The sequence below is a fragment of the Homalodisca vitripennis genome, chromosome 6 (genome assembly GCF_021130785.1).
Source record: "Homalodisca vitripennis isolate AUS2020 chromosome 6, UT_GWSS_2.1, whole genome shotgun sequence".
Taxonomy (NCBI): Eukaryota; Metazoa; Arthropoda; class Insecta; order Hemiptera; family Cicadellidae; genus Homalodisca; species Homalodisca vitripennis.
The window spans coordinates 97129760-97378625 of NC_060212.1; the positions used below are offsets into that span (position 1 = coordinate 97129760).

General features: G+C 33.8%; 6 protein-coding genes across 12 annotated transcripts in view; 3 read left to right on the top strand and 3 right to left on the bottom strand.

Moving 5' to 3' along the window:
* The window catches only part of LOC124364596, a 5440-nt gene extending 95 nt beyond the window's left edge, over positions 1-5345 (top strand). Inside the window, exons 1-2 of the mRNA XM_046820185.1 lie at positions 1-141; positions 4872-5345. The exon at positions 1-141 is cut by the window's left edge and continues 95 nt beyond it. Coding sequence (XP_046676141.1) covers positions 22-141; positions 4872-5069 — 318 coding nt within the window. The 5' untranslated portion in view covers positions 1-21 and the 3' untranslated portion in view covers positions 5070-5345. The remainder of the gene's footprint in view (positions 142-4871) is intronic.
* A 25478-nt stretch (positions 5346-30823) lies between these two features.
* LOC124365483 (inactive peptidyl-prolyl cis-trans isomerase shutdown) lies at positions 30824-50012 on the bottom strand. Its single transcript, XM_046821466.1, is given in 6 exon segments — positions 30824-31058; positions 32507-32693; positions 39608-39638; positions 39640-39888; positions 40656-40888; positions 49845-50012. Coding segments are annotated over 5 exon segments (810 nt in total). The 5' UTR covers positions 40785-40888; positions 49845-50012; the 3' UTR covers positions 30824-30844.
* Positions 50013-60639: 10627 nt separating this feature from the next.
* Positions 60640-97130, top strand: LOC124365484 (lymphocyte-specific helicase-like). Its single transcript, XM_046821467.1, has 14 exons — positions 60640-60651; positions 64666-64799; positions 66374-66524; positions 67407-67592; positions 69031-69213; positions 71403-71623; positions 73706-73934; positions 74880-75038; positions 77498-77628; positions 81921-82149; positions 86238-86474; positions 87102-87261; positions 89174-89284; positions 94807-97130. The coding sequence occupies exons 1-14, from the start codon at positions 60640-60642 to the stop codon at positions 94908-94910; spliced, it is 2247 nt and encodes a 748-aa protein (XP_046677423.1). The 3' UTR covers positions 94911-97130.
* A 4157-nt stretch (positions 97131-101287) lies between these two features.
* Positions 101288-141340, bottom strand: LOC124364597 (carnitine O-acetyltransferase-like). Of its 6 annotated transcripts, none has more exons than XM_046820186.1 (14): positions 141168-141329; positions 137623-137709; positions 131836-131987; positions 129822-129957; positions 128716-128888; positions 120661-120814; positions 119145-119316; positions 117608-117783; positions 117401-117501; positions 114009-114137; positions 110196-110318; positions 108431-108629; positions 105615-105752; positions 101288-101664 (listed from the first exon to the last, which is right to left on the bottom strand). In XM_046820186.1, exons 3-14 carry the CDS (start codon positions 131958-131960, stop codon positions 101449-101451), a joined length of 1842 nt encoding a protein of 613 aa, XP_046676142.1. In that variant the 5' UTR covers positions 131961-131987; positions 137623-137709; positions 141168-141329; the 3' UTR covers positions 101288-101448. The 6 variants fall into 6 exon arrangements, 5 of the variants coding, with proteins under 5 accessions (XP_046676142.1, XP_046676144.1, XP_046676143.1 ...); XM_046820188.1 differs by having other exon boundaries at positions 131836-132001; XR_006922638.1 differs by lacking the exon at positions 101288-101664 and adding an exon at positions 105852-105938 and having other exon boundaries at positions 105631-105769; positions 141168-141340.
* Positions 141341-142961: 1621 nt separating this feature from the next.
* LOC124364599 (activating molecule in BECN1-regulated autophagy protein 1A-like) lies at positions 142962-218021 on the top strand. 2 transcript variants are annotated; one of them, XM_046820191.1, is made up of 24 exons: positions 142962-143336; positions 151054-151247; positions 154096-154154; positions 155737-155920; positions 158441-158613; positions 163822-164050; positions 165525-166356; positions 167832-167950; positions 171170-171435; positions 173076-173334; positions 174848-174960; positions 177370-177454; positions 184316-184513; positions 185889-186024; positions 187168-187219; positions 188722-188793; positions 189977-190077; positions 191981-192050; positions 197359-197615; positions 201566-201886; positions 207724-207831; positions 211434-211559; positions 211770-211936; positions 215387-218021. In XM_046820191.1, exons 2-24 carry the CDS (start codon positions 151062-151064, stop codon positions 215579-215581), a joined length of 4308 nt encoding a protein of 1435 aa, XP_046676147.1. In that variant the 5' UTR covers positions 142962-143336; positions 151054-151061; the 3' UTR covers positions 215582-218021. The 2 variants fall into 2 exon arrangements, with proteins under 2 accessions (XP_046676147.1, XP_046676148.1); XM_046820192.1 differs by having other exon boundaries at positions 142963-143336; positions 197380-197615.
* Positions 218022-219185: 1164 nt separating this feature from the next.
* LOC124364600 (zinc finger protein 85-like) lies at positions 219186-227759 on the bottom strand. The gene is made up of 3 exons (XM_046820194.1): positions 227464-227759; positions 222443-222598; positions 219186-220298 (listed from the first exon to the last, which is right to left on the bottom strand). The coding sequence occupies exons 1-3, from the start codon at positions 227611-227613 to the stop codon at positions 219219-219221; spliced, it is 1386 nt and encodes a 461-aa protein (XP_046676150.1). The 5' UTR covers positions 227614-227759; the 3' UTR covers positions 219186-219218.
* Between the last annotated feature and the right edge of the window lie 21107 nt (positions 227760-248866).

Consider the following 248866-nt stretch of genomic DNA (forward strand, 5'->3'; position numbering starts at 1 on the left):
TTTTTACACTTATTTTCCGACATGGCAGTCGCTAAAGATAAGAAGCTGAAGTGGGAGCCCACCCACAAGGCTAAACCTCCGGACGGAATCAAGTCCTCAGACTACGCTCACGCAAAACCGTTCATTCCTTCATACGAACACGTAAGTCTAATAGTTGGATTTGCGTTCTTAAATTTGGTTGTGATTGAATCACGTTTACACTTAGAGAAGGAAATAGATTTCCGATTCGAAATAGTTTAAACAGAATGTAAGTAAGTTATCTCGTCAACACAGCAGGGGTTTGCTTTATACCTTCAGCTTCTGGCTGCTTTATACCTTCTTGTTGAACCTACCACTGGGCACAGCAAAAACCGATGTGTCACTTAAATCTGGGAAACCTTATGGATGTCCAGGAGCAGCACATCACTAACCGCGAATGCCGAGATTCTAAGGTGCAAGGGCAATTCAATAGGTCTAGTCTACTGCGGGAGATGACTGTTGGAGTTGGTGGGGTTCGTCTCTAAGAGTCGCAGGTTCTTGTTAGCCTAGACATAAGGGTGTTCCACCCTCTGCCTGCTTTGACTGGAGAGGCTGGTTCAGAGCTTGTCTCCCCTTCTTTCGGGGGGACATGATTTTGAGATTAGTGCTCTAATTCTTCCTCATGGATCTCGATAGGAGGCGGCCCCTACTCCCTAACCTTACCCATCCTGAATATCCTGTTACTCCGGAAGCAGCGCTAAGGTTCTTCTAGGATTAAGTGCAATTTACAAGCTTCTTGAGAGAAATAAAAATTATCTCGTCAGGGAATTATTTATAGTTTTGATTTTAGACAGTGGTCATTAAATGGATTAAAAAGATTTTGATTTATAAAATTCAAAATTATTAAAAGATACACTTTTATTAATACCTAGTTTTCCAAATAATGATTAAAAAATCCATTAAAGAAGACGACTTCTTTATCAAGCTAGCGAATACTGCAACCTTTTCCTGCTTAGATAAATAACACTCTTTACTCTACTTTCCATCTTCAACTGCAGTGCACCGTATCTGTAATTTCTTTTCTCTCTCTTTTAAGCCTCAGCTTTAAGCTATGCTGGCTTCGATGTACACTGGTATTTTATTTGCAAAGTACTCTGATTTATTTCACACTGGTATTTATTTGCAAAATACTTTATCGTGTCTATGCCTGATTGGCCCTCCCCGGGATTTGAACCCGTGATCTCTCAGTTAGAGAGCCGAGACTATATCCATTAGTCTACGGAGGAGGACATATATGTACATGCCATACGAGTACTAGCTAGGCATTAAAGATCACGCTCGGTTGTGTAAATCGAAACAAAATAATCGATAGTGGATTTTCCATGAGAAACGAGTCGATCGTCAGATGGAGTTTAGGTGGAGGTCGACGGTTCTGAAAGAAATTACTTAATTATACATTTTTCAAGTTATATTTTTTAGTTTGACACTCATAACGCCATTCGTCAACCAACGAAATAGAGGTCTGATTGAAATGAAAGTCACCAACTTGCAGTTACCACCAACTTGCCAATCACCAATTTGCCCATTTGTCTCATAAGCTGACATGTATTATTACGAATGATTTTAAGTCTATCAAGCTATAAAGTATAACATACGAAAAAGTTTATAATTAGTTTTGGTACTTTGGGATTATACCGACCACACCAGTATGAAGAACACAAAAATATAAATTTATAGAAACAAACATGATAGAACGAAAAACAACTCTTTAATTACAAAATTACAAACTTACAACGATTATCACTTGTTAATGGGGTCAGATTCCGTTATATGCCTCCAACGCATAAACTTTTTTCAATGAACTTAGAACGTTATAAAAGATGTAGTTGAGTAACAGAACTAATATTCCATCAATCAACAAGCATTTCCAGGTATTGTGATCGGTATTGTTGTCGCTGTTATCTTATATCTCTCGAGAATCCCGATTACGGCAGGCCGCGCGGCATCACATGATTATTTAAGTTTTTTGCACGGTACATACGAGTAATTGCCTTTCCATTACAATTCAATTTATATTTCTGATCAGCCCCGCTAGAATTTGATATTTTACTGATAGGTACTATCTCGAGGGATGTTTTTCTTTCGTTGACATCAGCGCGGGCTTCGGCCGGAGGCACTCGCATTTTGGGTGGCGGAGTGTGATCAAGAATAAAAAAAAAGTTTTTTGTGTTTTTTTCAATAAAGAGTTTATTTTTTGTTTGGTAATGTTTGTTTTTGTTGAATTTTTGTGTTTGGAGAAATGTAGGGGTAAAACACTGAAGTACAACAAAGTGACACACCAGCTGAACGGGCGGCGAGACTGCAACCACGTTATCTACTAGACCGCTCGACTTTGACCTCTGTCTGAGGACGGGGAGGAGTTTGCGATAAGTCAATTCCTGTTTTATTTTGACGAAATATTGTTCTACGCTAATCTAGTAATCAGTAGAAGCAAAATGTCAAATAACGATTCATGTCTGGATGTAGTCGGTATAATTCCAAAGTACCTTTGTTTTTAACCCTGTCATCCCCTCCTATTTATTTAGAAACCGAGGGTCAGGATTCCTGGGCCTGGTAGTTGCCTCTCAGCCATCCGGCTTATTGTGCACTCTCTTCCATGTTTAAGCTGTGTCAAATCCCAGGCCTTTATAAAATCATGAGATCTTCTGAACAATGCTTTCCTGCTCCATCCCTCTAAAGTATTTCTAAGAAAACCAAGTGATGTTGAGCGTTTGCTTTGTAACGCCGGACATTCAAATATGACTTGCTCAGCTGTTTCACCAGCCTCGCCACCTTTCCTGCACAGGGTTTCCAGAACATGAATACTCATTTTGTTCAGGTGATTTCGTTAAAGACACTGCGTACCCCAAGTGCTACGAGACTCTAGATACAGGTCGCAGACACCTCAGTCTGGAGTTTGGAATTAGAATGCGGGGGACACCAGGAAAGGAAGGGATAAAGGGATTCTCTCAATTTCATCACCAAACTAAGAGGAGGAAAAGGTTTTCTTTCCTTGTTACTAGGGTAATGACAAGGGAAGGTGGCTTCATCATCTGAGCGATCCTGTCCTTGCAAGCTCGCCTGCCCGGCTGTTGGTGGTGGTTCGAAAGTCACTTTTAAGCCGTTGATCCCCTGTTTAAATGTTAGAGAGGGCTTCTTAGCCATAACTTCACCTGTTAAAATAAGATATCTTTTCTTTACTTTTTTATGTAATTTTTTGGGGGTTTAAGTTTTAATACAAGGAGACAGACTTACAAACTTTGGTATGCACGAAAGGTTTAGTGAACGAGAAAGTTATAGGGCAAGGGAAAGTAACAAATGAAATACACCTTTTAACTTTATTTCTCTTAGTAGTATGTAGATAGCAATATAATGGTGTACAGTTTGCCATTAAAACATGTAATTATCGTAGAACCATTAAAGTAAAGGGGTTATTGGTAGTCTACCAGGAGAAAATTTAATACTTTTTATCTTGATTTGTTTAATTTGTTATCCTGTAACAAGCAGATAATTCCCATAATTGAGTTCAGTTTTCGAGTGCCCAATTGCTTTTCAGATAAGTTGGGAGAAATCGAAATTCCTAGTCTGACAAATCTTAGTGAAGAGCGATTACTTCATATCAGCTTGCCCAATGAAGTTGTATTCAGATTCGGTTCAGTTGACAAAATCTTAAAATAATCTTAAATTATTCTGTCAGGAGGCTTTGACTATTCGGTCATCCTTTGCGATTCCTATAACCTAGATTTATCCTTTAAATAAAAAAAGAAAATATTACTTTCTTAATAATATTCATACTGGAGGTATTAATATAAATCTTATTGACATTTGTATGTTCAGAATTTCATTACAAATAGTGTATACATACAGAGATAGCGAACTTTAAGCTTCAAAACTGTTGCTAAATGAATTGAACCAATCGTGGTCGAAATTGTTCGGAGCACGATAAAAAAGTAACAGAGTTCGTAAGGTCATGAATTAGTATACGCCCACCTTATCTATGGTGTGCAAATCTGGGGATACGAATATATAAAACGTTATTAGTTTTAGGCTCTTCAACTCTTGGCCGGATCCCAAGAAGATTGAAAGTAGTCTGAGTGTGAAAAGTCTGCAGTTAAAAAGGTTGTAAACCCTGTTGCCACTACATTGTTGAGGGGGTTTTAGTCCCAATAGTATTAGTTTTATGGCCACCTGTAAACGATGGTTTTAATTTTTGCATTACTAACTTTAAGTTGACTTCTAAGTAAATCTGTAAGTAAAAGAGTTATATTTACTATGTCAAAACTAATGTAAATGTCTAATTAGCAGATATATGACGCTATTATGTGACTTTGATAGTTGTTTAAATAATTAATTTCTTTCTTCTTCTTATTCTCATACCGTATCCCATTGGCAAATGTCAGTTCGAGAAGCGCGTCATCGGCCGCGAAGGGAAATGGGTTACCCGCCATATCTGCTTTCGGTTGGCATAACCATAACATTTATCTGACACTAATTATATACAGGTGTTTATAGAGCGTAAATAGTACAAATACCACGTTTAGTGATACGTTACCGCCGACCTTGGTATCCGAGTTGTCTACCTTCCGGGGGACCTGGGTTCGAATCTCGATTCCGATACGGCATCTCCACACGCTACACAATTTTATCATCTGCGTGTAGCTTTGAAGTAATGAGGTGATTGAGGCGGCTCTGGGCTATACCTTTACATTGTTAACAAAAGAATCAGGGTAACTATTTAATAGAGGTCCCTATTTTTGGTTTGAGTGTTTTCGGTGTAAGTGCGTCCCCTTTATTTGTAAAAGTATATTGTACGAAATTAAAACTGCCCGCAATAAAGGAATATTTTGACCTAATCCCACGTTTATATCTTGCAGGAAGGCAGACCCAAGATGGGGCTTCTGATGAGTAACGAGTACGCGAGAATGTGGCACAGGGAGAAGGAAGAGTTTGAGAGACCGGTGGTGGTGGACAGCAAGTATCTGCCCAAGAAGTGTGTCATCCGCGGGCTCAACAAGAAGAAACAAAATCTAAAGGCGGCCAATAAAGAAAATGTAAAAAAGAAGTCTAAGTAGTGCTCCTCGACGAACTCCAAATTAAGATATCAACGGCTTTATCACAGGCCGATTTAGAAATACGAGTACATTAACCATTGATTGGACAGTTTACCAAACAAGCACTGCCGTAAAAATTTTGATCTGGAATGAATAAATTTTGATCAATATGAAGTATAACAGTTGATTTTGTTCAAGTGTAAAAACGTTGAATACCATTTCTTGTATTATTATTGTAAATTTGAGATTTAAATTCTAGAGTGCTAATAATCTCTTCAATAAAAGCAAGAAATAATACTTCATTGTTATTTTACATAAGTTGATGTGATCATTGTTTGGGTCGACCACTATTTCAGTATTTAATTTTTAGCTGGTTCTCAGTTGGTTCTACCTTTAAAATGACAATCAACAGAAACTCGCTGTATGGGTTTTTGTGTCAAGATTCAACTCTCCGGATCCGGTGGGGAACTCTTTCAATTTTAATATTATACTGTAAAACTCGCAAAGCAAACCAGTTTCAGATCTTGCAACGGTAATGGGTTTTTCAGAAAAATACAAAAACACGTGAGGTGAAGAACACTAATACTATAGAGTTACACAGAGAAAGGTTAATAGAGAGTATTACTCGAATCCTATGTGGAAGGATCGTTATATTTGTATAGCATTTCACACACAGGGAAGATCTAGGATTTGGTGGCCACGATTATTATCGCCCTGTCCATATCTTTTTGCTGTGAGCTCCCAAACCTCAAATTCTATGTTTGAAAACGTCTGTATTGATTCTGAACATCTAACGAAGTTTCTCTTATTGTATAGACAGGCGAGCAGCATTCAGTAATGGTAAATTTTAGTGTTGATTTTTTTAACAGTTTAAATTCACAGTGTTACTCCATCTGCAGCATTACAAACGCAGTGACTGTCACTGGAACGAGGTTTCTTAATTCTGATTTCACAAGTATACCGGAAACATAAGATCACTTGACACTGCAAAGCTCCTGTAGCTCCGGTGAGGTGCATATGGCTGCCTCAAAGAACTGTTCCTCACGGCGAGAAGAACACAGTGTTGTTGACCTCGACATCGTACTTTGAGACAAGGAAAACAATCAGGAACAGTATTGTCTCCAGCAACCAGTACCACACAGTCCAATTAACACCAGACAAAACCGCAACCACCAGCAGCGTTGTCACGTTTGTTGCATCCCTGTGTTATGTCAGCGACAGTGTCTGATGTACAGCAACCGCATACGTATTGTAGGCCTACGCCACGACGACAGTGTAGCGTATATTCTTGTATGTATGAACGTGAATGAATCGAACATAATCCCGACCCTTTGAGAATCTGAACCAATTTTTCAGAAGGTACTTTTAAACAGTTGTTCTCAATCATCATGGGAGTAAACTCCAGACCTGAACAGTTCCTCCCTAGGAACACACTTGTAACGGTAAATCGGTTGTGGGTGAATTACCAGCAGTGATAATACCTACTAGTCACTCGATACAAGCGTTCAAAGTCCAACAGATCATATACCGGAGCCTTGTTTGAAGCATGTTGTTCTTGTATGTGTATGTTTTGCATGAATGAAAGATAGATAATTCTTCATCTCAGCGATGAGAGAAGGGTGTACGTTGACCTTCGTTCTCTGCTCTTGGGTAGTAGTGTTACAATTGTATATAATTTGCTTCCACTAGGAGCTAAACTCAGGACCCGAACTCAAATTCAAGGTTCATTCTTATTGTTCCTTACAGAACCGCGTTCCTAAGAGATCGGCCCGGACGAGTGGGCATCTTGTCTTAATACGAATAAACATGTAGTTAGCGGCGTACAGGCACGGGGGATGGCCAGGGCGTAATGGATGCAGTAGCTGCCGCCAGCGTCGTGGTTGTGCACTTTTTGTGCAGTCCAGTTCAACGTTCTGCCACTCGTGCCCGCCTCAGTCCAGTCCGCCAGTCCGCCCGTCCACGCTGCGCGAACCACCGCTCCAGGTAGGCTCCGTAGCAGATACAATTTTATCGCATCAGATTATTTAACTAAGTGATAACCTATTCAATAAAGTTCTCGTATTTTATCTGGCCACTATACAATAAACTGGATTCACTATTTACTTATTGATAAAAATGTGTGGTACATTAAATTTATCCAAATCATAACAGAAATAAGAAATGTTTACGATCTTCCATGTTTACCAGCAATTCAATTAGTCGTAAAATACTCGAGCGTTCAATTCTAATTTTCGAAAGTGTAAAACATACTGTGATTAATTTACTTTTTATGTCTTAAGTTTAAAAGATGATAGTTGTCAAGCATTATTAATATAACTAGTGAACCCCTCGATCTAAATGGGGTAATTTTTACCAGTTTCTTTTTTTTACCTAGGTTACCCCCAAAATGTTCACTAAATTTGAATAGTTTTCAACAATACTAATTTTTTCTGTACAAACAAATATAAGCTATGTAATAATACAAACTGTTTACACATACATACTGTAATCAGTACGCAAAATTAAGCAATAAACAAAATTAGTAACACTATTATTAACCTTAGAGAAGCAAATTTTTAGTGCCTTACGTGTACAGGTTTTTGTCAATTTTCGTTTAATGGCAGTGTTTAGTATTCTCAATGCATTAATTAATGTAATTTCGTATTTGAAGTACACTACTGATCGAACCCAATTTTTTAAAATCACAGTTTGTCTAATTTCCTGGAATTAGACGACATAAATTTAAATAATCTAGTTGTTAAACTCTACGTTTATTTCAATCGTTGCCTAACATTCTATGACTGTAATTTTAAAATGTCGGCAAGCTATAATAATTCAATTAACATTAAAAATATAATTTTAGATCTTGTATCAATTACTATACTCTTTTGGAATGAGCAAAATACCGTATGAGTATTTTTGTCCGAACATTTTGTTTCTTAAATACATAGTATACATCACAAAAAGTCACTTCACCATTCAATACATGGACTCGGTTTTTTATATCGAAATTGGCAAACGATATTACTTAATCATAACCATCGATATAATCAATCGATACTGATGAATTATTTTTAACAACTTAAATAATCTATATGAACAGCTGTAAACACTTTCAAATAATACAATTAAGGTAATATTTTAAATTTCACGTAACATTGTGTATTAAAATGGCCGTCAATCTTAGGAAGCTTCACGAAATTGCTTTAAAAGACGATAAAATATGTTTTTTATGGCTTCAGGATGTTGGGTTAGTACCTAAGAATCCATTATGTGATATTTGTGGAAAGGTAACAAATGTAACTGTCAGAGGAGCTAACATGGTCGTCTTCAGATGCAAAAAAAGAAGGTAATGGTGGACACAACTTTAGTAAAAACGTTTTCGTTCTGTTTCATTTAGTTAAAGTTATGAGGGTACTTTGGGATTATACCGACCACACCAGTATGAAGAACACAAAAATAGAAATTTATAGAAACAAACATGATAGAACGAAAAAACAACTCTTCAATTACAAAATTACAAACTTACAAGCATTTCCAGGTATTGTGATCGGTATTGTTGTCGCTGTTATCTTATCTTTCTCGAGAATCCTGATTACGGCAGGCCGCGCGGCATCACGTGATTTGCACGGTACATCATTGCCTTTCCATTACAATTCAATTTATATTTCTGATTAGCCCCTCTAGAATTTGATATTTTACTGATAGGTACTATCTCGAGGGATGTTTTTCTTTCGTCGACATCAGCGCGGGGCAGCACTTCGGTGCTGCCCCGCGCTGATGGCCGGAGGCACTCGCATTTTGGGTGGCGGAATGTGATTTTTAATAAAAAGTTTAGTTTGGTAAATGTTTGTTTTTGTTGAATTTTTGTGTTTGGAGAAATGTAGAGGTAAAACACGGAAGTACAACAAAGCGATGCACCAGCTGAACGGGCGGCGAGACTCTGCAATCACGTTATCTACTAGACGCTCGACTTTGACCTCTGTCTGAGGATGGGGAGGTGTTTGCGATAAGACAATTCCTGTTTTATATTGACGAAATATTGTTCTACGCTAATCTAGTAATCAGTAGAAACGAAATGTGAAATAACGATTCATGTCTGGGTGTGGTCGGTATAATCCCAAAGTACCGTTATGAGTTATGGTTATGTTCATTTATTATTTGTTATCATTAAATTCACATTTTAATTTAAAACATATGATTGTTATTACTTTTATATCGATTGATAGTCTATGATTCGATATGCGAATATTAGGTATCGATGATTATATTCTTCGATATAAAAAACCGGGTCCGCTTATTGGACCGTACCCCAGTTTTGTATAGATTAAATTAAATTTTAGTCCATATTTTTCTTGAAATGTAGAAACTGACGTAATAATAGGTTTTAAGAATATTCGAAGATTCTGAACGTAACTCCACAAAAGTATTTTTTTTCCAAAACGTTAACGATTAAAGTATAACAGTTAACCTAAAAACTCTGCTGCAAACATTTGTATCAAAACTCTCTCCGTAGTGTACTAATTTTAATGCTGTAACTGATCTTATATACCCTCAATTACTTTCTGCAATATTTTTACAAAAACGCATTTTGTTGTTGTTGTTTGGTTTTTATCCCATTACATTTACAATAGATCTTAAGAATCGTTGAAATTATTAAAATTGGAAGTTATAAAAATGTAAAAATTATCTAGACGTTTTAAAGTGAACTATTTCCTTACTATAACATGCACATACTGCACAATAAAGAATATAGTATATATGGAATGTAGGTAAATAGTACTGTATTTAGCTTATGCCTTACATATCGACTAGCATTTACCCGCGGCTTCGCACGCAATTTCGTAGGTTTTGCCTGTATGAGCACTTCTGGTTCAAGTGAATTATATCTCCGAAGTTGATGTTGAGTTTCCTTATTGCCACGATCAAGAAAATAGTTTATAATAGTAAAAAGTTTATATTTGTGGCTGTTCTAATTTACTTTGTAAGATAGTAACGTTGTCTTATATCTAATACTTAATATTTGATGAAAATCTACAGCTAAAAGTACAATAACACTACGCGTTTGTTTCTTTATAAACTGAAAATACTGTTAATATTTTAGAACATTAGAGTTAGAATTAGTATGTTAGTTCAAAATCACAGTCCAGTGAACTTTCATCTACCATAGTTCTTGTCGACTGCTTTAAAGGAAGTTTTCGGTGTCAAATTCTAAATACCTTATGTTAGAGACATTTTGTAAGATAGATGAGTACTTACATAATCGGTGAAATCTAAAACGGCGTTAAAAATATTTGTACTCACTAGAAATGTTAACAAATTGAACATAATAAACATTGTTTACACAGAGTAGTTGATTACATTACAAATGCTCTTTTTATTATTTCATAACTTTAGAGACCAAGTGGAATTTTATCGCTACTTTAAATACCAGTAGGGCGTAGCCCGGAGAGGGTTTCGAAATAAGAATAGGCCTATATTCACCCCAGGGACTCTAAGAATGTCCATGTAAAATTTCAGCGCAATCGGTGGAATAGTTTATGCGTGATAACAAAATAAACAAACAAAAACACTGTCGCATTTATTATATTATTAGCACATTATTATTATATTATTATTTATGGAAATCTCTACATATTTTACGGAACAAATATAATCTTCAAAATTGTGATAAACTTAGTCAGGGTGTCATAACTTATTACTATGAAATGTCACTGATATAACAAAATATCGGTTGCTATCAAGTAACACCTCCATTCACCGAATCAAATTCTACTTGTATATGTGTATTTTAACTAATATATTTACAACTATGTGAATAGTTTCATCGATATGATACTAAGTTCAAGTATTACATTCCAATAGCTCCAATAGGCCTACTTGTATCAAAAGACGCTTTTAGATGCTTTTATTGGTAAAATGATTCTCTTAACTAATTTTCCGTTTTTATTTCGTTACATATTGTATCAAGGTGGCCTTTATGGTCTGTAAACGTAACTGTAAATTTTTAAACGTGTTATAATTTTTGTGTTATTTGTTATTATTTCTGGTCTTCAAAACGTTCAAAAGGCAATCTGGGACTATTTTCTACTGTGGAACATGCCAAACCTTGCTGAAATAGGAGGAATATTGGAATAGGAGACACTCGTGCCATTGAAAACAGGTTGAATATTTATTACAAAAACATTGATGAGTCAGAACAAAACAACTGAATTGATACCCTGAAAAAATGTTTTTTTTTAATGTTATTATTTAAAAGCTTTATTTTAACTGAAATTCTTGCACTTTCCTGATCAACATTCTTCCCCTCCACTTTTGGAATCCTTTGATTCTCTGTTAAATAGGCAAGACGTTTAGTGAAGCCGTTAAACATTTACTAGAATAGTGCAGTTAGTTTTGATGTTGTGGTATGGATGTAATAAGCTAACATTCCAACGTATGTACTGTAATACAACATGGAGTGCGAGTGGTTAGCGTGTTCGCCGCTGTTTTACTGTTACTGTTGCTCTTCTCCTGATTCGTATGGCAGTTTTTACTCCGAGGTTTAATGACCAAGGGCTATTCACTGCTGTTCTGCCATTGGGTGAAAACTCCGCTACGATTCATTGACTTCCGGCTTTTGCAGCTTCCTGTCGACTCGGGTCCTGGTCCACGGCCGAACTATGATTCGTCCTACTCCATTTTATGTTCCTCCAACACTGACGATGTAGCCTATATGTGAGCAGACAAACACCTTGGTGGGAATTGAACTTTAGGCCTTACTGTACAGAGCGGGCGGGAACGGTGGGAGAGTACATGTTACAGTTTCGGGGGGGGGGGGAGGAGGGGCAAGTAAGGGCTCTTCAGATTGTTACAGATTCCTCTAACTAGGTGGCTCTAGATTTTTACACCATTTCACCGTGGCAAAAACGATCATTCGTCGCCGTTGTACTTTATTTTGTTTTTGTATTATAACTCTGGAGTAAATTAAATTTTGGAGGGGTAATTCTTTCCCCTCCCCAACCGCTCAGAACTGGGTACGTCCATGAAAGTGAAGCCTGGGGTTCGAAAAGTACCACAAATATACCCTGAATAAATTTTATGACTGATCAGTATGATTATTTACTTTATGTGTGGTACATTCAACACCACAAGTGTAATGTTTTGTTAAATAAAATGAGTTAAGTTCTTCTTATGTTAGGAATGAAATGACATACACGAAGTATATTATTAACTATATATTATATTTATATAATAATAAAATAAAATCTGAATAAATTTTATAATGTTTATTTAAACGTTTTCGCATTATACAGACTTCATACAGTATTGCGCAGTAAATAAACTAATAAACTAAAACACAAGTTTAAACTCAACAACAATAAATTAAATGCATTTGCAACACAGTAATCCGTAACAAGCAGAAGAGAAACCAAAATGCATATTATAGTAATTAACAAAAATCAAAGTTTAAAATTCCAAACAAGTAGGGTTGGAGCCGCTATAATGTAGTTAAAATTAGTTGATGGATAAAAAGGTTAGAAATAGTGTAATAAATTAATTAAAGGACACCAAAAGTATTCCGAGAGCAAAAACTAATAACATAAAATAAACGTATTAATCGGGCAACAGTAACAATAAACTTAACAAAAAAGACAGGTAAAAAGAGAGCGTTGAATACGTCTCTCACCCTAACAAAACAGAGAACAATTGAGCAAATAAACAATAACGGAAAGAGAAAAAAGTTAAGGCTTCAGGTGGCGTCTGAGACACTCTCTATAGGCTCCCATCGACTACCGAAGATGTTAGCACTGCTCCCCAGCTCGTTGGTGTCGTTAATTATACAGTTATTAAAAAGTTGATAGTTCGATATGTATCGACAAGACAAGACGCGAAGCATGAAGAGCGCGCAGTAGAAAGCATGAAAGCCGAGGGGAGCCGTGGCAGTGGCAGTAGGCCTAGTCCTCGAACTGGAGCATGACAGACAGTAATGGCCAGACAGAGAAGTGACACAGAAACTTCGAGGACCACACAATAAAAATATAACGGCTCACAGTCATCGCGTCGTCAGCTAGACAGGCATCGGCTTCTGACAGTGTTGTCAATCGGCTGTCCTTGTAACACCCTGTAGCTGTCTGTATTCAGGGTGTTGTCTGTGCGTTTTCCCCTCCTCTTTGCAATGAAGAGACCTATTAATTTCAAGAAACATGGATCAATTTTTGTGGTCGAATACATTCTGCCATTCCATGTTTATTAAAATAAAAGCGTGACTCAACTTGTCATTTCGAAAGTTTTAATTGACAACAGAAGTATAACAGGATTTCGGACATTTACTATCGTTACAAAAAGATATAACACGACGTTTCCCCCACTTGACGAAGAGAGTAGATTTCAATCCTCGAAAACATTGTGTTATACCTTTTGTAACCCATAAGGATGGCAAATGTCCGAAAATCCTGTTATCCTGTCAAATCTTCCTTTCGTCAATAACTTTGAAAAAAGAACAGAAGTATCATGAAAAATCGAGGTCTTTATGTTTGTTTTGTCACAGTCGGTGGTAGATATAGGATTAATTGTTTACAAGATTACATATATAACCTGTTATGTAAACAAATGTAACAGATATTTATAGACTTGTAACCGCCCAAACATTGAGATTTGTTTCAATTAGTTTCCCCCCCCCCCCCCCACCCCCCCCCCCCCCCACCCCCCCCCCCCCCCACCCCCCCCCCCCCCCACCCCCCCCCCCCCCCACCCCCCCCCCCCCCCACCCAAAAACTGTAATTGTGGATAATTTAATTTACTTTCTTGTACCTGTCAATTACATTGGGACAAAAACATTTTGATAATTTATGGTAGAGAATTCCATGCCCCAAAACTAGTCCATGATGACTGTTGGCATCTCAATTCCCCCTCTCACCCAACACCATTGTTTGTTTTATATGTGTATGGACAATTATGATCTGTTCAACATCTGATACCATAAACAAATATAGTACACACTAACAAATACACATCTTTACCTGAGTTTGAAGAAGTAACACAATTCGGAGGGTAGTTTTGAGATCTGTGTTCCACCTCGCTCCCAGAGTAACCAGTCTCTCCAGATTGTCACAGGGAGGGTGGCAGTTCTGATAGTTTACTTGTTTACTGTTCGACCCACAATGACTCCAGACGCTGTGTAGTTTACTAACCTCCCTCAGGCAGCTGCCGCAAAGGGTTGTGACTCAGGTTTAGGATGTTATGAGATTCTTGACTTGGTACTGGTTTGAAGGAAGACCGGGATAAGTTATTGTGGTCAACCGTCAACACTTCTAGATTTTCCAGTTTTGCCAATTGTTCTGGCAAAACGTTACAGTTTGTTCACATTCAAGGTATAGTTTTCTTTCATTCTTGGTCAGTTCAAACACACTGTTGGGAACCGTTTCGATAATGAAAAACAGGCTGAGATTTCAGCACAGTGCTCTGTTTTTCTTTCTGTGCCATTTCAATCTGTAGCGATCAGATTTCTGTTTCACGCTAAAAAAGTCCAAACAGCAGAGTGAATTTTGTCCATTTCTTGTTTTTCTGTAACAACTCAAATTGTGAAATTAAATGAATCTTATTTGTTTACTTTAGCATATTGTGTACTTTTGAATTAATATACCTTATAAAAGTGCAATAAAATTTGAAAGACTCTTCGGGCAATTGGACAAATTATTAAATGTTATAATAAAAAACAATACTTTTTCCAAATGATTTAATTTTTTTGGACGAGGGCCTTTTCGACAAACCAAAGGTTTCATTTTATCCACGGTCGCGTGGTAGCGATATACACAATTTTTTTTTTTATTTGTGGAGTTGTCTGATGAAAACTTTTTGTTTCAAAGGCCTCGTCCAAAAAATAAAACCATTTAGAAAAGTATTGTTTTTATCAACATTTATTAATATTTTGCAATAAATTCTTGGTTTGAACCCAGAACATTAAAACCTATACATTACCTTTAATTTAAAGTTGAGCACAAATTTAAAAAGCAAAGGTTAAAAGGCCTCGAGAAACATTTCAAGCGGAACTAAGAATGTAACAACCTTAGTGTTTTAAGGCCTTCAAATGAACTAACGGAACTCTTAACAACAATATACATCTACGTTTTAGGAGGCTTGAGTATCTAGGCTTGACGATAACAAAAGAAACCTTCATAAATTGAATAACACGGGTTATATTTATCATTCTAGGTTTAACCGTTAAATGTGCTATTAACGAGGCTTGTTATTCTTAAACTGGTCCAACACTTGAACCATAAGGAGGTGGACATTTGCTCAAAAATTTCATTCAACAGAGTTTCTTACCTTAATTAAAGTTTATTTGTTAATATCGTGCTGACAATAAACAGTGTTTCATTTATCTACTTTAATATCATATTAAATAAAATAAAACCATGGATTAAAACTATTTTTGAAAAATTGGAGCACTGGTTGTTTGTGATTTTGAATATTTATAAAAACACAGTGCATTGAAAATTAAATAACTGTTTTTACCATATTATATATGGGCACTGAATAGCAACGACAGTGTTTTTACCAACACATGAATTAATTTACTTATTCGGGTCCCATAACTATATAATGCTTTTTGGGCATAATAATTATTGCAGAGGCAAACCTAAGTGAAAATCAAATGAAAAATACAATGTGGCTATCATTTATAAATACAAACTCAGTGATAAATATAATTCTTTTAGGAATCGATTCAGAGGTCAGAAAATATAAAGCTTATGACAAGAAGAAATCAGGGCTGGATTTCACAAATAATTATAATCTAGAGTATTACTTTTGATTCTCATTCAACCAATATAATCTAATTAATTGTTGAAGACCTTTACAGTACAATGTAAGATTGTATACATGCCACCCCAAAACTCTTCCTAACAATCCAAACAGCATATAAAGGCAACATCACCAAGAAAAATGTATCACACAATTGATAAATGTTATTTTGAAATAACACTGCTTTACATTTAACCGGGAATCATATGTGGAATGAAAACTGCCACAACCATGCTGAGTGGCACAGTGCCTAGAACCCTTTGCCAACTTGTTAACCAATTTTAGCTTTCAAATCTCACAAACTTGTTGCTTGTTATTTCGGCACCGTTTGGAGAATATAAAACATACCCAGTATATAAATGTATTCACCATTTTAACACAAATATTTATTAAATTCTAAATGAGCCTAGTAATACACGACATCATGCTTATGGTTTTGATCTTGAGGAAAAGTAAGTATACTCTGATAAACTATGGGATACTTCTATTCATAAATTTTAAAAATATAAACAACTTAATTTTCTGGTTAAACTTTTATTTAAAAAAAATATTTATATTTTTACAGATTAGTTTGTATTAATAGTTTTGCTCTCTTCAAAAATTCATAAATAGAATAATATTCAATTAAAGGTATAGTCTCGAACAATACAACACATTACTGAACACTAGTAAATTTCTCAATAATCATAGAATTAGTGATTTTCAATCAGATCCAAACTCAAATAGTTAAATTCTAGTAATTCAATCTGAATATAATTTCCTACTTGTAATTCCATATCTGCAATTCCCTCTGTACTTGCGATCTTAAGAGCCGGCTGAAGTGAAAATGACCTTGAGATATTCCCCCAATAAGAATGTAAAACTGCATGAGGCTTAACATTGTTGTTATGGAGAAAAAAATTCAAGATCATTTTATTACAGCCGGCTCTTTATTTATTACCATTTCAATGGTTACACTGTTTTAATGATAAATAGATAGTGATATATTTGGTCATAATTTAAAAATAATAATGCTGTACAAACTAAAAATGTTTTGGAATGTTGTAAATTTTTTTTACTCAAATAATATAAAATAAAATACCCCATTGTTGCTTTTATTTTATTTGAAATGTATTTCTCTACCTAGCAATACTATAATATGTGTATATATATGCATAGTTTGTCAGAATAATTGTTTTTTCTAAATACTGAAAATTCCAAGAATATTGATTTTTTTCTCTTGTAGTACACTAATATTCTTATAGTAACTTATTATTCATTTAAATTTCCATTAACTGTAGTATTGCAGTTTTTCTTATGTGTTACAACAATATTAGTCTAATTTATACATCAATTTTGGTTGAAAAAAGGAGTTTAAAAAAAATTATTTAGATGGCGCTGTACTTGTCACGGAACGGTTCCGTGATATAAATTTTGAGCCCAGACTAGCTGTCACGGAACTGTTCTGTGATACAATGCCAATGGGTTAAACTCTAAGTTATTATAAGTCATGCCAATGATTGTATTTCATCAGAATAACAGTGATAATATAACTAAAATTGACAGATTGATATTGCACTCAGTTGGAATCAGAAATAGGTTGGCTATAGAGTTTAATAACAGTATATTATATTACAAATAGCAAAATACCAAAGTAATTGACATCAAAACTTTGATATACGCTGTTCCTCTTAAAAACAGTTTCCATTACTACAACTACTCCCACTGCCGTGATGGGATTTTTCTTATAATAGACAGCAAATAATTTTAGACCTCATTTTAGAAAAACTGCATCCTAAAACAAAAAATCTTTCACCGCTGACAAATTTAGAACCATACACTCCTTCTCCATAAACTCAACTAAACACCTAAAAGTGGGGGGGAAAATGGCTATGGACAAAGCTCTTATGGTGTATGTGGGGAAATTCTCAATGCAGGTGCTTTGTTAGGTGTCTCAGAAGTAATGTTGGATGGAGATGTCAACCTGAACCCATATAATAACAGGATGAAACCTTTGAAGTAACAAAGAGAATAAAAGCCCTGCTCTCAAAGTTCTATGAGCAGGGAATGAAAACAATACAGTAAATTTGAGCATGGTCTCCAAATACAGAGTCGTAAGGGACAAAAAAAATCTACACATGGGTGAAGTGAAATATAAGGTTTTAGATTTTAAGGAGGCAGAAAAAGAAGAACTACAATAAACTGAAATCTCATCTGCTACAATACATGGATTCATGTACACATAACGTAGCTCTTGTGGGAAGGGTTAATTCATTGTGAATGTTGAGTTTACCTCCAGTTGCTCTTAGTGCAGCATCTGGAATCTGACACTGTTACAGAAAACTCGGTAGAAAACACGGTTGCTCCACCATTCTTAGAGATCATGCCAGAAACAATGTAGTGCACTCAATTGTTGTACCTGATGAGACAATGAGAATACCTCTTCATCTGGCTTACCACTATATTTTGTAGTCTAGGTGTCTTTGATGTTGAAAACAATGAAAAGTGGTCATTTTGAGCTTTTTCGTTGCCAATTTTTTTTGGATCTCTTCAGACGAACATAACCCAGATCCCAGGAGTCAAGTCTGTGACAGCGTCAGATTTCCAGAGGAAAATGAACTGGGGGCTAAACTCAACATTCATAGATCATAGTGGCCGTTATTCGTTTATCAGATAAGGGAGAAGTTATATATTTGTAGTATAAAGAAAACCTCATGGCTGTGGTGAACTGTATGAAGATACCAACAAAATCTGACTGCTTTAGACATTAACACCAAGACCGAAATGGAACCAACACTGAGTACGCTGGATAACTCCGAAGCCATATTGTTTCTACTCGGACAGAACTAGCAGAGCTCACTCAGGGTTTTCAGTCTGATAAAAAAAACCCTCTTTCAACTTATCAAATCAAGAAGTTAATTTTAAAGAAGAAATGTAAAAAAAAACTAAATCAAACCACATGAAGGCAATTAAAAAGTACTAAAGTATCAAATCCTAAGCAATTATTACGTCTTAGCGTACGTCAAAGGAGAGAAAGAAAACCAAATACAAAACTAAGATCTTCTACAAATAAGGAGCTACTTCAAGTCCACACGGGAGAGAAAAAATAAGGAACACTATACCACAGAAACTACCTCTATCACCATCTTTTACCGGAACATTCAGGGTCTGAGAAAAAAGATTTGAAAGAATTAATTATTTAATAAAATACCTCAAACCTTACTGGAAGAAATAGGTCTCTCCAACAAAAGTGTTGGGTTGGTTTTTTTTTGGGGGAAACTGCCGTAGCCAAAATTGCAATTAAGAACAAAACCTTTTTCTTAATTTCGGAATTTAAAGGCCACCAAGAGACACAAGCCAGGTCAGCCACTGATATCGTGTCAGATATACGACTCATATCAAGCAGAGGGCCCATAAACACTTTTTTTAATGGGGGACATTATCGACAGGCTAACCAAATATGTTGATAAACTTGAAGATCGAGCTGCTAAAAGTACAGGGAGCAAGAAGACTACCACTTCCAGCAACAATCACCAACCAATGAAGGGAATCCATTGGTTGCATTTGCACTAAATGAAGATGTTACAGATTTCTCAATAATTTAAACTGGACTAGCAAATCACACTGGCCAACCAAAAAAACTTGCACTGTCACAACAGAGTGCTTAAAAGAAAAGCTACATGAAAAAGAATCTTCTCCATGAAAAACCGGAACAACATGAAATATAAAATTGCCAAAGAAAACTGGAATGGAAGTTCATAATGGTTCTGACGCTGAAAAGCATCCATCTCATTTTCAAACAACTGTCAGGCTAATTTAAGATCAAGTCTGTCCCCGTCAAAAACTATGTTGCAAAGCAAACCGGATAGAAAGCAGTTTGGAGGGAAAAACAGAATTCAATTCAATAACACTGTAATAATCCACCCAATGCTCCTATCATCCAACAATATCCAGCATCCAGTCAATATGATCCACAAATATTAATGTGCTGGAAACCAATACGTTGTAGAGATAGCAGACTCACCCCCCCCCCCCCCCACCCCCCCCCCCCCCCACCCCCCCCCCCCCCCACCCCCCCCCCCCCCCACCCCCCCCCCCCCCCACCCCCCCCCCCCCCCACATTTGCCTGAGACAGGTGGATGCTGGACGTACGTCAAGCATAATACATAAGACAGCAGACAGAGCCACCCCCCAGGGATGCACCAATCCATGGCAAACCCCCCTGACCCCCTGCTGACATAAAAACAAAGGGAAATGAGGAGGTGGGACCCAGGAAATCGGATCCCCTGGGGTAGCGGTACTCCACTATTGCATTGTTTGCAAATTTTTTGAGCGATATTTGTTTTAATATACTTTAAGTTGTATTTATTTGCATAAAGGGATTTCATCAGACTACATGGTTGTATTTCAAATAACACATTGTTGCCTGTTTTTTAAGATACGAATCAAACCAATCAAATTCTTTATTTTTTATTTTTAATTTGCTAAGACATTTTAATAGTGTGTCATTGTGGAAACGCTATCGGAAAGCTTCTTGTGTAGATCTTAAAAAAAATATGCACAATTACTTTATCATGCCTTTATCCACTGACTCAATTAATATTTTCAATTAAAATAATTTATACTTGCTGTTATTGTTGATCTACCAACCCTAAAAACCATTATTGTTTTGTGTTTCATCCAATAATATGAATTCCTTTCTAAATAATTTAACAGCTGGAATAAAAAGACTACTTTTTTTCGTTGAAATTTTTCGAGAAATACAGGGAGCAATGCAATGATACCGCGGGGCCCTATTACGATGCAGGATCACAGTAGGATTTCACCTTTTGTTTAAAATTGGTTATTACCTTAGGGCGATTTTTTTTAGCTTTTCTTTTGGAGGAAATTATACCATCGAAATCAATTTGGAGGAGTTAATAAGGTGAGATGAGGTGGTTTTGAGATTAAAAATAAAAGGCCTTTTTTATTATTGTTTATTGGACCCCTGACGCCGCGTCCGTCAAATTCCTGCATGATTGGGACTTGTTTTCAGAGTGGCCATTACAATTTTTTCCTAATTTAAGCTCATCAATTGGTGTCAAATCTAAAAAGTCTTAATACACATTTAGGTATAATATTAGGATATGGTTTCAACTGTTTACCCCTATTTGTGTGATCTAAAATGTAATGTTTGGTACTATAAGCCTGGTGGCTCTAGCTTTTTTGTTGGGGCATTGACGAAAAAAAATCATTTAAGCAAGTTGCCTTACTGCAATAGGGTTTTGGTTATTTTTTTACCAATGTCTTCGAATGGTTTAATATTCTTAAAACAGACTTATTTTGGTTATTTATTTCGAGATCATAACAATATTCCAAATTGCTTTCGATATTATTTTATTTCCCGAACTTGTTATTTTTTCTTGAAAGTAAAGTAGTTTTTTTTTTTTTTTTTAACATTATTTATTTCAACTCTAAGACTCCCTTTTTTTTAAACTTCTCTAATTGTTACGTTCAACTCTTTTATCTTTAATACAATTCCTAAAATCTTTTTCTAATTCTAATATTGTTTTGTTTTGTATTATTTATCTAATGTCATCTGAAAAGTCCACTGATTTTTAAAATACATAACCATTTCTATCGGCGTTACCCATTAATTTTAGGATTTGGGAAAAGCAAAATTTCAAAAATGTGTGCAAAAAAAACAAGATTGTGAAAAAATATTACACAAAAGTCATGTCCTATATTTTCTTTTCCCACAGTTAGCCTTGGTACATCTTATGAGATAAAACTGTTCAAGCTACCATAAATATTCTCAATAAAAAACAATTCTATATTTTTTTTGTGCTATATTTTCTAGAGAACTTTCTGTAATATCATTTTTTTGTAACTTTTATTTAATCACCTAAAACCTTCTCACAACATTTGAGGCATCCATGATCGGCAGATCTGGGGTTTAGTGTCGTTTTAATTCACACATATTTTCAAGGGTTTACTATTTTAATACTTAAGTACATGTCAAGAGCTTAATCGTATTTGCAGTTTCTGGCAATGTCGTGTAAGTGAATTCTAGATCCCGGGAAGTTTTACTTTTCTTGTAATCCAAATTATAAATTTTAGATTTTAAAATATTTTACAAATGTTAAAATATGTTTTGATACATGGTTTAAAATCTGTTTAATATTAACTAGTACGTACCAGTTATTAAATATATATTTTTGAATTTTGTCCATGTAAATATAGTACATAAGATGTCAAATTTACTTCTAAATAAAAGATTCTACAAAACATTGTGTTTAGGAGACCTGTGTACTCAACACATTGACCAGAATAAAGGAAGGAAAACTGCGGTCAACAGTTATTATTTCCTGGACAGGCAACATTCAAAATTCTTTTTCATTTAGTAAATTCTGATAACCGGCAGGAGGGAATTAAGATTGTATTTACCTTTTCTAATAATCCTTTTCTCACCATGATGACAACCCACCTCCATCCAATTGAATTAGATCTTGAAAGAAAAGTAAGGAGCATTTTTTATAAAAATTTGGAAATGTTTCAAATACCATGAATTTCTTCCTCAGGACACTTTTGTTTGTTCCTGGAGACAATGCTAGTATACTACAGGAATTGTAAGCTTTCCTCCAGATTTATTTTCAAGATATCACAAACGTCGATCGGGAACAGAAGATGGCTGTTATCATTCTGGTCCTTTTCAAAATAGACAATCCATCCTGATTTATTTTGAATGTTACCTTGTCTTATTTAACGTTTCATTATAAACACATTTCTTTTAAATGCTTTATCCTACATGATATACCCTTAACAATTATTTTTTTAATAAACTATCATCATTTACTAGAATACATATCTTCCGCGCATCAGTAAAGAAAAGATAATTTGTTCTAACAGGTCAACGAACTATTTTACTTCTACATTTTTTTTTTATTTAAACATATTTCGTGACGTTTAGGTAAGTACTGTTTAAAGTATGGATTTTTTATAATCACTCATCAGCTAGGTTACACTCCTGGGACAACTAGGAGGAGTGGCAGTTTTTTTTCAGCTGTTTACAACCTAAGGAGCCACCCACTATTGAGGCTGCAGGGTTGGTACTGCCTGACCTATGACTAATTAATTAATATCACCAAAACCACTATTACGTCTGCTTTAGAGCCTCAGATAAATGTGAGGTACTCCCGGAACCACAAACACATCTACCAGCACCGTCCGATTATTGCGGTCTCAGCTGCTCCCCGTAACAGTGTCAATGAAGGGGCTGCTTGACTGGGGCCCTCTTCCAACTGGCCGATTGTTTACTGTAAATCCTAGATTGATGTTTAGAAAAACTAAATGGAAAAAAAAAAAAGAAAAAAAAAAAGTAAAGAAAAAGAATAGGAAAAAAAAAAAGACAAAGAAAAAGGACATAGAAAAAGAAGAAACAGGGGAAGAAAAGACCCAAGAAAAAAGACAGAGAAGAAGAACAAAGAACAGGAAAAGAAGAAAACACTTTTAAAAAATCTCTCATTTGCTTTACTTTGGCATGCCATGGGACATGCACCTCCTGGAACCCAGGTTTGTGTAGTGAAGTCCAGGCTTAGCATAGGTCCCCTGGTGGGTTTTGAATTGAGGTCGATTTAGGTTGCTCACAGAGTTGAGTTATGGGGCCCGGATTTATGGAGATTCTGTCCTCGTTCCACTGATGGCAAGTTGTTCACAGGTTGAGACAATGTTGTTTTGTGTTAGTCCCAATTAAATGTTCTACTATTCTGTCAGTTTGGTTATTGGGTGTGAATGTTTTTGGGGGATTTAGATGTTTGCATAGTTTCCTTGTTGTATCATTTGGAGGCGCTTTTAGTGTTATTTATTGGTCGTATTAAATTCCTTCAGAAATTTAGTCCATTTCTTAGGGTTCCTTGAAGACTCTTCTTTATCTATGTTTACTGATGTCTTGAACTAGTGCGCCCCGTTTGTGCCTTAACAGAAATATTCCTTTACATTTGAGATGAAGTGATACAGTAGAGATAGTATTATCGCTCTGTACACTCAGACCAACCAAAGAGGAGAACAAATTAATCGTTTTAGTTTCTTGTTTTTGAAAAATTTAAATTTTAGTTTGGTTTTATAAAGGCCAACCAAGTTCATAGGTCATCTTTTGAGATGGGTTTTCCATATTATATTTTCCTGTGGTTGGTTATCTAAAACTATATTATGGTAGTAGCTTCCATCTGTCAATTGTTCCTGACATGGCCAAAATTGTTTGTTTAACTGGGACATTCTGAGATGGTAAAAGGTTTTCCTCAAAGCGATTTCTAAAAAGTCCAACCTAGCAAACACCAGCCACTCAATTTGTCTAGGCTTCCCCCCAAAATCATGAGTGATATGCAAGTGGGCAAAGGCTGTCGATTTGTCATTTTTCGATATTTCTTAATGACGGTTGGCCATGTTCCTCAACAAGATCACCTGACAACTTCTAATTGTATATTTTAAAAAGCCTATACGTGATAAAAGTATTCAAATTTAATGTATGTAAGATTGATTATATAAGAACAACTTAATTACTGTATACAACTTTTCAGTAACAACCTATTTAATACAATATTCTTAATAATTAAATTATCATCTTAAATTCTTTAATAAATAAAGTAACATTTCCAAAGTTATTCATTTGAAATATTTTTTGTGAGGTATCTTTTCCTTTGCTCGAAATGAGAGTATGGGAGTATTTAATTATCCCCTTAGTACTCAAAATCATATATATATATATATATATATATATATATATATATATATATATATATATATCTTATATATAAAATTCTCGTGTCACAATGTTAGTTACCTTACTCTTCCGAAACAGTTTTATCAATTTTTTACAAAATGTTATGTGCATACTCAGTAGGTCTGAGAATTGGCTACTATCTATTTTTCATACCCTGAAGTGTTCAGGGTGGTCCACCAATAAAATTTAGAAGATCACAGTTTTTAAAGTGCCTGCATATTGGAAACTGCAAATAAGTGACAGTTATATTTTGTTTATATAGCCAAACACTATTTGAAGGCGCTAAGTTAAAATATATATTTGTGTTTAAAATAAATTATCTATGGTTTAAACTTACTTAAAGCTTGAATTTTAGACCACTTTATAACATAGTACATGTACGTGTACCTTGCGTCTTTTTTAATTTTGTTGTTTTCACAGGACACTTCAGCTAACAAAAAGATTTAAAAATTCTATCATTAAGTTAATTTTAAATATGAGCAATAATTACTTGAATTAAGTAATTTTAACTATTTATTAAATGTTTTTTTATTCAACCATAAACTATTCAAACGACTGTGCTGAAATTTGTCATGGAGATTTTTAAGGTCCCTGGTATGAATATATGCATATTCTTATTTCTAAAATCTCTCCATTCTACGCCCCTCTGGTCTTTAAAGTAGCAAACAACATAATCCCTCTAATGTTCTGAAATATTAAGTAAAAGAGCATTTCTAATATTATCAACTGTTCTTCCCCTAATACACCACATTAACACGTACTAACAAGAATTTATATGGCAAAGCGACATTTGCCGGTTCAGCTAGTATGTATATATATAAAGTGTGTTTTATACTGTGATACAAGATAGGAGTTGCAACATTTTCAGTAATTCCCATAGCCTCATTTTGAGCAAATGAAAAATATTCCTCACAAAAAACATTTCAAATGAATATATATATACTTTTTTTAGGACTAAGGGGATAATTAAATAAACTGTATAAAGTCTACCTTGACTGCGTCAGCTTTAATATACTATATACAATTGTTATATATTGTATTCTATTTTAGATCAGAATAAGATTTAAGATGAGCAATACTATAACTCGGGACAAGTGGAAAAAAAAAAGAAAACTACGTTATTATTAAGGCAGCAGGCAATGTCGAAGCTAATAGCAGCAGCACTGCTCAATCAGTTTGAATAGTGAATGCTTAATTTTATAAGCATTTTCTACTAGAAAAAAAATCAACAAATACTGTCTAAAAACAGATAAACAGGGTGTTCACTGAAAACCTCTTTTCAAATTCCTGGGTTTTCTCTGGTTTCCTAGTCGACAATCTCCAATTCTTTAGTCCATTTTCAAACCAAATAAACAACTGTAATATTGTATTTAACCCTTACAGCAAGTGCAACGATAAACATTTATCGTCACTAGCTGTATTTGTAGGTATTGCTGATCAGCTGTCATGCATGAATAGACTTATTCGGATTAAGATTAAGCTTCCATACATCACTAGTTGTAATATTGTGAATTCGTAATTTTTCATGAGCATTTTAACACTTCTGTTTGTATTGGAATCCATCTATCCCTAGTAAAAATTTCTGGTACAAATTATATGTAAAAAATTCATGCATAATTTTCCATACATGTTTTTCTCAGAGCCTGAAATTCAAGCATAATTCACACTTTTCCAGATTATCATCATTGGTGACAGCCCAGCGAAAGTATCGTGGTTCGAAATATCCACTGCTTCCGGAGTGACAAGATATTCAGGATGGGTAAGGTTAGGAGTAGGGGCCATCTCTTATCGAGATCCATGAGGAAGAATTAGGGCACTAATCTCAAAGTCATGTCCCCATGGAAGAAGGGGAAGCCAGCTTTGAACCAGCCTCTCTGGTCAAAGCAGGCAGGGTGGCACACCCTTGTTGAGACTAACAAGAACCTCTGATAGTTAGGGAACGAACCCCACCAAACTCCAACAGCCATCTCCCGCAGTAGACTATACTGCGGTTAGTGATGTGCCACTCCTGGACATCCACAGGGTTGCCCAGATTTAAGTGACACATCGGTTTTTGTTGTTCCCAGTGTGGGTTCTACTGGAAGGTATAAACCAGCTAGAAGTGATCCTTGCTGGGTAGGTTGTGGGAATTACTATGAAGTCTGTTCACACACGGCAGTGGTATCTCAGCAATTTTTATAATTGAAATTTTAATAGTCTACACTGCTCTCTAGTTCTTGCAAAGAACTGTCCAACACTGGTTGCGGTAGCGCTTGTAAGAGCTCTTGCACCCGTTTAAACTAGCAATTTTTACTGTCGGAAACAAAACTTTTTATCAGTATAAACCCTGCTTGTTCAGTCTAGGTTCGGACATGATATCAAAACATAACATCACTTTCTTTGTTTAACCTATGTAATCTTACAACACATTTTTTTTTTCCTTCCTGAGGGAAAAGGAGAGTTTGTCCCCGTGCTTAGTTCTAAAAGGACCTTTGCACCTCCCTTACTTTAATTTTGTGTCCTCAAAGTCCGAGGCTTTTGCAAAAACCAATCAGATTTGAGGGCTCCTGTTCTCTGATATCCTTGGGGCTGAGGAGATATGCTCCCAGGTATCTTTTCCGAATTTCTAATCTCGGTATCTGATGGCAGGACAATCTAACCAAATGTGCTCTGCTGACTCCTCCTTCTCTCCACAGAGTCTACACTTGTTACTCTGGCTAAGGCCTACCTTCATAAGGTGCTTCCTTAGAGGGCCATGTCCTGTCAACATTCCTAATATCAGTCTTATATCCTCGTTATTCTGATCCAAGAGAGCTGTCCACCCTTTAACGTAAGGAGAGATAAACAATTTGGATAGTCTTAATCTACTCCAATTATTGTGTCTTATCCTCTTTTCCCAATCTTTGACCAGAGCTTTAATGTTGGAGAAGGCTATCCAATAACCTGGCTCAGGCCCCACCATTGTGATTCCGCTCCCTTTTTGGCGATGATGTCTGCTTTCTAATTTCCATGAATGCCTTCATGGTATCCAACCGAGTGTTACTCTGTTATTCATTGCCAGCTCTGCTAGAGCATTCTTACATTCCCAGACCACTTTAGAATCAAACGAACAGGTATCTAGTGCCTTCAGTGCCGCCTGACTATCAGAAAGTATTAGGTATTTTAATCCTTTTGTCCTCATTTGTATGAGTCTTCTGGAACATGAGTCTACTGCCATGACCTCCGCCTGAAAAACCACACGTCTTCCTGGGGGCACAGCCATGTTGACTCCAGGTCCGTGTATTCCATATCCTGCCCGAGATTCAAGGCGTGAACCATCTGTGTAAAACTTCAGGACTCCTTTTGTAGGGTAGGCCTCCTTTTTAATCCATTTCTCCCTACTTCCGATAGAGACCGTATATGGGTTGTCAAAGGAGTATTTCTTAACCATTGCGTCTGACACTTTGGTTAGCATTTCAGCCTCAGGAAATACTTGCAATATCTTCATGTGGCCTTCTAAGGAGGTAGCATTTATTACCTTTGTTCCTATAAGCTTCATTGCACTTAGAGCGGCTGTCCTCACCACCTCCTGCCCCAGAAGAGTGTATTCCAGAACCGCTTCAATTGCTAGTGTTGGGTAGGAGCTCATCACTCCCGTGATGCTTAAGCAAGCTATTTGAAGACTGTAGCCTTTTCGCAGCTGTTGTTTGTTCTACTTTCGACCACCACACTAAGGCAGCATATGTGACCATTGGTTTTATTATGATTTCGTAAATTCAATATATAATTTTGGGTTTAAGTCCCCATTTAAATCCGAAAAGTTTCTTACAGGCCCCAAGGGCCATTGTCGCTTTGGATATCCTGTTTTCAATATGGGAGTTCCAAGTGAGCTTCTCATCCAGGATTAAACCCAGGTATTTCACTTCTTTTGTTTGGTTTATGCTGATTCCCTCCAGAACAGGTTGTGTAAACTGGAATTTTCTATTCCTGATCTGATAATATTACGTCCCTTATGTGTCTGTTTATTATTTTTTCCATAGTTTTCACCATGAAGGAGGTTAGGCTTATGGGTCTGTACGAGTTGGGATTAGTCGGATCCCTGTCTTTGTTCTGTACAAACACCACCAGTGCTGTCCTCCAATTTTTTGGTATGTATCCAAGAAGGCGAAACTGCTTCTAAACAGGATGCCAAGAGTATTTAATAGTATGTCCAGCCCCTCTCGAAGAAGGGCTGGGGAAACTCCACCTGCTCCAGGAGATTTAAATGGCTTGAACGATCTTATTGCCCATTTAATTCTTTCTGTGTAAATAGTCTGTTAGACCACTGTCTGGCCTTAGCAACCTCTCGGCTGGATTTCCCCTTGATTAGGGAATAAATATCCTCATTTCGAGTCAGGTGACTCCCCGGGAAGTGTGTCTCCAGAAGCAGTTCTACGGTCTCCTTCCTGTTCACTGTTAGGTCACCGTTGGCCTTAACTAAGGTCCCCATAGGATTAGTGTGATCTGTTTGAAGAGTCTTTTGAAGCCTGGTAGCCTCAGGTAGGCTGTTAATGTTTTTGAAAAAATTTCTCCAGGTTCTTCTTTTATTCATTTCAAGTTATTTCTTATATTCGTTTTGGGCGTGTAGATAAGGGAGCCAATCGTCTGTCCTTTTTAGTTTCCTAGTTTTATTTCTTAGTGTCTCCAACCTCCCAGTCCACCACGGCACGTCTTTCTTCAGCCTGTTTTGCCTGAGAGAGCAGTTTTTCTCGTAGGCCTTTATTACAGCTTGTTCTACTAATTGTGCAGACCTTTCTAAGTCAAATTCATTTTTCTGGAAGGCTTCTATTTCTTCCAACTCTTTTACTAGGGACCCATTGGAATTTGTGTGTATGTGAAGCAATCGTTCAATGAACCAACCGAGGCCTAGGCTACCATACAGCAGTAAACGATGGGCAGTGAGTGTTAGAGCGGCAATCTTAAGTTTAATGTTTGCATTGTACATATAGAGAATAATCTACACATGTGAGCGACAGGGCGGTACCACACAATGGTACTTATCCACCGCCAATTCTATACATTACATTATTTTACTGCCACTCAGCCCTCAGCTCATTCTGTCATTGCTTTGCATCATGTCGGACCCAAATGCCCCATTCTTTGATGTTGTGATGTACTGAATAAACTGGATTACATCTTTTAGCAAACCATCAAACAGATGATAATATTCACCAAACCGAACTCTAAACCTGTTTATACGGTGAACATTGTGCATTTTAGATCTGTGCAACCTATCAAACATGTATTTTTTTTAAATGCCATTGTAACTCAAGAATAGAATAACTTCGTTTGGAGACCCCATTTCTGTGACTAAATAAAATTTAAAACACAAAAAAATTATTTGTATCATGGCCACTACCACTTACCCCTCGTATAGAAGTCCAGGGCGAGAGTACAGAATAATGTGCTTTTTCAATAATGCTGTTTTCTTTGTTATTTCACATGTCTATAGTATTGCTTATAAAAATCCTATTATAGGCTCAAATTATATGTTACAGTTGCAAGTAGACTTTTACCATACGATTTTTAAAAACTAATTATTTATTTAGTGACAAAATATTTTATTTCCTTCCTCCACAACCTACAAATAGTACACCTAACATTTTAAAATTAAAATACATTGACCTTGTAAGTTACTCCAGTTACTGCAGAAGGTTTATTTTTTTATATTTTTAGTAACATTTTTTTGTTGCCCTATCAACTACACTCTTACGTATTGAAAAATCTGTTCATAGGACAGAAGATAAAGGAGAACTACTAGTGCTAGTTTTATAAAAAAAAAGTAAGTTGCAATGCCAACTTCACAGTTTTTATACATGAAAACAATCCTTACACTTTCCACGATCCACTGACAAGGAACAGACATTGGGAATGTGTGCACAAATGGAAAAATCTAGACTAATTTTGATACAATAAATTTATGTTGAAGGTGTTGTCAAGGTAGATGTTAATTTTAAAAAAAGCTTCTCAATACTTGCTCCTCATACAAAATTAATAGTCAAAATGAGTGCACAAAGATAATCTGCACAATTTTGCAATAAAATTAAATTTTAGTCAGGATATTGTCAAATCTACAGTAAAAAATTTTGTTTTGTATAGTGACAATATCCTAACTAAATTTTATTGCAAAATTGTGTAGATTATTTTACATGGATGTATATATGAATACGTCCATATATGAATATATTATGAATACATGGTGTCAACTATATAAATAGTATACACTGTATACTATGTATAGTTAACTATATATTTACACTGTAAAATGTCCTAAATATTTTCCATTACACACTAATACTTACAAGTAAAGTAATTTAGAGTTTTTGAAAGCTTCACGATGACTGACTTTTACTGCATCAGCTGCCATGATGCATACTTTCTTATAATTTTTCAGTTGGTTGTAGCAGACGCAAGCGTTGGTGTAGTTTTTAATAAGGAAGTGATTTCGTTTGTTTTCCTCTTCTTCATTTGCCAACCTGGCATTGTGCAACATGTTGATAACTCGTCTATACCTGAAAATAGTTTGGTATTAGGTCTCATAACATGTGCTGTTTTAAAGTACAGTCAACTCCTCCACGTAATCAAGATGTGGATCGACCACACATGTGTTAACTGTGGTAACTTATTTACATGTCGTACATGTAAATAAATCCAGAACATCATATACTGGAAAACTACTGTCTTAATAAGATATCAGCTTTGAACGCCAATAAAAGCAGGCATTTTCGATTGTCCCATTTAATATGATGTATTATTTTACTAATTTATTGATAAATAGGAACAAAATCTTAATATATGACCATTTTGCTCTGGGACAATGTTGAGCAATTTTCTTGTGCCGATGAAGAGGCATCACAAAATTTATCATTATTAATAAATCTCTTATTTTTCTTAAAACCATTTTAATGAACATGTTACTCATATACGAGGGAGATTACTCAGATAGGGTCATACATTAATGTACGATATGGAAAGAATACTCACTCTACAAGAGCGAGCTATAATTATAATTGCAAACCTACAACCTATGAAAAATTGTGGAGATTAACATTGTCCTTATCTTTGACTGATCCGATTATCATTAGTGTAACTTAATTTCTATTTAATAAGCCTGCTGTTTTAATAACATAGTTGGCACCATTTATTCCTCTATGAAATCACAAATAAAGAATGGAAAAAAGTAGTTATCAATAAATGTATCGCTTCCTGATGATAGCTTTGGTTGAGGTAACAATAATTGTTCATTTAGTCAAAATTTTTACAATTGGTTACAAATTACAACGTTTACCACACCAAATTTATATTTTATATGAATCTAGATTGGCTACTTGAATAAGCATTTCAATAAAAAAGAAATTCTGGTCATAAAGCCAATGAATAATGGTTTTGCCAATAGCTTACTAAAATAAATGCAGTCGCTAATTGTAAATTAAAACTGGATGAATCACAATGTTTTTTTCAGACTGATTTTAAACGAAATCCATATCTCAAATTAAGATATTCTAGAACTCTAAAGAGCAACCTTAATTTTGGATAACATACCCAATTGAAAAGTTTTTGAAACAAGTGATATAAATATATTCTTAAAGTATTTTTCACTAAACATAATAGCCTTAATTTAAGAAATGGACCAGAGTGTACTAGCACAAGAAGAATTTTTAATAAAGAAGGCTTAAAGAACACTTGATAAATTTACTATTGTATTTCTTCTCAGGATGTTATTAAACCAAACAATTGTGTTTAAAAAAAGTTGTTTGTTTACTTATTTTCTATATTCTCTTGAATCAATTACATGTTCCTGTTTCTCTACGAGCCCGAGATATATTTTTTAGTTTTCTTAAACACACACAAAAAATATACTGACATATTCTTCCAATTTTAAACCAAAATAACTGTACATTTTAACGTTGTGCAAGAAATAAAATAATAAAGATGATGCCAGGTATGAGAATGTACTTACTTGACGACTGCACTATTGTAGCTTTCTTTCTTGAAACAATCATTTCCCAATTCATAATATCCTTTGGCACTTGGGTAAATATTGGAAAACTGAAGACGTTCTTCCGAGCTGAGATCATCAAAGTTTGAATAAATGTCTCCACAATCTACAAACCTCTCTATTTCAACGAGGAAGAGTATTGTTGCCTCTGGATAAAAAAGAATTATTTTGATCATACATTATTTAGAAACTAACATAAGAAACATAACTATGGTGGGGAAGGGTTGATTCAATGCAAATATTGAGTTAAGCTCCATTATACCTGCCGCATAGTGCAGTGTCTGAAATCTGATACTGTAACAAATTGACTCCTTGAAGCTGAAGTCCACATCTGTCTGACGAGATCCATAAAAAAGTCTGGTCCCGAATTAAATCAAGGAGTTCAATTTAAATGTCTTTGTCGCAGAATTTTCATAAATCTCTTCAGACAGATATCAGATTTCAGACAATGCACTTTGCAAAGGGTGAAATGGAGCATAATTCAATATTTATATCAACATAAGAAAGTCATTATTAGTAAATTCAATTGGAAAGGGATATCTCACTATCAAATACTCAAAAGGTGAAGTACATCTAAACTCAGTTGACTTTTTTTTTTTTTTTTTTTTTTTTTTTTTTTTTTTAGAATAAAGAATTTTATTTTCTTAAATTTCAACAGTTAACAAAATGTACACTTTTATCTCAACATTTAATAATTCTCTTGTCAGGCTGACCATTATTTTATTACTTAACTTAGTAGTTTTGCATTGAAAACAGCCTTAACTATTACAATATACAGTATGTACATATTACAGTAGGTAAATATTGACACAAGAAGGAAATTTAAGAAAATCTAGGGCCTCTAAGGCAAGCCTGTTCAGAGGTTCCTTTACAGTACTTACAAAAAAACAATAGCACTCAGAAAAAATTATTTTTAAGAAAATTGACAAAGATGGTCTCAAAAAAACAAACATGTTGTGCCTTAGCAAAAAATTTATCCACAGTTAACAAAATAAACAAATGCAACTTGCAACAAGAGAAAATAACAACACCTGACTTCCTGTACCACCATCCACAAGGAAGCAGAACATAGACTACAGATACATAATAAAAACAAAAATATTGACTTCACAACTATATCAACAATAAATAAATATTTACATACAAATATTAACCATACATTACTGATAAACACTGATCATCTGAATAAGTAAGCTATTGTATAATATTAAACAAAAACTCAATATCTTCCAAATGAAAGAGCCATGATTTTAGTCTATTCAAAAAAATATTTTTGTTGTATGAATATATAATATAATCAGGTATTTGGTTAAAAATCTTTGGTGCGATAAAAATTATATGTTCTAATGTAAAAAGATATTGTTGGCTTAGGTATTGTAAATTTATTTGCATTTCTTAATCTCAATTTATAGGTATTTACATTGGCTGGAATATTTCCACTTCTACAGTAAAAAAGTTTTAATACTTTGAATACATATAAATATCTCAGAGGAAAAATTTTTAGGTCTAAGAACAATGGACGAGAAGGTTCATATTTAGTTTTATTCGAGATTATTCTTACCAAATGCTTCTGCCGTAGATATATTGAGTTCAAGTAAGAAATATATGTATTGCCCCAAAATACTATTCCATACTCTATTCTGCTCTGCACCATTGAAAAATAAACTGTACGCAAAACTCTCTCACTACACATACTTTTTAAAAAATAGAAAAACCTTAGGATTTTATTTATTTTACTATTTAATTTACTTATATGTATCTTCGGTAATTCTAAGCAATATATGGGTCAACCTCGATTTTTCTCATATTACAATATAATGTTCCAATAGTCAATTAGAAAAGGAAATGACTAGAATTTCTTGCCGGAAAGCAGTTATAGGGAGCAGGCAACCGCCAGACGGTCATATATTGCTTAGAGTTACCTATTAGTGATCAGGGCAGGGGCACTGACGTGATCTGGGCTTCAAATTTGGAACTACTCGAGTTAATTTTTTTTTCTAAAAGAGCAAGCAGCGCGAAGCGCTGCGCAGCGGGCAGGCATCGTGCGTGATCCTTTTTTTATTAAAAATTTCTGATAAATTGTTATTACATATTACAATATAATGTAGGTAATGTATGTAAAACAATTTTAAACACATAATTACATGCTGGAAAGCAAAGTAAACCAATATAATCCGCCCAATACAAAATCTCCGTAAAAATCTGGTAAAGGAATCTGTGTCATTCCTTTGGCCTGAATCAATTCAGTATATACGAAGATCACGCACGATGCTTGCCCGCTGCGCAGCGCTTCGCGCTGCTTGCTCTTTTAGACAAAAAATTAACTCGAGTAGTTCCAAATTTGAAGCCCAGATCACGTCAGTGCCCCTGATCACTAATAGGTAATTCTCGCGGTTGCCTGCTCCCTATAACTGCTTTCCAGCAAGAAATTCTAGTCATTTCCTTGTCTAATTGACTATTGGAACATTATATTGTAATATGAGTTGCCTGCTCCCTATAACTGCTTTCCGGCAAGAAATTCTAGTCATTTCCTTGTCTAATTGACTATTGGAACATTATATTGTAATATGAGTTGCCTGCTCCCTATAACTGCTTTCCAGCAAGAAATTCTAGTCATTTCCTTGTCTAATTGACTATTGGAACATTATATTGTAATATGAGTTGCCTGCTCCCTATAACTGCTTTCCGGCAAGAAATTCTAGTCATTTCCTTGTCTAATTGACTATTGGAACATTATATTGTAATATGAGTTGCCTGCTCCCTATAACTGCTTTCCGGCAAGAAATTCTAGTCATTTCCTTGTCTAATTGACTATTGGAACATTATATTGTAATATGAGTTGCCTGCTCCCTATAACTGCTTTCCAGCAAGAAATTCTAGTCATTTCCTTGTCTAATTGACTATTGGAACATTATATTGTAATATGAGTTGCCTGCTCCCTATAACTGCTTTCCGGCAAGAAATTCTAGTCATTTCCTTGTCTAATTGACTATTGGAACATTATATTGTAATATGAGTTGCCTGCTCCCTATAACTGCTTTCCGGCAAGAAATTCTAGTCATTTCCTTGTCTAATTGACTATTGGAACATTATATTGTAATATGAGTTGCCTGCTCCCTATAACTGCTTTCCAGCAAGAAATTCTAGTCATTTCCTTGTCTAATTGACTATTGGAACATTATATTGTAATATGAGTTGCCTGCTCCCTATAACTGCTTTCCAGCAAGAAATTCTAGTCATTTCCTTGTCTAATTGACTATTGGAACATTATATTGTAATATGAGTTGCCTGCTCCCTATAACTGCTTTCCAGCAAGAAATTCTAGTCATTTCCTTGTCTAATTGACTATTGGAACGTTATATTGTAATATGAGTTGCCTGCTCCCTATAACTGTTTTCCGGCAAGAAATTCTAGTCATTTCCTTTTCTAATTGACTATTGGAACATTATATTGTAATATGAGTTGCCTGCTCCCTATAACTGTTTTCCGGCAAGAAATTCTAGTCATTTCCTTTTCTAATTGACTATTGGAACATTATATTGTAATATGAGTTGCCTGCTCCCTATAACTGTTTTCCGGCAAGAAATTCTAGTCATTTCCTTGTCTAATTGACTATTGGAACATTATATTGTAATATGAGTTGCCTGCTCCCTATAACTGCTTTCCAGCAGGAAATTCTAGTCATTTCCTTGTCTAATTGACTATTGGAACATTATATTGTAATATGAGTTGCCTGCTCCCTATAACTGCTTTCCAGCAAGAAATTCTAGTCATTTCCTTGTCTAATTGACTATTGGAACGTTATATTGTAATATGAGTTGCCTGCTCCCTATAACTGTTTTTCCGGCAAGAAATTCTAGTCATTTCCTTTTCTAATTGACTATTGGAACATTATATTGTAATATGAGTTGCCTGCTCCCTATAACTGTTTTCCGGCAAGAAATTCTAGTCATTTCCTTTTCTAATTGACTATTGGAACATTATATTGTAATATGAGTTGCCTGCTCCCTATAACTGTTTTCCGGCAAGAAATTCTAGTCATTTCCTTGTCTAATTGACTATTGGAACATTATATTGTAATATGAGTTGCCTGCTCCCTATAACTGTTTTCCGGCAAGAAATTCTAGTCATTTCCTTGTCTAATTGACTATTGGAACATTATATTGTAATATGAGTTGCCTGCTCCCTATAACTGTTTCCGGCAAGAAATTCTAGTCATTTCCTTGTCTAATTGACTATTGGAACATTATATTGTAATATGAGTTGCCTGCTCCCTATAACTGCTTTCCAGCAAGAAATTCTAGTCATTTCCTTGTCTAATTGACTATTGGAACATTATATTGTAATATGAGTTGCCTGCTCCCTATAACTGCTTTCCAGCAAGAAATTCTAGTCATTTCCTTGTCTAATTGACTATTGGAACATTATATTGTAATATGAGTTGCCTGCTCCCTATAACTGCTTTCCAGCAAGAAATTCTAGTCATTTCCTTGTCTAATTGACTATTGGAACATTATATTGTAATATGAGTTGCCTGCTCCCTATAACTGCTTTCCAGCAAGAAATTCTAGTCATTTCCTTGTCTAATTGACTATTGGAACATTATATTGTAATATGAGTTGCCTGCTCCCTATAACTGTTTTCCGGCAAGAAATTCTAGTCATTTCCTTGTCTAATTGACTATTGGAACATTATATTGTAATATGAGTTGCCTGCTCCCTATAACTGTTTTCCGGCAAGAAATTCTAGTCATTTCCTTGTCTAATTGACTATTGGAACATTATATTGTAATATGAGTTGCCTGCTCCCTATAACTGTTTTCCGGCAAGAAATTCTAGTCATTTCCTTTTCTAATTGACTATTGGAACGTTATATTGTAATATGAGAAAAATCGAGGTTGACCCATATATTGCTTAGAATTACCGTATCTTCCAATTCATTTCACTATCAACATATACACCTAAATACTTTATTTCACTGGTTTTACCCAAAACAGAACATTTACTTTTTTTACAATGAATTTGTTGACTAATACAATCTGCACACCTATATAAAATCGGTACTGAAAAATTTACTTCTTTTTTTAAAGAAAAATTTATGTATTTTGAAATTTGAATTTTGTAGCCTAAACAAAATTTTTTCCCGCTCCTCCAATTTTTTTGTGAGATGTAATACTATCTACTGAAACCATTTAAAGTATTTTAAAAGTAACCTGTTAACCACTAGAACCAAGATAAGATTGTAATAAGTAATGATCTAGCACAGTTGTATGGATCAGAATTGTGGGTTCTTACAAGGAAATCTCAGAGAACTTAAATTTTTGCCAACACAAAAGTGAGAAATTTGTGACCCTATCCGAGGGGAAGGAGCATGAAAGATTAGCGAAAATTTGGAACTAAGAAACCTTTGCCAAGAATCACATGTGGTTGCTCTTACACAAAGCAGAAGATTAGGATCGCTAGGCCATGTCAATGGAAGGGAGGAGGAAAATGTAATTTGAAGAGTGTGGGAAGGAAGACAAGGTGTAAGGAGACCAAGAGGAAGGCCTAGAATGAGATGGAGAGTCCAGACAAGAGTGGACCTGAGGTAGACGGGAAAAGATCTTGGAACAAGCCAAGAGAAGAGTATGTAGGAGGCGCATTTTTGATGATGCTAAAGCCCAACTCGGTTTTGAGTGACCACAGAAGTAAGTAAGTAAGTATATTACTATTTATAAGTTTATTGACTGTAGATTTTTAATCTAGCCCAAGCAAGGACAAAATGTATAATCAAACATTAGCCTAGGATTGTTGTATCCCTCTCAATCTTAACACTCTGTTTTTTTTTGTTTCAAGTTCATTATTAACAATAAACAGTTTCTACTGGCACGGAGTATAATGCATTTACCACCTGTTAACAACAATTTAAATTGCCAATGCTATGGCAATAAATAACTGTAATTTTAAATATTAATTTGTATAGTGTGACATTCTATTAAAAGTCAATTTGTTGTAGTTGAGATATTGGACTAAACAAGTATTAAAGATTATAAACTACACTAATTTGCTTATTTTGACAAGAATATATTTTCTCTTAAATTGCCTTACAACCTAACAGAAGTTGACTGATCTTATCACGATCTCAGATTTATATGTACAAGGGAATCTGTACAAGGGCTATCTATAAAGTAGATTACGTTTTGCTCTGTAGCCACTAGGGGCAGGACTATCCGGTCATTTTGATGTCAGGGCATTTCTTCATTCAGTGGCTATCCAGCTGTGCTAGTGAGAGGTTACTGTCACTCTTTGTTGTTTTACAATACGTTTAAAATGTGTGACGCAACTAAAAATCCTGCAGGTTGTGAAATGTGGTCAGTAATATGGTTTTTGTTAACTAAACACAATAAACCAATTGAGATTTAACGCCAACTCTGTGAAGTTTACGGGAACGCTGTGATTACTGAAGTTGGAGTGTGTCAGTGGTGGTTTAAATGGCCGAACAAACTATTAATTAGTTTCATGATGACAAACAAAGGATGGATGGCAAAGCAATGTGACCATTGAAATTTTTTCTAAAGTCGATGAGAATATTTATGAAGACCAAGATTACAATAACAGAACTCTCGTTTAGCTTTCAATTTCAAATTTCAAGGAGTTTGTTACCGTACACGAACTTGTTACGCAGAAGTTAGGTTACCTACATTTTTTTTTTATGACAACACCTGACCACACATGGCAAATTATACTACCATTTTTTCCAACAATGAAGACCTGGCTTCTGACGCAAAGCTTTGATATCGACATGGCACTGCGGGAGGTTGTGACTACCTGGTTAAAGTCTCAGGCGGCAGAATTTTATAACGCTTGAATTTCAAAACTCGTTTACCGCTATGATAAGTGCCTAAATTTGTATGGTCTATGTCGAAAAATAGTATTTTAGTTTCACTTTCAAATATATTGTTTTTTATTTATATCAAAACGCAATCTTTCTGGATAGCTCTCATACATGATAAATTATTATTGGTGGAATTTGAAACTAATTTTCAGTTTTTGTAATTTTTAGATAGTTTAAATCAGTTGTTACCTTCAGGGATTCTAGGAGGACATCCCATTTTTTCCGTAACACAGATCTGGGTGGACCAGAAACTCTGCCTTCTCCCCTTTCTTCATGGTGAGGATGGCCTCGTGTAGGCCTGGGAGCACTTCCCCTTTTCCAAGGTTTAAGGGAACGGATAGATTCCCTGAACCATTAGACTGCATGAACGTACTGTCGAACGGAATCTCCTGATACTCCACGTATGCTTTATACCGGACATAGACGAGACAGTTTTCTGGCACAGTGCAACCAAATCCCTGTTTTGAAATCTGAAAACAACATTAACCCTTTGAAGACCACATTAATATATTCATGCTGGAAAAAAATGTTGTTAATTTATGAGCCAAAATTGTCTAAAGACACTGGGGCATAAATGGTGATTTTTCTGCGGTTTAAAAATAAATATTTATCTTAAGTTCTATAAAAGATATATATCACGTTTTGTGTAAAAACGTTCGGAATAGCTACAAAAGGAAGAATAACCTTACAATAAATTTAGTATATGACATATATGTACAAATAAAGAAAAAAGTATGTTTGTTTTTAGCTAATTTTTTATTTAAAAAAACTAAGAACATGTCAATAATCATCTATCCCATTTTATGTTTTAGTCTAACAGGAAGTTTTAAGATCTAAAGAACAAGACAGTTTCAAGCCTCCATGTTTTTATTTAATAAAAGTTCGAAAAATTTGTTAGTAGAATGTACTACAAAAACACCATAGAACCTATCAATTAAGAAAAAAGAATTTTCTTCAAATATTGAATGCTTATTGTAATGTAGTTGCATGCAATGGTTTTCCGTTAAATAAATAAAAAATTTATGGGCCACCCACGTAAAAGATCATATTAGTTTTCAAGATTTAAAACAATTTTTTACACTATCTTATTTTATTTGCAGCGTTACTGTTAATTATACTTGTGTCCAAATCTGTGATTGGAGGTTGCTGTGGAGTGATACATGTCAAACATCAATAATGACCCTTTGGTAATGAAAAGTAGATGCATACAGAAAACAATAGTGTTTCTGTTACTTACAGATTTCATTATTTTTCCATCGTCTCTGAGCTTTGTCATTTTTTTACGATACTTGTCGAACGGACCGCCACCTCCATCCCCTTCTTCCTCATCCAACACATTCAAATTTATTTCATGTTTCCAAATCATTAAAATTAAAACAGGACTCCGCTGAGTTAAATTTGTTCAATGACTCATCTTCATCCAAATCTGGTCTGACTTCAAACTCTGTTTGATGATTATTGAGGAGCTCACTGAAAAAAATCCAGAAAGAAATTTTGTGTAAACGAATCCAGAGATACGATCACAGTATATTTTCTTACAGTGACAATAGGCTACATGTAGTAATCACTGTAAACAAATTAAAATATGAACAAAATGCTATAAACTGTACTACACTTTCAGAAAAGGCAACTACTAACATAAGAAAAACTAATATGTATACATTTATGCTGGATAAAATGAAATGAAAACAATCTGAGCATGAGGTTATTGTGCTGTAACCATTTGTGGAATAAGAAGGGTTAAAAGATTTTTATTTTCTCAGTCAAGACATTGTGTACATAGAGAATTGTCATATATTTCAATATAAAGTTATACCCACTATATGGACAATGGAAACAATTGAAGCATAAGAGTTTATTATTTAATATGCAGAGTTTTATTTTCTATCCCATAAACTTTAATTTCTGGATGTGGTATTTACAAAAATGTAATAGCAAGCAATTTTTAGGGCTCATATTAAAATTTTTAATATTTATATTGTTGAAGTATTTTGAAGAAGATCTGTATTAAAGTAGGTCTGACACTTGTTCATTACCTACAAACATATTTTATACGTTTAAAATTATTACAAACGTTGGTGTAAAAATAATTTCTTTGAGTTTTATTTAAGATGACGTAATGACACTTTAAGCAATATTTTAAAAATAATGTTTGAATAAAAATGCTGTTTAAAAAAATTAAGTGCAATTCAAAAAAGGAAAATTTTACTTACAATGTAGGCCTACATAAAAAAGCCCATATTACAGCTAAAAATAAACTCTAGATTGTTCCAAATTTATTAGAACCATAATTTGTCTGTAAAAAGGGAAATTTTTGGTAATGTTTTAAAGACAAGACAAGACAATTCTTTATTTTCACATTCAACAAGAAGGAAAATGGCGTCAAATACATATTATCTTAAAAAATTTTTCCCAGGTTTGTTGTCATTAGCTGCCTAGGTCTTCACATTCTCTGCGAGTCGGCTCTCCAATTCAAGAATTCTTTTCCTGAGTAAAAGGGTCTCTCTTGGAACCAGGAGTGCAGGCTTTTCTTCAACTTCCTTCCTTCCATTTTCTTCAGCTCATCAGGGAGATTATTGAAGAATTTTGCCCCAGCATAGGTTGGTTTTGTTTCAGAGAGAGTTAACTTGTGGATCGGCAAAGTAAAGTTATTGGCATGCCTAGTATTGTAAGAGTGAATGTCTTGGTGCTGTTGGACATTATGAGTTGTAGCTATCACAATACATTCTACAATATAAAGGCTGACTACTGTTGATAACCTCCACTCTTTGAATACCCCTCTACAGCTCTCTCTACATCCCAAGCCGGCCATGATTCTTAGAGCCTTTTTTTGAAGAATGAGGATTCGTTGGAGATTTCTTTCAGTTGAACCACCCCAAACCGCTAAGCCATATCTCATATGGCTTTCAAACAGAGCATGAATAGGCTGTTATTGTGGCTTTTGTCGTGCTTATAGCTTTCGTCCTTTTTATGGCATAGATTGCTGAGCTAAGTTTAAGGCATAAGTTATTAATATGATTTAGCCATGAGAGTTTGTCATCAACAATGATTCCAAGATAATTAGTTGAGCTGACAGATTGAAGATTTGGTAGATCTGAAATGTCATCCTTCTTGTTCCCAAATGAAATTTGTTTTCGTCTTTGATTCATTGAAAACCAGGTCATTGTTTCTACAATAGTCCATAGCAATGTTAACAGCAATGTATGAATTTATTTCTAGATTTTCCACTGAGCTATTGGCAGTTAATAGCATAGAATCGTCAGCAATACATGACTAAATTACTGTATGAATGTAAAACGTTAGGAAAATCATTAGTAAATAATATAAAAAGTACAGGCTCCAACACAGATCCTTGCGGTACACCACGGTCCATTGACAGGACCTCAGATCTAGAAATTGTAGTAATTCTTTTTATGGTCTGAGTCACTTCTACAACCTGGCGTCTTCCTTCAAGGTATGCTGAGAACCATGAAAGTGCTGTTCCTTGGATTCCTAGATGAAAAAGTTTTCTTATAATCAAGTCATGGCTTAAACAATCAAATGCCTTACTCAAGTCAAGTTGCACTCCCACTACATTATTTCCAGCCTCGATATTGTCCACAATGTGCTCCAACAGATCTACTATTGCAGTCATGGTGGATCGTCCCTTAATAAAACCATGCTGTTCCTCTGTCAAAAGGTTGTTCAGTTGAAGATGCTTGAAAAGTCTAGAGAGTACAATTTTCTCAATAATTTTGGATTCAGTTGGAATTAAAGATATTGGCCTAAAATTTTCTATGTGGTGTTTACTGGATTTTTTGTGAAGAGGGATAAGTTTGGAAATTTTCATACTTGAGGGGAAAGTACCATGCAGAAGAGACAGTTGTGTGATATGAAAAATCGGTACCGCTACTTCATTTTTACAAAATTTTAGAATTTTTGAGGATATTTCATTTAAGCCAAGAGGATTTTGTTTTTAGTGAGTCTATTACTTTACTTATTTCTTCAATTGATGTGGGTTTCATAGAGGTCAGTGGCATTCCAACAGGTGGGTTCTGAACAAATTGTATTGTTGGGTTGATGCACAGGTTCTGTTTGAGAGTTTCATCAGCAATAGTTGAGAAATAGTTGTTAAAATGGTTGGCTATATCTATAGGGTCGTCAATTTTGTCTCCGTTTTTAACTATGAAGTCAAATCCAGAAATTGTGTCCTTGTGCTGATGATTTCTCTCGCTGTTTATGATCTCCCAAACAGCCTTATTTTTGTTAGCAGCGTTGTCAATATGAGCAGCACTAGCCTCTTGTCTTAAGGTCCTTAGTTTTAAGTCGTAAGCCTTCTTTAGCTGCGTAGAAGTTTGTTTGTCCTCTTGGCTGCCAGAAAGACAATATCTCTCATTTGCTTTAAGAAAATCTTTCTTTAAGCGGAGAGCTTCTTCGTCATAGCATGGTCGAGCTTTTGGTTTTGCCACAACTCTGAATTTCTTGATTGGACAAGTGAGATCTAAAAAGTATGTTATTGTCTTCAAATATTGTCTGTAGGCCTCTTCCACACTATCTTGTTGAAGTACATTAGTCCAAGATTCCTCAGCCAAATATCGTTTTGAGATTTGTTAAGTTCTCTGGACTTACATGTCGATGAGAGGAACGGTTAGTAGTTTTTTTTTATTCAACAGACAGAGGCAGATAACAAAGTTGTCCGAAATGGTCACTTATACCAGTATGGAGAATTTTCACTTGAGATTCATCAATCCATTTCTAAATCACCCAGGTTCATGTTGCTCAACATTTTTAATTTGCCTTTTTATTTTATTATGGGTCCCTGATGGGTCAGACAATCACAAAAAACACTATTTGAAAAAATTTTACAAGCCAATGTTTTTTCCTGGCGGCCATTTTTTAAAAAATGGCGGTTTTGCAGATTTTAGTTAAAATTCGCGGTTTGCGAAACAGTTTAATTGCCAAGCTATTTTTACAAGATATCAGAAATAACTCCAAAAACCAGTGTGTTTCTAGCTCATAAATGAACTTCAATTTGACATTAATAATAATGTTTCTTTTTGTGCAAGAAGGTTCAGTCAAAGTTTTTCTGCAAAAATTTGGGAAAAAAATATCAAGGGGGGAAAATTTTTTTTTTTTTTTTAAAAAAAATAAAAAAATTTTCCCGTAAAAAACCCCTTTTTTTCCCCCCCCCCAAAAAAAAACCCCCCCCAAAACCCCCCCCCTTTTTTAATCTTTTTTTGGGGTTTCCCCCCTTTTAATTTAAAATTTTTTCCCGGGAAAAAAAAAAACCCCAAAATTTTTTTAAAAATTTTTTGGGGGGCCCCCTTTTTAATTCCCCCTTTTTTTCCCCCCCAAAAAAAAATTTTTAAAATTTTAAAAAAAAATTTTTTTTTTTCCCCCCAAAAAAGGGACTTTAAAAAACCCCCCCGTTTTTTTTTTTCCCCCCCCCCAAAAATTTTGGGGGTTAAAAAGGGGAAAAAAAAAAAAAAAGGGGGGGAAAAAAACCCCCCCTTAAATTTTTTTTAAAAAACCCCCCCCCCCCCCTTTTTTTTTTTTTTTTCCCCCTTTTTTTTGGGGGCCCCCCCCCCCAATTTGAAAAAATTTTAAACCATTTTTTTTCCCCCCCTTTTTTAAAATCCTTTTTGTTTTTTAAAAAAAAATTTTTTGAAAAAATTTTTTTTAAAATAAAAAAAATTCCCCCCCCCCTTTTAAAGAAAAAACCCCCCAAATTTAATTTTAATTTTTTCCCTTTTAAAAAAAAAAATTTCCCAAAAAAAAAATTTTAATTTTTTTTTTTTTAAAAAAAATTAAAAAAAATTTTTTTTTTAAAAATTAAAAAAAAATTTTCCCCCCCCCAAAAAAAGGGTTTTTTTTTCCCCCCCAAAAATTTCCCCCCCCCCCCTTTTTTTTTTAAAAAAAACCCCCCAAAAAAAAAAAAAAACCCCCTTCTTTTTTTTAAAACCCCTTAAAAAATTTTTTTGGGCCCAAAAAATTTGGATAAAACCAAAAAAAAACCCCCCCCCCCCCCTTTTCCCTTTTTCCCCCCCCCCCCCTTTTCCCCTTTTAAAAAAAATTTTTTTCCCCCTTTTTTTCCCCCCCCAAAATTTAAATAAAATTTTAAAAAAAAAAGGGAAATAAAAAAAAAAACCCCCCAAAAAAAAAACCCCCCCCCAAAATTTTTTAAAAAAAATTTTCTTTTTTTTTTTAAAAAAAATTTTTAAAAAATTTTAAAAAAAAAAAAAAATTTTTTTCCAAAGGAAAAAAAATTTTTAAAAAGGGGGGAAAAACCCCCCGGGGTTTTTTAAAAAAAATTTTTTTAAAAAAAATTTTTTTCCCCCCCCAAAAAAAAAAGGGCCCCCCCCCCCCAAAAAATTTTTTTTGGGGGGTTTTTTTTTTAAATTTTTTTTTCCCCCCCCCCCAAAAAAAAAGGGAAAAAAAAAAATTTTTTTTAAAAAAAAAAAATTTTTTTTAAACCAAAAAATTTTCCCCAAAAAAAAAGGGGAATTAAAAAAAATTTTTCCCCCCCCCTTTAAAAAATTTTTTTAAAAAAATTTTTAAAACTTTTTTTTTCCCTCTTTTTTTAAAAATTTTTTTTAAAATTTTTTAAAAAACTTTTAAAAAAAGCAAATTTTTGGAAATAAAAAAAATTTTTTTTTAAATTGGGGGGTTTTTTTTAAAAAAATTTTTTTTTTTTTTTTAATTTTTTTTTCCAAAATTTTTTTTTTAAAATTTTTTTTAAAATAAAAAATTTTTTTTTTTCCCCCCCGGGGGTTTTTAAAAAAAACCCCAAAAAATTTGGTTTTTTAAAATTAAGGGGTTTTTTTTTTGTTTTTTTTTTTTTTTTTAAAAAAATTTGTTTCCCCCCCCAAAAATTTTTTAAAATTTTTTTTTTTTTTTAAAAAAAAAGGTTTTTTTGGGAATTTTTGGGGGGGGAAAAAAAAAATTTTTTTTTTTTTTTTTTAAAAAAAAAAATTTTTTCCAAAAAAAAAATTTTTTTAGGGTTTTTTTTTTCCCCCCAAATTTTGGGAATTTTTAAAAAATTTTTTTTTAAAATTTTTCCAAATTTAGGCCCCCCCAAAAAAAAAAATTTTTAAAAGGGAAAATTTTGGGCCCCTTTTTTGGGTTTAAAATTTTTTTTTTTAAAAATTTTCCAAAAAAAAAAAAAACCGGAAAAAAAATTTAAAAAAAAAATTTTTTAAAAACCCTTTTTTTTTCCCCACAAAAAACCCCCCAAAAAAAAAATTGGCCAAAAAACTTTAAAAAATTTTTTTTTTTTTTTTAAAAAAAATTTTTCCCCCCAAAAAAAGGGGGGGGTTTTTTAAAAATTTTTAAAAAATTTTTTTTGGGGGGGGGGTTGTCATTTTAAAAAAAAAAAATTTTTAAAAAGGAAAAAAATTTAAAAATTTTAAAAAAAAATTTTTTTTTAATTTTTTGAATTTTGGGGAAAAAAGGGCCCTTTTTTAAGGGGGTTTTAAAAATTTTTCCCTTTTAAAATTGTTTTTCCCTTTTGTTGGGGCCCAAGGGGTTTTAAAATTTTTTTAAATTTTTTTTTTAATTTTTTTTAAAAAAAAGGGGGGGGGAAAATTTTTAAAAAAAACCCCAAAAACCAAATTAAAAAACCCCCCCCAAAATTTAAAATTTTTTTTGGCCCCCCCCCCGGGGGGGGGGAAAAAAAGGGTTTTTCCCCCCTTTTTCCCCCCCCCAAAAAAAAAAAAACCCCCCCCCTTTTGGGTTTTTTTTCTTTTTTTTCCGGTTTTTTTTTTGGGGTTTTTTGGGGGGCCCCCGGGGGGTTTTTTTTTTGGGGCCCCAATTCCCCCCTTTTTCCTTTCCCCATTTTTTCCCCCTTTTTTTTTTTAAAAAAATTTTTTTTTTTCCCAAGAATTTTCCCCGGGGTTTCCCCCTTTTGGGAATTTTTTTTTTTTTTTTTTTCCCCCCCCCCCCTTTTTTTTTTTTTTCCAAAACCCCCAAAATTTTTGTTTTTTAATTTTTTAAAGGGAAAAAAAAGGGTTTTAAATTTTTTTTTGGGGGGGGTTTTTTAAAAAAGGGGCCCGGGGTTTTTTCCCTTTTTTTTTTGGGGGGGTTGGGGGTTTTTTTTTTAACCCTTTTTTTTGGGGTTGTCGGGTTTGGGGAAAGGTTTTTTTTTTTTTAAACCCTTTTAATTTTTTTGGTTTTGGGGGGGGTTTTTTTTTTTTTGGGGGGGGGGAAAATTTTTTTTTTTGGGAAATTTTTTTTTTTTTTTCCCTTTTTTTTTTAAAAAAAAAACCCTTTTTTTTTTGGGGAAAGGAATTTTTAAATTTTTTTTCGGGTTTTTTTTTGTTTGGTTTTTCCCCGGGGTTTTTTTTAAAAAGGGGGTTTTTTTTTTTGGGGGGGGGTTTTTAAAATTTTTTTAAAAAAGGGGGTTTTTTGGGTTTTTTTTTGGGGTTTTTTTTTTGGTTTTTTTTTCCCCCCCAAAATTTTTTTTTTGGGTTTTTAATTTAAAATTTTTTTTTTCCTTTTTTTTTTTTTTTCCCCCCCCCTTTTGGGGTTTTTTTTGGTTTTTTTTTTAAAAAAAAAAAAATTTTTTTTAATTAAAAGGGGGTTTTTTGTTTTTTTTTTTAAAAATTTTTGGGAAGGTTTTTTTTTTTTTTTTTTCCCCCGGGGGAAAAAAAAAATTTTTTTTTTTTTTTTTTAAAAAAAAAATTTTTTCCCCCATTTTATTTTTTTAAAAAGGGGGAAGTTTTTTTTTAACCCCCAAAAAAAAAGGGGGGGGAAAAATTTTTTTCCTTTCCCCCATTTTTAATGAAAAAAAAAAAGGGCCCCCCCCTTTTTCCCCCCCCCCCCCCCCTTTTTTTTTTTCCCCCCCCCCCCCCTTAAAAAAATTTTTTTTTAAAAAAAATTTTAAAAAAAAAAAATTAAAAAAAAAAGGGTTTTTTGGAAAAATAAAAAAATTTTTAAAGGGCCAAAAAAAAAGGAAATTTCCCCTTTTTTTAAAAAAACCCCCCCCTTTAAAAAAAATTTAAAGGGTTTTGTTTTTTTAAAATTAATTTTTTTTTGGGTTTTTGGGAAAAAATTTTGGGTTTTGGGCCGAAGGAAAAGGGGCCGGTTTTTTTTCCCCCCCCCTTTTTTTGGGGGGGGCCCCCCCTTTTTGGGGGTTGTAGGCGGGGGGGGGGGCAAAATTTGGGGGGGTTTTTTTTAAAAAAAGGGGAAATTTTTTTTTTTTTGGGGGTTTTTTAAAAAAATAAAAAATTTTTTTTAAAAATTTTTTTTTTTCCCCAAGGGTTTTTTTTTTGGGGAAAAATTTTTTAAAAATTTGCCTCAAAAAATTTTTTTGGGGGTTTTTTTTTTTTTTTGCTTTATCTTTTATATTGGTATTAGTGTAAGCACTTACATTGCTTGTTTAAGTTTTGGTGTGATATTTAGTCAAGCAATTTGTTTGGGTTGACCTACAAATACACTGCACTAATATGGGGGAGAGCACTTTTCACAGTGAATGTTAAGTGTCAGCCATTTTTTTTTTTCAATGATTTTTTAAATGACTAAACCACGGCTTGACATAGTACGCCAGTACCATTGGACCTGAAGAAAAATATAATTCCTACTAAAGATTTTTTGTAATAACTTCAGTTAAAGCCCCGTATTATAAGTTACCAACATCATTCTACTTGTGCTAAGGGAGGGGGAAGAGGCTGAATGCACTGAAAAATGTTTTCTTGTAGAATTTTTTGTAATATTTTCAAAAACACTTGAAAACTGACACAATGGCAGTACAATAAATTAATGAACATTGATATTTGTGTCAAATGAGTCCAAAACCATTTATTTTTTCCATTCCAAGGTTACAACATAACAAATTTGGACTCGATTTAAAAATTTCTTTGTTTATTGAACATTCTTGTTTTAAAACGTCATTGGAAATAATACAAATGCAATAAAATAAGTAGTTAATACAAAAGATATAGAAAGGCAATTCTATGTCAAATGGGATCGAAAACAAATCTTTGGATTTAATAATACTCATATAAGCCAACCTCAATTTTGGACCACATTATATCAATTGAACATTTATTTTTTAAACTCAACATTTCTGAGACAGCGTTACGTGATGAAGGGTTTCCAAATAGTGGTTGCAGCCTATTCGGGATCTTCATCTAACAACTCCTTTCTCTTCCATGTTAAAGAGGATGTGTATGTGCACAATCAACTTTGATCATCTCATACAAATTTGATCGACATCACTTTAGTTATTCACATTGTTTAGATGAATCCCACACAACTTTTAAATTTAATAATTTTACAAAACAATGTGTTTGCCTTCATTTAAGTACCTACATTATAAACTATATTAAATATTCTGGAAACATCAATTTCTCCTTGGGAAAGGTACAGTATATTGACTTAAAAGTTATTCATAAAATATTTCTGTAAAAATAAATCATAGGTACAATGGTCTAGGAAAAATGCAACTCACCTAAGAGGCAGCCCTTCTGTTAGTGAGATTACTGGGGCCACTTATGACTTCATGAAAATAACTATCCTGAACTGAACTATCCAAAACTGAAGGCATTATGATTAGATGGGGTTCAACTTGGCTGTGTAAGAGTGTACAACTCTGTTGATCTGAAACAAAAATATCTGCATTAATATAATTTCTAATCACTCATTCAATATAGGTCTAAGTTTATATTATTGGACACCGGTCAGTTGTCAACTATTTTGTCAAAACTTACTTTGAAATCCTTTCAGTGAATAATCATCTAACAAACACTAAATTACAACTATTTTTGTGTTAAAAAATTGAGGACAAAATTATGAAGTGCAACAACCATAAATAACTGAAGTTTCCTTTGACTAATTGCTACGTGGTTAGTAAAACATCACTTAAGGGGCTAGCAACGTTTTCTTTCTGTCTGCACAATATCTCGAGTATGGACTTGAAATTTTACATACATCATAATTCCTATACAGACAATATCAAGTTTCGATATTGGTGCTTGTTACTCCATTGGATTTGGCTGAGCATTAGCAAACATTTTTATATTGGTCTTATGGGCAACCATGATGGCAAAGATAAAATCACAAAATTAACAGATTTGTAAACAAACTAAATATAACAATATATATTTTTCATATGACTCATAGTAACTTGTGTGATGACGCTTAAGGGGATTCACCACTGAAAACATACTTTTTTTTAAATACACAATAAAAATAGCTTAACCATTTTTTTTTTCTAGTGTGTAGTAGGCTAACAAAAAATGCAAAAATATAAAACGGCCAAATAGTTGTCACATACAGCCTACAGCGAATAAAAACGGGGGTTTTTTTCCCGTTTTTCAGACCATATTTAAAATTGATATATCTAGAGAAAACTATCCAACATATTGCACTTACTCATGGTCTAATATTGAAGATATATGGATCTATTCTAAATATTTAGGTAGATTTATCTTGGTAGCATTAGTCGTTTTAATAAAATAATTTAGTAAACTTTAGACTTTAAAAAAAAACAAACATGCATATATATAAAATTATGTTTCTATTCATCATTATATACCTAAAAATCTAATTCTACCTAAATATTTAGAAAAAGATCTACTTAATATGAGGTAAAAATATGAACTTTCTATCTTAATTAGTTCCCAAGATATATCGATTTTTGTTTGAAAATTTTATCGAAATTCAAACTTTCGGAAAACTGCAATAGAAAGTAAACGTAGGTTCAACACTAATATATCACGTATATTTTTTTTAGTTTATGGTTCGTTATGAAATAAATTTACACAATATATTAGGTCAAAAGGTTGTATTATACATCAATATTAGGTCATATTATTATGTCAGTGTTCAATAAAATATACATATATATATATATATATTATATATATATATATATATATATATTATATATATATTGTAAAATAAAACAGAGTTTGGTCGGTGACGTAGGTTGCAGGTTGCACCTCATACCGCTTTGCAATATTGTCCTTATTTCTTCTAGCAACATTTTTTTTGTATTCTTGACTCTTCCCATATTTTATGGCATAAAATTGAACTAAACTTCACTCAAAACAAACAGCCAGAAACTCAACAGTAGAATGACAGATGACAGAACACAAATTGTTTTGTTTTTATTCTATTTACTACTTCTTCTTCTTCTTCTTCAGCATAGAGCAATGAAAATAAAAACAGTACAATGATTGATATGCGTATTAAACTAGATTTAAATATATGGTTTACAAATTTATGATGAAAATATATAAAATAAATTATGATGTTTTTAGTAAAAAAATAAGGTATCTAGTAAAAAATGTGAAATTTTGGACATTGACGCGCTTGCAAAAAACATTATTTTTCATACTTAAGGTTAAAATATAGGTCTTGGGATACTATGTTTTTGTTCAGTAGGTTCCAAATGACAAAATATGACAAAAAAACTTTTTTTGAAAAATTTCATATTTTTTCATTATTTTCAGTGGTGAATCCCCTTAAAGGTGATAATTACATAGTAAAACTGACTTGAAATATGATACATTTCAAATTATTTTTTTACAAACTCATTATAACTGCACAAATTTAGTTTTTATGGTTGGCATAATAGTAATGTTATATCAGTTTAAAAATTATGAAATACTGATACAAGATAACACTACTTAGTAATACATAGTAAAATAGAAAGGAACTTCATAAACTATACAAAACTCTTTGTTAAAAAGTTTGTTTTTGACAGCGGAAGGATCATGAAGGAAACAGGATTTTTCAAGACATTTGCAATCGTTCGGTGATACAATACACTACTACATACAATACTATGTTTCTGGTATGTATCGCATTCAACAATACAAAACTATGAATGAAGAAGAATTCAAAATAAATAATCTTGTACAACAGTCAGTGTATGTTATTATTACTTTGCCCTAGTATTATGGTTATGCACAAGCTTGTTTAATAACAAACTTTAAAATATTTGCTACAGTATAGACTAAACATTCAAATGTATATTTAAGGACACCACTCCATTCCAAGAAGAAAAAGTAATGAGCCTAAAGGCTTTCTTCTGAAGTACAAGTACACTATCCACAATTGAGGAATTACATTGTACCGTTAGTTAGTTCCATTTTATATAATGCAACATTTCACAACCTAGTTAGCCAGTACAACTTATTATTATTTTTTATCCAATGTTCCGGAACTAAATTATCAACGGACAAACTACCTAATTGGCACGCGTATGAATATTTTATTGTAACCCTTCGTAGCAGCCCAACTTCGTGACCAATTTCTCCTCGCGCGCTATGTCCGTATGTAAAATTTATATTTTCGTATTATTAAATTAGCCCTTTGATGCCAAACATATAAAAATGAATGTAACGTGAAGTAAAGTTGTAAATAGTAAAGTAACATACCCTTGAAGATCTTTTATTTGCTTGATTGAAATGGATACAAGTTGTGGCGTCGTCCTTCTGACGAGCACGTTGTCTTGATAAGTTTTTGTCTCATTAAATGGCTAATACCGTCGCGAATTTGTTTTAGGCGAGCTCACGTATTATTTAAGTAGATGGCTACCACTTTCATAACTTCTACTCATCTTCTAGTAATCACCGACTAGAAATAACCCTTCTTAGACTACAGCTTCAGTGTCTTGTGCCAAGACGCCGACGCCCGGGTTGTGAGTCTACATATTGCGAAGGGAAGTAAAATCTTAAAATTTTATAAAGTAAAATATCGTAGGCATTATTCCATAGAACATTGGGTATTTTAGGCCCACCTATCAGATATACATTTTTAGTTCTTGTACTCTAATTGGCAGCAACGTGGCAAGGCATACATTTAATTTACCAACTAAAAGTGGTGCTTGTAAGTTTCATTAATGTTTCATTAATTAAATTGAACTTATAAGTAAACTTTGCAATTCGAGTATTTATTACTACGACCTCAGAAGTCACCACCCCCATGTGTTATCGTCATTCGGTACAACCTCACAGTAACAAACAATATGAAATGAGACAATGGAACAGACCAAAATAGTTCTCTTTTGTATGCAAAAGGTGAGCAGTTCCTGAGATATCTCAGAATAATAATATTCAGAGATAAAACTATATAATGTTTTACCAAGTTCTTCAATGTGAACATTTCATGAAAGTTTCCCATTATGGATGTAGATGAACAACAACTTATTTTGAAATTCTGCTTATTTCTGACACTGTTCCCACAACAAGGCTACAAATTCAGCACCAAATGATGACAAGTCTGAAGAAGAGGTTTTGGAGTATCCACTACAGGAGCGTCGCCGTGTGAATACTGTCGCAGAGACAATAGAAGACATCATCACAGAACAACAAACAGAAACATTCTACACATAAGACAGAGCTCTAAATACAATGCAAAACATTGTTGTTAGCAAGTTATTTTTATTAAAAACCATGCTAAAGTAGGACTGAAGCAAGAGAAGAATTTCAATTACTATTTATCGAAGAGATGTGAAATAACCACTGTGGAGCATATTAACGCATCCATCCTTATTGATAAAATAAGAAAATAACAATCAAGTAAATAAATCTGTGATCTCTTGTGACTACAAACGAGCTTGATGCCTTTCTAACAACAGATTCTAACAACTTGCCTGAAAGACAACCAAGTCCCAGCAAAAGTTTTATTTTATACTGAATACTGTGCTGATTGGTATAAGGCCACTTTGAGGCATTGTCATTTTGACTTTCCATGATACAAGGTCACAATGAGGCGATGCCTTTTTGATTTCCCGTTGATACAAGGCCACAATGAGGATTTTGATTTTCCATTGATTCAAGGCCACTATGAGCCGATGCCATTTTGATTTTCTGTTGGAGGCAATCGGATTTGATTCTTCTGGAAGTAGGAGGGAAAGGAAAAGACAACAGATCAATTTGCCCTGATTATAGAAACAAGGGATTTAATTTATAACATGCTGTAGAGATAATTACAAGCTGACCACTTATGTTACTATTAATGAACAACTTCTTGCCTTTAGGGAAAGAAGTAAGTGTTTAATGTACATATCAAACAAACTATCAAAGTATTGAATAAAGAGCGTGATAATATGCAACTCTGGTACAAAATAAATGATAAAGGCTATGCCATACTTGGGTAAAGGAACCACTCCTCGAGTACCCCACGAGCTATGCATTTTCTAAAAGAACTTACAAGAACAATCTATGAGTAAAATCGAAATATTGATCTTCTAGCACCGTTACTAAACCTCCACCATAGTCGGAACTATTTGACCACCAGATATTCCCCCTGACATGACAGACTCTGGAAAGTCAGCAGTTCAATGACCTGTTTTGATGGATATAAGACAATACTCTCTCTTTCAAGCCTAAGAAGAAAATTATGTTGTTACTATGGATGTAAAATACACAGGTATTTATTAATTAGGTCAAATACCCAGGTATTTTATAATTTTAATTCAGAACAAACTTAAAGTTCAGCAAACGAATTTTAATAAAATAGATCTAAACCATCTAATCTGAAAAGTTCAGATCAATAAATGAAAGATCAAAGTTTTAGATCTGAATGATTTCCAAATATTACTTGGGGTAAAAGTTGGAGCAATTTATTCATAGCATAGTCCTAATTCCTAAAACAGGTTTAATGTACAGTTTGCAACACATTACAGACATTTTCCAAAACGTTGGTTGTAATGAAATGGAAAAAAGAAATTATTAAACACTTAGTAAGACTAATAAATGGAAAATTAGCAGATATTTTGAAAATTATCTTTAAATATAGCCTACATTATTTATTTGTTTGATCAAGCTTAAGTTTAACCACGTAAAAACTTATTTAAAAAGTACTTTAATTTAAGCCTTTTTTAAATTTATTGTTATCTTTTGACATACATGTTATTGTCATGCTATGTAAGGCTATGTAATAAAAACATGGGTATCAGTGAGGTTAACAGCCAGAGTAGCCAATCAAAATTTCAACGTTATTAACATACTTTGCTTATCCTCCTGAACAAAAATACGAGCATATCGAGAGAGTAAATGTACTGAAGCTCTCACATCTGGATTTTTTTCTCAACATGTTGCCTACACTGCCGTGTAACCTGATTCCTCCCCTCCACAACGAGACCAGGTTAATGCCAGTACATTGAGAACTGTCGATGGAAACAATGCGTTTTAGTGAAAAATGTCAATCCAGTCTCCCTCCAGGTGCGAAATATGCTGTTTCATCTGTTAACTCATTCAAAAGGGAAAAACTCCAGTTGAAGTTTATGAACTTTTTGAGGGGAAATTAACCCAAGAAGTTAATTTACCCAAAATTTATAAAATTCAAAAAATTTATTTTTGTTTACCAGCTACTACAGTTCCAACTGAAAGAATAGTAGGCTACTACGAAAGTCTTGTTGCAAATGTTCGTAAAAATAGATTAAAGTATAAAACCTCAATAATATTAAATGTTTTTACACAACATGAAATGCAAATTTATTTTTGTCTTGATTACCTACAAATGTGTTCATTAATTGAAATTGGTACAATAATACATTTTAAGTTTAAAAATTTGTAATTATTTATTCCAAATTATGAATCTCCCCTCGATTATTCTTTTCAGAGTCCAGATATATATTCATTTGAAACCCTCTAATGAATACTTGTACATGTATATGAATACAGCTCTTGTATATTTTATTTGAATACTATCAGTCCGAATAAACAAATACTGGAGGTTTGAATTAAATTCTACTAGAGAGATTGTTTGCATTTCAAAAGTATTCAAATTCATTTTCAGGTATTTGAATATCTGGGTTATATACAAATACTATTTGATTCAGTATTCACTTCCCAGTCACTAACTAGTGATGGGTCCGAAATAACGGAACTGTTATTTTTTCACAGATAATTAAAGTAACAGGTAGACCTGTTATCGATCAGTTTCTCTTAACAGGTCTTAATAGGTCCCGAGAACTGTGACTGGTGGGACTCAGAACGGAACAGAACAGAATAGACCTACCGACCGGGAGTCCGCCGAGTCCAGGCCGTTTAACTGTTACCTACGCTTTAGCCAGCCAGCAAAACAGGTCTTAATACTAGGTCCCAGTTTTCTATCTGGCCACCAGACTGCAGCACTAGTTTGGTTAGGCTGTTCTTTCTTTCTTTCTAGTTTCTTAGTATATGAGTAGCAATTAGTTATTATTATTAATTATTATTTATTTATGTATCGTTTGTTTAAAACTATTTTGTAAATTTAAATATATATTTTTGTCATGTATTAGTTATTATTATTAATTATTATTTATTTATGTATGTTATTTAACTATTTTGTAAATTTAATATATATCTTTGTCATTTATTAGTGTAAGTATTGAGTAACAAACAATTAGGTACCATTTGTTTGTAAAAAGTAATAAATACTTTTGTAATTAAATTTAAAAATAACAATCTCACTTAATCATTTTATTTGTGTGTGACATGGTTAAATAAAAATATTTATTGAATCATTGAATCATGTGTTTTTTTATTAACATACCTGAAATTCATAAATATTAACTAATTAGATCAAAGTCTAAGAGTGATTAGTTTAGTAATTTATAGGATTGAACAGTATTGTATTTGTATCTCTCTCTTTTGGGATACTAACCCCACCCCCCCCCCCCCCCACCCCCCCCCCCCCCCACCCCCCCCCCCCCCCACCCCCCCCCCCCCCCACCCCCCCCCCCCCCCACCCCCCCCCCCCCCCAAGTGTAGTGCAAACAAAAACTAGCTATCATGTTAATTGCCAAACAGCTACGGTTTCCAATTAAATGTATCTAACATGCAGCATGATGAGATGCATGAGCACAGATTTAGAATGTATGAACTACAAGTCAAGTATTATTTAAAAAAATACACTATTTCCTTAGTTTGGTAATTCGTCTATGATATATTGTGAACAACTGTTATGGATTAAAAACAAAAATTTAACTTGAAGATAACGGAAGCAATTGTTCGAAGAATTGATACCTTTACTGGTGTTGAGCACTCAATGAAAACATAGTTACACAATTAACTCCTTCACGGTGTTTGACGTATATTACGTTCATAGCTGCTGATAGTTGATTTACGTTTATTACGTTACAAAGTTGATAGTTGTCTGCTAGCTTGTTTGGAATGGGTGGATCTTGCTGGCCTGTTATCTAACTAGTGATATTTTGGATTATGTAACTTAAATATGCAAGTGTACTGTTTATAAACTATCTTTATATAATAATACAAGTTTGAAGTGGATAAATTACAGTGTTTATAACTTTATGTGATCAATCTTTAGTGCAAACTTTTAACCTGAAAACTAACCTAGAAAATTAAAGTTTTATATAAGCCTAAATATAAAAGTGATCCTAGTGGCATATATTTGTGTGTGTAATTTTTTTTATGGGAACAATGACAAACAAATAGGATTGATACTCCAATATTTGTATCTAATTTATTGTAAATTTTAACCATAATCCATAACCATAACCTTATACAAGTTTTGGCCTATTTACAATAGAATAGTGTTATAGGTTGAGATTAACAATCTAATTGCACTTTTTAATCATTCTATAAGGTATAGTCCGGTCCAAAAAATAAATAAATAAATAAACCTCTTAACAAGAAGTAGGCCTAGGCCTTTTTTATTCTTATTTTTGTTTTTACTGATAATATCCTGAAAAATTTTTAATACCTAAACCTAATTTATTTTTCAAAATGGCAAAATACCCATGTGGTACATGTGGAATCAATGTAAGGTCATCTGCTATCCTATGTACTGGCTTTTGCAAAAAATGGTTTCACTTTAAGTGTGTCAATCTAAGCCTCTCAGACATTAAAGATATGGAGAGTGAGAATAGCCTACAAAATTGGAAATGTTTAAACTGCAGGGCGAACACAGATAAATGTGATATTATTGAGTTCTGTGAGGACGATTCCGATCAACTGAAATGCCCCTCTCTTGCTGATGAGATCAATAAATCTATTATTAGTCAAAATGAAGAACTGCGAGAAGAATTGTTCAACTCAAAAAATAATAAATCCCTCTATGTTCTTGAACTTGAAGATAGAGTAAAGGAAGTAGAAGATAGTTTGGAATTACAAAAAAAAACGTTTAGCAAAATAGAAGAAGACCTAAAAAAACAAATAAAATCACTGGAAAGAAAACTCAAAAGTGAAGAAGAAGTAAGAGTAAACCTTTTGGCACAGATTGATGAGGAGATTAATGTGAAAATTAATCGAAATAACAGGCAGGATAAGCCATGCAGCAAATGTACAATCTACAAAAAAGAGACTGAAAATATGCTAGACTCAATAAGAACGTTGGAAACTATAATTAAGGCTCTAGAAAAGGATGGTAAACATAACCAGGATAATTTAAACAAAACTTTATTAAAAGAGTCCTCTTGCTTACACTGTTTTCCTCCTCTCAAGCATATAGCAACAACTTCTGCTCTACAGGCAACAACATTACAAAATGAACCCTGGAAAATTGTTAGTAATAATTCAAGGAAAGCTATAATACCCCAGAATATTAATATATCTTGTGAAAATTCTTTTGAAATTTTGTCTACAGACATTTTGGAGTGCGACAAACTTGTTGAAGACACTCGACAGACATCAGCACACAAGAAAAACGTATGCTTACCTAAGAACATAAATATTTCTAAAGACAATAGGCCTAAAACTTTTAACAGCTTTGTGTCGAGCAAAATGAACCAATCTAAACTTACTATAATGGCCGATAGTCATGGGAAAAACTTGAGTGATTTAATTCACCAACGAGCTACTGTAAATGTCTGTTCGTTTGTTAGATCAGGTGCAATTTTTAACAAAGTCATTGAGGAGGTCCAACAGCTAACTACAGACTTGACGAAGAATGATTATCTTTTGGTGATGGCAGGTACTAACAATGTAGAAAGTACAAGTGTGAATCGATTGATGGAAGATGTACATGGCCTGATTCGGGACTCCTCTCACACAAATTTAATTCTTGCGACATTGCCAATGAGGCATGATAAACCCAAATTGGATCTGAAGATTTCAGTTATAAATTCAAAACTTGAAAAAGAGGCTAAGACTGATAAGTTCCAAATTCTACCACTTCATATCTTGCCACGGCATTATTACACTACTCATGGTATGCACTATAATAAGAAAGGAAAAGTGAAAATTGCAGAGATGATTGTGAAAATGCTTTCAAAAAATATAGAAAAACCTACCAATCAGACTTCGGGTTTGTCTCCTGTGATTGAGGAGCAGGGAATCCATGTAATTGAACAGGACATGGGCCTTATAATTGATAATTTTTTGTATGACTCATCTGTGGGTTTCGCCCATTCTATATCTGGTGACCTTGGCCATGATAGAAATATGACAGCTGGTGTAGCTGTTGTATTCAGGAAGAAAATTGGTAGGCCACAGCTTTCAGACCTCAAATCAGACAAACTTACGTTTCAAAAGGTAAGCCATGGAGGAGCCTGCATATACAGCCTAATTACCAAAGCGACGTATAATGCAAAACCCATAATTCAGGACTACAATGATGCTTTCGCCCAACTGACTCAGGACTTCAAGGCCAAAGGGCTTAAAAAATTGATCTGCTCCCCAATGGGCTGTGTGAGAGATATGATTCCGCCTGAACAATTCGCCAAGAACATAGTGGCATTCCATCAAGAAACTGGTGCTTCAGTAAGTATTGTGTGCTGTGACCAGGTATCACAAAGAGAATTAAGGCGTGGACTTTCACATCAGGAGTTTATGTTGAAGCTGAAAGAGTCGATTGAAGATGGCATCTGTAACCTTTCATCTGCTGGTGGACAGGATATAGAGTGTCAAGACGTATCAGTTCCTGTGGACAGTCCCCCTACTTCGACCCACACTCCAGTAGATGAGGAAGAGGATGGTGCGATAGACTTAAAAAACGAACCTCCAAACAAAAATATAAAGAACACTTAGATTTAGATAACTTCTGTTTAGTTTGTAACAAATTTCACTGCTATCATGCAAATAAGGTAAATCAAAATTTAAAATTTAAGAATGTTTGGCCTATTTGTAAGGAAGCCAAAATTGATCAGAAATATAATTGGCTATTACATTTAAATATCCAAGGAGGAGTACTTGATAAAAAAATTGATTTAGAAATAATTCTACAAAATTCAAATATTCAAATTATTTGTTTAAATGAACATTGGTTGAGTAGGGATAGTGTTACCATTTTAAATAGTTTTTCTAATTATAATCTGGCACATTTTTATTGTAGAGATAGAGATTATCATGGAGGCTCATGTATTCTTTTGAAAAATAATTTTGAATTTAAAACCAGAGAAGATCTGTGCATTTATAATATGGATTCAGTTTTTGAAGCTTCATGCATAGAAATAATTAATTTAAAAAGGCCTATAATTATCATTTCTATTTATAGAGTGCCAGAAGATTCAAATTTCAAATTATTTTTAAATAAGCTTGAGGCTTTGTTAAAACTTTTAGGTAAAGAAAACCATGTAAACAATGTTTATATTGCATCAGACTTTAATGTAGATATAATGGAAACAACAAATAAACCACATCAGAAATTTGAATTCCTTTCTCTGATTGAATCATACGGTTTTAAAACACATTTTGCATCACCAACTAGGATTACTTTTAATACAAATTCATGCATTGATAATATTTTAACTTTTAAATTTAAGTCATCCTTTGAATCTCAGACAATGAATTTGGAATTGGGTTTGTCGGATCACAGGGCAGTCTTTTTAGATATTTCTAAAGATCTTATTTCTGATAATGAAAATACTAAACTTAGAGTAAAAAGACGGATTTTTTCTAAAAAAGCTCTTTATAGATTTAGCAGTAGATTAAAAGACACTAAGTGGAATGTTTCAAACAATTTTACTTTTGTTGACAACTGTTCTAATTTCTTTAATTGCTTTCAAAATATATTTGAAGAATCATTTCCATTAAAATTCTCTGCTAACAAAACCAAACAATCCAAAAATAAAAAATGGATAACAAAAGGAATTCAAATTTCAAGCATTAAAAAGAGGGAGCTTAGTAAACTAGCCAAACAGTCAAACAATCCAAACTTCATAAATTATGTAAAAAATTATAAAAAAATTTTCAAAAATGTCTGTAATAAATCAAAGCAAATGTATAATTCTAATTTCATAAAAGATTCTGAAAATAAAAATAAAGCTGCTTGGCATGTAGTTAAATCTGAGCTTGGATGCAAAAAATCTGTTAACAATTTTCCTGATGTTGTGTTGGATAGTGGTAGGGTTGTTAAAGATGGAAAGGAAATTGCACAATTCTTCAACAAAAAATTTGCAGAATTGGCCAAAGAAATTAAGGCTCGACCTTGTGAACAAGAGGCCCTAAATTTAGCACAAACTGATCTTGAATGTCAATTTTTTAAGTTTAATTTTGGTAATGTGTCATCAGATGATGTTGTTAAAGTGATAAAATCATTAAAAAATAAAAAATCATCTGGGTGGGATGAAATACCTCTGGACGTAATGAAACATGTAATGTATAGTATAGCTGTTCCTTTATCAGTTTTAATTAATCAATCATTCAAAAATTGTAGTTTTCCAAAAAATTTAAAACGGGCTGAATTAAAACCACTCTATAAAAAAGGCCAAAAACAAAATCCAGATAATTACCGTCCAATTTCAATACTGCCATCATTTTCTAAAGTATTTGAAAAATTAGCACTAAACCAAATTACAAATTTTTTAGAATCTAATTCAATTTTGACTTGTGATCAATTCGGATTTAGGAGGGGTCACAGTACATTAGGGGCCATTAATAAACTTGTAAATGAGGTGTCTTGGGCTTTGGATGGGTCACAGAGAACCATGGGTGTGTTTTGTGATTTGTCCAAGGCTTTTGATTGTGTGAACCATAATATCCTTTTAAAAAAGCTTAAACTGTACAGTTTTTCAAATAGATCAATCCTGTGGATTGAATCTTATTTAGTTCATCGATTTCAAAGAACTGTAATTTTTAAAAATAGTGTAAAATCTAGATCTCGTTGGGAGGAAATTAAAGTTGGCGTTCCTCAAGGGTCTATTTTGGGGCCTCTACTTTTTCTTCTGTATGTTAATGATTTACCTAAAAATGTTTCACCAAAAATTATATTATATGCAGATGACACAACCGCAGTTGTTAAAGCAAACTCTCACTTTCAATTGAAAAATAAATTAAATCAAGCTTTTTATGAATTGGCATACTGGTTTAAGGTTAACGGATTGAAATTAAATCAAGAGAAAACTCAACTATTAAATTTTCGAACAGCACAATTAAAGGAGGGCTATAATAAGGATGTGATTTTCCACGGCCAACAAATAAAATTATGTGATAGTGCAAAATTTTTAGGTATAGATCTGGATATAAACTTTTCTTGGAAAAAATGTATTGAAAATATTATTAGAAGATTAAACTCGGCATGTTATCAAATGCTAGTGTTACGAAATTCAATTAATTTGGAAACTAGAATAATAATTTACTACTCTTTCTTTTTTTCAATAATTCAATATGGTATTGAATTTTGGGGATCATCTTCTGACTTTGATAAAGTTTTTAAGATCCAAAAAAAAATTATGAGATTAATGACCTTTTCATCATTTAGAACTTCTTGCAAACCTCTGTTTAAAGAATTAAAAATCTTATCACTTCCAAATTTATACATTCTGAAAACCCTACGAACAGTACAATCAAATTTTGAAAGCTTATCAAGTGATAACTTTGATCATAATTACAATACAAGATTTAAAGCTAATTTTCAATATCCCATACATCGACTGCGTCTGGTAGAAAAAACTCCAATATACACGGCAAAAAAACTATACAATAAGTTACCTCAAAAATATAAACATTTAATCAATTCAAAAACATTTAAAAGCAAACTAACAGATTTTTTGTTGGAAAAAAACTATTATAGTGTTGATGAGTATTTGATGGATCCTGAATTTTAAAATTGTGTTTTAACATAGATTACATTAAATTTGTTACGCTGTCTTGACCTCTTATATGTATTTTTATTAAGTTTATATGTATATGTGAATTGTGATGTGCATATGTATGAATGTATATGTGTATGTATCATTATTACATTAATTTATGACAATGTTACCTGTTTCTATAGCAATGCTATGTATAAACGTTGACGTAACAATAAAGACTGATTCTGATTCTGATTCTTAGCAATTGCGTAAAAATGTGCTACTAACATAATATTACGTATCGTAATATTGTTCCTGCTTTATTCCGTTGTCTGCCATAATAATGCGCAAGAAGCATTTCTGTGGCAACCATGTGTCACAGAAGTATTTCTGATGTTGTCAGCTTTATATCAGTACTTTCTTGGTCCTCTGTCATGAGTGTTTACACCTTGGTTATTTTGCTGTAGTCACCCAGTGCAGACAGCTACCACGTGTTCTTGTTGCATGTCACCTGTCACAGAAGTATTTCTGATGTTGTCAGCTTTATATCAGTACTTTCTTGGTCCTCTGTCATGAGTGTTTACACCTTGGTTATTTTGCTGTAGTCACCCAGTGCAGACAGCTACCACGTGTTCTTGTTGCATGTCACCTGTCACAGAAGTATTTCTGATGTTGTCAGCTTTATATCAGTACTTTCTTGGTCCTCTGTCATGAGTGTTTACACCTTGGTTATTTTGCTGTAGTCACCCAGTGCAGACAGCTACCACGTGTTCTTGTTGCATGTCACCTGTCATGAAGTATTTTAAGGTTATATTTCTAGTGTTTTTTGTACCATTTCAAGTGTTGTAGTCGCACAAATAGACTATTGGCATTGTTTGCGTGATGATAACATGGACACGATAACATTGCGAAAATGACTTAGTGGACGTTATATAAAAAGTAACAAACATTTGAAAAAAGATACTGAAAATAACTTATTTTACATAAAAAAGTATATATCTTATCTCTACAAACCTTTTTTCTAAAAAAAACCATAAAGAAAAATTGAGCGAACAAACATAATTTTAGGTATAAAAACAAAATCGTTTAGGGGTTAAAGTTGTCAAATCAAGAGTATAGTTCTGTGCTCTGGGAGGGATCAGCTCTTAAAGTAGTGAATTTTGTTGTCTTGATCATTTTCAAATTAGTGTCTCAAACAGTCAACACTGCAGTGTAGTTTGTGAGCAATGGGTTTTTCATAAAAAATAAGTTTTACACTTTTACTTTGAAGCAATCTTAATATGTTTAACTTTATATAAATAAGTTTTTATTTATCTTCAAGTGTTTTTGTTCTCAGTGTTTTTTAACATTTAATGTGCAGGAATTGAGCGACCAGGAAGATTTGGAGAAAAAAGCAAAATACAAGCGATTGATGCATCTGTTGAATCAAAGTCATTTCTACGCAAAATTCTTATCGCAGAAAATTGAAGCTTCCAACATGAAAGAGGCCCAGAGGTGAGTTTAACTGTACACAGAGATAACGATCTCATTTAGGCTATCACACATTAACGCACATTTAACATGGTGTGCCATAAGTGTCTGAAGTACCTGAAATATTATGTCATATAGTCACAACTTTATAATTTGTTTTTATCATGGTTAAAAAAATTCATTTTTCTCAATAAAACATTATTTCTATGTTCTTGATTAATAGTTTATTTTGAAATAAAGTTAACATATAGAAGTCACATACAACGGGTCTTTGTGATATGACACAAGAGTTCATACTCTCAGCAATTACTTAAGTCAACACAGATTAATGACTCTCTTATGTATATGTTCATCTAACCGTAAAACCCTGAGTGATTTGATAATTGAATTTGCTCCTACCCAACTTGGTTGACTCATTATCGGTGGGGGGTATTGGGGGGTATCCTGGATTAATGATAGATCTTTTAACAAACTGACTATATGCAAGGTATGAGGTGTGAACAAAAAATACAGTAATTTGCCTAGTAGCGTGATCTTTTAGATAAGCATCGACAAGTTTCAATATGCTGGAGATTGTCAGTCGGCGTACTGCAATGTTTGCAAAACAACATATGAAGAAAGAGACCAGAAAAATGGACAAATCATTTTCATCTTCATCACGATAATGTGCAATTCACACCTCGCTTCTTATTTGTGAGTTTTTGGGTGAACAAAAGTTTTTGAAAGTCTGTTGTCCACATCCGACATAATCAGATCAATCTGTGTGCATTCTAACGTGTCTTCAGCAATTTCAAGCTGCAACTGCTTTTGTCCTGCTGGCAAGTTCTTTGGAGCAACTTTGCCCTTTGTTAAATCTTCTATTAAAAAAACTGAACCACTACTGATGCTTAACTCTGAATCTGGTTCGCGGTCAGTTATACATGGCTCATTTATTGCTGAAACATAAAAAATTGAACGATGACTTTATTAATTCAACTTATTGTTGGTCTTCCAAAATGAGATTCTTTGTCCACCAAAATGCACCATTATAAACATATTGTATCATATATTTAACTGTGTGTATCTTCTTCAAAGGCCTGATGAACTTTTCTAATGGTTTTGGCTTGGAAATCATCAAGTTTTTGACCAAATCTGATTCAATATTGCTGTTCAAAAAATGTCGTTAAAACAAAAATATAACGCTAACTCAGTACAGGGTTACATTCTCTACAGCCGACTGACACATTGTTGTAACCATTTGACTGGCATGCATGAGCGTAGTATTAGCTGACTGTATCTATATAGCAACACGTTCCTCATGTCATACATTTCCTTGCATAGTAGAAATTAAGGCCGGACATGTAGTTATATAAACAGTATGAGGCATGATTGCCACATATTAGAGCCCTGCCAAAGCGAAAAGTAAGTGAGGGCTGTTGGAGCGTGAGATATCTGTACACCCAAGACGTTAAGTTAGGATGATTGTGTGATCTAAGGCGCTATTACTAAAACTTGTGAGTTGCTGTTGGAATTTTTATTACAAGTCTTTTGAGAGTATAAATAATGGAACCACTAATTTATAACATCATTTACTATCAAGGAATATATTTCTTTTGCAGGAAAGAGGCTATGAAAAAAGCAGAAGAAAAGAAAACAAGTCTCCAGTCACGCAGTTTAAAAGAGCTAAATAACAGTCCTTCACAGAAAACAACACCAACAAGGAGAGGTTCAAAGAAAAGACAACTTATAACTGATTTCATTGATACTAAGGTATGATTTCTGCCCTATTACTTCAAAATATAAAGCGTGTAATTATACAGATATTCATGTGTCCTACATTGTTTTGTATTTGATCTTCTAACTTTTGTATTTGACTTAACAGGTTTTTCTTAATATTTTACTTCATGTTTGTTGTTCGTTAACAGATCTCTTAGTAGTTTCTTTTTCCTTATTTTCTTAATGAGTATTGTTCCATACACTGTATTAAAATGTTCATTTTTGAAAATAAACCTTTTTAGACCTTTTACTTTCTTAAATGTATGCTCTTTTTTAAATCTTGTTTTTTTGGTTGTATGGGAGGAGATTGTTTTGGGTTTACTAAGAGCCCAGAAATTATGTTGGAATTCTTGTTGTATGCTTAACTTTACTTCCTAATTGTTCTTTACTTCACTGTAACTCTAACAATATTTTAAGTCTTTGCACTCCTCAAATGCAAATTCTTTAATTTTCAAAGAGTGTAAAGATAAAGATCCTGGACATATTCAAGGGTTTTTTAGTTTCTCCTCCAATTTCAATTTTCATTAATTTATAAAAACTTGGAAAGTTTATGTTTTAAAGGTGGATTAATACTGTTCATACGGTTTTCTATAAAGTAATGTGGCATCTCTCTTCAAGGTTTTTTATAATTTTATTAGCTTTTGCAAGTTTTTTGAATGTTTTGTCTATAACTTTGTAGTTAATGGAAAGCTGTTCAAACCATTCATATATGGAGCACTTGAATTGTCGAAATAGTACTTGAAATTTTGACTTGCATAGGAATACCTGAAGAACTTCTTCAATCGCTTAGCGAATGTAAAATGTACTTAAATATGCCAAATCAATGTAGAGCAGTCAAAGTAGCTGACAAAAATACTATAAGACAGTTGTTTTCAGACTATTCAAAGTGCCAAGAAGAGAAGGATTGAGAAAGATAACATTTTAAAGCCTGTCGAACTGCCAGAAGTGACATCCGGATTTCGCATCAACTCTATGGGACTGGAAGTTCCTGATAACCAGCCTGAACTGTTTGAAGGAGGGGTGCTGAGACAGTACCAGTTGCAGGGATTGGAATGGATGAAGGTATGCATAGTTGGAATAGCTGTGAATTCATTTTTAATTTTCCAGCAGATTAATCCAAGTAGTGTTATCCCTTTAAGGACCAAATGGCAATATATTAACCTAGGAAATGGTTGATTGAATGTGAATTTTGAGTTAAACTCCAGTTCATCTTTCTCCAAGTGCTGTGTCTGGAATTTGAAGCTCTTACAGACTTGACTCCTGGAATCTGGAGTAATGTAGAAGTTGATGGTGAAGAATTGTGCGTCTTTTGAGACAATGAGGATACCTCTTCACCTGGATTACACTATACTTTGTAGTCTAGGTGTTTCTTATGGTGAAACCGAAGTCATATTAAGCTTCTTTGTGACTAACTTTTATCTCTTCAGACAAACATGTCCAGATACCAGGAGTCAAGTCTCTAACAGCTGCAGATTCCAATCGTTGCACTAAGAGAACTGGAGCTAACCCCAAAAATTCACACTAATGTATTGCTGCCAACTGCACAAGAAGTACCAGGCAACAATTGTTGTATGTTTGTGAAGAAATTGTCTGAGTGTTGTTGGTTACAAGGGATTTATTAACCCTTTTGCTCCCGATATCCTAATTTTCGGATATCATAACTATCTCCCAATTTGTCCGGTGTTTGAATTTCCGCACAGTAGAGGTATCTTCTAATTAATCCTGTGTCAGAATTTTCGGATATTAAAAACAAATGTAATCTTATTATAACATATTTATATTGTGATGTTTAGAAAGAACTGTTTCATCACATAGGGATGTTAAAAGAATTTTATGTAGTCAATAGTAGTGTATATAATATAACACTGGCTTATACAACATTAATAACAGTACATAAGTATGATAATACAATATTTTTTGTAAAGTCTTACATTGCAAGAATTTTAAGTTTGCACAAATGTGTTCATTATTAAATGGTATGTTAAGTCAAATCAATATAAATGCCCTGAGAATAAGTTGTGTTCTTATTGTATAAATAGTCAAAATAAAAAAGCGTGAAAGCTCAGGTGGTATTGAGGATGAGAGTTTTTTATCGTCTTTTTGAGAACATCATTCTGGCGGTGAGGAGGTTGAGGTGTTATCGTCCATTGACAACCCCTGTAATAAATATTGTGAGTGCTGTCAATATAATACTGAGGTCACTGCTATCTCAAATTATTTGTTTTTTCTGTAGCTTTTCAATTCCATGCTATGGAACTGTTTTCACAACTACTCAATTCATCTCCGATAACCCGGGTTTCCGGTTATCAGGGATTTACTGAATTACAAATCACAATTGACACGTCTGTTTGTTAAAGTGTTAATTAAATTGGATATTTTGGTTAAAATACAGATTTGCCTTAGTTAGGTCAGTAATAGTTGACTACTATATTTTGATTTAAGTTTAGAATATATTGTATTGATATACTTGGTCATTATGATGTTATTTACATTGTTACAGACACTTTTTGAAAATGGAATAAACGGAATTTTAGCTGATGAAATGGGCTTAGGTAAGACTGTCCAAGTGATAGCTCTGATATGCCACTTGGTTGAGTGTGGCATCACTGGACCCTTCCTCATCGTGGCTCCTTTATCTACTCTCCCCAACTGGGTGATGGAGTTCGAGAGATTCGCCCCTCAGGTACAGTGGTCTTGTGAGCTCAGTTTGTATGCTATTATTGTAACGGAACAAATTCATAATCGTGTCAGTGTCTTATTCTAAAAAGTGCCCTATCCAGGGAAAAAATGTGGCAATCAGAGTCAAGATTTTCTTTATTAATATGTTCATTGAGAATAGAAATGGCATAAAATTTTAAAAAGTTTACGTAGATAAAAACGTACACAATACGATAAGTGTTTTAACCCTGTGGTGCAGTTGTTTTAGTGTGTGCAGCAAATGTTACGGTGAAACTTTCTTGAACAAAGCTAGGATAAATAAATACAAAAAGTGTAGTAAAACCTCAATACCGTAGCTAATTTTGATCATCTTCATGATTTTTCACTCAAATACTCATAGTAAACTCACAATAAATGTAATAAAATTTTTGTTGTATGCTTAAATTTATTTACTGTCCGATAAAAAAAAAAAAAAACATTGTCTATCTAACAGTCGAATTCACTGTCCCGAGCTGTCATTTAGCTTATCATAGCTTTGAGATAATATATCACAATATCAGACACCTTTGTAAAGAAAAACCAATTTTACTAACAAATAATACACTAATAAATTTCGGTAGGATAACTTGTTTTCTCATGCCATCATAACTGCATTCGGTTGACAAAAGCCTGTTGAATATTGACAAATTTGAGCAAAATGAAAATCAATACGAACATATGTTCCTCGTTTTGCACATTCTCTTATAAATATCTAGACGGAATAATTCAAGGATTGGCTCACATGATGGGCTGAAGCAGTCAAACCACATTAAATGGACATGTCCATATAAGCACCAAACCACGTAAACGTGTTTGCCAATAGAGTAGAAAGTTTCACTTTATTATTCAATTTTTTTTATGTTAAGCGAACTTACAGTTTTTTATTTGACTTCTAGTCCAGTTCATCGAAAACCCTAATAGAAGAACAAATTACAAGGTTTATTAGAATTGTGATATAAATGAATTTTTAGAGTTTTCAAAATAATATATTGCTTGCTGTTAGTATTTTTTAGATGTAAGTACATAGACTGCCGCGAGTTTGTTATGTATTTTCCTAGATGACACATGATCAGCATTATACAAGTTACCAACTGCAAGAACATGTTTATTGTTATACTTTGTGTGTGTATGAAAATCCGTAGATAGATATCTCAATTTAAAGATTACTCTAGTTTTGTAAATATTTTTCTTGCTTTTCTGTATATACGACTCGCATCACTGTGAGTCTGCTGCATATATTTGCAGCAGTATATCGATCACTAAAACATGTTGTCATACTTTGTGTATAAAAAAGTGTAGATAGATTAACAGATTTTAATTCTTTTATCAGTAATATTTTGCTTTCAGTTTTTATTTGTTTTGATTTTTTCCAAGTATTGAAACAGGCTACTATGTATTACAATTGCTTGGTTTGCTGAACATGAAATATACAGTAAGGTAAGATTATTGTTGTCAAAAGGGTTTATTCAATATATGCACATATTTCTCAGGTTAATTAGCAAAATATACCCTAAAATATTGCTTTGTAAAGATGTTGTTTTTTGTAATGGTTGTCAAAAAAGGTCACTGATTTTTTTGTTTTTGAGAAAAGCACATCAGCAGTAGACGCCATCTCTTGTAATCGTTCAATTTTTATACTAAATTCGAGTATTCAGAAGATGCAAGACAAGTTTTTGATATCTTCTGGAACTTTCTGGGTCTGGTTGTAAATTCCAAACACCTCAATATATTGCACATAAAGGCCTATAATTATTTTAACTAACTGATCCGTTTACTTGTAACTTTTACCAAATAAATATTAGCTTTTTACTAAATTTTTAAACTTACTATTGTATTTTGATCAGTATTTGTGATCATATTTTCACACTCACATTATTTATAAATAAAAGTAACTTTAAAAAATTGTTGATTTTTATCGGTAACAGGATATGAAAAATTATTTTTTGGTATGGAAAAGTCAAGGAATTTCTTCAAGCGACTGTGCTAAATACTGGCTAAATACATGTAGAACAGAAAATACAAGCACATTTTGCAGATTTTCTAGAACATTGCAAACAATGAATTTCGATTTAGCACTAGTAAACCAACCCATAGTATAATTAGACTTATTTTATTAATTTAAGTAATGTTTTAATCACAATTGTAATTGTATAAATTGTTACTTGTTTGTTGCAGCTTCCAGTTGTTCTATTTCATGGATCTAAGTATGAGCGCCCCTTAATGTACAAAAAACTGAGAACTAAGGTAAAAATCAACGGAATGTCCATAGCCCCCATTATACTTACTTCGTACCAAGTGCCTCTCAAGGAAAATAAATTCATGTCTACATTCAGCTGGAGATACATCATCGTGGACGAAGGTCATGCTTTGAAAAACGCAAACACCCAACTTTCCAGGTTTGTAACTTAAAACAACCTTTTAATCCGATATAGGTAAGATTGCTCTTCCTATCCTACCAAACCTCTAAATGTGAATTTAAGTCACGTGCTTGTACAATGCTAACTGGTTCTGGCCTTTCGGGCTTAATTGTTTTTTTTAATATTGTTATTTTACAGAATGATTGTTGCAGAAATATGTTGCAGAATGATTTTACAGGTGTTTGAGAAATATACATAATGAATGTTAAAATTAAGGGCTTGTAACAACTGTTCCTTCTTAGAATACGTTTCATATTTATGACAAATATATTATTAAATAAAAAGGTTGGGGTATACCGCACCATGTGTCATGTAACAGAATTCACTGGGGTTGCATGCCAAATTTCAAGTCCATAGCTCATTTCATTCTTGCAGACAGACAGACAATCGTACAGTAAAGGGAAATTGTGTAAACATAATGAGTGGTAGGCTTCAATGACACTCTGCCATTTATCCCATGGTTGGAGATGCATCGTCATAGAACACATTCTTGTCTATGTACAATAGAAGATTGAAGTTTCATGCAAAATTTAAAGTCTACAGATGATATCTTTCTCGTATATCTTGCTACACGATACATATACATTTTTGTTTTTGAAGTTAGGTTTAATATCATGGGAATTGCACTAAACAACAGCATATGTAAATATCTGTACTGTCTTAATTTTGTTTATTGTGTACATTATAATTTACGAAAGTGCCATGAATGTGTCGAAATACCTAATTGTATTGATTTACTGCTTAAGGGAAGCAAATTGGATTACTTATTGTGCGAAAAATAAATCAATAACTATTCTTTTATCATCTACACAGTGTGCATAGGTGGTATACTCATAGAGGTATACAACGGTCTATGTGTATAATGCTGTCGCCAGTACAGATAAAGCTCTTTTTTTATATTTGCTTGCAAAGTTTCTTCAGTTCTTTAAGGGTTAATATAGACTTTCAACTCTATTATCGTTTTCTTTTTGCTCTACGAATAAAAACGTCACACCTTAAAATTAATATGATTGTACACAGTTTGTTTACAAATTTATTATTTCTCGTTACTATCATGACTAACCATAAGATCAATGTAAAAATATTCACTAATTATCAGCCAAATCCTACAGAGTGACATGCACCGTCATCAAACTAATGTTGGGTATATAGAAAAGAAGCTTTATGCAAACATTCAAGTCTACCTATAAGTTTGTTTTCGAGGTATTGTGCAGATATGTCTACTATTTTTGTTATTGATGTTATAATAAAAGTTTGATACATTAAAACTCTTGACTTATTTTTTGCATTTTAATCAAGATTTATGGTATACTCTGGTCTGTATACCATAAGTGAAAATTATGTTCGGACTGCATATTTTGGCTACTTTCAGTCAATTTAGAGATATGGATACTGTGGGGAAATAGTGCTAGAGTTCAGGAAATACTGGTGCTTCAAAAGAAAGCTGTTAGAATTGTTAGTAAGGCTGAGTATCTTGTGGTTTTCATTTTCATGCCTGTTTTCATTAACCAAGGAATACTTATAATTTAATTTATATTTGTTTGACTTATCTGTTTACATTTTAAATAATAACGACTTAATAAACCATACACAAACACATAATTATAACACACGAACCAGAAATAACATTTTAATTGAATATTGTCGACTGAGCAAATCTTTGAATAGTTATGTTATAATTGGCTTGAAGGTGTATAGCAAATTGAAACATTTGATAGAAAAATACCCTCTTAAAATTTATAAAAATAAACTTTATGAATGGCTGTTAAAAAACTCTTTATATAATATTGATGAGTTTTTTTTTCTATTAACAAAATAAACTTTTAATGATTGTTTTAAGATAAACTCATGATATAACTAGTATAATTTTCAACTAGACAATTAATGTCTTATATTGTTATATATATATATATATATATATATATATATATATAATATTTATGAATTATACTTGTTAAATATTATTTAGAGACAATGCTATTTAGTCTGTAGCTGAATTAGACTTTGTCAATGCATGTAACATGTTTTAAGACAAATAAACGAATTTATTATTATCTGTAGATGCCTGAGAGGGTTCAGGTCGGTAAACCGCCTGCTGTTGACTGGTACACCGCTCCAGAACAACCTCAAGGAGCTGTGGGCACTTCTCAACTTCCTGCTGCCTGAGGTGTTTGACGACCTGGCTGCGTTCCAGGCTCTGTTTGATATCGAGGCTGTCACGTCCACAGAGACGGGTCAGTCCATCCTACAGAAAGAGGCGGAAATGAACATCCTCTCCACCCTCCATCAGGTTCATAGCTCTTAATATTTTCCTCATATTTCTTGTTTTTACTGATGAAATACCATCGTAGTAAAATCATGCCTTTAGGTAAAAAAATAAGCTATTCCAAATACTCAATTATTTTGATTACATTTTCATCATTTGTACCTAAGTTGGAGTGGACTAAGGACCAAGCAGATCCAGAGATACTGTGAGAGATAATTATGGTTTGTTGATAATAATAGTTAATTGCTTAATTGGCGTATTCACAATGTGTACAATATTGCATGGCATGCGTCAATGTATTACATAAATGAGATAGTATAAATTAATTTAGTATTTACCTTAACAGTATAAGGTTCGGCACCCTCATCCAAACCCCGAACCAACTAAAACTCATGAAGAAGGAAACGTACAACAGAGTAATGGGCCTCTTGCACCAATAGGGGCTTAACTTGCTCTTAACACGTTAAAAACTCGGTTTTTTCTGGAATTTTTATTTATTTTTATTTGCCATAGACTTTTTCTGTTGTAATGACAAAAACCATAATCGGTTTTATTACGTTATTACTGGCGTAAATCAGTCATCTGACCTGAACAGCGGATTTATCACAGCTAATACTCAAGTCAGAAACGATCAAACAACTACAATACTTTTATGATTAATTTATAGAAATCAAAAGTCAATTTAGTATCCTTAGAAGTTCAGATAAACATGTTTTGGAGCAATGAGTAAGATTACAGTGTCATACACTGACATGCATGTGATCTCAGTGTGATATCATCTGTGCTCGTGGTGAATCAAGTTCATGATGTCACTGAGACAACATGTTGAGGGAGAAACTGTATGCAGGAAAGTAAACATTAAACTTACTGAACTTGCCCCCGAAACTTAAAAATAGATTGTTAGTATTTGCCATATTTTGTCAGATTTACATAAACAAGTTGTATTCATTTTGTGATATTTAACTTTAGATGTTGACACCGTTTTTGTTACGACGACTGAAGACCGATGTGGAGCTCAATTTGCCACCAAAGAAGGAAGTCTTGGTATTTTGCCCCATGACTGACCTACAGATGGAGTTGTACAGAGCCACTATTGACGGTGTCATTGAGTGTCTACTCAAGTCAGAGGTATTACATTGACACGTTTACTTTATTTAGATTCTATATATTTCAGTCATATTCAACAGTTTTATTAATCATATTAACCCTTCGCACGCCACTTATAAATCCATTAACTTTCCTATAGCGCGAAGCAAGACAAGTAAAAATTGTTTGTTTCTTTAAGTTTAAAGCTAATTTTTATCATAACTAAATTAATTATAAAAGGTAAAAGCATAAAACTGGGTATTTTACTTAAAATTAGTGTATTTATTGATTAAAAAAAGGACTATTTCAAACTAATCACAACACTACCAGACGATGAATGAGATATGTAGTAGATGCACACTCGCGACAACTGAGAAAGCAATAATACACGCCACGGATATGTTTGGTTATGGCTCTGTAGGAGACGCAGAACTGACGAGCAGACGGTTGGAGTTAGACTAAGGGCACTCTCTTCTCCCTGTTGCAGAGTGAAGATCGTTTATAAATACTTCCTTGTTAACCATAATAAGCACGGAGCTTGCACAGGGCATTTCGAAGGCCTTTTGTGAACTAAAAATCTGGTATCTGACCGTGTCTCAGACTTGACTCCTGGAATCTGGAGTAAAATCTGTGATTGCGTCAGATACCAGACTGTGCAATAAAAAGAAGGTGAACTCGAGCTTAACTCAACATTCCAATTTAATTAACCCTTCCTACTATAAGTACGATATGTGTAGAAAACTCGATTACCACACCATAAAGTATTCTTCATGCATTGAAAACGTCAAATAATTCTGATATTTTTAATGTTGTGTAATAGTGTAATGAAAAAGTCACCTCATGTAGTTGTCCCCCTCACTTTCTATTTTAATCAGAGTTTAACGGATGGTTATTTTCCTGAGGAAAAACTCTTGAGTTTTCCATGTTTTTAAAACAGGCTAAAAATACATGAACTACCAACAAATGCATACTTATATTGAAAGAAACAATCTTTTGAATCTCTCGCAATTTGCCTTTTGAAGAAGTAAATCCGCTATTCAAGCTTTGGACATAATGGTAAGGGACATCTCTCTGGCTTTTAAGGAAAAGCCTTTTGTTCAGGTCACGTTGTGAAACCTGAGGAAGGCTTTTCATTTGATGTGGACAATCTCACTATGAAACTGTCTTTTTATGATTTTGGGGAAATATAAATTTCATTTCTGAACTCTTACTTTTTGGTAGAAAACAAAAAGTTTGTATTGATGGTACATTTTTAGGATGTATTAAACCCCACAGTGGTTATCATTCATACAACACAAGTTGAGTTCAGTGTTAATAGATTTTAACAGATTAATCAAAGCTCGAAGTAGTCACTCAGCAATATCTGTAAAATTATATACATTAACATGTTATATAAAAAAATATAGGCCAAACTATTTTGTAAAAAAGTATGGCTTTTAGGCTTGAAATGAAATGAAATATGCCTTTATTCAAGAGGCGGAGTTAGGGCTATTTAGCCCTCTCTACCACTCAACCTCACTTCACTTCACTTTTTTATAACACTGATTTTCTTATACGTCACATCCTATGAGATTGACTAATTCTACCAACCGTGTATCTTCATGAAATAGTAATAACATTAAATTTATATTTACCAGAATTAGTTCTGTTAGCATTTTTAGCTATTAAAAAAACAAAACAAAATTAGAGACACACTTGACTATCGCTGTGAGAAAGCTATAAATGTGACTTTTTGATATAAAAATATAAACTATTTTGATTTTCTTTAATTTGATATAGAGGTAACTAAATCGTAAAGCATTGTTTTGCACCAGGAAAACTATTTGTTAATAATACAAAAATAATTAGAAAATTCTCTTAGGGACATTAATGTACTGAAAAGTACAATGACACAAGTATTTGATATTTCCCATAAGAGGTGGTTTATCAGTGGCAGATTCAAAGCATTACAGTATTCTATTTTGTATTTGTACTATTTTCGGGGTTTGAAATATCTAACTGAAAATTTTTACCAATGCACTCGTATTTGGATTTTTTATAACCTCTTTACAGAAAATGTGTTATTTGAATCTTTTTCCAATAGATATAAGTTAAATTTTAATGTTGTTAGCTGTGTTTAGTCATGATTTGAGTAGGGTACAATTAGACCTACAAACTGAGAAGGGATGTTTCCCAGTTTATATATAAATAAACAACAATTTTACTAATGCCATCTTTACTGTCGTAAAATAGACTGATACTTTATAAACATGTATAGATATTTATAGGCGCACAAAGCACAGATGTCATAATTCAAGCATGTTGTGTAAAATTGAAGGTGTAATATTTTGTGTTGTTTACTTTAACTTTTCAAAAGTTCAGCATCTGGGGTGAGTAATGATGATATTCAATTTGCAGTGAACATGCGAAAGTGTAAGATTTGAAACATGCCATTAAAACCCTTAATTATGTGACAAATAAAATAAGTCATTTTACGTAAAAGTGTGATCTTTATTTTTTAGAATAAAAAAGAAGAAGCTATTGAAAATCCTGATGGGACGAAAAAGAAGAGGAAATGTGCTGAGAAAAAAAGAGATTATAGTTTTAAAGATTTTGATTGGTTCGGTGAGAAACCTTCTCCAAAAGAAGAACAGTAAGTTTATATTTTCATTGTTAATAAATGATTAGTTGCAAACGATTAAGTAATCAAACACAAACTTCTAAATGTTTTAATGATCTAGTTCAGTGGTTCTCAACCTTTTCAACGCTGCCACCCCCTTTTTAGGTGGAGAATTTTGGCGACCCCCTTCTTGTAACATCGTAAAGTAAGCCTTTGTATGCAAAAAGACAGCAATAATTAGTTTTAAAAAACATAAAAAACACTATTCAAAACTATATAAAAACGTTAGTGAGCACTAATTTCTTAATAATTAATAAACGATCCGGTAATAAATGTAACGAAAGTTATTTTTAATCATTTTCAATTCTTCAATATCAAAGCAGGCAAAGACTGTGCGCAGTGTATTTACTGAACTGACGCGTGGTGTATTTAAAGCCGCGGAGACAGCCTGACATGGAGCTGCGCGCGCAGCCATCGTACGGCGCAATTCGTCCTCCGACAAGCCAGTGTGCCAGTCGACTGCCTGACGTCTTGAGAAATAGTGCGTACTTTGATCTTCGAATTGAACACTCAAGTTTTAGTATTAATAATGGATAAGTTTTTAAAAAGAGAAGCTTCATGTAGCAAAAGTAGTTCCGAAGTCTCAAAACCAAAATGCCGAAAGTATGATAATGCATATCTACAGTTTGGTTTTACTGAACTTGAAAACAAACCTCAGAGTGTTATTTGTAGTGAAGTTTTATCAATTGAAAGCATGAAACCTTCAAAAATGAAGCGTCATCTTGAAACTAAGCATTCTGCGCTGAAAAACAAACCAGTAGAGTTTTTCCAGAGAAAACTGCTGTCCCTTCGCAATCAACAGGTAAATATTTAAAGTCATACTGATGTTAGCAAAAATGCCCTCAAAGCTTCGTACAAGGTAGCGCTAAAGATTGCTAAAGTGGGGAAGCCACATACCATTGCTGAGGAATTATTCTTCCTGCCGCAATCGATATGGTTTCAAATATGATTAATCCTCAAGAAGCTGACAAGCTAATAAAAATCCCACTATCAAATGACACTGTGTCACGACAAATATCAGACATGGTGAAAGATGTTCAGAACCAGTTAAAGATGCAAATAAAAGAAAGCACGTTTTTTTTTCGATTCAATGCGACGAATCAACTGACATTGCTAACTGTGCTCAGTTTTTGTGTTTTATTAGGTATGATTGCGGTCACTCTATTAAGGAAAATGTATTATTTTGCAAATCTTTGCCAGACCATGCCACAGGTGAAAGTCTTTTTAAAGTGTTCATTGAGGCAACTGAACCATTTGAAATTGATTGGAATAAATGTGTTTCAATTTGTAGTGATGGTGCAAGAGCCCTTTCGGGTAAAAACAGCGGATTGATTGCCAGGTTGAAAACGTTAATGCCAAATGCAAACTGGGTGCATTGTTTTTTACATAAACAAGCTTTGGCAGCTAAAGGAATGCCGGATGACTTGCGTCAAGTTTTGGCTGAGGCTATCAAAGTTGTTAACTACGTCAAGAGTCGACCATTGCAGAGTAAATTACTTGAAAACTTATGTGAAGAGGTAGGAGCCCTGCACAAACATTTGCTATTCCACACCGAAGTGAGATGGCTGTCCCGGGGTAACGTGTTGAGTAGGCTGTTTTCATTGAGATCAGAAATGTTGCTTTTTTTAATGGACAGTAAACATGAACTTTCCCATTTTTTCAGCGATGAAAAATGGGTAATAAAGCTTGCTTACTTAGCTGATATTTTTTCTCATCTCAACATTTTGAACTCATCCCTACAAGGACCAGAAACAACTATTTTGTATGCTCAAGACCGAGTAAATGCATTTGTAAGAAAACTTACTCTTTGGAATACAAGAATAAAAGATGAAGACTTTGAAAATTTCCAACTTACACAAGAATTCAAGGAGTATGTCTCAAGTATTGGTGACACATCATCTCTCTCATTACTCATATCATCACATCTTGAAGCCTTGATAAAGCAGTTGAATGATTATATTCCTGTTAAAGATACAAGTGGATCTGTGTGGATAACAAAACCATTTTCCGAAAAAGCTGTTCAAAAAGCTGAATTGAATGCTGGCCTCCACGATGAACTGATAGATATATCAAGTGATCAGTCATTGAAACTAACTTTTGACGATGTTTGTCCCGACAAGTTTTGGCTAAGTATAAAGAAGGAACACCCAGAATTGACCAAAGTAGCATTGAAGATTTTGATACCTTTTTCTACTTCTTACAATTGTGAAAAAGGATTTTCCACAATGGTGAATTTAAAAACCAAATCAAGAAATCGTTTGGCACTGGAAAATGATATTATTTTATGTTTGACAAAAATCAACCCAGACATTCTACAGTTAGTTAATTCAAAGCAAGCTCAAGTTTCTCATTAAGTCATTCTGCTGGACTTTTACAAAAATGTATTTTTTGCAATGTATTTTGTGTAGTGTGCCTTTTTTAGAATAAACAAATTTTGTCTCACAACAATAAGGCCTACGTTACGATACAAGCGGCGCGGCAGGTACCATCATTTTTAGCAGTGATGTTGAGTCATTTAGAGCTCCATTTGTTCCTTTTTGTTAATTATAGTTGTATTTTAATAATAGTATTGATTAATTGTAAATTGATTAAATATACTTATTGTATTTAACAAGCGGACTCAACTCAGTTTCTAAATAAGTACATGGTCGCTTCATTTGATATTCGCCGGTCATATGGTATATATGGCCTGAGTTTTTTAGTTTTTTTTTTTTTTCATTTATCACCTATCTCGCGACCCCCCCAGACCCGTCCCGCGACCCCCAGGGGGGTCGCGACCCACCAGTTGAGAACCCCTGATCTAGTTGATAAGAATTAACAAGACCATTGGAGCACTGAATTTACACCTTTAACTGTCACTACATCGGGTGTATTTGTGTCCTGAGACGATTCAGCACCGAGAATTTTCCCACTTTTAGCAGTTTCATACATGATCGTAGAATATGTTATTAAAGTTTATCATCCAGAGCAAACAATAATATTCATCAAATGTTTTAACATTTTAAATGTCAATTTTTTTTTTACTTATGACAAGAAGCTAAGGAAACACCTTATTGCACTTAGTCCTAAACAGACTGCGCTTTCTTCTGTAGTGGGAGAATATTAAGGATGGGTGTGATTGGGGGTAAGGATCACCTTCTGTCGAGATCCATAAGGAAGGATAGTGGGCTCTATATCTCGGCCATGTTACCTTGGAAGAAGGGGTTCCAGCCTCCTCTAGTCAAGCGAGTACGGGAAGCTACACGTTCATGTTCAGGCTAGCAACACTAGCCTTTAAAATTAAGAGAGCTCCACCCACTCCATTAGTCTTCCTTTGCAGTAGATTAGACCTATTGATCTATCCTTTTACCCCAATATCAAGACATTTGCGGTTAGTGATGTGCCGCTCCTGGACATCCATAGGGTTGTCCAGATGAAAGTGACACCTCAGTTTGGCTGAACCCAGTGAAGGTTCAACTGGAAGAATAAGCCAGCCAGAAGAGACCTCTCTTAGGAGTTCAATGACGTGTTCATAATAAAGAGGGGTCTACACAAAAAATGTTTATACCAAATTGTGGTCTCGGTTTTGAATTTTGCACTGATTTCCGTGTTATTAGTAATTAAGTTCAAATTCTAAAAAATGTTATCACTATTTTAAACATTTGTCTGGAATAATTAGGTTTACAAACTTGATTCCAAGTTTATCATGTTTGAAATTAATAGAGTTCCAGATAACACGGTAAATCGGCTGTCACTGTGAAAACAAAACCACTGAAAACTTAAAAATTACATAACTTGAGACAACTTAGTTGTTCTCAAAACTGATATTGTAATAGTTTACAGTGGCTATTATCAATAAAAATAGAGTTGCATGACTCATCTTGAGTGTGGTGGTTAAAGTGTTAAACTACAGTAAAATTCTTTGTACGTGTGTAGGAAATTATTCATACCCACATTAATCTCCTAGGGAAAAATCCAACCATTATCTGTTAACAACCCAGAAATCCTTACCAAACGAAGGTACATATCGTGTTACCAATAACACGAGTCAGTCAAGATTTACAGTATGGAAGAAGCTTCGCAAATGTTGATATACTGTATGTTCTTGAAAACCAACTCTGGAATTTTATCACTTTCCATCCTGGCCTATCTAGTCAATGGTAATTCCAGTTACTCATACGCCTAGTGCAGTTCAAAAACTGGATTCTCCTTAGCTAGTCAGTAACCCTCTGAGTGTTTGGTGAGAATAGCTGATACATTTTAGTAATCAATGAATTATGTTGCAGGCCCCCCACTCCTGTGGTGGAGGACAGTGGTGTGGTGACGATGTTGCGTATGGCCAATCCGGAGATGCAGCTGCGGAAAATCGCCAACCACCCGTATTTGGTGCAGATGCCAGTGGAGGTTGTGGACGGGCAGAAACTGATGGTCAGCAGCGAGGACATTGTTACCAACAGCGGCAAGATGCTGACACTGAGTGCCATGCTCCTCAAACTGCGTGAGCGTGGCCACAAGGTAGGCAACAATAACACTCTACTGGATTTCCTATGTTCTCGATTGTTTGTTAGTGTAAATAAATACAGTAGTTATTTCAATAGGTTAGGATTTGTAACAAAACAACAATCAGGAGACAATAGACAATAATCTTTATTTGTACATTCTTCAAGAATTACAATAGCGTCAACATTTTACAAAATACATAGTGAGTATGGTTTAAATTTAATTATTTAGTGTGAGTCAATCTTTCAAATGTGGTTTTTAAGCTTCAAAGTTCCACTGGGTCCTCCAGTTTAAGAATTCGTCAATTGTATGAAAGGGGTGGTTCAGTAACCATCTTCTCAGCTCCCTCTTGATGGCATTGATCTCTTCTTGTGACTTGATGAATTCGGGTAGGATGTTGCAGAGCTTGGCACCTATGTATGATGGCTTCTCCGAATACAGAGCGGTTCTATGTGCTGGTAAAGTGAAATTTGCAGCCCAGCGGGTGTTGTATGTGTGCAGGTCTCTTCCCCTTGTCAAGTTGTTATTGTTTGCATACATTATTATTTGTAGTATGTACAGAGATACTATTTATTATAGTACTAGATATTATTTAATTGATCATTTTAATTGTTTTAATATTAAGTGTTAACATTGAAGCTTTCTAGTCACACTGATAGTACTATGTTGTTTTATCTTCCTCTTTTGTGCATTTTTATTTAATAAATTATGTATTTTATTTGATAAAATTTTAATTTCTATCACTAGATATAGATTAATATTTTTCTTCAGTCTACAAATTTGTTAATAATTTAATGGAAAACATTTTAGTGTAATCTAGCTTATATTAGTATTATAGTACATAAACACACAGTATTATAGTCATAAACATGCTTACTATGTTTATGACTATGTCTATTATACAATTTTGTATTTAATGACAATAAAGCTTCTTGACTCTTGTTTACAGTTAATATATTAAGCTCAATTAAAGCTTTTCGGCAAGTATCTCTGGGCTGTAAACCTGCAAGAAATCGGATGCCCTTTTTTCGTAGAATAAGAGGTCTTTGTAGATTTATTATACTGGAATACCCCCAAACTGGAGGACAATATCTAAGATGAGAGTCAAAGACTACATAGTAAGCCATAAGCAGTTAGTTTATCACTAATGGCCTTAATCCTCTTGACTACATAGATTCCCGAAGCCATCTTCTTACAGAGGTTGTCTACATGTGGTTCATTTTAGACCATTGTCAATTGTAACACCTAGGTATCTGGCTTCATCCACAGCTTTGATGTTTGGCAGCAATCCCACCTCATCCTTCTTCCATCCCATGATTAGCTGCTTGGATTTAGTCTCATTCACAATAAGATTGTTGTTATGACAGTACTGAACAGCCATCTCTGTAGCAATGTGAGCTGAGACTTCCAGGGTTTGAGGTGTGCTATCACTGAGGAGGAGAACTGTATCATTTGCGTACATTATGGTTGTTGTGTATTCTTCCAAATAACTGTGGAGGTCATTTGTAAATAAAATAAAAAGAACTGGCCCCAGGACAGATCCCTGTGGTACACCTCTTAAAACTGGAAGCGGTTTGGATCTCACTGATTGAGTACATCTCTTCTCTGTGTGTGCCAGTTCAACCACCTGATGGAGAACGTCGATATCAACGATATTGGACGGTAGTTACCCATTTCTACTGCATTACCCTGCTTAAGAGTGGGTATGACTTGAGGCAAGATGGAAACTTTCCTTCTTTGAAAGATTTATTGATTAGAAGGGTCAGTGGATAAGCAAGCTCATTACAGCATGCTTTTAGAAGCTTAGATGATACTTCCTTTGTCCATTCCAGCTGATGTTTTGCTTTTGAGAGAGGATATACTTTTCTTTACTTCTTGGACTGTAGCAGGGAATAGGAACAAGTTAGGGCCTGTGAAGTTTGGAGTTGCTAACACTAGATTTGGTTTTGGATTGGCTGCTAGAGCATTGTCAGCTAGTGTAAAAGTGTTATTGAGGAAGTCAGCAATTTTTTTGGGGTCAGTCAATTTTTCACCTCTTGGGCCAATCAGTAGTTGAGGACCTTTCGAAATTCAATGTTTCCTCTCCTTGTTTACTACAGCCCAAACAGCTTTTGTTTTATTATCAGAGCAAGCAATTTGATTGGCAGTTGCCTGGCGTCTTAATGCCTTTAATTTGATGTCATAGTTTTTCTTTTTGAGAGCAGCGTCTTGCTTATGTTCCAGCAGACCTGGAAGTGTGTATTGTGTCTGTGCTCTCCAAAAATATTTCCTCAAACTATCTGCTTCAGCATCTGATACTTGCACAGAAACTACAATTGTGCGTTTTAACTGAGAATTATATAAATAGATAGCTTGTATTAAGACTTAATTTTGATCATATGTCGATATTTGTTTATTGCGTTTCTTTTCCAATTTCTTAAATCAATGTTTTACTTGTGAATAAAACATTAATAATAATTTGCATTTAAAAAGAAAGTGAATTAAGACACTTTTCAAATTATGTAACTTCTATTGGGCAATTTTAATTTTAACAAAACATAACCTGCCTATTCAATCTTAATGCTTATTTTAGAATTGTTCACAGATAATGTTCATAAAATATATTAAGAACTATTCATAATTGAATTAAGTATGATAACAAGTTAGGATACAAATAGACCTTGTTGTGGGCTGTACAAATAGACCTTTACTTTTTAACCCTTCAACGCACTATTTAATTTGAACTGAACACCCCCTAAGTGGTCCATTTAATTTCTTGTTTTTCACAGTTTTGTGATAACATTACCTATACATACATTAAATGATTTTCTGTTAAGCCTATACTTGTAAAAGTGATTGTATTGCTAAAACATAAGTATACCCATCAAAATTTATGAAATAAAGTAATAAAACAGGCCTAGGCCTAAACAATAATCCAAACCAATTTTAAAAACTAAATCTAAAACTGTTTTACTTCACTGATGCACATACTAGTATAAACTCACAATCAGATTTGTCCTAAACCACAGTGAAAATCACTTTCAAACAACATAATTGCTACAAGTACACTCATAAGTAACATTATGAAATAGTATGTAAATATAACCAAACAAATAAACAGCTAAACACAAACAATAACATCGTCATGCCAGCAGACAAAGTCGCGCCACCTTGATCGATGTTCTTCGTCTACTATAAACTACATGTTGAACGGCTTTCGATACATAGGTATTGATACACCGATAGTTCATTTCATCTTCTTTTCAACGATGTATAACTCGAATGTACTACACTGAAAATAACCAAAATATATTCGTTATAAGATCGGACTGCGCGATGCGTACAGCGTACGTCGCAGGCCGAGTTCAGCGGTAAACACTAGACGTACGGCGTACGTCGCGGTCCGTCGAAGGGTTAATGAAAGAACATGCTGTCTCCAAGTAAGACTCCCATCAATGTGAACTCCTAAAAAAATTGTAATTTTTGTTACGTTTAGTGTTGTATCCAGGATATGTCAAATCTAAAACTATCGCTATAATTAGGGTGAAAAATGACTGTCTAAGTTTTTCCAGTGTTGAGCAAAGACCGTTTGCTTTGAACCTATTATTCAAACAATGTACATATACATAACAGTTCACAAATCCCAAGGCATTCAAGTTGGTGTTCTGCAGCTGCCTGCTAACCTTCTATACCTAAATAAAGCTATCCCTTCAGCAGGAGTAAAAAAAAACATTTTAGTAAAATTTACAAGTGTAGTAATAAGTTTTGAAAGTTTCTCATTTCTATTAACAAAAGTATGATCATAAAATGTTTTCTTCTAAAGAACCAAACTGTGTTACATGTCAGTAAACTGCCCATTATATATTAACTTTAAAACATTAAACCATACTTGAGCTATCTTATATAATTTCAGATGAAGTTGTTTTATTGTTCATAATTAAAGAGCTCTTTCAAGGTTTTTAGAAATCTACACCATATTATAAAATTAATTATCCACATACTAACATTTACTCGCTGTAGCTTACTCAATTCTGTGTCTATTAAGTAACTTAGTAAAAAATGTGTCTGCAACTGTTTTCATTCAAATTTTATTAACCAGTGTTTTTTTGTTTCTCATATTCAAGGTGTTGATCTTCTCATTTTTCAAAGTCATGCTGAACCTGATTGAAGAGTTTGCGATAATGCGCAAATATCCGTACGTTCGGCTCGACGGAGACGATGGAATTGAGGAGCGGAAGGCAAACATCAGAACGTTCAACACTGATCCTGACATGTTTTTGTTCTTGATCACTACAAGAGCAGGAGGTCTAGGCCTGAACCTTACTTCTGCCGATACAGTCATCATATTTGACAGCGACTATGTAAGTTTATTAATATTATTTAGAATTTATTTGTTGTTGCATTAGGACATGTATAAGCTAGCTTTTAATTGAGCAGAATTAATACTTGATGGTTTATTAGTCCTATAGATAAGTGTGTGCACGTGCGTGCATATGTGTGTTTTCTAAGTAGAAGGTTACTATAGTTTGTTATTTTGTAAATTTTTTATTCAATCCAATCACTGAAATTAGAACATTCAGACATAATATTTTATATCAAAGTCTTAAATTAAAAACTAAAGAGGATATACTGACCCAAAATATAGTACAGAAGAGCACTTTAGGAAGTTAAGCTAATTCAGTATAGAAGGCCATGGCTTAGGCAGGTCATATTGTATAAATTATACAATAAATGCTAAGTATTCTTCTCGTATTCAAAATTACATTGAAATCTATATTCAGCGCTAAATAAAATATAAAAGTAAGGGCTAGGTTATTCATTCAAATAAAATCTATAAAAAAGGAGTACAACTTAATAATTGTATTTCACTAATTTCCAGACATTACATTTTTTATCTATCAAGCTTGCTCCCAAATTTTAGTTGATGTTAGACATTGTTTTGATCAATTTGTATGTGTGCCAGTGTTGATTGTTTATATTTGATCTAGAATCCTCAAGTCGACCTGCAAGCAATGGACAGGTGCCACCGCATCGGCCAGAAGAAACCAGTCATGGTGTATCGTTTTCTCAGCAAGGGAACTGTGGATGAAAAAATTCTGAACAGTGCAACTGGAAAACGGAAGTTGGAGAAAGTTGTCATCAAAAAAGGTAAGGACAAATGTAACAGAGAGCACTGACCCTGAAATTCATTATTCTCTTATTACTCTTGGATGATAATAGAGAATTTTTACACAAGTGCTTTTGTTTGATAAAATTCTATAGCATGTTCGGTCTTGAAACTGTGTTTGGCTATGGCTGAAATCGTTTCTATTATTTTCATTCACTCGTGTGGATATTAAGTGTTTTTTCTTCCTGATGTAGACTGAGCCACAGCTGCATCGGATGCCATAGACTCTCGGCATACACAGTGGAATATTGTCCTTCACTGGTCTCGAAGAGCTTTTCAACTTTTGGATCGGTTCAAATACAGTTTTGATATTATATCTCCTTAATATTCTTATTTTATCAGTCATTCCTTGAATATAAGGAAGATGGCTAGTTTTGGATGTTCTTCATTTCGAGTCTAGTCTGAATGTAACACATTTTCACATACAGCTTTCGTAATTTGTTTTTTAAATGCCTTATTTATCTGTGCAGTATTGTACCCATTCTCCTTTAGTGTCTTGTTTAATATCCTCTTCTCTTTATTCCAACTGTCTTCATCTGATATCTTGATCGCTTCATTAATTAATATATTTGGAAGAAGAGGATGAGAATTAGCATTCAGATACCTATTTTTATATGTGTTGGTTTCCTATAAACTCTGTCATATTAATCATTAAATGTCCTTTGTATGCAATAGGGTACTGTCTTTCTATTTAATTCTGTCTTCCTGGATTTTTGAAAACTGCAATAATTTATAGATCTCGCAGTTACACCACTTTGTAGACTTTCACTTGTCAAAGAACACAATAGAACAAGTTGTGGTTGAGTGACGAGATAACTCATCAAAAATCTTTAGAGTTAAAACTCACCATAAGACATGTTAGAAATAGTTATATCACCCTCAGGCAGTGAGGTGAAGAGTTTTCATTTTCAAACCTATAATCTTATAATCTATAGTCTTCATATGATTGGCTATTGCAGATTAAACTTGTATTGGCTTAGCTTTAGCAAAGGAAAAAAAACGTTTTTCCGTCTCTTTGTCCACAGGACATCTCAAGGACGAATTGAGATAATGACAAAATTGTGTATGAACTTTGATCTCCTTAGTCATCATCGAGTTCGTTTACAATGAATCCAATCATTTGTTTTACATAAGTCCAATATATTCTGCCAAATATTTGCATGTTTAATTCTTTTAACTGACAGATTATGAATGATTTTGTAATGCTTTTTTCAATAATACCAATCTAATCTGCTTATGAATGATACTTCTTCACAAATAATTACTTGGTGAAATGTTATTTTCAGTGAAGATGTGTATTGCTGTTATGATTGAAGCTTCTTGCAAAATATTTACAAACTTTAAACAACTAATTTGTTTATATACAGCGTATTTAAGACAGCACATATTATGAAAGCTGTGTTTAGATGATTATAGCCGTATTGGTATGTATATTTATAAGATTTTACATTGTTTTAGTACATTAAATTGAACTTTAAAATAAAGTTATGTTGGTTGGAAATTTCTGACCTTGCCACTTGGAAGGGTCAATTATGCAGTAAAACCTGCTTTTCTTAAGAATTACAAGTCAATCCGTGAAGAATGTGTTCTTGACAACTTAACTAATGAAAAACTCGGCAATAATGATTTGTACAATATTCTTGCCAGAAATAAGTTTGCCCTAGTAATCAAAACACCATTTGCAACAACGGTAATGTTTCTATTCCCTCGCTTATCACCACTAACAATCTGCTAAATTCAGTATTAAACAAAGACATATTAATAGTGTTAGTTTAGTGGTAGCTTTACATTAATAACTGATTACTGACATTAGAAATTTGTGAACTGTGATAATTAGAAAAGTGAACAAATATACTCTTAATTTCACTTATTAACAGGTCTGATATTTTTCAGGATTGTTCAAATTGAATACTGTCAGCAAAAAGGCCCTAAATGACCTTGAAGAGTTAAAACAGCTGTTGGAGAGCGCAGATCATCACAAAACTGTGCAGTCCAACGGACTGGGTATGTACAGTATACTGTTAATGTATAGTAACAAACAAATTGTTCCTGTCTAATATTGAGCTAAGAAATGTTTGTATAAGAGTGTGTTACAATTGGAATTTCAACGAGTGCTTTTATATTTGTTATGTATCGCTAATTACTAAATGCTAAAACAGCATTTTTTTATTGTATATTTTTACTCATATCTCTCTAATAAATCACAGTATGTAGAAATTACAAATTTGACTAATTACAACAAAATGATCAAAACATCATCAGATAGCAAGCCGCTTTAGAAGTTTGGAGGTACCCCAAGGCTTTATTCTGGGACCTCTGCTATTTGAGAAGGATAAATAGTGCAGTAATGAATAATTTTAAATAGCATACTTTTTATCTATGCAGATGATTTGAATTTGTTACTATTAACAAATTCTGCTGAAGAGACAAATTTGTTCTTTTGTAGCACTGGAAAGTATTGGACAGGGTCAGAAAGAACAACCACAAAACCCACAAAAAACATACAACAGAAAATGTTACATGCTTCCTAGGCTTATTGGCAGACCAACATCTGAATTGGAATGAACATGTTACACATGTCACAAAATTGTAATAAAAATAATATCTGGAACATACGCTTTGTCAAAAATGTCCTTTTACTGTGATTTAAAAGTTTTTTTTAAATATATATTTTACCTATGTACGCTCCCAATTTTTTTTGTAGGCTTATATGGTTCTACAAAAATAATAAATATGAACAATATTTTTAAACAACAAAATAGAGCGATAGAATTTTGTTAATCCTAAATAATGACGAATCAACAAAAATCCATTTTCAGAATCTGAAAATATGGACTGTTTTTGGTCAATATATTTTTGAAACCATCCTACTTGCAAAAAGTAAAATTCTCAATTAAAATACAAATATTGCCACCCCTACTTACAATACCAGGACAAGCATGTTAGATTACTAAGGTTCATAGACTGAAATTTTGTTTGTCTACATACATAAGGAATCAGTTTTTAAAATTAATTCCAAACAATGTCATAAAATGTACAAACTAATCTAAATTCAAAAAACTATTGAAAGAATATTTCATTGACTTAGCAGTCTTTTGAAAAACTTTTCGTCTCCACTTAAAAGGATTTATTATTTATTTATCCACTTATATAATAAATATACTTTTTTTAAACTTTAAATAGTATGTGATTTATTTTGAATAAACCATAGATTCTGTCCTCATAGAATATGTAAAAATGTGATGAAAATCAACCTGTGAGCCATATTAAATTACATCTGACACTATTCATTTGTAAAAAAAATGATAAAAATCTTTTAACTTGACTCATTTAGTTAAATTCAAGTAATTGTTTTATAATGATAAGTTAACCCTTCAATGTCGATCTTTTTGTGGACCCATTTTCTACCAGCTGTGGGAATTATTCAGCATACCATCACTGACATCTTGAGCCAGCCATCTGGCCATTGCTATTGTTTTATTTATCAGGATGTGCCAAGTAAAATTTGTATAGTTATTTTCCATCACAATTTATAAGTAACACTGGCATAAACTTAAATTGTTATAATTATATATATATATGGTGTAACAGAGCTGCTCATGTTTTTAGAATCCTGACAGGAATTTATGGGTCTTTGTGTTGAGTTATTATGTAGAAGTTTAAGATACAAATATTTGTATTCATAGTTTGTTCTGCAAAATGTTATTCTTACATGTTTTCTACAAGTAGGAGACTTTATTTTTGAGAAGAGATCATTTTTATTTTATTTTTCAATATTTAACCCTTTGAACCCCAGGTGACGATATATCGTCGCCGAGAAAATATGCGAAGATCCCTGTGAAATAAAGACGCGAGAATCCCCAGGCGACGTAATATCGTCGCCATGGTATATGCGTTTAATACATATTTATTTGAAATCGTAAAATACTTATTTTATGAGTATTATAGTAAAATACTTATTTTATGAGTATTATAGTAAAATACTTATTTTTTTGTTAGTAATTTAGTGTATTTAAAATAACATCTATGCTCAAAAAAATATATTACTCTTTGTTGCTACGTAGCTGTTGCCACCACGCCATTTCTATTCCACAGCTGTATTTGTTTACAAAGCGGTCTAATGTTATGTATATTGTCTTTGTGCGTGTGAATTGAGTTAAATGTTGTAATTGAGGACTGTTTTTAGTCACTTTTTTTAGTTTTAATCTTACAGTAATGTTCTGTTAACAATGAGTGACAACATTGTGAATTGGACAGACAACTGGATGTTGACCTATCAGATGACGATTGGTCTGACGTCTCATCAATTTTCAGTGATGACACTGATGTTGATCCTACCTATAGGCCAACTATCTTGGACTCAGATGACGAAGAAATGCCATTTAGTCAGCTATCTACTTCTTGCGGTAACGCCGCCGCTAGGCCTACTCCGGACAATGACCAACCGGCCTTAGTGAGATCGCGGTTGCAAAATCTTTATCTTTAGAGATATCAATATACAGTGGAGTCCCGCTAATCCGAACACGTGTAATCCGAACGTCGGTTAATCCGAACAGGTCCAGGAGGAATTATTTATAACGATAATGAACAGTTATAGGAACTAATTACTTAAAAAATGAAAATGGGTGCATCATTTCATACATAAACAAAGAAAACTTTAATTAAATTGACATACAGTATTTTATTAAGACAAGTTGTGTACGGTACAGTGCATAAATAATGAAGTTAAATACAGTACCAAATTGAAACTTATAGGTTAACTATGAGTTATATTACTGTTAAAAATATGAGTTAAAAATACTGAAGCACTGTGCAGATGAACTCACATCTCCCCTTACCGTTATTTTCAACAGATCATTCCGAGAAGGGAGGTTTCCCTCAGAACTAAAGGTCTCAAAAATCTACCCAAAATTCAAAAATGGTGAAAAAACACAAATTAGCAATTACAGGCCCATTTCCCTTATCTCAACATTTTCAAAAGTGTGTGAAAAAATTGTCCTAAAGAGACTTCTAGACCACTGTGCTAGAAACAACTTGCTTACCGACAACCAGCATGGCTTCTCTACAGGAAAATCAACCACCACAGCAATAATAAAGCTAATTGAAACCGTAGTAGACAACTTAGAAGCAGGAAAACTAACAACCGCTATACTACTTGACTTGAGTAAGGCCTTCGACTGCCTCAGTCACAGTCTTATCATGAATAAATTAGGACACCTGGGAGTGAGTGACACTGCAAAAAAAATGGTTTAAAAGCTACTTAGAGGGACGACAACAACTCGTTGAACTGAAACATACACACAGAGGAATCACAGAAGAAATAAGATCAACGCCTCTTCCAGTTCAAAGAGGCGTGCCTCAAGGATCGGTTCTAGGACCAGCACTCTTCATCTTGTTTGTAAATGACTTGCCTCACTATGTGGGAGAATTTTGCCTACCTCTCATGTACGCGGATGATACAACCCTGCTACTTAAAGGACAAACCGCAGACGACCTGGCAGTATCATCCTACGTTGCCCTCAACATGGCATACCAATATTGCAATGGGAATGATCTGGTAGCAAACCCGACTAAAACCAGCCAGATAGCATTTGGAAGAAGAGCGACCGAAGTTCAAATCATCCCAGATGTACGCTTGGAGACACATGTTAAGTTCTTAGGCTTGACTATAGATGAAAACATCTCTTGGACCCCACACATAGACAATCTGAGTAAAAGACTAAATACTAGCCTATACATGATAAAACAAATAATATCTCTGAGCAACTTAGAAACAGCTAAAACAGCTTATTTTTCTCTATTTGAATCACACGTAAGATATGGTCTTTCTGTATGGGGTGGTACATCAAAACTCAACCTAAAAAGAATCCTGACACTCCAAAAGAAATGTATTAGGGCCCTTGCCGGCCTACACCACCTGGATAGCTGCAGAGATGCATTCAGAGCACAGAAAATCATGACTGTTGTCTCACTCTACATCCAAGAGGTAGTGATGTATGTAGATGGAAAAGATCTGCCGAGGAACAAGGACACTCACCATCACAACACCAGAAACGGTGAGCTTTACATCCTGCCAGCACACCACCTAAAGCTATTTGAAACTAAACCATCCTACATCGGCAGAAAACTTCACAATTCACTGCCTCAAGAAATGCACACCAAGAGAGGGAACTCGCTGAGGTCGGCACTAAAAGCATGGCTCTTGGACCGACCATTTTACAAACTCGAAGAATTCTACAGTGAAACTCTTATCTAAAACTGCTTGAAGACTCAAAACTCACATTATTGTAAAAGACACTATTTGTAATCTCAATGATTGTAAATAAAGATGATTCTGATTCTGATACTGTATTAAGAAGTGAAATCAAACAAAAATTGGACGTACAGTACTGATATTATTATTGAGTATAATATTAATTGTTAAAAGACATAAATTCAGTTATTGTCTTTTGTCGCATTGAAGAGAGTTTATTGGATGACTCACATTGCTTAACAATAGAACTCTCACACTAAATACGGTAAATGTGCTTAGTATTCGCAAACACGTTTATTTGTCAAGAAATACAATGCAACAGTCATAAAACATGTTTTAATAAACAATGTTGATAATTCTATAACAAAATAGACCCATTCTCAAGTTTAAAACCGTATTTTTCTGTAATTCTGGCTAATCCGAACAATCACATAATCCGAATAGGGGTCGGTCCCAATTAGGTCGGATTAACGGGACTCTACTGTAATTGTTTTTGTACATACATAAAACTAAATTTAGAAAAATAAAATGTGGTTCAGACTAAAATTTTTCTGTGTATACAATTTCATTCTGGACATTTTGGTGTGTAATACAAGACAATAGCATAAAAAATAGCAAAAGTATTAATTTTTTACGGACAGTATGCAATACAGCTGTTTCTGCTCCGGGGATTCTCTGTAGTTCTTAGGTCAAATGGTTTTGGTAAGTTTTTCCCACCATCAATATTTTGGTCTGGGGTTGAAAGGGTTAACTTAGATTGTCATATAATTTAATCAAAGTGCCTGACTAAAGAAATAAAATTAAATTAAATTTGAATGTTAAAAGAGTATTAATAAAAATTAAAGGAAATTGATTATCACGGCACAATTTATGTGATTTGATTTCCCTTTTGTATAACTACTGGAACGCATATAAAAACTTTTATCATATACTTGTTTGTATATTTATAAATAGGAATTCTTCTCAAATCTGTAATGTTTCACCATTGAAATTTAGATTTTAGTGTCTTAACACTAGTGAATAATTGTAAAGAGTATGAATAGTATCAGCAGTTTGTTGGATCTCCACATTTGTGCACAGACAGTCTTTGTGAAAAGAACTGAGTGAGGCTAAACATATAAATAACTAGTTAATTCAAAAAATGGTAAACAGTTATATTGGATAGATATTACAGATATGTCACACACTGACCGTTACTACACAATCTTGTCAATTTTGCATCAATATTTCCAAACTCTAAAGATGACAATTACATTAAGAATGTCTGTTGCAGTGATGACTGATGAAGAACTAGAGGAGCTACTGGATCGCAGTGAAACAGCCGAGAATGAAGGTTCACGTTTCAAAATCATCAAATCAGAAGCAGCGACTAATTAAATAAGTGATCCTAGTTCATTATTTGGCTGTTATAAATGTGTACAGAACGTTTTTAGAAAAGGATTTATATTGTACCTGAAAATTGAGGCACCAAAACTAGTTTCGGTGTGTAATAAGTATGAATGTTGTGTTGTTAAACGCTTGCGTACAATGTGTATTTTTTATCTGATGACCAAGTCACGTAAAATAGGTTTTTACTTGTTATAATCTAAATTTTAGTTTGACCTCAATATGTATCGCTAACTTATTTAAATACTTTGAACTGTTTATGTTATAAAACACAATAAAATGTTTACCTTTATAAAATGGATTCTAAATAAATTATTCTACGATGTCTGTTTTTTGACGTATACTGTTTATTTTAGGATATTGAATGTCACCAACATACATGATCATGTGATATGTAACATAGTTCTGATAGTATGTCTAGTACATTAATATGACTTGTTATTATGTCCCTGCACGTGGCGTTAATTGCCCAATAATTAAGTTTGGATAATTCATTTAGTGTCTATAAAGAGAAAATTACCTGGACTAGATTCAGTTGAACTTCATTAGGACCACATTCATGTATATAACCTGTTCAAGAGTTTCAGGTGTCTAATAAATATTTCATATATTAAGTGAAACGACGTTAAAATAAAAATGTTGTATTGTATACCTAAGAACCTATTCTTGAGATCCTCATTTCTCAAAAATGTACACCATTTTATAATAAATATTTTTATTCATTCTTAATCTTCTTAAAGGAGTTCTGTGTTTTTCCTTATTCTGGATTAAATATATAAAATTGATAAACCCAAGGTTTTTTTTTTCAATTAAAAATAAATTTAAATACAATTTTTAAAACAATCTAATGTGTGTGTATTTATATAATTGAAATACATTATTTTATTTGAGTAGAGTTTAAGTTATACTATTTGAACTAATTTAGTTTGAATCTGCTTTGATTGATTCTTTAGATTTAAATTAAAGAAAAACATCACTTGGTTTTAATTTAATCTGAATGTTTCGTTGTATTTTCTTGTTTTCATTTTGTTTTTCTTGGGCTATTTACCTTTATTATGTTTAAGTTATGCCTTAAACTGAACAAAAATAAGTATCTACACTATTTAAAAATAACTGTATTTGTTTTTGCAATTTTGTTCTCATAATGATGTGTAATAAATTATTATTAACAGTTATATTATATTGCACTTTGTCTTGTAGTACTTGTTTTTTTATAAATAGTTATTCTCATCGTATCTGGAGAATTGCGTGCTCAATTTGCAAAACTTTTCTATAATGAAATTTGACAATAAATTAATACTAAGTTTAAAATGAAACATTTGAGTCGATCCTTAGAATTTGAAGATTTTCGAGGATAGAATTTTAAAAGTATATAATGTTAAAAGCAATGTCAACAAAGAAAAGTGTTTAACACACTGACAAACGATCGGGTAGAAAACATGTTTGAGAAGAAAAACATGACAGAGAAACACTGTGGGCTTGTAAATAAGTAATTTTCTGTATTATTTTCAAGGCGATATTATTATGGGTTCAAACTGGTTGTTAGGTCAAAAATTTCAACTTATTACGTAAACTAAGGCAAAATTCTACTTTTCTCAACATGTTTTAACTTCCTCCTACTCTTTTGAAGGTCATACCAGAAGAGCTATGTTAAACATTTTGTATTTATTATTGAATTGCTCTAAAAACATTTGTTTTTGTAAATGAATATTGGATTATGAATATGTATTTATTTATTTTAATGTGGTTATAGATATATTTACATTCTTTTAAACTAAAAGTCCATACAACAAATATCCAAATCTGGAAATAATTTTCCCCACGACTAATTGAACAGGTCATTTTTGAGGCGTTATATTTATTTCCATGTATATTTAAATATTATAGATTAATATATTCCATTGATTTAACCTTGTGATTTGTTCTCATTCTGTATTTGTATTGAATAATTTTTTTTCAATACTCAGAATGTTATTAATTTTATTGCAAAGAAAGTACAGCTGGAAAAGTTTGTGGCATGTACTGTAAAGACCCTCATACCTCAATGTTATGTTTGTTATCAAACCTAAAAATCATTATTTTAAGACAATTGTTTGCTCACTTTCAACTAAAAATATTCTTAGTATTATAATTAAGAACCGTAATTTATACAGTGTTATTTATTGTTTCTTGTGATTTTGTTTGCATTTTGTAATAAATACTTGTTTTGTATTTTGTTTTTCATTGTTATAACTCCCAGGTGTAGTAAGACTCTATTGATCTAGCTGCTAAACTTAATAATACAGCAACTTCCGGCACGGCCAGGACTTGAGGCATGCTGAATTATCAGATAAATAATCTAGACATCATAAATAAACTAACAATCACAGTAAAACACATTTTTATTATTCAAGTATAACCTCCAGGTAGTTCTTATTATATGTGGATCTATAAGAACGCATCACAATTGGGCAGAACATGGTCGAGGGCACGTTATCACAGCCCCTTACCGTACTGCCACTGCCAGCCTCTCTAGACACTGCTTGCTAAGCGCATGTCCACCATGAACAGTAAAAATATCGTTGCGTATTAAATTAATTATTGATATTTGCATAGTTCAGGAAAATGTTACTTTTTCCAAAAGGCAAGCTGTTTACTATATAACATATAATTCAGGTAAGTTTTATATAAAGTGGAATCAAAATATAACTTAAATCATATTAATTAAAGCATTAATAATTTAAATTTAAATGGCTTAAAGTCTTAACAAACTAATTAGGTATATCAAAATTAAAATATTTCAGAAAGTATTATTTAATTTAATGAGTGATATGCGTTACAAGATAGCTTGACACTCGTGTGCAGTTTTAATTAAAAAACATATTACATAAGTGGCAATATAATTTTTTATTAGTCAGATAAACAGTGGAATGTTTTGAAGCGATAAACTTAAGGAGAAGGACCATTACATTTGATTGAATGGGGAACCTTCCTAAAAGAATGACGCAATTGTCTTATTAAGTGCTAAATTGGTCTAATAGGGAACAAATTAATTAGTAACTGAAAAGCAAAACATGAAAATTAAGTAAATATGAAATAGTGTAAAACTTAACATCACTTTCCCTTGATTGCCACTATGTGACATGCCTTTTTCTATAGGTATTTGTCAGTTAAACAATTTACTTCAGAATAGTTACTCTGTTGTTTAACATCAAAATTAAAAACATCTTTGAGGAATCTTTAGACTTGAAAGAATTATATAATTGGATCAGTATTGCTCCTGGTGTCTTCTGATTTACTAAACAGTAGAGTCCCGATAGTTCGAGTCTCGATAGTCCGAGGTTCCGTTAAATCCGAGCCAACACATGTAAAAAAATAAAATGTGATATTGACATATTTGTACAACACACTCGAGCGCATGTCTGTAAACTGAGTGCTAGGCTACTTGGAGAAGCCGGCAGCCTGACTCATCAGTGCCACTTCATTTGCACCGCCCCACCCCCACCCTATTGTCAAGGCCACGGAACATCGTGCCCCGTATTGTCTAAAAATAAATCAGTCCATTGCTCATCACGTTCGACTGCGGTACGGTTGTTCTAGATTACGATCGCAGTGCGCTTACCCGTCTGTTATTTACAACGTACAGTACTTGTTGTCTAAATATTAAGTTTTAGTAAAAAAGTATTTTATGAAGTGTTTATGTGTTCGTTGTACAGTGAACTATGAGTTCAAAAAGTAAAAGAAAGTTTGTACCGATAAAAACAAAACTAGAAGCTCTTAAAAGACTTGATAAAGGTGAAACGTTAAAAAAATTAGCTGCCGAGTACGGAGTTGGTGAAGTGACAGTTGGTGACTGGCGAAGGAATCGCGATAACATTGAAAAGTTTGCATCAGAAAAGTGCTCGGAAAAGTGTACTAATGAGCGGAAGTCTATGAAGAAAGCAGAGTATGAAAAAACTAGCGAGGCCCTATTTTTATGGTTTTGTCCACAAAGAAACAAAGGTCGTCCTATTTCCGGACCTATTTTACAGGAAAAGGCATTGTACTTTCGCAATGAAATCAATGAAGGTGAGGAAGATTTTACGGCAAGTGTAGGATGGCTTGACCGTTGGAAAAAACGTTATGGCGTGAGGCAGTTAGAAATTTGTGGGGAGAAACTCGGCGGATTCCGAGGCAGTTGTTCAGTTCTGTGAAAAGTTAAAAAATCTTATTAAAAGTGAAAATTTAACACCTGATCAGATTTACAACTGTGATGAAACTGGTTTGAATTTTAAAACTTTGCCATCAAAAACTCTAGGAAAAAGCTGCTCCAGGTCACAAAAAAAGCAAAGAGAGACTGACTGTGCTAGCCGCTTCAAACGCGGGAAGCCATAAATTAAAAATAACTGTCATTGGCAAGTCTGCTAAGCCTTGTGCGTTTAAAAACATGTCTATTTCAACGCTTCCAGCAACTTATACAAACCAAAAAAAAACGCATGGATGGACAAACAAATTTTTAATAACTGGTTTTTTAGTGAATTTGTTCCTGAAACCAAAAAGTTTTTGAAGAAAAGCAACCTACCCTCTAAAGCCATCTTAACACTTGATAACGCAGGATCACACCCAGATGAAGGGGAACTGCAATGCGATGGCATACGCACGATGTTTTTGCCACTGAACGTGACCAGCCTCATTCAGCCTATGGACCAAGGCGTACTTGAAACTTTGAAAAAAAAAGTACAGACGCCGTTTGTTGCAATCAATGTTTCAAACAATTGAAGGAGAGGCAACCATAAAAGATTTCCTGAAAAAAGTCACAATCAAGGATGTGATTTATTGGATCGCTGAAGCTTGGAGCGAAATTAAACCAGAAATCATGGAAGAAAATCGGAGTGTGTAAAATTTAAAATGATGATGAAGATGACGATCTACCGTTAATAAACATTTGCAATGGGACAAATCAAACTGATATTGGAGAGTGGATGAGTACGGACGAACAGTTAGAGACAACAGACGACACCATAGTTGAGATGGTCACAGACATGACAGCTGACGGGAGTGAGGAAGAAGAAAGTGTGCAGGAGACAGACCCGGCAATGACTCACAACAACGGCTACGCGGCACTGGATGCAGCCCTGCGCTACGTAGAGCAGCAAGCAGAGGCGACAGCGGCAGACACGTTATTGCTTCGGCGGTGGAGAGACATGGCTGCCCGCAAACGCTGCAGTGTGGTGAAACAAAAAACTCTAGATAATTTTTTTAAGTAAACATTGCATTTTTGGACCTCTGTAAGTAATTTCTTAATGCTGGTATTTGTAATAAAAGCATATTTCTTTTGTTTGCCTTCAGTTCTAATTATAACCCAATTTTTCTCAAAGTGTTCCATATAATTCGAGTTCTTCACAATTCGAGGCACATTCTGGTCCCATTCACCTCGGATTACCGGGACTCTACTGTAAAACATTTTGATTTGAAGTGATATTTGAATGATTAAATTAAAAACAAAAAACTTTGTTATTACCACTTGCTGTACTTGATTGAAAGTAAAAAATGAAGTTTGGTGAAGAATTAAAACTTGAATAATTTAAAACTTATTTAAAAGCTATTTTTACTATATCGGATGATTTTACCAAAATCTTTGAGTTTTTATAATTTATTAGTCACTAAGTCTCATCTACTAATATTAACCCCTTGCAGCTTTTGATGTAATTTCCTCCATAGCGATTGCGTAAAAGTGTGCTACTGACGTAAAATTACACATTGTTGTATTGCTCCTGTTCATTTCATTGTCTGTCATAATATTGTGCAAGAAGCATTTCTATGACCTGCATGTTGCACAAGTAATTCTGGCATTTTGTACTAGATGTCAGTACTTCCTTGGTTCTGTCATGAGTGTTTGCACCTTGGTGAGTTCGCTGTAGTCACATAGTGCGGGCAGCTACTGTGTGTTGTTGTATGTCACCTGTCCTGGAGTTTTATTTATAATGTTAATTGTACCTTGGAAATATTTGACGCACAAATAGACAATTGGCTTCGTTTGTGTGATGATGATATGGACACGGATAGTGAAAATGATTTAGAGGACAGTACATAAGACTAAAAATAATTTGTTTTGCTTAAAACCTGTTTCTGTACAAAAAGAAAAATATATTCTTAGGTACAAAAACAAAACTTTTAAAGGGTTAAAAAAACTGTTCGTCTTCAATAAGAGTAAAAGGGTTTGAATTGGATCTACATTAAATGCTGCAACAATGTTCGGTTTCTACATTGTTAAAAAGTAGCTTCGAACCACAACAAGCGTTGCCAACAACTAATTACATTTTTTTATATTTGATCTTTGTCAAGTTACTTGAGTTTATAATATGTTGAATATCTCAAAATGGTGAAGAATAAATGAAAAGATAAAAAAATGTCTATAAAAGTAAAATTTATTTAACAATAACATTGCTCAAATTGAAAATCAGTCTATATAAGAAAGGATAAAACCGGGTATAATAGCATTGAAACCGTTGCTGATTTCTTAAAAAATACTGTAACTTGTCAAAGTACATCCTGTAAACGTGTCGGGCAGCTACAAGTGCGCCGTAGGGGTGGATATCAGCAACTGATGCATATCGGTCAGAGACTGATCCAAGCTCTCGACAAACTTGACAGCACTTGTTTCTGCGCAGGAGTTCAATGCAGTTGTACCAAACTTAATATCATTACTACGTGGATTATAACAACAGCCATACCCATCTTCGACCAGGGGTCCGTAGATCATGAACCCGTCACTTTTTACAGCCACCTAGAAAAAATAAAAAGTGGTAAAATTACTTCTAAATACCATTATTGACCACCCAATCAGATATGTTCTTAGGTATTATAAAAAAACTCGCAAAGTAGAAATATAACATGTACATGAAAATACAATGGTTTTCATGGCTTTTGCTAGCTTCTGATACAGCAACAAGTTGCCGTAAACAGGAAGTCAGTATCTCTTGATGTGTCAAAATAACAATTCCAAGACAAACAAAAGTGGAGACTAGTCATCATCAGCAGTAACGTCAAACCATGTAATACATAGAAAGCCATAGGAAATATGAATGTTGAGTTTAGCTCCAGTTCACCTTCCTCTTAACGCAGCATCTATAAACTGATGCTATTATAGACTTGACTCCTGGAATCTGGAACAATCAATATTCGTCAAGAGATTTTAAAAAATTCAATGACAACTCTGCACCTGATGACACAATGAGAATGCCAATTTATCTGGATTACACTATATTTTATATTCTTAAATATTTTATAATATACATCAAAACAATTTAAATTGTTCGTTTTAAACTTCTTCATCATCAAATAATGATTTGATTATAAGTTCTAAAAGTAAAAACGTGTTTAGTAAAATAATTTATTGTGACTGAATAATAATTTACCAATGATTTTTAGAAAGTCTTACATTTTTTATTTAATATTTAAAAAAGAACCAATGCAAATTTCTGATAATTACATTTTATCACAACTTTAGATCATTGGTGATCAATAGATGACACCCACTAAAAAGAGAATTAAATCAAGATTTTTAAATATATCCAACCTACAATAAATTATTATTGATCGTTGTTAAAATAAGAAGATAACAGTACAGTATAGAAATACCTGTAGTACAAAACTAATACATTTGTGCCAATAAAGCGTTATTCAAAATTCAAGCCAGTTCAAAAATTGATCTGTATCAGGCTAATGAAGGATACCATTCCACAGTATATGCATGCTGGGAGTCTATGAAGTTGCAGCTCAGTCTACACTACAGGAGACAAAACATGATATCTACACAAGTGAGTGAACACTAACACACAAAACGTCAAGACACTGGAAAATTAGCAACAGCAGAACACAGTTTCTAAACAAAACCTGCAATAGAATTTGACAAAACAAAGGTACTTTCAAAAACTCCATATTATAACCCAAGAATAATACGAGGAACCGTAAAATTATCAAAAAAGAAAATAACTTCAACAAAGAAGACAGCGTAAAATTGTTGAAAAGTTGGCAGCTGTAATAAAAAGCCATATTGATCAAGGTCAATTAAGCTTCAGCCAATCATGATAAAGCTCTGTCCCCTCAACTCACGTATACAAATGCTTACTTTTATCAGTTTTAGTACAGCTGTTGACTGAAGATGACTCTCTACAGCAAAGCCGAAATATCTCAACACTAATTGTGTAAACAACGTATTAATACAGTGTGAACCAGAAAACAGATACCAGCCATGTAAACCTAAGAAGTAGTAGAGCATTTAGCTCTCTTCCGGATAACAAAGCAGAGTAACAGTTAGTTACAAAGAAACATTAACCTACTAACTAATAGATCAAAACAATAAGATGCAAAGAGCCACAAGGTGAAAGCACAAAGCAGAGGCCATTGTGTTAAAGTACAATGAGACATTTGATTCTTAGTGCCGAGTTCCTTCCTTTGTCGGTAGTAGAGGGTTGAGCAGGTTTTAACAAATATTATAAATTTATTATGTTATTAACTCCACATTACAGGGTTATCTTTATATTAGAATAATGAATGGTCAACTAAAACCTTTTTTTAGAATCAAAATCAGAAAAATCTTTATTCGATTGTTACACATGGTGTACATAAATGGCGTCACATAATTAAGAAAGTAAATGGTTAAGTTTACTAAATAGATTTACATTAGTATCTAACGAAATATAATACAATGTTATTAAGTTATTTTATTTCTAGACGTGTGTTTCGGTATTAAACCATAATCAGTGTGAACATTAACCTCAAAATAAATAATACACAACTAAATATACACATGTGGACCATTTAAACAGATTTACCATTTATTAGAAACTGACCATAACTACACAAATATTGAAAAGAACATGGAAATTTAGGATATTGAAAGGAAAGGAGAAAAATTAAACACAAAAGAAGAATTACATATCTATCTAAATAGGATAACAAAGATCCTCACAAAATTTTAATTAGCAATCTAAAACATTAAACAAACCCTATCTTTGGAAAAATAAAAATATTAACACATTGAATACGGAGCCCGACCTATACTCGGGCTCCGCAATACGTTTAAGTTTTTGGTAAAAAATCGGGTTTAGTTGTTTTAGACTATGTTATATTGTTTATATTTATACGTCTTTTTATGACAAGTAACAATTGTGTAGCTGTAAAAATAGTGTTTGCAACAATTGCATGACAGCATATTTTTTTTTTTTTTTTTTTTTTTTTTTTTTCTCTTAGGACAAGAAGCTTATAAATTGCACTTTGTCCTGTAAGAACCTTTGCGCTGCTTCCGGAGTGACAGGATATTCAGGATGGGTAAGGTTAGGGAGTAGGTGCCGCCTCCTATCGAGATCCATGAGGAAGAATTAGGGCACTACATCTCAAAGTCATACCGGAAGAAGGGGAGGCTAGCTCTGAACCAACCTCTCCAGTCAAAGTAGGCGGGGGTGGTACACCCTTGTTGAGGTTAACAAGAACCTCTGAGGTAAGGGAACAAACCCCACCAACTCCAACAGTCATCTTCCACAGCAGACTAAACTTATTGAATTACCCATGAACCCCAGAATCTCAACATTTGCGGTTAGTGATGTGCCGCTACTGGACATCCATAAGGTTGCCCAGATTGAAGTGGCACATCGGTTTTTGCTGTGCCCAGTGGTGGGTTCAACTGGTAGGTATAAACCAGCCAGAAGTGATCCCGGCTGGGTAACGACTGCATAGTTATGTAACCGACTGACACCGCAGTGATGCGAGCATTGTTATTTATAAATTAAGTTCCACTGTTACTGAATAAAGTGATAAATGTTGGTTTAGTTTATTTTGATTGGTTTCTTAGTGATACAAGTTTTATTTTTCTTAATCATTGTGTAAAATGAGTAATCATTTAGACAAAATAATGATGCGCATGATATGTACACCTCCTCCAGGATGATCGTATTTTTAATGAAAATAAGAGATCATCTGCAATTCAGTTTAAAAGAATCTTGGGTCAAATTTATGATTCTGGTTCATAGGGTGAGTTTCTCAACGACAATGATCCTGATCCAGATTTTGAGGTTAAGCCTAATGATCAAAACGTGAATGATGCTGAGTATGATTATGGTTAGGCCTTCCATTAGTACTAACATGAATACTTTCTTTCTTTTATGTTAATTTTATATCAAAATCACATTTATAGAACATTATGTGATGTGGTGGTTAAAAAAACGTTTATACAACATTAGGGGGTTGAAAAATAAAACGTTTATACAAAGTTAAAATTTTAAAAAAATTTTTTTCCATAATTTTGTTTACTTTATAATTTTGTTTAAATAATTATTTTATAAAAAAAGCAAATGTTCTAAAACTGTGTGTTCTCCTCTTTAATTTGCTGTATAATATGTTAGGTTAAAACAATTTCTTCATAATTTAAATTTTTTTTTTAAATCACAAAAAACTGCCAGTATACTGAGTAAATTCGATGTTATAGGTTTAGGGTTCAATGTGTTAAATACTGATTACCAATCAAAATTACAACTGTGTCATGTAACTTTAACAGCTGTTCAAATGGTCCACATGTGTATATGTGTGTTTTAGTTTACCATTCATTATTCTATTACAAATTTACAATCATTATTATTTTTACTCATTTTCAAATGGGGAAGGAATATTTTTGTAAAATGTTCAACATATAATGTACTTCAACAAAGTAACAATCTGTAGATCAAAATATTCTCTGACCTGGCTGGTGGAGAGCCGCATGTGGAGACTCTGGAGGTAACCCGGGTCCGAGAAGAGTGGAGGAACCGGCAAGCCGTGGCTGATGGCTGTCAATTTGAGGCCCAGCAGGTGTCTGTCCACGCCTAGACCGTTCAGGGCCTGTTCACATGTCAGTCCTTTACTCTTTAGTGGAGAATTAAATCTCCCTTCCACATATGGAGTAAATAGATATTCAGTATTAACCCTGTTGCCACTTACATCGAAGGCCTGCAGCATGTTTTCATTTACGTGACCTTGGCTCTTTAATCTTCATTTCTTCAAACTTGGCATCACAGTTTGTAATTTCTACACACAGAACTATTCTTAATTATAAAATACAGTAATATTATACAGCCAGTTTATTAATTATGTAAGAGTAAGTTAGTAAATGTTATTTCAAAAGTGTTCTAAGGTAAGATTTCGGTTCAATTATCCAAGTAATTTTCTCAAGATTATCTTTAAGAATATGTAATCTTAGCCAATAAGCACATTACAATGCAAATAATAATAATCACCCAATTTTCCACTGTAATTACAAATTTATGTTTGAAAATTTTTCTAATTACTCCAAGAATCTTTCATCAGGTAACTATTAAAAGCTTAGAAGTAACTCGTCATTAGAGAAAATAGCTTTTAATTTAGTTCAGCCATTTGTGTGAAACAGACTTAAATGTATTAAGAATAACTATAGCCATACATTTATTTAAGTTAACTTATTGAATAATTTTATTAGAGATGGAGCAATACAAAAAAATTGATACCGATGTCATAATCTTGCTTTAGAAAAACACATTAAAGAACCTCTAAATATTGTGCAACTACTGTCATTTTACATCCACTTCTAGACTAGTAAAAGTATTCTGTGGCTTGTGATTTGAGTTTTTATCTATAAAAAGAAATGTCTGTGAAGAGACAATTCAACGTACAAAATAAGGCAAGAAACATTTTTAGAAATTCTCTAATGGAAATACTTAGTGAATTCTGATTGAGATGAACATTAGATTTCATTCATTAAAAGATGTAAATTTTAAATTAGGATATTTTAGTGGCTCTCAAATAAACAAAATCATTTTAGAGAGCTTACAAATTAGAACATAAAATTAGTTTCAGAATGACATCATAAGCCTGGGCCCACATGTGGGCCCGCCGCATATCCTGAGGGTCACGTACTGACGGTAGCCTACTCTGATGCAATCTGAGTTTATTGATTGTTTGTACCGCACAGTCACTTATTTGCTGGATATAATCTAGTACAGTTCCTAATTATGTTTTTTTATGTTAAATAATAATATAATACTAAATAATCTGAAGTGTTGTCAACAATCCTTTGCATAGGTTCAATAGATCCGTCACTGTAATTTTCTTCCATATTCCTAGCTCTACCACTACACAGACCAGAACAACTAGGCTGAGAAGGATCCATTTTTGTAAACAAAAACAAACTAAACACTTACAATTAAAAACACAACCGTAAAAATACACAAAACACTTAAAAGAAGTGAAGTTGAAAGTGGGTCCACATGGGGGCCAGCCGCACGCGGGTTATGCCCGAACGGAGGACACCGGGGATGACTCTAAGACGTCACTGAATACACGGCTGCAAATCGACCGTCTACTGCTAGTGGCGAGACCACACTGAGGCAATGTTTGACAGATGGCGCACGAGCCCCGATGTGGTCTCGCCGTGCACACGCAATCTGCTGGGCCCCGATGTGGGCCCGCCGCACTGAACGGGTTAAACGGTCCTGCCATATGTAAAATTACGAAAACAATTCCTAGGATGTATCTTCTCAGCTTTAACGATATCAAAGAATAGGATCCCTTAAATCTGACAGGCTTCTGAAAAGTCTCAGATTCTGAGGGCCTAAACTTTAAGTAATGGAGGCGTAAAGGTCCTTTCAGGACGACGTGCGGAAACTCTTGTCTCTTTTTCTCTAGACAAAAAGAAATCAGCAAAGGAAATGTGCTTTCCAGATTCCTAATCCCATAAATCTAACGTCTAAGATTTGATGATATAGACAATTCTCTTCTTCAAGCACTCAGTTACTAGCTTTATATTTAGAACTTTCAATTAAAAAAAATTGGTAATAAAAATTTTAAGTGATCACTTTTTGTTGAATTTCCAATAAATATTTCCCCTTCAGTATAATAACAACAGATAATATTATAATAAAATTAAACCATAATTGTGTCCAAACTTGTTTATGACGGGACATTGAATAGTTTTTTTTGTCAAAACTAAATTTATATATCATGCTAAACTTTAGTTTGAGGATTAAAACTAGATATATGTTATTCTATTGCAATAGATCATTGTAGGCTTAGTAAAACACAACAAAGCTATGTGCTAACTTCTAAGAATTTACACAAATTAAAAAATGTAATTCAGAAGTAACCAACTTTTTACAACTAAACCGTAGACTGGTTGCACAAAAATCCATTTTATGATCAATCAAAATTTTTCATTTTGTCAAGATATACATTTCTAGATTGCTTGCTTTAGTTCTTTGTATTTGTTTTTAATATTCTATTTTTTTAAACAGTGCTTTTAAAACATTGGAATATGTTTGAACATATTACAAAATACATGTACAAGATAAGTGTTAGTACATTGTTTTGACTCTGTCCCTTTGATGCATTACTTTGTCAGTGCTTCCTGTAAAATAGCAATAAATATAGAAATAATAATAATTTTTTAATGCAAAATTTTTAATCTAAAACAATTAACAAGGTTATCAATTTCCTTCAAAACACTTTAGGCAGTAAGATGTATATACCAATGCTATACGGAAATTTACCTGCAGTGTGTAATCTTTATGACCGTTAATGGCCTTTTTCAAGGCTGCCAATTTCTGATGAGGGGAAGCAGAAGAGTCTAGCATCGTCTTGGCGAAGGCGACACTTTCCACCGAACACGACCTGATAGTTTCAGTGCGGCCATGTAGAAACTTGCGGGTGGCTGCTGACTCGTAGTGAGCTGCAGGTACTTTGTGCAACCTGCATCACATGTTTCACTATTATCATTCATAAAAACTAGTTTGACCCATTGAGGAAGCAATTAACATAGCCTGTCTAGGACTGAATGTATGAATTGATTTTGGCAAAAATGATAATAATAATAAATCTTTGTCACAAACATTTCATAATAATATAGCACAGCTATAAAACAGATGACATTGTCAAATATAACCTACTAACACTACTCTTGTTTGAGTAAATCCAAACAATAAAACAGGATATTAATTAACTTATCATAAGAAAGAAATTATATCAACTTGTAGACATACTCAAAAATATAAAAATTAACACTAACAGTAATAGCCTATAGTGCTTAAAATTTAAAAAACTTCATTTAAAAACTCACTTACATTATAATATGTTTTTTAAAGTAACAACTCCTAATTGTTATCTCAGAATGCGCCTGAATACGTTAATCCTTAAAACTGAAAGGTAATTTATTGAACAATTATTCCCCCTGTAGGATGATGTCTTTTCCACCACTTTCAGATGATGTCTTGGATATTGAAAATTAGTATTTATACCTAGTATTATGATTGTGTTTATGGTTTTCATTAAAAAGGTTGTTGTAATTAGACTGCACTGTTAATAGCGGTTTGAAAATTATTAGGCTTGATACAGTTAAAATTTTATGTTCATTAAAGATAGGCTTACAAGAAGCCTTCAGGTGAAAATGTCATTATTCTTAAAAATCTCTTCTGAATTTTAAAATTTTTATCTATATCTGATGAAAGCCCCCAAAACTCAATCCTGTCTATTTTGCATGTATGTACTAAAATATTGAGCTAAACCAATCAAATATCCCTTTCAAAACATTCTTGGAATGAATTTAGAGGTTTATTTAGTAGGTACTCTCAAGTTTAATTTTGAAATTATTAGTGTTGTAGTGAGTTTTCAATTCAATTGGTAAATGATTTAGAAACTTTTTCCCCATGTATGAAGTTTTTATAACTTTTTATAAAATTCCAAGTGATGAGAATCATTAGATATATTGAACCGTGTATTATACTGATGTTTTCTTTCTGTTAAGGCAAGATTGCAGAAATGTATAACGTAATTTACAGTTTTCAAATATGTAAAAATTGCAGACAGTAAATATTTGGAATTCCCTAAAAATATGCTTTTACTGAATCTCTTTTCTTTAATTTTTTGTATAATTCTAATAGCTTGCTTTGTTTTACTAGAATTTTATCTAAATTATGTGCTGTGGTAGCTCCATAAATAGGTATACCATAAACAATATGAGAATTTATGAGAGCATAATAAACTGATTTTAGAGATTCTATACTTAGCCAATCGTTTCAGTGCATATAGACCACTGGAAATTTTATTTAAAACATAGTCCACATGCTCATTCCAACTAAAGTTTTTATATATAACCAATTCTAAAAATTTTGAGTTATAAGCATTCAGCAATTGTTCTTCCTCAATGAAAATGTTGGGTTAAACCCTGTTTAGAGCTTGTTTTGTGGAAAAAACATTGGTTTCAATTCTTGTTCTGCACTAAAAGTAATACATATAACAAACATGCTCGATAATGTATACCTGTAAAAGGCAAACTGCATTGCCATTTGAATGTAGCTGTCAGGGCTCAACTTCTGGCTTTTAATAAACTCTTTGCCGTACTTGTCAAATGAAAAGCCACAGGCTTCCACATTGTTCACCAAACTGAAAAAGATTTCACGAGTCCACATTACACAATAGCAAACTATAAAATCAAAGTCAAAAAATCTTTATTCGTTTTAGTTACAATGATGTAACATTTGAATAGTGTCAGTTTAAACTAGCTAAAAACTAATATAAAATAAGCTTATAATAAAACTAAAATAAAACTACCTGATTTGCAAATCAAAATATTCATCTAATGAATATAAAGCCTTGTCCATCAAGTATGCCTTAAGCTTTCTTTTAAATTTTTTTAAGCTTTCTATATGTGGTCAGCAGTATATTTATAAATAAGTTCCAAAAATATTGGATAAATTACAAGGTACAGTAAAACCATGATTGATTATCGGAACTTCGACTATCGGAAACCTGGATAATTTGAAACAACATAATGACTAAAATGTAAACAATATCATGATGACTAAGTATACCAATACAATATATTCTAAGCTTAAATTACAATTTAATAATCATTTCTTTCTGAACTAAAGACGGCAAATCCAAATTTTAATCAAAATATCCTTCCAGCGCTACTCTTGTGTTTACATGTTCTGACATGTCATGATCTCACTGCTTCTCACGTGTTAAAACAGTTTTAGACACAACTGGTTATTCTTTATTTTTTCCTGCCTACGGAGCATGGACTGCTCTCTGGTGGTTATTTTCAGTACTACGATGACTGAAGCAATGCTTGACAAGTGTCTCAACCTGGTTTACGACTTTGGTACTGCGTAGAGATATTAACACATTCTTTCTTTCTTTTTTTTTTTCTTTTTTTTATTAAAAGGAGAAGCCGGTCTCCTCTTAAGCCTTACTCTGCCCGTCCTCATGGGCCACTGGCTTGTGCGAGGATCTTATCAAACAGAATAAGGGGGAGAGTCGATACAGTACAAGGTCGATGGTACTGATAAAAAGTTCAACGGTCACAGACAGGATTCGAACCTGCTGTTGTATTATGAACTTGTATTCATAAAACAAGTTCATATATTTTGTCGTTCTTGAAAAATATTGATTCGAAAATCAGTGAAGGAGTTTGTGGGTGGTATTTGGTCTATATATATATAAACCGTTTGGCATACCTGGTATATACGAGGTGTGTCCAAAAAGTATCCGACCTTGACGTCTGGCATGAACTGATGTTACTCGGCGGCAATGGCAATCTGGTCCCCTTCAAAGTACTCCCCTCCACAAGCCACTACCTTATTCCAAACGCTCCTTCCACTTCCGGAAACACTCCTTAAATTCATTTTGCAAAATGGCTAACAGGTCCTTTGTCGCATTTTGTTTTATTTGTTCAACATCGTCAAATCTTTTTCCTTTCAAAGGAATTTTTAATTTCGGAAATAGCCAGAAGTCAAAAGGAGCTATGTCAGGACTGTAGGGAGGCTGTCGTAGTTGGTTGATGTCATGTTTGACCAAAAATCGCTGAATAAGATTTGAGGAATGAGCTGGCGTGTTGTCATGGTTCAAGATCCTTGTCCACAGTTCAGGTCGTTTCCTTCGCACTGCATCTCGTAGCCGCCTTAGGACCTCAAGATAATACTCCTTATTCACTGTCTGGCCTCTTCGAGCATATTCGTGATGAACAACGCCGTCCTGGTCAAAAAAAACTGTCAGCATTGTCTTGACATTGCTTTGACTTTGTCTTGCTTTTTTCAGCCGTTGCTCTTCACGAGTTTTCCACTGTGAAGATTGAGCCTTTGTTTCAGGGTCGTAGCCATAAACCCATGACTCATCACCAGTAATAACTTTTTTAAATAGCCCGGGGTCACTTTTTATCAAATTGTCCAGTTCTTTTGGTCTTCTGTCAGCAGCCGAGGAACAAATTTTGCCGAAACAAAGTTCATTTTTAAATCTTCGTGTAAAATGTTACGAACTGACGATTTTGGTATTCCTAAATCTTCTTCCAGCTCTCGGACAGTCAATCGACGGTTTTCATTAATTGCTGCACGAACACGTTCAACATTTTCAGCGTTTCTGGCCGTTGAAGGCCTGCCAGATCGGTCATCACTCTCCACTGATATGTGGCCATTTTTAAACCGCCTAAACCAGTCTTTTATCTGTGTATCGCCTATAGACACGTCACCATACACTTTCCTTATCATAGTAATCGTCTCTGATGCTGAATGGCCAAGTTTTTGGCAAAATTTAATGCAAATGCGCCGCTCAACACATTCAGTCATATTGAAATGCGACGCACACACACACAGCAGTACTGTACAGAACAGAGTGCTGTGACTCACTGAGTGACCGGATCGTATTCAATGCCTAATATGGGAAGGAGTAGGCTCGCCCCTCCCCTCCAATAACCGGTTCGAGCCGGTCGGTTACGCCGCGGCCTCCTACTGGTTGGCGGTCGGATACTTTTTGGACAGACCTCATATATATATATATATATATATATACCAGGTGTGCAAAATGTCCTGCCCCAATTAACTTTTGAATATATAAAACAATATCCATGGGGGATTGTTAAGAGACTAAAGGTTTTCGGGATATACAAGAATTTTACCTCCAATCTTAAATGGAGGATTGGGAAGGGGGGTGGATTAAGTTCAAATTTTTTAAATGTAGAACCACATCGAGTGATATCTCATTTTAAAGAAGAAGAAATTCCTTGCAAAAGAAGAACAATGCAGTAAACCAGAAGTTTCTATCTCAATCCAGTCCAAAATGGCGGTCTGTCAAAGTTTTAATTTAAAAAATAGGCTAAAAGTCAATACTTTTATCAACAAACAAATTAATTAATTAACACAAAAAATGAATTAATTAACCATTTGAGTGCCAAGTATTAATTGAGTGGGTGGGTGTACCATGGTGCCAGGTATGTTTCTAGTGAGTGTACCTAAAAGTACCAACCCTTTTGAAGGCATTTTGCAATGTTTCAGTAGAAAATTCACAGTTTGATTATTTAATAAGCTATCAACATATCTTTTTTTTATTTTTCTCTAAAAACTCTGCCTAATTAACATAAAATAACAAAGTTACAGTAAAATTAAATTTAGAAATACAAAAAATGGATTTACCTCAAAAAACTCCAGAATTTATTTAAATTTAATTTTTTAACCAAATTATCATTACCAACAAATTCATATCCTTTTCTTTGTCCATTATCATGGGAAAGGGTATTCAATGAAAGGGTATTCAATTGTCTATAAATCTTGAAAAATGTATATCATTATCTTCAATAATGAGTGAGTTATACAACTTTTAAAAAATTAATATGACATTGTTTCTGGTAGCCATGTCAAAAAGGACAGTTCTTCACGAACAATTTAATATGATATTAGTTTAAAAATAAAAATTTTTTGTTTTTTAGTGATTTTTTTACCCAAACGTCGGTAAAAATCGGACGTTGGCACTTTTCGGCTAACTTTTGACGTTCAGTAAAATTAGATGTTGGCATTCAAAGAGTTAAATGTATAATTATATATATATATATATATAATTTTTTTCAAATATTGTCTTTTCGTTGGCACTTTTCGGCTAACTTTTGACGTTCAGTAAAATTAGATGTTGGCATTCAAAGAGTTAAATGTATAATTATATATATATATATATATATAATTTTTTTCAAATATTGTCTTTTCTGTTAAATTGTAACATAATGTTAATGCTGTTACTATGAACTAGTTACACTTAAACATATAATTGTGTATAGTAGCCTATGTGGTTTCTATAAATAATACTGACTTTTCCAGATTAGCTGCTGCAGACTTTATGGCCTCTTGGACTTCGTTGCTGATTTTGAACTTGAGAGGGATGCACAAATTCGCTGCAGGAGTTGGGTCTCCAACAACTTGTTCGAACTTGTTTCCATCTCTTAAACAAATAAATAATGCACTTGCTACGAATAATATTTATGAAATGTTAAATTTTGTGAAAATAACCTGCAAAATATCATATTCACTCAAAGCTGTTGCATTAATTGTGTACTATTAAAACTGCCACATGTTTAACCAGTACTTTGTGTAAGCGTTTGTTTAAAACTTCATACTTCTATGTACATTACAGACATCATACAGTATTTTAGACAAACATTTGCAGAATCTAACCCACTAAGTGGCAACCATTGACAGTTCAACTATAAGAAATATTTCCTCAGAAGCAATAAACTGATACAACGGAGTATCGTTGGATGTAACAGAATGTAACGGAAAAGGTAGCTCACAGACGGATGGACAGATGAACAGACTGCCTTTTACTTTTCATCACAAAATCAGTAGGGTTCTTCCTTGGACTAAGAAGAACATATGTCTCAAGTTTCAAGTCTCTATGACCAAGTAGATCAAGAGTCTATCAAGAGTTTCCACATAGATGGACAGACTGACATATGGACTTTGACCTCAGAATCAGTAGCATTCATCTTTGGACCCAAGAGGAATCTATGTGCTAAGTTTCAAGTCTCTATGACCAAGTAGATCAAGAGTCTATCAAGAGTTTCCACATAGATGGACAGACTGACATATGGACTTTGAACTCAGAATCAGTAGCATTCATCTTTGGACCCAAGAGGAATCTATGTGCCAAGTTTCAAGTCTCTATGACCAAGTAGATCAAGAGTCTATCAAGAGTTTCCACATAGATGGACAGACTGACAGATGGACTTTGACCTCAAAATCAGTAGCATTCATCTTTGGACCCAAGAGGAATCTATGTGCCAAGTTTAAAGTCTCTAGGTCCTTTCTATCAAGAACTATCACAAAGCAGAACAGATGGATGGACAGACAATGACTCAATTTCAATAAGGCCTGTCAGATCCTTAACACAAGATTTTAAATGCTGTAATACATTTCTTCTGCAAATAATGTTGATAGTTAAAAATTTCTCCCACTCAAAACAATTGTAATATGTAAAAAGATAGATTATAAGCTTTTATTTCTAAAAATAAAACATGGCTGTACATTTTTAGCTAACAATCTTAATAAAAAAAATGCAATAGTATAATAATCAACAAGATCATTATTGATTAAGAGTCCACGCTGTTGTTTCAGTAACTTCCAATCGACATCAACGCAAACAGCTGTCTTTATAGTACAAATTACACATGTTCAATCTAAATATGAGTGTTTTTAGCAGAGAAACTGAACACTATGAGTGGTGTTGGCCAACGACATAGCACCATCCAGTATTCTTTCATACATTTGCCACTGTCTGTTAGCACCTAATGGGTACATTAATGGCTTAACATTATAAACCCTTAAAGATTCTATCCAACTTACATGCTGTTCTCTCAGCTCTGGGGACCACCGTGAGTGACCATGGCAGTTATTTTAGTTAGAAAGGTAAATTTTGATCACGTCCGACCCCTCAGTTCAGCAGGCCATACTGAGTGGCCCTTTGTAACTTTTCCAATTCAACTCGGTAGGCCACTACCTACTTTATTATACAGTTATTAAATTAAATTCTTATCATAGCATGGCTGGAAAGTGCTGCTATCTCTCAGCCAAATAAGAGACTAAACTAATATTTCACTATTTGTAGCACATACCAAAACATTGTTTTAGTGTTGTTTTATAATCCGAGTTTCAGTATCACTGTAGTACCTATACAGTATCCTATCAATTAATTTAACACGTTCACGACGACATGCGTCACCGGTGTCACACGCTGCTTCGTTCAGAATGCCGGCGTGTGTCACCGGTAACGCACTCTATACGTTACAACTGGGCGGAGTGTGGCACGGGTGACGCACTATCGCTATACGTTGTTATGATGAATTTTTAACTTACGCCAGAGTTTGAGGCCATGTTTTATGTTCAACGCCTATCACAATAACGTTTGTTTTAATATACACGGTTAAAATAAAAGTTAGCATGGTGTTCTCTCTTATATGAAGTGATTGTGGTTGGGAGGTAAAAATGTACGCAAAGTCTCAGTAGTATTAATAAAAATGTTTATTTAAAAATAACCAATCACACTGTTAACAAAACTATGAAGAAAACAACTACAACATGTTATGTTTTATATATAAAATTACAAATGTTTCACACTGCAACATCCAAGGCACATGGTAGGTTCATTTGGGCAGCCACTGCAATACGTTACAACCCGCTTAGAGTTTTTTCGTGCTTCTTTTGCTCCCCTTTCACTGATAATTTTCTCGTGGCACGTCAGGTATCGTTTTCGTGATGGTCCTGGTATCTGCAAAAATTTGTGTTTCTGCGATGATCTCCTCCGGCTGGTGCTATAAGTGACTTTACCAGTGATTCTCTGAAATGTAACATTTCGATTTTTTTTCTGCCGATGTTCGTTCAATATTACATAAGCGTTGACCACACATGTACCCAATAGAAGCTCGATTGCTACCTTCTTGTACCATTTTGTACTTTTTAGATGCAGTAAAACAGTGTGTCACCGGTGACACACAACGCCCATTGAAGCGAAGGGCAACGTATAGGCGTCGTGTGACACGGGGGACACACCGGTTTTAACTTATTCGTATATATTTAATCATTGTTTTTCAACCTAAAATGCATTATTTATGCATTATAGAATAGTTTTATGGAAAACAACGTTTACGCCTATTTTGAAGATTTTGTGTTATATATGACTGCTCAATATGTAACAACACGTAAAATTGCCGTCGTCGTGAACGTGTTAAATACTAGTGCATTTTTTAGAGCAAAACGACAAAATATTGAGTTGATTTTAGAGACTTACTTGAAATTAATTGTATTTTTATATTGCAATTAAAAATACTGTTGATTTGGTAAAACCACTGCTTAAATTACATACTACTTCTTATATTTTTACAATAAAAACTAGTAAAAATCTTGAGAATTATTTTTAAATTTGAGTGAAAGTGACGTTGATTCTTACACAATCGCAGAGTGGAGACTCTGAACACAGCTGGCCACTATGAGTCCTTCAAGAAATCAGTTAGGGCTACACTTAGTGGCCTGCCAGGGCCTAAGGGTTAAAGAAGTTCAGTAGTATTTCAATGTTGACTGACAAATTCTTATCAAAAGTTATGCTTCTAATACCACATTGATTAATGGACACCAATCTTACATGAGGCCTGAGGAACTCTACACTGTTTGTGAAGTGCAAAGCTTTAATATGACAACTAGAAGACAACTCACATGTATCCCATAATGTGGTCCACAATAGATGCGATCGGTTGTCCTTCTGCCGGACTGTGCTCATACGTCAATCCCACTCTACCCTCCTCACTCACTAGGAACTGAAAGAAAATTTCAATCCGTTATATTTCCCCTTGAAATAAAACTTTTGTAAAATTTGTAAGCCGAATAAATTTTGAATAATTATAGTGATCTTGCAGTACAGACCTGAATCGTCTTGTCGAACCAACGGTTGCCGCCGTTGGACATGGCACCGTCTCCGTGCATGGTCTGTCGCCCACTGACAGTTCTGTCGTCCAATCCCATAGTGCCCGACGGTTGGTCCAGACACACCACAAACAGAGCGCTCTCGATACTTTTCAGCACTTCCAAATTTGCTGCATCTGAAATATTCAACCCAACAGTAGTACTAACATGTATTGTTGCAAAGTCAAGGTTAAAAAAAATTAGTTCAGTGAAAGTGGCTTTGGAATGGTCAAAGTATCTTTATGGCCAACCATATACATACAGGTATAATGCAACTGTTTACCTCTGTTGTCCATTTCAAGAGGTAACCTTGGCATGGTACAGCTATATACAATAAACTCTAAAGGTGAACAAGTCTTAACAGGTGGAATTGAAAAATCATATCTTATACCATTTCAGGTGACCAGACCTCTGCGTGCATCCATGTTAATAATAAAACATAACATAAAAATTAATACAGTCAAATTTGGATAGTTAAAACATTTTTCATTTGTAGTTATGGATGATTTGAACTTTTCTTGATATTCCTATACAACAATAATGAAATATGCATGTATTTCAAAATCTTAGATGGTTTGAATTTCTTTATTAGCCTCTTCAGCTTCAATTTATTCATGTTCCACCGTGGTTCCAGGGAATAGATGACAAAGACAGGATAGCTGAGAATTCAAATAATGTGATGTGAAGAGTAATTTGTTGGAGGAAGTGTGAGAGACTGGAAGTGATAACAATCAATAATAGCTAATCGACAATCTGTTCTAAGTTTTTATGAGTGATTCGTTTAGAAATTTAACACGCTTTGCAATTGTAGGGATTTTCTTTCTTGATTCTGAAAAACCTGTTAATTACGCAATACTATTGGCCAGAAATTTGTTTGTGATCCAAACTAACTAACAAAATTTAGATATTGGCACTTTACCAATAAAAGTTTCTTATCAATTTGTTTTTTTTTTGTTCTCTTAGGACAAGAAGCTTATAAATTGTACTTAGTCCTGTAAGAACCTTAGCGCTTCTTCTAGAGTGACAGGATATTCAGGATGGGAGGGATAGGGGCCGCCTCCTATCGAGATCCATGAGGAAGAATTATGTCACTAATCTCAAAGTCATGTCTCCCCGGAAGAAGGGGAGGCCAGCTCTGAACCAGTCCCTCCAGTCAAAGCAGGCAGGGAGTGACACACCCTTGTTGAGGCTAGCAAGAATCTCTGAGGTTAGGGAACAAACCCCACCAACTCCAACAGTCATCTCCTGCAGTGGACTAGACCTATTGAATTGCCCTTGCACCCCAGAACCTCGACATTTGCGGTTAGTGATGTGCCACTCCTGGACATCCATAAGGTTGCCCAGATTTAAGTGACACATCGGTTTTTGCTGTGCTCAGTGTGGGTTCAACTGGAAGATATAAACCAGCTAGAATTGATCTCTGCTGGGTCTATCTTTATTCCATGGGTCTTCTGCTTTTCTTTATTCCATGAACAGAACGAACTATAAGAAGTCTTACCTTGGGCGAGAAGTTGGTAGGACTTACTCCAGTTGTCCCTGGAGTCGGAAGTAAGCAATCCGACTGGAGTCACTTCCTGTTCCGTCAAGTCGGTGATAAGGCCAAGAGCAGAGAACAGCTGGGACTCGCTGTACAGAGACCCGTCCTCTGCCAACACGTTCAGTTGAAATATCTGTCACCAGCAGCCAAGTGAAATTTTGTTTGGAAAAACTACAAAAGTGGTCTTAATTAAGCGTGCATTAAGGCAGTAACAATAGTTATTGAGAATAATTAAAACTATCTAACTAAACAACGGGTAATTTGTAAAGTTTTTTTATTCTTTACAATAAAAGTGGGAACCGACAGAATCTGTTGATTTAAGTACATGTTGGAGACTACCAATAGGTTCTGACGATTGGTGTAAGGAACGCAATTCGTTCAAGATTTCATGTTTTAAACTAATATGGAACCTTACAAACTACGTACAACTGGAAAGAGAAGATTCTATGCTTTCATAATCCATAAACTTCTAAACCTTTGTGGTCATATTTGTTGTATCTGTAAATCGTTAAAAAGTGTAAACTACATTGCATCTTGGATTTCAATGATAATCAAATTACAAGTTTACAAATTCTATGAATAATCACAAGGAAAAAAATTAAATGTTTAGATCTCAGAACAGAACGTTTATCTGAGATAAAAATAGAGACAAATAATCTCATTATGTGTTATGTTTTTACTGAATTCTCAGCTTTATCTGGAGCTTTATTACTTCTGGTCCAAATTAATCCAGATAAATGAGGTTGTACTATATTATTGTACTGTAACTAAATGCTTAAAATATATAGTATCATGTGAATGTTGAGTTAAGCTCCAATCCAACTTCCTCTTAGAAAAGCGTCCCAAGATATGACGCTGTTACAGACTTGACTCCTGAAATCAAGAGTCATGTTCGCCTGAAGATCCAAAAAAAGTCGGTAAAGAAGAAGCTCAAAAGAAGCTCCAGTTCACCTTCCTTTTATTGCAGCATCTGGTATCTGACACTGTCTCAGTCTTCTTTGTTGTCAACTTTCTTTGGACATACACATTCCAGGAGTCAAGTCCGAGACAGCGCCAGATACCAGATGCTGCAATAAAAGGAAGGTGAACTGGAGCTATACACAAAATTCAATTAAATCAACCCTTCCTACCATAGCTACGTTATGTGTAGTGTTACAGTGTATTTACACCCTACTCCCAATCACGATGCCCTGAATCTCAATATAAATGCAACGAGCATACGCCCATGTCTAAAGCATCTTCCAGGAATATGTCTAACTATTCTACAAGTAAAATCCACCCCAGGGGAGACATGAAATTTGCACGCTTCCAAACCTGACGATCACCTGTTTTACTTTTACTTTACAACTCTACTATTAACAAATTTATTCATTTCTGTTTTTGTTAAGAGATACATTCATAATAATTCGTTTTTTATGGCATGCAAAGAGGTTTCTGTGGGCAAGAAATACAATTTTACTTGTGACTGACAACTTACATTGTTTCTGTGCATGACGATTATATGTTTCGATGTAGGGTGGTAGACAAGTTCATCCCTAGGTATCCTGGGTAGCCTGCATGTACCGAATACTTTCTTGTATTGTGCCATATCTAACGGGTCCTTTCCCATCATCTCAGGCTTAAGTTGTTCTCTGTAAGAGAACATTTCAGGAGAATTTCTTAAATTTGTAAATAAACGGTGCTAAAATATGTCATTAACTTTCTCCCTTTACATAGGCCACTGAACAGTGTATTTTGTTGATTACAGATCACCTGAATGATATAGGTTGAGACTTGTGCCTACAAGAAAGTATGCTACTTATTAGCATTGATCTGCATTGATTCTGCCATACAAAACAACCTGAGGTTTGTAATGCATACAATAACAACTCAGTTTATTGGTTGACTTACCGCCTCCTACATATTGACATGTTGTAATTGTACAAAAATATCTTACTTTACTTTATACGATACACATTGTTAACCCATACAATCAGCAGTAGTGTATCTTACAAACTCGTCTTAATTGCTACTTGAAATGCATTAACTTCCAGGTGGTTACACTACAATATATGACTTTTCTTTATATAATACATGTTATTTTTCATTGAATGTTCAATATGTCTCCTATTAAATTGTTTTTTTTTTTTTTTTTTTTTTTTTTTTCCTTCTGAGGGAAGAGGACACTTTGTCCCCGCACTTAGTCCTAAAAGGACCTTTGCGCCTCCCTTACTTTTATTTGTGCCCTCAAAAACCGAGGCTTTTGCAAAAAACCAATCAGATTTTAAGGGCTCCTGTTCTTTGATGTCCTTGGGGCTGAGGGAGGTATGCTCCAGGTATCTTTTCCTAGTCTCTACGATGCAGGACAATCCAAACCAAATGTGCTCCGCTGACTCCTCCTCCTCTCCACAGAGTCTACATTCGCTGCTCCGACTAAGGCCTACCTTCAAAAGGTGCTTTTCTCAGAGGGCCATGTCCTGTCAACATTCCTAATATCAGTCTTATATCCTCCTTATTCTGGTCTAGGAGAGCTGTCCATCCTTTTTGCATAAGGAGAGATAAACATTTTGGATATTCTTAAACCCGAGGCTCTGCTCCAATTCTTATATCTTGTCCTCTTTTCCCAATCTTTAACCAGAGCTTTAATGCTGGAGAAGGATATTCCACATCCTGGCTCTGGCCCCCACCAATATGGATTCCGCTCCCTTTTTGGCGAGGATGTCCGCTTTTTCGTTTCCATGAATTCCTTCATGACCCGGCACCCATCCGAGTGTTACTCTATTACTTGTTGCTAGCTCTGCTAGGGCCTTCCTGCATTCCCAGACCGCTTTCGAATCAATCGAACAGGTATCCAGTGCCTTCAGTGCAGCCTGACTATCAGAGAGTATAAGGTATGATAATCCTTTAGTCCCCAACTGTGTGAGTCTTCTAGAACATGAATCTATTGCCATGACCTCCGCCTGAAAAACTGAGGCATGTCTTCCCAGGGGCACAGCCATGTCAACTCCAGGTCCATGTATTCCATATCCTGCCCTTGAGTCTAGGAGTGAACCATCGGTGTAAAACTTCAGGACTCCTTTTTTTGGGTAGGCCTCCCTTTTAATCCATTCCTCCCTTACTTCCGATAGAGACCGTGTATGGTTTTTCAAAGGAGTATTTCTTAACCATAGTATCAGATACTTTGGTTAGCATTTCAGCCTCAGGGAAATTTTCCAATATCTTCATATGGCCTTCTAGGGAGGTAACATTTATTACCTTTGTCCCTAGAAGCTTCATTGCGCTCATCGCAGCTGTTCTCATCACTTCCTGGCCAAGAGGAGTATAACCCAGAACCGCTTCCATTGCTAGTGTTGGGCAGGAGCTCATTGCTGCTCCCGTGATGCTTAAGCAAGCTAACCTCTGAAGACTCTGTAGCCTTTTTGCAGCTGTTGTTTGTTCGACCCTTCGGCCACCATACTAAAGCAGCATATGTGACCATTGGTTTCACTATGGTTTTCGTAAATCCAATAAATCATTTTGGGTTTAAGTCCCCATTTAAATCCAAAGAGTCTCTTACAGGCCCCAAGGGCCATTATTGCTTTGGATATCTTGTTTCTAATATGGGAGTTCCAAGTGAGCTTTCTCATCCAAGATTAAACCCAGATACTTCACTTCTTTTGTTTGGGTTTATGCTGATTCCCTCCAGGACCGGTTTTAGCTAGCTGGAATTTCCTTTTCCTGGTAAAGGTAATCATGTTTGTTTTTGATGGGTTGATCCGCAGACCTTCCCCATGACACCAGTTGCTTATGAAGTTCAGTTCTGTTTGTTAATTGGCGTTCCAGCCTGCCAGTGTTTTTCCCTTTAATCATAAGCACTAGGTCATCCGCATAACATAGTAGCCTTATCCCCCTCTTCTCTGCTTTTCTTAGGAGATCATCCACTACCATCGCCCACAGGAGAGGAGATAAGACTCCCCCCTGGGGCAGCCTCTTTGGGCCGTGATCGCAGCCGATTCGTCCCCGTACTTGGCTTTCACCTGTCTGCTTTTTAGGAGGGCTACTATCCATTTGACTACGTCTGAGGAAACTCCAAAACGTTCCATCGCAGTCTTCATGGATTGATATGCTACTCGGTCGAAAGCTCCTTCAATGTCCATGAAGACGCTGACTAGGGCTTCCTTTTTTTCGAAGGTATTCTCCACCTCTCTCACTAAACTGTGGAGAGCAGTGGTGGTTGATTTTCCTTCTATGTATGCGTGTTGTGTGGGACTAAGTGGGTGTTCCAGTAATATTGCGTCCCTTATGTGTCTATTTATTATTTTTTCCATAGTTTTCACCATGAAGGAGGTTAGGCTTATGGGTCTATACGAACTGGGTTTTGTTGGATCCCTGTCATTTTTCCGCAAGAACACCACTAGTGCTATCCTCCAATTCTTTGGTATATATCCTAGGGCGAAACTGCTTCTAAATAGAATGCTAAGGGTATTTAGTAGAATGTCCAGCCCCTCTTGAAGCAGGGCTGGAAAAACTCCATCCGCCCCAGGAGATTTAAAACGGCTTGAACGATCTTATCGCCCATTTAATTCTTTCGTGTGTGAATAGTCTGTTAGACACCTGTCTGGCTTTTGCCACCTCCCGACTGGATCCCCCCCCATAATTAGAGAATAAGTATCCTCATTACGAGTTAGTTGACCCCCCGGGAAGTGTGTCTCCAGAAGTAGTTCTAAGGTCTCCTTCCTGTTCATTGTTAGGTCACCGTTGTCCTTTACTAGAGTCCCCATAGGATTTGTGTATTGCTCCGTTTGGAGAGTTTTTTTGAAGCCTGGATGCCTCGGGAAGACTGTTGATATTTTTACAGAAATTCCTCCAGGTTCTTCTTTTATTTGTTCTTAGTTCTTTCTTATATTCATTTTGGGCCTGTAGATAAGGGAGCCAGTCGTCTGTCCTTTTTGCCCATTTTAATAATTTCCTCGTTTTGTTTCTTAATGTTTCCAACCACGTCCCACCACGGCACATCCCTCTTCAACCGGTTTTGCCTGGGAGGACAGTTTTTCTCGTAGGCCTTTATTATAGCTTGCTCTACTATTTTGTGCAGACCTTTCTAATTTCAAATTCAGTTTCTCTGCAAGGGTCCTATTTCTTCCAACTCTTCTGCCAGGGACTCTCTGTAACCTCTCCAGTTGGTCGATTTTAGGAACCCTGTGGGTCACGTATCTTTCCCCTGTCTCCTCTATGTCGAACCTAATTGGACAGTGGTCCGATAGTGAGGCCTCCTTGGAGACGTGCCACCTTACTATATTTATGTTTTTTAGTCCTGTAGATAGTGTTATGTCCAGGACTTCTTTCCTATTTTCTAGTTATAAAGGTTGGGCTTGACCCTCTATTCTCTAACACTAGATCATTGCTGAACATAAACTGTAGAAGTTCCTCACCTCTCTTGTTTGTGTTCGTACTTCCCCAATACGTGTGGTGAGCATTGCAGTCGCAGCTGAGAATGAGGGCCGAGCCTCTGTCTCTGCAGCTCTGCAATAGTCTTTCTAGTTTCTTTTGGTGGGGCAGCTTGTTGTATTAAATTGTTACAAATGGCTTGAACTACACCTGTGAAACAGTTACTGTCACTTTTAACTGCGTTATACACCATCAAGACTTCTTTACTGATGCCCTGATTTGTGGGACTTGCACCCATTCAAACCCACTAGATGTGGCCCTCTAAGCTGAGTGACAGGGTGTGGTCATAAATGAACGACCTGAGGGAGAAAACAGCCATGGCCACCTTTGTGGCCAGGTGTTATGAGAGGCCAATCATGTAAATTTAATGCCGATTCCAAAAGAGTTAGGACTCCTTCAGTTTGTACTTAAAATACAATAACAGTGGTACCATGTACATCTTGATTCTCATCTTCCTCTACGTCTATGTGAAAACATTCTCTTAAGTCTGCTGATTTATAATATCCGAGATATAATTTTGCAAAATGGTTATACCGTGGGAATGTAAATAAATAAATAAATATAGTGCCCACTATCCCTCCTCGTGGATCTCAACAGGAGACAGCCCCTACTTTCAATCTTACCCAAGCTGTCACTATGGAAGCAAGTGCAAGATCCAAGATCCTTTTTAGGACTAAGTGCAACATGAGGTATCTTAGCTTCTTTTCTTAAGAGAACATAAGAAGTGTATATTTTTGAAATATTTAAATCCAAAGAGAAGAAATGTTTGAATTTTTCTTTCCTTGAATAAGCAATAAGAATATCGATACAACTAAAAGTTAAAAATAAACAAGAAACATTAATCAGCATTATTGTACCCACTATAATGAGCTATACAAGCAAGACCATGTGCAGGTTGCAGCCATTCTGAAATGTCAATTGCTTCCAGAATGCATGCATGTGTTTACTCTTGTATACCAGTTTTTTCTGTGTTTTCTGTTTTTTTTTTTTTTTTTTTTTTTTTGCAAATTACGTATTATATAGGTACAAGGTACACAATACAGGTGCATTGTCATAGCATAAAAATATACACTATCCTAACCAAAACTAAAATACATTTTTTGTATATCAACAACCTAAAATATAATATAACAGATAATATAATACAAATAAAAAAGATAAATTAAAATATTAAAACCTATCAAAACAGGAGGGTACAGCGAATTAGTTCCAACTATCAAGCAGGTACTCATCCAAGGAGTAGTATGCCTCCTTCACCAACTTATCCTTTACAGCCTTTAAAATTTGTTTCTGATCAAGGCAAGCGATATGGGGAGGTATTTAGTTAAACATTTTTAAAGGCATATATGATGGGCATTTTTCAAATAAGGAGAGATTATGGTGGGGACACTGGAATTTTTTATTGTTCCTTGTATTAAAGTGGTGTGTGGAGGTAAACTCAATATATAAGGCAGGCCTATCACACACTAACTTTATGACCTCATAAACATATATTCCTGTTTGGCAATGCCTCAAACTGTCTAAATAATGGACGACAACTAGTTTGCTTATTTTTTTGAGCAATTGTTCTAATTATACTCTTCTGTGCAACCAATATTTGTTTACAGTTTTTCTGTGCACCCCAGACAACAATTCCGTATCGTAAAACAGATTCTACACAAGTATAATATATTGCTTTACATGTTTCTAAAGATGTGCACTGTGACAAAATGCTGAGAGCATAACCTAGACTACTTAATTTATTAACTAAATGATTAACTAGTGTAATTCCATTTTAGATTTTGATCAAAATGGAGTCCAAGAAATTTGTGGCATTCAACAATGTTAAGCCCTTTTGTGTCTGAAAGATTTGATAAATGTGTATTATGATTGATTGGTTGAAACTGAATAACATTAGTTTTTGAGGTATTTAAGATTAATCCATTGTTTTTAAACCATGATTTTAAATGTGCGAGTGATGTTCTAGTTTTTATGAACAAGTCGTGTAATGATTTTTCTTGTATCAGTAAGGTTGTGTCATCTGCATATAAACATAGATTTCTAGGCATTTCATAGCTTAAATCATTTATACAGGGGTGCTGAAAAGTCCCGGGACGGTCTAATAACTTTTGAACTAATTACAATATAAGAACCAAAATTTACATCAAGCTTTTGCTCATATAAAACTATTATTTTATGTATTTCACCATGATATCCTGCTTATGGGGGACGTCCCGCTAGGGGTTGGTGAAAATTCTTAAATAGAAGCATAGGTCGAGTCGTACATCAAATTAAAGCTCTTTTTAATTGAAACATTTTGGCGAAAATCTGACGTAAAACAGTTGACGCATTACAAAATGGCGGACACTCAAAGATTATAAAATACAGAATTTTTCAAATGCAAACATTCTGGTTGTTAGAGAAAACTGAGACACTTAATCTTTTACTTTACTTCTTTTACTTCAAATCACTTACCAAAACAGTTATAACAAATGTTCAAAGTGTTTGCCTTCAGTTTGCTGACAATATCCCAATCGATTGTAGAACGCTGATATCGCATTGTTTATCTGGAAATTCCTTATCAGCAGGTAAGGTTATTACCTTCCTTATCTGGAAGGTAATCAGCTGAAGCAAACAAGACCAAAAAGACAACGATGAAATTGCCAGCTGACAGATACAGTTGTTTTATCAACTCAGTCACTTAGAAGTCTTCAAGCCCTAATTTTGCAAGTAGTTTCAGTAGTGCTAGTTTATTCTGCTAAGGCGCTTTCCGAGAGAGAAAGAATAACTTTATTAATGATGCGCGGGTTTGGTGACCGTATTAGATCATGTGATGAGGTAAGGCATCTGTTTAATGATACTTTTCCCAGATAAGGAAGGTAATAACCTTACCTGCTGATGAGGAATTTCCAGATAAACAATGCGATGTCAGCGTTCTACAATCGATTGGGATATTGTCAGCAAACTGAAGGCAAACACTTTGAACATTTGTTATAACTGTTTTGGTAAGTGATTTGAAGTAAAAGAAGTAAAGTAAAAGATTAAGTGTCTCAGTTTTCTCTAACAACCAGAATGTTTGCATTTGAAAAATTCTGTATTTTATAATCTTTGAGTGTCCGCCATTTTGTAATGCGTCAACTGTTTTACGTCAGATTTTTGCCAAAATGTTTCAATTAAAAAGAGCTTTAATTTGATGTACGACTCGACCTATGCTTCTATTTAAGAATTTTCACCAACCCCTAGCGGGACGTCCCCCATAAGCAGGATATCATGGTGAAATACATAAAATAATAGTATTATATGAGCAAAAGCTTGATGTAAATTTTGGTTCTTATATTGTAATTAGTTCAAAAGTTATTAGACCGTCCCGGGACTTTTCAGCACCCCTGTATAGGCAAGAAACAAGAGAGGGCTCAATATAGATCCCTGCGGAACCCCAAACTCAACCTCACTCCAGTCAGAGTAATATGTAATATTAATAATCTTCAGTTATTTTTCAAATTGGTTCAAACTGGAGATTATATAACAGTTCAAATTCTTTGTTTAAAATTCATTTGTGGTCATCATAGACGAGTTAAAAATAAAACAGGATTGTCTAAAAATAATTAGATATTGTAGTATCTAATACTGTAGTATACTAAATACTAAACAAAGCACTAATACTAATCCAGTGCTTTACAGCACATTGAAAATACAAACTTCTACAAAAATGTAGTTATCATTCTATAATTAATAACATTTCCAACAAAGATAAGTTCTAATTTTATTGTAAATCAGGTTAACTAAATTCAAGAGTGATTTTATGCCCATAACTGGATAGCTCTGTGGTGAATAATTTAATTCTAATGTTCTGTATTTGATGATCAATATTATAATTTCTATGTATTTTAATTCAGCGTATTAAGTTTGGCACTTAAAGAGACCAAATGTTAGTTTAATAACAAAATACTATTTGTTTATATATAACAATTTGTGTAATTTACAGTAAAAGCTAGAAACAAAAACTAAAAAGGCAAAAACTAAGAAAGTTCAGTCTATATTAGGATACACTCTCAAACTAATAACCGCCAGTAACAAAATTGAACAAATAAGGTTATTTTAAATAATTCAGATTAGTCTGAAAGGGAGAGATGAGGTATCGAGGTACCTGTCAATGAGAGACTTGAAGTCTAGGACCGCAAGGATGAGCTGAGCAGCGAAGTGTAGCTGGTCCTCCACAGACTCAAACTCCTGCTGCGGCATAACGAGGCCTGGACTGGAGTACACAACTACTGGAGATCTGAACTCCAGGTAGGCAGTATTCAGCCACCACTCTGCCAGCTGCCACACAGTTAACAGTATATTATCATTTCACTGTTCTACAACTCCATAAGGAGGAAGACCAATGAAACAACATAGAGTGGAAGATACAAATATTCTCTTGTTGTATCAGTTGTAATATGTTATCAAAGAAATGATTGATGTTCTCAACATATGTTGGCTTCATCCCACTTCATACAATGCTCTTCAGACCAACAATGACGTGCAATTTTTTACTATTCTTTTAGCCCCTTTCTCGTGTTCTCTTTTTCATGAGATCAGATTGTATATATCGAAACGTAGTGTTACTGATTTTTTGTATCACTGAACAATCATAAATGTCCGGAAAAATCCTGTTCCCTTCACAATCTTTTAATTGTAAACTCCAAATAAAACATATGATACGGTTTTTAATTTTTGTTCTGAAAAAATCCTTGATCAAAAAGTATCAAACAGCCTGACAGTCAAACTGTTATTTCATTTCTTTAATTTCAAACCATTAACATGATACCGCTGGTTCAACTAATATTATATATTTTAATACAATAATTTAAATAGTATCAGTTTTACCTGGAAGTATAAACATCTTTGTATTGACTGTATGCAAAAAAGAGTTTTGTAAAGCAAACAAGTACTACAGACATGATTTATCCTGGTGATCAGTTGTATGATTATCAAATTAAGGCTTCAAGAATCCATAATGAAAGTGGGAAACTACTTCAGGTATAAGACAGAAAACAAACAAGATATTTGTGTTCCATGATCATGATTGAAGTACTTATTTTTATTCCTACAGATTTATGTTTTGTTTTTTTTTTTTTCTCTCTTGCGAAATCAGGTCTAACAAGCTGTTCAGCTCACTGATTCTCCAGGCAGCTAAGAACAGGAAAATCAATTACTATCAATCCACTCCTTATATCCTATTTGAAGCATGATTTTATAACAATATCTTACCCAGTTTTCTTCTTTCTCAGCTCGGTTGAGGAGTAAATCTTGTAACTTTGCTCCCAAGCCCCCAGGTTCACCAAATTTCTTGAATATAGAATCTGTTTGTTTCAACTGTTCTTCTGTGACCAGCGGTTGAATCGTCCTACAAATTACAATACATTAAAGAACGTCAAATATGTAACCTATACAACAGTATATGATTAACGATTTGTGTGACCACGTTAAAACAGTAAAGTCTTTGTTATTTGCTGACGATTTAAAACTTTTTTATTACATTTCTTCAATAAGGGACGCTGAAATACTACAAGCTGATCTGGATAATGTGTATAAATGGGCTAGCCAAAATAAAATTAATTTTAATATTGCAAAGTGCCATGTAATGTCTTTTACCAAATCAAATAGTTCCATAATACACATCTACAATTTAAATGGACAGTCAATTACAAGAGTCAATTTAGTTAAAGACTTGGGCGTTACAATTGATAACGAATTATCGTTCAGTACTCATATAGAAACTTGCGTGAATGCTGCGAGTAGAATGATGGGCTTTATTATGAGACAAGGTGCGAATTTTAGAAACATCGGGTCTTTTATGGTGTTGTACACATCCTTGGTGAGATCGAGACTTGAAAGCGCCGCCATTGTATGGAATCCTACACATTTAATTTATAATGATATGCTTGAAAGAGTGCAAAAGAAGTTTTTGAGATATTTATATTTCAAGTGTTTTAATGTTTACACGTATTTAGTTCCATACAATGAGCTGTTGGAGATGTTTGGGTTGACGAGCCTGAGCCTGAGGAGGCGGGTCTTGGAGCAAGTACATTTGTGGGGCCTGGTCCGGGGTCGGGTGGATGACACGTACTGTTTGGGGACCCTCAGCTATCGCGTACCGAACTTTAACAGCAGAAACAAGTTTTTGTTTAATTTACCTCACTCACGCACAGTGATGCGATAGTCTTTTCCTCTGTTGCGGATGATGAGGGGTTATAACGCAATGCTTTTGGGTGGATCCGACATTGATGTTCACTTTGACAGTTTGAATATCTTTAAAGAGAAATGCATTTCATTAATTTTGTATACCAATCCTTCATAGTATATTTTTCCTTTTACAATTTCTTAAATTCAAGCTATATTTATTAAATGTTGATTTATTATTAATTTATTAATTAAAATTCCATTAATTTATTAAACTAATTTCCTGATATTGTCATTACCATATACTGTATTTGTTATTTATCTGAATGTGTATTATTTATTGTTTATTTATTTATAATAGTGCCTATGTAACGTTTAGAATAATATGTATTTATAGTTATTTTGCTTATAAATATTCCAGTGATACAATGGATATGGGACTTGGACTCAAACCACTTATTTAACATTTTGATTTGTTTGTACTGCTATAATGTAATTGGGTGTATTTCCTGTTTTATAGCATGAAAATAAAATAAACAGTCCTGAAGAACCTAAAATTTTTAATATAACTAACCATGGTGTTTCAACAGTAGCGTAACTAAGAGGGAATCAGGGGGATAGAGCCCTCCTCCCCAAAATTCCTAGAAATAAAAATAGTATAACTAAATAAGTATAAATTCAATTACTTTGGATTAGGCCTTCTAATTGATTAAAATTACATTTATTCATTTATTCCGTACCACCAGGTTGGGTGTGCTTTTCAATCAGATTCATTCCTCTTCCCCCCCTCCCCTCCCAAACTTAAGTCTTAGTTACACCACTGTATTGCACTGAAATTCAGCCCATATTTGGAAGATCTGATGGTATGAATCATCACACTCTCATATTCTCAAACGTCACAAATAACATGTTATCTGTCTGATGAGTCTTGAAATGACTTGCTGGTATTATAGACCCACCCAAGAATGTTAACTGTGGTGTAGGATTATCAGATAATTACTACGTACAAAACGTAGACCCTACATAAGTGGATCCTACTAAATTCTATCAAATTTTTCAATTCTGATTTGACGAAGTGCATATACGTATTTTCAATACTAACCTTAAGCATTTTTTTAAAGTATCTTGAAGAGCTGGTACAGGCAGGTGTGGGAGCTGGGCTGAGCTCAAATTTCGAACCAATCTTAAAGATGACTGACTTCTAGAGAACTTAAAGCACAGATGCATCACTCCAACACTCAGCTTGAATTGTGTCTATAAATCATAAACTAAATCTATTAATACTCACAACGAGTATACAAAGAATAAAAATGAGTTTATTCACAATGTTACTCAAATAATTATCTCTATTATTTATGCAACTAAATAAAAGTACATAATGCTTAATATTGTGACGTCGGGGCCCATGTTCCGCCGTCTGGAAGTACTGGAGGGGGAGGTCAGCAAGGTGAGCGCCCGAGGCGGTGTGTATGTGAGAGGACTCCGGCTGCGAGCGGATGTCCGAGCTCCCTGAGGGCCGATCTAGTGTAGGGCTTAGCCTAGTGATGCTCGTGACGCGTGGTGACCATGGGTTCGGGAGTGTTGTTTAAGTTAAATAAAGTTGCTGTAATCTGAGCTGCGTTTGATTCCTGAGGACACCCCTTCGCCCCAGCTGAGCAGGAGGCGTGACAAATTGGTGGAGGCAGCCGGGTATCCTGAGGTGATCCAGAACCAAAGACGGATTAACGATCCCAGGTTAGTAATATAATATTTAATAGTAATATAATATAATAGTGAATATTTCTTTTTAAAATTCGGATTGTTTTTTTTCTTAATAAATTGATTAAGTTGAAAAAGAAATGTAGATTGAAAGAACAAGAGAGAAAGTTAGTTTTTGATCCAAATAATTGTAGTTACCTTTTGAAAGCAAAGTGTAATCTGGAGTAAATAATTTTATTTGTTTTCTCGTAGCTTGTAAGCCGAACATAATTTTGTAGTTGTAAGAGTAGCCTATTTAGCAGCCACAGTGCGTCGAACCAAAGGTACCGGTAAGGGAGGCAACCTACCGTGATGTAAACAAAGCTGTTTCTTTTTATTGGTGAATAGAATAATTTTGAGAAATAGTTTGTGTTTTTTATAAAGTGGTTTAAAAAAAAAAATATAAATAAATAAAAAAAGAGCTTGTCCATGGGTAGGCCAGGTCAAACCCAATTGGTACGACGACTGTCGCGGCATTGAAATGTTGTGGTGTTTTGAATAACTCTTGTGTTCAGGGGAATAGGTATATTTAAATTGTTGATTTGATTTGGATTGTGATTGTGATTTTTGATTTTGTTTTGATTTAATTTTGTTCTGATTTGGTTTTTATTTAAATCTTAATTCGTGATAGGGGTGGAGCAATCGTATGTCGTCCCCCAAACATCAAGTTTAGTGTAAAAACAAGAAGTCAGTCAAGGGCTGATATCAGTTAGTGAGGTTCCCGAAGACCCAGGACAACCCCAAAGACATCTTGAGGAAGTAGGAACCGTAGCTGAAGTCGATTTAATTCCCCTACCTGGTAGTGATACAGGGAGCAGCCTTGCAGCACTGTCAGTCCGAATATTAATCCACTATGCTATGTCCCTAGATACGCGGTGACGCTTTGTGTCCGGTTCACGTTGCCCTAGAAAAACATTTATGGGTGCAACCATACAAGAGCTGAGCTCACTATGTGTAATTTTCACGTGTGTCAGGTGACGTGCCACTTATCACCCAGATAGACGACTTCACCTATGTACTAACCCATATTGTTGTGCATTTAGAGTTTATGTGCAGATACACTTCGAACACTACAGTTAAGATAACAGAGCGTAAGAGCTTGGTGCACTACACGTGAGAGTGCCGTTACTGTGATTGTAGCTTAGTCGCTGACTCCACATTTTGGTTTCAGAAAGCTATCCGTGTAGACAGGAAGCGGATAAGTTAGCTGTGGCACACATACTTCCAGCTTCGTGGTCAAAATTAAAAACTTTGAAAATCACCTCTAAAATTAATCATGTTTCCAGCACTTTCGAGACACTAGACGAATGCTTAGACAACGAATGGCCTAGTCAGCTGCCGCACTGGAATTTATCTTTTTCAGAACATAGAAAGTTAGAGAGCCCGAACGCTTAAGGTTTTTTCAGTGGAGAGGGACATGTATACATCACTGTCAGCCGTGCTGCACTCCATTTATTTTTGTTTACTAACCATAATTGTTGTGAGAAATCCCCATCTAGTAGGCTTAGGTATAGGAGCATTTGTGAGAGCAGAAAATGAAATATTCTCCCCGAATCAGGAACAATTTATTGTGGATTTATTTTGTGGCATTATAATAATATTGGTTCTGATTGGTTGTCGGTACGTCGTGGGATTATGGGTAAATTGGAGATCCCAAGGTATCGAGACGAAAAGGCGACGACATAGCGAGGACCGGCCAAACGTGACGTCAGAGACGATGGCTTGCCAAAGAACTTGCCTATCTCACGGAGGTCGATGGAAAGGAGCTGAGAATCACTCTTGAATGGTGGGACCAAGTTCGTGATCAGGTATAAAGGATACCAGGTAATCGTTGTAACCATAGGTAAACTTCGAGGTAAACCGTATAACTGTGAACGTTATAGTGTATGATTAATAAAATGTATAAAATATATTATTTCAGGAGATTATTATTATCATGAATTCGTAAACATGTAAGTCCAGTGTGTGAATGATAAATGTGGGGAGTGTGAAAAGTTTGAATGAAAAAAAAAAAAACCGAGTGGCCACTCAGAGTGAATGTGAGTGAATATGAGTATTAGCTAATATAAGAGTTTATATTTCAAAACTGTTTATTATTGATTGACTAGGGTGAAATACATGTTCTGTTTTCAGCGGTACGTATACATCGCCAATATCAGCGTGGAATGGTTAGAAGTTGATTTTGACTAATAATAATTAATTGTAAACTCATAATTATTCTGTAAATACAGGGGACCCTTGAAATAGTTTTAGAATTTTCCTAGATTAGGTTAAGACTTAATGTTTAAGAGGATTGGTACGTCGCAATGACATAATAATTTGTTAGTAAAATATAATTGCCTATTGTATTATAACACTGATGTAAAACAGTTAATAATAATTTATGTTGTTCTTCCAGTTGCCATTAACGTAATTATGAATTAAGCGTTGACAAGTTAGTTTCTAAGATTGTAACACTGTATACGAAATCAAATGTTGTATATGGTTATGCTAACCAATGTTAAGAAATAAGTAATTGCTTTTGTAATTTGTTTGTAAATTGGGGAATATAAAAATAATCAAGTATTAGCTTGTCAATGCATACAAAGTAACTTATAAGTCGTTCGGGTATTAGTTAGCTATTAACATATTCTTGTGTGGTTATTGAGGTAGTTATGTTAAAAGGTAGTTAGATGTATGTAAAGAGTAAAATTTAAGAGGTAAGAGCTTTGTTGAAAAACGAAGTCATTTCATGCTAAGTCTTAGAGCACCGGTGGGAGGTCCAGTAGCTCAGAGCCAGGCCGGTGACCCGAGAGGTCAGGTGACCCAGAGAGGCCGGACGGCTACTGCTGACCACAGCTACTTTTGTCACGTAGACACTGCCGCTGTGCACAACTTCAGTTACAAAACTTTGTACCACCTCTTGCACTGTAAAATATCTGTATCCTGTAGTACATGGTTACGCTTATAATGTCCTGCTATAGTTTGTTTCACTTGTCTATGTTAATGAGTAGGAAGATGTCAAATATCTAGAATTAGCCTTGTCGTGGAATTATAATTACAATTATTTAGTTTGGGTACCTATAATAATATCCACTTTGTAAGGTTATTATCTATAAAAAAAAAAGTGTTTTTGCAATAGTAAGTTATAGTATGGGTTAGATAATAAGGATTAATGTACTAGTTAGTTAATTTGGTAAATAGTTCTGATAATAATATTGTCATGTTTGAATTGGAATATCGTCATCGTACTAGATCATAAGAAAGGGCAATATAAAGGATTAATATATTTTGTGTTGTATGACTCGCACAGAACAGCTGAATGGTTCCGGAATGTGTCATGAAACTCATTTATTCATATACAATTATAATTTCTCGCTTCAAGTAATTATAAAGACATGTAAAGTTGATTAATGTACTTTTAATATAAAATGTCGAATATACCTACACGTAAGGATAAATATATAATATAAGGGAATGGACACCACCGCGGGTATTTAAGAGTAAGTTTCTATGAACTAATGTTTCTGTCTAAATAAATGCGATTACACAATAGCAAACATTGCTAACTAGAATAGGTAGATAGGCTCTCGTAGGACAACATGTTTTTGTAGAAGGCAAACCTTTGTGAGGAACGATTCATTGCCTGTTGCTGGAATATCATTAAAATTAATAAACTTTCCCTGGAAATGTTATTAGTGAAGCGGTAGGGTACGATGGGAGGCGAACGACTGAGGCTCATGATCGGGGCCGTCCCAACTTCAGAGACTTTATGTGTGATCGGGCCGTCCCAACTTCAGAGACTTTATGTGTGATCGAGCCGTCCCAACTTCAGAGACTTTATGTGTGATCGGGCTGTCCCAACGCCAGAGACTTTATGTGCCAGTGTAAATGACTGTCCCTGAGAAGTGGCTGCCGCAGTGTCGTTGTTCCCCATGTGTTTCCTCCACATCTAAAGACAACTATTGACTGTTGGAGAACCCCGACCGCTAGCCACACTGTTAGCGATACGCGGCGAAACGTGAGGGTAGACGCCATGGTAACTTGTGCACGTGACCCAGCTGAACACAACCAAGGGACCAGCTGCTAGGGCCTGAAAGAATGAAGAAGGACGAACTCCTAGAGGGCATCCACCCCAACAACCACCCTTAATTTGGCTGGGGGTGTGTGACGTCGGGGCCCATGTTCCCGCCGTCTGGAAGTACTGGAGGGGGAGGTCAGCAAGGTGAGCGCCCGAGGCGGTGTGTACGTGAGAGGACTCCGGCGCGAGCGGATGTCCGAGCTCCCTGAGGGCCGATCTAGTGTAGGGCTTAGCCTAGTGATGCTCGTGACGCGTGGTGTCCATGGGTTCGGGAGTGTTGTTTAAGTTAATTAAGTTGCTGTAATCTGAGCTGCGTTTGATTCCTGAGGACACCCCCTTCGCCCAGCTGAGCAGGAGGCGTGACAATATATTATATTTTATTTAGATAAGTACATTCTATATCAGATTTGGTACATTTAACCCTAGAAGTAATAAGAGCCACAATATGCGGTGCTTGAGGCTACCATGTAAATGCCATCACTACAAATGAGGCGCATTAATGTCCTTTTATATTACATAACTTTTGAAGTAGTAAATATTACCTGATATTGAAAAAATGTATATGTATTTCAGTAATGGCTGCAAGTGGTAATATTATGTAGTAATTCTGCAATAGCAATCTACAAGTGTTATTTGTGTAACAAGCTGTCAGATAAGTTTATTCTTCAAAATAGTAAAAAATTAGATAGAATACAATAAGCAGACTTGGTTTTTATATTGATTGGTATAATCATCTATACTTAATATTTATATATCGAATACAAGTCTGTGAATCATATCAACATACCTATACAGTAGTCATAATAACAATCATATTTGGAATTGAAATAATTAATATAATAAATATAGTGACAAGACAATCTCATGAATAATAAAGGAGCTATAACGTTCCAATAGACAATTAGAACTGGAAAAAAAAACTCATAAATAATAATGAAATGATATCAACATAACAAACATTTATGACAGAAAAAACTAAATATGCATAACTAATTATGTTTTAACCTGGGCAGCAATCATTAACAGCTTTCAAGAAGTTGTTGAAAGCATCCTCTATAAAAATCCGTACTTCTCATCTGTACAAATACTCACATAGATTACTTGTATGCAGGTCGGCTGATATGCCACTTTTTAAACTTCAGTTCACAGTCCTCCACAAGCTTTTGACTGTGTAATTGTCTATAAAATACAATGCGTTAATTATATGAAATTTTTTTTATTGATACAAGTTAGTTATTGTTCTAGAGTCAGTATCGGTTCATTATATCGATAGGTATAATGAATTAATATCGTTTGTCAATATCGATATAAAAACCCGCATCTGCTTATCGTACTCTACCCAAAACATTTTATACTGTCTTGTTTGTTATATTTAAAAAATACAACTATGTAGAGGTTGTTCTAAATAGTTTATAATTCATTATTAACTTAAATTAATACTTTTTAAAGAAATAAAAACAGCTAAACTAGACTACACTGTAATTTGAAAAACCTATAACATAATTTAGTTCAACATTTTGAATTCAGTAGTTTAGATAATCAGGCATATCAATGACTCAATTGTGATGGTGACCACTTATCGTACTGCAGTCCTTTCTGGCATGATATTTTCATTACTTCTTACTTTATGAGAACTACCTTATTGTACTAAAATAAGAAAATAATTACATCTAAGGAAGATCACCTAGTAATTGCTCAGAATCATCCAATAAAGTAAAAATATTTCCGGGCAGAGTACGATTAGCGGACCCTGTTTTTATATCGCTTATTACCATTGATACTCTATGTATCAAGTAACAGAACTATCAATCAATATATATATATATATATATATATATATATATATATATATATATATATATATATATATAATACAAAATTAAAGTCACAAGTTTCAAATTAATAGAAATAGTATATGACAATTACCATGATGTCATAAATAATTTAAAAAACCAGAACCATTAATCAAATATAACATTAAGACAAGTGATAGGAAAAAGTCATTTAAATAATAAAGAATACATAACAAACATCTTGAAACTGAGAAAGAAACACTAAATTATCTTTTACTGTAATTTTTCATATTTTTCTAAATATAAAAACTAACTAACTTTTTTTATTTCAAGAAGTTACTTATTGAACAAAATGTATTTAAAATATTAAAATTTATGTACAGTTGGTGCAGATGATTTTAGTTACTGTTCAAATTGGGTAGACTTTCATAAGCGGCCTACACTCGTCATTCAATTGCTATTATCAAATGGTTCAATTGTTTTTATCCAAAAGAATAATTCGATATTACAATCATTTAACTTAGCATATGATTTCAACTTATTAGTTATAGTAATTTTATGTAAACAATAAACAGCAAGAAGTGACTAATATTTGCAATTTTGAAAATAGCGATGAATATGAGGAAAATATGCGAGATATTTTTTCACAAGTAACTGTTTAAGTGACTTCAACATCTGAATTAGGCTCCTGGTAACCCATGTGAAGAATTCTTTCCTCCATTTCACAAAAGCGGTTACTCGTTGATATCAAGCTGGGATAATTGTAATATTGTAAGGTTTCTTTGATATCTAAGTCTAGGCCATAGTTGGTTTTGGGTACTTTGGGATTATACCGACCACACCCAGACATGAATCGTTATTTGACATTTTGCTTCTACTGATTACTAGATTAGCGTAGAACAATATTTCGTCAATATAAAACAGGAATTGTCTTATCGCAAACCCCTCCCCATCCTCAGACAGAGGTCAAAGTCGAGCGGTCTAGTAGATAACGTGATTGCAGAGTCTCGCCGCCCGTTCAGCTGGTGCGTCGCTTTGTTGGACTTCCTTGTTTTACCCCTACATTTCTCCAAACACAAAAATTCAACAAAAACAAACTTTACCAAACAAAAAATAAACTCTTTATTGAAAAAACACTCAACACTTGTTTTTATTCTTGATCACATTCCGCCACCCAAAATGCGAGTGCCTCTGAAGGTGCTGTCGAAGCCCGCGCTTATGTCAACAAAAGAAAAACATCCCTCGAGATAGTACCTATCAGTAAAATATCAAATTCTATAGGGGCTGATCAGAAATATAAATTGAATTGTAATTGAAAGGCAATTATGTACCGTGCAAAAAACTTAAATAATCATGTGATGCCGCGCGGCCTGCCGTAATCGGGATTCTCGAGAAAGACAAGATAACAGCGACAAAAATACCTGGAAATGCTTGTAAGTTTGTAATTTTGTAATTAAAGAGTTGCTTTTTCGTTCTATCATGTTTCTTTCTATAAATTTATATTTTTGTGTTCTTCGTACTGGTGTGGTCAGTATAATCCCAAAGTACCTGGTTTTGTTATGTTATTGTTAAATTTATGTTTTTAAAATTTTAATGTACGAGATTCTTCTTGTTACAGTTATTTATAAATCTTATTGTACGGTATGTGATTTTTACATATCGAACTGTCCGATAACAACAATTGAATAATGAGCGTAGGCCACTTATTAGAGTCTCCCTTTCAAATTAATTATTACTGGTTGAAAATATCGATGGGTGTAATAATTAAATATCATTTGATAATTTCAATATTAAAACCCAGGTCCCCTTATCGAACTCTACCCAAATTTCTTTCTGAGACTAACATAAGAATCCTAACAGAGTAAAACAGCTTGTCTGCCCAAATTCAAGTAGCAAAGAATTGTAATATCATATAATATATAGGGTAGGGTACGATAAGAGGACCCGGTTTTTATATTGAAATTGGCAAACGATATTACTTAATCATAATCATCGATATAATCAATTGATACTGATTAATTATTTTGAACTATTAACTTAAATAATCGGGTAGGGTACGATAAGCGGACCCGGTTTTTCATATCGAAATTGGCAAACGATATTACTTAATCATAACCATCGATATAATCAATCGATAATGATTAATTATTTTGAACAACTTAATTATATCAACAGCTGTAAACACTTTCAAATAACACTCGTAATATTTCAATTTTATGTAAGTAACATTTGATTATTAACAATAGCAGTCAATTTTAGAAAACTACACACTGCTTAGAAAGATGATAAGACATGTTTTTCGTGACTTCAACATGTTGGACTCGTACCCAAATAACCCATTATGTAAACTATTTGGGAAAGAAACGACTGTAACTGTGAGAGGAGCAAATATGGCCGTCTGCAGTTTTCCTAATTTTGGTTATAATAATTTGTTTGATCACTGTAAATATTAAATTTATATTTTAATTTAAAACAAATTATTCTTATTGAGGACTATAGGTACTTTTATATTGATTGATAGTCTAGGATTTGAGATGCGAATATTAGGTACCGATGACTATATTCTTTGAATATAAAAAACCGGGTCCGCTTATCGTACCCTACCCAATATATACAATGTGGGCATTAAGAGAGCATATCAATTTTATGTATTGCACACCAGTAAAAATTCATTCCCAATTATTGTACTAATTAAGAGATTCATTTTCATTACTTTTGTTGGTTATGTCAAATGACAGTAAAACAGGCTGATATTGTATAAACAATTCTCAATGTAATCTAATATAAGTAACCAAAACTCATCAATAAGTAATAATAATGAAATTATATCAAAAATCTGCATACCAAGAACAATTAATTATAACACAAAATAATAGCTTTGATGACAGGATGACAGTTACAAAAATAGTATTTGGGTTAATTTGTTGGTCATTGGTTTGTTGTTTCACATCTCACATTTTGTGTAGCTAAGCTATAATGATCAGTCTCACTCTCAGCTGGTAAGTGAAATCACGTTAACGTGCAGCCTTATCAGCTTTTTCCAATCGTGAGATATTAATATGAAAGTATATGTGCTTCGTATCTTAATTCACCTTAAAGTACTGTGGTATAATTTCTTGTGGTTGCCCTGTTATTTACGTTCTCGTGTTAATAACAATTAATTAATACAATTAATTAACAATTAATTTAATATTAGGTAAACAATTATTTCAGATGTATAATGTATTATGTAATGGACATTTAATCACTTCACATAAATGAATCAAGGACATTATTAGAAATTAAGATATTAGAATAAGTAAAGAAGGCAACGGATTACTCTTCGCCAGGGATCAGTCAGGCTTTCTTGTGCAAAAATATGACCGACAGTTACTAATTACATTTTCCCAGTATATATATTTGGGAATTCATCCTTAAAATTGTATTATAAATGTTTATCTTACTTATTTGATTTATTAAAATTATAATTTTTTAGTTAAGTGCAAAATTTAGACCATTTAGCCACTGTAATAATTATAATTTATTTGCATGTTTCATAGGTGCTAATGTTTTTCTATTTCCTGATATTTTACCTTGTTATTGGATTTGCTTTAGATTTAGCAGGTTTGGTGATTTTAATTAGAACCACTTCTTGTCTTATAGCACTTGACTTCAAACATACAAGTATTAAAGAATTCATCAAACTGTGATTAATGTTTCTTTAATGTAGTCTTTATTTAAGATTGTTTTTCTTCTACTATTTTTACTTAATAGATCATGTAGATATCATTTTGTACAGTAAATCGCATCATCGTCAAAGCGTGATATTGGAAATATTTATCACTATTATGACAAAGAGTTATGTTTAAGAGCGGCAACGTTAGTAAGCTTATTATTGTTTTTATTTTTTTTTACCAGTGTTCTTATATAAATTATTGTTTAACCTTTAAGTATTGTGCAATGCAGATTAGAATTTATTTATCTAGTTATAATTAATGGTACTAATACAATTGACTAAAGAGTTTAGATATTTTCTAAACAATCTTAAATTCATAAGTGTTACTCTGTTCTATGTCCGAATTCTAACCGGCTTTCGGAGAAAAACATTGTCTGGAGTATCTCATGTTAGAATATTGTAACTACTAGGATCCAACCAATTCCGTTCATTACCATTGCTCCTCTTTATCTTTCGAGCCTTCCTTTTAGTTTCTTCTTTTGTTTGTCTTGTGTAATTAGCTAAGTATACATAGCATAAAAGGTTATTAACATTATTAAGAACTAATCCCACTAATTTGAACATAATTATGGTTAAACAATAGTAACTATTATTCTTCTCCAGTTTTCAAACAACATAACACAAAACAATGATAGCGCAAAATAATACAGGTATACCTTCAAACAAAGGATAGCGCAAAGTTAATAAAACAATGCCGTACATGCAGACTCGCGGACATAATAACAATTGAATATATATTATTAAAACTAGGGAATAAATATTGATAGTTTTAGTTAATTAAAACTGTGTGAGTGAAGGTAAGGTGTAATGCGAAAAATTTACGCAACAGAATTCATGCCTTTACGGTGGCAAATTAGATCGCGTAGCTTATTCTATGGAAGAAAAGTAACAAGACGAAGAACAGTTACCGTATGTTCTCTGCTTTAAACAGAACATTAGAACTAGAACAGAACAGAACAGAACAGACTGACTACATTTACTTCGGTTTGCTCTGTTATCTTGTAATATTGTTAGATTGTTATATTTTTGTGACGTGCATTTTCATGATTTGACCGCTTAATATTTACAGATGTAAATAATGTATGAAGAGTAGAATATAACAGATTTTTAAAGCAACAGTATGTTGCACAATTATTATCTCCATGTTTGTAAATTTTATTTTTGATTCGATTGTAGTGTCTGAAAGCTACTTAGTTACTTGACGTTTCTTTCGCCAACCCGATCCCAGTTGCAAGTGAATCATAACAAGTGGAAGAAAAACACGAAATTTTGTAGTTGGGATTCATTTGCCGTTTTTGGTATGTTTTTATCTATTAAATTTTGAAATAATATATCACTCATTTTCTTTAATAGTTTCACAGCGTTTGACTTGAATGATTGGTAAAGTTCCTTCTAGAAATAGAGCCGTTTACTAAACTGGATTTTCCATTTATTCATTGTAGGTATATTATCTGAGTATTCCACAGGTTCCAGTCTAGCATAGTTACGTTTTTTGGTAAATCTTAAAGTGTATTTTTTATGATAGGCTTACAGGGAATTAAGTCACTGTAACAGAATGACCTTACACAGTTTCTTCATTAAGTTAATGTAACCCTTGTACTAGAAGTCACTATTAAATATTGCTCTATTTTGTGTTTCTGTGGCTAAAGTAGCCTATATACCTAACTGATCAAATAATAAAGAACTTTAGTTAGGTCATAAATATTAACAATTCCCTGTTGATAACTATATAGCCTAGGCCTAAGATGGTCTATTTTTGGATGGTTGTTATTTTTTGTACCTTTTCAAAAAGACTATTTATGTAATAGTCTAGCCTAAATTTTTGTTGCAGTTATGATATTTTATTTTATTTAGTGTGTGTCATTCATGTTTATGGGACATTAGTAGGGCAAAGTATGACAAGCAGACCTGGTTTTTATATCAATGTTGACAAATGGTATTGCTTAGTTATAATCATTAATATATTAAACCTATACTGATTAATTAATCTGAACAATTAATTAAATCAAGTGAAGACTATTAGTTGTAAACAAGGAGTATATAATTTAAAAGTAAAAATTTAGTCTAAATATCAAGACAGTTAACATTAGAAAACAATAAAATGTCCTAATTTAGGATGGCTACCAGACCCGGGAAATTGGGCATAATTGGAAATTTAATCCTCCTGGGAAAACCTGTACAGTAACAAACCGGGAATGTCATAGTAGAACCGGGGAAATATTAGGGTAAATCTTAAGCTCAGCGACTACCGCTCCGATCGCCGTAATTTTTTGCATTCTAACACAGGTTAACGTAATTTCACCGAAAAAAATAGTCCCGATTATCGCCGTAGCCGTTTACTCCCCCCCCCAAAAAAAATTTTTGGAAAAAATAAAATTAAAAAAACCTGACTGACAGTGCATTTATTCGTTTTTTTGGTGTTATTAGTTCGTAGGGCACGTAATTTCAGCGAAAAAAGTAGTCCCGATTATCGCCGTAGCCGTTTACTCCCCCCCCAAAAAAAATTTTGGATAAAATAAAATTTGAAAAAACCTGACTGACAATGCATTTATTCGTTTTTTTTTGGTGTTATTAGTTCGTAGGGTAGTAGTCCATGTACTAATTCTAGTATAAACTCGTCTTATCTTATCAGTAATAAACGCGCGTCGCTTATCTTTTGCCTGTAATGAAACCTGCGTTAGTTCTGTCTGAGTGTTGTGTGTGTAAGCAGTTATGCGTGATCTGGGCTTGGACTTTGCAAGCTCGAGTTAATTTTTTTTCTAAAAGAGCAAGCAGCGCGAAGCGCTGCGCAGCGGGCAAGCATCGCGTGATCTGAATTTTGAATAGGCAAGCTAGGGTCTTTTTAGCGTGTGACAAGAACCATCGCAAGCCATGTCAATAACTTCACTAATTATTCCTTGTCCATGTGGGTTCGTTTGTGTATGTCTGGCGGTCAATCGAAGCCGTCCTATAGGTCACGTGACCCGTCCGGCCAATCTGAAACCTTCCTGTTTGTCACGTGGCTACTGTCAATTCATCAAAACGTCCATAGTCGGCCATTGTTTTTAGTTTGATAGTCGATAATCTTGTTATTTATGTGTTTTGTATTGCCAACATTGTACTGCCGTAAAACTGGTTTTTATATGTTAGCGATAATCGGGACTATTTTTTTCGGTGAAATTACGTTAACCTGTGTTAGTACGAAAAACCTTACGGCGATTGGAGCGGTAGTCGCTGATCTTAATATTTACCAATCAAATAATTTATGAATCCAAGAAATAATTAAATTAAATAATTTGACGGCTTTTTAAATCAGGAGATAATTAATCCCCTATGTTGTATTTCAAGCCATGTTATCCACATAATGATAGTTGAAGATAGATGATGTGCGTGTGATGATGGTACCGAATCGTTTCAGAGTGTGTCGATAATGCTTGATTGTGACAATCTGTATGGTGTGATCGATAATTTGTTCACTAACCCCACATGAGTTGACGCTGGTTAATACAAAGTTGTCCCCAATAGTTTAATAGAAACTGGCTCCCCCATACACTTAACATTCTGTCAGACGATTAAAGTTGGTTGAACGATCGTTTCAGTTTGGTTTATGATTGGTTGCTGCTCACACATTTTCTCGACTGGTAGTAAGAATACATTGATCAAAACAAAGAAAAAATAGGGTTGTTTTTTAACTGTGGTCTTTTTGAAACTTCAACTAAACAAAATATTGCCACCAGTTAGATTGTCTGTAGTAGATGGTTGGTTGAATATACGATAGTTCATTGTCAGTGTCAGATCATCGTTACTTGGTTAGACTACATCTGATCCACAGCCTTCCTTGTCTTTATTTACTTAATAGCTGCTAGGTGTAGTTAGGTATCGAAATAAATGTCGAAATAAAATGTGTCATGAGGTAAATCTTAAGATCAGCGACTACCGCTCCGATCGCCGTAATTTTTTGCATTCTAACACAAGTTAACGTAATTTCACCGAAAAAAAAAAATAGTCCCGATTATCGCCGTATCTGTTTACTCTCCCCCCAAAAAAAATTTGAAAAAATGAAATTAAAAAACTTGACTGACAGTGCATTTATTCGTTTTTTTTGGTCTTATTAGTTCGTAGGGCAGTAGTTCAGGTACTACTTCTAGTATAAACTCGTCTTATCTTATCAGTGATAAACGCGCGCTGCTTATCTTTTGCCTGTAATGAAACCTGCGTTAGTTCTGTCTGAGTTTTGTGTGTGTAAGCAGTCATGGCGTGATCTGGGCTTGGACTTTGCAAGCTCGAGTTAATTTTTTTCTAAAAGAGCAAGCAGCGCAAAGCGCTGTGCAGCGGGCAAGCATCGCGTGATCTGAGTTTTGAATAGGCAAGCTAAGGTGTTTTTAGCGTGTGACAAGAATCATCGCACGCCATGTCAATAACTTCACTAATTATTCCTTGTCCGTGTGGGTTTGTTTGTTTACGTCTGGCGGTCAATCGAAGCCGTCCTATAGGTCACGTGATCCGCCTGGCCAATCGGAAACTTTCTTGTTTGTCATGTGACTACTGTCAACTCATCAAAACGACCATGGTCGGCCATTGTTTTTAGTTTGATAGTCGAAAATCTTGTTATTTATGTGTTTTGTATTGCCAACATTGTACTGCCGAAAAACTGGTTTTTATATGTTAGCGATAATCGGGACTATTTTTTTCGGTGAAATTACGTTAACCTGTGTTAGTATGCAAAAAATTACGGCGATTGGAGCGGTAGTTGCTGATCTTAAGATTTACCCATGATTGTATTATTGCATAATGTATTGTCTTAAGGCCAAAACAAATGTTTTTGAAAGCTAAAAAATGCTTGCATTGTTGAGGTGACTGTGGAGACTCCTGATCAGTATCAGTGTGTACTTACTCCTCAGATTGCAAACTAACTGAAATTTGGTAATATCCAGAGAGCTTTCAGATGAATTCTTTACATATCGGTTGAAAAACATAAATGTAATGTCTCATATTCAGACATGCGGGACTGTATCTAAAATAGTGGCACTTGGTACTTTCGCATTATCCGGATCCTACACTGTCCCTATCTACTACTTGTCATTACGCTAATATAGGTGTGTTTAGATTAGATTATCATAAATATGTTACTAGTAGGCTAGTATCATGGTAGAAATAATAGTTTAATGTCAGATAAATGACTATAAATTGATCTATTTTCACAATATAATTTGATTAGTAAAGTGATTAGTTGTCATTAGTAGAATAGTAGCCTATGTTATATTATTTTAAAGTTTTATAATGAAGATTCTGATCAATATCAGAATCTTGATGATAAAAAACTATGATTGTTTATGATTGAATATAGAAATATAAAAAGAATGTATTGGATTGTTTGTTTGAAGTTTGTTTTTGACGGTGGAAGGATTGTGAAGGAAATAGGATTTTTCCAGACATTTGCCACTTGTGTTACTGATTCTTTTGTATCACTGAACGATGGCAAATGTCCGGAAAAATCCTGTTTCCTTCACAATGTATTGGACCCGTGCGAAGCCGGACCCGGGTCACTAGTAGTTTATAAACAGCCAAAATATCACATAATGGATGTAATATAAATATTACAAAATGAATTATTAGGTACTTTGGGATTATACCGACCACACCAGTATGAAGAACACAAAAATATAAATTTATAGAAATAGACATGATAGAACGAAAAAACAACTCTTTAATTGCAAAATTACAAACTTACAAGCATTTCCAGGTATTGTGATCGGTATTTTTGTCACTGTTATCTTATCTTTCTCGAGAATCCCGATTACGGCAGGCCGCGCGGCATCACATGATTTGCACTGTACATAATTGCCTTTCCATTACAATTCAATTTATATTTCTGATCAGCCCCTCTAGAATTTGATATTTTACTGATAGGTACTATCTCGAGGGATGTTTTTCTTTCCTTGACATCAGCGCGGGGCTGCCGAAGCCCGCGCTGATGGCCGGAGGCACTCGCATTTTGGGTGGCGGAATGTGATCAAGAATAAAAACAAGTGTTGAGTGTTTTTTCAATAAAGAGTTTAGTTTTAGTTTGGTAAATGTTTGTTTTTGTTGAATTTTTGTGTTTGGAGAAATGTAGAGGTAAAACACGGAAGTACAACAAAGCGACGAACCAGCTGAACGGGCGGCGAGACTCTGCAATCACGTTATCTACTAGACCGCTCGACTTTGACCTCTGTCTGAGGATGGGGAGGGGTTTGCGATAAGACAATTCCTGTTTTATATTGACGAAATATTGTTCTACGCTAATCTAGTAATCAGTAGAAGCAAAATGTCAAATAACGATTCATGTCTGGGTGTGGTCATGTCTGGGTGTGGTCGGTATAATCCCAAAGTACCAATTATTATTTATACTTGTCAATATCCACTTGGAGAAGACTGAGGAGTAAATGACAATCCCTTGTTTCTAAACAAACTGACAAGATTCTAAACATACTGGCTGTTGATAAACAGAACTGCTTTATCTCTTTGACCACTTGATTAGATTACTTGATTAAAGATGACTAAACAGTTGACAGTCCTGGGGTCCTCAGTCAGATAAGTCAAGTATAAGGAGCAGACTCGGGTCAATTGTTCTATCTATATTTATTTAGCAATGTATTTAGCTTACTTTCATTTTATTAAAAAAAGCAAAATATATATTCATAAATATGAGTGTTGGTTATACATTTTATTTTTCAGGTTTTTGTTGTCATGTCTTGTACATATTTAAGTTTGGATGTGCTGTAGCATACTTTAATTTTTTCTATGTTGTAGAAAATTAATTCTTCTTAGATTTTTAAATCTGTAATTTGAATATTTTCTTTTTATTGTTGCAGTACTGTTTGGAAAAAATCTTAAAATAATCTAAAATAATTGACCTGATACAAATAAAACAATTCTTTAGTATTCAAGGGACATTTACCTTGTAAGCATGTTCTGTAATGACTGCTAAAAGTAATGTGGGAGTACAGTGGCAGTATTGTTAGTAATATGAAGAGTCCTTGAGGGTGATAACTATAACAAGTGACTCACCACAACATAGATCATATGATGTACAACACAGCTATATGTAGAATTTGTTCGGAACAATTTTTGTGATAGATTTCTGTAAATGTTGAAAACCTTCATTTTATAAGGATTTGTAGTAACATGTTAGGCACTGTGTAATGTACATTATTCCTGACCCTCTATCTGCAGTCTTATCTACTGATCATACCGGAAAGTCTACAAATTTGTCCTTCTTTTCATTTGTATTGTTTTGTTGTCTAAGTGTTATAATTTAATTATTTTGTTCTAATTTATTCTGATAATATGGCTCATAGTCTACTCTAAGTAACCTGTAGACCAATAAGATGTTTTTGAGGATAGGTACTGACATCAGCTCAGTAGGAACTGCTGCTTGGAAGCTCTTTCACTTAAGAAAAGTCGGGTTGAGGTAAACATGTTCATATGATCACTTTGTTCATGTGATCACTTGTCACATTTAGGAGCATCCACTAGCGTTTCCAGAAGCCTAGGACTGGTACCGGTATAAATACACACAAGTTTAAAATGTAAGGAAATACTTGGAATTTGACTCTATATAAAAATAAGGTCATTAACAATTCTGTTTGTTTTAATCACTTAATATTATTAAAACAACAATAGACTCTAAACTGACACTATTATACTGATGGATAAAAATGCAAGAGATTTGAAATACTATACAACAAATCTTACAATGTGCTGGTTGGGAATTATGGGTAATCCTGTATGCTCCAACCAACGTGGTGTAAAATTCAAGGCTTATTAATATATTACCACTAGGTGTGTTTATTTTTGATGGAAATTGTATCTAATGCATGATAGTCAAAAGCTGACAATACATAAGCTACATAATAGTTGTACAGTAAATTAATCTTTATTCCTTATTAGGCTCTAAATTGTGAAGATCTTTGATGGCATTTGAGAGTTGAGTTGGAGGAGAATGTTGTAGTTGTAGATGTTATTCTTAAATTGAAATATTTTTATTCATGTTAGTACATAAAAAGTTCATGAATGGTGTCAAGCAATTAAAATAAAATAACTGATAAATTTTGACTAAGGATTATACTATAATTGTGTATTGACTAATATGCTCTTACCCCAAACAATGCAGCAAAAACAAATTCAATAGAACCCTATTTTACAATACTTAAAAACTCAAAACAACACAAAGGCATGCTTGAAACTCATCAAAATTATATAAGGTTTTGTTATTAAAGTAATTTTTTAGATAATATTAAAATTTTTTTAAACACTTCATTTTTTATATATGTAGGAAGATCGTTTAAATCTTTTGCACCCATGTAAGTTTTCTTGAAAAAAAATTCCAATTTATGGGGATTCAGTTGCTATATTGCCCTTTTGTCTAGTATTGTTACAGTGATTGCTTCTTAATAAACGTAGTTTTTTAGCTTTTATTAATTGATTAGTGCAGAGAATAGCTTGGTACATGTAATGACTATAAACTGTCATGATACCCAAATTAGAACATTTATTTTTGAGTGTATCATTCCAATCAAGGTCCAAAATAATACACATTATGGTATTAGTATCATATTTAAATTGAATTTTGATGTAGCTCCATAAATGCATAAGCCAAACGCAATTGCAGAGTCTACATAAGCAAAATAAAGGAGTCTTAAAGTATTAATATATTGAGCAAATTTTTGACATTCTGTAAATTACAAATAAACCTGAGGTAATTTTTTGAACAACTTGATCAACATGCAAATCCCAAGTTAAGTGTTGATCAAGAATTAAACCCAAACATTTTGTTGACTGCCCTTGACAACTTTTTTTGACATCTTATGAATTCACTTTAACTTATTATTTTTTTAAACTTGAAACTTTGCCACAATATCTGATCTTGTCTTGTGTCTTTGTCACAGTTAGCTCAATTATTTAGTCAGCCTCTAAACTGTGAAATACATTATACATTTATACAATTATATACAATACAATTATACATTAAATATAATCCAGTGCCTATTACAGGGCAAATAATGGAGGATAAGGGGCTTGATTTCTCAAAGCCCCCTCCTGAACCCGAGAACCCCCCTGTAAACCGCAGTGTGCCACGATGTTTTCAACTACGGGAGACCGGCTTCAAGAACAAGACAAACACAGTGCCCAAAGAGCTGCAGTGGGCTGCCGAGGACAAGATGGTCATGCGTTCGCATGAGGAGTTTGTAAGTAATGTGTTTCTTGTCACTTGTAGATTTGTATCAGGTTGACCGAACTACACTCAAAAAACCCTCTTATTTCTAAAAGTTAAGGCCACATCCTTCTACTAAATTTAAAAAAGTGTTGCACAAATAGTTTAAGTATTAGTGTATCAGGAGACTGATCTGGTCTGGAACAGTGAGATTTTTACTGAGGTAAAATCCATTAATTTCTAATCTCAACTGTACATAGAATACCAGATAAACGAGCAACATTTTGTTTTTCATTTCTAAAAGGTCAAAATTGCAGGTTAAACTAAAAGATTCAAGGATTTTATTAAACTAACTTATCCCACATATAACTTTGTCACATACGTTGTTAACTTACTGAACAATGTAAACATATGATTGAATGTAAGCCTGTTTGATTACTAATTTTTTTATTACGTATTTTTTCTTTGACCACGTGGCTATTAATAAATTTTTGTATTTTCTCATTTATATTACTAAAATATAGACTAATCCTGGGTAAAAGGTTGTGTAAATCGATTTCTGAGGCAAATATTATTTTGTTTTCTAAACATTCTTCTGATGAATTTTCATATGCATTTTTCATTTTTGTATTAGAGAATATGAGTAATGGCCCAAAAAAGGTTTGCTGTAAAAATAACTTAATTTGTGGCTACAAAACAATTGCAAATTAATGTGGTTCTTACCCCTTACTACTGTGAGAATACCAAAATATGTCAGTATATATAACATCTTTTGTTTGATAGAAAAGATCTCATTTTAAAGAGAGGAACTGCTTATTCAAATCAAATGATTTATTGTCAAGATGTAATGTACATACATATAACAACGTCAAATAATTAGGCTAAAATAGTCTATTCCAAATTTTCTCTTAATACAGTATAAAAATCATTGATACTGTACAGGCAAGATTTGAGTAACAATTTTTTTTTACACAGTTCTTAAAATTAGTTCTACTTAATTATTTTATATCTGAAGGCAATGCATTGTACAGCTTAATTCCTTGATATTTAAAACTGGATTGGGTGCTTGAAAAATTACATTTAGTTATTACTAGGTTATTTCTATTACGTGTATAGTAACTATGGATATTACTATGGTTAGAGAGGTAGTTAAAATTATCTTTTACATACAGGAGCACATATAATATGTAAATAGAAGGCAGTGTTAAAATATTAAGTTTTATAAAAAGAGGTTTACAGTGTTCACGGTTTCCTGCATTACATAGCAGCCTTACAGCTCTTTTTTGTAGAATAAATAGCTTGCTTGCAGCTTGTGAGTAACCCCACAAAACAATCCCATAGGTTAGACAACTGTGGACATAAGCATAGTATATATGCAGCTGAAGGTCTGAGGAAATAACACCCTTTAGAGATCTAATTAAGAAAATGCCCCGAGCAATCTTTGAAGCAGCATAATCTATGTGAGCTTGCCATTTAAGATTAGACTGGATGTGTACTCCAAAAAACTTGAGACCGAAATCATTTTCATTGGGCCTATGAGCTAGTGTTATTTGTAAATCCTGAATTTTTTTGTTATTAACACATAACTTGTTAGCTGCACACCAATCATTTATAATTGAAGTCTTAGAACCAACAATACTTTTACATTCAACGTCTGATTTAGAGCTGACTTGTAAGCCCCAGGTCATCAGCAAATAAATAAGTGCTTACACCGCTCTCGCCCAGATTAGAAGGCAAGTCATTTATATATGCAATAAATAGAGTTGGACCTAAAATGGAGCCTTGTGGAACTCCATAATTAACAGGGCGAGTTTCAGAAATAGAACCATTTAAGTAAACATATTGACTCCTATTGGAGAGATATAACTTGAAAAAATTTACAGCAAGTTGACTGAAACCATAGTAGCTCAACTTACTCATTAGGATCCTATGGTCGACCGTGTCAAAGGCCTTGGAAAGGTCATACGATCTAAAATTAACAGCATTTTTCAGTTCCAAACCCTCAAAACAGTCATTTACAAAAGACTGAACTGCATCAGTAGTGCTCCGTTTGGCCCGAAACCCAAACTGACAGTTACTAATTAACCCATTAGTTTCCAGATAATAAACTACCTGCTTGTGAACTAGGCGTTCCAAAACCTTTGACACAACTGGAATTATCAAAATTGGTCTATAGTTACAGATTTGATCTCTAGGCCCCTTCTTATGTACAGGAATAACTTTATTAACTTTCAATACATCAGGAAAAATGCCAGACTTAATACATCCATTAAATAGGTAAGTTAATACTTCACAAATATAGGCACATAATTTCAAGATTGGAGCATTTACACCAAAACAGTCTAAGCATGTACTGTTATTTAAACTAATTATAGCTGCATAGACATCTTCGACTTTAAATTCCATAAAATTAAAATCAACATATGGAAGGGTCAAGTTGGAATACCTGTTAAGATAAAAAGAAAATGTATTATCACGAGTGGGGATATTATTACATGTATCTTCAACTGAACAAACAAAATAATCATTAACACTATTGGGTTCCAGTGTCACAGAAGAACTCACTGATTTACTATTAGGTCTGGCAGTTTGATTTATTAAACCCCAAGCAGCTCTACTCTTATTTACAGCTTTGTCAATTACACCATTATTATAATTAAGTTTGGCCTTTCGAATTTCATTCTTATACACTGTTTTAAGTTTCTTGTACCTAATTTTGAATTCAGTGTTACTCTCAGAGTTGGTGTTATTAATTATATAATGTAGCTATTATTCTATGTATATATTATAACATTGCATTATTAATCCAGAAATATAACTTAAACCTTGCTTGGAAGTAAGGTTGTAAATTTTATTCTGTAACATATCTTATGTGTTTACAGCGTTGTCAACTACCAGATGTCTCGAGATCAACATTTCTCATGGTTTTCAGTCCTGATGGGTGAGTTTAATTTACCTGTAACACCTCAATTTTGATCAAATAATTCTTTGTTAGATAATATCTATGTAAGATTATACTTTCTTTATGTCTTAACATTTATTTAACAGTTTGAGGACCAACAAACGACAGCCTTAAAAAATGTGATTGAGGAAAAAATGTTATTAGGCAATTATTTAAATAATTAATATACATCGAGTGCCAAACACTCTTTTTGGTGTTTGTTTAATGTTCATACAAATACTTCATAACTTAAAAAAACACTCACATAATGAGATGATTTTACATTTATTATATAGAGGAGAAAGTAGGCTATAACTTGATATATTTATTTGAATGATAAAACATATAAAAAATTTTAAACAAAAAAATAATGAAAATAAAAATTTAATTTTCTAAAACTTGGAGTACAACAATTATAATTTTATGATTTTAATTTTTTTTATGCATATTTTATATTGTTTCTTTTGTACATAGGAACAAACATACAGAATTTAAAAAAGTAAGTATCTTAATATCTGAGTTTAGAATTTTTTATAACTGAGTTTGATTTTTTTATGTTTGGTGTTTGTGTATTATTCCACAAAATAATTCACAACTTTTTAAAAAATTAACTAATGGGGTAATTTTTGTTTTATTGTGTTAGGGGAAAAGTAGGGTTTTACTTATAATATTAATTTTGGTGGTAAAATATGTTGAAATTTTTAAACTAAAAACTATACATTAAATTTTTAACTTTTTTAATTCTTGTACGTTTTGGTCAAGAGAAACTGTATTTTTTTAATCTTAATACATTTTTTGCAACTCCTTTTGTTCCCTGTGTAAGTAGGAACAAGTATAATTTACCAAGTATGAAAATGAAAGTATCTGTAATAAAGATTATGACTTCTTATAAAATATGGATGCAAAATATTGAAAATCTGCAGTCACATAAAAGTTGTCTCTTATATTTGCAGATAACTTTTAACAGATGTAACAAATCAAACCAAGATATATAATCTATATTTATTTAATTTAATTATGTATAAAATGAGACTAAGTAGAATGCCATAATATGTCAACATTTAATAACAAAATAATAAATATTCAAAAAGCCAATCTAGTCGGCCCTCTGTACTTTTCGAAAAAATCCATGGACCGATCACATTGGCTCTTGGCACTTAAAATAGTAATTAAATTTAATTAATACAATTTCATAGAAAATAAACTAATTATTTACAGGTAAAATCACACTTTAAGTAATTGATGTAATTCTGTTTGAAATACCACAATCATTTGAAAATGTTATTGTTTATTTTAATGATTGACACATTTTATATAATTAAATAGTGTGATTCAGTTTCATGTCAATAACATTTCTAGTATGTGAGTTTATTAACACTTATGATGCCTTAGTAAAAGTTCAAAATGGTCACCTTGTTTTCCTAAATGTAGGTTATTGTATTTAAGGTTTGGAGCAATCAAATGGACGCTTATTTAAATATGTATTTCTCAATGTTAAACTCCAAAAGGAATCTATACACTTTGAACTCTCTCATATTTGCGTTATTGAGTAAAATATCAATTTAATGTTTTTTCTTTCTAGGAAAAAGGTGGCATCTACCCACGGAAATCACAATGTGTATGTAACGGACTTAACTAGTGGTAAAAATATTAAAACATTGACTGGACACCCTCGAACACCCTGGTGCATAGCATTTCACCCTTCGTCTAACCACATCTTAGCTTCAGGGTGCCTGGGTGGCCAAGTTCGGGTCTGGGACCTCAGCGTAAGTTTGCTCAGATATTCCTCAACTATTAGTATATTTTTCATTTATCTAGGGATAAGGTTATCTGAGCTCTGGTTTTCAACCCTTTGCTCTCAAATGATTTCATGTCCTATTAGTCTACTTTTAAATTATAGTATGAACATTTTGTATTGGTTAATGTGTAAATATGTTTCAATTTATTGTGATTTTTTATATCAATGTTTGACATTTATTTGATTAAAGTAAAATGTAACAAATGTTCATTTCCATATTTGTGAGGAATGTGTACCATATAAGAAAATTTTATAGTGTATCACACTTGTTTCAGCAGAACATTTTGACTTTTTCTCAGTTATATATATATATTGAGTGCAATAATGTATATAAAAAAAGCATTTAGTAAATTATGAATTACAACAATTTAATCGTAACACTAGATTATCTGCTAGAATGGTTATAGACTCCAAATTAATTATCTTAAATAAATTGGATGTGGACAGTTTTGCTACTCAAGGGATAAGATGGTTTAACCGTTTCGTATTGGAGTGTGGCAAAACATATTATGTGAGAGGAAACCTAAATTTAAAATGAAGGCCTTGGAATATATAGTTAACTTGGGTTTGATGTGATGACATCAATATAGAAAGATATATTTATTGCTTGAATTGCTGTTTATACATTGATAGCTGATAGTGGATATGATGCATATTTGTTAATACCTATTTATTGGATTTTTGGATTTTGTTGGCATGCATTGTTGTTGCATATGTATTCGTCATTAGATATTTATGTTTGTTGGATATTTATTTAATTATTTATTTTATTGGCTATTAAGAATTTCTATCATAAACGTATTTATTTATTGTCACATTAATGTCTTTATAGTTATTTATTGTCTTGTTGGATTATATACATCACTTAGTTATTTATTTATTGTTAGTAATTTATTTATATGTTATTTTGTTTGTTACTGTACTTTATAGAGGTATGGATATATTACTGTCCTGTAATTATAATATGAATATAGGTGAAATGTTTGTCTTGTACACAAGTTATATATTACAGACTGAAAGTAAAACCGCAGCCAGCTGAAGAACTCTGATATAAATATATGTGTGTAAAATTGTTTTTGTTTTTTATTTCGCACGTGCCATGTAGGCATATGAAATGTAATAATATATGTAAATTCTTAGATAAATAAAGATTGTTTTGACTTGAACTTGAACTTTTATTGAGTAATAAACATTATTATATTTAAAAATACTTACAAAGTGCAATTTTCTATATAAAGGATGGGTAAATTATAAAACTTGCACATAATATTTTCTATGTTAAGTGTAACATTATTTTGCTAATCAAATTAAAAATTAAACCTTCAAATATATTTGTATGCACTATAGTATTATGCCATATTTTATGTTTCTTTTTAAATCTTGATGTTACTTACTGGATTTAGTATAATTGATTAGCTGTTATGTATAGTGTGAGCCATTGTTTTCCTTACATAACATCAAATTGCAGGTATTGATTTAAGGCGGAAAATGTGGTTTAATAACAAATTGATCAGTAAACTAAAGAATAGTGCTAAAACAAATAATGATATATAACAAACTATAGATGAGCCGCTTTGAAAGCGACCTGCGCAAAGATTTTTTGTGCATAGGGGGAGGGAGGAGCAGGAGCTCGACAGAAATACATTCTACACTATGACGGAATTTAGCTGAACCAAAATGTATATAATTCATTGTTCTGAGATACCATGATAAATTCCACTAACAGCGTACAAAGGATTTTGAATAATTTTTCTATTAGTACACAACTACATCTTGACCAGCTGCCCAGTAGTAGTTCTAAGAACCCATTTTTGAAGTCCGAATACTCTCTCAAAGTCTTTCTTGCTTGATAGCCTCCCAAAGATACTCTATAGCACAAAGGCTCAAAGTAGCCATGGCAAAAAGTCAAAAGGATATCTCTGCTATAGATAGTCAGTTGGCTAAGTGCGTAACAAGTTGCACATAATCTTTTACAAAGATAGTCCACTTGTGGACGCCGCAATGCAAGTTAGTCAGTCTATTATCCAAGACTATACCAACAGTTTTACAAAGGTAACTTGATCAAAGCAGTGATTTTTAATGGTTGTTTGATTTAACTCTGTTTGCTTTGGAGGCTGTGAAATAGAAAAGTGAAGATATTGTTAAAATCTGAAATATTTTGTAAGAATATACAATGCTTGATTGCGAACAAAGGTTGTTTGTTTCAAACAGTTCATGAGCAATAAACTCTGCAACATGTGTACATTACTAAATCACAAAATGTACATTACTAATTGTACAGACTGGTTAATTATTAATGTATAATATATAGGTAAAATTGGACGTAAAATCAAGCCCTATGGAACCCCACAGCCAACATTATGTATCTTTGCAAGAACAGAACCCGTTGATACAAGATAGATTTATTTTTATTTGTTTATTTTTACATCAGTCTTTTAAGTTTTAATTTCGTCATTAATGGACAAGAGTGTGATTGGCTGTGTTGTAGGGAGGTAGTGAAATCTGGATGGCAGAGAGTCAGACGGTGATAGCCTCCCTGGCGTTCCACCCGATTGACAGGATGCTAGTGATTGCATCGTACAACGAACTACACTTCTGGGACTGGAGTCAACCTGAACCGTTTGCAAAGTGTTTCACCTCCAACGAGAAGGAGAAAGTCAGGTTGGTTTGTGTCTTTTACACAGTTTTGGGCAAGTTTAAAGTAGAATTTTGACCTTGATTGTTTCGTAACTTGATTTCAGGTGTCCATTGTCTTAACGAATTTAGTTCGAATATATTTCCTACTTTATTTGAATACAAGGTGTTGCAAACGGGTATGTAAATATGTAATAACCTAATTTTGAACTGTAGCTATCTTTGGTTTGGCATTGAATTAACTTAATATTTCAGAAGGTTTTTTTGTATCTCATTTTTTACACATTTTGGAACCCACTCTTTATTTGATGATTTGTAGGTACTCTCTTACTTTTTTTTACAGTGGGAATTGAAAACTCTTGGAGAAATTGGAAAAAAAATGTTAAAAAATAGTACTAAATTTTAATAAAACAATACTTTTCAGTATGGTTTATTTTTTGGACAAGGCCTTTTGAAATCAACATTTTCATCATCAGGCAACTCCACAAAAAAATAGGAATTGCTCATTAGGAAAAAATTTTATTTAATGTAACATACTGTCTATACTATAAAATACAAGTATTATAACTCTGAATGAGCTCATTTATTTTGTATGATAGTATTATAATCTTAAAATTTATTGTAAGTAGATATCTGGCCATTGAGAAATAATATAGAGTATTCCACTTGATAATTATGAAAATAAATAAATGTATAGCTCATGCTTGATTTGTGTTACAGTAATTAATGAATTGAAATATGTAGTGATTCATTTTGGAATAAATTGATAATATAGAAAATAATTTTTTTAATTTTGATAAAAGTTTGAGAATTAGAAATATTATTTTATAAATTTTGGTAAAGCAGCGATGTTTTCAGTAGTGATAGTCCATGCTGGTGATTAACAATAATATATTGGATTAGAGCAAATTTTTTATTAATGGCATGTAAATAAAATTAAAAGTTCAATTGTAGAAAGTTTGTTCAAATAATTAGTTGGTAAAATGTAATACCAAAAAATGTTAAATCAAAATTGTGTTTTTAAAATATAGAGTAAGGCTCTTGAAGTTAATCAGTTTGGCGTTTGTATTGATATTCTTTGGTGGAAAATGAGAAAAAAAGTTTAAAAAATGATGCAATAAAAATTTTAGTCTCTTGGTGTAAAATTAAAATTTAGAAATAATTCTTAAAGTTTGATATTGATGATTGTATTAGCCTGCTCAATCAGAAATTACAGAGTTAACCCTTTGCACGCCAAGTAATTACGTTTATGTTTTGCCCTAGCACCAAATTACTGAATATTATAATTTTTTGAAAACTGTAAAGCCATTTTTTTATTTGTTTAAGTAGGCCTAATTGATTTAAAGAATAAAAAACCATGAAATGCTTTTATGGGCATTTTTTAAAACGAAATATAGATATTTTTCTATTTTAAGGACCAGTAGGTATGAAATGAATGAAAACGTTATTTTGATAAAACTATAATTTTTACAAACGTATACCGGTACATGAAGTAGATATGATGTGTGATAAGTAAATAAATCCACATTTTGGAAAACAGTAAAAAGACATCTTACAAACTGTTTTCTGTTTTTTTTTACGAATAATCGTCCAAAGTATGAAACGCCTCAAAACAAACTTCTGGGTGTAACGCTGGATTGTCTGTACATGTCTTGCACGAGTATACAGTTTCTTTTCTCAAGCCCTTTTTGAGACAAACCACACATCTTGCTGTTCCTTTTGGTCTCTTCTGAATAAAATGTGGTTTCTTGTTCAAACGTTCAGCGGGTGGTGTTCCTTGACCTTGAGTGGGTCGGCCGCGGCGGCCCCATCTGCTCATTGGTTGCGCCAGTTTGCTTGCAACGAGGTCCTTCACTAAACTTTTTCTAAATTGTGCGTGTGTCATCGGCTTCTTCAAGTTTTGTTTCTGTACATCTTTGTACAATATGTAGGAATTTACAATTCCTACCTTCAACAGCCAAAAAAATGTTTTTCTGTACCACTTTCGTGACCGTCTCAAAAAATTGTAGGATGAAATAAAGTGGTCAATCCGGTCCACTGCTCCCATATGCCTGGTGTAGTCTAAAACTACATTTGGTTTGGCTGTTGGAGGTTTGTTCGGCCACTTACTGGGTACATCAATCATGTCTGTCTTGCTGCCTTTATTATTGGTGCTCAGCAAGTGAACTACTCTTTTGTCTCGCCAAGAAACAACTAATATATTATTATTTCTCTGTGATATAATATCACCCTTTTTCATTTTTTTTATTTCGTTTTTAGATTTGGAGGCATGCCTACTCTAGTTGGCATATCAGTGCCTGTGAGAAAACAATTTGATTTTAGTAGCTCCCTGGCTAGTTCTGGGCTAGTATAATACCTGTCGGTATAAACATGTAAGCCAGTTACAGGATGAGCTGGATCTTTCAAAATTACTGACTCACAAAGAGTTTTTACTATCTGTGTAGTTTTTAGAAGAGTCGAGTTTAGTATAATTTCCCACTTTCCAAAATAAGGGTATAAAATCATATATGTAGGCATTTGAACAATCAGATAACACAAATACTTTCATTCCAAATTTGGTGGTTGGTTTTTGAGGATTGTAAACCCGTAAGCTTACTGTACCTTTGAACGAGATGGTGCTCTTGTCCACAGCGACTGCACTACTCGGTGTGTAAAATAATTTACACATTTTGCTCATATGATCAATTAGAGGTTGTATGAGGAAGCCTATTGGTTTGACACCACCTCGATCGTGATTAAAGTGAATTTGCCAAAAAATGTTGAGAAATTCGTTTGTGGAAAAGATATCACTAAAAAACTTTATACGTGATTCCCATTTAGTACTGAAGTATTCTTCAATGGAGGTCATTGGAATCAGGCCCATATTTATGATTACGCCTAGGAAAGCTTTCAAATCACATGCTGTTATGTCATTCCATCTTTTCAGTCTTGAGTTAGGTGAAATATTTGTGCTGATTTTTTTGTTTGCATTTAGATTAGTTTCAAATACAATATAATCAATTATTTCGTCGTTGAAAAATAGATAAAAATATTCAATTGGTTTTGAATCGGAATCAAAAGAAATAGTCAAGTTAGGTCCATGATTTACATTGTAAATTGGTATTGAATGGCTAGGACCTGGATCATAATTAGTTACCTCAGTCCAGGGAAGATTTCTTGTAGGCCTATTTGAGATTGATGCTTGATTGTCATCTTCAGAATCAGATTCACTTTCACTCAAATTATGCAAAATAATGTCCTGTTGCTCAACATCCTCGACTTCGTCAACTACACTTGAAAAGCGTTCATAACCCCAAGAACGAAATCGTCAAAGTCCGGATCGTCTGCATTAGCCATAATTATGGCAATATATTCACAAGTTACGTCAAAATAAAAATAATAGTTATTACTATAGTAATAGTTTTAATAGTTTTAATAGTTCACAAGCACTAAACATAATATAAACTAATAAAACTGTAAAAACATAAACTGTCAGTGAGCAGGAACACTAGAGATACAACTTCACGAAATGGCGGCGCTTCATGAAATGGCACGTTGGCTAATGGCACTAGGCAGCAAAAGTGACTTTCTCTGCCATCTAGCGGCAAATTCGACAACTATTAAACTATCTAATGTTGTAAAATGTAGTTCGCGGTATAACTCGCTATGGGCGCTGTACGAACTTTTATGCATGCGAAGTAACTCACTTATGGCGTGCAAAGGGTTAATAATGATGTAATATAGAAATACAAAAAGCTTTAATCATGAACAGTTATCATATGTTTTCACAAGAGTGAAAATACAATACAAGAAAAGAAGATATTGTATAGTTACTTAGTTTTTTACATAAGTTATGATGACAATTATTCACATGGTCTAGGGACTCGTAGATGGTGTATATTGCTTTCTTCCCAAGCTAGCAACTCAGTTCTGCTTTGAGCTTCTTCCCAACAATTTGCTTGAGTGCGGAAAGTAGAGCTTTGAACTGTCTTCTCCAGCATACAATGGTTTTATGGAAAATAGTGTGCTGGCAGTCTTGGCAGTCCTATGAGATTGAAATCAGGTCCATTCCTAGTTGTTTGTCCATGGTGGTTGTTTCTGGTTTGTGCCAACAGTGTACATGGTGACTTAGGTAGAGAGATGTGATGGTGAGTATATTTAGGTTTTTGTGAACATCTTTTCAGTGGTAGAGAAAGATTAGCCGTAATTCTTCCTGCTCTTATCTATAGGATCAAGATTCACCGGAGATTGTTTCTCAGGATGTACCCCAAATTGTAATTCCGTAAGATATGCTGCTTTAGAAGAGTAATGACAAGCTATTTTGCTAGCTTCCATGGTACTGATGTAATATTCTCAGAGCAAACCGTTAGATGTGAGCTGATGAAATACACTATTATTTTGGTGTTGTGACATCGGTTTTGATTTAAATATTAATCATCTTCAGTCCCGGAGGCATATAGGAAGACAAGTTACATTTCTATCACCCGTTTTGGGATCGTTGGTTGATTAGATGATACAGTACAAGATACAGGCAAAACATCTACTTTTTTTGATGGTTTGAAGTCAATATGATAGTCGATCATCACAAAACAGCACATAGCCTTTATTTAATGTAGATATTTTTAGAATTAATATGTTTTAAGTGTATCTTTTACATACATGACCAATGTTTTTATATTTTAAATCAACCAACGATCCCAAAACAGGTGATAGAAAACTAACATAAATGATTATACCTCTGTGACTGAAGATGATGTAATTTAAATCGAAACACTAAAATGAGGATTGTTAAGGTGAATAATCATTTATCTATTAATTAAACAACTTAGAAGCTGCCACTAACAGAAATACATATTCCCCGTGAAAGATTACTATGTAACACTAATCCACTGTGTTTCGTTGGAAAAGAGATTTAAGACTCGTGTGGAATTGTAAATCTTACTTTGTTTCTTCCAAAGATGGCGTGTTGAGTTTTTGGTTCATTTACTGGTGTATATGTGTTGGTTACTAGAAGTTTAGTTGACTTCTGGGTTCTTATTAAAACAGTGAGTGCCATTGGCATACACAATATGAACGAATATGATCGGGAAGGTGACTTATGAGTGTATCGTTCAAGACACGACTTTATCTCAACAAACTTAAGAAATGTAAATAATAAAATCTTGGGGAACAAAATATTTAATCCAGAATTAATGCAATAGTATTTATTGTAATGCAATCCTAAACTAACTTTGGGTCTGTGTGGTCTACTTGCAGGTATGTAGCGTTTGACGCACTCGGACACAAACTGATCACAGGGGTAGCGAACGCACCCACCCGCCCTGCCTCTCAGTGGGACAGAGTGGCGGCACCCCAGCCCCCGCCACAGACCAGTCAGTTGGACTCAGAGCGGCGGATCACAATCTGCTATCGATACATGGTAGAGCAGTACGAGCAGCTGGTGCAGCGATACTGTGACCTTTCGCGTGCTCGTTCTACGCTCACCGTGAGTTCTCATCATATCATTCATTAGTAAATTCTCCAAATGTTTTACTTTGTGATCACTTTAATCATACAGTAGAGGAATTTTCTTTCTAAAAAGATTTTGTATTAGTAAATTTTAAAATAAATACAAAGTTATTCTTTTTTAATTTATTTATTTATTTTTAACACGTAATTTTACAGAATCATGGTCCCACCAAGTCAACATGACTTATCGGTGAGGTCCATAATGAAACTTTAAAAAAAAGCATGATACAAAATTCCATTACAGTTTTGTGAATTGTTTGCTTTGCTTAGTTTAGTTTATACTTTTACAAACAATTTTATGTTGCTCTTTGTGTGGCTGTGGTGCTTTTGTAAATCCAGATTTTTAAATATTGGCATTTTATATAACATTATGGGGACAATACATACATTATCCAGATTATAAATGTGTAGTAAATTATATAACTGGATAACAATAAATAAAATATATAAAATATCGCCCATCAACAAACAGCATTCTATGAATAGTTGAATATAAGCAATAAATCTCTGAACATTTAACAACAATATTAATAAATAACAATGAACTATTAAGCAACAATAATAAATATGTAACATTATATACATCCTAGTTTGTAACTGGGATAGTGAAATACTGATTGAGAAAGCTATACAGATATTTAGTCAGTATGAGAACCAATATGTATGTTGTTGAAACCTTCAAAACTTACATGTGCCTGTCTTTTAAGTAGCAGAATACAATCCCCCACTTCCAGAAAATAAATCTACATATGGGTGAAAATAATACTCATTGTATGATTTGTACAAGTTATTTTTTAACTCTTAAGTATTTAATATTTACTAAAGTACTGATCCTTGCATGAAGCTATTGCAGGGTTTAAAATCATGACTTTATCGAGTTTATACCTGTATGAGTTATGCAATTACTACATAAAATATAAAAATAATTTTCTCATGGTACAAACGCCAATAATAATAACGCCAGACAATTTTATACAGATAAAACAACATAGCTCTTCCAAATTTGAAAAATCCATAAATTAAATGATTTATAAAATAATAAATAAAATATTGAAATGCAACAAAGAATTGGTGTCCAGCAAAAGGGTTTTTTTTTAAGGAAATGAAAAATATTTTGTTAATGAAGCATACTATTCGGTAAATGAATTGTTTTATGACCCTTTCATATAAAATAGGAGTTTTTTATTATTTTAAATTGTAATATTAGTTTTAGATTATGATAGATTATATAAAGACAATGTTTTAAACTTCTCACCGAATCTTTATATTAAGAACTGATTAAAATGTGTTATCTAAAAAAAATGTTTAGTGATGAACTTATGACTTTATATTAAATCTATGATAATTCTCTATGTACACTATGTATTGATTGAGAAATAAAAATCTGTTGTCTATTGTTCACTTGTGAAAAGGAATGTTCAAATTCACCACTTACAAACTTTTTACTTTAGATGGATAGAGGCACTGACCCAATGGAATTTGAGGGTGAGTCCTCGGACAGTCAGAGTACAACCCAGAGCGCGCCGCGTTCGTCTCGACTGAGGGGCCAGGAGTCCTCTCGTAGAGTCTCGTTCTGTCCGACCGCAAGGCCACGTCTGTCCTCAGGCACTGACGAGGCCAGTGCCTCACACTCTTCTACCAACTTCCTGAGTCCACCTGAACCCGGTCAGAGTGAAGATGTCACCCAGCCTTTGCTGCCTTCGTCTAGTGACGCGTCTCTCGATAGCCCCACTCCCGAAACCAGCAGACCTGACACTCCACGAAGAAATCCCAGATTCGATATACTCCTTCCCTCATTTATTAATTTTCGGTCGAGATCATCTTCGGTCCCGTCGACTTACACGGGTGCAGAACCACCTTCTAGGTTTACACCGCAGGCTTCTCACTCGACTGAGAGCCCACAGCCGAGGCCTCTGACGAGGTTGTCTCTCTCTCCGGAAACGATCGGTTTCGGGTTGAACCGCTCTGACTCCTCGGTTACCCAGAGTAATCAGAGTGAAACGCCACAAAACCCCCCGGAAACTCCCACCAGAACAGCAGGTTCTGGTTCCTCGGTTCACCAACTGCTGAGAAACCTGTCGTCCTGGTGTACCAGAAGCAACCCTTCAGATGGAACTAGTACTGAAGTCAACAGTGGAGTCGATTCAGAAAATGAAGAACCCGAGGGTTTCCAAGGCTTCCAACCGGAATCTCAGAGTGAAGACGAACCACAATCGGGATCTTACATTCGCTACGTACCACTGAGTGGTAGCAATACTGCCTCTAGAAATCCAAGGAATTCAGGTAATCAGTTTTTAAATTATTTTATTACATGAACAAGGATGTTTCATGTTTTTTTTTATACTGTAAATAGACAGCACTCTCTCTCAAGGTGATTCTAATGTATTGATTTTGTAACTATAATTATTATTTGACTTGTATCAATGAATCTAACTAGTTTTTACTACTATTCGCTTTGGCATAAATATTTAATTTCAGTCTATAAGCTAAGATATTTAAATTCATGACTTTGTACAGTATGTTAAAACAGAATTAAGTATGTCAGTTTATGTAGACTTCAAAATAGAGCAACCTCCTAATATTGTAAAAATACTCATTCATGTAGCTCATTATGACTGACATTAAAGTTTTTATCGTCTTCAGGCACAACTACAAATTATGCAATAGACTAAAGTCAAGGATGTGTTATTATTATACATACATGTTAAACATAATTCAAAAAATCTTCGTACCTATTTGCTTGTCTAATAAAAGTATTTATAATATACTACGGTAAACAAAATTAAAAGTAAAAAAAAAATTCTTGTTTTACCAGGCGAATTTAGAACATAATTTTATATAGACTGTTAACAAACTCTCCGGCAATATTTTGGAAATTTGTTCATGTCAAGACAAACAAAAAATGTAATATAAACATGATTCAGAGATGCTTAGTTTACTGTCGTTTGTCTGTATGTATATGCTTGATGAGTTTATTTCAGATACCGGTACAGATAAACACTTAGATTTGGCACAATATTTGTTGTAGTCTCAAATGTAGAGAAAAATTAATATTGTATTATTATTTCATGTTTCAAGATAACGCTCAACATTGTAAAAACTAATAAGATTATAAAAGTTCTTAAGAGATTAAGAAAATGTGATCTAAGCATCATAATGATTGTAATTAGATTTAACAACTTTTATTACTCTAAATTTGTTAATGTTAATGGTTTTTACTGTATTAAGCTGTTAAAACTTTAACTGATTTTCAATTAATAACATATTATAATATTCATTAGTATATCACACTAGACGTGTTGGCCACTACTTTAACTATGTTTCCTTACCTGTACAATAATTAGGATTAAAAGGAGTGCTTTTAAATCATTCTAGAATTACTTTTAATTACTGGTAGCTTTTGTTCTGCCTTACAAAACAATGATTTGCTTTATAATTATATGATTTTACCTTCAATCTTAATATCTTTGTTCGTAAATACACATAAAATACAGATAAATAGTGTCACAAGATAAATTATTTTTACTAAGTAATGCAATAACAATAATATTCATCCTAAGTTACATAAATTAAATAAGACTAGTTTAAAGCTAAGGACCTGAAATTTGTTTATTCAAAAGGGTCTAATACTTGTATCTTTTAATTCTTCCAAGAATAAGATGGTTTCCAACCGTGAGATTTGAATGTGTTAATAAACAACGTGTTATCTTTTTATGTTTTATTTCCTTTGGAAAGTGTTTAAAATAGAGTGATTTCAGAAGGTTCATCAGCTCGCAGATCGTCGGAAGCATCTGCGGTGTCTCAGCTGCGTACTCAGTTCCACCGGCTGCAGAGTGTTTACGAGAATAGGAATTCCGCTTACTCTTCTCATGCACACGTGAGTGCAAGGAACTTTAGAATTTATAGGGCATGCTAGTTGGCTGGCGTGTAAGGTTCTATTTTTAACATGGGGATAAAATTTTAAAGTGTTACAAAGGAACACTGAAATAAAGTTTAATCCAGAAACTTAGATTTAAGTGACAATGCAAATTAATTCTTAATATATGTTAATACTATTAGTTTATCATTTATATTCAAAATAGAATTTCTTATATGAAAATCTATACTGAATATAAATTATAAACAATAAGCACAATATATAACTGTATTTTTAGCAATTAACCCTTTCAGATCTTGCTCATTAAAAATCATACCAACTGTTCCTAGGTTGTATTTATTTTCTGCTTTGTTACAGCTTTTTTATATTATACAAAACATATGTTTTAAATACTTTTTTTGTAATATTTTTTGGTTTTACAAAGAAATCTCAATAATTCCAAAAGAGCCTATACATTTATTTAAAATTTTTTGGTTATGGTTATAGGTAATAATTTTTTAAATATAAAATGTGAAATTCATGAAAAGTAATTTTTATTTCATACATAAGTAATAGATCAAAATTGCATGGATAAAGATAAAATAGTACTAAACCGTATCTAACCAACGTTGTAATTAGGTTTATTTGGCCTGGGTCAGGTCTACACCTATTTTTAATAACGTCTTGCTCTTCCTCTTAGCCTACTAGTTCGTACCCTAGGCTTACCTCTGTTACCTACATCTCTTTGTCCTATTTCTACCATATTCTCTACATCTCTCTGAGATGGTGTTCTATTTTTAATTTTCTTTGCCTCTTTTATCATAAGTAAAGATCAAAGTAGTATTCATTTAACACAAATAGAAGTCCAAAGTGTCAATTAACTCAAATGCCAAACAGCAATAGGTATGAAAAAGCATTAAAAAAAAATCAGCAACAATATCTTGTTGACCTTTAGTCGGTGTGTGAGTGTTCCACGAAAATACCATGGTCGACAGCCAATTTCAAGGGGTTAATATGCATAGAGACACTTAGATCTAAGTTTTTGGAATGAAAAATTTATGGATTTGAGACAAGTTTGTATTTATAATGCAGTTTCAAACTCAAGCCCCATTTTAAAAACGGAGCCTCAGATACACGGCCAAAAGCTGACTAGTTTTCTTTTTTAATCCAGAAAAAGATTTCAAACTTCAGCAGGAGAAATTTTTAATGTAGGCTGTTAATAATAAGAGGACTCACAACTTAAAATTGAGTTAAATTTACTAATACATTCTCAATCAAGACATTGCTGATTAATATTTAAGTTGAGAGTGAAGTTTAAAGTGGTGTGAACAAACCACAGGTTAACATGGCATAGCTTTGGCAAGAGTAAAGGTTATGTAATAATCTAACTGGAATTGAAAAAAAATTACTTGGCATTAATGCATAGGAATTGTCCCAACAAATTTTTGATAAAGAAAGTATCAGAGAAAACGTATAAAAAGCTTCAAATTGTGGAATCACAATTCTATTTTACAAAACGTATAACATTTGCTAGGATAGAGGTTAACTTGCAAGCAAATATAGCTGGTAACCAACTTTTAAAATTATTAGCACACACACTAGTTTTTCATGAAGTTAGTTAATAGATTAATTTTTCATTAAAAAAATAAATTTACTGTCGTCATGCTCTTTTTGGTGAGCTTGAAGTGAGAGGGGTATTGAAATACAAAATAAACTTATAAGTAATTTTTATACTGTAAATTAAAGTTTTTATTATTTAAATTTTGTTGAGACAAATAATATAATATGGTATATTGTGAATGTTGAGGTTAGCTCCAGTTCACTTTTCCCTTAGTGCACTTTCTGGAATATGATACTGTCATAGACATGATTCCAGGAATCTGGAGTTATGTTCATCTGAAGTGAAAATAATAAAAATGAAAAAATTGAATCAACCCTTCCCATCATAGCTAAGTTATGATATATTGGGTGAAGTGAACAATACCTAGCCTTTAATTCTAGCTCATGCAAAAATCAAGAGTGAATAAAGAAACACCAATTCCAGGTAGAAACCTAGCTGAGATGTATCTGGGAAAACTCAAGCATCTGTGATGCTTTTCAACAATTAGTTTTCATGTCAAATTTGAAAGGGAGATTTAATCATGATGATATCCTATATCCAGAATCGCCAAGTAGACATGCTCTACCATGAAAACATGATGTCCTCAACTGGACTTGTGCACCAAATTTATATATCATGCAGTCTCCCCGGCCACTCTGCACTAACACTAAAACAGTAAATCTTTGAAGAGTTTCACATTTACACTTGATATTAATCGTAGTACACCCTTTTCTATTTACATATCCATCCCCGTGCAGATGAAGCTCTCCAATATGTACGTGAGTACAGTCTAGTTCACACATTTGACAAACAAAAGATTTCTTCATCATAACATTTCTGCTTAGTTTATTTCTTCCAATAATGGTGGAAAAAGTAACAAAACAAATCAGTGCTTTCAATAATTGTATCCATGTAAAAGCTCCCAGTTTTGCATTCTTAGTTCTGTGATCATCGACGTCCTCAACTATGCCAGACTGATAATCAGGATCGGATTCAGAGTGTAAGAAAATATCTATTTGTTTTCTTAGAGAAAGTCCTCCGCCATGAGTGACAGTTTTGTTAAAAAAACTCAGTAGTTAAAAATATCAATAATTTCAGACTGAAATCTTAACAATTCTTACACTTGCGTATCCTCAGGAGCCAATTTAACAAAAGCCTAGCAGTTTACAGCTTTAGAACTAATAAATTATTCTTTAATCACTAGGTTTTGTAAGAAACTGTTAGGTTTCCAGAAAAACCTAGCTACTGGTAGCCCTTAACAAATTCAAATTTTTTTATTCACTCAAAAGCAAGAAGAATCTAAAACAATTCCTTAGACGTAGCAAGTAGCAAGTGCTAGGTTTAGTTCACTTCTCTTATTATCTAGTATTTAATTAGTCTAAAGTTGTTTAAATAATTAACTTTAGTTTATTTTTTCTCAGATACTAAAATCTTTTCCTCAAAAGTTTAATAAAAATATATACATGTAATAGAACAATGGAATGTTACAGAATTAGTTATATCCATTACAGTTTATCGTACTTACATGATCAATATTTCATGATTTGTATTGTCTGGTAAAAATATTTATAAATAAAGCAATGTTTTTTCCACAAGTTTGATGTCAGTTCTATTTTAAACTAAAAAGAAATTATATGTAGGTTTTCAGCCCAGAAACGCAGGCTGCAGAGCGCAGGCTTCTGAACCGATTGAACGAGATATTGGAGCGCCCACTGCCAGAGTCCAGAGCTCGTCGGCTGTCTGCCTCTCGTAGATCGGCCTTCCAACCGCGGCCACAGCCTCCCCCAACCACCCCCTCCACCTCCACTGGCTCTGTCACCGAAGCCTCTCCGGACATTATCGGAGGCGTGCGTTATGGCATTCAGTTACTCAGCCGGCACATCGACAATATGCAACGGCTGTGTCGGTCAGTTTACTTACAGACAAATATTCATGACAATGGAAAAGATAGTGTTCCCTCATTGCATTGACCTTCAAGAGCTCTATAAAATATTTTCACGTATGCATTTTTAAATTTTGGAATGTTTCAAGTTATTTTGATCATGTTGTGATTGAATTTTTATCATTAATAGGCAGGGGTATACTCAACAGTTATTTATGGGGGGATTATTCTGGATGTTAAAGGAGTATACATACTGTGTTGGGAAAAAAAACTGTTATAAAGTATTTTAAGTGTGTATAAATGACTGTGTTAATATATTATCAGATTTTTTGAAAATAGTTTTAGGTACAGGATTTTTCTGGACATTTGCCATCATTCAGTGATATAAAAAAATCAGTAACACTACGTTTTGAGATATGCAACCTGATTTCTTTCATCTGATGAATAACTAACCTAACACATAATTAATTACAAACTAGGTTAAAATAAACAAATCATACCAGAGCGTTGTGACACGCGCAAGTCAGGAATCACAACCACCATGTTGTGTGTCAACTTCACTAACTCTAAAATAAATAACAACACAACACTACCTATTAAACTGAACTAAAGAATACAGGTCACAACAGGTCTGCATTCGCCGACCAACAAATCAGTCTTAGGAGTAATTATATGCTAAATTAGTTATTCACCTGAAGAAGAGATCAGATTGCAGATCTTGAAATGTATTACTGATTTTATTGTATCAATGAAGGATGGCAAATGTCTAGAAAAATCATGTTTCCTTCACAATCCTTTCATTATCAAAATTTTGCTATCATTGACAGTTATTGCTGAGAAAGATCTGTTTTCAGCATTTTGTTAGACTGCTTAACCCTTAAAGCGCTAATTTAAATTACTGTCAAACGCTAAGACAAAAAAAATATTTTTTTAAAAATTTCCCAATGCTAATTTTTGTTTCATATTCCTTGGTATTACCTTTATAAAGAAAAATAATAAACATGTCATATTAAATTTTTTTGAGAATTTTATTAACAACCAACACACACGTAGTTAAACAGCTGAATGAAACGAACGCGTCTGTAGGCGTATGCCGCGTCAGGGGCCATACAAAAAATGGCGGCGATTGCTTTCAATCCGAGTAGATACCGTTACAACGTCCACCAACGGTGACAAAGCGTTTTGTCTAGACCCGACTGTCGAAAGGAACATCGATCTGCTCTCTTACGATAGCTTTAACAACTAATTCTTCGCCATTTCAAAAGTAAAGCTTTTGCGTTTGTAGACGTAATCCGCGTTTAAAGCATCGGCAGTTCCGCGTCTATAGGCGTAAGCCGCGTTGGAAGGGTTAAACTGTAAATCGCTAGGATGAATACTGTATTTCCAGAGAGAATAATATATTTATAGACCCTTGATGCTTAGGTGCATGGTAATTGGCTGCCTCACAAAAAAGGTAATGTTCACATTCCACACCCTATGCTGAAACGTACTTTTTCTAACCACGCTAAAAATAAAAAAATGTCTGATGCAGTATTTTACTAATTTATAACCCAGTATTTTGAATCTCATGTTAATACAAATGTAATATTTCTATTTATTATATTGAAGAATTACTTACTGAGTGGCGTTATTTTATTACAAAATGTCGTGGCTGTGATTTTTAGGGCACGCCTGGAAATTCTTCAGTTGCAGCAGATACGGCGCATGTGGGAGGACCTACAGAGTCAGATCTACGCTCTGCATGGAGCAGTGAGGACCGAAGAAGGAGGGTCGGCCCAGCCAGAGCAGCCCCCCGTCACCCTCACGACTGCCACCACCACCACCAATGCCACCTCCACCGTGACCACCGCTACTGCCACTGCTACCAACACAAATAACCTACTCACTGATGACGATTCCGATGGTCCCAGCAGTAATGGAGATGTAAGCACTGCTTTACTGTTATTGGCTAAATAAATTGGGACAATAACGCCCCCACTGGCTACTTGTTTGAAACGTATTGACTGTGGACCAGCGTGTCCCACAATTGAAAATGGATCAAGGTTAGACGGACCTTCCAAATTTTCACAAAAACTTATTGTTTACATAACATGGTAATGCCTAGGAAGGGACAGTGGTTTTAATAAAAGTATAACATGGAAAGTAAATGAGAATGTTTAAAATGTTCAGATTTGTGAAAATATACTTGACATTTAAAGTTTTAAACTGACTAGGTTATACTACTTTCATAGCCGTTGAAAAAGTGGAAGTTGTTCAGTCATGCTTTCTCTTTTAATATGTTTCATTATGGTTACAGCATACTGATATGGTCGTAGACAGATTTCCATATGCTACGAAAATAAGTTATTCATAATTAAGTTTTAATACGTTTAGACTCTGCTAACATAATAGTTATTATATAAATCTTAAAGGTACATTATACATATACATTCATAAGCTACATAATATAATGGTCATTCAATTAAGTTACTCGTATTTTTCTTAGTTTAGTTTCATTTAAACACCCGTTTTAAAGTTTTCCCTCTAAAATATTTGAAAAATTTCATCGTGTGAGAAATATTTCAGTGCAGTTTGTGTGAACTGGAAAACTTAGATGCTGTATAAAGTGTGTCCAAAAAAATATGCCGGGATTTTTAATGGCCATAACTTAAAAATTATTCAAGATAACTAACCGATTTAAATGTCAAAATTGAAGAGAAAAGTATAAATTTTGTTTTTATAAGTCGGTACGCTTAGGGCAATCAGTGGATGTAATCTGATATCTTAACTGTAGGCATGAAGTCTCAATGTTTTGGGAATAACATCTTTAACTGTCGATTTAGAGATGTTTAACTGAAGACTTCATCGAACAATCTATGTTTTCTGGTGTCTGATGCAAGATTGTTAGATTTCTATTATTTTGTTATCACTTGTTTTCGGCTGGCCAGTTGAATGTCCTTTCAACACACTTCCTGTGTCACGAAACGGTTAAACCATCGACGAATTGCTTTATCATCTGGTGAATTTTGACCTCGACATGTAAGTCTAAATTTACACTGCACACTAACAATCGATTTCAATTCTGCGTATGCGACTAGCACCAGGCATGTCATTCACAATAGTGGACTGCCACTGCATAGCTGTTCTGCACATGCTAAGGCAACGTTTCTTCCCATGCTACATGGAAAACTAAACTTAGTTATTTCAATTTCAATTTGATGTTTAAATCGTTTAATTAGTTTTTTTTAATTTTTTGTTCAGTGATCCTATGCTTGTCTTTTCTAATTTTTTCTATGTCCATTGAATCGGTTATCATACACTGTGTCAAATAATGTTTGAGTAATTTTAGGTAAAACTCTTTAGATATAAAGAAATACAGTTAAATATGTAGAATTCTTCAACAACGTTTTGAAATTAACAAGATATAATGTTGATTGATATCTGTTCTGTTGTTAAGGTATTTTGGAGACTAAGGAGAACTCCTCAGACAAGTCGGCGAAATGTGATGAAAACTTTGCCTCGGACACTCAACAGAAACACTCCTGTGAAGAGATCTAAACTGTTGTTTAGGTAAAAGAGTGGCATGTATTATGTCCAGATTGTTAATATGTTTGATTGTGATTTTTTAAGTTCATTGGTAGTATCACTTTTGGATAAAATTAAGAGTTAGTTGGATATCCGTACCTCCGTCAAATTCAAAAACATATATTATAATTCAAAAACATATAAACATATATGTTCATGTTATAATTCTGTATCTGGCTTTTTGATATACAGCCCAACCATCTCCATATTAGGCCATGGCAGGTTTTATTGCAATTCAAATAAAATTTCTGAAACATATCCAGTAAACCCATTATTCAATTTATACATATCCAGTAAAAGGATGAGTTTACCTTCGAGAGTTTGGATGGCTATTGTACAAAGGTAGAACTGTATTGATGGAATTTACTTTCAAGCACATTCAGATCACGATGTGACAAATCATCAACAAGGAAAAACAAAATTCAAATGTTTGGATATTTGCGGCAAACAGGTGAGGGCAGAGCCAGTCTAATCACATGATATGACCATGTAGTGACCACTGCTACGTATAAGTGTACAAATGAATTGAAGACGTATCAAATTAAATAAATTTATATTGGAATAGATCAAAATAATTAAATTACACAAAGTAATAATGAAATTTATATTGTATAATGAAATTATTGGATTTTTACTATATTGGTGTGGGTTTGAATTTCTAAGGGGAAGGAAGCTTTTTCCGCCCCCCTTGACCTTCCTCAGTCTCCTTTTAGGTTAACATGTTGAACAGTTAGGACGTATCTTTTGAGACATGTAAATCGTGCAATTTATTTTAACATTGAAAGTCCCTCTATATAGTCCGGCCCTGCACCAGTCCGATCCCCCCAGTAATTCGGCCAGTAGACAAAGACGGGGATGCGTATCATCGTCATTCCAAGTCACTGCTTGTTGATGTGTGAGGGAGAGGGGAATAGCAATCTGTCATCGTAGTCGTCAATTTGCGATCGCAAGTGGGCTGAGAAAAATGGAGAAGCAGCACAATACATCTTGGTTGTACAAAGACTTTATGACAATGTTTTGAGAAAGTCTTTTATACCTAAGAAGCAAAAATGTATAGACAGTTTTTTGTCACAAATGTGGCAATACAAGAGTATCGCAAAACTAACTCTTCTTAAGAATTTGAAACTGAGGCCTACATTCATTTTTTAGTTTTCCATTTCAAATTTATTAAACGATTTTTGTACTGTACAGTATTGCACGTAAGCTTAATACAAAAGTACGATAATGTAAATGTATACTGTATTTCAACTGCTGTACTGTACTTTTTTAATTTTAATACTCGATTGTACATCTTTATGGTAGGATTGACTTTTTAAGTAACAATTCATTCTATTATGTAATTTAAACATGTTTTTCAATTGAACTCCAGTAATCCGGCTTTATAACTAATCCGACACATGTCTGGTCTGAATTGAGAGACTACTGTATAGTAGTTAAAATATTTACATTTGTTTCAATATTATAAGAAATATGAATTATGCTCAAAATATTGAAGTAGTATCAACTAAATTTCCGCTTAATAGTGAAAATTGAGCGAGCGCATGTTGCATAAATCTAACAAGAATTATAACAACTAAAATTCAATAGTGTGAAGTTTGCCCCGATGTGAAGGAGTTAAAGTGTAAATAAAGAAATGTTTTTAATGTATAAATATAGAGAGTGATTTAGTGCTCCTGCTATTTAATTTAATTTTTGAAGAAGAAAGAAGTAGTGATACAGAGCAATTATTGTCAATGTGAGTAACATTCATCAGGAGTATTGAATTTAGATGTATATTGAAATGATATACCATTCTTCAGAGATGAATACAAATGTTTAGAGTTTGATTAAAAAACACATTCGTATGTAGTAGGGTTTGTTTAAAAAATTAATTTCCAATCGGAGCCAATCCAAATTAGTGTTTTGTGCTACAAGAAATTTAATGACGTGGTGACTTTTTCAAACATAATGTTACAAATTTGGACCTGAATTTTGAATTAGTGTCATTGTTTACAATTATTGATTCCCATCATATGGTATCGTAAACGTGGAGTGTAAATTTTTCTGCATTTAAAACAGAACATTAACAATTGGCCTCCAACAACCTACGGATCCGCCATCCAATATTAATTGGAACTTCTTTATTTTACACTACCATCTGGCAAACATAGCCAGTAACATGAAACCGTTTCATTTTTTACGCTACCAATGTGGAACTCGAACATTTTGACGCTACCAACGTGGAAAGTTTACATTTGACATCACAACTTGAGGCAGAATACAACTTGAACTTTTTCAATTACTGCGTATTTACGTTTTGTTACTTATGGAAGTAGTCCGTGTAAACAGAATGTTACTTTTTAAGTAGGTATGGTTTTAAGAAGGTAATTTATAGCGTAAAACCGATTGTTTCAGAGACTACAGCAGACGAATGACATTGCAAATGGAAGCTCACCGCAGGCAGTTTAACAGACAGCAGCAAGCTTCGTCATCAACACAGGTAAGTTGTCGATTCATGGATCTCTGTCTTTAAACAAAACAGGAAATTATGTAATTGACCTTTTCATTCGTATTTGTATTTTATGTATTAATACCACCTTTATATTGATATGTTATGGGCCTAAATGATTATTAACTTTCTCAAATGTATAATAAAATAACTGACAACTAAATCAACAGTAATAAACTAAAACAATTAATCATACAATCTAAAAATAAGTTTAAAAGTTTTAATAGCAGAAAACTGTTAAAGTACATACAGAGTATTAATTTTGTCCAATCATGTCATTACTAATATCAGAAACTAGGAGTTTATTATCATAATAAAACACTATTTTTTTAAACCAATTTCCGACAACAAATTATACTATTAACCACCTTAGCCCTATTAGCAGGCTATTAAAGAGTTTAATTTACATAGAAAACTTACTCTTTCTTGTTTTTTCTAATGGGAGTTGAAACATTTATATATTTCTTGTACTATAAGTATGTTCATTATCTCTTATTTTGTATTCAGGAAAAATATTCCTAATATTGTTTATTTTGCCATTTGTCTATACTATTACATAGATAATTAGTCTGTTAAAACATATAACATGTTAGATTTTGACTCTGTTGAAATCAATTGTTGTTTACTGTTTCATCTGTTATTTATTTTGATTAGTTTGCTCTCTAAAATGACATTTTTACAAGATTGCGTTTTGTCTTCTGAGAGTTTTAGAAACTTTCTGAAGAACATGCTCAATGAAAGTGAATATGAAGTGGTGATGGTAACTTAAATGGCGATATCTTTGTGTAAAAGTTATGTTGAAGAAACTGAAGGAAACTATGTGATAAGGTTTATCTTTCATACTTGGGAGTGGCCAAGGCAAGCTAACGATCCACATAGGTTTATTTTTAGTGGTAGATCTGGTATAAACCCTGTTGTTGTTAGGCAACTAAGTACTGATTCCACAGAAGTAAGATGTTCTGGACAATACTTTTAGAAATAAAACCTATAAATATGTTAATGAGAGTTGTGCTTAAGCCTAGCTGCTGGACTAAGGTCTCTGCCTCTTTGAATGAAATTAAAATGTTCTTTGCTCTTAATAATATTGATGGCACAAAACCCGAAACCAAAACTGTAAGATTGGTGGTCCACCAAAAGCATTGTTCACTCTTCAAAATATGAGGAAAACTAATGGCTCACAACAGGCTTTTTGTTATCAGTCAAATCCTGCACTTTTCTTCAAATAATAGTCCAAATAACATTCTGCAAAAGGTTAGACCTATAGTAGATTCGTCTTTGGAATCATTCAAACAAATATTTACACCAGGACAATCCATATGCAGTAATGAAAGCCTAATGGCTTTCAGAGGTAGGCAAGGATATATCCAATTCAACCTTTCCAAAAAAGAGATTCGGAATCAAGTTTTATAAGGTTTGTGGTTTACTACTGGGTATTGCCACATTCAAAATTTAGACTAGCAAAGAGACAATTAATACATATATGTTTTCAATAAGTGATGAAAGTTTACGTAATGAGGGTAGACTGTTGTTCATGGTATAGTTCTTCCAAACTTTTTCTTGGGCTTACTTTGGGCTACACACAGAACGACGCAAACAATCGGTATATTAAAAGCCAACATGAAAAATGTTCCTGATGAATTGTAATCTTCTAGAACAATTAATTCATAAAAGTGAATTAACCTTCTGATCTGGTAATACAATTTTTTACTTGAAATGGAAAGATTAAAAAATGTGCCAATGCTTCAACGTATCACGAAAGGCCAGATTTTGAAGAAGTGAAAAAAATAAAACAGGGGAAACCCTAAGAGTACAATGAAACCCAATGTTGTTTTAATCAATAATCATATAGACTGATGATTTATTGCTTTCAAACAATTTTATGTTGAATCTGCAAACGTCAATAAATAAAGCTAAAAAGCTTGCAGTTTACTATTCCAAGATTCATTCATTGCATGTATACATATATTAAATTACATTCTCTCTTTCATTCATATATGGGTTCAGTACCGGTACATAGTTACGAAAATTAGTGGTCCCAGCAGTGTAACATAAACTCATCTACAGAGTAAAATTGTCATCCTACCCTGTAATGTGGTGCAGTGTAAAGGGGATAAATAATTAACTTTTGGTGATGTTTTATTCAACGCTAGTGTAGTTCACAAACCAGTCATAGACAAAAACACCTATCACAATTCAGGTTGGATATTGCAGAGCAAATTTTGACAACTTGTGTTGCCAGAAAAGACAGGTAGAGGTAGATCACCAGCCAGTTGTGATACTTCTGTGAGACTACAGAGTAGAAACTGGGGCTATTTTATTAGTAAAATATCTCCTACAACCAAAGAGAGATCTTCCAAATGCCCTAAAGTGTGTACAACTCATGGAAAAAGATCAGAGACAGTTTTTGAGTACAAAAAACAGACAAAAAACTACACTTTATGTTCAAGAAAATACACATCTTGTTGTAAATAAATTGACATGTAAACTTAAAATATAAGAAAATAAAATACAGTTGTAATACTTTATACAGTAGTTCCATATTTTTAACCCTGCATCTGGCAGTTGAAATTCCTATAATGGCAGGCACTATTTTGCTAGTTGTGCTTACCTTCATTCAATCCTGTGTAGAAAGTTTATTACAAAGTATTTTTATAGACTACATAAAGAAAATTCTAATTATCTAAAACATTTTAGATTTTTTGGGGTAAATATTGAAATATTTTCTTTTTACAAAAAAAATGACATATTTCACATTCTACGTGTTTAGATATTTTCTTTATGCTTATTATATTTTTACACCTTTTTTACATTGTAGAGCATAAAACTTCAGAAAAGAAAAATATATTTTTATGTCTTTTTGTACGGGTTTATATGCAAAAAGTTTTGTTTCAAATCGTAACAAAACTTCAAATATAAAAGTTTATAAAAACACACAATATATTGAAATATAATGCTTCAAATGAAGTAAAATGTATTAAAATAAAAAGAACATGTACAAAAATATGTTCATATATACATACATTTTTTAGGGGAAAATCCCGTTTTTTCGCGTTCTGTCGAAGTGCGCGAGCAGACACGGCAACCAACATTTGTTTTGCAACTTTATAAATTCGACTCGTCCCAGGCCCTCTTTTGTGTATTTGCCAAATTCGGGGATAAGCAGAATTTGGTGATTGGTTAAATTCAGACATGAGGTTTCCAAATTTCATGTATCCGTTCTCAAGAATCGAACGGGTCTTAATGCTTCGCTAACGCTCTGCCAAATGATGTGTGGTGTATAATAATAGTAATCACTAGATATCGTATAACAGTTAAGTTATGTGTTCACGAAATTAGGAGACAAAAAGAATTTGGTTTTAACCAAAGTCAGAGATTATATTTGTATACCATAGTTTAATTTTCTTGATTTACCCAAACTTTTGACTTTGAGGGCGTTTTGCGGTTAAACCGTTGGAGATAGGAGAAAAAGTCACTGAACCTGTTCTGTCGGAAATTTAATTTTATCTTTCGATTGTGACCTCAGATTCGAGCTACAAGCTCTGGTATAGGAGGTACAGAGTGTGATAGAAAAGTCTGCACCGGTCAACTATTGTACATTGTTGAGTGTAAATATAATAAAAAACCTACCCTAAGTCAATATTTTTAAGTTGTTTAGAGGGTTTAATTTGCTCATGAGTTCATTAGTCATGCCAGGAAATTGCTAGGGGGGGTTACCATTACCGGGGTTAGGTCACCAGGGGGTTAAATTTAGTCAGGAGGTTATCTGGTCATACAAGGAAATTCCAAAGGGTGGTTAATGTTACCGAGGGTTAAGACATCTGGAGGTTTAATTTACTCAGGAGGTTATCTGGTCATACAAGGAAATTCCAAAGGGTGGTTAATGTTACCGAGGGTTAAGACATCTGGGGGTTTAATTTACTCAGGAGGTTATCTGGTCATAACAGGATATTCCGGGGGAGGGGGGGGTTAAGAGATTTGGTGATTGGTAAAATTCGGACATAAGGTCATGCCTGGGGGGGGTTTAATGTTACCAGGGGTTAAGACGTCAGGGGGTTTAATTTACTCAGGAGGTTATCTGGTTATATCAGGTAATTCCGGTGGTGGGGGTTAATGTTACAAGGGGTTAATGACATACGTGGGCCTATTTTAGAGGGTGTTGTGTCTGTGAACATAATTAAAATTCACTCTACCCCCATCTACTTTTGACGCTACGCTAACGCCCAGCCAATTCGCAATGTGCTCTAGTAGGCGTATACTAGTCAGTCGTTTACGTAGTAATACAAACTCAATCTGGAACCGTTATGAATTGGACAAATTTTAGTCAGAAAAAATCAAAAACCCCTAAAATTACTAATTTATGACAAAGATTTTGCTATTAGGAGCTTTATTCAGGCTTACGCAAGGATATACGACAAAAAGCTGTTTGGCCTTTTTTATAGATCGCATTATTTTCTGGTTATTAAAAATATAATATTTAAGGTACGACTCATGTATTAGCCGCTATCGAGTCCGAAAACAAAATTTCTACGTAAAAATTACAAATTATTTCCATTTAAACAGGTTTTTCGGCCAGACCATTTAGGATAGGGCAAAAAGTTACAAGACTTTTTTGTAGAACACGTCATTTACTAAAACTTATTAGATGACATGTTTTGAGCCACGACCAACTGTTTAGCCGCTATCAAGCCCAGAAGGTAATTTTTTAGGCGAAAATTTCCAAATATTATCACTTAATAGCATTTTGTGGCCAAACCAATGTAAATAGAGTAAAATGTCACTTAACCTTATTTGTAGATCACATTATTTCCTAAATCTAACCTTTGTTTTATTTTGACCTCCGACCAATGGTTTCGCCGCTATCAACCCCAAAAACTAAATTTTCACGTAAAAATTACAAAAAAATTGCACATAATCACATTTTTTTGCCAAACCAATGGAGATAGGGCAAAAAGTCACTGGACCTTTTCTGTAGATTGTGCAAGTTGCTAATTTGATGGGTCAATCAGATTTTGAGCTACGACCAACGGTTCGGCCGCTATCGGACTCCAAAACTTATTTTTAACGAAAAAATCTCTGGAATGTCAAATATTCAAGCGTTTTGTCGCTTAACCATGGAAGATGAGCAAAAAGTCACTGGACCTTTTTTGTAGTTCACTTCATTCCTGACTAACGATTTTTCGTCAGATCCGAGCTAGCTCCAACGGTTCGCCCGCTATCGGGCTTACAAAAAAGGCCTGCAAGGGTAAAAAATCCGCGTTTTTTTGCGAATTTTTTTTAGGGGTTTAAAATTTAAAATTCCCGGTTTTCAGACTTTTCCTGTTGGTTATACGGCAAAAGGTACCTGCGTGCAAAATTTCAAGTTTCTAGCACTTCTAGAAGTAGGTTAGAATTTTTATACATATATCAGTCAGTCAGTTTCACATGCGGCTGTATATTATATTAGATGCATAGTTATTACGCATTATTATTCAATAAACTATACATTAAATTAATTCGTGAAACATCCTGATTAATGTAATATAATATTTGTCCTACTTAAATTGTATTTTTGATACCAAAAGTTTGATTAAAAATATGACTGCAAAATCAACTAGTGACTAGTTGTCTAACATTGGAGAAACATTTTTAGCAACTAGTCGCTAGTCGTCTATCAGATGGAGGGTTAATCAGCCCTAAGCGCCCACAGAATGATTTCCATTGAAAAAAAAAAATTGGTACTAGGTATATTTTTATTGGTAGGTAATGGGTTAAATGAGAATGAAAAAAAGGCATAGTAGGCCATAATAAGCATTTCAAAACAAACATTGAATCTTAGTTTAAAAAGTAAATACACAACTCTAGATAATCATTTATAAACATTTTGCACATAGACTTCCCAATTTAGTGTACTATCTAAATAAGTATTTAATAATGTATCAGGTGCACAATCGAGTGCACTACGATGTTTTGTGTAGAAGACATTTTGTTTGCCCACCGTGCTTAGAGATTGTGTCTAAAACATCAAAAAGAGAGATGCCATTTAACTGAGTTTGATATATTGAAAAATTGGTAATGCATGAATAAACTTTGGCAAAATATTGGTTAGTTAGAAGAATTCATCTTATATTAAGGTCAGGCTTTGGCCATTTTAAAAGTAGTATATAATTAAATTTTGATGAATATTTGAGATCAAACTTGGTTTTCTTTAAAAAGTTAACCCTTCCCATACCATAGACGGATATATTAGAATAATAGACTTCGACCAAAACACCAAATACAGTTATGTCCGATATTATAGATTATGTCTCTTGGAGAGTTTTTTAGTTCACAAAAGGCCTTCGAAATGCCCAGTGCACGCTCAGTGTTTATCGTGGTTGCCAAGGAAGTATTTATAAACTAACTTCACTTTGCAGCAGGGTGAGGGGAGCACCCTTTGTCTAACTCTGACCACCTGCTTGACAGGTCTGCGTCTCCTACAGAGCCAAAACCAAACATATCTGTGGCGTGTATTACTGCTTTCTCGGTTGTATGAATGCACGTCTACTATGTATCTCGTTATTCTTCACTGTAGTGTTGTGATTAATTCAAAATATTTATCTTGTTTTATAGTAGGCTAAAATGTAATTTAAATTATTTGAAATAAACAGTTTTGTAAATTACGCTAATTTTAAGCAAAATTCCCGTTTTTATACTTCTTTTGCTTTTACCTTTTATAATTTAGTTATAATAAAAATTAGCTTTGAACTTAGAGAAACAAAACATTTTTGATTTTCTTGGCGTGAAAGGAAAGTTAATGTATTTATTAGTGGCGTGCGAAGGGTTAAGATATAAAAATTGAATCAAATGTTATTCTGGGAGGGGGTTTTGTTACAGGCCACTAGTGAGGACCGAGGGGGAGATGCATCGTCCAGCCAAGTGTCCAGTGAGAGTACCGGAACCAGTGACGAGCGAGTGTCAGTTCGCGGCGTGAAGCGGAAGTCTCGAGACTCTGACCCTCTGTTCCGGCCCAGACCCAGTCAGCAGGGCAGCACCAGTAGCTCCGCTGGCACCTCTACCTCTAGTCTTGCTGCTGTGGGTAACGCTTTGAGTAACCCCAGTGAATTGTGAATAAAAGGAACACAAGTGCTTATAATACAATTGGAAAGTCATTATTTATAATGTCACGATTAATGTTGTGTCAAAGCTGAATCTCAAGTCCACCGAACCTTCAAATAAGTCTGTTCGCATACGTAAACAGATCTGCAGTACGCAAAGTACCAATCGTTCAAATGTGTTACTGTCATAATTTCTTTATGTAAAAACATAGATAGATCAAAGAAGTACAAAAGTTTGAAAATAATAATTTGCTCACATATTGTTCATATATTTAAGAATGTGCATCACCTCGAATTCACTGTGTCTATTTGTAGACAACATTTCGGCATTACGTAAATTACCAATTGTTAAATTATTTTAGTTTCTTAAATAATGTTTTTCTTGGAGTTCTTATTTTGTATATTTATCAATGTTACCACATTGCCACGTGTCTTAAGTGTGGATGTGCGTTTATTTTTGTTGGTCTTGTAATTTGAGTAGTTGTATAAATATGTCCACTATAAGAATATTTTTATCTTTAAAATGTTTACCATGGCTAAAGGTGTTTTGAAGTCCTTGGTTGGCTGCTTCTCTTTAATGTTAACAAAACAAAACCATTTATTGTGCTGTATTCTTGGTTACTATTTATGGTTAAAGAGCAAAAAAGCCAGGTTAGAAAATTTAAAATTACCGTAGGTTGGATAGAATGAGCAGGCTTACGTTTCCCAGACTGGAAGAATATTCCTCTTTTAACAAAATCATAGTTTGTTATTTTTAATGCCTATATGATAAAGAAGAGGACTATCCTTCCAGTTTGGTGAAGGCACTTCCTATCCTTATTAGTTATTAATATAATTTAGTTATTATTCTTAATCATTAGTTATGCAGAATCGATATCAAATTCAGAATAGAGACTAAATTTTGGTATCAGTATCAAAATTAAATTTTGTTGGTATCATTTCATCTCTAATAAAAATCGTAATATAATTTTTAGAAATGGTCCATATTCTTATTTTGAGTAATAAATATCACAAAAATTAGATCAAATTAAAAATTGAGAATTAAAATCACAATTTTAGTATCGGTATCGAATTTGTTTCTTATCGGTGCCCATTCCTATTTAAAATAATTTTCTCTTGAAACCGGTATTGTTCTGCATCTTTTGATATAGTTTTATGGTGATTGGACACATATATCATGTTTATCAACGGTTTTTGTAAAAATCTGATATATTGGATAAAAGTATTGGATATATTGTATATTGGGTTTGGGAGCAAAAGAATTAAATGAAGAAAGATAAATATTGTAAAATGGCAATGTTTCAATGTTCAGATAGCTAACAACTCTGTTTGGATTGGTTGTTAACTAACAGGTGTTGCGGGAAACAATAGTTCAGCTCGAGAACATGGTCTGGCGACATCGTCAGGGCTCTTCTCAGCGCAACACACGACTGTCACGCTTCACTCGGCAGCGTGAAGAACGCATGATGCGCAATCTCTGGGACACTGGTATGTCATTTTAACTTTAAAGAACAGTAAAACCTTGTTATAATATTTATCTGCCAATACATTCTGTGTTAATATGAGCTGTGTAAGCAACCATGAGTTTCCCACTGTTGTTTGGTCCTTAAATAAATGTTTTTAATATATAAATTATGCATCTCAGAATTTATTTCACACCAATTGGTGGCTGGCATTTCCTTAACTGGAAGTAAGTGGCTTGCTCCTTTGATCCTGACATGCTCCCATTTCCATGCTGAGCCCTCTCAAATGCCATTTTTGGGTTATGAAATATTTATATAGGCTACTAATGTTTTTATTTTGAACACATAATAACCTACAGCTAGTAAAACATGGTCCCAATTAATATGACCGTAGTCAGTGGCAATGTATGGTAGTAAGATTAGATAGCTATTCTAAGATGAAAGTGTTCTTAATTCTTATATACTTAGTTCTAGTACCTTTTAGTTCGTAATTTGTAACATTAAAAGATATTATAGGCCTAGACCAACAAGAAGATAAATACAAAATTTGTTTGGGAAAGTTTGTACTGATTTACCAAGCAAGAATGTAATTATTGATAAATTAATTAATTTGTCACTGGAAACTGTATATATTTTCTCAGTAAATATATAAGCTAAAAAAAGTTTTGTTGTTATTTATGCTTGTTTTGCTTCATAATATAAAAAGATTGCCATATAGATTAACAAATATAATAATGTTGTTTTTAGAAGAAGTAAAAAATAATTCTGTAAATATATAATTTAATAAAAATTAAAATGGATTAAATTAAACTTATTGGTTTTGATTACAATAAATAAATTAATAAACTGCTAGATAAAGATATGAGAACAATAAGTTTAGAAAAAATTGTTTGTGATTTTTCTCTTTGTTTTCGCATGTTAAACCAAAAACCACTGGGTCTTCTTGCAAAAGGCCGAAGTATATGCGAGCCCAATTTGATATATATAAAATACATTACATTTTTGATTTCTTAAGCTTACACAGTGTCATAACTAAATCAGTCTTCCGGTTCACACCATGAAACATTAGCAGCTTAGTAGGTAAATATCTACAATTAATATTACTACTACCTATAAATTAATAACTTGTTTTGTTTTTATGTTTATATAAACAGCTGTTTTGTTACAGAGAGTAGTCATGAATCAAGTCGAGACGACCAGTCTGAAGGAGACAGTTCCCAGTAAGTTTTATTTTGTTTCTGATTAGGTGTATTCAAATAAAAATTAAACTTCTGCTTCAAAGTGTGCCAAGCAGTATTCATTATCTTGTTATGGGATACAATAAGAAAAACAAAGTTTGTTTTCTATAAATGAAGACAATTTTTTTGGTTTCTTTTGATTTTCAACATCAGTTTGTTTTTAAATTCAACTTTCCATGTTGTATTCCAAAATATTTTTTGACACTCAGATGAATCTTTAATACGGACGAAGAATATTCCTCTGGCATCTGGAAGAGATTCCCCTCCCTGGAGAAAAAAATCCACACTTGAATTATTAAAATCTTACAATGTACTTGTGATACTAAAAATTTAATTATATTTCGATCCTTTGTCATTTAATTTGGTTTCAGTATAGTTCTCTAAAGATTGTTTCAAGTCTCATACTTGAAATTTTGAAAAAGAAGAAAATTTTTTAACTGTTTGATTTTGTATTATTGTACTTGTACCTTTTTAAGTATTTGGTTTCTATACAGCACAAATAATTTAGCTATATTTTTTAATAGATGATATAAAGACATTTAATCCTTCAACTACCAATATAGTGGTTTCTATACCCTCTATCCTATGTTTACTGATTTGCAAGGTTTCTTTAACTTAAATTTGGATGATTTGTCCAAACATGTACTTATGATAAATTATTTGTGGTAAATTATGTTGAATTTGAATATAGAATCCAAAAATATTCCTACTGCACGTAAAAAATAATTAAAAGTAGTTGCCAGAAAATGTTTGAGGATCACTGTATAACTGTCTATAAGTGAATGGTTAGGTTAAATGGTTTTTTACTTGAAATAACATTGTCTTTCTTTATTTTGTTTTTGACTGTATATTTAAAAAAATTGTGTAATGTACATAGAAACTCATATTTTTATGTATAGCGTGTTTATACATATTTTTGGTATAGAATATTTATTGTGATTTAACATGATCCAAATGAAGAAATTTTTATTTTAAAATGTTCAAATATTTAGATATCTGATATTACTTTTTATAAAATAATTTGAAAGAGTGAGCCATAAAAAACGTGTACCACATTCAAAAAAGACCTATTCGCCTCACTAAGGTGTTTTCGTGAGAACCAGAATCGATTTACGTATGCACCAGTAGGCCAAAATTAGGGTAAAAATACCTTATCCCAAAGGGCTATTGGTACCCTTCCCACTCTGTAGACAGATATAGTAGAATGGAAGACTTTGACCAAAATACCAAATACATTTATAACCGATATTATAGATTATGTCTCTTGGAAAGTTTTTAGGTCACAAAAGGCCTCAAAATACCTGGTGTATGCTCTGTGCCTATAGCGGTTGCCAAGGAAGTATTTATAAATGATCTTCACTCTGTGGCAGGGGGAGGGGAGCGCCCTTGTCTTGGCATTATAGGAATGTTAATGGATTTATTAGTGGCGTGCGAAGGGTTAATTGAGATGTAATCGATAGTGACAATTGTTTGTTGTGTTACAGACACAGTGCTCCTGGAGAACTGTATGGTGGAGAGTCAGAGTGGTCTAGAGATTCAACTAGGATGCGAGCCAGGTACATCTTGCATCTGATCAGAATGCTCATAATACTAACATAGAATGTGAATCTGAAGTAGAATAAATAAGTTTATAAACAAACTGAGTCCAATTGTATGAGATTTCAACTTGTAACTTTTATTCATGGAGTGAAAGAAAAATAACAGAGTAGAAGTCAATTTGAAAGTCGGTGACAAGATTTGAATTTATCGCAGTCTTGTAGTACACTCACTAGCTCATATTTTATTATTTAAACAGTCTGATGTAAAATCTCAAGACAAATTTCAATCAATTTTGGATGAAACTTAATTTCTACATAGACAAGAATGAGTTCTAATATGGTGCATGTGCAACCATGGAATTTGGCTGAGCGCCATTGAAGTCTATTACTCAGAGACTGAAACAATTTCTATTTTGTCTGCAGAGGGGATGTAAAATATTTTTGTACGATTGTCTGTCTTCCTATCTATCTATTGAAACTTATAGCTGTAAATGAGCTATAGATTTGACATTTTACATTCAACCTCACCAAAGTCTGTTGCGTGACACAATTTGTTGCGTGGGAGCAATTATAAATACTTTTAAACTTGTTGTAGTCAGTAATAACCACTCTATTTCCAATATTAATTTTTATTAACTCAATGAATTGTTGAACAGAAATTCAATCTTGGTATTGTTAGTGCATTTGTTCACCACCTCATCCTATAAACACAGAAACTTATACAGTGCTGTACTAAATATGGTTTGATCAGATCCTCGTTTTACCAGACCCACAGGGTCTTACAGTGAATGTTATACTGATTGAGGAAGAATTCAGGAATTATTATATATTCTAATACTAACATTTTTTTATAATTTTATAAAACTAAAAAAACCCATTTAAATCTGTTTTTTACTGTTGTAAATATTATATTTTGGATGTTTTAACAAAGTTCCTCAAATTAATTTTATTAAATCACTATAATTTATCATAGTATTATTGCTTTTATGTGTTAGATTATAAGATGTTTTGAACATTAGTTGTAGCTCTTATTTTATTGTAATTTTACATTTTTATTCAAATTTAGATTTTTAAATTTGAGTTACATTATGAAAGTTTTACATCAAGTCTTGATTTTATTTACAATTTACAGTGCATCATATTAAGAATTATGTTTGTTATTTAATGTGGTGGTTCTTATATGCAAATTATCATTTTATAGACAAGTTCTCCTTCTCATGGTTGACAGCCTTACACAGTTCTTTGAGAATGACAATCTCACACGACAAACCTCTAATGAAGCTCTGAACGACAGGATACATAGTGAGTATAGAATAGAATAGAATCACTTCTTTATTGGGATGAAATTAGGACCATATGGTCCTTTCTTGCATTTAAGTAGTACTGAAGATAAGTGATTTCTGTTGAAAAGTCCTGAAATGTCTATGTTTCATTTATATTTCTAATTTACTAAATACATTATGGTAAGAAGTAGTCCATTTAAAATACTTATCCAGGAGTATTAAACACTAAGGTAGTATGACTTTGTTAACATTTTTCTAAGGTAGGCTATTAATACTACTTATTAAGAAATAAAAAACTTACAAATTTGTAACGAAAATATTATTATGTTTAATAAATACTTAATGGGTTTAAAGTTAAGGAAATAGTAAATTTTGTTAAAGTGAGTGGTTTCTTTTGTTTGTATTTTTGCATGAACTGCAAATGTGCAAGGTCGTTTTCAAAGAAATTTGCGTGTTGTAAATATATTACTAAATAGACTGAAATATTTTAGATTATAGACATGTAGAAGTAATAGTAAAGATAAAATTGGTGTATTGGAAATAAATTGTAAATTATAAAATTATTTCTTCATGAGAAAGTAAACCATTTCACTTATTAATGTACGGTATGTATATTATCAATTTTAACTTTTTTAACATCTTGTACATAAATTAAATGAATGAGAATGTTTTTAGAAAAAGTCAAATACAGTGGTGTGTGGTTGGTAAAATATTAGATGAAGCAGGAATGTTGCTTGATGATCAGGCTTCATTGTCAATGAAAATAAAGGACAGATGTGGTGCGGGGTGGCTATAGATAAGGAATATTCTCCATTAAACAATGGGTCAAGGATTTACCTATGGACATTTGTTTACAACGTATCTTGTGGAAATCGTATTATAAACCACTTTTTACTTCATTTTTTAATGGAGTGCCCAATTCTCCTATTTTGAAAAGAAGGCACTCCCTACATTTTTTAAAAGGTTTTCAATAAGAAATCATATTGTTCTAAATCCTATTTTGGTACTTTAAAGTATCATGTAGGTATAGTATTTTTACTTTTCACGGATGAAATTTAAAGAAGAGGAATGCTAATAGATAAAAAGTTTATTTGTCCAACTACTCCCTACCGATGAAGTCACCTTAATGTGGTTTCCCCAAAACTTCATCTCCTATGGTTAGAGTACTGTGCACATGCAACTCTCTACCGATGAAGTCACCTTAATGTGGTTTCCCCAAAACTTCATCTCCTATGGTTAGAGTACTGTGCACATGCAACTCTCTACTGATGAAGTCACCTCAATGTGGTTTCCCCAAAACTTCATCTCCTATGGTTAGAGTACTGTGCACATGCAACTCTCTACTGATGAAGTCACCTCAATGTGGTTTCCCCAAAACTTCATCTCCTATGGTTAGAGTACTGTGCACATGCAACTCTCTACCGATGAAGTCACCTTAATGTGGTTTCCCCAAAACTTCATCTCCTATGGTTAGAGTACTGTGCACATGCAACTCTCTACCGATGAAGTCACCTTAATGTGGTTTCCCCAAAACTTCATCTCCTATGGTTAGAGTACTGTGCACATGCAACTCTCTACTGATGAAGTCACCTCAATGTGGTTTCCCCAAAACTTCATCTCCTATGGTTAGAGTACTGTGCACATGCAACTCTCTACTGATGAAGTCACCTCAATGTGGTTTCCCCAAAACTTCATCTCCTATGGTTAGAGTACTGTGCACATGCAACTCTCTACTGATGAAGTTACCTCAATGTCGTTTCCCCAACAGGCCCTTCATTTCCCATTGCTAGAGTACTGTTCGCATGCAACTACCTACCAATGCTGTCACCTTAACGTGGTTCCTCACAAAATTAGCCTCTTAAATTTCTCTATGAAAGCTAATATTTGTTGTGTTTATAATAATGACTTGTCTCCTTTTTCAGATCTGTATATTCTTCTTCAGTTGGCTCTCAACTTGACTGATTTACTACTTGCTCAACTTGTCCATTCCAGGTAAATAAAATATATATATATATATATATATATATATATATATATATATATATATATAGAATTAATACCATTAACCCTTCCCACACCGTAGACAGATATATTAGAATGGCAGACTTTGACCTAAACGCCAAATACAGTTATGTCCAATATTATAAAATATGTCTCTTGGAGACGTTTTTAGTTCACAAAAGGCCTTCGAAATGCCCGGTGCAAGCTTCATGCTTATCGCGGTTGCCAAGGAAGTATTTATAAACGACCTTCACTCAGCGGCAGTGAGACGGGAATGCCCCTTGTCTAACTTCGATCACCTGCTCATCAGTTCTGCGTCTCCTACATTGCCATAACCAAACATATCCGTGGATTACTGCTTCATCAGTTGTCACGAGCGTGTACAAGCGCACGCGCCTATTGCTTATCTCGTTATTATTCTTCATTGTCTAGTAGTGTTGTGATTGGTTTGGAATATTTATATTGTTTTATAGTAATGAAATTTAAATTTAAATTAAATAAACAGTTTTGTAATTTACTTTTACATTAAATATGCTAATTTTAACCCTTTGAGGAGTAATGACATCTTGGAACGTCACTAAGTTCTGTTTCACAGGAGTAACAGCTGAAACATGAAAATACAACCCAGGAGTAAAAAAAAAAACACATTAAACATTTTTTTTTTATTGATTACAAATAAAAATGTACAAAAGTTGGAATGTTTACATTTTTTTGTGATTTACAGGTGATTTACAAATTTTTTGGTGTGAAATTCCTCAAAACAAGGGTAAATACACAATGCTACATTGTAGTCTGGGCAGTAAAATGTGGTATCCTTCCTCTTCTTTTCACGGGTGGTTGTGTTGTAGCATACATAACACCACTTTTGAGCTTTCCTTGCTTGACCTTCAGGAGTAGTTGTTGTTTCTAATAGATGGTGTGTGCGGCCTGTCCGCTCGAGAAATAAGATGGTTGATAATAATGTCTTATTTGCCGATTATTCTGCCTCAAAAATTACACTACCAACTATGGTTTGGTTTAAAATTAGTTTTAAATAACTATATGGTTCTAAATGGATGCAAATAAAACAAAAACAAAAGAAAAAATCAATTTCGTAACAAACAATAAATGACGTTTTGGAACGTCACTACTCCTTTTGGCTTGTTTTTCATTTGTCGTTCTGGAACGTCATTACTATTTTGAAGCAGTTTCCCGTACTACTCAAAGGGTTAAGTAAAACGTTCTGCTTTATACTTTTTCTTTTTACCTTTTATAATTTAGTTATAATAAAAATTAGCTTTGAAAATAAAGAAACAAAATTTGTTTACTTGTCTTGGCGTTATAGGAAAGTTAATGGATATATTAGTGGTGTGTGAAGGATTAAATCTTTATAACACATTTTTAATACATTTTGTAGTCAAATGATTTTAATGTTTTTTTTTAAGCTTTTATATTAATACTTCTTTCTGGTTATATTATCATTTTGATATTTATAATTTAAATTCATTGAAGTTTTATTTCTTTTAAAAAAAGTTGGTTTAAACCCTTCTGAGTGTCGAAGGTGTAAATATCTATGTCCTACTGAAAACTGAGTTTAGAGCCAGCTTTAGTGAAATGCCCTTGAGGTTTACCCCAGACCAATTCCAAACCTCAAAACTTTTGTAAGCCCTTTGTTTATGGAATTATGGAACGTCTTCAATTAAAAAATTTTATTAATACATATCCAAATACTTTTTAGCAAAAAGTTTTACAGTAAAATTCGTAATTAAGGTTCCAAATTATAGGCCATCTGGGAGACTCAGCGGAGAGTTTATTATACCACATGCAACCGAAAGTACATTTCACTCCCACCTTGATTCTGAGTAAACTGGTCACCAGAAAAAATTATAAGAACCATTTTCATACAATATTGTTTTTTGGCTCAAACATTCTTGGTAAAGGAAATCACCTGACCAAAAAATTAAAAATTGTAATAGCTGATTCATTTTTGTATTGTAACGTTTCAAAGTAAAAGTGCTGTATATTTTTTTCTGTGACATTAAATCAACTCTTCAACTGTTGTTTGATACAATCTCTGTTGTCATAATGTGTTATTTAAATGTAAAAAATTAAAATGTTATCTTAAATCTATTTTCTATTGTTATGTGTTTGAAACATGGCAAGTTAAAATTTGTGTCATAAGCAGGTAGGATATCAGAGAGGTGCAGAAATGATAACGTATTTGGGATAAAGATTGCTGTCTTTGATATTCCTTGATTGCTGTTATTAACCATATCTATAAAATGAGACACCTCCTATAGTTCTACAACTAAAAATAAGGATGTAAACGTGTTTGGCACACTAGACAGTTTTGCCCATTGGCTGGTGTTCATAACGCTTGTTTCTCTTTCACTGAGAGTAGAGAGTGACTTTGAAGTATACATACCATCTGGAGAGAGTTTAACCTCTCATCTTCGGATCTACAAACAAACTACATTACATTTTTGTCATAGTAATATTTTTACAACAAAGTTCTATTTATTACATTTAGATTGTAAATGTTATTAAAGTTAATAAAAATGGTGCTATCACTTGGAAATATTGCTTTACATTAATATCATTGTACAATCAGTAATCTTTTATAGATAGTTATAATTGTATTTTTATTATTTCAAAAAGTTTTTTAGTGTCTACAACCGTACACTCCTCAGGATAACCAAAACTTCATTAATATTATAATATTAACAGGTACTGGTTTAAAAAAATTATTCACATTTTTACATTGTGCCAAATCAAGACAAGACAAGACAATTCTTTATTTTCACATTCATCAAGAAGGAAATGGCATCAAATACATATTATCTTAAAATTTTTCCCAGGTTTGTTGTCATTAGCTGCCTAGGTCTTCACATTCTCTGCGAGTCGGCTCTCCAATTCAAGAATTCTTTTACTGAGTAAAAGGGTCTCTCTTGGAACCAGGAGTGCAGGCTTTCCTTCAATTTCCTTCCTTCCATTTTCTCCAGCTCATCAGGGAGATTATTGAAGAATTTTGCTCCAGCATAGGTTGGTTTTGTTTCAGAGAGAGTTAACTTGTGGATTGGCAAAGTAAAGTTATTGGCATGCCTAGTATTGTAAGAGTGAATGTCTTGGTGCTGTTGGACATTATGAGTTATAGCTATCACAATACACTCTACAATATAAAGGCTGACTACTGTTGATAACCTCCACTCTTTGAACACCCCTCTACAGGTCTCTCAAGCCCAAGCCGGCCATGATTCTTAGAGCCTTTTTTTTGAAGAATGAGGATTTGTTGGAGATTTCTTTCAGTTAAACCACCCCAAACCGCTAAGCCATAATCTCATATGGCTTTCAAACAGAGCATGATAGGCTGTTATTGTGGCTTTTGTCGTGCTTATAGCTTTCGTCCTTTTTATGGCATAGATTGCTGAGCTAAGCTTAAGTCATCAGTTATCAATATGATTTAGCCAAGAGAGTTTGTCATCAACAATGATTCCAAGATAATTAGTTGAGCTGACAGATTGAAGATTTGGTAGATCTGAAATGTCATCCTTCTTGTTCTCAAATGAAATTTGTTTCGTCTTTGATTCATTGAAAACCAGGTTATTGTTTCTACAGTAGTCCATAGCAATGTTAACAGCAATGTATGAATTTATTTCTAGATTTTCCACTGAGCTATTGGCAGTTAATAGCATAGAATCGTCAGCATACATGACTAAATTACTGTATGAATGTAAAACCTTAGGAAAATCATTAGTAAATAATATAAAGAGTACAGGCCCCAACACAGAGCCTTGCGGTACACCACGGTCCATTGACAGGACCTCAGATCTTGAAATTGTAGTAACTCTTTTTATGGTCTGAGTCACTTCTACAACCTGGTGTCTTCCTTCAAGGTATGCTGAGAACCATGAAAGTGCTGTTCCTTGGATTCCTAGATGAAAAAGTTTTCTTATAATCAAGTCATGGCTTAGACAATCAAATGCCTTACTCAAGTCAAGTTGCACTCCCACTACATTATTTATAGCCTCGATATTGCCAAAAATGTGCTCAAACAGATCTACTATTGCAGTCATGGTGGATCGTCCCTTAATAAAACCATCTGTTTCTCTGTCAAAAGGTTGTTTAGTTGAAGATGCTTGAAAAGTCTAGAGAGTACAATTTTTTCAATAATTTTGGATTCAGTTGGAATCAAAGATATTGGCCTAAAATGTTCTATGTGGTGTTTACTGGATTTTTTATGAAGAGGGATAACTTTGGAAATTTTCATGCTTGAGGGGAAAGTACCATGCAGAAGAGACAGTTGTGTGATATGAAAAAGCGGTACCGCTACTTCATTTTTACAAAATTTTAGAATTTTTGAGGATATTTCATTTAAGCCAAAAGAGGATTTTGTTTTTAGTGAGTGTATTACTTTACTTATTTCTTCAATTGATGTGGGTTCCATAGAGATCAGTGGCATTTCAACAGGTAGGTTCTGAACAAATTGCATTGTTGGGTTGGTGCACAGGTTCTGTTTGAGAGTTTCATCAGCAATAGTTGAGAAATAGTTGTTAAAATGGTTGGCTATATCTATAGGGTCGTCAATTTTGTCTCCGTTTTTAACTATGAAGTCAAATCCAAAAATTGTGTCCTTGTGCTGATGATTTCTCTCACTGTTTATGATCTCCCAAACAGCCTTATTTTTGTTAGCAGAATTGTCAAAATGAGCAGCACTAGCCTCTTGTCTTAAGGTCCTTAGTTTTAAGTCGTAAGCCTTCTTTAGCTGCGTAGAAGTTTGTTTATCCTCTTGGCTGCCAGAAAGACAATATCTCTCATTTGCTTTAAGAAAATCTTTCTTTAAGCGGAGAGCTTCTTCGTCATACCACGGTCGAGCTTTTGGTTTTGCCACAATTCTGAATTTCTTGATTGGACAAGTGAGATCTAAAAAGTATCTTATTGTCTCCAAATATTGTCTGTAGGCCTCTTCCACACTTTCTTGTTGAAGTACATTAGTCCAAGATTCCTCAGCCAAATACCGTTTGAGATTTGTTAAGTTCTCTGGACTCTCATGTCGATGAGAGGAAGTAGTAGTCTTTTTTGATTCAGCAGATAGAGGCAGATAACAAAGTTGTCTGAAATGGTCACTTATACCAGTGAGTGGCCAATCAATAAACCCTTCACATTCCCACCCTCTTCAAAACTTCCAGATATTCAGAATTTTAGTATTATTATGAGGCAACAATATAATGCCTCTTATCATAGATAAAAGTTAAATACATTAAGATTTAAACCACCACCTCTCTTCTGCATGAAAACAAACTGGAACGTTGTACAATTGCAGCTCTAAATTTTTGATGCGTAGAAGGGAGTTGGAAGCACGTCGACCTGGCATGCTGGAGAGTAACTGGGGCCCTGCCCGTCAGGCCCTCCGCTCAGCGAGATACGCGCGGCACTCTGCAATCAGAAACATGCGGCGATTAATGAGGCGAGCAGCACCTCACAACACAACCAGCCCTTCCACCTCACCAACACCCACCCGCAGCAGTCCCAGCCCACCCCCTGGCCCTGTAACACTATCTACCGCGACCAGTGTTACACGTAAGTATGACAGAATTCGCAAGATCGTTCAATATACGAAGCATTCTATAATGAATAGCCCCAAAAAACGTAAGAAAAGAAAAGCTACTTTATGAATGTTATTTTTTAAAGTCTTTGATTATAAACAGAGATATATTCCAGTAAAAGTTGGTTTCATAAAAAGCTGACAGTGAAAACATTTCAAGTCAAGTGGAAGCATTATATTAACAGGAACGTGCAAATAGTGGAATTTTAGGTTAATAATAATTGAATTGTAGGTCTTCTAATAGAATATTGAATGCTTAACAGCCTTTTAATGTGAGTACTTGACCTTCATGAACAGCGTGATGATATTTTAATTGTATAATTGACACACATAATGTATAATTACAGTATTTTAATGTTCGATTATGTAAAAATGTAGAAAGTTTGAATGTTAGTACAACATCATGCATGCTACTCTATGCATAGTCATATTTTACTTATTTATTACAAAGCATCATAATAATCATCATCTGAATTGGTGGAAGTGTTATGATTAAAGTACAGAGACCACAGGGATCCCTATTTTTTAGCTTGGTCCCTAAAAGTTCTTGTTTTTAGCACTAATCCTGTGCTAGCAGACCTATTTTGGCTGATTTGTAAAGTTTCTTTAAACTGCTTTGAGTTTTGTTGTTTAAACTCAAAAGTATCATTGTTATATATGATTTATTCCAGCATAAAATGAAGGATTTGCTTATGTTTTGAAAGAAACTAAACTTTCCTCATTAAGAGAAAAAGGGAAATACTTAGTTAAAGTCACAAAATATTTTTCTTAAATTGTATAAAGTTCCTATGTGATATTTGGCTGAGCATTTGTGAATATTTTTACATTTTTTTTGTGGGTAACCATGATTGCAATGAAAAAATTGTAGAATAAATAAGTTTGGAAACAAACTGAGTACAATCCTATGATATTTAAACATGTAACATAGTAATATATCTAGCCTAAACATCCGCAATATAAATAAATTTGTCATTTCAATATGTGATGTAGTAAAACATGTAGCTCAGGGTGTCTTTGTCTTTTTCTTCAGGGTGGATGTTAAAGTATTATTTATGATTGTGTCTCTGGTTTATCTACACAAGAGGATATTAGCAACTATTAATTATTTTTAATGTCAGTAACAATCCACTTACAGTGGAGTTTCCAAACATTCGTCCTTATCATTTGTTAGCCAATGTGCCACTTACAAGAACATGTAGATTCTCTTATCCATTTTCATAACAAATAAGTTTGTGGTAGTTTAGCGTCTACTTTGTTGTAATTTACATAATGGATTATAAATTGCTTTTGTTAGGAAACGTTAATAATTCATTTGAAATGGAGTTCAGTGCTACACAATTATAAAAAGCAAAGATAAAACATTTCTTTAAATTTTAATGGCTAAAATATAGCATAAATATATTGAAGATACGTACACGAGTATGACACATCAGGTTCCTATTTCCCCCAAAAATCACTAGGGCCTTTATTAACAAATTAAATAATGAAATTGTCTTGTTTCCTTCAAGTACCAGATTTTCATCCCAGTTGTAACACCTCTCTGTCAGAGGGGTGAGTGTTCAATGATATTCCTAAATTATTATGTATCTTGTAAATGGTGATTTCTTGCCATTACAAATTACGTCCTGAAATATCTTATCAGAAATGTTTTAATCAGCAATTTTTATAAATTATTTGCAAACTTTTTTTTACAATTAGTATAAAAGTATAAAGTAATATGTATAATTTTTCTTGTAAAGAAAAAAAAGCTACATAAATTTTAATTGAACAAAATTTACAATGGTATACACTATAACCTAGTCGAAAACAATTATTGACATATCCTGTAGAACAGGAATACACATGTTACTGAAATATTAACTTGACATAAAATCCAGGATAGTAAACTTGTAGGAAATTATGTTATAAAAAATTGTACACATAAGTAGGAGATTGTATTAAAAATAAAAATAATTATATTGTTTTTGTATTCAGGAAAAAGGCAATTGTTCAACTATTTTGCTAAGTAATTTAATATATAAATAATAAATACAGTGTGAGTCTAAAAGGACTTTACAACTTTGAAATTATATAGATATTTATTGACTTTACTTACAGACTTCATATATGTGTCGTTGTGTAGCAAATTACTTTAAGTTTATTGTCATATTCTTATTTTGGTTCGATGTGACTTCCATTAGTGATCCGGTAATCAATTTTTCGCCACACCCGTTCTAGCAAATCTGGCGTAACTTCAGCAACCGCAGCTGTGATTCTTCTTCTTACATCTGCAAGACTGGCTGGTAGAGGTGGAACATACACTTTATATTTAATGAAACCCCATAGAAAAAAATCCATAGGAGTCAAATCAGGGGAACACCTGTGGCCATGCAATTGGTCCTGAACGCCCAATCCAGTGACCTGGAAAACGACCGTTCAGGAAATCCCTAACATCTGTTAGGTAGTGAGGTAGTGCTCTGTTTTGCTGGTAGTAGAAAGGAGCATCCTGTTGTTCATCTTCATCAATTTGAGGAATCAAAAAATTCTGCAACATATCAAGGTAAATTATACCAGTGACAGTTCTCTCCATGAAGAAAAATGGCCCATACACTTTAAATTTAGTCATCGCACAAAACACATTCACTTTTGGACTGTCCCGAACTCGTTCAAGGGATTCTCTTGGGTTTTCGTTCCCCCAGATTCTGCAGTTATGGGTGTTCACTTTACCACTGATATGAAAGGTACTCTCATCACTGAAGATTATTGAGTTCAGGAATGTATCATCTTCCCCAATTCAATCCAACATTACAGCACAGAATTCTCCACGAGCAGCTTTATCTAAATCAGTGATATGTTGTACCATCGTAAGTCTGTATGGTTTTAAGTGCAAACGTCTCCGTAGCACTCGCCAAACTATCTTTTGTGAAATTCCAGTCTGCACGCCGCGTTGATTTTTTAGGACTACGGGCAAAGGTTTCCATGACCTGTTCGACAGTAGCATCACTAACCTGTGGGCGACCTGGCGATTTCTCATGACAAACACAACAACCTGTCTCGACAAAATTCTTGTGCCAACTGTAAATAGAAGGCCTGCTTGGAGGGTCTCTTCTGTATTCTGTGTGAAATCTACGCTGAACACTTGTAGCAGAGTTTGTTTCATGAAACAATAACACACAGCGAGCACGCTCCGCACCAGTGAGAGTAGCCATTTTAGTACAGACGAAGCTGGCGCTCGCAGTTGCAAAACTTGGTACTACAGCACTACGGGAATCAAACTTGAAGTAATTTGCTACAAAATGACACATATATAAAGTCTGTAAGTAAAATCAATAAATATCTAAATAATTTCAAAGTTTTAAAGTCCTTTTAGACTCACCCGGTATAATGTAAATTTCATTCAGTATTGTTTTTTTTTTACTGAAGCAAAGTGCTGCATCTAAGTTTTTTCTATAAAATCACTTACAATTTAAAATAGTTAATTTTTTAGAATACTGGGAATAGGTTTAGTTTCAATTTAGACTCAACTAAGTGTCTTTAATGCCATTTTATCTGCAAGGATCCATAATATTACAGTAATGAACAATTATTAATAACTCTAAAACTGGAATCTTTGAATTTGAACAGAAAAAATAATTTGTTAAAAAAGTATGTCAGTTTCTTTATACTTATTACCTCTTGACAAATATAAATCTTGATTATAAATCATTTAGTTATTTTTATAATGAAAGAAGGATTAAAATTGTAACAAAAATTGTAATGTTTGTTGTAATTTAAGTTATTTTTACATTCCATAAGTCTATTGAATCTTTTGAAATACATTAATTTTACAATTGCATTGAATGAAATTGACATTATCATCCTGAACTAGTACATGTGCACAGCTGAGTGTTGTAGTAATAACAAGTGTAGATTAACAATTAATTTTGGAAAGTACAACCTGTTACAGCTTCTGTTCATAGTCGACCCTTCAATCGCCATCCGGTCACAATGTACCAAAGCATCCGCTCGGCTATGTTCTCTCAGTCCCGCCCCCCCGTGGTGCCCATCGTCAGGGTCAACGATCTGCCCGCCCCGCCCCCTGAGGCCGTGCCCGCCCCTCGGTTCCGCCCCCACTCCCCCCCACTTATGGGACTTCAGCCGATGTTTGTCCCCCCACGTTTCCTTCACCCCGGCCGCTACGCCGGCAGTGGCTTTGTGTTTGACGAGTCCACCAGCGAGGACTCCTCACCACAGGATAGAAGCAGCAATGATTTCTTCTTCATGCGTGGTAATTCTCTACCAGGGTTTTGTGTGTTCTAGAGTGATAATTTTGTGTGTTCTAGAGTGATAACCATTATTTGAGTTAGTTGATAAAGTAATAGTAATTGTTTGTAGTTTTAATCCATAGAGCTTGCAAGGACCAGCATATAGGCTGCTTAGATCATATTTAATCATAACTGCACCGGGACACCAGCTCTTATGCCCAGCTCTTATGAACCACCTGATTCCCCCTCTCTTTTACTTTTATACATCCTCAACAATAGGCACATTACTTTTTTTCAACTACTGGCTGGAATTAATTGGTATCAGTTTTATTTATATCTCAAAATCACGTTAAGTGTACATACGTTTTCAACAATTAAACTAAATTTTAACGTACGTTTTACATACAAGGGCTATCCAGAAAGTAAATTATGTTTTGATATAAACAGAAACAAAGTGCAAAAAAAATTGTATTATATACATTTGAACGTGACACTAAAATATTATTTTTCAACATAGTACCATACAAATTTAGGCACTTTATCATAGCAGTGAACTTTTTTAAAATTTAGCGTTATAAAATTCTGCCGAATGAGACTTCAACCAGGTAGTCACACTCTCTCGCAGTTCCAGGTTTTCATCAAAGCGCTGTGTCGCAAGCCAAGTCTTCATCGCTGGAAACAGGTGGCAGTCCATGGGTACAAGGTCTGGACTGTAAGCACCTCCTACTTAAAGCATCCATGACTTCTTGAGTCCGATTTGCTGTGTGTGGTCGGGTGTCGACACCCATCTTGCACAAAATTTCTGGTAATCTAATCTTCATCTTTGATGAATGCAAACTCTGTGGAGAAGCAGAAGAATCAGCTTAACACATATGACTAAAATGTACTGCCATATCAAAAAATAGGAAAACATTTCTTAGGGACATATCTTGTCAGAGAACAGGATCCCTCAAATTTCATTGGCTTCTGTAAAAGTTTCAGAATCTGAGGGCGCAAACATAAGTAAGGGAGGTGTAAAGGTCCTTTTAGGACTACGTGTAGAGGCAACTGTATCTTTCCCTCAAGAATAAAAATCTAACTTCTGTGTTACAAACTCCTTGAAATTTGAGGAAATCTAAGTGAGAGTTCTATTATTATGAATCAGCATTCTTCTTTAGTCTTCTCGTCGACTTTAGAGACAATTTCATCAATCTCAATGCTTGGTCGTCCAATTCGTTCATCATCATACACATTAGTTCGGCCATTCTTAAACCTAATTCACCCCTGATGGACTCAATCTTGAGTAATTAAATCGTTCCCATAACCTTCACAGAGTTGGAAATAAAATTAGTTTATTGTGCTTAGCCAACAGAAACCGTATTAACGACCGTACTTCACAACTCGTGGGATTTTCAATTGCGTCACACATTTTAAACTGGTATTGTAAAACAACAAGGAGCGGCAGTAACCTCTCACTAGCACGGTTTGATAATCACTGAACAGAGAAATGCCCTAACATCAAAATGGCCGTGGTAGTCCCACCCCTAACGGCTACAGAACAAAACGTAATCTACATTCTGGATAGCCCTTGTATAATTGTATACTAATCAATAAGTTCTAAATATTATAAGGAACTGTATTTAGGAGCGACTTACGTTTTAATAGTGAAAATAACTTGAGTCCTCCTCCAAATTAACAAAATTAAACCTCATGCACCTTAATTTCCTTATTATGTTAGTCTTATGGGAGATGTCTCAATTTAAATACTGTATATAATTAAAATTAAGATTAGTTAACATAAGATTAGAAAAATTGTTTTTTAAACTAATAGTTACTTAATACAGTTTTCTCTGTAACAATTTCAATGATTAAATGATTAGGTATAAAAATGTTTGAGATTTTTTAAAATAACCTATGAAAAATATTGAAAAAACTAAAAGCGTTTGGATGTATATTAATTATGCCATTGAAATTAGATATTTCCCATAATTCTACAACTAAGACTAAGGCTGTAAAAATTAATAAGATTTATCATTGCTCTTATGGCGTTCAATCAAGATGGCTGCCAGTACAGCCAGTTTTTTTAAAATTTTACTTAGAATTTGTCATCCAGTAAAATATATCAAATAACATGTTTTACTGAGTCCTGTGAGTCCATAATGTTCCTGACAGGGAGCAGCATTGAACCATTGGTGGTTAGATACAACCGTAAACAAATGATTAAAAATAAATAAATCTATTGTGCTGTAGATCCAAATCTGGGTCCTTTCAAGCTTTAGTGGTGAAACTGATTCTAGTTTACTTTTATCGCTCGCAGAATTTATATAAGTGATCCATAAAATTAATGATCAAAGCCAAAGGGTTAATTAACATGTCTTGAGAATTGTTTAGACTGGTCAGAGTGAATTGTTCTGATATAACCTAAAAATGTTCTAATAATATTTTAACTATATTGGGCTATCTATGTTTATGGGGGGAGCAAATGAAAAAGGCAGTAAGTAAAACATTATTGCGTTATTGTCATTGAAAGACAGAATACAATGTTGGCCTAATCAGATCAGCAAATGAAGATGACTTTTAACTGCAATTATGTTTCTACAAGGACTGTCCAGAAAGCTACAGACGTTTTGAAATCAAAAATGAACAAAGCGAAAATAACAATTTTTATTATGTACGTTTAGAAGGTAAAAACATAACTCTTAGGCTGTTTTTACACATAATTGCTATCTAAATTAAGACATTTATCATAACGTGGTAAAAACTTTTCAATACCCTCTCTATAGAAATCTGTTGCCTGCGAGTTCATCCACTGGTTTACACCGGCATGCAGTTCAGTGTCAGTGACAAACTGTTGCGTAGCGAGTCACGTCTTAATTGCTGGAAACATGCGGTAGTTGCTCGGGGTCAAATCCGGACCTTAAGGTGGGTGATTGTAAACTTCCCAAAACTATTGGATACAATTGGCCTTGTCTGGACGAGCGTTGTCGTGGAGAAACAAACATTTCATGCTGAGTTTTCCCCGACACTTGTTTTGTATCATCAATTTCTGAGTGTTTGGTAATACCTCTCTGAGTTGACAGTTTGGCCACGTTCAAGAAAAACAACGAAATCACTCTCTGAGCATCCCAAAATACAGTCGCCATGAATTTTCTTGCTAACTGCGTTTGTAGACACTTCCTCGGTTTCTTGGACGAATGCGTGTCCCCATTCTATCGACTGTGGTTTTGTTTTACAGTTGATGTGTTTTACCAGAGTCTTGTCACTGGTTATGATACAATCGTTGACTTGGTTTCTACTTTTGTCGTCTTCGAAAAATGTCAGTGTTTGCATTAAGTCTCTGTTTTTTGTGGTCTTCCATCAGGATTTTTCGAACCAACCTTGCACAAAATGTGGTAACCAAGTTTACCAACCACTATTTTATAAACTAAACTCTGTGAAATTCGGGGGAAAAGGTTCTGAGAGTTCCGTAACTGTGAGATAACGATTTTCATGGATTGTTTCGTTGATTTTCACCACCAACTATCACTCACAAGACTAGGCCTACCACTGCCTCACTCGGCTTTCACTCATTATTCCTCCCTTACCTGTACACATAACAAATCTGGTGATAAATTTCAATTGGTTTGTGATTTTTTGACAACAAAACCCTTATCACAGTTCGCACTTCACAACTACAGCCACCACATAGCCACTGCAGCTTAATTGGCACAGATCGGCACGCACTGCTTTATCTTCTAGAGCCGATAAGTGCTGCTCTCGAGTAGCAATATGTTGTACTACAACGGGTTGTTTGCTATCAGGAGACCATTCACTTTACTTTTACAGTAGATTTATTCCATTATTTTGCTATTTGTATTAGTTGTGCGGAAACAATGGCGGGTTGTAGTTATACACTTCGTGACAGTGAAATCGATCTCGTTATTAGTAGTGATTGCGACGATTCAAGTGAGTGTAGTGATGTACCAGAACCTTGTGAAATGGTTGGTGGCATTGAGAATGTAGTTCGGAGTGATCACAGTGGCAGTGACGGCGAGTCAGACAATGACAGACAATGACCTTCACCAAGAAACTGCACAACAAACAATCCCGCCCCACCGGCGCCCAGCTGTCCATGTCCCCCTCCCTGGTCTCGTACAGTCAACTTCATTGAACCAATATATAGTAAAATAATTAATATATATAATTATAGTTAATTACAATGACAGAACGTGTGTAAGTTGAAGCGCCACGTATTTTTACCGAGCGCAACCGGCAGAGCGAATTAATTGAAGTTAGAAGCACCGTGAGCGCCTGGAAACAATGTGAGCGGGAGAGGGTTAAGGAAGTAGTTAACTTGATTCTGAACTGACCTTTACAAGGCAATTAAAATCAGCTCTTTTGCAGGCAGTTGGTAAAAAAATTCATAAAATAATTTCTATTAAAGATAAACTTATAACTTTTGTTTTATTTTGTAGAAAACATTTATTTTGTGTTCTTTAAAAATAAAATATAATCACTATATACATAAAAAAAATTTGTAAAAAAATATAAAATGTTATTCATTTTTTTTAGAAATTTTAAAATTTTAAAAGCAATTTGCTATAAAAACTATTTAAAAAATGTTAAGCCATCTAAACTAAATATTTTCTGAAACTTTATAATGTTTTTTACGTGGAAATAAAAACTTACATTTATATCTGTAAAAATAAACATGCGACAAAAAGTTTTGTGATCACTTATGGTTCTGCATTTGCGATTTCATCATCAGTTGTAGGTTGCCATGGAATTTAGTCTATATTGAAATGAAATTTTAAAACACTGGATAACTTCTCACGGGTTCAAATCCCAGGGAGGGCCAATCATGTATAGACACGAGATAAACCAGTGAACATCGAAGCCTACATAGCTGTGTAGCTGAGGCTTAAAAAAAGAGGGGAAAAAAAACTGTAGTTACTAAGTCGTATTATTTACACTATGTACACATGTTTCTTCAGGATTTTAGTAGTTTAGCTTGGTATGAAAATCCTTGAAACATTTTTCAAGATGCAGTGGAACTTGACACCGGTCGCACATCCAAGCAGTCTCAGACCTCTTGTTGTGGGAAGTGCAAACTTTACAAGCTCTGGTCGGATGAACAATTATGTCCTCAACACTTTCATCACTGCTGTTTTCAGAATCAAACTCAAAATCACTATCTAAATAACGGTTCACTTCAGAAGAACGTAAATTTTCACGATCCATAATGTGCACATAACCAAAAAGTTACAAACAATATACAAACACGCAGCAAACGGCGTCGACTGCCTCAAAACAAACAGATGACACTTTACAATAATAGAAAAAGGGAATCAACAGGTTGGCCATCTGACCAAAACTATATTTTGTTAGTCAGTATAAACGTTCACAAAGGACACGCAAACGATATCTGTCGAAAACTTATAGAACTATGTCGGTAAGTAACGACGCAGTACAGACATCGAGTCAGGCTCGTGTGTCTGCATTCAGTCCGCTAGGAGCGGCATCGAGTCAGACTCGTCTGTCTTCCTCAATGGGTTAAGCCTTAGATCTGGCCTCAGATGAAAAAGAATATCGCAGCTAAATCTTAGAGCTGGGAGGGCTGAATTTTAAGGAATTAGAGATGCTCACATCACTGTAAGTTCCATTTGGGAAAACATGCAGGAATGGATCCAAGATTATACTGAGAATAAACAACTAATGTGAAGAAAACATTTCAATTGTGTATGCAGTGTGTACTTACTGCAAGTTTTGGAGAAACTAAATACAAAAAGTATGTAAAGATGAGGATTTCGTCAATAAAAAAATGGGTATAATTTGACTATGGATTATGTTACTTATTGTAATTTTACAGAGTTTAGTATAACTATTGGTCTGTATTTTACAGGTGGTTACGGGACGAGTTCGGTGATTCTCACAGACACACCCATGTCCCCTCACCATAGGATACAGGCCTGGGACTTCTCTAACTACAGGCTCCCTGACTTGGGCAATGGTAATTACTTGTAGTAGTCGTAGATTTGTGTGAATCTTGTCAAACAGCAAGTGGGGAACTTGCATTAGTACAGAATCACTGGACACAGTTTTATAGGACAATCACATCAAAGGTTATTAGGTTGCCCATATGAACTTTATGTGCCAATGCAGTAGTCCATACACCGTCCTATCCCATCTGTGACAGTCACAAAACGTTTATAACTACATATTATGCTTTTCTCCACTCTTACTTTAGATATGGTGTGACTCTGTCGAGGAATAAACTCAAAAATGTATTTAGAAGTATTGAGAATTTCAAATTATGACATTGCCAAGCCTGTATATTAATTTTATTCTTTGTTACTACAAGTAAAACAAAAATCCGAATAGCTTTACAAATAGACCAGATGTTCATAGGCACCGCAGAAGAGATCAATACCTGTTAGCCTTGGTTAGAATACATAAAATATTAAAAATAGTCATATGTTGTGAAGAACAAATCTATACGAGGTAGAGCCAAAAAGCTTCCGGAATCGATTAAAATATACACACAGCGCACCTGGGAAAATTTGTTTTGTTGCAGTTGGTACTACGTTTCAATTCAATTGTCTTCATTCATCAAGGTACAAGTATACATGAATGACGTCAAAATTACTCTAATGTATACAATTTATGTGCATAAAATAGCAGAAACTTAAATACTTGAATTAAAACATTAGTATACTAAACCGTAACCCATCAGTACTTCAGACACAAAATTCCTCTAATGAATAAAATAAGTTTTCCAATTACAAATGTTTTAATTTTTTTTAATATGTTGTGGTTTTCTGTTTTTTATTAGCTTGCCTGGAAAATGATTAAAAAAGCTTAATTCCTGCATAGCTAGGTTTCTTGGCATACAGTTCTACTATGACTATCATAAGCTGGTTCTTGACTGTTAGAATAAGACTGTTTTTTATATAAGAAATTTTGGAACTTCCCATTTTGGGTAGTTGGTCAAAATTGCCCTTAATATGAATTATCAACTGATAAATGTACAATCCATGAACAGTAGCAAATCCTGAAAACCTAATTTTAATATTATTCTTATGGCCTTTTTTTTGTAAAATTAGAATTTGATCTAAGTTACTGTTTGATGTTACGCTATATAGGTATAGATCAAATAATATATGAGATTGAATAAAAGCAAAATAAATTTGTTTTAATGTTTCTAAACTGCTTAGTTTTGATATAATCCTTACTGCATACAGTTCAGAGGGCATTTTAAAGATAACTTTATTGATATGTTCATTCCAATTAAAATGCTTACCAATTGATAAACCCAGAAACTTAATTGTACCTACTTCTTCTATTAAATTCTCTCCCATAAGAATATTAATATTTTCATTTAGGCTTTTTTTTCAAGGATGAAAATTTGGCAAATTTCATTTTAATTGGAAGAAGGTTATTTTGTAAAAGTAGAGATGCTGTTGACAATAATAAATGGAGAAATTTCTATCTCTGGGATTGATTTTCCTGATATTTTAAAATTAAAATCATCTGCATAAAGGCAAATTTTGTTGGGGGGGGGGGGGAGTTCCAAAAATGTATAGCAAACATATCAAATAAACTAAAAATAATAATGGTCCCAATACAGAGCCTTGGTGCACTCCATAACTAATTATGTTTAGTTTTGAAACTGCGTATATACTTTCCGGGTAGAGAATATCTGTAGTGTTGGTTTTGGCCAGTTGCCATTTTTTACTTATGGAGAGTGTTATCTTTTATTTGCAAGTGTCAACCTTCTCAATAGAAGAAAGCAATTGGTGAAGAGCAATTAAACATTAACATCTTTGTTTTGATCCAAAATTCACCTAGTGAGACTCTTGAGTTGTTAATTCATACTTATGAAGACAAGGCAAGTTTATGAATGGCACAAACGTTTTTGTCAAGATTGCGTGAGCATTGAAGAAGTGTCTTGTAGTGCAAGTGTGATGAAAACATTGAGTGGGTATGGCAGGTTATAAGAGCAAACAGGAGATTAATGATTGACGAAATTCCATTTGAGGTAAGTTTATCACATGGTAGTGTCCACAGCATCCTTCATGATCATTTGAACATGCATCAAATTTGTTTGTGAATAGTTTCAAAATTGCTGATTGCAAAGAAAATCGCATGTTAATGATTGTTAATTTAATTGATATGGTTAATGCAGATCTGGATTTTTTTTTAATTGTTACTGCCGCAAGCGTATACATGCATATGCTACTGCCATGCCGAGAATTAAGATCTGTGGGAAAATCGAACTATAAAAAACATTTATATCCAGATTATTTTCATTTTGTTAAATAAAAAAATAAAATTAGCATTGAGAATATATAGTTTTAATTTTTTTAAATCATTAATGAGTGCTAATCCAAAGTTAGGCAGCAACTATATGGTGCTTCAAGGGTTAAGAGCTGGCTGTAGTGAAATAGCCTTGGTATTGTTAAAACTCAATTTTAGTTTGTATGCGACATCCCCGTAGATTCCAATGACTAAAATTAAAGATGTAAATGTGGCTTAACCTTGTTCTAATGTAATTAAAATCTAGATGCTGCCAGTATAGCTCTTAAATTGAAAGAGGACAGTATTGTGTTATTCTTAAATTGAAAGAGGACAGTATTGTGTTATTCTTAAATTGAAAGAGGACAGTATTGTGTTATTCTTAAATTGAAAGAGAACAGTATTGTGTTATAGGTTTGGGAAATGAAGACTGGAATATAGACTAAACTAACTGTCTTTATGCTTTATTAAATAGTCTGGTTAGTTTAGATTGGATTTCTCTGGTATCAAATTATTTATTTGGTAAAGAACTACCTGTGACTTTGTACTAATTCTACAAATCTTTCCCCTTCTCACGCCATAGACGGATGGATATATTAGAATGGCAGACTTTGACCCAAACGCCAAATACAGTTATATCCGATATTATAGATAATGTCTCTTGGAGAGTACAAAAGGCCTTCGAAATGCCCGGGGCACGCTCCGTGCTTATCACGGTTGCCAAGGAAGTATTATTTATAAACTACCTTCACTCAGCGGCAGGGAGACGGGAGCGCCTTTTGTCTAACTCCGTCCGCCTGCTCGTCAGTTTTGCGTCTCCTGCAGAGCCATAACCAAACATATCCGTTGCGTGTACTGCTTTCTTGGACGTTATAAACGTGCGCTTGTGGTTTGCATCTACTACCTATTTCATTATTATTCTGCATCGTATGGTAGTGTTGTGATCAGTTTGAAATATTTATCGTGTTTTATAGTAAATCTTTTCAGTTCAATTACATTTTACAATGAAATTAAAATTTATTTGAAAGAATCAGTTTTGTTAATGGTTCTTTTTTATTTTTATCAATAAATACGCTAATTTGAAATCAGATGTCCTGTTTTATAGTTTTTGCTTTTACCTTTTATAATTTAGTTGTAATAAAAATTACTTTTAAAACTAATAGAAACTAATGTTTTTACTTGTCTTGGTGTTTAGGAAAGTTAATGGATTTATTAGTGGTGTGCGAAGGGTTAAATTGTCTGAACTGGAAAGTTCAATAGTACAAAATTTGTTCAAGTGTTACATATTTAAATGGATACAACATGTTCTGTTCTAAGCTGAGAAGAATGTGGTGGTGGGTGAATGTAAGATACACAATGACGCGAGTGTGGACATGTCCAAGGACGGCAGTCTGCTGGTCACTCTGCTTCCTTCAGGACGCCTCAGCATGACAACTCTGCTAGGTATGTTTGCATTTTACTAACTTACACTACTACTGTATCTTCAAAATCAAATGTCTTATTTCCTGGAAGAAACTTACTGAGATTCATTTATTTTATGTGCCACCAGATATGATCTACCTTTGTATTCATCACTTCACGTTGTTTTTGTGATGAATTTAAAAAAAGCAAAGAATTCCATTAGAAATTCATCTTTTTTGTACTGTTTGTCAGGTATATACAGTCTACAATGGGGCACCCTGGGTCAAATGTTGTACACAACCAGTTTTGAACAGAGCATTGTTTCGGTGAGTCTCTCGCCCACAACACGACACCTGGTGGTGGGCCTCGCCTCACGCAGAGTGGCGCTCGTCAGTGCTGAACGACACACCAATGCCCAGGTACATAGATGTGCCACTGCCATGGCTGAGTTGTTTACTATTAACCCATTGCAGATTGTATTGTTTTGGCGCGCGGGCACGAATTAATTTACGGTCAGCGGCCGCACGAACAGCAATGGTGCGCCACAGTATCGCTCGCTATCGTATACTAGAAAATTCGGCTGTGAAGTTATTCGTTCAGATGGAACATGGGCCTGCTGGGGTATCCGTGATGTAGGAACGATAACACGTGAGCAAGGTTCCGGGGTGACAGGGATGATGTCTGAATCATAGTCTAAATAAAGCGGCTCGGGCGAAGCGATTACAACATCCGGGTCATTGTCTAGACTAAACCCGCCAACATGTACGTCTGCGTTGTTTAGTTCTGTGTAAATAACCTCAAAAGTATTATAATAACAACTGAGGGAAACACCCAATCAGAAGCGCTAAAAATCAGAGAGTAAACTCATATGAATGATTTTTCAACTTCAACATACAACTGTAGGATATTTATAAAACTTTTTAAAACTCTAAACGTAGACCGTTGTTAAATACTCTTAGTTGACAAGTGAAGACGATCGCCCAATCTATCAGACATTAAAAGAACTATTTGGAGGGAAATTTAAAAGCAGACCGCTTTTGCGACCTGAGCTCGTCATCGTGCCTTTAGGCCCGGCTGCTGAGTGACGAGCCCAGCTCGTCAGTGATCCGCAATGGGTTAATGAACGAGCCATGATGAATCATTTTAGAAAATTATAATTTTGTAAGAGGGAATATGAAAGAAGATAAGGCATAATTGCCATTTTTTACATAGTGCGCTAATAAAATACTTCTGCTTTGAATGATGTATAAAAAATTTCATGTTATAATTGTTTTATTCATAACTTTATTCTTTAGTCTTCAGAATAAAAGTACACATTTTATAAGTACCGATACAAATATAACTCAATAAGCTTAAGATGCAATTCATTTGTTGTATCTGAGATGCCAGTTCTCTTCCCAATAGCATATATGAGGTCTGTCCAATAAATACACAAACTTATGCAAGCTATTGCCCGTAACACCGACTACAGTCCTGCCCACTGGCGGTGCTAATTGCAGACCCAATGAGCCGTGTGTGAGTTGTCAAACTGTGCGTATACATTTTCTGTTGTCCTTGGTTTTGCTGTTTGTAAAAAATGGAAATTGACGAAATCACAGAGCAACGAATCAATATCAAGTTTTTGGTAAGTGCAGTAAAAGTTATCAAGAAATTATCAAAGAAACCCCTTTAATGCCTGTTATATCAAATTGTGCTAGGGCTGTGGTACAATATATTGAATCAATTCTGTATTTAAAGTTTATTTTTATCAATGGAAGGATTGTAAAAGAAACAGGTTGTTTCCGTGCATTTCCCATTTATTTTATTATTTATTTATTTTATTTTATTTACATGCTATAAAACAGGATTTACCCTAATAATATTATAGCAGTTTACAAAAATTCCAAAACATACATCAGTAGCTTGAGTTATAGCTTAAGTCCATAGCACACTTCTTTACTTTTGGCACACAAATAATAATAAAGACAACCTTTTAAAACTTGTCATAAAGAATAAATGTTTGTACAAAATATATAAAACAATTTAAATAGTATAATAGTAACGGGTATATCATAAATATAATATAATAACAATGTAATAAATATAACATAATATAACAATGTAATAAATATAATATAATAACAATGCAATAAATATAATATAATAGTAAAAAATAAATTAATAAATAACTAAACATCAACCCACATAGAGAACAAAACAACCCAGGGAGAAACCTATGGAGGACGTTGACCTATGGATCTCATGACAACAATGGCTTAATCTTTTTTTTTTTTTTTTGAAAAAATTCAAGCTCTTATAAATCATAAAGCATTAATATACAGATGTACAGCTAGCCTACTTAAAATTTCACATCTTTTCCAAGTCACTCACAGAGAGGATCTTGATCTCAGGTGATGTGTTTCCTTTGTCCTCTCGAACGAAGAACGAACAATTGAAGGTCCACACTTGGCTGTAGTTTCTCTCCTTCGCCCTCGCCTTGGTCAGCTTGAGCAGCTCCCTTGTAGAAGACGTCAGTGACTCGTTGATGTAGATCGAGTTTTCACTGCTGTAGCCCAGATCAGTTGCCTTCAGATGACACCTCACTTTTCTGCACCTCAAAAACTCGTCTCTGTCTAATCGGCTGAAAATTTGATGCTAATGGGTCTCGGCTCAGTGTTGTTTCCCATCCTCATTCTGTGAACTGCACCTATCAAGTTGATTGACCATTTCTGAAACTGAATCGCAGCCGCCACCCTTCTCACAATGTTAAGAATATGTTCATTCTTTTCTTCGGGAACATCGTTGATGACTAAATTACTTCTGTGAGAATACTGTTCCATACAATATATTTCATGAGACAAAGAATTTATTTTTCTTCGTAGTTCAACGTTTTCATTTTTTAAACGCTGTATTTCACCATTACATTCATTAATCTTGTTATCTTGAGCTTTTATTAAAATTTTTAAATCATCAATATTGTTCAGTGATACAAGAAATTTGTGACACTTGGTGAAGAATAGTGTATCTGTTTACTGCTGTCTTACTGTTATTGCTCAGTTTACTGATTTTTTTGTATCACTAAATTATGGCAAATGTCTGGAAAATGTCACTTTATTTTTTCTTCTGACCATCCAAATACTTTGAATTACATGAAAGAACGTGCTAATAATCATGACAAGAAAAAGACTTGTAATCTTTGAATTTTTTACTTCTTATCAATGGCACTAAATATTGAATCACAAACAGTACTCGCTTTACTTGGACTCGAACCCAGGGCTCTATTTTGGCAGGTGAACATGTTACCACTACACCATAAAACCCTCACTTTTTATGATTAAATTATTTTGTATTGGACACATTTCTGTCACATGTGTTTAAATAAGCAAACGAACATATGATAGGAAGACGAAATACCTGTGAAACAACTTATAGTATTTATTAAATTTGTATAAGTGACAATGGTCTGATTTAATATTCAATAAATATTGAATCACAAAAAGTACTTGCTCCGCCATGATTCAAACCCGTGTCTTTTACTTGCCAGGCTTGCATGTTATTAGGCTCTGCATCACAGAGCCATAACTTTTTACGATTCATTTATTTTGTACCTTTGTGTTTAAATATCCAACGAGCATATGATCGGAAGGCCAAATACCTGTCAAACGACTTTTATTAAATTTATATAAGTGGCAAAAGCCTGTTTGAATATTCAAATTCAAAATAATTGAATCGTGAAAAGTGAGGGTAGTAAAATCATTGTAGACTGGCTATTTTAACTGTTGTGCCGAAAATTAGTTAAGTGTACTGTGGGCTTTTTATTAATGAGTTTAAATAATAATTTCATGGTGAATTTATTGCGAAATATAGTGCAGATTCACTGTCATTTGCAGGTGTTCAGGCTGGAGGGGGCATCGCCTGGACGCAAAGCCCCGTTGGGACCTCGGGGTCGCCTGGTACACCTACGAGACCTGGAGTTGAGCCGGCATCTCGGATTCATGAGTCTCAATTGTATCCGATGGGCGCCTAATCCAGGACAAGGGCTCGTCTACGGAACCAACACGGGCCATCTCAAGATCCTCCGATAAACCAGTAGATCTCAGTGCGTCACACTTTGTATTATATTGTTAATTGTAAATTGTACTCTTCATATACATATGTATATATTTCATAAACTTTGACAGTCTAATGTTCTCTCTAGTTTTGCGTCTATTGTGTTTGTTATCGAGAACACGATTTTTAATAGGTGCTATTAAATATATTATACAATTTTAGTTTTACGCATCTGTGTTAATTTTTAAATTGTTTTTATGTACAAACAAGGTTTTGATTTGAATCATTCAATAATTATAAGGTATCACAGTAAATATTTTAAGTGACAAAATCATGTAATTCTATGAACACCATGATATATTTTACAGCATTTTTTAGCATCTGTGTGCTTTTTGTAATATTTTTGGCATTAAGCAAACATATACTAATTGTAACTCAGTTTTCTTATATATATATAATATATATCTTCTATGTAAAGTAAGTTTTATTAAGACTTCATTAGTATACCATCAATGTTATACATCGAGATGCCAATAATTATATTAATAATATGAACCCAATAAAAATAAAAAAGGTTGATCTATGCAGACTCAAATTATTTTATTAAAAAAGGCTCAGAGTCTTTATTACTTACATAAAATTTGCTTTCTAATGCAATCAGTGTGGTTAGTTGGTTGGATTACTAGGGTTGATTATACACAATTAGGTGGTAGAATCGATTTTAGGTTTGGAAGTGGTTTTATGTTAAACTCATAGGATAGTCCTTGAAGATTGCTTCCCAGAATATAGAGAAAGTCAAATACATTTTTTAAACACCCCACGTGAAATTACTAGCATTTGTTATACTATATAAAAGACCCCATAATGTGTAAAAGTTGATTTTCAACGTTTGCCACTACAGTAACTTCATGAAGTCATTAAAAATCAATGTTTGCCATTATTGGGTTAAAAGTTGGAAATTTAGGCAATTGTAATTGTAATTAGGCCAAAATAAAAGAGCTGAATATAAAAAATATGAAATTTTTACAGTAAGTTCATGTTTTATACTTCATGGATTCACATATATTTGATTAACCCTTTTAACCCCAGCCATTATATCAAGTAATAACCCAAAATCCCAAGCCATTTGTGAAAAATGTGTTTTGTAAAAAGATTCGTCATAACACTATTTTTTAAGATATCAAGCTAATTTCTATTTTAGATTTACTTCTTATTAAATGTAGTTCACATAAATATCAATAAACAAAATAATATCTTAACAATTTTTAATTTTCTAATATTTATATATATATATATATATATAAATACAAATTTTTAAATTTCAAGTTTTTTTATATATTCACAACGTAGTGAAATACAGCTGTATACAACAATCAATGAAAGTCAGTTGAGATGAATAGCAATTTCTCAGTCACAGACTAACAAAATACGAAGTCAAAGCTTTATGACCAATTTTATTTCGATGCAATACATTCTGTTACACAAGTCTGTGGAATTTCAAAGCATTTGGTAAAATAAATGGCCAGTAAAATAATAAAAAATGCACGTCCGCACTATAAAAAATTAATTTTTCATCACAAAAAATATTAAATAAGATGTAATTTTCTTAAATTATATTTAAAATTATAACTTCCTGAAGTCACAAATGGGTAACGCAATTGTCACTCCCTTTAGCTCTAATTTATGTACATACTGTAAAAACTTCACATTTTGATCTTTTTTATTTGAGCTAGATTACATAATTGCCTAAATTTTCTACTTTAAATGCCTGTAATTTACATAGAACGATAACAAATATTTATTCTATATTTTCTGTATTCAGGGAAGTTACCTTAACGGGTTATGAATTTAACATAAAACAAATGTTTTTCCAACTCAAAATCGATTGCAATATCCTAAACCAAATACAAAGTGATGTGTACTGAAAATTAGTACAACACAGTCTCATTTTTAAATATTTTATTCTAAGCATAATTCAATTAAGATTAATGATCCCGGTGACTGTATTTGAGATAACTATATTTTTCATATAGATCATAATTATTTATTTTAGTACTTTAATTGATTTGCATGAATGTTGTAGGGTGCCTTATCAATAAATATTTGTTCATCCTAAAACCTAGTCACTCGCAATATAAGGATCCTCAATCTTCAATATGTTTAGTTTATTTTAATGTAATCAACAATGTATGCTAATCTAAAAGCCTAACTTGTTTGTTTTCTAAAATATTTACTGCAAATCTAAGTGTTGCATAAAATAATTGCACTAGCTCTTATAATATATTCTTGCTTACAGTAATCATTGGAACACAATATTACTCCATAGTTATAATTATTTTTATAAATTTATTAATTTTGTAGATTTTGTTGATTATTTTGAAAGTTGATAATATTCCAGATATTTAGTAATTTATACTATATTTGTGCATCCATGTTGTTCAGTTTTATTATCGTACCAATAAAGTTTAAACAATTTGTCTAGAATTTATTCAAAATCCAGATTTTCTTTATTATGATTATCGATTTGTCTATTGAGTATCTAAACTAAAGTCAAACTTCTCAAATTTATCTTTAGTCCTGAAGCACAATCCCCTGCTACTGTTTTTAAATGGTATTCGGAATTTCAAAGGGGCCATAATTCACTTTAAGACATCAGACATTCAGGAAGACTGCAATACGCTGTCATTCAAGAAAACGGTCATATGCACACTATTATCTAAGAGGACAGACGCAGCACTTATTGATTGAAGCTTTCCTAGGGATTAGATCCGCACTAGTGCGAATAATATTACATGACTTTTTAAAGAAAAACTCTCTCTATGGGTATCTCACAATTTTACAGATGAGGGAAAAGCTGTTTGTGAATCAGCAGACACTGTAACTGCTTAATAATGGTGGTCATTGGATTATTTCCAAAATTGTCACTGGTGATGATCCAAATCGAGGAGAGAGTTGTTTATGTTTGACAATGAGTCTTCCTACAATGGTCAAGATACAACGATTGGCGAAGAAAGTAGTGCATGGTAATAGGCCGCCCCATAGAAGGAGAAGAATGTATGCTTTTCTTCAGGAGTACGAGACTGGTGAAGGCTGTTGAACTGGAGAGACAAATAACTGTCCCAGCAAGTTGGTACACTGAACAATGCTTGCCTTAAGTTCTTCAGGACTTAAACATAAGAATAATTATGCACCCTGACAATATCCTTTCTCACACTGCTGCAAAAACTGGAGTTTTCAGCTGACAATGCATCAAACGATGGAGCATCCTCCTTATTCACCCAATCTTGCTATGTGTGACTTCTGGTTATTCTACGAATTAAAGAAACACTTGCATAGTCTAGCTTTACTTCGGAAGCTGAAATTGATGATGAGACTCATTAATAATTTGACTCCATTAAAGAAATTGATTGGGTGGGTGCTTTCCGCAAATGGAAATTCCGACTTCTACAATGATATTGGAGGAGATTACTTTAAACACACTAATTTTGGGTAAGTCTAGCACAAAAACTTCTCATATATCTCATAACTTTCAGAGTGACCCTCACAAGTACAAGTGTGTAAAGTACATAGTTGCCTTACCTCACAAAGTAAACTGTTGAATTTAGATCTGATTTCAACAAGAGACAAATAAGACACAAATAGGAAAACAAAATAATTTAATAACAGACATATTTACAAATTAATATCAGAGGAGCCTCCTTGAAGACTTGAGAAATTCGGGAGTATAATAGGCGTGTTTGCTGTGGGTGAGGGTAATATAGGAGTGTTATCAAACAGTACATCTTGAGGATTGAAATCTGAAAAAAGATCTGTGGCATTCCGTTTATCAACATTACTGTCGTTCACTAATCCGTAGTTCTGCTGTCTCTGCTGATCCAGATCAATGAACTCTTTACCCTGAGGACAAGAGTCTAGAATAGTTTCTAATATTTGATCATTCACCAGCAACTGATCCGTATTAAATGTTTCTGGGAAAGTGTTGTCAGATTTGTGTTTTTTCAAGTGGTTTTTCAAGTTCCCAGTCTGAGAGAAGCCTTTATTACAAATGGAACACTGATAGGGTCTGTCTCCTGTGTGCAACCTGTAATGTCTCCGCAGTTTGTACACAGTGGCGAACTGTTTGTGGCACTGATCACACTCATACTTTGTCACAGCATTGGACAAACTTCCGTGAATGTTCAGAATGTGGGACTGTAATGAAACCTTGAACCGAAACGATTGACCGCACCACTGACAAGAGTGAGGGTTCACTTTGGCGTGCTTCATCACGTGGAATTTCAGACTCTGTTTCTGATTGAATTTCATGCCACAGGTTTCACACAGGAAAGGTTTTACGCCCACATGAATCAGCTTGTGCCGATTGTATCGGTACTTTGTCATAAATCTAGTATTGCATACTTCACAGACAAATCCACCGACAGTAGACTTCTTGGTTTGGTCAGCATTGCTAGTGGTCGCAACGGCATTGGTGTCTTGGTAGCCTACAAACAGACACTGCGGGCATTTGACGATGCTGTTGTTGTGATGGAGGAAGTTGCCGATGTGGTCGCGGTGGCCACAGTGCTTGCAGTTACACAACACAGAGCCAAGGCCGTGTGTCACCATGTGCAGTGTCATCAGCTGATCAGGCTCCAAGTTGCTCTGGCAGTCCTCACACTTGATCTGCCCATCCCCACTGACACTTATCACAACTGTAGTTCCTCCACTCGACACCCCACTCACGTGACAGTCAGTCTTCTTTTGAGATTTATCCTGAAACAAGACAATTTTTTTTTAACTTTCAATTTAAAAGAGTGTTTTATGCACACAAGAATAGTGTTCACACTGATATTCTGTTACCACCTATACTTAAGAAAAAAAATATAGCAAATTTTTTTACACCAGCATTATATGGTAGATGAGAAAAGGGTTTAACAGTTTACAAAATCAGGAACAATTTAAAATACAAATAAGACAAGATCAAACATATAAAAAATAAAGGTGACAACTCACCACTTCAAATATTTCAACTGAACAAAAGAACACAAATCTTAAGAAGTGCTATCGCTGCAATGTTTTTGTTTTGTCATGTTACATAGGAAAAGTTAATCCAATATTTGTTTTCTTCATAAAGTAAAACGTACGAAAGATTACTCTACGCAATGACGAAACTAGGAATACTAAATCGGAAGATCGTGAGAAATATCAGAGATAGCTTAGTCATGTGTTAGTGGCATACAGCAATTTTTCATATAAAACTGTGTTTTATCCTTGATTATGAATCCTGAGAAGATAAACTTTTCAATGCTATAAGTTTAAAAATCCATCAACGTATGTGCCAACTAATGGCTAATGCTATTAGTGACCGGCGAGCAGCGCCAAGCGGAGTTTCGTAGAACTAGTGCAACGCGCGCAGTTTAGAACTGTTAAACTGTGAAGCAATATTAACACACGCACACTTGCCATAGCTGCACACTGCAACCCTTGATTATGAATCCTGAGGCTGCAACCCTGTGACTATTTACCTGTCTTGATTACAAGCATTGGTGCTCAACAGGCCTGTAAAGTTACCAATACAAATATGAGAGACCCATTATCTGCACATGAGATTCAACACAACCAAAATCATTTTGAAAATTGCTTCAACTTAAAAACAATTTACCATTTAGAAACAAACTTAAGACGTGATTTTGCTCATTTCACGAATCATAATCTTTCAAATCACACATTAAAATATGAATAAAGAGCGACGTGAAATGAATTCTGTAGGTCAACATAATTTATATCTAATAAATTTAAGAATATTAAAATCAACATCAGCTAATTTTAAATTTAAGCAGCCTAAATCTTAGATCTAAGATAAATTTCAATTCCTTCTTAAAAAATGATTCAGGATGATTCAAGTGGATATGCAGAAACTGTGGGAGCTCATTCTACATGAAAAATAATGAAAAAGTTTATATATACTTGGGTCTGGAAATGCTTTGTTAACGAGTTACGGCTAGCGAAAGATTTTACCCAATTTCAGCTCACTATGTAAAACAAGGTGTTCCTGAAATTCTGGTAAGGTAGATTAAGGGGGAATTCAATAATTTCTTATGATTTTTGATACAATAAATTGAATTAAACAGGTCCCAGAACTCTTTAAGTTAAGTAATTTTTGAGAATGTCAAATGCAAAACATGGAGTGAAAACATTCTTTCACCTTTGTGCATCAATAACTTTATTTTCCCAATAAGCAGATCAACATTTTTAATCAAACTTGTAGAAAATTTTATTCTGAACAAAACAGTGTAAATAAAGTACAAAGAAATAGATGTTTGATTCAATTAATTTTCATTTGTAACAATATAAAGTAAAAATAACTGGAGAACATTAATCCAAACTCGTATCTCTCATTTTTAAGATAGTATGTGTAATACGCATCAAACTCTTAGTTTGTTCTTCTATACTTTATAATTTGTATATATTTAAATGATTATATACAAAAAAAAGCTTTGATGTATTTTTTTTTGGATAACCATTAAAAATGTTTAAAAACTAAAAAGGATTTGGATACATATTAATTTTATCTTTTAATGAGGTTGCCACGATTCTACAGTAACAACAAGGCCGTACGTGTTTTGACGTTAAACATTGTTATTATACAGATAATCAAGATAGCCGTCAGTTCAGCCTGCTCTTAACCAAAACTTTCTCTATGTATTATTTTAATGTGTTTATATTTTTAGGGCTACTTAATCAAGCACTATTGAACTTGTGTCAGTTCTTTGACATACTTTCTTCAAATATTTTATAAGTTACACCAAAAAGCCATTATGTTCATAAGTGTAATAAGGAAATGAATACTATGAATAAAAAATACAACTACTTACAAAAGATAACATATTTGAGGTATTAATGTAGTTTTCACTTACTTTTATTTTGTCTGTAGTTGAAGGTTTAAGCTGTGATTTGAGATTTCTTTGTACTTTTTTTATCATTTCACAAAACTCACTGAAGTGATGAAGAGTCATTTCACAGTCGACACAGATAAATTTTGTTAATTTATCAGCTTGATTAATGCTTATCACCTGTAAATTTAAAATAATTGAAATCATGTATTAATAACACTGATTGAGGAGTTTAATGTGCAACCTGTATTAACTGTCAATAATATGTTGTATTAAAATATAAGTTTCTATGTTCATTTGGTTTAGTTATTGAAAATACACATGAAACATAGAGATTGTAACGGGAAAGATAAATAAAATTAACATGATATCTTACCACACGAAACTTGTAAGTAAAGAGTGGGGTACCAGATATTTAACACAATTACCATATATCACATTTACACAGCAAAGTGTGTGTGTGTTAATAATTTTTTAATTGTTTCCGTGTAAAAGCTGCCGGCTGATGTACAGTCTGACAGATGACCTTTCTTGCATAAACAAATGTCAAGAAACTGGTGAGAAATAATCTCCACATTCAGAAGTCCTATTCAGTCACTTTGTGTGGTTTCCATTATTTTGATCAATTATTAAACAATCAGGAAGTCCTTAGAAAGTAAGAAACGTGAAAATTAGGGTTGGTGTTGATCTTGTCGAGGGATAAGATGTTCATTGCCTATTTGCCACGCCACTTCTTAATCTAATTCAACCTCGGTCGAGTCGCTCATAAGATTTGAGTTTTAATTTACATACTATCTTGATGAATTTTTTCTTTTTCAGTCAGCAATGTGTGCCGAAGGCTGCACTGATAAGCAGGAGTATTTTTTTCAATACTTTCCTGTGATCAGATTTGTTAAATGATTTAGCATGAGAAATACCGATCAAAAATGTTCCTATCCATCAGTGTGTGGTGCACTGCTGGCAGAAAAACAAATCATCCCTTGAGCTATTATCTAAATTCAAGCTCAGATTACATCCGTTTCAATCTCGATGGATACTGCATTGATTAATTAAGGTAAGAATAATTTACACTCTTATTATAAACCATTATATATAAAATCGCCATCATGCAGGGGACTGATTTGACTGTGTTCAGTATGCTAGTTATAATGTGTACAGACTCCGAACATTATCGTTTGGCAATATTAAAAATAGCATTCTGATACTTAATTTTCATAATTCTTACATTCTAAGGACTGCCTGACCGTCACACTATAATATGTAAGAAATTGAAGTTGATCCAGCAATTGCTCAGAATTTACAAATATAAATTAAGTCACATACCTTTTCCTCCATAGGCCTAACATAACTAAACTTCTGATACTCTTAATCCAAAATATTACTGGTGATTTATAATTGTCTGTTAATGTATAATTTATGTCAAGTAGTAACAGAGATACAAGGGTCGTTTGGAAAGTAAGTCGCCGAAGATCTGATTGCCAAACGGGTGAGGGTAACGGCGAGATCTGAGTGGCGCTGTGTAGTTACACTCAGTACGCATCTGGTAGTGCCATAGTGAAGGTCACTATGCCATTTTAAATGTTCTAAACTAGTATTCAAAATGGTTAACACAATCAACTCTCCCATTAACCGTGAAGTATGTAGCATCTTTAGATTTCTTCCGATACAGAACCTGTAACTCGTGGAAATTCATTATGAATTGTATTCTGTGGAAGGAGAAGACGTTATGAGCTACATTGTAGTTATCAATAGTGGCAAATGTTTTGTGAAGAACGAATAATGTTCACGATGAAAAGGGTTAGGAAAACCCTAAGGTTCACAATCACAGCTCTTTTTAGTGCTCAATGGGCATCCAAACTCTTCACTTGTGATTCAAAACAAAGAGTATGGAACCAGCTCTACAGTTTCTTATTCGGTTCCATGGGGGCGAATATCACCATGTAGTCACTTGGTCCAATAGTCAGGTGGTTGGGCTAGGTACGTTTTAACCTTTCACTGTTTGCTGAGGAATCAACTCATGTTAGCAACATCTAATTTTGTCTAACCTTGTAAATAGACTATATATTTGGACAATAATGATTAAAATAACATTTTTATGAATACTCTAGGGGTAGACTTTAAGTGGTATACAATCGGCTATTCGGCTGTTTTTATTGAAAGTTTCAATCGATTATATGCAATGAATAATTTAATATTAAAATTTATTTAACTTACATATGATTTCAACTTATCTATTACAATAATTTGTAATGTTCAAAATAAACAACATGAAGTAATTAATTTTTGGAGAACTTGAAAATTATGTGAGATATCTTTTTGAAATAACGAGATTTTTTCAAGCAGCTTCAAGATGTGGATTTGACTCCAAGTAAAACCCATGGGGAAGATCCTTACCTTCATTTCATACAAGTTGTTTACTGCTATCCGGGAAAGCTGCAAATATTGTAGTTTTTCTGGTATTTAGGTCTAGGGAATGGTTGGTTTTGTAATTTTTTTATGCTATTGTTAAACTTATTTAATTAACACTTGTAATGTATTACTCTTGTTAATGTATTATAATTCATGTAGTGTATGATTACTATATAATATCGAAGTTGCATAATATATAATTTGATAATAACAATTGAATAACGAGTGTAGGCCATTTATTAATTTCTCCCCTATTCTAGTTCTTCTATTTCATTATAAAGCATCAGGCTCGTGTTATAATTCAAAGGTTTTCTTAGTTAAAATGTATTTACGAACATTATGTTGTCATCTTGGATTGACGATATCCTAAATAGTCCATCGATCTAAGAGAATCTTCTTCTAAGGGGTGGCCTACTGCCATGCACTTAAGCCTCACGAGCCTTTTGCGCACCCCGGAAGCACACCACGAGGCCTGTCAGTCTATGATTTCAGCAGTTCCACAAACCGCCGAAAACAACCTATCAGGTCCTCCTGGTGAAATTCACCACCCTTGTCCAAACTAGCAAAGATGGCATACCGCTCCCTTGCTAGAGAATGTTAAGCATTCATGAAAAGATCCTCAGAACTTCTATATTTTACTGTTAGATGCCATCTCAAGGGATGTTTTTTGCTTCTAGCTATCAGTGTGGGCAGCACTGGGTGGTATTATAGTCTGAGCTGATGGCTGGAGGCATTACTTTCAACCTGTTCATCATCTCCTAGGTAGTTACTTTTCTAGGTGTCTAAAAGGTGAGACTTTAATAAGCGTTATACGATTGCTATTATCGAACAATTCGATATACTCGTATTATCCAACTTCGGTGTATGTAAAAATCGTACACAATACGAGTTATAATAAATTACCGTTACAAGAATCTCGTTATAAGAATAAATTACCACATTACAATTTTAAATACATAAATTTGGTAATTATCATATTAACCGCCGGGGCGGAAAAATACGAGTTTTGCGTTCTTAACTTATTGGAATCGTCCTATATAAAAAAAAGTATAAGGTTTGATGGGGTGGAAATGAGAAATAACGAAGTTCTAGAAAATAAAAAATTAAATAACTTTCCAGTAATATCTCCATGTTCTACATCCACGTCTAGCGTCACGTGACCTTTTGTGGCCAATGATTGAACCTCGTGATGACGTCATCGGTTGCGCCGCCATCTTTGCAAACGTAAATGAGAAATTACAGAAATGAGCAGAATTTTGATCAAAATTAATAATGTTTTTCTTAATTTCGAGAAAAAAATTAATTACGAGTGCCTCCGGCCATCAGCGCGGGCTTCGGCAGCACCTTCGGTGCTGCCCCGCGCTGATGTCAATAAAAGAAAAACATCCCTCGAGATAGTACCTATCAGTAAAATATAAAATTCTAGAGGGGCTGATCAAAAATATAAATTGAAATGTAATGCAAAGGCAATTATGTAAAGTTTAAAAACTAAATAAATCATTAAAAACTCAAATATATAGATGGATATTAACAGAGAACACTTACCATTAGTGTGTTGGCGGATATAGCTAAACAGCAGCAACAAAAAAGTGGTCTATCACAACGAAACGACACAGTCTCCCGGTTTAAAAACACCACTCGACCGCACGACGAACAAATACACTCATTTTTAAAAATGCCCTGTTCTATTAAAAAAGAGATAATTTCGTTTCGGTTAAAACGTAAGCTCTTTACGTGCCCTACGAAACACTCCGACACACACAATTCACTAGGGTTGGTTGAACTAGTGGATGGTTGATTCATCATTGTAAACTCACTCACTCAATCCGACCTACTGAACACGATATCTTGTGTAGAACTGACCTATGCCCCGGACAACTCAGATAACAGGTATGCTATCAGGCTGCTATCAGTCCCGGCCGCAGATAATATTCAAGTAAACAGATTATCCAGACACAGCACACAAACTGAACATTAAAACATTAGAAACTTTACCACTTATCAATATACCCCCTAAAATCATGTTATTTGTCATTTGCACCCCATAGTACTATATATATTTTTTGTTCAGGAGGGTGAGCAGAATACGTTGGTAACGTCAAATTCGTGATTTGCCGCCCCGGCGTTTAATCTTACTGGTACCATAAATTTTACAATAACATTACAAAAAAACTGTGGTCTGGACTTAGATATCAAAGAAACCTTGTAATATTTATAACTTGCCTAGCTTGATATCAAAGCTGAAATGGAGGAATGAATTCTCCCCAAGTGTTACCAGGAGCCAAACCCACATGTAGAAGCTACTTAAACAAATCTTGTCACTTGTGAAAAATATCTTGCAAATTATTCCTCATATTCATCGCCATTTTAAAAACAATCGAACCATTCGATAATAGCAATTGAATAACGAGTGTAGGCCACTTACTAAAGTCTACCCGTCTAAACACGTTTAAACTAAATTTCATTCAGAAAATTATATAAAAATGTCTACAAATAGGCTAAAAAATAATGAAGGATACTATTTTTTGGGTTTCTTTTTGTTACAATATGGCTAGGATAATAGACTATTTAGCAACTGCTATATTATTGAGCTTTCAACTTTCATTATGCTACATAGACGGTTAAAATCAGCTTACTCTTTTTGGAAGAAGTGACAAATTCCTCAATAATTTGTCTGCTCTATCATTTTCAGAATTTTGAAGATCGATGCCTGAACTCTTCTCCAATCCACAACATCTACAAGAATTATTTTGGTGGAGATACAGTTGATATCCATCTTTTGACATAATAAATTACTTTTATTTTTAAATAATATACTATATAATTAAAATATTAAGTTGAAGTAAAAACACAAACATAACCTCCAAATCACTCAAATACACCAAACCCAGTTACACAGTTGACAGTTCACCCGACCGTCCATCAGACTGTTAAATCATCTGCATCTCACCTTTTTTGAACTAATTAGTAGAACCTGGGGTTTTCTTTCTGTTTGGGCTAGGTATCTATGGCATGAAGTCACACATATTTTGTTCTCAAAATGTATTAATTAATTCCAGTTAGTTTCAATATTGTTCACTTTAAATTTTATTACATAAACCATTTATTTAAAAAAATTTCAGGCCACTAAATTTAATATATCATATATCTGTAATTTCAAATTATTATTTGTACGTCTATTAGAAGAAATGTGATGATAAAAATTATTGAAATTTGAAAAATTAGTTTTGGATACAAGCATATATTATATTTTAAATATAAAAAAACAATAATTAGTTATGTTGAGCCAAGCTATTGGATTTTCCAATGCCAATTCTAAAAATCAGTCATTTTAACATCATAACAGTTCTTTATATATATAATCAATGTACTTATTTTCCGAGCTTGTTGTGCTATAAGTTTCTCGAATACACCAAAAAATCAATTATTTCTGTCACACTGATATTTTCATTAGAAGACAGGTTTTTTTAAAATGCAACGTCACCATAAAGCAAGGGCCGTTTTCCGATTGAAGCAGGACACTCAATAATTACAGTAGTTTGCCCAATTTGTTCGGCTTCGATAACATTATTGATGGATGAGACATCAGTTAAACATATTCTAAGCGGTGGGAAAGACTTATTTTTTATTTCTTTATAAACAGAACATTCTATAATTTGCAGGACGCTCCCCTCTGCATAACACACACGAAGGTGAGTGTTACTGGACTACTTTGATTTGCTAATGAATTAGTAATTGCAAAACTTACCCACCTCAAAACTTACAATTAGGTTCACTGTCAAAACGTGTAAAATATCTAAGATTTTTTGTTTGAAGTTCGTTTTTTACGATGGAAGAATTGTGAAGGAAACAGGATTTTCTGCATATTTACAATCGTTCAGTGACACACAAAAGCAGTATCACTACGTTTTGTGTTAGGTTAGTCATTCATCTGAGGAAGAGATTAGATTGCAGATCATGAAACGTCGTGTTTTTATTTGTATCACTGAACCATGGCAAACGTTCTGAAAATCCTGTATAAGATATCAATTTACTAGCTCATAACAAAATTTACATAAAAAACTACAGTACTATGAAATTCAAAATATATATTAAACCGTTGTGGACTTTGCGGCACAAAATATTGTTACATTAGGGCACTTTTGAAAGATCTTGATGGAAAGCAGTATCAACGTATAGAAACAGATCATTTTGAATATAAATTAAATTATAGAAACTCACACTTGTTATAAGGCATATTTATATTACAAAGTGGTAACAAATCTGGGTATCCCAAAAGTTACACTAGAAAATGTTTGTGGTGTAGTGTGGTTAAGAAAGAAAAAGTGATTAATTATTTTGAATAACAGAAACTGAATGGAAGCCGGATTCTCAGTTTCAAAACTGGGCTTTGTATCTTTCTTTGTGGCTCTGTTCATGTTTCCTTTAAAAATCGAAATGTGAACATTTTTATTTTTATAAGGACAAACTGTGGAAGGGACTATTGAAGTTTTCCTGGTAACAAAATGGTAAGATATTGATACAGAAGGCTGTTGGTCGGAAACAAATTCTAGTAGTCTTTAGGGATCAGCTTCAATTTCAATATTAGATATGTGCTGTCCGTAATTCTTCGCAATTACCAAAGGAACAGCGATCAGCAGACTTTGCCTCGAACTCAAATAACAAAGGGATGACAACTTTACAGTGGTCTCAGAATATACAGGATTATAGGCTATACCTTTGATTATGTATTTGTGTTAAGTTCTCTGGGAAGTTTCCTGAATCTGGGCCTGGGACAAAAGAGAATTCTGTTAAATATGATTTGTTATGTGTTGCTGTTCATGATTTGTCAAAAAGTTAGTTAATTTGTTACTAACGTGAACTAAAATAAATTGCACATATTTCGAGACTAAAATAAAAATATTTTAAATCAAATTTCCTCTTGAGTTTTCATTTAAAATATATTATCCATTTAATTTCCATTGGTTTTTTTTAATATACTACTACTTTAATTTATAAAATAATTCAATCTTTCCATTTAAAATGTACGATTTTAGCCTCAATGTAATAATAATTAAAAAGTAAATTTTTTACAAAACCCACGTAAAATGGTCAAAATTGTATAACTTTGTATAAAGAGGATCACATATAAAGAAAGTAGACAGAAAAAGATAATACAGTGGAAAGTGAATGTTAAAAGTCATTGCAAGAGTTTATTTCAACGCACTCTCGCCTTGTAGTACCCATACTAGCTCACCGGAAACGGCAGCTCTAATTTCCGGTATTGTATACGTAGCTCTAAATTTAAATGATGATACTACCAAAAGCTAGTAATATATCTAAAGACTTTAGTTTACAAGTATTTAGCTCCAATCGTTCAATTGAATTAGATTGCAATATATTATAAACATACATAAATTGCTGTACAACATAAAATGTGTTAAAAAGTTAAAAGTACTGTGTATGTTGAAAGTAGCTCCAGTTCACCTTCTTAGTGCAGCATCTGTAACCTGATGCTGTCACAAACTCCACTCCTATAATCTGGAGATATGTACGACTGAAGAGATAAAACAAAATTAGTGACGAAGAAGCACAACATGAACTCTTGACATCAGATACACCTAGACTGCAAAATATAGGGTAGACACTACGGGGAAGGTGAGCTGGAGCTAAACTCAACGATCACATTGAATCAACCTTTTCCACCATAGCTACGTTATGTGTAGAAAACTCTGTTGCTCCAACGCGTTTAGAAATCGTGTCTATCACATCGTAGTGCATTCAGTTGTGTACCTGATGAGACGATGAGGATATTTCTTCACCTAGATTAAACTTTATTTTGTATTAAATGTGTCTCTGATGCTAAAACAATGTAAAGAGTTCATTTTCAGTGTCTCTGTGGCCGCTTTAAAAAAAAATCTCTTCAGACAAACATGACTACAGATCCAAGGAGTCCAAGTTTGTGACAACGTCAGATTCCAGACGCTGCACTGAACGGAAGGTGAACTGGAACTAAACACACATTCACACTGAATCAACCCTTTCCACCATAGCTAAATTATACGCACCATTGTTGATCCACAAATATTGTAAGAATTGGGATGAAGCCAATAGAATAAATTGGGAACCCCATTTCTTTAAAAGGAAATTAATTGAAGTTTCATACATTAAATTGTAAACCAACAGATCAGTTTACCATCACTCGAAACTAGGCCAATTCGGAAAAATGATATTACAAGGAAACCTAACACATCAGACAGATTAGAGACTTGTAATAAACCAATGCGGGAATTACAGTGTGGTTTTCAGATGTATATAGAATGTACCAATGATAAAAAAAGTCCCACTGCTGTTTGTTTCCTTTTTGCCACCGTATTGTTTCTGCTATAATGATCGCCATGTACTATTAACTTCTGGTCAGTTCTCTGTGGTTGGTCTGTCATTTCTGATTATTGTAACCTGTATTTTTTTAGTTTTAATAATTTGTTTTGATTTTATTAAGTACACTTTTTAAAGGTGGTGTATATCGAGTTGACACACAACATGGTTGGTGAGATTCGTGACTTACGCTTGTCTCAACACTATGATTTTGTAATTTTAAACTAGGTTGTAATTATTGTTAGGTTAGTTATCCACCTGTTATTAGATTGCAGATCTCAGTACCTAGTGTTACTGATTTTGTTTTATGACTGAACAACGGTAAATGTACGGAAAAATCTTGTATGGCAATTTTGTCTGTTCCTGTACTAAAAAAAACATTATGGCTACTTAACTGTTTAATTTACAGAATTTAAATGTTGTATGGTTGTCGGTGTCATAAATGCTTCACTAAGAGTAAAAAAATTAAAATTATATCTTCAGTAGTTTCATGGTTGCCATTTAAAATGTTATGAAAACTGTGATAAAACTATTATGAAATATTATTAATGCACTAAGTGGAATTTGTAGTATTTTCTGGAAAACAAACTTTTTCTCAGTTAACTCAATATGCGTGATGTTTGGTTTATTAAGAAAATGTAACCTAATAAAACATAATTGATGCAATTGTATTTTTTAAATACATAGACACTTTCAAAATTCCATTAATGTTTGGTATTAAACAAACTTGCAAAATTAAAGTGCATTAATTACATTTGCTCATAAGTTATGATTATATATATATATATATATATATATATATATATATATATATATATATATATATATATATAAAACAAGGCACTTGATGGTCCTGTGTTATACAGCGACCCATGCAGGTCCATCAAGCCCCCTATTTAAACCTTCATATAACCGTGTTATGAATTTGTTCTCAGCATACATTTATGTTTTATAACTTGCTTGATAAATGTATGCTAATATTTTTTAATATATAAAAACTTTTGTCTACATGCTGGTCCGCGCGTAATGAGCGGTCCATGTTGGTCCTTTTTATACACCGTACAATTAAGCGGTACATGTTGATCCACGGGTCGTGTGGTTGGTGGTGGGAGAAAGAGGGGAAGGGACCTGCATATGCCTTTTGATTGTAATATATTGAAAAGACCTGTACTTGCCTTTCGTTTGTAAAACTCCAAGTTGTAAAGGATTCATTTCACTTATTTTATTTCATTTTAAGGTAATCAATAATATTTATTACGTTAGGTGAAAGTAACAGAATATCTTGGATAATCATTAATATTAAAACATAATTTGCTGTTGCATCTGATCTGTGGCCTCCTTATTACCCACAGACATTTATTGTATTTCATAATATTAAACATATATTTCAATAGAATGGCATTTTCAAAATCATAAGCATTAAAAATATTTTCAGTTTAAACTATTTCTATATTTACAATTATACATAGATATGGTAATGCGCATGTTTTAATGTAGGTAAAATTTATCTATGCTGTGCATTTTTGTCATAATACTGTTTTTTAATTTGTTAATGGGTCGCGTTTCTGTAGTGAATTTAACATAAATGTTAATTGACAGTGGCTGGTGTACACACGGAGAATATTATGCCTCAAACGTCTCAATTATTGCTGGGTAGTTGTGTGGCCAGCAAATCAGCGAAAGGATTGCATTGAAATAGATAAAATAACAGCTTTATTTTGCCAGAAAATTATAAATTTTAATGCACTCTTCAAATTATTTTTTATTTTAAAATTTTAAACATCTACATCACATATATCACCCTAAAACACTAAAAGAATGTAAACATTCTACATTAATATCATTTTTAAAATAATACACCAATCATCAATGATGAACTTAAATCTAAGAATCGTTTTTAATTTAAACTAATTTTCCAATATGATCAGGGACCAGGAATGTATACACGTATAGGCCTACTAATTCCATACTAACTGCTGAATTACATCTACCCATTTATACTATAAGATAACCAGCAACATATTTGTCTCCTAAAATTATAAATACGGAATGAAATGAAAAATAAAAGTTGTACATTTTATAATAAATCTGCCATAAAAAATTTAATTATAACTATGTGATATTGAAGGGAGTTGAATTCACTAAAAGCTAAAAAATAAACATTATACCAAGTTTATACAAATAATGTCTTAACATGTCAATTTATTGTGGGCAAAATCTTGAGCTGATCTTGTAAAATATTATTAGTTCTCAGGTACTGCACTTAATTGTAAAGTTTTGAAATTTATTCATTTTTCCTAAATGTTTTATAGATATAAGTGCACACAAATTTTATTATTTTATTAAATTCGCCAATTTTTAGGTCATTGGCACCTTTAACAATTGTAAGAATACAGAAGGCCAATGTGCAATACTGTTTCTTATGTTACCCCTTTTTATTGGCCCTTTATTTGTATTTTTATTTGTAAATATCGAATGTAACATGTGATGTTAGTCTTCCACTACTTTAGCCTATACTGGTTATGGTTGTATTTTATTTAACAATCATACAAGAATTTACTTCCTCAAATTACATTTTAAATGTTGATTGCAAGAAACCACTGAGCACTACTTTAAAGTTACTGAATTTGGGAAGAAATATTTTGGTATTACACAATGAGATATTACACAAGCATATCTCCATATAGCATAATATAAAACCATAAAATGTAGCTGAGGTCTGTTCACACTCTACATTCACAGATGGTAAAACCAACTCTTCGTTATACTCTGGATTAAAAGATGGTACATAAAAGCAACATAGATCTTTTCACATTCTAATTCTGTATTAAACATATCGGAGTTAGTTAATAGTATACGAGGGTGGTCTGAAAACTTTGCTTTCTGAACGTGAAGATGGAATGTTCGTTAACAAAAGCTACTGAATTTCGTCTGTTGACAGTTACTAAAAAAAGTTTTAGCTATTTTTGACGTGCCGTTTTTATGTAACAGTCGAGTCAGTTGATGTGAGTGTTTTGTGTGATATGGAGACGATTATCGTGCTGCCATTAACTATTTGTGTTTGAAAGGCAATTTTTTTTAAGTAAAAAATGAGTTGGATTCTGTATATGGAAACTCTGCACAAGCATTTACCTCAGTGAAATTTTGGGCTGCTTCATTTAAAAATAGCCATAAGATCTTGAGAGACGATGAACGTTCGGGACGTCCAAAAACTGCAACTACCCATGAAATCATCGACAGAGTTAACCAAATGGTGCTAGACGACCACCGAATTAAAGTGAAAAATATAACAACATTTAGGCATGAGAAATGTGTCCGCGCGTTTAATGTCACGTTTACTCACGTTAGACCATAAAGGTTCGAGGATGAACATATCCAACGCTCTTCTGGCGCAGTTTAGGTAAAATAATCCAAATGCGCTGATTAATTACTGTAGATAAAACTTGACTACACCATTATACACCCGAAAAAAATTACAAAAGGGGAACAGACTCAAGAAAAGAAAAACTGCTGCTTCTTTGGTTAGGAAAGATATGACGACTGTTTATGCGATATTAATAGAATTAATTTAATAGATTAGCTTCAAAAAGGAAAACCATTACAGGAGCATACTATCCATCATTACTTGACAAGGTAAAGGTAGACATTTTTTAAAGAAACGCCCACATTTGTAGAAAAAGAATATAATGTTTCACCAAGGCTACGAACCTTCTCGTCCCTTAGCGGTTATGATGGCGAAAATCCATGAATTACGGGTTTAACTGCTTAACCATCCGTCTTACCAGATCCAGTCCCAAGCGAATTCTTTTCGTTCCTTCATCTCAAAATTGCGCTCGGAGGACAATGTGATCGTCAAATGAAGAGGCAATCGCCTTCGTGAACAATTATTTTTCAGATAAATATTCCGAGTACAATTTTTACGGGTTACAGAGATGCTATCGCTGATAGAAGTGTGTATAGTGACAAGGAGACTATGTTGATTTTTTTATTTCACAAATTATGTCATGTTTGTTAGGTCGGAAACTTTTCAGACCACTCTCGTAGATATAAAGCATTATTAATGGCTTTTAAGACCTACATACATTGAATGTAGAAAATATTTGTGAAGTTCATAAATTAGAACCAAAAAAACGGATGGATATAAAAATTTTCATAAATAATTACTTATTTAAAGTTACATGTATCTTAAAAATGTCTATATTTAAATCAAATATAATTTAAGAATTTTATTATGAATAAAATAAAAATATTCCTACAAGCCACTTTTCTAGCACGTACTGTAAAATGTATTATCCTTATTATCAATGATTTTTAGGCCTGGATATAACATGAAGGTATTAATAATATTATAAATGTAAAATTACTTATGTTTGTTTGTTTTGCTTTCACGATTTAACTATTTAACCCATTGTACTGCAATTTTACATAGACATTCTTAGGGTTCCTTGGATGAATATTTGCATATTCTTATTTCGAAAATCTCTTTGGGCTACGCCCTACTGGTCTATAAAGTAGCTAAAAATTCCATTTTCCGCCCCCGTCTCTACAGTTACAAAAATTAGTTAATTAAAAGAGCCTCTTAAATGTCAACTGTTGTAAAATATTATAGGTGCGAATTTTGCAAATTGATTATTTTATGATTATCATTATAAATTTCTTTGTGTTAGGGAACCGCCCCAAATAGAGAATGGAGTGAAAGTACCGATAAAAAGGTTTAAAAATATATATATTTTTTAATACATATCAACGTTTTTACACACCTAATGCTTAAGCCGAATAAGGCTGCTTTACTCATATGTGCATTGCACTTGATTAGGGGGTCTAGCCTAATAAGCCCTCCCCTCCCCAATTCTTTCACATTCATGAAAACGAATTCAAGATATTTCTATCGATTTAAACACTACACGACACAGCAATAACAGCTAAATATACTCTTATGAGATAAATATAGAAGAGGTTTCCAATGTTGCTTGATTTTGAAACTTCAACGCCGCGCCTTAGTTTTCCGTATATAGTTGTTTTAATTAAATCAAAATTTTCCTGAAAAATAGTAACACTTTCAAAGTAATATGTTTATTTTTATGGTTAATGTTAGCAAAAACAATACGAATATTAATTGTCCTATTTGTGTTATTTTTACTTAATAATTAAGGTTCATAACATGATGTTAACAAAAATAAAAAGAATGTTTAACGTATTTAAAATGACAAATGAAAATAATAAAATTGTTTCAGTTTTAAAGAATTTCCTTAAGATGTGAACCTGGCAATCAGTGATAAGATAGATGGTCGCTTATCATTGCTTTCCGGATACCAATCCAAGAATAAATGGCAGATTTTCCAAATAAACCTATATAGAGCACACATAGTAAATATTGTAACAGTTATGAAAGAATGAAGATTACTCCATATAAGAAAAATATCATATGGGAAATCCACCGCTCCTTCCCAGGAAAGAAAGCATCGCTATCAAATGCTCCTAATCTCTGTTATGTATATACGATGGATAAACACTCAGTAAATCGCGTTAAATTACTGATTCCATCCTAGAGTTTAGAATATTTGTTTGCACTAAGTCTGGTGCATAAATCTTAAAGCAAGGCGTTCTTAAAAGTGTGTCACAAAGTTCTGTGTCTGATAGTACCCTAACCAAATATGTCCTATAAGGAACTGAGACCTATTTGATTGGATTTAATCTCTATCAACATTTAAACGCTACGGGACACTAATGCACAATACTGTTTCTTATTTACCATTAAATGTTAAATACATACTGTAACTTTTGATGTTAACCTTTCACTGAACCCATTTCGTTTATAATTAACTGCATGTTATCCAACGATAATACTTGAATTCCTTTCTCCAAATAACATATAAATGTTTCCGTCTTATTGCAAGAAACCACTATATACTAATTTAAAGTTACTAAACACGGGAGGAAGTATTTCCTCACTACATAATGAGTTACATCAAATCATAGATATCTCAAAGTAGAATAATAAGAAGAATCTGCAAATCTGTTCACACTCTACATTATCATTTGCAAAACCGAGGTCTCGTTATACTCTGCATTACCAGAAGGTTTAACAAAGGCAACACATATAAGCTTTTCACATATTACCTCAATATAAGTCGTAAGGGAATAAGTTAATAATATAGGAATACAGCAATATTACAGGATTTTTACGATTAATATATGTGGAAATGAGAAAATGTTTGTGATGAAGTCCACATTAAACGTCCGATGCCGATAATAAAAAAGTGAATTTTGTACTGTACGTAGACAAATAGTAACGTCAGGACGTGACATTTCTTAATTTTAATGATTTGAGAAAATTAAATTTGTTAAGATTAAATATAGCTTTAAAATGTCTTTACAAAATATGTAAATAGTTAAAAAATGTTTTATAAATAAATTCCTGACATTTTATTCAGCCAGACTACTTGCACCAACTTTAAAAATTCATATCTTTATCATTAACAGTTTTTAGTTATGCTTATGAGATGAATCCAAACAATTTTTTAATACCCAGAATCGCAGTCATTAGGAATAATCAAAAAGTCAACCTTAAAGATTGGCTGCCAACACAGAGTTAAGTGGGAGCGAGCGTTAGTTATTGAAGTGTTTTAGAAAAACTCATGAATGAATCCCTGACCAAGTGCAGAAGGTGCTGACCACGGTCACGGCACGCAGGACAAGAGTACTATTGTCGCGTCGTAGTGGTAGTAAGAGTACTATATTGGTCAACGGGGCGGATGTTCATTCTTTGTCATTCGACTGTTCGCTCTCTCTCGCCCACTCGCCCTGTTCTTGACAGAAGACTGGAAGCGAGTTTCCTCGGTGTCCTGCACCTGCACTGAATGCACTGTTTGCTCTGATCGCAGAGCTGAAAACTGTGCACTGAGCACCGAAGTAATAGAACCTGATCTGTCATGCAGTGATGAATATACCGAGCCAGCACCGCAGTGGTTATCTATGCATTAGGTTCAAGATGCAACCTAACCTATACTTCAGATTGAGAGCAAGCAAAGTAATTTCCTTCCTCTTTTCAATCAGCTTTCATTGCGCCCTCTCATGAATGACGTGGTAGGTAAAGTCAATCAATATATTAGAACAGCGTTACCTAAAATTATCGCATGAGTATTGAATTTTTTTACGATGTAAATGACACTGTAGACCGGAAAAAGTGCGTTAGCTGAATGATGAAGTAGTTAATATCTACGCATGTCTATATTTTAACTGTAATTAGGATTTTAGTCCAATATAACTTTTCATGATAGGCAGGTGTTTGAAAAATGATTGCTTTATGACAGATTTTTGATTACATTGCTATTTAATTAGCCAATTGGAATGGAACATCATGTAAGTTGATAATATATTAGGCCAACGATTTCAATGGTTGAGTGTTCTAAGTGGCGCGTTTATTATCTAGAAAGCGATAGCCTGGATTTATAAACATCAGGGAACTGCTCCAGAGAGAACAGCAAAATAAGACGATATTGAATTGAAGAAGATAACGCAATTATAATATCTTAACAGTGCATAATATTAAAAAGAATATTATAAAATGTTTTCTAATTGTGTGGTATTGGGTAAAACCTTTCGAACAAAATAAAGAGTATAACAAAGAAATGCTAATTTTCCACAATGTAAAATTCTTTTGATACATAAAAAAGTCATTGTAGTGTGTTGATGATTTAAAATAAATTTAGACATACTAGTATGCACAAGGGGGCAATTTGTCAGGCCAAAATATTATTTTGAAAATGTTGAATTTATTGTTAATTAAATAAATTTAACCCTTTCCTAAAAATATCACAGCTAACAGCTAAACATTCACGAAACAATATTTACTTTTTGTACGTTAATAACTTCTTCTTTAGTTATTATTTATTTTCTGAATATCCTGCACAAATAATTACTCAATAGAAAAAATGAGGTATTATTAATCTATAGTGTACAATTTTGTATACAAGTTTTGTGCTCAATACGAAACAAAGATATTAGTGTTATTACCACTCTCTGGCTAGTACCTAACCAAACTCTACAGAGTGACATGACCATCATGAAACTCAGTGTTCCTCAAATAGATATGAAGTTTCATGCACAATTTCAAGTCAATAGCACATTTAGTTATCGGAATATCGTTCGGAAAGACAGACAGAGAATCATAAATTAAGTTTTTTCCAGCCCCTCGAGTTACAGGCTTCACTAATTTTGAACCAATAGCACTAACACTATTCATTAATTTAATAAATTCCTAAGGTTTTAAATTTGTTTGAACTAAATTTTTGAATTGTACAAAAACAATTTTACATAAATAAAATATATCACTAAATCTTTAAAGCAGAAATGTGTGTCTTTCCGTTTGTATCTCGGGGAGATCTATAGAACGGTAAATTTAAAATGTGGGAGGTTTATACAATCATATTTAGTATTATTGCCAAATTTAGGAACTACATTGGCTTTTTGAATCAATAAGCAATGGATGTATTGCTATTGTATGGATGTGGTCATGGATGTATTTAAATATAAAACTATAGACTTTAATAGATGATTCTACGAGTTTTTCACTCCGGAGCAAACCGATATGAACCTCTGGAAATTTGTCTGAGTCGTCCCAAATCTGCTTTGCCGGCCGAGTCTCGGTAAACAATATAATAATATTTCATATTACTCTATATTTAATTCTTATAAAACATTTATCAAAGGTTTTAAATTCAATCCCATCCTTCCCCATCAAAAACAATACCATACTTTGCTGCTTTTTTATTAAGGACATTTTAATAAATCATTATTACCAGTTTCCTTAAAAACATTTCTCAATAAATATTATAAATCTCGTCACTTTACAAGAAAAGTTAAATTTTTTTTGGCGCTCAGTGCAGGACACTGTCAATATTAGCACTATCAACAAAACATTTACTGTATTCTAGATTTAATGGAACTTTACAGTATAAAATATGTAAACAATAAAAACACAAACCACGAAATTCCTTTATATGTAGCTAGATCGGGGTTTGACTTGGGATAATCACATCGACCACGCTTGTGCAGAAATTGCATCAGATATTTTTGCTCTTCGCAACTTGGCACAGTATTGCTCCATCGGAGTCGTGAAAACGGCATATTTTTGCCTAATCTATCCTCATATAGGGTATGGAATTAAACTCTGGGTAGGTGTGCAAAACACAAGTTCAATTCAATTCAATTCAAAACCTTATTTATTTCCAAATAAAGAAATTACTGTTCCATAATAGAGTAATATATACTATAGTAATTTTCAAGTATGATTAAAACATTAAAATTACTTAAAATATAGGAAAACAAGTACCCACATAGGCCTGTGCGTGGGCACGAGTCGTTGAAAAGATAGGTCGACCCACATTGCCGATAAGTTTTAATCATATATAACTCAGATATGTAGCACACTTAACACACTCACTTAGATACATAAATACATAAACCTAGCTCCCATTACAAAGAGCTAAAAAAAAGTAAGTAAGGTAACGGGGCATAGGCTAGTAACAGACATGAGCTTGAAGTAAAAGAAAAAGAAGCAGAAAATCCTATCTGTAATTGGATGCAATAACGTTCTCCGTTGCCTCCCCTCCCAAATCCGTGAGCCAATTAACCAGTAGCTTCTTAAATATTCCAATTTTTATATTATAAAAATCAGTTAATGGTCTCGGTAAATTTCTAATCAAAATTTGCATTATATAATGAGAATTAGTTAATGTAAAGCTTTTAGTTAATCTATCTGTTAAAATATTTACTGAAACCGAAATCCTAGTTCCGTACCTATGGTTAGTTCGTCTAAAAATTGTGTTATTGTTTTTATACATATACAAAACCAATGTTTTTACATATAGCTGCCTGACCCCCTAAACTCCCATATCATTAAAAAGTGCAGATGATGCATAACGGTTACCTTTACATAGGGCAGTCTTAAGAATGGCTCTTTGGACAACATTTATAGGTTCTAATACTGATTTATAGGCACCACCCCAAGCTATAATACCAACCAATAACATTGATTGACAATAAGCAAAATAAGCAAGTTTCAATTCATTAAAATTTAAAATTTCACGTAGCTGCCTAAATACAAAAATAAATTTTCTTAATTTGTTTTTCATGTAATCTATGTGCTCTGCCCAACGCATCCGTTTGTCAAACATAATTCCTAGATATTTATATGAATCGACACTGCTTATAGTGTCACAACCACATGTTTCACTCGAGAAATTGCCACAGGAATGTAGTTTTAGACTATTTTCATTAAAATCATTATTAGCTCGTAATGAAATTGGCAAGAATTTCGTTTTGGAAACATTTAAAGATAATAAGTTTTGATCAAACCATTTTTTTACTATGGATAAGCCACGTAATGTCTTAGTTTTGACTTCTCCCCAATTCTTTCCTTCGTATAGTATTGCGGAATCATCTGCAAAGAGAAACAACTCACCCTCGACCCCAAGTTGGAACGGGTCTTCATTCTCCAAAAAAGAACTGTGAGAATGATTTTTGGTTTGAGAGCCAGAGAGTCATGCAGAGATGCTTTTAGGGAAGTCGGGTTACTGACTCTGTCCTGTTTCTATATTCTCAAGGTGATCCTTTACTCCAGATCAAAGTGCGCTTTGTTCGAAGGGAGGGGGTGGTTTCACTATCATGGGAGTAGAGGTAACTTGATAACTTTCGAGTCCAACAACACAGAAGAAATGCTTTCAGAATTTTGCCTTCTCAAGTTTGTGTCGGACTAATAACAGTCTCCCTGAAGGTATCAAAACTATTTTGGTGCCAGAGGCATTTTACTCTGTTGACGAGTTCATGATGAATCGCTGAGACAATTAAGAGCACAACAATTCACAAAATCGTTTTGTCAGACCCGTAAACGTTAATAAAATAATAATAATAATCTCTTTATTGCATTATTTTAACAATTTTTACATCGTATCGCAATAGCCAATAGTTAAAGTAAATTTACACGATTTTATCTACAAATTAACGCAACCTCATATTCACAATTCCCACAATCATTCAAGACACAATCGCATTGACCTCAGATCCAGCACTCTCAAATATCTCAGTGGCTTATCATGAATTTATCAACAGAGTAGAAAGCCTTGGACACCAAAAGGAGATTGAGACGCGTTTTAAATCAATTTTGATTGTTAGAAATTTTGATTTCTTCAGGGAGCCTGTTGATTAATCTGACACCAACTTCTTGCGGTAGATGTTGCGCTAATGTCGATGAGTTCGAAAGTTGTCCCTGCCTTCAGTGTCATATTGATGACCGTTCCTGCCACGAATCAAGATGCACCTTGATCTGCAGTACATGATCACCTCAAAAATATAGAGACAGGGCAAAGCCAGCAATCTCAACTCTCTGAAATATTCCCTACACGACTCTCTGTAATTCAAATTTTCAATGATTCTGACAGCTTTTTTCTGAAGTCTAAAGACGCGCTCCATTTTTTTTTGCACAACTTCCCCAAAGTCTTATTCCATACGCAAAATGAAGATGGATTAGGCCATAGTAGACCATTTTTAAAACTTCTGGGGGAAAAAATTTGGCTAGATTGCGCCGAGCACAAATAGTTGCCCCTCGGTTCGGGCCGGCAAAGGATGATTCAGAAGCCTGGTTCCTGGAAGGACTGAAATTGTTTAAGTTTATCTTCTGTGTGAACAGAGCCCTTTCATAGTTCCGGGAGTTTAATATGGAAGTGAGGTCATTAGATACCATCAATATCTTTATAGTTATAACGAGAGAATAGCTACTGAGTGGTTGGTAGGTGTTCACATTATGTTAGATTGATTTCAGTTTATTGATAAAAGTTATCTGGCAATTCTTTCACCGATCTTTATTTTAGAGGAATTAATGATTTTAGTTCATCCTGCACAGTTTGTATGAATTGCCATACTAGGAAGGATGCGTTAGATTAAAAAAGATTGCATTTACGTGTTAGGAAAATAATTATGTTTCATCAAGATCCATTTTTGCACATATTTAATGTAATCGAGATTTGTAGTAGTACAGGGTGAGGCAGAAAGGATGGATGTTTTTAGAACAGATAGTATTCTGATCTGGGTAGTGGGAGTGGGGCGACTGAAGTGGCCATGTGTTCGGTAGAACATACCATTTTGTCTAGTCATTGTTTAGTCGTCATCATGGAGTCGTGGAATGTGCAACACCGTGTGTTTACTTACGACAGTTTTGTTCGTAATAATGAGAGTATTGTTGCAGTTCAGCGCGAGTTTCGTCGTCATTTCAATCTTGCGAGAAATAACAGTGTACCCACTTGTAACACCATTTTTACGTTGGGTTCAATTATTTCGTTCAGTAGGAACAGTGATGTATAAACGACCGCCAGGGGCTCATCGCACTGTACGCACTCCAGAAAATGTGGAAAGAGTTCGGCAAGCCATACTCCGTAGTCCTGGTCGATCTGCTTGGAGACATTCTTCTGAACTGAACATCAGTAATCGGTCAGTAAGGCGTATTTTACATAACGATCTAGAATTTCATCCCTACAAAATTGCCATGGTTCAACAATTGAATCCTGGCGATTATGTAAAGCGGCTAAATTTTGCTCGAGAAATGAAGGCCATACTTGACCAAAATGAAAACATCATTTTGTTTACGACAGATGAAGCACATTTTCATTTGAATGGTACCGTTAATCAGCAGAACTGTCGTTATTGGTCAGATGAAAATAAAAAATTAATGCATGAGAGACCATTACACAGTCCCAAGGTGACAGTTTGGTGTGCTGTGAGCAGTACAGTTATTATTGGTCCATACTTTTTTGAAGACGACAACGGGACCACTGTAACTGTACCCTCGGAACGTTATATAGACAGATGTTCACTGAATTCTCCCTACTTGAACTAAGAAGAAAACGTATTCCTATCCGGCAAGTATGGTTTCAGCAGGACGGGGCGACAGCTCACACAGTAAGAAATTCAATGGAAGCAATTCGAGCTGTTTTTCGTGGTCGCATCATTTCTCGGTTTGGTGACATTGATTGGCCTCCTCGTTCCCCAGATTTGTCCATGTGCGACTACTTCTTGTGGGGTTTCCTCAAGTCACGTGTATACCAGCATAAACCACGTACACTTCGAGAACTAAAGGAAGCAATTCGTGTGGAAGTCGAACAAATTGGCAGGGCAATGTTAGAAAGAGTAGAAGCCAACTTCCGAGAGCGGCTTGTAAAGTCCATCACTGAAAACGGCCGTCACCTGTCAGATGTTGTTTTCAAACATTAATTTTCTAAAATGGTAAGATCATGTGAATATTATTCTGTAAATAAATGTTTTTTTTATGCACAGGTAACGACATATTGCTTTTTTTAAACCGTTCATCCTTTCTGCCTCACCCTTTATTTGGATAATATATAACTAAAAATGTAGTTATCTCAAATAAATATTTTCCCCGTGAAAACGATTCTTTTTAACACTAAATATTAAACTTTGAATAAACCAATATTTAGAAAGATTTTACCAATGTGTGAATTCCTATATTTTAAAAATTATTAGAATAAAAGTACCAAGTATGCCTACCCTCGAATAGCAATGAATTTTCTACAATTTGCGAGCGGATGTGACAAGTGTATCATTAAAACAAGTGACATTTGAGTCAAACAGCAAGAAGAAGTAAATCAATTCTTGATTTGCTCATCATTTTTAATTCTTCATGCTCAGTTCATGATTCTGAAACCTTTTATCACCGGGTAAAAAATATACATGATTATTAAGCATACATTCAGTATAACTACGTACCTGACTGAGCAAGTACAAAAAAAACGAGGCGATCACAACATACGTAATTACTGCAGCTGCCGTCTTATTGTCGTCTGGTAGATCCAAAAATCCCAGTCGGCAAGAAAAATTTTAAATTGCGCAGTTATCTATCTATTAGTTGTATACATAAATGATCGGAAGATGCGGCTTTGCTATCGTCTGTTCAGTAAAGAATGACCATCAGTGCACTTTGCTATATCAGTTTGGTCGGCCATAAACTTACCGTCATTAAAATTCTGACTACCGCCGCAAATTATATAAACACCATGGTTTTGATATGAAAAGGGGTTTTTTGGTTATAGTTTAAGGGGAATTTATTTTTCATAAGGTTTCAATGTGATATCAATGCAGCAGAGTACGGTAGCCCGACCTAGTTGTAGTGTTAGCGCATTCGTTGCCGGACCTAAAACTTTGAAGTAATAATAGCGCAAAATCAATTCTCCTCTGTGACCGCTCCTTCGTTTACTAGTACAATCGCTCTTCTCTGTACCGAATTTCCTCCTTATTCTGTTTCATAAGATCCTTGTATTGATTGGTCATCTATGTGGACGGACAGGATACGACTAGTAAGGGTCTCTTAAGAAATACAATTGGTATGCGAGGCAAAATCTGCAAGGCCCCATGGCAAAATCTGACTCAGATGCGTGGCCGGAAGCCAACTAGCATTACTTCTTGAAGCAATGAAGTTATCTAGATGCAAATATAAATTAATGACGAAACTGAAGGTTCTTTAATATATTTTTTCTAAAAGAGGGATTGGTACCCTATGAAAGCGACCTTTGAAGAAAGTAGCCGCGTTAAGTTTGCCAGCTATTTAATTTCAATAAGACAGTAGATATGTTAAAATTAGCCTCCATATGAGATGCATTACATTCTATTGAACATATTAACGAAAAGGGGAAGGCTTTTTCCAGTTTGGAATACCTATTCTATTAAACTTGCGTTCTTGAAATACTGATCTGGAACAACCATCATACGATAAACAAACTATAAAGCTAAACGTGGCAGCAGTAGTTTCAAACTGAGGCATCGCCGGGTTGATCTTATTTCGTGGAAATGTAGACTAACAACGTGGCTGATTGTGCATGTACTTTTTATATCAATGGTTTGAATTTTAATGAGAGTGCGTTTGTGGATATTTCAACCTAAATGCCTAAGCGCTGATGGTCAGTTACAACAGGCCGACGACGAAACCGGCCCTTCTGAATTGTATGGTGTGGCTCGCCTGGGTTGACCATTCAGGGTTGTGTGTTGTGAGTTTATTTTTGGAGTTAGACTTTTTTATAACCACCATTGTATCACATTTACACTGCATTATAACCCAAAAAATTTTGTCACACCAAGAGCCACTCACCCTGTATACTGGATTAGATGCAAAATGAATTAAATGTCTCTAACACTTTTTTCAAATTTTGGAAACAACTCATTTTAGTTATAAAAATACAATTTCTATTACCCTCATTACGCAAAAATATTAATGTTGCATTGAAATTAATAACACATACGGACCTATCTGTTATATTTAATTGTGTAGTTTGTTTTTTACCACTAGTCTCCATGACTGTAAGGGATAATATAGGTATACATGTGAATTAAATGAATTACTATATCAGTTGCCCTCAGTGGCGTAGCAAAGTGGGGGGGTCCAGGGGGTCCGGACACCCCCCCCGAAATTTTAAGAAGTATTAAAAAATAAAGCATAGAGCAGGAGAAAAAAGGATAGTTATCATTACTCTTGTCTACAAAGATTAAATCGATTGATTTAATTGATTAAATTGACCGCTGTTAAAAATATAATTGTCCTTTCGTTTAAATCATAAGGTATCAAACGAGTAAAAGTATAAATCGCAAAGTAACCTGAACCGTAACACGACGAACAGTTTAAATTAGCGACCACTTCGTTCAAATTCGTCTTGGGGACGTAAAATGACAGCTTAGAATTAAGTTACGACGTTGATTTTAGGTGTCATTAAACTGTAGACGTGTATATAATTATCGAAAAAATATAGAAAATCACTTTCGGTCGGAAAATACACTTGAAAAACTCTACTGATTAGAACTTCAACTTATTTGGACTTCAGTGTTTGAGGTAAACGTGGTGTTTTCAATTGAGTTAGGACGACAATTTTTGTTATCATTAAACTGTACACTGTACCTATATAATTATCGAGAAAAAATCACTTTCTGTCGGTAAATACCAAAGAAAAGCTCTCTATAGATTAAGGTTTGACGATTTTGGATTTAAATAGTTGAGTGGTTGAGGTAAATAAAAGTGGTACTTAGAATTATGTTAGGACGTTGATTTTATGTATTAATTCTACGCCGACTAATACATATTTATAATTATCGAGAAAAAACGTTAAAATCACTTCCGGTTGGAAAATACCGAGGAAAAGCTCTACTGATTGAGATTTTGACGATTTTGGATTTCACTGGTTGAGTCGTTGAGGTAAAAGTGGTACTTAGAATTATGATAGAACATTGATTTTGGATATCAATTGAACGCCGACTGATACCTATATAATTATCGAAGAAAAATTGAAAAAATCCCTTCCGGTCGGATAATACACCGTAAAAACTCTACTGATAAGAAGTTCCAACTACTTTGGATTTCATTGACTGAGGTGTTATTTCATTTTCCTTAGTATATTCCGATCGGAAGTGATTATTTTTGTTTTTTACTCGATAATTATATATTTATTAGTCGGCGTAGAATTATTATATAAAATTAATGTCCTAACAAAATTATAAGTACCACTTTTACCTCAACCACTCAACCAGTGAAATCCAAAATCGTCAAAACTTGAATCTGTAGAGAGCGTTTCTTCGGTATTTACCGACCGGAAGTGATTTTTTTCTCGATAATTATATAGGTAGTCGAGTACAGTTTAATGATAACAAAAAATCGTCGTCCTAACTCAATCAAAAATATCACGTTTACCTCAATAACTGAAGTCCGAAATAGTTGAAGTTCTAATCATTAGAGTTTTTAAGGTGCATTTTATTGCACTGTTATCTAGTCTGTCTCTCACAGGAAGCCCTCGAGGGTATCTTGGGTTAACTAGTTCTGGCAATATGCATTTGTAGTAAAAAGTGGAATTTTAATTAAAATGTTAAAATTTTAATTCCTTTATTTTGTAATGGGTAATAGCTGCTCATGTAATGAGATTTGTTTAACAATCAAATGAAGCAATCATACATTAAGTCAAATAAAACCTATTATAGTTAGACTATAATATTGCACTAAACAAAATACCTCATAATGAAGTATGTCACTCATATTTTGAAAATATTGACATTATTCAATAATTTATTGTTCCCCACGAGGTAGAGGTAGTTGTTAAACGTTACGAATTTATTGTTACGGAAAGAGTTCGCCAACACTATTTCGGTGATATGAAGATGTATATGAGAGCTTCCACACGACACGATCATTCATAGCATGGGCGCGCAACGGTGGCGCGTAAGTAGTGTTTCGTCCATGGCCGTTGGAAAGACCCGGTGCCGTGCGGGGTAGATATTATAAATCAACAAATTGAAGGAACACCAACACTGAAAGGCCACACGTTATAACCTAGTGAAAGCGGGTGAGGGGAAATATCCAGCAGGTAGTGGTGGGAGAGTTGCCTATAGTTTCCGGCTCTAGTCGCCACGCGCGCCACGTGACAGAGCGTTGAATAGCGCTTGCAGACCTTTCATGTCTGCCTTATTGTACCTTAGCTTCAGAACTTTTTAATATACCGTTTGCAGTTTTACTCTTACTATATTCCAATCTACGAATGTCTGTATTTTATTCTTTAATAAAAATTCGCGTTTTTATTTTATGAAACGTTGAAAATACCCTTTTTTTAAACTTTCCACCTGATGTGCAGCTTAAGTTGA

Coding starts and splice junctions, on each gene's coding strand:
- LOC124364597 (XM_046820186.1), bottom strand. CDS start 131,960: ATGCATCTGTGCTTTAAGTTCTCTAGAAGTCAGTCATCTTTAAGATTG. Junction 129,958..131,835: donor ACTTTAAAAAAATGCTTAAG/GTTAGTATTGAA, acceptor TGTAATTTGTAG/GACGATTCAACCGCTGGTCA. Junction 120,815..128,715: donor TTCAAGTCTCTCATTGACAG/GTACCTCGATAC, acceptor GTTCTCTTACAG/AGAACAACTTAAGCCTGAGA.
- LOC124364600 (XM_046820194.1), bottom strand. CDS start 227,613: ATGTCAAAAGATGGATATCAACTGTATCTCCACCAAAATAATTCTTGT. Junction 222,599..227,463: donor TGTCACTTCTTCCAAAAAGA/GTAAGCTGATTT, acceptor TTAAATTTACAG/GTGATAAGCATTAATCAAGC. Junction 220,299..222,442: donor CAACTACAGACAAAATAAAA/GTAAGTGAAAAC, acceptor GTCTTGTTTCAG/GATAAATCTCAAAAGAAGAC.
- LOC124365484 (XM_046821467.1), top strand. Junction 77,629..81,920: donor CCTTCTCCAAAAGAAGAACA/GTAAGTTTATAT, acceptor ATTATGTTGCAG/GCCCCCCACTCCTGTGGTGG. Junction 87,262..89,173: donor GAAAGTTGTCATCAAAAAAG/GTAAGGACAAAT, acceptor GATATTTTTCAG/GATTGTTCAAATTGAATACT.
- LOC124364599 (XM_046820191.1), top strand. CDS start 151,062: ATGGAGGATAAGGGGCTTGATTTCTCAAAGCCCCCTCCTGAACCCGAG. Junction 171,436..173,075: donor AATATGCAACGGCTGTGTCG/GTCAGTTTACTT, acceptor TGTGATTTTTAG/GGCACGCCTGGAAATTCTTC. Junction 190,078..191,980: donor TCTGAACGACAGGATACATA/GTGAGTATAGAA, acceptor CTCCTTTTTCAG/ATCTGTATATTCTTCTTCAG.